This window comes from Ceratotherium simum, chromosome 14 (genome assembly GCF_057802395.1).
Source record: "Ceratotherium simum simum isolate JZ-2026a chromosome 14, ASM5780239v1, whole genome shotgun sequence".
Taxonomy (NCBI): domain Eukaryota; kingdom Metazoa; phylum Chordata; class Mammalia; order Perissodactyla; family Rhinocerotidae; genus Ceratotherium; species Ceratotherium simum.
Genome location: NC_141913.1, coordinates 12,613,751 through 12,876,086, shown reverse-complemented (window position 1 = coordinate 12,876,086; position 262,336 = coordinate 12,613,751). Strand labels below are relative to the sequence as shown.

The 262,336-nt window shown below is 37.9% G+C and overlaps 2 protein-coding genes and 1 pseudogene across 10 annotated transcripts; 2 read left to right on the top strand and 1 right to left on the bottom strand.

Annotated features, from left to right (window-relative positions):
• Positions 1-16,293: 16,293 nt before the first annotated feature.
• Positions 16,294-17,394, top strand: LOC101395732 (actin, cytoplasmic 2 pseudogene; annotated as a pseudogene).
• A 7,695-nt stretch (positions 17,395-25,089) lies between these two features.
• On the bottom strand, positions 25,090-71,921 carry NDC80 (NDC80 kinetochore complex component). Its single transcript, XM_004421024.3, has 17 exons — positions 71,795-71,921; positions 70,358-70,473; positions 68,563-68,640; positions 65,636-65,759; positions 65,359-65,531; positions 64,570-64,672; positions 54,970-55,059; positions 52,384-52,477; positions 50,898-51,004; positions 50,001-50,145; positions 46,928-47,133; positions 41,605-41,757; positions 38,618-38,707; positions 32,942-33,034; positions 31,259-31,389; positions 29,071-29,173; positions 25,090-25,513 (listed from the first exon to the last, which is right to left on the bottom strand). The coding sequence occupies exons 2-17, from the start codon at positions 70,462-70,464 to the stop codon at positions 25,376-25,378; spliced, it is 1,935 nt and encodes a 644-aa protein (XP_004421081.1). The 5' UTR covers positions 70,465-70,473; positions 71,795-71,921; the 3' UTR covers positions 25,090-25,375.
• A 60-nt stretch (positions 71,922-71,981) lies between these two features.
• On the top strand, positions 71,982-203,386 carry METTL4 (methyltransferase 4, N6-adenosine). 9 transcript variants are annotated; one of them, XM_087439042.1, is made up of 10 exons: positions 71,992-72,084; positions 73,503-73,646; positions 73,915-74,314; positions 76,242-76,304; positions 86,334-86,700; positions 89,696-89,765; positions 98,362-98,536; positions 100,843-100,949; positions 101,347-101,438; positions 168,368-168,503. In XM_087439042.1, the coding sequence occupies exons 3-10, from the start codon at positions 73,922-73,924 to the stop codon at positions 168,481-168,483; spliced, it is 1,383 nt and encodes a 460-aa protein (XP_087295168.1). In that variant the 5' UTR covers positions 71,992-72,084; positions 73,503-73,646; positions 73,915-73,921; the 3' UTR covers positions 168,484-168,503. The 9 variants fall into 9 exon arrangements, with proteins under 9 accessions (XP_087295166.1, XP_087295168.1, XP_087295169.1 ...); XM_087439043.1 differs by lacking the exon at positions 168,368-168,503 and adding an exon at positions 203,325-203,386 and having other exon boundaries at positions 71,993-72,084; XM_087439047.1 differs by lacking the exon at positions 168,368-168,503 and adding an exon at positions 107,422-111,727 and having other exon boundaries at positions 71,994-72,084; positions 86,334-86,430.
• Positions 203,387-262,336: the final 58,950 nt, after the last annotated feature.

Sequence of the window (262,336 nt, the reverse complement as noted above, 5' to 3'; positions counted from 1 at the left end):
CGATCTTCCCCACAAAAAAAAAAATTAAAATTAGAACTTATGTTTAACCTATAATGCCTAGGGACCGTTCTGGGTTTGTTTTTGTGTGGGTGCATAAATACATATGTAAATGGTTGTTGTTGGGTTTTTGGGGGTTTTTTACAGTCACCAATACAAAAACAGCATTTCACAACCGTAAGTAAGTACATGTTGTTTCTGGGATGCCCTCATTCTGAGCAACACAAGAAATAGGTCACCTCAAGTTAAACTGAAAATTTTCCTGAAGCCATAACCTTTAAAATCAAATAGATGATTCTGTAATTAATTGGACAATTTAAATATAAACAGTTTAAATTGGGTAATTTAAATATAATGTAAACAATTTAAATTGGGCAATTTAAAGCAATCTTAGAATTCCTCCTCTCTATATCTATAGTCATGTAAATGCAACAGTTTATTTGCAAAACTCTCTGAAAGGAAAAGTTTTATCACTACCAACAACCTCTCCACTCAGATGAAGAAACTAAACAAATGCTGGGTGTTTAATTAGCCAAACAAGGCTTAAATGGGCATTTATAATTTTATTTATTTATTTATTTTACCCCCCCAAAGCCCCAATAGATAGCTGTATGTCATAGCTGCACATCCCTCTAGTTGCTGCATGTGGGACGTGGCCTCAGCATGGCCGGAGAAGCGGTGCGTTGGTGCACGCCTGGGATCCCAACCCAGGCCTCCAGCAGCGGAGCGCACGCACCCAACCGCTAAGCCACGGGGCCGGCCCCGTTAAATGGGCATTTAAAGTTCTTTTTAGAGAATGATTCCGTTAAGAAAAGTTGAAATCCTTGTGCTATATTGACTAAAAGATCATGATGCACAGAATGTTTTTGCTCATGAAACCAATTAGATGATTAGAGGTGTTGCTGTTTAGGACCTAGTAGCATAAATGCGTGAACGAACTTTTGCAGTCTAAACTATTGATTGGCATAATTTTAATTTATCCAACCCATTCCTTACATGTAGGCTCAATCTTTTCACTATTTGTTTTACTGGTTCAGCAGAAGTCAGGAAAAACAGTAACTTTGTAGTCATCAGAATGTTATCCATTGTATATTGCTTACTTGATTGTAAATATTGGTGAACAGTGGTCACTAAATAGTTTTACATTAAAAAAAAAAAAACTTAGTCGCTTCAAATAGGAACCATTTATTTGCTCCTGATTCTGTAATTTGGGCTGAGCTTAACTGGGCAGTTCTGCTGGTCTCACTTGAGATCACATATACAGCAGCAGTCACCTGGCAGCATGATGGCCTTGATGGTCCATGACAGTCTCACTCACATGGCTGGCACTTAGCTGAGGCTGTTGAGAACTGATGCTCAACTCTCCTCTATTAGGCATCTCTAAAAAGACACCGTGGTTTCTTGCTTAGCTGTCGCAGAATTTCAAAAGAAAAAGCTCCAATGTGCAAGTGCCTATCAAAGCTCTGCCTGCATCATGTTTGCTAATGTCAGTGGCCAAAGCTAGTCACATGGCCAAGCCCCTGAGTGTCCCCTCCCACAGTAGAGGGAAGCTTACAAAATGCCCTGCTGATTTGGAGGGTAGCATTCATACCTGTGTACTGTGATGAGACCAGTTTGAAAAAGTATTACAGATATAGGATAGTTGGCAGAAAGAAGGGAAAAAAATACAGCTTTGTTAGGATTTGCTGATGAGATTAAATTCCCCCAAAATAAAAATACCTAGAAAACAAAGGGCAAGAAAAGTGAGTTTTTATTTTATTTTATTTTATTTATTTATTTATTTATTTTTTGTGAGGAAGACCGGCTCTGAGCTAACATCTATTGCCAATCCTCCTCTTTTTTCTTCCCCAAAGCCCCAGTAGATAGTTGTATGTCATAGTTGCACATCCTTCTAGTTGCTGTATGTGGGACGCGGCCTCAGCATGGCTGGAGAAGCGGTGCGTCGGTGTGCGCCCGGGATCCGAAACCGGACCGCCAGTAGCAGAGCGCGCGGACTTAACTGCTAAGCCACAGGGCCGGCCCTATTTTTTAATTTCTTATTATTATTATTTTTTTTGCTGAGGAAGATTCACCCTGAGCTAACATCTGTTGCCAATCTTCCTCTTGTTGTATGTGAGCCACCACCACAGCATGGCCACTGACAGACAAGTGGTGTAGGTCTGTGCCTGGGAACCGAACCTGGGCTGTTGAAGTGGAGCATGCCAAACTTAACCACTAGGCCACCGGGGCTGGCTGGTAAAGTGAGTTTTTAGATATTCCTATCTTCTTGAATTTTTTTTTTGTGTGTGTGAGGAAGATTGGCCCCGAGCTAACATCTGTGCCAATCCTCCTCTATTTTCTGTATGTGGGATGCCACCACAGCATGGCTTGATGAGCAGTGTGTAGGTCCACACGTGGGATCTGAACCCATGAACCCCAGGTCGCTGAAGCGGAGCACACGAACTTAACCACTATGCCAAAAGGCCAGCCCCTTGAATTTTTTTTTTAAGTATATTTCTTTCTGGAAAAGTAAGGACAGTTTTACTGATATGAGTTCAGACTTTGCCAGCTAAAACACCTACTTTCTGTGATACAGTTTATGACACCAAGCCCCAATCTACCAAATGGGTAGAGAACATCTTGGGGTTCCTTCTATTTTCATTTTTAACAAGTTCCAAGCTGTGGATGGTGGAGGAGAGGCTCATCCATGTCTACATGGCCTCTTTAGATCTGGTGGCTACCTGTTGCTTTGATGTCCCTTGGGCCAGGGGAATCACTTGCCAGGCTTCTTTTGATCCTATCTGCCTAGATGTACTATATAGCTCTTTAGGGGAGTCGGGAGTACCATCTCGTTTTACCAGGCTAAAGGGAATCTTTTTTAATCTGGAGAAAATCCTTCTCTCTTCATATTTTTTCAAGGCACTCTATCAATGTCTGTAAGTCCTTTTCTCATTTTTATCCCCTCTCCAAAACCCTCTGCATTCCCCTAAGAGCTGGGTTTTTAGGAAAAAACATTCCCAGGAGGAAAGTATCTTTTCTACTCTGCACCCTGTTTCAGTTATCAATTGTTGTATAATAAATTACCTCAAAACCTAGTGGCTTAAAACAACAATCGTTTTCTTTATTTGCTCATGATTCTGCAATTTGGGCAGGACTTGGTGGAACTAGATCTTTTCTGCTCCACATGGTAACAGCCTGGGCAGTTCTTAGAGGAGTCACTTCCAAGATGCCTTCTCACATGGCTGGCAAGTTGGTGCTGGTTGTCGTCTGGGAGCTCTGCTGGGGCTGTTGGCCAGGACCTTCAGATCTCTCTCCCATGCCTCTCCTCATGGCTAGGCTGAAGTTCCCAAAGAGAGGTGATCCCAGGGTAGTCAGACTTCTTATGTGGTGGCTGGCTTCCCCTGAAGACCTTCCCATTGTAGACCTTCTGAAAGTTTAGGACTTGAATTGGAACAGCATTACTTCTGCCACACTCTATTGGTTAAAGCGGGTCAGAGGGCCATCCTAGGTTGAAGGGGAAAGACTGCCCCACAGGCAAGAATATGGGAGGCATGGTTCTTCGGGAGCTACCAAAGTAATAGCCTGTGACAAAGTTCTCCTGGGACAAGAAAGCACACAGCCTGCAATTTTCTTGAATTGGGGTAGGGAGTTGGTGTGGTTGGTTAAGGGAAAATCAAAGAAGGAAAAAAGTGTTAAAATATGTTAATATCTCAAAATATATCTCTAGCGATACAGGCCTTTACCAACTTTCTCCTGATGCATTAGCTTTAATTTCCATATCACTTAAGAAACCAACTTTGAATAAAACACCTTAAAATGTTTTAATTAACTGCTTTGGTTGTGGTTCTACTTTTTGGTTAAAAGCACTGATCATTTTTCCTTCAAGAATCCATGTAGTTGAATTTTTTCTTTATATACGAGAAATGATACTTAGCATTTATTGAGTTCTTGAGTTGCCAGTAGTTCTACAGAGACTTTACACATTCCTGGTCAATCTGTTTTTACATTTTGATAATTATATCATGAAATATTTCATACATACAAAAGAGTACATATAATCTAAATATCTGCGGGCCGGCCCAGTGGCTTGGCGGTTAAGTGCGTGCGCTCTGATGCTGGCGGCCCGGGTTCGGATCCTGGGTGCGCACTGACGCACTGCTTCTCCAGCCACGCTGAGGCCGCGTCCCACATACAGCAACTAGAAGAATGTGCAACTGTGACATACAACTATCTACTGGGGCTGTGGGGGAAAAATAAATAAATAAATAAATTTAAAAATCTAAATATCTGTTAAAAGACAAACGTATGTGTAGCTACCACCCAACTTAAGAGAAAGAACATTCCTAATACTTTGAAGGCCCCAGTATGCCCCTCCCAAAATGACATCTCTCTACTACTGAGACAATCTCTATTCTGAAATGTGTAGGTATTTTTTTCTTCTGTTTACAATACATTATTTGGTTTTTGAAAGTTTTTGAATTTATATACTGTAAAGGGAAAACAACACACTTCTGCTGTGTGCCTCCTCTACTCTCAATAATCTGTTACAACACTACTTCACTTCTGACACCAGATGTGTGGGTTTTCCACACATCAAGCATTTCTGTGACACCAGCTGGGCATCCTACAGTTTGCTTACTCTCTCTACGTAAAGATAGTGTCAGATCCCACAGGTTAGTGGTTAAAGGTTCAGTCCTACAGGACTGGCCCCCTTCCACACTTCAGATGGGGAAGTCCAATCACAAGTCCAGGTTGTTCCCTGTGCTTCTGATCCAATGGCTATAAATCAGAGGTTCCCACCTATAAATCAGAGGTTGACCCCTTTCACAGTTCAATTAATTTGTTAGAGCAGCTCACAGAACTCAGGAGAACAGTTTACTTACTGGATTACAGGTTTATTATAAAAGGATATATAACTCAGGGACAGTTAGATGGAAGAGATGCACAGGGAAAGGTGTAGAGAAAGGGGCATGGAGCTTCCACGCTCTCTTTGTGCTCTCCACTATCCCGGAACCTCCATGTGTTCAACAACCTAGAAGCTCTTTGCACCCTGTCCTTTGGGTTTTTATGGAGGCTTCATTATGTATACACGATTGATTAAATCATTGGCCATTGGTGACTGATTCCACTTCTAGCTCCTCTTCCTTCTTAGGAGGTAGGGGAGTAGGACTGAAAGTTCCAACCCTCTAATTCTGGTTGATTCCCCTGGCAATCAACCCTCATCCTTAGGGGCTTTCCAAAAATCCCCTCGTTGACATAAACTCAGATGTATTGAAAGGGTCTTGTTAAGAATACAAAAGGCACCTTTATCACGCTTATAATTTAAGAAATTCCAAAAATTTTGGGACTATGTGCCAGAAACAGTGGACAAGACCAAATATATATTTCATATTATAAATTACAATACCACACATATGTTTATACTTCTTCTGCAACTATTTTTTTGCTCAACATATTTGTGAGATTCAATCATGTTGATGCATGTAGCTGTATTCATTCTTTTTTTTTTACTGCTATTTAGTATTTCTTGATATGAATACACTACAATTTTTCCAATCTCTTATCAGTCGACATTTTAATTATTTCCAGGATTTGAGTTTCCTGTTTGTTTTTTAAAATTAGTCTTCTATGAATACTTATGTGTTGTATCCTGATGTTTTTATACAGTGGATGTGTTGCATAGGATATATGTCAAGTGTCATAGAGAATGTGTATTTACAAATGTACCAGATAATGCCAAATTATTTCTCAGCAGTATAGAAGAGTTACTGCTGCTCCATTTCCTTGTCAACACTTAGAAGCGTTTTTTACTTTTTAAATTTTTTGTCAGTCTGGTGGATGTGAAATAGTATCTTATTGTGGTTGTAATTTGCATTTCCCTCCTGGTAAATGTGATTGAGCATCTTTCCATATGTTTATTTCCTAATTGTGTTTCCTCTTCTGTTAAATGCCTGTTCATGCTCTGTGCCCATTCTTCCATGGGCTTATTTAACTTCTCCTATTGATTCTTAGAAGTTCTCTAAATATCATGGCTACTAAACTTTAGTTGATTATATGTCTTATTAATATCTTTCCCCAGTTTGTGGCATTTTCCCTTTCTTCCTGAGACATTTTAATGAACAGTAGTAGTACTTGACATTAATATGATTGAATTTATCTATCATTTCCATTATGGTTTGTCTCTTTTGGAGAATTCCTCTAGTACCAAGATTTTCTCAGATTTTAAAGTTTAAATTATTTCCATTTTTCAAATTTAAGTTTTTAATTTGTATGGAGTTGATTTTTATGCCTGATACCGAAAAGGGACCCAATTTCATTTTTTTAATGAATAATTAATTGCCTGAGCATCATTTATTGAATGGTCAGTCCATCTTTTCCCTGCTATATCCTATGTATCTTTGTCACATACCAAGTTTCCATAAATCCATGCTTCTGTTTCTGGGTTTTCTAGTCTGTTCTATTGGTTATTTTTTTTCCTCTCTGCTAATATTGCACTGCCCTAATTATCTGGCTTTATTATGTTTGGATATCCTATAGAGCAAATCACCTCACCTTATTCTTCTTCAGGAGTGTCATGTAGTTGGTTTTTAAGTGTCATTGCAAAGTGATGACTTCCTCCTCCTTTTGTTCAATGTTTTCTCACTTAAGAGACACTTGAGATTGTGGTCAACTGCGTTTCCACAGTAGCAAAACCTATAGTTTAATGAGGAACTGAGTACATTATAAGCTTTTTGAATTGACTGGCATTGCTTACTGCTAAAGAAGTAGCGGTGCTTGGAAAGCTGCTCTTTGCCTCCGTATCAAGTCCATTATGAGACCCCACAAACCCGGTTTCATTTTATTCTTGATTATCCTATGTATTCTGATTCAACTACAGCACTAATAGACCAGGTGCCCTAACAGCACAGAAGGACCAAATCTTCTAATCCTTCACTGCTTATATAAGAATTTCTCCTCCCTGGGTTTTCACGATTTTCACACCACTGAACTAAGTAGAAAAACGTGATTCTGCTAATTTTGCTTGTATATATACATGCATGTGGCAAAACTTTTTAGGAGGAATAAAATTGGAAACTTTCTCCCCCAAATCCTAAAAGTAAAATTGATCCTCTGAACTAGAATGATGTGATGCTTTATCCTGTGATTTCTCCATCCCCTCATACCTCAAATGGAGAATGATGGCTATTGTCAGTCAGAAGCAATAGAAAAATTTTATACGTGTGAGTGGCATAATAAGATCCATCCTAAAAATATAACTCTGGCAACAGTGTTCAGGAAGGACACCATTTTGTGCAGACACCATTTTGTACAGATTATACCTTATTTAGATGATAAAGTGACAATTATTCAAGATCTAATATCATTCATTCATTCATCAAATTCTTATTTGTGTGCCAACTAGATGTCGAGGATACAAATTAAACTCTTTATCTTCATGGTGCTCATATTCTATAGGGGGAGATTGAAACAATTTGACAACTAAATATACAGAATGTCAGGTGGTGATCAATGTGCTGTGGAGAAAAATTTAAAAGGATGGGAGTCCCAGGGCCAGGAGGTCACAAGTTTATATGGTGTTCAGAGAACATTTTCTGATAAGGTGACATTTGAGCTGAAGGAAGTGAAGGAGTAAGTTGTAAAGATCTATGAGACAAATGTTCCTGGCAGAGGAAAAAACAAGTGCAAAGATCCTGAGTTTTGAGTCTGGTTGGCGCTGTGATGAGAGTAACAGAGGATGAGAACAGAGAGATGAAATGGGGGAGAAAGGCATAATGGAAAGGGCCTCATTGGTCACTGTGATGACTTTGACATTCACCCCGAGTGAAATGGGAAGTACTGGAGGGTTTTGAGCAGAGGTGTGATATAGTCTGACATATTTTTTAAGAGAACTACTCTGACTTCCATGTTAAAGATCAACTGTAAGGGGCCGAATGCAGAAACCAAAAGACCCGTCAGGAGGCTGATTCAATAACCCAGGCAAGAGATAATAATGATCTAGGCCAGTAGTGGTGGAGCTGAGGGGAAGTGGTCAAATTCTGGATATATTTTGAAGGTGAAGCTGACAGATTTGCTAGTGGATTAGATGTGGGCTGTGTGAAAAAGAGAGGAGTCAAGCCAATCTCCAAAACTTGTGGCTCCCTGGAAAATGTACTGCATACTCACATCTTCTTGGCTACCCAGCCTCTCAATCCCTTCCTATGTTTGGAGGATTCCCCATCATATAAAACTGGGTGCCAGACAGAGCACATCTCCGGCTGAAGGTTTGGCTGCAAATGCCGGAAACTCCTTGTTCCAGTCTCCCATGCTGCGGGGATGCATGCACGTGATCAGTCAGACATTAACAGGGCAGTGACAGCAGCATCCAGCTAGCGGAGGTAGCAAAGGCACCCTTAGCCCAGAGTGGAGTGGTGTCCGCTGTGCCAGGGGCAGCTGGCAGTTGTGTTCTCATGGAACCAGTTCATGATTTTAGCTATGCTTCTGGCTATGTAGCTTTCAAGTTGGGTTTGCCAACCTCCCAGCAAATCCACCAGCTATACAGTTTCCTAATCAAAAATACTGTTTCTGCTTTTAAAAGAGCCAGAGATATTTCTTTTCCTTGTAGCTAAAAACCCCGATTGATACATTAAGGATTGATATTCCTACTGTGAGTGTAGTCATAATAATAACAGCCATTCATTGAGTAATTGAGGCATTTATTTCAATTAATTCTGCTAGATAGATATCATTCCTATATTAGAAGTGAGGAAACTGAGACATAAAGGATAAATCACTTGCCCAAGGTCAAATGGCTAGTAATTGACAGAGCCAGGACTAAAATCCAAATTTATTTGACTCCAAAGCCTGAACACTTATACACTATAGATAAGTTCATTTGGGGTTCATATCATATTGTGAACTGAGTCATTTTTCCATTAATTCAGTTCTCTATATAACCTCTATGTATATTCACAAGTGTCAAATTTCCTTGAAATTCTCTAAAACCATGGACCTTAGTGCTGAAATATTAAGGTGTGTCAGTGTTTTGAAAACTTATCATAGACTGGTAAGAATCATAAATCTAATTCAAAATAAATTCTAATATTTGTTAGTGTTGCTTGAAATCTGGGCAAAATCAGTTGTTTTTTCTGAAAGTTTCAGTTTTAACAGAGCTTTTTTCCATCAATTAGAAGTTGGAGGCAAAGTGCTATATTGGCAAATACACCAAGCTTCAGATGACCTCTTCAGATGACCTCTAGTACCACTGAGACATCAGAGTGCCATGGCAAACATTAAGTACCACGGCAGATTCAAAAGTACAGACTTTTTTGTGCTCTTTTAAATAAATTAGATAAAACATCTATAGTTACCTAAAATAAAAGGGGGATGAGTTTGGATATTTGAAACTCACTGCTTAAAAAAAAATGCTGCTTACCAATAAGAGGTGTGGCTAAAAAGAAATGAAACTGGCTATCAGAAAAGAAACTGTGGTTTATGAGCCTCTGAGAAGCACTCAGAGGAAGAGCATGTTGTAATATTTTTACTTATACAGCATTAAAGAGGTGACGTGTTAGAGACAAGAAAACTTACCTAGGAGGAAGAACATGTGCTCCCAAGTCCCAGACCTAACCCCTATCTAGCTAGGCAACTAAGGGCAATTCAACAAATCCTGCGCACAAGGATCAATGAGGCAGAAAAATAAATAACTGTGATGCTTTATTAGAAGTATTCATTCATTTATTCATTAATCCAGTTGGCATTTGTTGCCAATCATACGTCTATCCTGTGCCAGGCACTGGGGCTTCAAAGATGAACAAGAAAAAGCCCCCACCCTCACCCCATCCTCCCAAGGAGCAAGTGGCCCAGGAAATAATGACCAGCCTTGCTGTGGCACGGACATTCCACTCCACCCTCCAATAGACTTCTCCCCCGCTTACCGTGGCCCTTCCCAGCTCTTTCCTCTTCTACCAATCACCTCCCCACACCCTTATTTTAACTAACTGGGCTCCATTTAGACCTTATTCTTCCAAGTAAGATTTTCCTTCCCCAGGGCTGCCTCTCCCTCCTCCATACCCCCTGGGCCAGAAAGATCTTTAGAAACTTGAAACTCTGAAAATATGATTGTGTTTCCCACTCCATAGATAAAATAAAAATACAAACAATACAAGACTATATTTAATTAATCTGCTCTTCCAGATATTCTAAACCTTGGAAAATTTAATGTAATTTATCATCTCCCCCCCCCGGGGGAGGGGGAGGACATGTCCAAGCGCATATCAACTTTTGCATACACATTCATGGGGTCCATTGATTTTCTGAAGTCCATATGTTCCCCAGCTGATTTTAAAACATTGTTTATCCCTGAATTAAGAACGAGGTCCGATCTCTAAAGGCTCTGGAGTCACCTTAAAGATTTTGTACTTTATCAGGATGACAATGGGAGTTAGGAGCTATTGAAGGTTTTTAACCGAGGATGGGGCGTGCTTAGATTTGCACTTCAGAAAGTTCTCTCTGACTGTGGTATGGAGAAGGGATCACAGGGGCTTAAACTAGTAATTTGTTGGAGGCTGTTACAGAAACGCAGGCAAGAGATTATGGTTAACTGATAAAGGGTGCTGGTTTCTTTTAGGGTTGATAAAAATATCTAAAATTAGATTGTGGTGATGATTGCATAACCGTGAATATACTAAAAGCCATGGAATTGTATACGTTAAATGGGTGAATTTTATGGTAAGTGAATTATTATATCTCAATAAAGATGTTTTCAAAAAAGCAACAGATTAAAAAAATAAACACACAACTAGATAAATTAATGAATGAATAAATAAATAAAAGTGGTCATAGTTGTGTTATGACCGATATGAAAGACTTTTAGGAGATAAGAGAAGATAGTGAGGAGAGGTAGGAGTCAAGGATGACTCCCAGGTTTGGGGTTTAGGCCACTGGGTAGATGAAGCTATTATTGAGATGAGCAGAGATGTAAGTGATCTTAGGGCAATGGAAGGGATTCTGGAGAGCACAATACAAAGGGCTGGGAGGAAGTGCCAAAGGAAGACTCAAGAGACTGTTGCTTTGAAGAAAGGAAGGACAAACTTTACTTGCTATCAGTGTGAGGGTGTCAGACTTCTTTCTAAAGAAGCCAGAAAGACTGGCTCATGAAATTCAAAACACAAGTATTTAAAGGGAAAGAAAGACAAAATTATCAAGGGTGCCAAGTTTACATTAGTCTGTTCATGATGGGAAAAAAACAGCTTTCTCACACAACCATCATATTTACAAAGGTCATTCATGTCTTCAGACACCAGCATAGCAAAAGTCAGGGAAAATATTGTTTAGAAAGTCCAGGTTTACAGGAAATTTTCTGGGGTTTATTATTCTGGAGACCAGAACCAGTCAGGATGACCCTACTATTTTTGGTTTATCTAAGCGTGCCAAGATGTGTTATTATTATTATTTTTTTAACTATAGTATGTGATGTGCTTGATCATACTGGAAGCAGAACAAAGTGTCAGTTTTGCTTTATGGGAGATTAGTAATGAATAAATCATGCAGAGGGAAGGAAAGGACGCAGGAAGGATGGGACTGACAGTATGAAAGCATATAGTGGGTTGGGCACGGCAGGCATGTCAGGCAAGGAGGAAGTATTAAAGGAGGAAGTATTGACTGTTACTGGGGCTCCTCTCGGCCCTGTGTGATCACTCAGCTGCATCAGAGGCCCCGTGAAGCCACAAAGCAGTCAGATCAGTAGTCTCCAACCTTTGTCTCAGGCTCCAAATACAGTGTTGGTGAGGAGTCATTGTAGTACTTGGAGAAGAGAGAACTGAACACGGAGGGACCTACTCAAATAGTTGCAGAAAGATATTGCCGGGCTCGAAGAAGATCACCTTCTTAAGGATTTCATAGCAGCCCAACTTGGAAGCCACAGTCTTCATCTGGTGGCAAATAATAGAAAGGTATTTCTAGGCTTCCCAATAAAGAATCAAAGTCTACAGGAAATCACTATCTCCTGCAATAACAAACTAAAGGCTCCCCAGTTGGCAACAGAAGGAGAATTTACACACAGCCTCTATAGAATAGCTGGACTTTGAAGCTCCACTCTTCCGCTTGAGAATCTTTTTCTGTTGCAGCCACCACCAGCTCTCTCAGACTCGATCACCTTCATGAACACAGAGCCCCTCCTTAATTCCTGGCAGCACAGTTGAGATCCTGTTGGGGCGTTCAGCCTGTAGTATGCATAAGAAAAACCTGTAAGGGGTGTTTAAGATACAGATTCCTAGGTTCCATGCCCAGATATTTTGAATCAGTCAAGTATGGGACTAGGAATTTTTACTTTTAACAACATTTAGGTGATTCTAATGGAGGTAGTCCAAATACCACATTTTGAGAAACACTGGACCAAGGGGAACAAAAAGGACGATGAATATAGAAAAGAATATATAGTCGGATTTACAAAATACAGCTGACTCATTTGCAGCTTATAGCCCTTGCCTTCAAATGAGCAGAGATTGTCTTCCCCTGATAATCAGTGGTTCCTCGAACACATCTACCTTATTTCAAATGGAGTGCCTAAACAAAGCCCAGGGAGAAACAAAGGTCCCCCCTGGACTAAGTTTCCATTGGCTATCTAGGTTTCACTTTCCTGAAAGAGCACTAAGCTCTTCCCAGAAAACTGTATTCTATTCATCCTCCTCTTACAGGGCAGTAGGCTGTTACTGAGTTGGAATGCAGCATCTCACAAGAGATACACGGATATGATAGCAAGTAGCTCTTTCACTTTTACATAACCATATCAATTATGAAAAACAGGGACAGCTTGTACTTTTCACATTCCTCAAAGTCTATATTTTTTAGTTCTAAATACTCCCATCAATAGTTGGATTCAAGCTGACCTTTGCCAAGCCCAGGCCGGTTCCTCTTCAGACTCTCCTCCAGCTTGAGGTGTACATCACTCCTATAATTGCCTCCCTGCTGTCCTATGGGACTTAGCTCTTAATACTTCTGAAATGTGATCTAGAAAAGATCTCTCCAAAGGAAACAATAAGTTTACAGAGATAAAACTGCCTAAATCACGCTGAATACATTGCACAAAGGGAACCAAGCATCGCCATTCCTAATCATACATAGACGAAATGTGGACTTTTTCAAGAAAGTTAGTTGGAACAAAATACGCACAAATACTCTCAATTTTCATGTTTTGTTTTTCAGTTTTATAGTGGATGTTTCCTGCTTCTACAGCTGTTGGGTGTGTCCCTCCTCCTGTTCCTGTGATCTAAACCTAAAAAAAGGCTTCTCGAAAAAGAAGAAAGAAGTCGAGCAGAGTCACAAGTACACACACAGACACACACACAGACACACACACACACGATAGTTTACAGGGTCCCATGAACATTTTAGATTTTTAGATTCACAGTATCTCAACACTTTCCATTTTAGAGAACATTTTTGCCTTACAAAATTAAATCTGTCCAACCCAGTTGCTTTTTCAGAACAAAGGGAAGTTTATACTAAATAGTGTATTGTCTCTAATTTTGCTAGCCTAAGAGAAAAACTGCTTGCAACTCAAAGCCAAATTCCTCAAGGTGTTCTAGCTCAAAGCTAACCACAACAGGAAGAGGAAGTACATGGTATCTTATACTCAGTGTAATTTTGTTGTTCTCTCTCCATGTGCCTAAGTCTTCTCACAGAACAGAGCATCCACAGAAGTGCAGGAAACAGCTTCTGGGTATCCGAGGTAAGATTCATCTCAGGTATTTCAACAACTGCTGAGCAGCCTGTTACTTCCACACAAGCCATATTCTCCATTTTCCTCCGTTTCAGTTGAATTTTTCCTGGAGTGCTCCTCTAGAGCCACAACTCTACTGAGGCTTTTCCATATCCTTTTAGTCAACCAAATTACTTTCCGCAACTAGGAGCCTGAATTCTAATTAGGGCCTGAGAAAGAGCAAAGCAACTCTGCTAGCAGTCAGACTGTGATAAACAATCTTTTCAACAAGACACAGACAGGCCAACAAAACAAAGTTTCTAAGCAAACATAATTAAGGCTATACTGCAGTTGCAAAAATGACTAACAATCCATCCTTTCTTAGAAACAACCGGCACAAACTCAAACCCCACTCTGTCTGACTGAGACATCCCATGACCAGTTCTTCCTAACTGCAGCAAGTTCAATAAACCCAACTTTTTTCTATAGGTATGGCCTGGTGGTCTTTTCTTTGGCTGATGGGCTTTAACTGGACTTTGTTGGCTCTGGGTGGCTTCTTCAATGCTCAGAGGGACTGCCCCATAGAATTGGAGTCTCCTTATTCTCCCTTCCCCTGGAAGCCACATTTTTCCCACTTTCTTGATGGAACTCCCTAAATTCCCTTTCTTTGCCTCAGGACAGAGGTTTCCTTAAGGAAAGACACCAGGATATGCTGTTCTCAGTTCTAAATTCCCCGCTTACTCACCTTCTCTTCATCTACAGATTGAGAGCATCCACTACAGGGTGATTTAGGATTGTACCTACTACTTGACCACTACCTTCCACCTGAGGTTTCCTGCTGGATGTGTCAGAGCCAATTCAGCCTTTCCTCCTTCTCCACTGCCAACTGCATTTCTGGCCTGATTCAATTCTACCTCTTTCCTTGTTTGCCCGAGAACGGACAATGTCAAATAACCAGCTGTTTCACCTCTCCATCTTCCTCTTCCAGGATGTGAGGCATGAGGGTGCAGGTATGAGAGCAGATCTGGAACTCCTTCTCCAGGGTCCAAATAACTTGGACCTTGACCCTCTTGGTGCCTAGAAAACCAAGTCTCTCAATCAGATCTAATCTCATCTTCCCTACTTCAAAGTTGTCAGGTACCTAGAGAATCTGTTTTACAACCTTTCCATTTCTCTCGCAGCATATTGGTGGAGCTTTGAATTCTCCATCCTTGTGGGCATAGTACCTAAGGGCCTTCTCTTCAGGGCCTGGACAACTAACTTATTCTCTGATTTGTAGAGATCAGACACTCTTTCTACTTCTGAGGCCAAAAGATAAGCAGGGAGTAATTTTTCCCTATAACGACACTGCTCTGTTTGTATCCTCTTTTAGACATAATGCCCAAAGACTTTCCTAACATGGACTCATTTCTGCTAGTGAACAGACTAGCTTCTTCAGCAGAGACATCTTTCTCCTTTCTTAGTTAGCTGGAAGACCTGCCAGTGGAGAGCTTACTCATTACCCCACCCTCTACCACAATGGAACCGTCACCTCCCTTTCATGGGCAAACAGCTCAGGGGCCTTCCTCATTTGTATCTTAACTCTGCAATTGTCTGGTGGGTGGAGTCTCCTGCTTCGGAACCGATATCTTCCTCCCCAGAGGTTGGAAGGTCTGCATGGGATAAACTACTCCACTATCATACACAACCTCTTACCGATTGTTGGTGGAGCTTGTTCCCCGCTCACTCAGTTGCTTGATATTAGCCATTGACCATCCCAAACTTACCTGCATCTTACCTGCCCACCACATGGCACCCTTGCTAAGTACGCCACACCCTTGGCAACTTCATTGACCCACGTTCCATGTAGTTTACAGTTCCTTTTGCTCTAGTCATGTTACATTTTGCACAATTACTCAGCTCTTTGGAGAATTACCTGACTTCCTGGATACCTTGCTAAATTGCTTCGCAAACTCCTGTGTCCTCATAATCCTTTTGATTGATTTCAAGTTGTTCCCCTGGGAGATCTCTCTTCCTCCTACTGAATGGTTTGACACCCAAGTGATACCACACAGAGAAAAATCGAATCAATACTCATGAAAGTCTGCATGGTACAATGGTTAAGAGTTGAGGTTCTGAAGTTAGTCTGCCTGAATTCAGTTTTGCCATTTACTAAAGAATTTTATGATTTACTATTGAGAACTTGGTAAAATTACTTAACTTTTCTGTTTCTCAGTCTATGCAAGATCAAATAACTAAAAAATATGTAAATTATGGAAACAGTAGTATAATTGATAAGGTAGATCTGATTGATAACATATCAAATTATATGTCCTAAAAAGAGAACATACTTTCCTTTCAATTGCCCATGAACACTCACAAAAACTATTAGGCCACAAAGAAAAACCTCAGCAAAGTACAAACAGTAAATAGTAAAGATAGCATTCTCTGATCGCAACGCCATATAACTAGAAATTCATAAAAGTTAGGAGGACAAAACTCCTTCCATGTGGAAATTTAAAACTATTTTAAACAATTCTTTGAATGAAGAGAAACCACTAACTGAAACTGTAGACAATGAAAACAACATACAAAAACTTGTAAAGTCACTGGCCACAGCCAGCTACGCTCCACCTCCTCCAGCCAATTCACCGATAGCGATGGAAGAAGAAATTGCTGCTCATCCACAATGGCTCTGGCATGCACAAAGCCAGCTTTTCTGGGGATGATGTCCCCTAGCCATGTTCTCATCCATCGTCGGGTGCCCCGACACCAAGGTATCATGGCAGGCATGGGGCAGGACAAGTATGTGGGTGACAAGGCCCAGAGCACGTGTAGCATCCAGATCCTGAAGTACCCCATGGAGCAGGCATCGTCACCAACTCGGATGACATGGGGAAGATCTGGCACCACACCTTCTACAATGAGCTGCATGTGGTCCCCGAGGAGCACCCGGACCTGCTGACTGAGGCCTTCCTGAACCTCAAGGCCAAAAGAGAGAAGACGACTCAGATCACGTTTGAGACCTTCAACACCTGGGCCATGTATGTGGCCATCCAGGCCGTGCTGTCCCTGTATGTCTCTGTCTCCACCACTGGTATTGTCATGGACCCTAGGGATGGGGCCACCCACATAGTGCCCATCTACCAGGGCTATGCCCTGCCCCACGCCATCCTGAGTCGGGACCTGGCTGGCTGGGACCTGACTATCTCATGAAAATCCTCATAGAGCATGGCTACAGCTTCACCACCACCACTATCGTGCACAACATCAAGGGGAAGCTCTGCTACATTGCCCTGAACTTGGAGGAGAAGATCCTTCCCGCTGCGTCCACTTCCTCCCTGGAGAAGAGCTATGAGCTGCCTGATGGTCAGGTGATCACCATCAGCATCAAGTGGTTCTGGTGTCCAGAGGTGCTCCTCCAGCCCTCCTTCCTGGATATGGAGTCCTGTGACATCCACGAGACCACCTTCAACTCCATCATGAAGTGTGATGTTGACGTCGGAGAAGACCTGTCCGCCAACCTGGTGCCGTCTGGTGAGACCACTGTATACCGCATCACGGACAGGATGCGGAAGAATATCATGGCCCTGGGCCGCAGCAACATGAAAATCAAGATCATCGCTCTTCCTGAATGCAAGTACTCAGTGTGGATCCAAGACTCCATGCTAGCCTCGCTGTCCACCTTCCAGCAGTTACAGATGAGCAAGCAAGAGTGAGAAGAGTCGGGCTCCTCCGTTGTCCACTGCGAATGCTTGTAAATGGACTGCGAGCAGGTGCATGGTATTTGCTGCTGGAGTTAATTCAGAAGTATACATTTGCCCCACCTCCTGCTAGCCTCATGAAACTGGAATACCCTTTGAAAGGAAATTTGTCCTTGAAGCTTGTATCTGATATTAGCACTGGATTGTAGAACTTGTTGCTGACTTTGATGTTGTGTTCAAGTTAACTGTTCCCTTGGTATATGTTTAATACTCTGACTATATCTTTGATTGAAACCCTTAGAATACAAGGTTTGGTCACTTCCTGGCTTGGTGAGAATCTATGAGACCATCGATTTCTTGATCTGTGCAGGGTATTAATGTGTAAGAGCTGACTAGTACAGGATTTCTCTAGAGGCTGGCAAGAGTTCTTGAACCAGTTGTCATTTCTGTCTTGTTAGTCTAGCAGGCTTGGGAAAGTCCAAGCCTTCAGACCAAGTATCCTTTCTTACCTGATGTTTTCCCACGAGAATACCATGGGTTATTACTTGCTTGGAATTGGAAAACGGTTTGCATTTACACCTGTAAATTTATTGATACTTTTAATTTATGCAAAGTTTTTGTACACAATTCTCAATTCTTTAAGAGATGACAACAAATTTTGGTCTTCCACTGTCAGGTGAGAACATTAGGTGCCAGCAACATGTCATTGTGCCCTTGTATATGATGTTATTTTTATTTACTATCTTGGCCAGGCAGGCAGTTTCAGTAGTTTCCATGTGGCTTTCCTCACTATAATAGCTCTTCTTATATATACCAGGGACCCAACGTGGGGTATACTCCAAATCCCAAGTATATCAATTTCAATTATCTACTTGGGGGTTGAGGAAATGATCTTTGGGTGGGTCCACAGACCCAATGGGTATACTATGAGCCAGATCTTGGCGAGGACTTCACGAAATTACTTAGTCCTCATAGGCCCCACTCTAATAGATGGGCCGTGGTGATGCTCTTTTTCAATGTCAAGTCAGATCTTGTATCAAGTAGTCTTAAAACTGTCTGGTTAATCCACTTTCCACAGTGTGCAATCACTCAGGTAAGTGGCTGTTAAGTCTCTTTGGGGAAGAACGGGTGGAATCATCACACTATACACCTGCCATGTTGTTGCTGGTCCTTCCTTCTAGAGACTCAGCTACCTCCTCAGTCATTGGGTTTCAGATCTGAAAATGGCCCAGATCTGGGAACTGAGCAAGGTATTGTGGCTTTTTATAGAGGTGACCACCCTTAGGCCTCTGCTTTGACATTCTTGTTTTTTGTTTATTATAGAGTGAAAAAGCACTCTTGTTCAATTTCTCTGGTAACCTAAAACTGCTCTAAAAAATAGTCTATTAACTAAAAAAAAAAAAACGATTAAAAACCCCACCCTTGTTGAATCAGTATGATGTCAAGGCAGTCTCTATTTCTTTGGGCTGTATTATGACAGAGGGTGGGAGAGTTAACATAGTTCTGTCCTTTTTTATCCCTAGGGACACCATCTCTATTAACCACCTCCACAACTTCTTCAGATTAAGCCCCTTGACTACTCTTCTGACCTTGCCCATCACTGTGGGCAGCCTCATAGCCTTTGTTACTTTGGGCTCCATCATCCCCATGGATGTTCATGAGCTTAGCTCTGTGCCTGCCTCTCCCACTGTCATTCCAGCCTGCAGAGGAGCCACCATTGAACTTCCTAGTGATGCTGCTGCCCCCTCACCAGGTCATTCCCTATGGCCTTAACGAATGGGGTGTCCTCAGTGTCCTCCTGTGGAACACTGGGTGTTCTTCTGGCTTTACATTATGTATTCCAGTGCGCTCACTTCCCTCAGTCTGTCTGTTCCTTCCTTTACTTTCTGCCAGGGCAACTCAGGCATTTCTACTTTGCTGAGAGTTAGCCATGATTTTGCAGCCTCCTAGGAGCCACCTCAGAGTGAGTTAGCCCCATCCTTTGGGGTCCTTTCCAGGGTGTTAAATCCCACATTCTGGAAAAGTGTCCCTAAGCCAATGAATTCTTCCTTATTGAGCCTATGTTCTGGTTTCCAAGATCAAGCACCTGTGTGGTGTTGGATTGGAACTGGAGATATTGGTATGAACTCATGGTTTTTAATATATCAATACAGAGAGAAATATAAATATAGCTGTGTGTATGTATGTGAATACTTATATTTTCTAGCCCTGTCCTTGAAGAGGCCTAAGGCATTGGCACCTTAGGAGCAATGAACACACATAGTGCTCAGATTTTGGTTTCTAAATATTATTGTCCACTAAAAGGGACCAGGCATCCTTGGAGAACTGGCCAACTCCAGGGATGGGGCAGGGAAAGTACAGAATGGGCATGGAACATCTTATTGTGCCAGAAAGCAAGGAGATACTCAAAGAACGATGGACAAATGTCAGAAAAGAACACAGGAGCCAGCCTGAAGGGGCTCCCACTGGTCAAATCTGGGACAATTTAGACATCAAAATAAATAATGATAGTTACAGATTACAACCCATTGATTAAAATAAGAATTCACAGGTCCATACTGATATATATAAATAAATAAAAGGGAAAGTTCTTCCTTAGAGCAGAATACCAACTGATTAATGTAGAAGAAATGAATAACAGAATTGGAAATTAAAGAATCACAGTGTACATAACGGTGGCTATAGTTAATAATACTATATGGTATATTTGAGAGAGTAGATCTTAAAAGTTCTCATTACAAGAAAAAAAGTTTGTAACTATGTGTGGTGATGGATCTTAACTAGACTTATTGTGGTGATCATTTTGTAACATAGACAAATATGGAATCATTATGTTGCACACCTGAAACTAAAATAATATGTCAATTATATCTCAATAAAAAAAATCACTTTTTGGCACCCATCATAGCAATAATTCATTCAAGAGACATACAAGTTAAAACTAGTAGGTAAAAGCTTGATGATAAATATTATATTTACAGAGTCTCAAAGCATCCTCCCCACTTCTTAATTACAAAGGAGAAAACAGTAACCTTGCAGATACCACCAAAAACAAATGATTAAAGTTAACATTAATGGGACCAATAAACATCACGTACCTTTTGATATAATGTAGTGAAAAGAATGTAACATCACTTCTGTGGTGTCCTGCGAGGAATACATACCCTATCTAATCATGAGAACGCATTAAGCAAAACTTGAGGGACAGTCTATAAATTACTGGACTCTTCAAAAATGCTAAGTCATAGACATGAAATGAAAGAATGAGGAACTCTTCCAGTGTAAAGGATATTAAATAGATTTGACAACTAAATGGAATGTGTGATCCTGGATTGGATCTTAGACCAGTAAAAAAAAATCCTAATAAAGGACGTTATTGGGACAATTGGCAAAATTTGAGCAAGTTCTGTAGATACTAATGTACCAATATTAATTTCCTGACTTTGATAATTGTCTTATGATTATACAAGAAATTGTCATTGTTTTTAGGAAATATACACTGAAGTATTTAGAGGTAAAGAGGTAAACTTGCATGTCTGCAACTTACATGTGGGTCAAGACAGATAAATAGGGAGAGCAAGGGGAGAAAATGATAAATAAATGCAGTAAAATATTAGCAAGGGAATTTGTGTGAAAGGGGTTATTTGTATTAGTCTTAAAACTTTTGAAAGTCAAATTATTTCAAAATTAAAAATTAAATAAAAGAAAAAATAATTCTGTGCCAGCCCTGTGGCTTAGTGGTTAAGTGCGCGCGCTCCGCTACTGGCGGCCCAGGTTAGGATCCCGGGCGTGCACCAATGCACCGCTTCTCTGTCCATGCTGAGGCCGTGTCCCACATACAGCAACTGGAAGGATGTGCAACTATGACATACAACTATCTACTGGGGCTTTGGGGGAAAAAAAAAGGAGGAGGATTGGTAATAGATGTTAGCTCAGAGCTGGTCTTCCTCAGCAAAAAAAAAAAAAAAAAAAAAGAAATACTTCTATAGACGAAAGGCTTAAAATAATAACATTGAAAACAAGGTAAAATAACAAAGAGATTAAAACAACTGGGGCTGGGCCAGCCCAGTGGTGTAGTGGTTAAGTTCGTGTGCTCCACTCTGGTGGCCTGTGGTTCACAGGTTCGAATCCCCAGTGCGGACTGATGCACTGCTCATCAAGCCATGCTGTGGCGGCATCCCATATACAAAATAGAGGAAGATTGGCACAGATGTTAGCTCAGGGCCAATCTTCCTTATCAGCAAAAGAAAAAACAAAAAACCAATTGAGGAAAGATTGATTTAATCAAACATAGGATCAAACATAAGGTAAACAATAATAGATAATTGATGTCCCTAAATGGAACTGGCAACTATGATAACCCAACTCTTCTATGAGAAAAAGATAGAACTAGCGAAAGTTACATGAAGGCAGATTTTGGCCGAATACAAGATAGAACCTCCTGGCAAGCACAGCGTTGCTCAACCATCAAATGTTTGAAGTAACGAGCAATTTGGAAAAAATCCTATCACTGGAAGTATTCAGACAAGGGCTAGGTAACCATCCACAAAGAAGCTATGGGAGGTGTTCTTCGTTGGTTGGAAGGTTGAACTGAATGATATCTAAAGCCTTTTCTGACTGTAGGATTCTTGGAGTTTGTAACTGGAATAATATCTACCTCAATGATGTTAGTTCTGAAGATAAGCACGTCCTTAGGAATTCAAAAGAAAACTTGTCGAGTGAGGTAAAAAATGTTAAGTGAAAAGTGCCCTGCAAATACACTGATCACTTTTGTCTCTTGAACACGTCCCACGTTGTGCCTAGGCTAACAATTCAGTTGAACCTAGTATGATTTTTCTATCATTCCTAAAATCACTATTAAATAGTATTACATTAGGGATAATATATATATTAACTACTGATGACTTTTTCTTTTCAAGTAGCACATCTCAAATTTTAATGTACATATGTACAACTTGGAGAACTTTTTAAAATTCAGATTTGGATTCTGATTTTGATTCAGTAGTCAAAATTATAAAACTTCTAGAATAAAACATAGGTGAAAATAATAGTGACGTTGGCAAAGATTTCTTGAGCTTGGTAGAGATTCCTTAAATACTACAGAAAATCCAGAAAGTATTAAAAAAAGCAGTAATTTGGGCTTCTCCAAAATTAAAAACTTTTGCTCTTCAAAAGACACTATTAAGAAAATAAAAGGGAAAGTCACAGGCTGGGAGAAAATATTTATGAAACATGTATCAGACAAAGGACTTGAATCTAGAATCTATGAAAACTCTTGCAAATCAGTAATAAAACAATCCAGTAAAAATATGGGCAAATATTTGAAGAGACATTTCACCATGAAGATAGATGGCTGACAAAGAAGCAAATGAAAAGATGCTTAACACTGTTGGTCTTTAGGGAAATCCAAATTAATATCACAATGAGAGAGAACCACACACCCCTGGGATGGCGAAAACTAAAAAGACTGACCATAGCAAATGTGGATAAGGATGTAGAGCAACTGGAACTCTCATACAGTTCAGGTATGAATATACGGTACAACCACTTTAGAAAACTTTTTTTTTCCCCCTTTTTCTCCCCAAAGCCCCAGTAGATAGTTGTATGTCATAGTTGCACATCCTTCTAGTTGCTGTATGTGGGACGCCACCTCAGCATGGCCGGTCAAGTGGTGCGTCGGTGCGCGCCTGGATCTGAACCCAGGCCGCCAGTAGCGGAGCGTGAGCACTTAACCTCTAAGCTACGGGGCCGGTCCCATAGAAAACATTTTCTAAGTTTCATAAAAGTTAAATATGTACCTACCCTATATGAACTTGCCATTCCACTCCTAGGTGTTTACCTGAGAAATGAAAGCACATGTCCATACAAACATTTGTACATAAATGTTCATAATGACTTTATTTGTAAGTCAAAAACTATAAACAACCCAGATGTCCAACAGGTGAATGGATACACAAACTCAATATATTCATAGAATGGAATACTACTCAGCAATAAAAAGGAATGAACTACTGATATACAGTGCAATGTGGATCTCAAAATAATCATGGATCTCAAAATATTCAGTGAAAGAAGCCCTACAAGTGTACATACTGTATGATTCTATATATATAAAATTCTAGAAATGCAAACTAATCTCTAGTAACAGAAAAGAGATCAGTGCTTGCCTGGGGATGATTGTGGGGCAGGTGTCATGTAGGGGCAAGAGAAAGGATTGTAAAGGGCCATGAGGAAACTTTTAGTGGTGATGGATATACTCATTAGCTTGATTGTGACGATTTTACTGGGGTATATATATGTCAAAACTTAAGTTTAAATATGTACAGTTTATGTCAATAAACTATAAAAAGTGCAGATTCTGATTCAGTAGGTTTGGGGTGGGGCCAAGAGTCTGCAGTTTTTTTTTTTTTTTTTGTGAGGAAGATTAGCCTTGAGCTAATCCGTTGCGAATCCTCCTCTTTTTGCTGAGGAAGACTGGCCCTGGGCTAACATCCTTGCCCATCTTCCTCTACTTTACGTGTGGGATGCCTGCCACAGCATGGCTTGATAAGTGGTGCATAGGTCCACACCTGGGATCTGAACCTGCAAACCCCCGGCTGCCGAAGCAGAGCACATGAACTCAACTACTATGCCACCGGACCAGTCCCAAGTCTGCAATTTTAATGAGCTCCCAGGTGATGCTGATGCCGGTTTTCACACCATGTTTTGAATGGCAAAGCTCTGAGTCTTTGTCATTTATACATATGTGTCATTTGAGTACATGATAGACCCATACAGCTGGTACCATATTGGATAGTGCAGACAGAATATTTCCCTCCCTGAAGAAAGTTCTATTGGATGTCAGTAGTCAAGATTCTTGAATACATTGGTAACTATTAATCTTGTCATATCAGTTGTCTCCCAACTATGACCTTTGTTCATTCCACTCTCTCAGGCTGAATGCCCTCCCTTCGTAAAGCTTTGCTGGAATTCCATTCTGGGTTCTTACATTGTATTGCTTATATTTCATTTTATCACAATCTTCATTTTGACTTGCATTAGAGTTGGAACAAAGTTTAAGGAATAGAAAGTTCAACTGGAGGCAGATTTTAGTTCAACTTGAGGAGCCTCCTGATACTTTAGATCTGTCTAAAAATCTCACATTCTAACACCCCTTCCTCCCCATCCAGAATATTCATATTTCATGGCTCCTGTGGCTTTACTCAGGATTGTGCACTGGTTCAAGTAAGTTCCAGTGTGGCTTTTACCACTACTAAAAGGTGTGATCTGAGGTAAATCAGAACTTCTCCAGGAAAGAATTCTCATCTCTAAAATGAGGAGGTTGCACTAGATTATTTATTACTTTTTCTGATTCTCACATTCCATATTGTTTTTCTTATTTCAGAGAAAAGATGGCATGAAGCCAGAAAGAACTTCAGTTTTCCCCCTGGATAAGGAGTGGGTTAGACTGAGTGTCCAGAGTCATTCAAGTTTTTTAGTTGGACAGTACCAAACTTTGTATAGTTTATACCAGGGATTGGCAAACTTTTTCTGTCACGGGCCAGACAGTGCACATTTTTGGCTTTGGGGCCATGTGGTCTCTGTCGCATATACTAAACTCTGCTATTGTAGTGTGAAAGCAGTCATAGATGATACGTTGATGAATGGGCGTGACAGGATTTGGCCCACAGTTAGTTTGCTGACTCCCAGTTTAGACCGAAATACCAATCTTCTAACCATCTGAAGTTAGGCAGAGAAATCAGGGAAAAAACACACTTTACTGATACAATTTTATTAATTCCAGGTACATAATATAACTGGTCTTTCACATCTAAAGATAACAATCTAACAAGTTATCATAATTTCAGGTTATACATACTTTAATGAACTAGATTTATAAAAGATATAAAAATATTTCACAAGCTTGGGAGAATATGGTCATGAGACTTCATTTTAAGGAGAGGTATAGGATATGTTACAGATTTTTTAAATTTACAAAGGATTTTTCAAAATTTACACTATTAATAAAGTTCTTGCTTACATTATCCACATTTTATCTTTATTCATCAGGAGCCTTAAGCAGAGCAGCTTTCTTCTTATACTTGTCTCCAATCTCTCTAATATTTTCCAAGAGATCTTCAGACATGTATTCTTCATAGTCTCTATCAGCTTTAGCAATCTGCTCCTCAAGATGTTTCTAGTGAAAACAATTAGCAATTGTTAATGTAAAAACATTAATTTCTTTTAAAGTGTTTGTGAAACTTACAAACAAGACTGTAACATTTGTAAGAATGGGGATAAAAGGAATACTCCCGTATCCACCATGTAGGCCCCTTTTGGGCCCCTTCCTAAACACATGCCCTCTCTTTTCTCCCCAGAGACAACCACTCTCCGGAACAGTGCTTTGCTTTTCTTTATACTTTTTCTACACACACACAGATACAGATATATACGTATGTATCTCTAAACAATATACTAGTTTAGTGGTACCTGGATTTAACCTTCATATTTATTTATTAAACGTAATGTTCTATGACATTTTTTTCATTCACTATTTTAAGATTCATTCATGCTAATGCATATAGCAATAGTTTATTTAGGTACCGCTATATAGTATTCTATTGAATATATCAATATTTACTTATCCATTTTACTGTCAATGGATTTTTGTTTGTTCCCAGCTGTGGTAGGCTAAATAGCCGCCTCCCCAAAGATGTCCATGTCCCAATCCCCAGACCCTATGAATATGTTATCTTACATAGCAAAAGGAACTTTGCAGATGTGATTAAGTTAAGGATCTTGAGAAAGGAGATTATTCTGCATTATCCTGGTGGGTCCAAAAGTAATCACAAGGGTCCTTGTAAGAGGGAATCAGCACTGTGAGAGTCAGACAAGATATATAAGAACAGAAAAGAGGTCAGAGAGAGTAGAAGATGTTGTGCTGTTGGCTTTGAAGATGGAGGAAGAGGCCACAAGCCAAGGGCAGTAGGTGGCCTCTAGAAGGTGAAAAAGGCAAGGAAATGGATTCCCCCCTAGAAACTCGACAAGGATTTCAGTCCAAAGGGCCCATTTCAGACTTCTGACTTCCAGAAATGTATGAAAATAAATCTGTGTTGTTTTAAACCAGCAGTTGGTGGTAATTTGTTACTGCAGCAATATGAAACTAATAACCAGGTTATTTGCTTTTTTACTATTTCAAATATTATTGTGTAACAAATTACAACAAACCAGGTGGCTTAAAACAACAGAAATTTATTCCCTCACAGTTTTGGAGGCTATAAGTCCGAAATCAAGATGTTGGCAGGGCCATGCTCTCTCTGAAGGCTCTAGAGAAGAAGCCTTCCTTGCCAGTTCCCAGCAATCCTTGGCACTCCTTCGCTTATAGCTGCGTCACTCTAATTTCTCCCTTCTCTTCACATGGCCTTCTTACAGTGATACCAGTCACTGGATTTCGGGCCTACCCTAATCAAGTATGACCTCATCTGAACTCATTACATCCACAAAGACTTTATTTCCAAACAAGGTCATATTATGAGATACTCGATAGACATGAATTTTGGGGAGATACTATTCAACTCAGTACAGTACCCTAGCACACAATGTAAAAATTTCTTTAATTAAACACCGAGAGTGGAACTGCATAGTTTTATTAGGGATTGCCAAATTGCTTTCAAAAATTGTCACATGGATTTACAATCCCAGCAGCATAAATGAGAACTCCCATTTCTCCACATCCTTGTTGGCACTTACTACTATAAAACTAATTTTTTTGGCCAATTTCTTGAGGGTAGGAATTGGTATATTTTTTCATACGTTTATTTGCCACATTAGCTCTTTGTGAAATTCCCATTTGAGTCCTTTGCCCACTTTCCCTATTTATGTTTCAGAGGTCATTATATATCTGGATGTTAATCCTTTATCAGTTGTTTTTAAAAATATCTTCTATCATTTTGTGGCTTGTCTTTCTACTCTCTATGCCTTTTGATGTAGAGATCTTAATTTTAATAAAGCGAATTTATAAATAATTTCCTTTGTGGTTTGTACTTTTCGTGTCTAATTTAAGAACTCCTTTACAATTCTTCAAGTGTAAAGACAGTCTCTTATAATTCTTCTAAAAGTTAATAATTTAGCCTCACATTAATTTCTTAATCCGTCTGGAACTGACTTCTGTCTAGGGTTTAAGCCAGGAATCCAACTCTATTAACTGAACAATTCATTTTACCCCACTATTCTGCAATACTCTCTCTCTCCTATATCAGTTTCCTGTCTATGCTCACGCATTCATTTCTGGACTCCTAATCAGAGAGATTGGTTTGTATGCATCAATACTACAATGTATTAATTATAGCTTTATAATTATTTTTGGAACATCTAAATAGACAAAAGAAATGATTTTGTGCCCCTCAGGGAGGTAGGAGTCCAGAACAGGAGCCAGCAACCTTTTTCTGTGAAGGGCCAAGTAATAAATATTTTAGGTTTTGTGAGCCAGATCAACCCTGCCGTTGCAGTGGGAAAGCAGCCACAGACAGTACGGAAATGAATGAAGTGGCTGTGTTCCAATAAAACTTTATCTACAAAAGCAGGCTGTGGGCACAATTTGGCCTGCAGGCTGCAGTTTGTTGTCCCCTGATCTAGAACATCAAGCCACATATAGGACCTGTATGGGGCTCCAAGCAGAAACTGCTTAAGAAACGCTTTGCCCCAGAGAAAAAATATACCATCTAAAAATACCATTAGATCCAAATTCCTCTGTTTTCTTTAGTCCAATTTCCTTACTTGTAAAATTTCCCCACATTAGCTTTTAATGATGATCAGCTGACTTTCTATGCTCCTTCCATACTTTACTGGCTAATTGTGAATTTCGCACGGTGCAAAGTAAGTGCTCATTCTCCTTGGGAGAATGAGAAAGTAATCACTCAAATCATTTTCCGGTCTGTGGTTCAGATGAACAATACTAGTCGAAAAAGGATCCATGAAAGGTTATAAAGCCACTAAGTGGCTGAATTAGGAAGAAGAGGGTAGAACCCAGGTTTTCTGATGTAGTATCCAGGATGTTCTTGTTCTTACCACCAAGAAGAGAAGAGCACTGGCGCAAGAAAGCAGCAGTTCAACGTCTTTCAGGGGAGATGAGGGGAAATAAGCTATCACACGCTCTATTTTCAATAAATGGAGCCCTATTAATATGATATGAGTTTTTTCCCTTAAACCATTCACAACTGGAAATACATTATCACCTGATAAATTACCCAAGAATTTTCGAGTTTAGCAATTTAACTTAGCTTTTGGACTCTGTACAGCTGGTTGAAGAAACAGTTTCATTGTTGACTTTCAAGCTATGCGAAAGGTGGGAATAAGGTAAACTTCATGTTTTTGAAGTACTTTATTCTGTGTTTATATGAAATTAACAGAAAGGAAAAGTATTTGTTGTAACGTATACTCTTTCATCTAAATCTTAATGAAATCTTAAATGTACTAATATGTTTTCAGTATGTAGAATGTGGCCTGGCACAACATCATTATATACTGTTGATGTAATAAATATCATTGTATGTTGTTTATGTGAACAAAACAGATTACTTTATAAAATGCACAGGTATCCCCTTACCACACCGCTTGGCAGGATTCTTCTGATAAATTTTTACTAGATCATATTTTCCAGAGAAATAACATTTAATTTCCACAGAAACAAAACAGAAATATATCAAAGTTTTAAAAAGCTTTCTTAGAATGTGGGAAAGACCTTCACAAACTTACCTCCACAGACCCTACATGTGTAGCAACCATCTCTAAAAGACGCTGCAAGTTATTTCCCACCTTTCGTCTTTCTTCAGTTGTGGTCTGCACAACAAGCTGGTATCTGTGGAATAAAAACTCTTGTTTGAGTTGTCTAGAAACAAACCTAATATATCAGTTCTAGTTAGCTTGCTTCTCCTTTTCATTGCTTCTCCTAATATTCAATTAAACCAGACTCTGATTGATATATGTGCTGCTTGCTCTATGTATAATTCATAGAGGGCCACTTCTCAATCATTAAAACAGAAATAAAAACATTTTCAAAGATCCTTTGCAAGCAACAAAACAAAACAGCACCAAAACCTTGTGTTTTAACATACAAAGCTTGGGAGCAAATGGTTTAACCTGAGTCTCCAAAGCGATTGTAAACTTAAATGCTTTCAGAGGCAAGACATTAAATACATTTGAATGGGAGAGTAGAAGTCTTACCTTTAGGCATTCAAACTCAAAACAAAAACTGCAAGCCAAAGAAAACCTTCAAGTGAGTTTACTATCTCTAGGCTACAAATAACGAAACGAAGAGGTGTGATTTTTTTAAGAGTTGTACTTCTAACCTCAAAGTAAGATTTTTTAGTTATTTCAGGGCCACTTAATTAAGACTTAAAAAAGTATATTTTAATATAAATATACATTCAGCCTATGGATTAACTATTCAGTATATTGATTTGATATAGGTTGCACGAGAGAATTATATACAGTAAGGCAGAATATTCTTTAATGAAGGAATGTCACTATTTTTAGTTATAGTTATTACATAATGTGGCTAAAGCTTTTTCTATGTGAGTTTTAAAATTATAGGGGAGGGGCCGTAGCAGTTAAGTGCGCGCGCTCCGCTGCTGGCAGCCCCGGGTCAGATCCCGGCCATGCACCGATGCACCGCTTGTCAGGCCATGCTGTGATGGCGTCCCATATAAAGTAGAGGAAGATGGGCATGGATGTTAGCCTAGGGCCAGTCTTCCTCAGCAAAAAGAGGAGGACTGGCAAGGATGTTAGCTCAGGGCTGATCTTCCTCACAAAAAAAGAAAAAAAAAGTTATAGGGGAAACCAACAGGAAATTAACAATGTATAATTTAATAACTAAGAACTTCTAAGAAATGTTATAATATACAGTCAGTTCTGCTATAACGGTTGTTTGGAAACATGTATTTGTTCCAACAGCATTGATATATTAGGTAGAAATTTGAGCATAATGCAAATTTTGTATTTGCTTATGCCAGTTTCTTCCTTAGAAATACTAGGTGAATGCAGAAAACTGCACTCAGCTGAATCCAGATGTAAAGGAATACACAAAACACAAAATACATACACACACACCTCAAACATGTACCAGCTCTCTCAGTTCATTGCCTATGTGATGAGCCACACACATCCACATCTGCTGTTACAACTTTCCATCTGATTCAGATAACCCTCCTTCCACCTCTTCTCGATAATTCACAAGCTGCAACCCTTCTGAATGCCCATTTCCCCAGGCAAACCTCAGGTCTTTTTAAGGTAAACCGTCATATTTATCGTAGCATTTATGTATTTCTTAACCATTTAACATGTGTACAATTGTGCTAACATTTTTACTAGGCTCCCATCTTTTGCTTATGGGTGTCACTGACAGACTTTTAGAGTGTTGTGCTCAATTCGAATTTTCCCATAAGTGCTGTGACTTTTACTGCATGATTATGCACAGTGTGGTGATTATTATGATGGCACAGGTTGTGTTACAGCAGACTAACTGTACAATTTATAGTATAATTATAGTTTACTATATAATATACATAATTTCTAAGAAATATATCTTAAAAATATGAACTTAGTGGAGTTTATTAAAGCCTAGTGGAATTTTGTTAAAATTTACTAAAAAATAGTCAGTTATTTGAATTGATTTTAAGATTTTGTTTCCAGGGACTAAAAGCCATCTATTAATTAGATCTAAAAATGAATGATTTCTTAGGGGGCAATAGCTATAATAGTAGCAGAACGTGTTTTTCTAGGGAAAGTATCTCAAGTTATAAGCTGTTCTGCTTAAGTTATATTCACTACTCCCTCTCCCCCAAATAGCTCTATAATATAAATTAAAGCAAACATAATTTAGTTTTACAGAAATGTTAAATAATTAATCTGAAAATAAACATAAATCTTGGCGAGATGAACTTACTCCCGCTGAAGAGCATCTAATTCATTCATAGCTTCACTGAGGCCCTCATTAACAGCACTCTCTAGCAGGTGCTTGTGTTTCTCCAAGGACTCCAGCTCACTGGCACATTTTTTGTCCTCTTCCTCAGCTTCCTATCAGGATAAAGTCATGGTTATGATTTTTTGATATTTACATTCTATATACTCCAAGTGGATTAAAAAAAATTTATGTAAAGCATTTAAAAAAAAATCAGGTTGCATCATCATTTGTATTCTCAGGATGCTTAATGCTTTACATGTAAGAGACTTTAAAATGCTTCTTTGGGAATTTTATACTGTAAACATAAATGTGACCCTTTCAACAGGCCTGTATAGAATTCATTCAGCAGTATTTTCAAGTCTGTACTGCAGGAAATTTTCTGATACTCTGATTTAAATTTTTTACATGAGCATCAAAGAGGCCTTTTATATAGGTCAAAACGTGGATAACTTTCATACTACCATTATTTCACATATGTATTAACTAGGTACAGGCAAAGTAGCCCCAATTCATCAATTCTTAGATTTCTCAAGATGAAATATGATAAAGTCTTTCATTTAAGTGCTTTAGAGAATAAACTCAAGTGTATTGTCATGGAGGACATATGAAACAACAAAATGATTACCAAATGCCTCCTATTTCACACGTAGATCATATTATTGTGGTGTGTTTTCTAAAAATTTCACACTGCTTAAAAAAAATGTATAGGCCCTAAATATAATACAGGTCAAGAGAAAAGTTTTTAATTCCTGATAATTTGTTGGTATAACTAAGTAAAAAATATTGGTGTGGGGCTGGCCCCGTGGCTTAGTGGTTAAGTGCTCGCGCTCCGCTGCTGGTGGCCCGGGTTCGGATCCCGGGTGCGCACTGACGCACCGCTTCTCCGGCCATGCTGAGGCCACGTCCCACATACAGCAACTAGAAGGATGTGCAACTATGACATACAACTATCTACTGGGGCTTTGGGGGAAAAAAAGGAGGAGGATTGGCAATAGATGTTAGCGCAGAGCCGGTCTTTCTCAGCAAAAAGAGGAGGGTTAGCACGGATGTTAGCTCAGGGCTGATCTTCCTCACAAAAAAAAAAAAAAAATTGGTGTGGTTAAAATTTTCATGTAAATTGTATAAGTGGTAATGCACAGTCATCTGAGTACTTCTCTAAGTAAAATGCTGGCCAGAAGGTGGGTTAGAGGTGGTTGGAAATGAATCTTATTATTTGACCCACATTTTAGATTTCATGCAAATGGTCTTTGGAATTTGGCCAGGATAGTCCTTTGCAATGACCCTTTATAGGCAATCACATATATAAAAGGCCTTATTGGGGTTCAAGCTTTAGGAGTACTTAACACTAAATCTCTATAAAAAGGTAGAAGAGATTATGTTTAAAACATGTTTTCGTCTTGCAAGGATACTGAATCACATATGCAAGTATAAACTATTAATGGGACAGAAAACATGTTCTATGGTGAGGTAGCCCTGTTCCAGAAAAAAGTCCTTTAAAAGAACAAAATAACTCCTTACAATACACTTGGGAAGAGAAGACTAAACTAAAACGCAAGTTGTAGGACATAGCTTAAAAAGTTCAGTTCGATGTCAGAACAGGTGCCTAGTCAATCAATTCATGACATAGCTTTGGCTAACCTATACAAACTGTGGCAAAGGTCTTACCTTAACTTTTTGTTGGTAAAGATCATCCAGCTTTTGAACTTCTTCTTTCAGAGATCGTACACTTCTCCTGCTTTCTGTTATCATTGTATTTAACTTGGGGAATAAAACTTTGGTTGAGAAATCATAACTATACATCAAAAAAATTTTAATAAGTTAAAGAACTTTTATATTATCAATCAACTAACTGAACCATTTTATTTCTTCTGGTCCTTTTGAACTCTCACCTATTATTTGTCCAAGAAATTTATTATTCCCCAAAGAGGAGTTAATTTCAAGGAAACATGTTTTTTAATGTATAATGTTTAAATGCAGAGCAGTATAGTAGGGCATTAGTTAAGAATCAAAGGTCTGGCTTAATTCTCAGTAAAATAAGGATACCAATATCCATTTTTCTGCTAGTAGCTGTGGGAGTGCTTTTTAAGCTCTAATACATATTATATAAACATTACATATACTATTAATATTTTTATATTAATAAACATAAATTGTTTTTGCTCTCTATTTTGAAGTCTAGCTTTACTTAGACTTTAGTTATCTAGCTTTCCACTTGTGTGTTCATTCTGGGATGTTAAAGAGAACTATTCATATTGATTTTACTGGATAATGTTTGCTAACTGGTTATAGTCAACACATTCTTTCAAAGAGTAATAAAATAACCACATTTAATCTTGTTAAAGCTTGAGCTTTAAGATATGTTGAAACCAAAACTGAAGGAAAAAAGTGTTTCTAAAGTTCCTTTCCCGTTGACAAGTGCTGATACCAGTTGATACCGGTAATTAATACAGAATGTTTTCCAGCTAGACCAAGAGGAAGATATTTCCTGCAGGATAGGGTTAAAATGTATAAATAAGCTGACATCTTTCTTTAAAAGGATGATTCTACACTTACATGAAATTAAAAGAATTATATACATATGTTTTGGGCAAAATTTAGTGAAGTTATTATTATTTGGCAAAAGACAAAAATGATTACACTTATTAAAGAAACTTGCATATATTTCTCATTTAATTATCAAAAGTCCCTTGTGAGGGATGTTCCTTTCCTATTTGACAAGCGAAAAGAGTCAGCTGGAAAGACTGCTCTTTACTCAGGATCATGCAACTAGCATGTGCCCAGAACTCAAAACTAGATGTTCTAAGTCCAAGAATGTTTTCTATACCACCTGCCTTTCTAATTATTTTAAAGACTAGAGTTACTGAAGCTATAAACTTTGCTTCCACTTTAAAGATATGTTACTTCTGAAGTAACTATTAAGTTAAACAAGTTGTTTCATTAAACTCACCTGCTGTAAGACCAACAGACACCTAAAAAACCAGAACTTCCACTAGGCCCTCACGGTTGGTCAAAGTTATGTTTACTTACCTCTGAGCAGCTTCTACTTTCCATGTCAGCTTTACTAAAGTTTCATCAATTAATTAAACAGTTTCCCCTGATTACAAAAATACACATTTCCATTGTGGTCAATAGTGGAAAAATTAAAGAAAATAACAATCACCAATAATTCTGCAACCCAAAAGAACCACTATTAGTATTTGGCATACTTCCTCCAGTATTTCTTTTTCTTTCATTCATTCATTCATTCATTCATTCAATAAAGAGCTCTCAAGATGCTTATAAGCAAAGAAGATATCATTAATTACTTTAATTAGATGATTTTTTCCCTTCTATCATTAAGAAGACAGAAGCCACTAGACTGGAATTCCATCACTTCCTGCCTCCAACAGTTGGGGCCCAGGGTAGGTCACTCCAAAATATCCCACAATAGCATATTGATTATTTTCAATTAAAGTTACTTGAGAGGCAAAAAGGGCATTCTGACCCTCCTGTCTCTGTTCCCGCTGAAAGCACGAAAAAAATCTCCCATGTGAGAGGTGCTCTCCCTGCATCCTTATCACCAGAGCTAGGGAATTCAGGGCTGAGAAACCTGCATGAACAAACCTTGCTAATTTACTACCTCAAGCCTAAACTCTGCTTAAATTCCTCACTAATTACGTATCCTAACCCTAACCCTAAGTTTCTTTGTCCTGTCAATTCTTCACAAATTCACTGTTTCTTTGTGTAAAAGATATATACACTGTCTACTTTGTTCACTCTTCGAGCATCACTGCTTTATGATCTCCAACACGTACGTATTAAACTGGGTTTTTTTCCTGTTAATCTAGTCTTGTGTCAATTTTATTACTAGTCCAGCCATAAAAACTCAAGAAGGGAAGAAAGGGCATTTTCCCCCGCGCAACACAACCAACATATTCGTATGAGAACTTTCCTCCTTCCTTCCCGTCAGTTTCAGGATGCAGGGCACCCATTTTCCTCATGAAGAGAAGCAACCCCTCCAGCAACTCTCTGGATCTTGTGCCTTCATATTTCTTCACAGATCACATTCAAGTCCATCAATCCCTTTTGTTCCTAATTTTTTTAAATTGACCCTCTTTCCCTTGAACTCTCTCATCTTTAAAACCAAACCCCCTCCCCCGTGAAAAAAGAAATAAACCCAAAAACAAAACCACAAAAAACAGAAACCTTTCCCATATACCACTTTCTAACTACCATTCCATCTCCTGCTTTCCTTAGACTCAAACATGCGTACTAGTCTAACGTGTAGTAGTCCATGAAGAGTAGACTATTCATCACATAAGTATCTTCCTCTTCTACTGTTCAAACTTCAATCCACGGTAATATGCTTTCTGGCTCCTCTGCTTCACAAAGTGCTTTTACAAATGTCACCAGAAACACCTTACTTGCTAATGCCAATGAGCACCTTTCAGACTTAATCTTATTCAACATCTGGGTAACATTTGTAGTCGCTGACCACTCCCTTCTGAAATCCCCTTCCTTGGTTTCTAAGACCATGGAAACTCCTGGTTTCCTCTTTAAGACTTGGGAGTTCCTTCTAACTCTTCCTTATAGGTTTCTCTTTCTCTGCTTGTACTTTGGATGTAAATGTTCTCCCAGGATTCTGATCTTGGCTATATTCTCATCTGCTCACTTGGGAGAGCTCTCTCATTCTCACACCTGGGAGATCTCCTGGCTTTAACTACCTGCATGCTAAGAAATATCCATCTATATCTATATATTTCCAAACTCCAACTGCCTACTGGACATTCTCTAATTTGACATCCCAGAGACCTGAAATTCAGCATATCCCACTCTGAAATTCTTTCTTCTACACTCTTTTCTTGTATTCTTTTTTTTTTTTTTTTTTAAAGATTTTATTTATTTTTTCCCCCCAAAGCCCCAGTAGATAGTTGTATGTCATAGCTGCACATCCTTCCAGTTGCTGTATGTGGGACTCGGCCCCAGGATGGACGGAGAAGTGGTGCCTCGATGCGCACCCGGGATCCGAACCCGGGCCACCAGCATTGCAGCGCGCGCACTTAACCACCAAGCCACAGGGCCGGCCCGTTTTCTTGTATTCTTTATCAAGGTTCTAGAACATCACCACTAACAAAGATTCTCTCCTTGACCAAACTACTCAGGCTCTTCTGAACTCTTCTCAACTAGGCTGACTTTTGGGCTTCCATGTTTACCTCTGTATTATCCAGTTTTAGCAAGAATCCTGCTAAGTCAGTTTAACCAGAATCCCCTATCTTCAATATCTGATCAGTTTCCTCGTTCTCCACCAACCCCCAGATGATGTCTGATCACCCTGACCTGCCTTCAGCAAGAACCCTGTTAGGTTAATTTAGCCAGAATCCTCCCATACCTCTAGATGTTTCCTCTCAGTAATTTTCCATCCACTGATCTCCACCGTACCTCTTGGCTATAAATTCCCACTTTTCTTTGTTGTATTCGTAGTTAAGCCCAATTTCTCTCAACTACTACAAAACCCCATTGTAATAGCCTTCCTTGAATAAAGTCTGCCTTACTGCCTTTAACAAGTGTCATGAATAATTTTTCTTTAATACCATATACCAAAGCTGGACATGTGGATATTCTTAATTGCTCTCTCTTCCTTAACTTTCACATCCAAAGAGACCACTAAATTATGTTGTTTCAATCTTTAAATCTCTTTTCTCTATCTTTACTGTAATAGCCTTGGTTTGAGTCCTTACCATTGATTGCTTAGGATACTGTTAAGTCTCTTAATCGTGTGTCTCTAGTCTTGTGAACCTCTAACCTGTTCTTCAAAATGCTAACACTGTGAGTTTACTAAAATACAGTATTCTTCCCTCCCTGTGGTTTCACTTTCCGCACTTTCAGTTACCTGTGGTCAACTGGGGTCCAAAAATATTAAATGGAAAATTCCAGAAATAAACAATTCATAAGTTTTTAATTGCATGCTGTTCTGAGTAGTATGACGAAATCTTGCGCCATCCAACTCTGTCCCATCGGGAACGTGAATCATCCCTTTGTCCATTGTATCCACACTGTATACTCTACCTGCCAGTCAGTCACTTAGTAGCTGTCTTGGTTGATCTTGACAGATCAACTGTCACAGTATCGCAGTGCTTATGTTCAAGTAACCCTTATTTTACTTAGTAATGGCCCTTAGTAAAAGTGCATTAAGTTCTTGACTTAATAAGGAAAGAAAAAAAAAATCGTATGCTGAGGCTGCTAAGATCTATAATAACTTGTATTATATTGTTATAACTGTTCTATTTTATTATTAATTATTATTGTTAATCTCTTACTGTGCCTAATTTATCAATTAAACTTTATCATAGGTATGCATGTATAGGAAAAAGCATATATAGAGTTCGGTACTATCTGCAGTTTCAGGCATCCACTGGGGGTCTTGGAATGGATCTCCTATGGATAAGGGGGGACTACTGAAATCTTGAAATCTGTTAGCCAGAACACAATAGTTCTTGAAGAGTTCAATTAACTAGGGGTTTCCTTTAATTGTTTGGTGTTATACAAACAATGCTGTTTGTTTGCATTTGAGAAATAGCTTCTTAACTTTTCTTAATCTATAACAATGTTTAAAGGTTATTGAATACAGTAGTAGTATTCTCTCTCAGGGATACTGATGATGTTATGTTTCAAGTCTCTCAGAAGCAGGAACTTTCTGTAAACTACTTTTGGAAATAGACTTCTATAGGCATTTAAATTTGAGTTCCCCTGCATTCCATGGTCTGGAATGAAAAATTTGGTAAATAGAAATGTATTAATCTATCACGGCTAGTTAGTCTCTAACCCCAAATAGTACATACCCACTTTACAAGTAGCCACCACAATCCCTTTTAGTATAGAAAAGGATATTATTAAATTACCTCAAGTTAAAGGAGGCAATTCTCCATTTAAAAAAAAGGGAAATTCACTCAGTTTCATAACACTTCATCATCAATGATATGCGAAGCCTAGGATGTTTAGGTTACTTAAAAAATTATTTCAGGGACAGCCTTGTGGCCTAGTGGTTAAATCTGGTGTGCTCTGCTTTGGCAGCCCAGGTTTGGTGCCTGGGCACAGACCCACACCACTCGTCAGTGGCCATGCTGTGGCGGCCAACCACATACAAAACAGAGGAAGACTGGCACAGATTTTAGCTCAGGGTGTATCTTTCTCAGCGACAACAACAACAAAAATTATTTCAAAAGTTTCTAAGTCAAGGGTATACCCAACTCTCATTTTTCATATTTTATTAAAAATTCATTCCTCAGCAATCAGAAACCACAAATCGCATTTAAGTTTTAAAAAATCTTATTTTTGCTTTTAATTCTATGTTTTGTTACTTACTTGTTCTAAAGTATCCTCTAGCCCCATTTTTTTATTTAGAGCTTTATTAATTTCTTCTTCAGTTTGGTTCAAGAGTTCCTTGAGTGGTACCTATAAAATACATAGGGATGTGGGTTACATATGACTCATGTAGTTACAAAATTTCTATCATGCTTCATGATAGGGGGAACCACTTTTAGAGAAAAAAAGCAAAGTCATGATGTTTTTAATCTAAATTAATACACCATCAATAAGAAAATAAAACTAATTTTGAATGTAACTTTTATAACTACAGAGTATAACTTGCTTCTGCTTTTGAATACTCGCAAAATTCTAGATTTGCTTATCTATTCTGGAAATTCACTGCTATTATTTAAACATTTTATAAGTACACTTAGTTTAATGCAGTATCTTTCTCAAAAACAATTTATAGGTAGGTTGTATTTTTATGCTATGTTTTCCAGATGCATCATTTTTCTTTTAATCCTTTTCAACTGTTTAGTCTTAAAAATTATCTGCTTGTATTTCTTCTTCTTTTTGCTATTCATTGTAACTCAATTGTAACAGCAAAAGACTTGAAACATGGCAAATGTCCATCAACAGGGACTGGTTGAATAAGCAACACAATGCAGGACTTTAAGGCTGCAAAAGGAACAAGGAAGATCTCGATATACTACTGCAGAGAGATTGCCAGGATGGGTTGTTCCATGAATAAAGCAAGGTGGGTGTCCAGAAGAGGCCAATGTTGACCAGTTCATTTAAATAAGGATATAACTCAGGAACAGCCAGATGGAAGAGATGCATAGGGCAAGGTATTTGGGAAGGGGTGCAGAGCTTCCACTCTCTCCGGGCATGTCACTCTCCCTGTAGCTCCATATGTTTACCAACCTGGAAGCTTTTATCTACTTGTATTTCTTATGTTTATCCTCTATTCTACTGACTTTATTTCAACACAGTATTTCATTGCTTCCCATTATTTTTTTTTATTGAGGTGAAACTCATATTTTAAAATAATTTAAACTGAAATAATTAAGTTAAAATGAATTTAACTTAAAATTAACTCTTTTAAAGTGTACAATTCAGTGGCATTTAATACATTCACAATGTTGTGTAACCATCACCTCTAGTTCCAAAACATTTTCATCACTCCAAAAGAAAACTCTGTATATTACTATGTTTTCAGTAGGTCTTTAGAAGTTATTGCTGAGTTTTAATTTTGTCTTTTTTTTTTTTTTTTTTTTTAAACTCCAGGGTCATCTTTAATTCGTTTTTCCTTTTTTTTTTTCCCCAAAGCCCCAGTAGATAGTTGTATGACATAGTTGCACATCCTTCTAGTTGCTGTATGTGGGCTGTGGCCTCAGCATGGCCTGAGAAGCGGGGCGTCGGTGCGCGCCCGGGATCTGAACCCAGGCCGCTAGCAGCGGAGTGCGCGCACTCAACCGCCAAGCCATGGGGCCGGCCCTTGTCTTCTCTTTTTTGAAAGATGTAATGACTTCTTTAATCTCTTTAAGAACTTTTCTCCAAATACTACTTATTTGGGGTTGCACCTTTTTAATGCTATTTCTATTTTTACTGTTCTTTTATTATGTAAAACTATTTCCAGAGATCAAAGAAAAAAATTTTCCTTCTTTTCTGAGCGTCTGTATTCTTTTGGCACTATGTAATCTTTTCTACAGAGATTTGATTCAGGTAATTATTTTCTTGCACCAGTCATGTCAAACTATTCAAAGTGGTGGTGAGTAAACTCTGTCTGCTTGCCTGTCTGCTTGCCCATCCATCTACCTACCTTCCTAGCTATCTACTGTTCAAGAAACAATTGAGTAAAACACTGTTTACTGAATGCATTTTTTTTTCTATTGAAAATGAGTCTAGCTTTATTTAATCAAAGTCTGTCCACTAATAAATTGCAATCTTTGAGGGCCTGGCCCGGTGGCGCAAGCGGTTAAGAGTGCGCGCTCCGCTGCGGCAGCCCGGAGTTCGCCGGTTCGGATCCCCGGCGCGCACCGACGCACTGCTTGTCAAGCCATGCTGTGCCGGCATCCCATATAAAGTAGAGGAAGATGGGCATGGATGTTAGCTCAGGGTCAGTCTTCCTCAGGAAAAAAAAAAAAATTGCAATCTTTGGGAAAGTTGGGACTGTATCTTTCTGGGCATTTTATCTCCAGTACGTAGCTGGTATGGAATATTGTATGTACTCAATAAATAAGTTATTGAATGAATGAATGATTCTCAAGGGAAAAAATGAAAAGCTTTAGACTTTCATTGACATTCTTCCTTTCAAAAACTAAGTATTTTGAAAACTGACATTTTTGGGGAGCCACTCAAACACTAAAATCTGTGAATAATAGAGAAGTTGCAACAGAGCAATTTAAAAATTTTCCTCCCCAAATTACATCTTTGACCATATCTGAAAATTAGGTGCTGATTTCTCACTACTGACTGCTAGTGTTACTTAAAGTTCTATTATATTTCATGCCTTCATGTGTGTCCTTGTGCCTGAAACTCTTTTCCATAGACCACTCCCATAAATACCTCTTCTATTGAGATTTTGTTCCAGGTTCATCATCTCTGTGAGGATTTTTCTCTCAGTTCTGGGAAGAAGTGATCTTGCTACCATACCTTGTAAAGACATCTAATAAAGCATGTGTATGGCATTTATTTATTTATGTCTTTCTTCCCCGAGGGGACTAGTAGCAACTTGATAGCAAGAGTCAGGTCATTTTTGTCTTTATAATCCTGGTGTCTATTTTGTACATAATCAGATTTTTTATTGGATAGTTGAATAGATAAAGTAGGTAGAGAAGAAGAAAAGGCTTTGTAATTTAAAGAGTAAGGGACAATAGAGAGATTTTTACTACCAAGAAGAAGATAAAAAGTCTCAGTATTATATTTCTATGTTTAGTCCTGAGTTATGGACATGCTGAAGTTTAAACTCTTACTTACAGATATAGGAACCAGACATCAATCATATCTTTTAAAAACCTTCCGAAGCGCTCATGATCACTTACATAAACTTGAGCTCGGTATTTGACAAGGCAGTTGGCACCAGCTTCAGGATTAAACTTAATTTCAAAGTCATAACCTTTGGAATTCTCAGCACCCTTAGGAATAAGTTTTAATTTTCTAGCCAACTTGTGATACTCTGCTAATTGTGTTTCAATCTGTAAGAAGAGAACATAAAAAGAAATGTTAAAAATATCCAAACAGCCCCATTCCATGTGATTTTCAATTGGCATTTCTGTAATTTTACACAAACATTATGTCTATTTTTCGGTAGTTTAGTAATTTTTTAGTAGTAAGGGTGGCAGTTTTAAAATACAAAGAATGAAAGATTTATTCACTAAATTTGTAAGATAATTTTAAGACTATAATTAATTAGTAAGCATATACTACTGTTCTTCCATTATCTGACAAATAGTTTAGAATAAGAGTCCATATTTAGGTATTAACTAAAAGTCACTTTTTTTTTTTGAGGAAGATTTGCCCTGAGCTAACATCTTGTCACCTATCTTCCTCTTTTTGCTTGAAGAAGATTCGCCCTGAGTTAACAACATCTGTGCCACTCTTCCTATATTTTGTATGTGGGTCGCCACCACAGCACAGCTGACGAGTGGTATAGGTCTGTGCCTAGACCTGAACCCATGAACCCAGGCTGCTGAAGCGGAGCGTGTCGAACTTAATCACTACACCATGAGTCGGCCCCCAAAATTCACTTTTTAAAGTGCCAGATAGAGAAATTATGAGACAAAAACAAACAAACCTTAGTTCTGTCAATGTACAAAAAACATTTCATTTATCCAAAATAAGTGAAATGTAATCATTTAAGTCTCAAAATGTTATTTTAACTGTTTTGATAAAAATACTTTAGTAACACATTTTACTTTTTCTGGTCTCCTTCCTTCTTTCAAGGCTCTGTTCAAATTACATCATCAGAAAGGCTTTCCCTCTAATATAGCTACCCACCCCCAATTTCTCTATTCTCTTTATTTTTCTTCATAGCACTTACTATGCCCTGACATATGTTATTTATTTCTTCATCTCCACTGCTTGAATGTAAGCTCCATGAAAGCAGCTACATCCCCAGCACCTATAACAGTACTGGGCACATAGTAGATACTTGATATTTGATTAAATAAATGAATTTGCAGAGTTTAGCTAATGTATTTCTATACTGTTTCGTCTATTTAATACACTTAGTTCCTCACTGCTGTTACCTATCCATAAAAAGGAATACTTTGAGTGAAAGAATGCAGAGGCAAGAGCACCCACTAGAATTTGCTTAATTTGCAATTTCTAAAAATTTATCAGCTCTCAAAAGCAATACTACATATATATTAAATTTAGGATTTCTTATTCATGAATCAGGAAATCATTTCAATAACTATAATTTGTAATATAGTAGCTCTCAAGGGACTGTTAAGGTATGTGGGCCTATTTGTCGTTACACTAAATAGTCCTAAGGGTAGTTTCTTCTGTTCTTCTCTAGCATTTTATGTATCTACTGAAAACAGCTTTCACAAGCCCATGCACTTTATCATGCTTAACTGCAGAGAGAGCAAATATGTGGCACATTTCTCCTTCTCACAACCATTTCAGACAGTGAAAATCGATCACACTTTCATGATGAGTCCAGATGTAGCCTCAATGTCTATCTCATCATAGAGCTCCAGAAGGCTATTACGAGTCAGAGGTGGCATGCAGAATAAAAATTAGTCCAGGGGCCAGCCCGGTGGTGTAGTGGTTAAGTTCCCGCGCTCCACTTCAGCTGCCCAGGGTTTGCAGGTTCAGATCCCGGGTGTGGATCTATGCACTTCTTGTCAAGCCATGCTGTGGCAGGTGTCCCATATATAAAGTAGAGGAAGATGGGCACAGATGTTATCCCAGTGCCAATCTTCCTCAGCAAAAAGAGGAGGACTGACAACAGATGTTAGCTCAGGGCTAATCTTCCTCACCAAAAAAAAAAAAAAAAAAAAAATTAGTCCAGAAAAAAAGCTAATGAAATGTTTACATTGAACTTTTACATTCTGTTACTATTCTTTAATATCTCTCTTACCCAGTACCTAAGGCTTTCTTCTCACTGTCCATGGCCCTACTCTGGCCCCTCATTAGGCTACTGCTTACCTACTTCCCAGATAATTTTCTTCTTTCAGCCTGATCCTCTCAATCAAAAATAGCATTCACACAGCTAAATTCAGCTAAACTCAGTTTTCCTAGTCTAGAGATTCTTAACTTCCCCTTTCCCACACAGTGCTTTAGAGAGAAAATATATTCATTAACATCTGTTGAAATAACTCATTTTGGATTCACCGATCTAGTCTAACCACACTTCATTTTATAAATAAGGAAATTGAGGATATGAGAGGTTAGATGACACGTTGAGGTCACATAGGCATGTGGTGGCAAGTCCAGAGCTAAAACATAGGTTTACCAAATTCTAGGTTCAAAGACTTTTGGGATCACCATCACAGGCTATTTCTTATAAATGTATGTTTTTCTCCTTAATACACAGGGACAAAGATTACCTAGAAGGTCAGGAGGATAAGGGAGTACAGACGGTTAAGGCAAAGCAAAAATATGGCGAAACGGCCAAAAAAGGAGGTAATGCTTACTGCTCATATTCAACTGCCCATTCCATATTAATAATTACATATTTAGGTGTGTAAAATACAGATTTTGAATAATACAAAACAGTTAAAACCTAAGAAAGTATTTGCATTATGCCTATAATGTACCTTATAATTTGACCAGGAAGAAAAAACAGTATTGCCCCCTTAGGCAAAAACAACTGCTTCATTTGAACTACTTTTTAAATTTTAATTGTACTAAGGAAAGTGCTGGAGGAATAGGACAAAAAAACCCCATTACTTTTGGAGCAAAAGATATAGACTAAATTTTTCTCAGTGAGGTTTAAATTTTAGAACTACACCTACCAATGAACAAACATTATAACTGAAAATACTACGGCGAAAAACTTCAAACCAAAATTTAAGTCTGAAACTCTCTAGTCTGTTTTTCTTCATCAAAAAAAAAAAAAGCCTTTTTAAAGACATGCTTTCTTACCTTTTCTGAAAAAAAGAAAAGTCTTAACTTACATAAGTTTTCTTAGGAATGCAAATACTGTAACAGCAGAAAAGATCACTGTTGGAACTATATGATAGGAAAAATGTTCCTAGACAACTGTTAACTTATTATATTGTTTTAGAATACACTGGTGTCATGTCCATGATTATGCTGAATCATTAAGAAAAAGTTCATGTGTACTGAGAGCAACATTTAAAAGCAAGAGTAAATAGTGTATAGCTAAGTAAGGCAGAAGTATAGAACATTTATAAAAGATTGCTAACAAAAATCAGGATAAACTTTAATATCTAGAAATTCATATGGTCAGTAAGCCCACTTTCAACAATGTTGGCTAAGATGATAATGAATGTAGTACTTATAAAATTAAAATGAAGTCAATTTGGTTCTGATGCAGGTCACTAGTGACTGCTGCTACTGAATCTGACAGAAACTTTAATCCTCTTACTGCATTTGACACTGCTAATTCCTTCCTGACTCTTTCCTCTCTCAGCTTCTATTCTCTTGATCTCTCTCTAGTCCTCAGTTTCCTTTTAGGCCTCTCTTAAGGGGACTTTCTTTACTCTAAGATGCTGGTGTTCTCAGAGTTCTATCTTCCTTCTATGCATTCTTCCTTGGTGAATTCATCTACCCTTGTGGCTTGTAATACATCAATCACAATGCATACTGATTTTTACCAAATCTATGTTACAAACTCAGATATTTTATGCTGAGGTCCAGCCCCATATAACAATAGCTTATTAGTTATTTTCACTTGGATGCCCCTTGGACACAACAGGTTCAGCATACCATCCCCATTCCGGACTCGCAACTTCTTCTCTTCTATTCCTGAATGAGTGGTACTACTGCTTGCCCCATCGCCCAAGCCAGACACTGACTGTTCTCCTTTCTTTCATCAAGCCTTATTCACTCTACCTCCTAATTGTCAGAATTTACTCACATCTTTGAATCTCCACTAGCATTATCTAAATTCAGCTTGTAATTTCTACCACATTACTGCCACAGATCCTTATCCGACTATTTTGCTCCCTTCCAATCGATTTTTCACATTACCAAAAATGAGATTTTTCTGAAATGTAATCATATCTGTTTAAAAATTTTAACGGCTTCTTGGAGCTTTCAGGATAAAGTCTAAACTTCTAAACATGAAAAGGATCTTCACCATCTGGTCTATGCTTATCCCTTGATCCCTTGATGCCATCTTTTGCTATGTGCCCCCATCCCTTGCTATTAAGCTCCAGCCATTTGAAAAGCTTACGATACCAGAGTGCATCATGCTCTTTTCTCTCTGAGCTTTCCCAAATACTTCGTTTGCTGACTCCCCTACCCTTGCCATGCTAATTCTTCTCAATTCAGTTCAGGTGTTATCTCTTCAACGAAGCCTTTCTAAAAACTACCTCATCCATCTCCCCACACCATTGACAATAAATCTGGTTAGGTATACTATATGCTTCCTCAGGACCCTGTGCAAACATCTGTTGGAGGTCTGATCTCATGGTAGAAAAGTATCAACTAGACTGGAAGTTTCTTTTCTTTTTTTTTTTTGTGAAGAAGATCAGCCCTGAGCTAACATGCATGCTAATCCTCCTCTTTTTGCTGAGGAAGACCGGCTCTGAGCTAACATCTACTGCCAATCCTCCCCCCCTTTTTTTTCCCCAAAGCACCAGTAGATAGTTGTATGTCATAGTTCACATCCTTCTAGTTGCTGTATGTGGGATGCGGCCTCAGCATGGCTGGAGAAGCGGTGCATCGGTGTGCGCTCGGGATCCGAACCTGGGCCGCCAGTAGCAGAGCACGTGCACTTAACCACTAAGCCATGGGGCCGGCCCTGGAAGTTTCTTGAGGGGAGAGTCTATGCCTTTTTATCTTTATTTCCTCTATGCCCAGCATGGTTAAGAGGCACATAGCAGTTGTTAAATAAGTGTTTCAGTAGTGAATAGGTAAATGAAGAGGTGACTCATATCCTCTTCTAGAATAAAAGGCAGGGGCTTTATGAAAGTTATTTTCACAGCCTTAGAGACTTCTTTGCGAATTTGTTGGTTCACTGTTAGTGAACCACCTTAAATTTGACTGAGAGAAATTGGGATGTTGCTGAATTGACATAAAGGGATGAGTTTATTTTAGCAGAATGTCAATGCTAAAAAATTTTACCTCTAGCCAATTTATTCTACCCACTCAGCTCTTCTTAATAGGAATAGACCTCAACAAAAGTGAGCTCTGATGAGTTGCCACTCTGGAAATGGTATGACATACCGCCTCTTTGCCTCTGGCATATTTTAGCTCCTCATTCCACAACTGCTGTTGTTCAGCTTCCAGGTCCTTGGTTAATTTATTAATGGTCTGCTGCAATTCATTTCTTTCATGATTTATTCTCTCAATGTCCGCAACTGAGTACTTCTGGTTATCAACAATATTCTGTAGTCGAGTATTCTCCTGTTTCATTGTTTCACATTCTAGTTCTGCATTGAAAAAAATAAATTTAAGTTCCTTCAATTCCTACAAAGAAATTGAAGCCATTACTTAATAGAGTTAAGATGTCTAAATTTCCAAGTTATGTACATATATATTTTTCTCTTCTTTTTTTGGATAATTCTGTTTGATTCCACTTTGTTAACAACATTCTTGAAAGATGATACAATTAAAGTTTTATGTTAGAAACTTATTTCCCTACTGGCTTGCTATAGTTTTCAGAAAGTGCTACATGAAAAAAATATGGCCCCACACATAATGATTATGATTAAGAATCATTACACTTAACAGAGATAGTCTGTCAGTGTTCAGTTCAAAAGCTTTTAATACTCCTGCATGATTCTCTGCAATAAGTCAGAAAATCCACAAGTTTTTCACAAACATAAAATATTTATATTAAAATACATCAGGTTATTCTTACTTCACTGATATTTTCAATATCAGTTTCATCAGATATTAAACAACCATAAAGGTTAGGTTCTTGCTTTGTCTATTTACCAAAATTTGTAATCAAGAATGACTATATTGTACCAAGAGAAAATGGTACATACAAACAGCAAATTATCAGCCAAGGTTTAAAATATTTGGGGTTACATAGAATAGAATTTTCCAACCTTTTGTGACTCATAGTTTATAAAAAATATGACAGTATTTTTAAGCAGGCTGGGATAAATGGATGAGGACGCTCATGACCAAACGTGCCAAGAGAATCATCCTGAGTGCTGAGAGGATCAAGATCGTGCCTTTGTTATAACCCAGTCGTAGCACTGTAGTTGGGAAACTCCCACCTGAGCTCAAAATAAAAATAAATTAATGGTTGGTCTAAGTAAAACTATACATTTATTACAGGAATCTGCACAAAAAATCCACAATGTACGATTTCTATAGAGTTCAAATGTCTCATTCACTCTTGGCTATAAACGGCTTTAAATAATCAAGAAAGTTAAAACACGCAGAATAAAAACATCTTAGGTTAACAGTTATCAAATTATTATTTCAAACTAAATCACTCTGGACCGGCAAATCGTTGCTGAAGTATTTCTCTCTCATCTACTCAGTTTGCAATTATTGGAAAAAAATACAAAAGTAGGAAGCGTGAAAATTCTCTTGACTAAATACCAATAAGAAAGATAAAGTATTAAAATTATATGGTATTGATTTAACTGCATTACAAACATCGCTATAATAGGAAATGAGTCTATGGTTCCTTGCCATCATGGAGAACAAACATTAGGGGCCAAGTGTAAACTATTTAAAGAGTTGATTCAGAACAAATCTAATATATGTAGTCAGAGTTATTTGGAAAAAAATAAACCAATTCAGCAAATAACCTGGATAATTATTATCCCTGACTTGACAGATGATCAATATTCTATAGACTAAGAGTTAAAGCAAACATCTTAAGGACTATCTACACAACTCCTATGTGGAACAGACATAGCTTTAAAATCCTAAAAGAATAAAATTGAAGCAGGTAAAGATGTGGGAAAATAGCGTAGTAGGTCCACACAGTTTTTATTTTGTAAGCTGCAGTCCAAAAGCCCTGCAATTTGTAGATACCTTCGTTTCCTCTCCTTCTGGCACCAGAGACATTTCCTCTCCTTCTGGCACCAGAGAAATACCAATCAATTCATGTGCCACAGTATTTTCAGAGTTTTATGATTAAGATTGGTATGTGTTTATGAAAATGTTAGGAACACACAATATAAACAAGCTTTCTTTAGTTGGACTTTTGCTTCCAAAGAATTGTAGTACTTGCATCTTTTCATCTTATTTTCAATCAGCATAAGCTGCAGAGTAGCTTAGGAGGTAGTGATGGAGGATAAGAAAATTATAGTAGACTGAGGCCAGCAGAGATTTAAGAAGCTGGCTTATTAACTACAAGGTGGAATAGAATATATATTTATATTCAGCATATGTTCTTAGGTTAGATCCCTTTTGGCTTCAAAAAGCCAGGTGCCTGAAAACATCTCAGAAGGTGTAGTAGGTTGAATAATGGCCACCTAAAGATGTGAAGTCCTAATCCGCGGAATTTGTAAACATTACCTTATTTGGAAAAGAGGTTTTGCAGATGTGATTAAATTAAGTATTTTGAGATGAGATTACTCTGGATTATCTGGGTGGGCCCTAAATGCCATCATAAACGTCCTTAAAAGATAGAGGCAGAGAGAAATTAACACAGACAAAAGAGGAGAGAGAGAGGGGCCGGCCAGGTGGCGCAAGTGGTTAAGTGCGCGCGCTCCGCTGCGGTGGCCCGGGGTTCGCTGGTTCGGATCCTGGGCGCGCACCGACACACTGCTTGGCAAGCCATGCTGTGGCGGTGTCCCATATAAAGTGGAGGAAGATGGGCACAGATGTTAGCCCAGGGCCGTCTTCCTCAGCAAAAAAAGAGGAGGATTGGCGGATGTTAGCACAGGGCTGATCTCCTCACAAAAAAAAAAAAAAAAAAAAAAAAAAAAAAGAGGAGAGAGAGACAGAGAAGGCAATGTGAGGACAGAGGCAGAGATTGGAGTGACAAGGCCACAAGCTCAGGAATGCCATCAGACACCAGAAGCTGGAAGAGGCAAGGAATGGATTCTCCCTGCGAGTCCTCGGAGGAAGTGTGGCCCTGCTGGATTTCGAACTTCTAGCCTTCAGAACTGTGAGTGAATAAATTTCTGTTGTTTTAAGTCACCAAGTACTGTTACAGCAGCCTCAGAAAACTAATATAGAAGGCACTGAAAACTTGGTAGCCTGCTACAGCCATTTGCCATTAAAGGAAAAAAGACATAGATGAAAAAGCTGTTTCTATGTGATAAATCCCACACATATCCCTATCCGACTCTGAATGACCTCTTCTAGCATTAGTTGTGCTTACCTACTCGAGAAATTTCTTCATCGAGACCATTCAATTTCTGGTCAAGAATGGCGGAATGAGACTCCAAATTGCTCATGTATGCCTGATATTTTTGAACATCTGCTTGTAAGGAAGCTTTCAGTTTTCTCAATGACTCTAGACGATTCTTTAAAAGAAAAGAACATTAAATTAGTTATTCTCATCAATAATCATTCCATACTTTACTTAAAAGTACAGCAATATTAGAGAAAGGTAAATTAGAGTCTTCTTTTCCCTTTTAGAGGGAGTCAAAAGAACCAAAAGGCGACTTTATTACTATTACCTAATTAAGAAGATGTACTTTTCAAGAAATCAGTTTGGGATAGAAAAAAGTCAAGGGCCAGAATAAAAAAGCACAAACATATAAAATCTGATATTTTACAGAATAGTCTGGGCGCTTCAGTAATATAATATACAAAATAAAATTAGATAACTGGATATTATCATTTAACTTTTAGAAAGCCCTTAGGATACAATATATTATATAAACCCACTTATTACCATTCCCTTTTCACTAACTACAAAACTCAGGGCCTCTTATAAATAGCACTCCCTAGAAGCATATAACGTGGGGACTTTTCAGAAGATCTTTTTGGTCTTATGTAAATAGGTAAGACTCTTTCATCATATTCTGAACACCATTAGTTCAAGACTGATAGATCACAAGGGAAAACAAAGCTCCAGAGATACCAAACATGTTTTCATTGGGAGTTCTGTCCTATGTAAAAAATTTTAACTTTTAAGAAGTTTATTTCGTTAACATATTTTTTTAAAAAAATTTTTTGATAAAGAAACAGCTGGTATTCTCTAAGGAGACCCAAGAGTCCAAAAGAGCTAAGTAAGTGTGTATGCCTACTGAAGATAAGCATGTTTACTAACCGGTTCTTTTTCTCTTTCTTGTTCCAGTCTTGCAATCTGTTCATTCAATGCTTTGTTTTTTGCTGCTAATGATTCCAGCTTGGAAGCATCTACATTAAATAAATCCTCTGGAGACAAAACCCAAAAACTTTATAAGATCTCAAATCTGTCTAGAACATTCTTTCCCATGTTTTCACCATTGCTTTCTCCCTCATTTCCTTCTGGTCTTTGCTCAAAACACTATCAATGAAGGATATCTTACCCTCCCTAAAATAGCAAACCCTTCCCTTCACTACACTCTCTACCTCCTTATCCTGCTTTATTTTTCTCCATAGCACTTATCACCATTTGACTCATAGTTGTTCATTTAATTATTGTCTCTGACTAATAAAATGTAAGCTCATAAGGGCAGAGATCTTGACTTCTTTTTCATCTTTGTATCCTCAGTGCCTAAATGGTGGCTAGAATACAGTAGGTATACAATAAGTATTGTTTAAATAAATGAATACCATTTATATGCTTAATTATAAACAGAAATATCAAAGAACTCACTAGATGCTTTGGGTATTAGATCACTACGAATTTTCCTCTTTTAAAACAACATCATTTACCTTGCTCTCTTTCTCATGTGGACAAGCTGAAATTATCTAGATCACTACGAATTTTCCTCTTTTAAAACAACATCATTTACCTTGCTCTCTTTCTCATGTGGACAAGCTGAAATTATCCTCGTTACTCTTCGGGAAGGTATAACCCATGGGAACATGAGGGAATGCTTTCACCCTTTGTGCTAATAGTGGCAAGGTGATATTCTCCTGTTTTGATTGATTCCATTGTCTTTGGAGGAATAGCTTTACACATCTTAAATTTATCTATTTTATCTATCACTCCGGCATTTTATATACAAGACTATTTCAATAAAAGGAACAGCAATGTAAAATAATACCTCTGGAACATTTAGAGTTAGCCAGTAAATACTCAACGTCACTAGATTATAGCTGAGTAGAGAAATAAAGAATTTCTTTCTTTGGAAAAATAATGGCCCATTAACTTTCTGCCAAAAATTTTGAAAGAGACCTTTGGTCTTTTGACTAATTGGTGCTTTAATTTCTCAAAGAGTAAAGCAAGGATATCACAGGGAAATTATCCCCCAAGAGGAATAACATTTGCTGATTATCATCCGTGCTTCTCTGTAGCAGGTTTGATACTTAATATATATGGCCATCTAATCTTGCAAAACTTTATCAGACAAGTTGAGTAGTTCGTTAAGGTCACACAGCCAGTAAAGGGCTATGCCTCAGGTCTGACTCCAACACCAGTATTCTTTCTGCTTAATTATTACTTCTCTCCACCAAAGAAACAATGAAGATAAAAATCAGTAGGCATCTAAATGCAGTTAAAGTGAGTAGCTCATATAAACATTGGGCATGGTAAGATAAGTTACAACTCTATGAACAAAGTTAAACAAATGACGAAGAGCAAGCACACTAGGAATGGGAACACTTACTCAGCTTTGACTGCAACTCTGCATTCATCTCTTCAAAGCTGTCGGCACCAGTCATGAAACTCTCATAGCATTTTATGGTGTAGTCCAAAAACAACTGATTGGGTTAAGCAGATTTAAAAAACAAAGCCATGATTCTCTACTTAGTCTCACTTTACTAAGTGGAAATTTAAATCTGAATTAAAAAAATAAAAAGTCAGGAATACTAAGTAGCTATATGAACTCCTATAAAAGAGAGATAATCTAGGGTTTATCATTAATTACGCTGCACAGACTTACTCATTCTGCTGCTTCTAACGTGAATAACGAAGATGAAAATAACACTTAAATTTGGATAGAGGTGACTTTTAGTAAAAAGTAAAGAAACCATACCTTCAGAATTTTGAGAAGGTCAAATAAGGAAGCTTATTAACAAATATAATTCAACATAAAATGCACAAACTTAATCTTCTTTAGGGATAATTCTACCTTACGAGAAATTTAAATAAATTGCTGATCATCTAAGTCCAATTAAACCGCAGATCTAGTTGTGAAAACCAGAACCTAATTAATAAAGGCTGTAATTACATTGTAACTTCAGGCTAAAAAGTGGCAGGGTTAGGAGAGATCTAAACAGTAGAATACTAGCAATCTTAATATTTATCCAAGAGAAAGTAACACTATATCTTGCAGTTATGAGGTGTTTTGGTCACTGACGATGCATACTTTGTTAGGAGGCAAGGATGGCTGATCAGAATTTTCCATAGCCTACATGAAATAAATATCCCTCAAGACAAACCGGTTCCCTTTGCACTGATTCTCTGCTTACTAAGCAACCTTCTCATTACTGGGTTGACACAGAAGGGGTACCCTGAATAGGCAGTATGAGTATTCCTTCAACTGGAAAGGTGGACCACTGATGGTAAAGTAATACATTCATTCTACTTCAGATCAGTCTCTTATATATTTGGAAAGAGTGAATCAGTCTCCTTAAGCTAGGTCAATTTTGATTTCGCAGATTTAAAAGAAAATCAAGTTTCGGGACCCACAAAGCTGAGGCTCAGAATCCAGTCAAGTTGGATACTTTGATAACTCTCTTTAATTAAAAATAGCACTTTATAGTTTCCAAAGTGCTTCTCTAAATATTGTCACCTGAAATAATAGTTAAACTAGCAAGATTAACTTTTACTGGTTTAAGCCTTTAGGGTGAACGTCAAGAAATTTAATATTTAATTAGGTGGTGGTGTAATTGTACTTGGGTGAAAACTGAGATATAAATAAATCTAGTCCAGCACACATATTGCAACATGGGAGGAGAATTCTCTCAAGAGTAGGATCAAAGGCTTTCTAGCTGCTTCTTCTGCAGGGATCACTGCTGAGGTAGTAAAGGGACATGGTTATTCTTTGGGAAAAAAGGAAAAAAAGCAATGATACCACGCCAGTCAGTTGACATATCTTTGAACTATTTCCCACGTAGTAATAAAAGATGAGACCAAAGTTATTTCTACTTTCTTTTTATGACAAATGCTCCAAAGAGTGAAGATTAGAATTAGAGCAGAAAATGGTTTTTCTTCTTAGGCACCTGGCAGAGTGACTGGTCTTTTACATACACTAGGGGACATTAGTGTTTAATCTCAACATTATAAATTTATTCCTTGGAGTTAGTCCAAGGAATTTGGACTGATTTTAAATTAGGAATTTGCACTAAATTTATTCCTCCAGCTGGATATATAAATTTGTGTATTTTAGGAATAGAGTGGGGTTAGTTACATAGTTTAAATTCCTATACAGTATGGTTTGGGAACCAATTTAGACCATCTGTTTACTTTTATCTCAATCACTTTGGAAGTGGCAACTCTGATCTAAGGGTTAATATGCCTAACAACAAGGCCAAATGAGGGGCCAGCCGGGTGGCGCAAGCGGTTAAGTGCACGTGCTCTGCTGCGGTGGCCTGGGGTTCGCTGGTTCAGATACCGGGTGCGCACCAACGCACTGCTTGGCAAGCCATGCTGTGGTGGCGTCCCATATAAAGTGGAGGAAGATGGGCACGGATGTTAGCCCAGGGCCAGTCTTCCTCAGCAAAAAAAAACAGGAGGATTGGCAGATGTTAGCACAGGGCTGATCTTCCTCACAAAAAAAACCCAAAAACAACAAACAAACAAACAAAAAGGCCAAATGAAAACGGCCAAGTGAAAACTAACAAAAAAAAATCCAAATGCAATATTTTAAGACCCAATCTATTATATTTTGTATTGACAAAGAATTATATTAAAAAATGTTGCCAGTATTGATATCTACATTCTAAAAAATAGGGGAGGAAAAGAAATGTTACATCTATACATACAACAATTAACATGTTACGATTTAATTCTAATTGCCTTGCATTTTTTACTTAGTTAACATTTTCAAATTTCTGTGCCTAGTCAATTTTAGGAAATTACAATGTGACTCCAAGAGTAAATACACAGACTTATATTTTAAAAAATCAATTTTAGAAGTTTTTCAGGAAGCGAAAAGACATGCTCTACAAAACAATATATTAATTTCAATAGTGACACATTTAGTTAATAATATCAGGATAACTCTAATGTTTATGGTTATGTAAAGTACCTTATTGTGCATAATTCCATCTTCAGTTTCTTCTCCCCAAGGCTGTCCATCATCAAATAAAGGTGAGCTTTCTTTCATGGCAGTATGTAACTAATTCGTACACAAGCAACACATTAAGTTGATTAAGTTTATGAGAAAAACACATAGCTTTCATGTTTTATCAAATTTGTTTTTAGCATCACTTTTAGAAGCATTTGCATTATTGCATGACTGAAAGTCTCTTTAGAGGTTATTTTATTGAGCCTTACAATATAATCCTTTCGATATTTTAGTAACTAAATCCTTTAGGATTAAAAAAGGATGGGCTCAGAGGGATCTGAGATAAGTAAGGCCCTAGCCCACTTTGATTACTAACCAAAAAGCTAACCTGGAGCTCTTGGAGCTCCTATTCATGCTCCTTAGTACAGGAGAGAGGGTAACTTTGGTGAAACTCCTATCACTCAAACACTGTAATAAGGATCTATAATGTGCTAAGCTTTGTGCTAGGAGGCATACTGGGAGTGAGGGAAGAAATAAAACTTTATTTATAAAACATTAACAAACTGAATTCAAGAGTATAGCAAAGGAATAATAAACAATAGATAAATGCTATTAGGGAACCAATATATCATGAATATGCCAAGAGAAAAACAATAATCTCAATAGAGCCTGCAAAAGCATATGATAACCTTCAAGGATCATTTTTGATAAAAATTAGAAATAGATGAATAAACGTCAACATGAAAAACATTACCTTCTATCTGAATATATCATAACTAAACAACAAAACAGAAAATATTTCATTTGAAAACAGTGGTAGTAATAGAAATCAACCGAGAACAGTAGTAATAAGGTAATTCAATAAGGGCAGTAAATACAAAAATAACCTTAGAAATAAAATTAAAAAAAAAAAAAAGGAAAAAGCCTGTGCATAGTAGAAACAAAACACATGGAATCCACTTAACAAAAATGTGTTGACTGATATGAAGAAAACCTTAGCAATAACCTTAGAAATAAAATTAAAAAAAAAAAAAAGGAAAAAGCCTGTGCATAGTAGAAACAAAACACATGGAATCCACTTAACAAAAATGTGTTGACTGATATGAAGAAAACCACAAAATTTTACTGAGAGCAAGAGATATGAATTAAAGAGAGATTTATCACTTTCCCAAATGACAAGACTAAATATTGTCAAGATGGCAAGCTCTCCCCGATATATCTATGAGTTCAATGCCATAACAATAAAAATAATCGCAACAAGATACCTCTTGGATTTTGAAAAAATAATTTAAAGAGAGAGAATAGCTGGGAAAATTGTGAAAAGCAATAAGTCTTCCTCTGCTAGACAAAATATATTAGAAAGCTATAGGAATTAGAATGGTCATGATGCAGGGATAGGAAAACAGAGGAGAGAAATAGGTTTAAGAATATATCGGTGACAATTCAAAACTGTGAAGGGGGTAAAGTCACCAAAATGGTGAAATAGATCATTCCCGACTTCGCTTCTCTTCACAAGAGCAACTGACAACTATTCACCGACAAAGTACCACAGTGAAAATCCTAGAACACAGGGGTGAGGCTGAAGCACCCCCATGCACCACAGAGATCGAGATGGACCACATAGGAAGGGTAAGATGAGGGGCTACACGCTGACCCCATGGCCCCTCCCTCAGGCCTGGCAGCACTGAACCGAGAGGGTACCCCTGAGCCTCCGATTCCTCCAGTGGGAAGAGAGCCCAGGGTGGACATCCAGTTCCTCCAGCGTTGTGGGTCCCTTCTGGTCTCGCCTCACCAGGATTTCGGGGGAATCTCTGAGGCTTGATCACTGGGAATTGGATTGTGAAAGAGGGTAGAGGGGCTTGCAGCAACTAGTATTTGGATCTTGGCAGACCAAGTTCCAACTTGCATCGCCCAAGTAGTGGTCCCAACCAGTGGCTTTGCTCATCTATAGAGCCAAGACAGTGATGGTCTGACCAGGGAACTTGGCGAGGCACAGATCTGCCTGATTTAGGACCTCAAGGAGCCTTGGTGGCCCTGGAGCCTGGTCTGCCCCTCTGCCCAGGTAGGAAACTAATACATAGCACCCCCTACTGCTGAGTGTAGCTCTGAATCCCACCCGACCAGAAGCCTGGCTGGAACACTGCTAAGCAGCTTAGCCCAGAAACACTAGAGCGAAGAGCCAAGCAGGCAGAGCTAATTGTCCACAGAGCAAAACCAGTGGCCCCATTTGGACAGGAAACTTGGGGCATGGGTCAGCTGAAGTCTACACCACAAACAGAGAACCTTGTCTGCCTTGGAGCCTGTTTTCCCGCTCCATCCCGGCAAGGGACCTAATTCATAACCCCATCTACTGCTCAGTGTAGCTTTTGGTCCTGCCAGACAGAAAACCTGGCTGGCAGCTCTGCTCATCTGCAGAGCCAAGCCAGTGACCCATCTGCCAGAGAGTTTGGTGCACAGGTCTGGCTGATTACCTCCCCAACAAGAGTTTTGCCAGCCTTGGGGCCTGTTCTGTCCCCCCAACCCTCTCCCAGGCAGCGAAGCTAATCCATAGCCCTGCCCACTGCTGAATACAGCCTCCAACCTTGCTAACCCAGAAACCTAACCAGATCTCACAGGAATCTGTCGCCCACCCTGCAGCCCTGATTACAGTGGCACTTGAGCAAAGAACTTGGCCAGAGGCTATGTGCCTGCAAAGCCAAGATGGTGGCCCCATTATCCAGGGAGCTTAACATGCAATTCCGTCTGATTTGATTCCCAAAGAGCCTTGCCAGCTGTGGGACCTGTTTTGCAGCCCCAACCCAGGAGGGAAGCTAATTTATAGTCCTGTCCAAAGCTGAATACAGCCTCCAGCCTGACCTGGCTAAGAAACCTAACCAGAGCTTCCAGAAACCCGTGTAGCCTATCCTACAACTCCGAGAGTGGCACTTAAACGGAGAACCTGGCTGGCAGCCCTATCATCTGCAGGGCTAGGATGGTGGCCTGTCAAGCCAGGGAACTTGGTGCATAGTTCTACCTAATTTTTTTTGTGTGTGTGTGAGGAAGATTAGCCCTGAGCTAACATCTGTTGCCAATCCTCCTCTTTTTGCTAAGGAAGATTGGCCCTGGGCTAACATCCGTGCCCATCTTCCTCTACTTTTTGTATGTGGGACACCTACTACAGCATGGCTTGAGAAGTGATGCATAGGTCTGTGTCCAGGTTCTGAACCCGCGAAACCTGGGCCACTGAAGCAGAGTGCGTGAACTTAACCACTATGCTACTGGGACGGCCTCCAGTTCTACCTAATTTGATCTCTAAACGAGAGCTTCGCCAGCCTTGGAGCATGTATGGGGAGCCCTCCCGGGCAGGGAAACTAAGTTGTAGTCCCATCCAATGCTTTTTACAGCCTTTAGCCCGCATGACCAGGGAACCTAAGCAGAGCACAGGGAGGCTGTTTAGCCCACTTACAGTGGCACTTGAAGAGAGAGCACAGCCCATGGCTTTCACCACCTGCAGAGCAAAACTGGTGGCTCCTTCTGGCCAGAGAATTCAGTGCATATTCTTGCTTGATTTGGGATCCCAAACAATGAGCCATGCAGGCTTTGGGGCTGTTCTGATGCTCTGCCAGGGCAGGGAAGCTAATTCATAGCCCTGCTTACTGCTGAGTATATTACCCAGTCCCAATTATCTAGGAAGCCTGACTAGAGAACCCAGGAAACCATGGAGTCCATCCTACAGCCTTGCTTGGGCAGGGAACCAACCCAGCAGTCTTATCCAACTGTTTTCAGCCCGTGACACCACCCCCACACCTCAGATCTCAGAGCTCAGGCAGTGATCTCACCCAAAAATAGACCCTAAATAAGCAAGCCCCACCTGCCCAAGGACATTACCCGCTGACACGTCCAGAAATCCAAACTGAGTTGACTGCTGGAAGAACTGTTTCTGCCAAAGCGAACTTGTAAAGTCCTGAAGAGGAGATCGCTCACTCAAATGCACAGATGCCAATGTAAGGAATCAAGGATCATGAAAAATCAGGTAAACATGACACTACCAAAGGAAACTAATAAAGCTCCAATAACTGACCCTAAAGAAATGGAGATCTATGAACAATCTAATTCAGAATAATCCTCTTAAGGATGTTTAGTGAACTACAAGAACACATAGACAACTAAATGAAATTAGGAAAACAATGCATGAACAAAAGAAGTTAAACAAAGAAACCCAACGCCTCAAAAAAAAAAAAAAAATCAAACAGAAATCATAGAGCTGATCTTGGATTGGAAGAATTAACATAGTTAAGATGTCCATACTTCCTAAAGCAATCTATAGATTCAATGCAATCCCTATCAAAGTTCCAACAACATTTTTCACAGAAATAGAACAAAGAATCCTAAAATTTATATGGAACAACAAAAGACCTCAAATAGGTAAAGGAATCCTGAGAAAAAAGAGCAAAGCTGGAGGTATCACACACCCTGATTTCAAAATATACTACAAAGCTATAGTAACCAAAACAGCATGGTACTGGCACAAAAACAGACACACAGATCAATGGAATAGAATCGAAAGCCCAGAAATAAACCCACACATCTATGGACAGCTAATCTTTGACAAAGGAGCCAAGAACATACAATGGAGAAAAGAAAGTCTCTTCAACAAATGGTGTTGGGAAAACGGGATAGCCACATGCACAAAAATGAAAGTACACTCTTACCTTACACCATACACAAAAATTAACTCCAAATGGATTAAAGACTTGAATGTAAGACCTGAAACTATGAAACTTCTAGAAGAAAACGAAGGCAGTATGCTCTTCGACATCGGTCTTAGCAACATATTTTCAAGCACCATGTCTGACCGGGCAAGAGAAACAATAGAAAAAATAAACAAATGGGACTACATCAAACTAAAAAGCTTCTGCACAGCAAAGGAAACCATCAACAAAACGAAAAAGACAACCTAACAATTGGGAGGAGATATTTGCAAACCAAACATCTGATAAGGGCTTAACCTCCAAAATATATAAAGAACTCATGCATCTCAACAACAAAAAAACTACCAACCCAATTAAAAAATGGGCAAAAGACCTGAACAGACATTTCTCCAAAGAAGATATACAGATGGCCAACAGACATGAAAACATGTTCAACGTCATTAACTATCAGGGCAATGCAAATCAAAACTACAATGAGATATCACCTCACGCCTGTCAGAATGGCTATAATTAACAAGACAGGAAACAACATGTGTTGGAGAGGGTGTGGAGAGAAGGGAACTCTCATACACTGCTGGTGGGAGTGCAAACTGGTGCAGCCACTATGGAAAACGGTATGGAGGTTCCTCAAAAAATCAAGGATAGAACTACCATATGATCCAGCTATTCCACTGCTGGGTATTTATCTAAAGAACTTGAAAACACCAATGTGTAAAGATATATGCACCCCTGTGTTCATTGCAGCGTTATTCACAATTGCCAAGACTTGGAAGCAACCTAAGTGCCCATCAAGGGACGACTGGATAAAGAAGATGTGGTATATATACACAATGGAATACTACTCAGCCATAAGAAACGATGAAATCCAGTCATTTGTGACAACATGGATGGACATTGAGGGTATTATGCAAAGTGAAATAAGTCAGAGGGAGAAGGTCAAATACTGTATGATTTCCTTCATTAAGTAGTAGATAATAATAACAATAAACAAACACATAGAGACAGAGATTGGATTGGTGGTTACCAGAGGGGAAGTGGGGAGGGAGGAGGGCGAAAGGGATAATTCGGCACGTGTGTGTGGTGATGGGTTGTAATTAGTATTTGGGTGGTGAACATGATGTAATCTATGCAGAAATAGAAGTACAATGATGTACACCTGAAATTTATACAATGTTATAAACCAATGTTACTGCAATAAACAAAAAATTAAGAAAAAAAAAAAGAAATCATAGAGCTGAAAAAAACTATGACTGATCTGAAGAATTCAATAGAGAGCTTCAAAATCAGAGTCAACCATACAGAAGAAAAAAATCAGTGATCTAGAATACATGACATTTGAAATTATCCAGTCAGAGGAGTAAAAAAGAAAAAAGAATGAAAAAGAGTGAAGAAAGCCTATGGGACTTACAGGACATCATTAAAAGAAACAATGTCTGCACTATGGGAATCCCAGAAGGAGAAGAGAAAGAAAAAGGGATAGAAAGTACATTTAAAGCAATAATGGCTGAAAACGTCCCAAACCTGGGGAGAAAAGTGGACATCCAGATCCATGAAGCCCAAAGGAGCCCAAGGAGGTTGAACCCAAATAGGGCTATGCTCAGACACACTGTCATTAAACTGTCAAAAGTCAGAGACAAAGAAAGAATTTTGAAAGCAGCAAGAGAAAAGAGAGAAGTTACATACAAGGAACTCCCATAAGACTATTGGTAGAATTCTCAACAGAAACTTTTCAGGCAAGGAGAGAATGGGATGATATATTCAAAATATTGAAAGAAGAAACTGTCAACCAAGAATACCATACTTGGCAAAGCTGTCCTTCAGAAATGAAGGAGAGAGATAAAGACTTTCCTAAATAAACAAAAGCTGAGGAAGTTCATCACCACTAGACCTGCCTTACAAGAAATGCTAGAGAGTTCTTTGAGGGGAAGTAAAAGGACGCTAATGAACATTGTAAAAATATGTAAAAGTAGGGTAAATTTCACTGGTAATGATAAACATATAGTCAAACTCAGATTTTCTAATATGGTAATGGTGGTGTGTAATTCATTTACAACTCTAGTTTAATAGGTAAAAACAAATGTATTAAAAATAACCATAACTACAAAAATCTATTATTGGAAACACAATATAAGAAGTACGTAAATTGTAACATCAATAATCTAAAACGTAAGGGGGATGAGAAGTAAAAGTGTAAAGTTTAATAATGCTATCAAAGTTATCAGTTTAAAATAAGTTGTTACAAATTTTAAGATATTTTATGTAAGCCTTATAGCAACCACAAGGGAAAAACATGAAGTGGTTACACAAAAGAACATGATAAGGAAGTCAAAGCATACTGATACCAAAAGTCAACAAATCACAAAAGAAGACAGCAGGATAAGAATCAAGGAACAACAGATCTCTAAAACAGTCAAAAAATAATTAACAAAATGGCAACAGTAAGACCTTATCTATCAATAATTACTTTAAAAATTACTTAATTAGTTCAATCCAATGTAAATAGATTAAACTCTCCAACCAAAAGACATAGAATGGCTGAATATGGATAAAAAAACAAGATCCAACAATATGCTGCCTACAGGAGACTCACTTTAGCTTTAAAGACACAGATAGATTGAGAGTGAAGGGATGGAAAAAGATACTTCAAGCAAATGGTAACCAAAAAAAATGACAGGTAGCTATACTTAATATCAGACAAAACAGACCTTAAACTAAAAATGGTAAAAAGAGACAACAAAGGTCATTATATAATGATATAGGAGTCAGTCCATCAAGAAGATATAACATTTGTAAATATTTATGCAACCAACACTGGAGCACCTAATTATATAAAGTAAATATTAAGAGACAGAGAGAGAGAAACTAAAATGCTTATGCAAAGTAAAAGAAATGATCAACAAAATGAAATGCTAAAATAAATCACAGATGGTTTAAGATTTAAACACAATACAAAGAAGCCATAAAAATACTAGGGAAAAAAGTAGAAGAATTTTTTTTAAACATCAGGGAGTAAAGAAGGCCATCCAAAGTGTGGCTAAATCTCTAGGATTCTGTTAAGCAGGAAAGATAATCCTAACAAGAAATCTATGGTCTCTCATTGATTCTTACAACGCTATAGTGTTCAGTTCCACCATCTCAAGCAAACCAAGATATGAAGAAGGAAATTTCAACCTATATAATGGACTTGGAGGCATTTCAAGAGGTCCCTCCCCGACAGAGGCCACAGTGGGTACTTCATGAACTTCTGTATCACTGTGGAAATGCTATCTCCCAAACACATAACAATGACATATGCTGCTTAGGCAAACAAGGGTAAAGTGTTCTAGTGACAATAGGGGTATTTGGTGGTGGGAGCAGAGAGGGGGTTTCACAATATCCATGAGTATCACTGAGGAGAGACAAATTGAATACATAAATGTTTATACATAAAGTTTAATAAAACTTGAGTTGTATTAATGAACTATGGTATTGGATTTCTACTTCTATCTTGAGAACTGGTGGTGCTGAATGTACCAGGACATCTCCTAGGTCAAAATCCATCCACCCAGTGCTTGCCTACATTTAGTTAAGGGCTTGCTGATGGCCAAGAAAATGTCAGGGGAATAGTATTAGTTTTAAGGATTCCAGCACTAAGTAGGACAGGAAACTCAAAAGCTGTAAAAGGAAGAGACTGGTTTAGATTAGACAAAAATTTGCATTTCTGAACAGTCAAAGCACAGCACATAAATCAAAAAAAAAAAGGGAAAAAATATTTGCACCATATACATAACAGCTAATTTCCCTAATTCTATTTATTTTTTTTTTGTGAGGAAGATCAGCCCTGAGCTAACATCTGTGCCCATCTTCTTCTACTTTATATGGGATGCCACCACAGCATGGCTTGAAAAGTGGTGCGTCCGTGTGTGCCTGGGATCCGAACCTGTGAACCCAGGGCCACCGAGGCAGAGCGCGCGCACTTAACCACTGTGCCACTGGGCCGGCCCCTAATTCAACTATTTCTGATGTACAAAATAGTGTTCCTGCAAATCAATAAAAAAGAAAAATGGCAAACGACACGAATGAGCTGTTATAATAAATGTGAAAAAAGTTCAAGTTTAAAAACAAAAGAATGCAATGAAAAAATTATGTTTTTGCTTGTCATGTCAATTATTACAAACATTGATAAGCTTTCTATAAAGGAGTTCAATATATAAAGGTTCAAATTAAGAGCAGAAGCAAATAATGAAATATAAAATAGATCAAAAAAGCCCACATAAGTTAAAAGAAGTATTAATGACAAACCATATAAAAACATAATCTCTTTAATAATATACATACTAAAACAAGCTATTTTTCAGGTCCCAAGTGGGTAAAGATTTTAAAACAATAATGCCTATGGTGTGGGAAAATGGGTATGCTCATACATTGTTGATGAACTTTTAATTGGAGGCAAATATGTCAATATGTATCAAAGGTTTAAAAACCATACATAATCTGTGCAGCAAAAATGCACCTTTAAAACTATATCCCAAGGAAATGTTTTAAATTGTTGTCTCTGTTGTGAGATTATCCGTACATCACTTTCTGTGTATGTTTTTCAGTATTTTCCAAAAGTTTTTGCAATGAATACGGATTTTAATTAAAAAAAATGGAAGAAAACAAATGAATGTTATGGAGGAAATAATTTCCTACTGACTCGTTTTTTTTTGAGCTATAATACCTCATGAAAACAAATAATCTTGCCAACATGGTACTTCCTTCCCCTTACCTCCAGAATCATGTATTAACAGTTTGAAGAACTTAAAATCAAATGTGCCTTGAAAAATGAAAACTGACACAGACTTTGAGATAACTGGCAAAAGCAAGATTGGGAGAGAAATAGAAATATCTATTCTATTCTATAGGAAAAAAACTTTCCTATGTATACATTTTAACATGAGAAATCAAATACCTTGATGCAGTCTATCAGCCAAACCAATGCTGCCACAATGTGAGGCCATGTATGAGGGGCCCCAACTGTATACATGGAGCTTTTGGATAATGCAAAAGGATACCTAGGAAAATTAGAAAAAATAAGCTAACTTAATATGTTAATTTTGTAAAAATAATGGCTAAGTTAAGCAAGAAGTTACATTAAAAAAATTCCGTGTATATATTAAAGTCTTGACTTGTTTAGAAGTAAGATATTTGTTGAGATTCTGTTCTTAGTCATCTTACTCTCAAATGATCTTGTGTATTTTTTGGTTTCTTCTCTGCAGATTACTTTATACATATACCCCTAAGCTGCAGAACTTGATTTACAACCAGTATGCTGGACTTCTAAAAGATCGCTTATTCTCTCAAATTCAATGTACCCCAAATAACCCACATGTATGTACTCCTCATCCTCAAATCCATTCCTCCCCGTGTTTACTCTACACAGCCTTTTTTGACTTCATCTCACCCCATTTTCACCAGGCTTTCAATCCTGTCTTTTTTGCTTCTATAAAATCTGTGTTATCTAGCTCATCCTATCTATTCTTTGTCACTTTAGTAGTTGAGGGCCTTACCTATAGTTCGGTAATAACCTCCAAACTGTTGTTTTTTTGCCTTTTTCAATTTATCCTACACATCTTGCCCACAGGAACCACCTTAAAATATATTATTTCTCTAAGTCAAAATCTTTACGAATTTATTGAGTTTGATTCTTCTCTGTGTTCCAACTATCTCTCTAGGCTAATGAGAAATATAACATACAAACCCAAGATCCTTAAAGATTCTTGGAACCTCTTCTTCAAACTTGGTGTCAGGAAGTTCATACGAAGGGCACAGGAAGCCATAAAGAAAAGTGAAGATCTTTAGGAAGTCTTTAACAGAAGGAGCTTGTAGGGATTTCATGGATACACTATATGCATAACCATTTTCTGTAAGAAACTACAAAATTTTTTATGAAATGTCAAATATTTTATAATAGAAAAATTATTGGAAAATATTTAACAGAACACTCACAATTTAGAATATTTAAAATTACAAAATACCTCACAGAGTTGTCGAATACACTGTTGAATGAACGCTTTGTCATTAAGTGGTCTTGGGTCCTTGATTTTTTCAGAATTGGAAAATATACCAAATTGACTATTCCGGGATCCAGGTCCACTAGTTCTGGAAACATATTTTTAAAAAGTCAGTCAAAACTATTTCCTTCTGTGGTTAAGTCTAAATTATGTCAAGGCAGTTTTATATTTTAACATCCGCATCAAACATTCAAGTTCAATCCTTCAATTTTTATTTAATGAAACAGAATCCTCTTATTTAAAGCAGAGAAGAAGAGCAAATAATAAAGAGTCAAGTATAAAATGAGATGAGAAGAAAAATACACTTCTGGTGCTTTGCATTACTAACACCATAGACCATCCTCTAAGAATGTACATTTTGAGTCCACTAGATCTTCTGCACCAATCATTCTACAGTCTATTCAATAATCTAAGTTCTTTCGCCATCCTATTTACCCCTCCAGGATTGCTCCTTCACTCCCAACCCCTTTATTTGCCATTATTTCTTGTAGGAAAATTGCCTTTGAGATGTTAAAACAGGTTGTGTGTGCTTTTTCTCATGCACATTTTTGTGTCAGGCAATATTATGTATCTGACTGTTATTTACCATAAATATATATGTTGCTACTTTTTAGTCATCAATTGCTACAGCATATATGTTTCATTCCAAACCCTTCCTCCCAAAACAAAACCTTATTTGTTTAAATCTTTATCATGGCTCCTTTTGCCTATCTTTGTGGCCCAATTTAGCTGACCATTGTAGTTTATTAAATATCCTTGGATCAATAATTTTCCTTATTAGACAGATGCCACAAAACTGAGTTACAATGAACATTGCTATAATATCTGAACTCTATTCATCAAAACTTCATTTCTCCCTGCAAGTTTGCTTGCTGCTTTCAAGTTGTCTCCTGTCCAGGTTCTAAAAGTTCTTTAGTTTGGGCCCTCTCACTCCACTGCCCTGATTACTTAGCTAATTATTCCCCTGAGAATTTGCTAATTTGAGAACCACTTTTCAACATACTGCTATTATTTAATCTTTAATATTTTTTACCATAAAAAGGATATATGCATAGACTCAGCTTGTATTCTACACAAAATTACAGTAATAGATATCTTTTTAAATAATAAGTGAATTTCCCAACCAATCAAAATACTCATCATTCAACCTACAGTTTGAGTATAGGGTCTAGAACCAGAGTCTGTGGTGTCAAATTCTGTCTCTGCTACTAGTTGTATGACCTTGAGTAAATTACTTAACCTCTCTGTGCTTCAATTTCCTCATCTATAAAATGGAGGCAATAATAGTATCTACTCACAGGGCAGTTCTGAGGATTGATTAAAAGAGTTAATATAGATAAAGCACTTAAGACAATTTCTGGCTTACAAAAATGCTCGGCAAATGTTAGATTTTATAATTATCATCATCAATAGCTCTGAAGTTCAGCTCTGAGAAGCAAGTTACATTACAAAAATGCCTTAAGATTTCTCATCAACTGGAATGAATACCAGAAAGTTTAACTTGCTTTCATGGCAAAGACTTTTCACAAGGTAACAAATATTTCATCTCCAAATATTTTCAAAACAATTGAATAAACAGATTTGTCTTAAAACAAAGTTATGTTTTGTTTTGGTGAGAGAAAAGAATAGATTCTCAATTTTGGGGTCGAACATTTCTTAAAAAAATCAACTGTAGTGAGGTGTATTTGTTTAGAATAAAATGCACCTGTTTAAAGTGTACAGTTTGATGAGGTTTGACAATACATACACCTGTGTAACCTTTACCACAATCAAAACATCAAACATTTCCATCATCCCCAAAATCTTATACACTAACAGTAAATCCTTGCCCCATCTCCAGTCCAGGCAACCACTGATCTACTCTAGACAGTGGTTCTCACAGTGTGATCTAGGGGATCTGAGAAGTCAAAATTATTTTCATAGTAAAACTAAGATGTTATTTGCCTCTTTCATTCTCATTCTCTCATGAGTGTATAGTAGAGTTTTCTAGAGGCTGGCTATATGATATATGCTATTGTAACAGACTGAATGCAGAGATGGATATGAGAATCTAGGTATCTTATATTAAGCCAAACATTAAAGAGATTTACAAAAATGTAAAACAATGTCACTGTTCTTACTGAAATAGTTTTGCTTTTGAAAAAAACTATTTCTTTTAATTTAAAGTAGGTTACTGGGGCCGGCTCCGTGGCTTAGCGGTTAAGTGCGTGCGCTCTGATGCTGGCGGCCCGGGTTCGGATCCCGGGCACGCCCCAAGGCACCACTTGTCCGTCCAACGCGAGGCTGAGTCCCACGTACAGCAACTAGAAGGATGTGAACCTACGACATACAACTATCTACTGGGGCTTTGGGGGGAAAAAATGAATAAATAAAATCTTTAAAAAAAAAAAAAAAATAAAGTAGGTTACTTATGATAATGATAATATGCAATGGGTTATTGTTCTTTTAAATTCAATTAATGTATATTTTAAAATTTTCTCAATTTTAATTTCTAATATAGTTAATATCAACAGATATAGCCCACAAAATAAAAGCTCTTTGGCATCCTTAATATTTAAGAGTATAAAAAATTCTGGGACTAAAATGTTGGACTCGACGACAGTTCCTATTTTTAAAATGCTATGATTCCGTACCATCTGAAAGCTAGGTATAGAATTTTCAATCAACTATTCACTTGTAACAATGAAACAGTGGCCCGAATGTGCTGACATATCTCTTAGCACCATCTAAAGCAGATAAAACCATTGTAACCATTTAAAACAAAGGAAAACTAGATTACAACTTTCTCTTGAAAGGGACGATGCCCTCTAACTTTTCGTACTATGAGAGCATCTAGGCCAAGGCATGGTTATAAGAATCCTTTCATTAAAACTAATAAAAAATATCATTACCTTTTACCAAATACAGAGACTTTTCTTTCAGATGTGGGTCTGTTTATATTCAGCTTTCCAAAGGCTGGCTTCTCTTTGCTTTAAGAAAAGGAGAAAAACAAACTCTGTAAAATAAATATAAGAATGAGCCAGGGGCCGGCCCAGTGGCATAGCGGTTAACTGCACGAGCTCCGCTGTGGTGGCCTGGGGTTCGCAGGTTTGGATCCTGGGTGCGCACCGACGCACCGCTTGTCAAGCCATGCTGTGGCGGCATCTCATATAAAGCAGAGGAAGATGGGCACGGATGTTAGCCCAGGGCCAATCTTCCTCGGCAAAAAGAGGAGGATTGGCAACAGATGTTAGCTCAGGGCTAATATTCCTTACAAAAAAAAAAAAAAAAAGAATGAGCCAGCCCTGATGGCCTAGCGGTTCAAGTTTGGTGTGCTCTGCTTCAGCAGCTCGGGTTTGGTTCCCGGGAGCGGAACCACACCACTCATCTGTCAGTACCCATGCTGTTGCAGCAGCTCACATAGAAGAACTAGAAAGACTTACAACTAGAATATACAACTATATACTGGGGCTTTGGGGAGGGAGGGAAAAAAAAAAAAAGAGGAAGATTGGCAACAGATGTTAGCTCAGGGCGAATCTTTCCCAGCAAAAAAAGAAAGATTAGTTCAAGAAACTTTTGGAAATATGGTGGAATCAACATCTCTTCTTCATTATCTATAAAAATAATTCAAAATCATGAAAATTTTTGCAGCAATCACAGCTGTAATAAATGGGATAGGCTAACAAAATAGTATAAGTTATAACACTAAAGTGTTAAGAAGAACTCAGAAAAAAACCATATTTACATTATGATTTCAATTACCTTAAAATATGTACATTTATAGATAACAACTTTAAAGGAAAAGAAAAAATTTAAAAATAGATATTTTCAATCATTGGATGATAGCCACCTGTAAAATTTTTTCTCTGAAGAAAAAGAACTCTATCAGAATGCAGCTACACTTAAGAACATACATTATCTAGATTTCAGACGAAAAACATTGACAATGGCAACCTTTTAGCTTCTAACACAACTCAAGGCATAAATCTTTTGGGGTATGTAATATGCAACAGTACAAAAAATTTCTCTGATTTCAGAAGAAAAAATACATAAATATTTTAATTTTCTAAAAGTAGCAGAGGCTCATACTATGTAAACCTAAGTAAGTTAAGAATACTTAGCAAATCCTTGGTATCAGAGAAGGATTGATACAGACTTATACAGTGGCTTACAAATGGCCTTCTCTTAATTGGAAGACAATCACTCTTAGGGAAAAACTAGTTTATGATAGCAAGTTCTTTTGGACATCTTTTTCTAGCGAAACTTGAGGAAATAGTTTGGTGTTCTGTAGGCTGCTACTAAACTGCAGCTTATCAGTAGAGCCAACAATACCCTCGAATGAGAACTTTGTTACTTGGATACACCTCAGTAAACTGAAAGTTATAGCACAGAGCCTGCTCAAACAAGCAGCTCTGTTATGAGAATGAATAAAAATTAAAAAGGAGGAAAGTGAGAAAGAAAAAATGCCGCAGGGGAATTAACAGTCCTTTTAGGGGTGGCCTGGCAAAGGACGTGGCTTTGAGAATTTAAGGAACAAATGAGATAAAACACAACACCTAGTAACATACCTACTTTTAGCCTTCATTGATCCCAAATTAGGTAGCACTGGGAAAGACAAGATTCATCATGACATCACTCATACCACATCTTTGTATTAACCCCTTTACAGATTTCTTTGCCCAAGACGATAAGGCATGAGGTACTTACGTTTGAGGGGTATGGAGCCCGAGGCCTTGTTTACTGAAGTCCTGGGATCTTAAATCCTGCATAGAGAGGCGGCCAGCACCACCAGTGGAAACTGAACTGCGCTTCATGCTTATGATCTGCATTCATGAATTCAGTATTAAAAAATCTTTCCAGACAAAGATGGTACATTAAGCACCAACTATTATCTTGATCCTCAAAAACAAAGGCAGCCAAGTTTCATTGTTTCTTCAAGATAATCTTGCCTGGGCTACCTTTACCTGTTCATGACGGTGAAGTCCTCATTTGCAGGGAATATCTATTTAACTTCATTTAAAAATATTCCACACATATAAACACTCACTAAATGCCTACCGTGTGCAAGGCAATGCAAATGATACAAAGATGAGTAAAGTATGATTCCTGCCTTCACAAGGGTATCTACGGTAGTTAAAGCCCTGAATTCTAACCCAGACTACATCACTGCTGTGGGCTGTGCCTATTTCACTGGGAAGTCGGAGGCTACCTGACAAGAACTATCTCAAGATCTTTTCTTTTCTTTGGTCTCAGAGAATAGAGCAATTCAGTTTTCTTTTCCTAATGTTCACTTCTCTTACTCTGTCCTTGACCCATTATTTCCCATTTATATTCTTCAATTCCTGCCCCTCTTGCTTTAATCTCCCTTTCAACAAAGATAAATCATCTAGTCCACAAAATGGTCTATAGACTGCTTCCACTTTCTCAGACCACATTCACATCTCATTCTCTTCACATCTACTGAAACTGTTACGTCCTAGGATACTCATGATTGACAAATCTTTTGATCCTATCTCACCTCTGCAGCATTAGACACTAAACACCTAGCTTTTTCTGGTCCTGCCCTGGCTTCCAGGACAAGTGGACATTTGTGGTTATCCTTTTCCGTCCCCGTCCCTCCTTTGTCTTTTAAACTTATTACACTCTTTCCTTCTTGGTTTGGCCACCTATTTCATCTCCTTCAATACTCACTTCTGCATCTATCCAACTTTTCCACTCTCACCTATATGTCCACTCCGAATCTCCACTTAAAATATAAGATCAACACTTCCAGATGTACTCCTTACACGGCCACTAGGATGTTACATTAGCATCTCAAACGCAACACACCAAACGGTTCCTCACCTTGTCATTCCTCTCCCTGCTCCCATCAATTCTTCCCCCTTTCCTCTCTCCAGCCTCTCTTCTCCCCACCAGTATCCCCTACTAGGCCCTCTCCTTCTCCTTTGGGAAATCACTGTCAGCAGAAATTTACTGAACTCCAGGGAACTAGCGTCTCGCCTAGATTGGGCCCAGAGGCCTCTCACAACAGCGGACAATAAAACGTCGTCCCTCAGGGCCTCTAAATTTAAGTTGCCGGCGCCAACGCGTTCTCTCTCCAGAACAGTTCTGCCGGAACAAAATTAACCCAAAGTCATTAGTCACCTTTCTTCCAGCTTCCTGACACGACCCAGGGACCGAATTTCTGTAAACCGTACAAGTGCCCGCGGGACAAGACAGCAGCCGCCAAAACACCAACTCCTTTCTCCACCCGCCCGCGCCGTTCGAATTTTAAAATCTCCGCCAGCGCTGACGTCATCACGCACGTGCGCGCGCGTGCGCAACTCTTATGCGCCGCTTCTCGTCGCGGGAACTCTGCGTATTGGTCGCGCCCCGCCTCCTTCCCCGGCACGCTAGCGTCTCCTGGTCGATGTAAGCGGCCCCTACGAAGTCTGGTAAGACCTTTAAAAGTTATCTCTGAAAACCTGAGCACTCTACGTCGCTGAGCAGCGGGCACAGCGCTCCAGATCCCTCGGGAAACGCTTTTTCCGTACAGCAACATGGCCGCGCCCGTTGACTCTTAGAAAAGGAGAAATTTTTTTCGTTTGCCCTGAAAGAGGCGTCTTGCATGACCGCTCTTTAGATGGGTGCTTGTTTTCATGATGCAAGCCTGGGAAGGCAGCATGCGCTTTTCTGACGAGGGACGCGGTGAGGTAGGAGATAGTGACTGTGGCTGCAGTCGGCTTCGAGGATCGCGCCGGGGTGGCCGCCGCTAGCCTTCGGGCTCGGAATTTGCTCGCTAGGGTTTCACGGTCCTCTAGTGGTGGCCTGCGAGAAGTTAGGTGGAATCCAAGTGGGTGGGGGTGAGGTGGGTGTGGAGCAGAGAAGTAGGAGCGAGTTAGTGAGAGGCGCGCTAAGCACAGTGGTTTACTTTACTAAAATAGGACTTCGCCGCTTCCTTGAGTTTGAACTCGGAGGCCAGAACTGCCCGGTAGCTGGAGAGCGGTCGGGGTGGGAGAAGAGCTCAGAGCCCGAGTCTGGGTACCTGGTTCTTGTGGCAGTTGTGCCGTTAACAGAATTGTAATTTTGGACACGTCACCTTTCCTGAGTTTCAGTCTTCTCGTCTAAATTTCTATCTTTTACTAATTACAGGACCTCCTCACAAGTGGTGACTGAAGGGAGGACCAATATGGGGATTACCACCACCTGTAGCATTTATTTGAGCAGTTGCTGTGTGTCAGGCACTGTGTACAGCACTTCATGTAGATTATCTCATTTAATTCTCTAAACTGCCCTCTAAGATGACATAAAAAATGATGAAATTGAGGCTCAGTGAAATCAAATAACTTGTCCATGGTCATATTGCTAATACATGGAGTTAGAAGTTTGAATCTAAATGCTGCCTTTATTAATTGTGCTATTAACCACTTATATATTATGTCTTCCTCTGTCGTGCTCTCAAGTTCTCCACTACACTAGATTTAGTAAGCAATATCCAGAACTGAAAACCGTCTTTTGAAAAAAGATAAGGAAGTTATGAAAAATCTAGTTGCTGGAGGAGAACCGCTCAGAACCAGTTAGAGATTTGGACTCTGCAATTTTGCTAGAGTTGAATGCTTCTGATGTGCTCTTAAAATTGCATTTTGCTCTGCCTAGACCAATCTTTCTTTTTACCCTTTTTGCACTCCGTTGGTAGCAGAGGTTAAGTAGGGCAATGATACTGGAGAATGGGCTGACTTACTGTGGTAAATGTAGCTTGAAAAAAGAACAGCCGGCCTGCTAACAACTCTTGAAAATCTGTGACCCTCTCTAGCTTTATCTCATTAAAAAGGGTGAATTCACATAGGTAATATGGTATTCTTTGCTTTGACAGGACATTCTCACCCTTTAAGGATTCAATGACTTCCTGACTAGGAGGATGTGGACCTAGTGGCTACATCCAAGAATGAAGCAGGAGGTTTTGTGGAGGGCCCAGGAAGATAGGAGGACCAAATTGGAATTCCAGAAATAAGATCAGGTTTTAACCCTCTTTTGCCAACTTGGTTGAAAATTTTGAATTATGAACCCCGAAATTAAAAGTTTATATGAAAACAATGCAGTTTTCCTTAACGTATCATGAATGTTAAATTCTTTTCTGTGTCCATGTCAAGTTTATATACATGTACATCACGTATACTTGTGTATATGAAATATATTTTCATTGAAATAGAGGACATTTAAGAACATAATATGAAAAGTTGGGTTTTACTTCTAGTCCCTAATTCCCAGAGTTTTTTTTTTTTAAGGAAGAGAATGTCTGTGGTGCACCAGCTGTCACCAGGATGGTTACTGGATCATCTTTCTTTCATTAACAAGATAAACTATCAACTTCACCAACAACATGAAGCATGTTGCAGTAAAAATGAGTCCACTTCTGTCCGCTTTAATTCTCTTCAAATGGATTCTGTGTCCTCTTTTGGAGCCCCTGCTACATTTGTTGCTTCTGACTCTACCACTAAGCCAGACAGTGATCATGGAGGAAATTGTGAAATGTTCATACAAAAATATGTTTTTCGATCTGAACTATTTGATGTCACCAAACCTTATATAACTTCAGCTATTCACAAAGAATGTCAACAAAAGAATGAAAAGGAAGATCTGATGAATGATGTTAAAAAAGAAAACTTCATTTCTATTATTGGAAAGGTAGAAACTTCTAAGAAATTTTTATTTTTCTACAGAACACACAAAAGAAATTTATTATTCCAATATCTCAAATATCTTGTGATTTACTAAATATAAAGAATAATCAATAAAGCATAAGAAGGCTTCAGCATATTCAGTGTAATTTTTAACTCTTTCCGAACATTCTACTATTCTTAGAAGACCAAATTTGGTTATTTCAAAAGTAAGCAAATTTGGCTCATAAGTGAATGCTCTGTAAATTAAGCAAACAGACAAAACTAAACAACAAAATAACCCTTTCTTCTTAGGTTTGTATTAATTGCATGTTTTTGCACCTATTTTTGTTCAAAAACATGCTTCTTTCTCTGCAAAATTCTAAAGCAGTGTATAGATTTTTGGGAGATTTTTAGAGATCTATCTCTTGGGGATAAGGTGATGTAATAAAAGTTTGGAAGAAGGGTGATATTTTTGAAAAGTTTCTAGTGATAAAAGTAGAAAGCTCCTATGGAAAATGTATATGTTCTTGAAGTATATATGTTTGTATATGCACTGGTGCAATCTTTTAGTAATATTTCGAGAATGCCATACAGGATCAAATTAATTATGCTTTAATACTTTTTATGTCTTTGAAGAGTTCAGAGGTGATTATACAAAGTTCATTTAAGATAGATTATATTAACGTTTTCTTTGTTAATAGGAATAGGAATAACATTCTCAGAGATAGGAATAACATTCATTACTCACCCAGCAAATGTTTGAGATCTTTCTTTGTGCTGTTGTACACATGGGGATAAAACAAGATAAACAAAGTCCCTGCCCTCATGGATCTTATAATTGAGTGAGGAATAAAGATATTAAATAAGAAAGCCTGTTGACAATTAGAATAAGGAAAGTAATAGAGATAATTTATTACATTGTTAGAGATACCTGAAGTAGAACTTTTAATATTCTTGTGATTTCTTGTATCTTTTCAACAAATATCATCTGCTATGCGTGAGGCATAGAAAAGAAAATATATAGTGTGTCTGAGATCTCAGTAAAATGGTATATAGATAATTTATCATTACTATTACTAATTCAAATAGTAACAAGCATTTGTAAAAGACTGTGCAGTTTACTTAGTTTGGACGTCTTTTAATGTTTAGACTCTTATGTTGGGTCAATTTCTCATTTTAATGTGGAAAATATATGAGCATATGTAAGGAATGTTATCTTGACAAAGCTTGCCTTATTTCTGATATGCTAAAGCAAATCGTACAATTCGCTTAACCTTAAGTCCATTTATTTATTCAGCCGACAAGCATTTATTGTTAGCCTGCTAGGAGTTTGCCACCATGTAAGCACTGGGGTTTCAGCAATAAAAAGTGCAAAGTCTATGCTCTATTTTACGCTCTCTTGCATGTTCTTTTCTTTGGAGTAATAGATATAGAACAGTGTTAATGTATCTGATTTGTACCTCGGATCAATCCTAGAGCTATTCAGAGTACCTTGGGATTTTTTTTTTTGTTCATAGCATGTGGATAGTTCCTTTCCTTAGAGTTGAAGAAAGTCGAGTATAATTATACCATATATATCAACTGATACATAACGCTAATAACTGTTTAGTATACAGTTTCAGTTTCCTTGTGTTCCATGGATGTCAGTGCTGCATTTTATCATATGGTACTAGTTCTTATTAATAGCAGATAAGGCTGAGACGACCTTTTACCACTCATTAAGTTTGTGGTAATAATAATAATAATAAAAAAATATTATTATTTGAGAATTATTAATATTTGAGTCCATACCCTTTCCTGATTTTGACCTCAATAGTCAATTATCACCTCTTAAAGACTGAGATATACAATATGGAAAATGTGATAAAGAAAAAAGAAATACTAATATATTTCAAAATATCAATATTGTGATAGATGGCAACATAATTTTCTCCGTGTAATTTATTCTTTAGAAGCGTAAAAGATGTGTTGTTTTCAATCAAGGTGAATTGGATGCTATGGAATACCATACAAAGGTAAGGTGTAAAATGTTCATTGATGACATTGGAAGATTAATGTGAAGTAGTGTGAACAGCCAGTATAAATAAGGATGTTCTTAAAAATTAAGCAATTATTTTGATCAAGGTTAGAATTTAGTAATGGAGTGATTTATTGTTACTTTTATAGTAATGAACAGTTCAAACCAGTTTTTATTAAAACTTCGTATACTTATATTTTACATATTTAACATAAGTAAATTTATGCTATCCTTGTTAAGTTTAGAAATTTTGTAAGTTTTAAAGTCTATTGCCCGTAGATAAAACAACTTACTAAGATAGTGGCAGAAGAAAGCATGAATAACGTGAAGGATGTATTTCTAGAACGTAGAGGTAAGTGAGATCTAGGCGTTAAAGAAATGAGAGGAAACAAGGGGTACACAGATTTTAAGCTTAACACTCTAAGTAACACCTTTGATATGGGAAAATTGGGGTTGGCATTCAGCTTAGGAGGGATGATAATAAGTAGACATGTTTAGACATGTTGAATTAATGTGATGGTAGGACATTAGATTTCTTTCTTTCTCTTTTTTGTGGTAAAATATACATGACGTAAAACTTAACATTTTAATGTGTATAATTCAGTGGCATTAAGTACATTCACAGTATTGTGCCATCATCACCACTATCCATCTCCAGAACTTTTTCATCATCCCAAATAGAATCTGTACCCGTTAAACAATAACTCCCCATTTCCCTCTTCCCCAAGCCCCTGGCAACCTCTATTCTACTTTCTGTCTTTCTGAATTTGCCTGTTTTAGGTATCTCATATAAGTGGAATCATGCAATATTTATCCTTTTGTATCTAATTTATTTCACTGAGCATACCTCAATGTCTTCAAGGTTTACCCATGCATCAGAATTTCATTTGTTTTTTTTACTTTTTTTTTTTTTTTTTTTTTTTGTGAGGGGATCAGCCCTGTGCTAACATCCGCCAATCCTCCTCTTTTTTTTTTTTTTTTTTTTTTGCCGAGGAAGACGGCCCTGGGCTAACATCCGTGCCCATCCTCCTCCACTTTATATGGGACGCCGCCACAGCGTGGCCTGCCAAAGCAGTGCATCGGTGCGTGCCCGGGATCCGAACCAGCGAACCCCGGGCCGCCGCAGCGGAGCGCGCGCACCCAACCGCTTGTGCCACCGGGCCGGCCCCTCATTTGTTTTTAAGGTTGAATAATATTTCATTGTACCACATTTTGTTTATCCATTCACTTGTTCAAGGACATTTGAATTCTTTCCACCTTTTGGCCATTGTGAATAATGTTGCTATGAATGTTGGTGTACACTATTTGAGTCTCTGCTTTCAATTCTTTTGGGTATATACCCAGTTGTGGAATTGCTGAATCATATGGTAACTTTATGTATAACTTTTTGACGAACTGCCAAACTTGTTTTCCACAGCAGTCGCACCATTTTACATTCCCACCAGCAACGCACAGGGGTTCCAATTTCTGCACACTCTCATCAATACTTGTTATTTTCTGTTTTTTAAAAATATTTATAATAGCCATCCTAATGGGGCTGGAGTGGTATCTCATTGTAGTTTTCATTAATACATTGGATTTTAAATATATTGAAGATAGCTGAATACATAAATGCTATATCCTTCAATACCAAAAGTCTACTCTATTTTATTAATGTGCCTGTTGCCTGGGAATGCCACTTCCAAGATTAAGTTGCAGAAATATGCAAAAATCCGGAGTCTGATATTATATAAGAAAGATTAATAATTTACTTTAAGAGGTTAAATTAGAGAATAGAATTTTGTGAATTTATGTATATTCAGACTGCTAAATACTTGTGATTGTTAATGATAATTATAAATTATGAAATGTGTGCCGCAGAATGGAATCAAACTCTTAAAAAGTCATAGAACAGAATATTTGCAAAATCTAATTTAGAGCTTTTTTAGCTTTGGTAATAAGTTTGAATAAAGATGGTATATGGCCATTTTATTATCAATTAACAATTTTATAGAAATTAGAATCTATTTGCTGTAGCATTCAGGGATGAACTTTTAAAAAGGTTGGTACTAGGACTGTTAATAGCCAAGCTATGTAGGTGACTTTAAAAACATATATTAAGGAAAATCCTGGAGTAGAGCTTGCCTTATTATTTTCTGAATCTGTCTACCTGTACCCCTTCCTTCCTTCTTTTCTAGTTCACTTGTTCATTTATACATTTATCCATTCACTCACTCATTAATTAATTCAATTTTTAAAAAAATTTCATTTATTTATTTTTCCCCCAAAGCCCCAGTAGGTAGTTGTATGTCATAGCTGCACATCCCTCTAGTCACTGTATGTGGGACGCGGCCTCAGCATGGCCGGAGAAGTGGTGCGTCGGTGCGCGCCCAGGATCCGAACCCGGGCCGCCGGCAGCGGAGCGCGCGCACCCAACCGCTAAGCCACAGGGCCGGCCCTAAATTAATTCAATTTACTTACAAATATTCATTGTTGCCAACTGTATACGAGACACCATGTCAGCCCTAGGACTTCAGGAGAGGTTCACAGATATAGTCCTTCTATCTCAGAACTGCTTATGTTCCTGAGGGACGCAATTAAACTAAACTACTGTATAGTATAAAAAGCACTATCATAGGAGAATTCTGGGATACTATGAGGGCGCCTAGGATGGGTGTCGAACCCAAACTTGAGGGTGGTGTCAAGGAAAGCTTTATGGAGGCGGTGATTTTGTTTAAGCTGAGTCCTTACAAGTAGGTATTAATCATATAAAGGGGGTGATGAAGAGTATTCTAGGCTTAGAGAATAATAGCATTTGCTAATAGTTCAGAAACAAGGTGGAATAAGACTTTTTCAAGGAAATGAAAAAGATTCAGGATGGCTGGACTGTGGAATATGAAGGAGAGAGTGGTTAGAAGTGAAACTGGGGAGATAAGAAGTAGCAGATCATGTAAGGTTTCATTTTAAGACATTTAGACTTAATTCTAAGGGTATTGGGAAGCTTCTGAAAACAGATGACATGATCAGATTTGCATTTTATTCAATTTATTTAATATTAATCTTATTTATTTTTGGATAGGGAGTACATTCATATGGTAAAGTTTAAAATGTACAAACAGTATACAGTGAAAAGTCTTCCTCTAATCCCTAACCCTCAGTCACCTGCTTCCTCCTCTCAGTGTATCTGTCCAGTGGTGGTGTTCCTATACGAAAGACAGTATGTACATGTATTCCCCTTCCTGTTTTTATTTAGATGGTAGTATACTTCACAGACTTTTGCACCTGGCTTTTTTCCCTTCACTGAAACATACTTTACAAATTGTTTTATATCTCATTGTCTTTCATACTTTTATTTATTTAGTTTTTAATTGCTGACATTTAGATATATTATACGCATGCCATTTTCCACACGTATGTGTGTATCTGCAGGATAAATTTCAAAAAGTTGAATTCCTGGGTTAGAGGGTTTGAAAATGATGATAGATTTTGCCAAATTGCTGCTATAGAGGTTGTATCATCTTATTAGCACACGAGAAATATGTAATTTTGCCTGTTTTCCCACATCCTTACTGTCATAGTGTGTTACCATTGTTTTTGATCTTTGCTAATCTGATAGGTAAAAAGTAGTATTTCAGTACGGTTTTAATTTGCATTTCTCTTATTATGAGTGTAGTTAAGCATTTTTACATATGTTTAATAACCATTTGTATTTCTTGTTATGTGAATGAACTGTTTGTTTCTTTTGCATACTTAAAATTGGGTTTTCCTTTTTATTAATTTATAGGAGGTCTTTATATGTTAGGGAAACTGGCTCTTTGTCTATGATATAAATTGCAAATATATTTTTACCAATTTGTCGTTTTAATTAAATTAATTAATTTATTTTTGTGAGGAAGATTGTCTCTGAGCTAACATCTGTGCCAGTCTTCCTCTGTTTTGTATGTGGGATGCTGCCACAGCATGGCTTGATGAGTGATATGTAGGTCTGTACTCTCTGGGCCACTGAAGCAGAGTGCGTGAACTTAACCACTTTGCCATTGGCCCGGCCCCTTGGCTTTTTAATTTTAATTATGATGTTTTTTTGCCACACACAGAATATTATATTTTTATTTAGTTGAATTTATTCATCTTTTTCTTTCATGGCTTCTGGATTTTCGAGTTGTAATTAGAAAGGTATTCCATCTTCAAGGGTTTAAAAGAATTTTCCCATGTTTTCTTCTAGAACATTTATGGTTTTCACATTTATATACTTGATCTGTTTAGATTTCGTTCTGGTATAAAGTGTGAAGTATGGATCCAACTTTTTTTTTTTTCCTGGATGACTACCCATTTATCCTGCTATCATTTATCAAGTTTTTCCCTGCTGATTTGAGATGCTAGATATACTAAATTCACATATGTATTTGAGTTTATTTCTGGACTTTAAGTCTTATTTAATTTAAATTTATTTGTCTATTTATTTGCCAGTCTCTTTTGAGATTTTATAATATGAATATGTTTTGATATTTGGGAGTACTCATCCCTCTCCCCTCCCATTCTCTCCTCATTGCTCCTCTTTTACAGAGTTTTCCTGTTTTTTTGTTTGTTTATTTTCCTATATGAATTTTAGGATCAATTTTAATATCTAGTTAGAAGAAAACCTATTGAAATTTTTATGGCATCAAGCTAAACTTATAAATTAAATTAAGGGATTATTGACATCTTTAAGATATTAATGATTCTGCCCCAAAACATGAATGTCTTTCCATTTGTTTAAATTTGTGTTGTCATTCTGTAAAATTTTCTTTGTAAAGGTCTTGCAAATTTCTTGTTAAGTTGCAGTAGTTTTTTTTGAATCTCTTGGATTTTCCTAGTAATACTTATAACTCCTGCAAATATTAATAGTTTTACTTACACCTTTCCAATTATTATATCTCTAATTTATTTCTCTTCTCTAATTGTATAGGCTGGAAATACAGTACAATATTAAATAATATTTGTAAGATTATCTATCCTTGTGTTGTTCCTGGCTTAGTGGGGATGATTTCTTCATTAAACATAATACTGGGTTTTGGGCTGAGTTAGAAATAACATGTTAAGGAAGTTTCCATCTATTCTTATTTATTGAGTGTTTTTATCAAACAGTTATTGAATTGTATCAAATGTTTTTTAAGCATCTATGGAGATTGAATAGATGGTTTTTCTCCTGATATTTTCCTTTGATTTTTCCTCATATGTAACCATCCTTGCATTTGTAGTATATATTCCAAATGATCATGGTGTATTATTTTCCAAATTTTCTGCTGGATTTTATTTTTTATTGTGGCAAAATATGCATATCATAAAATTTACCACTTTAACCATTTTAGGTGTACAATTCAGTGGCACTAAGTACATTCACTTTGTTATACAAGCATCACCGTTGTTCATCTCCAGAACTTTTCCATCATCCCAAACTCAAATTCTACCCATTAAACAATGACTCCCCACCTCTCCTTCCCTCAGCCCCTGGTGACCACTATTCTACTTTCTGTCTTAATGAATTTGCCTATTTTAGGTACCTTATATATTCTATGATTAGAATCATATAATACTTGTCCTTTTATGTCTGGCTCCTTTCACTTAGTGTAATGTTTTCATGGTTCATCCATGTTGTAGCATGTATCAGATTTTTATTCCTTTTGAAGGCTGAATAATATTCAATTGTAGTATGTAAATACCACATTTTGTTTATCTCTTCGTTTATTCATGGACATTTGGGTTGTTTCCACCTTTTGGCTATTGGGAATAATGCTGCCATGAACACGAGTGTACAAATAGCAGTTCGAGTCCCTGCTTTCACTTCTTTTGAGAATATACCCAGAAGTGAAATTGTTGGATCATATGATAATTCTATTTCTAATTTTTTGACAAACCACCATATTGTCTTCCATAGTGGCTGTATCATTTTCCCTTCCCACCAGCCATGTGCAAGGGTTCCAATTTCTCCATATCCTCTCCAATACTTGTTATTTTCTTTTTCTTTCTTTTTTGTTTTTAATAGCCTTCCTAATGGGTGTGAACGGTATCTCATTGTGGTAGTGATTTGCATTTCCCTAATGGTTTGTAATGTTGAGCATCTTTTTCTGTGCTGTTGGTCATTTGTATATCTTCTTTAGAGAAATGTCTGTTAATGGTCCTTGGCTCATTTTTAAATTGGGTTTGTTTTTGAGTTTTAGGAGTCCTTTATATATTCTGGATATCAATCCCTTCAGATACATGATTTGATATCAAGTATATTCAAAGAACCAGCTGTTAACTTAGTTAATTTTCTTTACTATCTCTCTTGTATTTTGTTGATATCTGCTCTTGATTATTATTATCTTCCTATTGGTTTACTTTGCTAACTTCTTAAAGTGGAACCTTAGGTCAGTGAATTTAGATCTTTTTCTTTTCAAATATAAGCACTTAAGGCTGTAAGTTTCTCCTAGAATCACTGCTTTAGTTGCATTCCACATATTTTGATATTTTGTATTTTTACTTTTATTCAATTCAAAATATTTTCTAATTTTCCTTGTGATGTCATCTTTGACCTATATGAATTATTTAGAAGTGTGCTATTTCATTCCCAGATATTTGAGGTTTATCTGTGTATCTTCTTGTTATTGATTTCTAACTTAAATCCGTTGGGGTATAAGAATATACGCGGATAATGTCTATCGTTTTAAATGTATTGAGCCTTATTTTATGGTCCAGCATATGAATTATCTTTGTGACTATACCATGTGCTATTTTTATATATTCTTTTCAAATATATATTTTATAGTTGTTGGATGCAGTGTTCTATGACTGTTAGTTCGATCCAGTTGGTTGATAGTGTTATTCAGAACTTCTCTGTGTTTAGAGATTTTGGGTTTAAATGGTCTGTCAATTGCTGAGTAGATTTTGTTAGGTGAATTTAGAGTGGTGTTTAGTCAAAGGCTAATTATTCCCTTTTACTGATGCAAGATCTGTCTGATCTACCCAGTACCCCTGTCATGAACTGTGACAGGTCTGAGATTTTACCCTATTTGGAAGCTAACAAGTTAGCACGTTTAGACCTAAGATTTTATTAAAATAGGTTTGGATCTAAGATTTTGTTAAAATAAGGATTTTATTGCTCCCAGCATAGCAGGAAGCATGTACCTCAGGTCCCACATGGATGATGCCAAGCAGCTTCATTGCATGCTGTACATGCAGTAGATTTGATTTATAGCTGAAGAATTCCAAGCTTCGGGAACCCCAATCTTTTAAATGGGTTGCAAACAAACCTGTCCAACCTTTTGCTTTAGAGGGAGCCTTTATTAACCTGGACAGCAAACAAATCTGCCCTCTGCCTTGGAAGGAGATGCAATCTCCTTCCTCTATGCTGTACAAATATCCTTGAAAATTTATTCCAGATCAAAAACTGTCAGTGCCTCTGCTTACACAGAGACCCATGGTGAATTGTCTCCTAATTGCCCTGTGAATCATGAGATTTTCCATCTGAGTGTTGGAAACAGGCATTATTCTTGGCCGTGTGGGAGCTCCAGGCACTGATTCTTCTAGTCCTTTTGGCTGAACCCCTTTTCCTGGCCTTGGTTAATTCCCTCACACACTTGAGCAGATCAGTACTTAGGGGAGTTTCTCCGGTGTGACTACCTGCAGATCTACAGGGTTCTCTCTTTGTGTAGCTGTTTCCTCTCTGGTACTCTGTCCTGTAAACTCTGTCTTGGCCTCCTCATATTCTCAGCTTTGTCTCCTCAACCCTGGATTTCTTCCAGGCTCTGCCCAGATTCTTCTTTCCTGTGGCCTGGAAACTCTCCAGGCAGTTAGCTGGGGCAGTCAGGGCTTACCTGATTTCTTTCACTGTCCTTTCTTGCTAGATGTCCAGTGTCTTGAAAGCTGTTGTTCCTTTTATTCCATGTTGTTTGGAAGTGAAAGTCTGTGGCTGCTTTGAACATTTTCTCTTTCTCATTCATTTTCAGCAATTTGGTTATGATGTTCCTTAATGTAGTTTTCTCCTCCTCTTCTGTTTGTTGAGCTTGGATCTGTGAATTTGTAGTCTTCAGCAAATTTGAAAGTTTTCGGCCATTGCCTCCTCAAATATTTTTTCTTTCACCTTCGTTTTGGACACTTTTATTGCATTGTTCTCAAGTGCACTAATCTTTTCTTCTTCGGTGTCTGCTGTTAATCCAATCTAATGTATTTTTCATTTCTGCATTGTAGTTTTCATCTCTAAAATCTTGATTTGGTCTTTTTTATGGTTTCTATGTCTCTTCTTAACATGCTTGTTTTTTTCTTTACATTTTTTAACATATGAATATGGTTATAATAAGTGCCTTAATATCCTTTTCTACTTTTTTTCCCTAATCTTTTAAAATGGGCTGTGAGTAAACCTATCCAACTTTTTCTACTAATTGTGTCATTCCTGTGTGTTTCTATTGAGTGATTTTTCCCTGTTATATTGTGTTGCATTTTCCTGCTTCTTTATATTCCTGGTAATTTTTTATTTTTTGTAAGACATTTTAATTTTAGTTTTGTAGGTACTAGATATATTTATATTCCTGTAAATATTCTTGAGCTTTGTTCTTGGACAAAGTTAACTTGAAACTGGTTGATCCTTTTGAGACTTCCTTTAAAGTTTTGAGACTTTCTTTAAGCTTTTTTAGTTTGGACCAGAGCAGACTTTAGTCTAGAGCTATTTTCTTCCACCACTACTGAGGCAATACCCTTCCAAGTACTCTACCTGATGCCCTGTAAGTTATGAGATTTTCCATTTTGGCTGGTGGGAGCACTAAGTATTCCCAGCCCTGTGTGAGCTCTGCAAATTGTACCCTCTGATCATTTCATCTCTTTCTTTCCCTGATCTTGGGTAGTTTCATCACATGTGTGTGCTGATCACCACTCAGCTGGAGACTTGAGTAGATCTGCAGCTCTTAGGAGCTTTGTCTCTACACAGCTCTCTCCTCTCTGGTATCATGCCCTGCAAACTCTAGCTACCTTCTCTAGACTTTCCAGCTCCATCTCCTCAGCTCAGAGAAACTCTTGGACTCTGAATGGGTCACTTCCTTGCGCTCCTGCCTGGAAACTTTCTCAAGGCAGTAAGCTGGAGCAAGCATTTGTTTCTCTTTTTTTAGGGACCACTGTTCTGCACTACTTGAAATCCAACCAAGGTCTAAAACTCTTTTTTAAAAATTACATTTTGTACGTTTTAAGAAAGTAATCTGAAAGGTTAATCTGATCTCTGGTATTCCATCTTGTACAGAAGCTGAACTTGGCTTTTAATTTTATAATTATTGTAGTTGTATTTTTGCAGAACTTTGTTTATATGTTCATTTAACAATTACTTTTTTCTTTCTTTACAATTCAAGCACTATTTTATTAAATCAAGGATATGTTCTTTTTTTTTTTTTTGTGAGAAAGACTAGCCCTGAGCTAACATCTGATGCCGATCCTTCCCTTTTTTCTTGAGGAAGATTGGCCTTGAGCTAACATCCATGGCCATCTTCCTCTACTTTATATGGGACGCCGCCACGGCATGGCTTAACAAGCAGTGCATCGGTGCGCGCCCGGGATCCAAACCTGCGAACCCCGGGCTGCCGCAGCGAAGCGTGCGCACTTAACCGCTTGCCCCACTGGGCTGGCTCCAAGCATATGTTCATTTTAAAATTAGATCCCTAGAAAAATTTAAGATTAAATGTTGTGATTTAAACTTAATTCTCTTTATAGATTAGAAATTCTCTTTTCTTCTAGAAACATTTGTATTATCAAATTTTATAAAATTTATTTTATAAATTTTTAAGGATATATTTTCTTATATAAATTGTTTGGTTATTGTAAGTGAATTTGTGAGATTTGTTTCATTCTACAATTAGGAAACAGCAGTTCAAAGGCATACTCACACATTCTTATCTGTTCATTGTAGTGTAGAATTGTTTTACTGTAAGCAATAAGAATGTTGATTTCAATCCATAAATTCAGATATTCAAAGTATGATATTCAGAACAATTTAGAAGATTGTTTTAATGTCAGTGACCTTTTAATGCACTTAAAAATTTTTTTCTTACAGATCAGGGGGCTCATTTTGGATGGTTCTTCACAGTTAATCCAAGAAGGTCTTAAAAGTGGCTTTCTTCATCCACTTCCTGAAAAACAGGACAAGTGTAGTGAGCGCATTACTTTACCACTTGATACTTGCAATTTGTCAGAATTATGTGAAATGGCAAAGCATTTGCCTTCCCTGAATGAAATAGAACTTCAGACGTTGCAATTGATGGAAGATGATATGGTTACAGAGCAGGATTTATTTTCACGAGTTGTTGAAAACAACTCTAGCTTTACAAAAATGATTACTTTAATGGGACAGAAATACCTGCTGCCACCAAAAAGCAGTTTTCTTTTGTCTGACATTTCTTATATGCACCCACTTCTGAACTGTAAGTAATTTTTATGTTTATTATTAGAAAAAGATAATTTTTCTGTGGCCTCAAAAGTCAAGAGCTAATCTGAATGTTAAATGAGGGTCAACATTTATGAGGATACAGCAAACAATTTTCTCAGTGTAATTTTTCTTTTTTTTTGGTGAGGGAGATTGGCCCTGAGCTAACATCTGTGCCAGTCTTCCTCTGTTTTGTATGTGGGACACCACCACAGCATGGCTTGACAAGCAGTGTGTAGGTCCACGCCCAGCATCCAAACCTGCGAACCCTGGGCCACTGAAGTGGAATGCACGAACTTAACCACTATGCCACTGCGCTAGCCCCAGTGTAATTTTTCTTTTCTTTTTTCTTTTTTTTTTGTGAGGAAGATCAGCCCTGAGCTAACATCCAATGCCAATCCTCCTCTTTTTTTTTTTGCTGAGGAAGATTGGCCCTGAGCTAACATCTGTGCCCATCTTCCTCTACTTTATATGGCGTGCTGCCACAGCATGGCTTGACAAGTGGTGCATCGGTGTGTGCCTGGGATCTGAACCTGTGAACCCTGGGCCGCCGAAGCAAAGTGCGCGCGCTTAACCACTGTGCCGGCCCCTAATTTTTCCTTTAAATTCAATTTTAGGTACTGACTTTTGATTTAAAAATAATTTTCAAATTCTTACTATGAACAAAGGGTCAAAAACTAACTAGTCCCCAAGAGAGCAAATACAGTCACTGCTCATTTGTAGAAATTCAGGATACAATTGGGTTTGACCAAGTAACTTTATTTAACTTTTCTTTATAGCAAATTAGAAACACTTCAGATATGAATATTTATCCCCAAACCATTCCTAGTCTTTTAGGTTATACTTCAGGCTAATGTTCAATTTTGTTGTCTAAAATTTCTTGACGTATTTTTCTGTATAAAGTTAAAAATTTTAAATATTGAAGTCCACAGTCCCATAGACCTGAGTTTGAATTTAGATTCTGAAGCTTAACTAACTGTAGTCTTTGCGCTATTCACTCCACAAAACTGAGCCTCAGTTTCCTAATCTGTAGAATGAATATGATAATAATTACTTCTGAGGATCATTTTGAGGATTAAATGAGATAATCTGCGGGCCGGCCCCATGGCTTAGCGGTTAAGTGCGCGCGCTCCCCTGCTGGCGGCCCGGGTTCGGATCCCGGGCGTGCACCGATGCACCGCTTCTCCGGACATGCTGAGGCTGTGTCCCACATACAGCAACTGGAAGGATGTGCAGCTATGACATACAACTATCTACTGGGGCTTTGGGGGGAAAAAATAAATAAATAAAATCTTTAAAAAAAAAAAAATGAGATAATCTGCATCAGTTGCTTATCTCAGTGATTTATGTTTTTATGGCACCTTTTTTTTTTGTTTTTTTGTGAGGAAGATTCAGTCCTGAGCTAACATCCATGCCAATCCTCCTCTTTTTGCTGAGGAAGACTGGCCCAGGGCTAACTTCTGTGCCCATCTTCCTCAACCTCATATGGGACGCCGCCACAGCATGGCCTGACAAGCAGTGCGTCGGTGTGCACCCAGGATCCGAACCTGGGCCGCCAGCAGTGGAGTGTATGCACTTAACCACTACGCCATGGGGCCGGCCTATATGTTTTTAATAAATTATAACTATTATAATATTCTAAGGGATGAGTTAGGTAAGAGGCGTATTGATCAAATTGAATTTACTCTGCTATTTATTGTTATTTGGACATTTTATAGCAAAATTTTAAGTTATTAAATAACATAGCTTATTAATGAAAAGCTTCTTTTAATTGCTATCAAGCCATCTTACACATGAGTAGTTATTCATATCACAATGTCATAAATTCTTCAAGGTAAATGACAGGATAACAAATTAATGAGAAAATTATGCTCTGAACATTTTTTCCATTCTTTTTGATCTTTGTTACTCTAATAGTTTAAAAACTGTTACTTGTTATTTTAATTTGCATTCTTTTGATTACTTATGAGATTGTACATTTACAAAAATATACCTAGGTTTATAAAAACAGGAGAAGGGACAGCTCTTCCTTACCGTAAAATTCCAATTAATAAATGAGGGTGGAATGATGGAACTAGAAAATTTCCATTTGGCCAACACCATAGTAATTGGATATCAAAAGAGTGGGTGAAAAGATGAGACACAGGGTATTTACAGTCTTTAAGTAACTCCTCATAAAGATACTTATTAATTAAAAAGGGAAAACTGGAGAAACCTGACAGACAACACTTTAACCAAGTAACTAAAGGTAGTGTTACCAATAGTGAGACATTTTGGCTTCCTGTACATGTTGCTCAGACAAGGGCACAGCACTGCTTAGGTAGTACTCTTGCCAAAAATAAATAACCTAAATTTAATCATGAGGAAATACCAAATCTAGGTTGAAGGACATTCTATAAAACTGGCCGGTAGCCTTCCAAAGTGTCTAGGTCATAAAAGACAAAGAAAGACTGAGGAACTTTCCCAGATTGGAGGAGATTTAGGAGATGTGGCAACTAAATGCAATGTGTAATTCTGGTTTGGATCCTGGACCATAAAAAAGGACACTAGTAGACAATTGAGGAAATTTTATTATAATCAATATATCAGTTATAAGACTGATTATTACAAAATAAAAAGTTAAAAACGAGTAAAGCAAAAAACAAAACAAAACAAAACAACTCTCCTAGGTTTGAAAAGGCCATATTAAGACTTATAGAGCATTTACAAGTTATTGGTGTCTAGCTAGGTAAGCTGTAGTTATTTTCAGGTAGTCTTTGTAAAATAACAATAGGTGAAATTATGTTAAAATCCCAGAGGTACTGAATTACAAGGGAAATCTCTTACTTTGTTTTAGGTAAGTTATTCTATTTGAATAAATACCACAAATCCTTTTGTTACATTCCATTATATTTGTGTTTGTAGTGAATGCACTTCAGTTTTGAAGAACATGTTTAGTGTTTAAAGTGATCACATAAAGAAGATATTTTGTGAAATTGTATCTTTGTTTTCAGGTAGGAAAACATATGATGTAATTGTGATAGATCCACCATGGCAGAACAAATCAGTTAAAAGAAGTAACAGGTAAGTGTAAATAAATTATCTGTTAAATATGCTTTCTAAAAGTTATTGTCCTTTGTTTTTTTTTTTTTTTAAAAACAGTTATTTTAATTTAATTTATTTATTTTTCCCCCAAAGCCCCAGTAGATAGTTGTATGTCATAGCTGCACATCCTTCTAGTTGCTATATGTGGGACGCAGCCTCAGCATAGCCAGAGAAGTGGTGCATCTGTGCGCGCCGGGGATCCGAACCCAGGCCGCCAGCAGCAGAGTGCGCGCACTTAACCGCTAAGCCACTGGGCAGGCCCTTGTCCTTTGTACTTTCTAGTTACATATGCTAAAAGCATTCTTTGTGATATAGGTTATCTGAAACTACCAAAAAACTTTAGCTTTAAAATTTTAATTCCCCTAACTAGATAGTTCTCTTGAACTAGAACTGTATATAGGTGTAAGAATGTCAAGAGTAATATATTTATTAATGACTTAAGTTATTGACTGAACCAGTTCAGGAATGTTTTTGTAATACCAAAGGGCAACATTTTTGCCTTCTTTGATATCAAATTCTAAAGTTTAGAAATATGTGCTAAAATATAGTTTTCCTTAATAACCTGCTATGATTGAATTTGTCTAATTCTTAAATTTATTTTATGTCACCATTTTTGTTTATGTCACCTCTTAGAGTGATAAATTCAATTAGTTACTAAGATGATATTTCCATTTAAAAGCTTTTTAAAAACTTTCAGTTTTCCCCTCTAGTTCTAGTGAATGTCCTGTTTCCTCTCAATCTTCAGTTTTCTAGACTGAGCAATTCCTATTACCTTGACTTAAACTTCATATGAAATTTCTTCCTCTTCACAATTGTCTTCAGCTTTCTTATGCTTTTCGTTTATCAACTATGCCAATAGGATTTTTTTTTTCTCTTCAAGTTGGCAAAAGAATCCATGTATGTATTCTCTATGTGTGTGTGTTTGTGCATGTGTGTAGATATCTCTAACTATATATAATATTTTTCTAAACCACTTGAAAATAAGAGAAAGTTGCTCTGAAATATTTCATTCTATATTTCCTAAAAGCAAAGATATTCTCTTATACAATCATAATGCAATTATTAAAATAGGTAATTAACATTGATATAATACTCTTATTGATGCAGTGTTATTATCTCATCTACAGACCTTATTCAGGTTTTACCAATTGTCCCAGAAATGTCCTTTATAGAAAAATAATATTCTGGATCATGCATTACATTTAGTTGTCATGTCTCTTTGGTATCCTTTCATCTGGAAAAGTTCCTCAGTCTTTCTTGGTGTTTCATGAAATTGACATTTTTGAAAGCAGCAGTAGAAAACTAATACAGCATCCACTGATGATTCTTGCCCACATCAGTTATTATTAAGGTAATTGCCAAATGGTGATTGTATAATACCATCTTTTCTTCTATACTTTTACTGTAAGTAAGAGTAATAGGAATTTTTGAACCATATTTCATGGACTTGCCTGCGTGTATATGTTTTATTGACTGAGCCTTCTTCTCCAGCTGTGAAAATAAGTAAATGTAGAGGCAGAGTAGTACGAGGATTTGTGGGTGGGGTAGGTATGAGTGTGAAGTCAAAGGTCAGGAGTAGATTGTAGGGGTAAGAAAGAGGAGAACAGTAGGGTAGGGATGAGAATTTTGTATGGCAGTTGACTGTAAATTATCTTTTCCCCTTTTATACCTATTAGAATCCTATTCATTCTTCTGAGTCCTGCTGAAATGTCACCTCTTCCATACAGCTTTTCCAGATTCCTCCAGGCAAAGGTGCTGAATTTCTGGTGTCCTTTAGTAAATTTTAGTACTTTTAATCTGTTCTGTATGTTAGTCACAAGGGTGAGTGATCTGTCTTTTGTATTAGATTGTGAACATTAGATTGTGAGCTCCTTGAGAGAAGGATGCTACAATATATTTTCGGTTTTTTTTTGTGAGGAAGATCAGCCCTGAGCTAACATCCATGCCAATCCCCCTCTTTTTTTGCTGAGGAGGATGGGCCCTGAGCTAACATCTATTGCCAATCCTCCTCCTTTTTTTTCCCTTTTTCTCCCCAAAGCCCCAGTAGATAGTTGTATGTCGTAGTTGCACATCCTGCTAATTGCTGTACGTGGGACGCGGCCTCAGTATGGCTGGACAAGCGATGCCTCGGTGTGTGCCCGGATCTGAACCCGGGCCGCCAGTAGCGGAGCGCATGCACTTAACCGCTAAGCCATGGGGCCAGTCCCCAGCTACAATATGTTTTTAAAAATTGAGATAAAATTCAGAATTTTAACCACTTTAATGTGTACAGTTCAGTGGTTTAATATATTCGCAATGTTGTACAACCATTACTGTATCTAATTCTAGAATATTTCTGTCACCCCAAAAAGAATCCCCATACTTCCCAGTTTACCACTTTGTCCATCCTCTGGCAACCAATAACCTACTTTCTGTCTCTATGAACCTGCCCTTTGTGCACATTTCATATAAATAGAATCGTGTAACATGTGGCCTTTGTGTCTGGCTTATTTCATTTGGCATATGTTTTCACAGTTCATCCATGCTGTAGCATGTATCAGGACTTCATTCCTTTTTATTGCTGAATAATATTCCATTGTATGGATATATCACATTTATTTATTCATCAGTTGATGGATATTTGGATTGTTTCCAATTTTTGGCTATAATGCTACTGAGAACATTTGTGTACAAGCTTTTCTGTGAACATGTGTATTAAAGACTTTGGCCTTGCCCAGCAAGATGTCTGACCTTTGCCCTCAGCTTCTGGGAGGTAATCTATGTCATACCTGCTAGGATTGTCCTTATTTAGTGTGGTTGGGGGGAGGGGGTAGTGTGGGAGACTGTCACACTAAAAAGACCAAGCATGTGATTTAGGGTGGGGGCTTTGGGTCACACTGGTATTAAGTGACCTGGAGACTGAGTTCAACCATGTGGGCAGTCATTCACTCTATCATGCCTATGTAATGTAGCTCCAATGAAAACTCTGGACACTGAAGCTGGGATGAACTTCCCTGGTTAGCAATAGTCTGCATATTATCACACATTGATTCCAAGAAGGTACTGCATCTTGACTCCATGGGTGAGGACAATGGAAGCTCTGTGTTTGGAACCCTCCCATACTCTGCTATGAGTCTCTTCCTTTGGCTGATTTTAATCTGTAACAAACTGTAATAAGCTTTACGTAGTAAACTGTAATAAACCTTTCCCTGTAATAAATTGTAAATGTGAGTATGAGAGCTTTCAGTAAGTTCTGTGGGTCTTTCTGAAAAATTATTGAACCTGAGGGTGGTTTTGCAAACTACCCAAACTTTGGTTGGTTGTAGATGAGAGGGCAGTCTTGAGGGCTATGCCTTCAAACTTTGTAGTTTGCCTTACTCCAGGCAATATGTTTTCAGTTCTCTTGGGTATATACTTAGTAGTAGAGTTGCTGCGTCATATGGTAACTCTAAGTCTTTGAGGAACTACCAAACTGTTTTCCATAGTGACTGTGGCATTTTACATTTTACATTCCCGCCAACAATGTATGAGGGTTCCAGTTTCTCCATATCCTTGCCAACACTTATTTTCTGTTTTGTTTTTTAAAATTATTGCCATTCTAGTGGGTATAAAGTAATATCTTGTGGTTTTGATTTGCATTTCTCTAATGAATAATGATATTGAGCATCTTTTCATGTTCTTATTGGTCATCTGTATATCTTCTTTGGAGAAATATCTGTTCAAATCTTGTGCACATTTTTAAATTGAGTTATTTGTCTTTTTATTGTTGATTTGTAAGAGTCCTTTATATATCCTGGATACTAGACCTTATCAGGTATATGATTTGCAAATATTTTCTCCATTCTCTATGTTGTCTTTTTACTTTCTTTATAGTGTTCCTGAAGCACAAAGTTTTAAATTTTGATGAAGTCCAACTTACCTGTTTTTCCTTTTGTTGCTTGTGCATTTGATGTTCTTTTTAAGAAACCATTGCCTTAACCAAGATCGTGAAGATGTACACCTTGTTTTATTCTAAGAGTTTTAGCTCTCACATTTAGGTCTTTGACCGATTTTGAGTTTCGTTTTATATATAGTTTAAGGCAGAATTACAATTTTATTCTTTTGCATCTGGGTATCCAGTTGTCTCAGCGTCGTTTGTTCCCCCATTGCTTCTTGTTATTAGAGTTAAGTATTAAATTCAAAAGAATCAAAGAGACCAATTCTATAATAGTCTTTGGTAACGTGTTCCAGTTTTCTCCAAGAATTATTTTTTAAAATATATAGCTTAAATTTCATTTGGTTCTTTTTATTTTAATGAAAATTGATAGCTTTTTGTGTCTTATTCTTGAATACACTATAGAAGTTTAAAAAAAGTAAACAAGTGCTTGATCGTAATTAGCAGCATCTTTGGGGGACAGCTTTTATAACTACGTAATAGACTTCTTCCATTTATAGTATTTTATGATAGTTTTACATAGTACATTTTGAAATTTCTGTTTTTTCCCCCATTTATCTTGTAAGTGTATATTTATGATCTCATTGTAATGATTTATTGTATTGCTTCTTTTCCTCAACTTTTGCTTTTAAAAATTCCAAACTTTGAGAAAAGTTGAAAGAATAGTACATGAATATCGAATTACCTTTCCCCTGGATTCACCAGTTATTAATATTTCACCACATTCATGTGCATTTTTCTCTCCATCGCTTGGCTTATCTGATGTTGCAGACATCATGAGTTCATCCACAGATTCTTTAACATGCATCTCTTGAAAACAAGGACATTCTCTTACGTAATTACAATACCATTATCATCCCCAAGAAAGGTAATATTAATATTGATAATAATAATATCAAATATACATTAATATTCAGACTTCTCCAATTATCCTCAAACTGTTCTTTTTTTTTTTTTTTTTTGGTGAGGAAGATTAGCCCTGAGCTGGTGTCTGATGCCAATCCTCTTCTTTTTGCTGAGGAAGATTGGCCCTGGGCTAACATCCATGCCCATCTTCCTCTACTTTATTTGGGATGCTGCCACAGCATGGCTTGACGAGTGGTGCATTGGTGTGCACCCGGGATCTGAACCTGTGAACCTGGGTCTGCCGAAGCCGAGTGTGTGAACTTAACCACTACATCACCAGGCCGGCCCCCAAACTGTTCTTTATATTTTTATTTTTGTTTTTCAGATCCAAGATCCAATCAGGGGTCATACATTACATTTGGTCTTTATTTTTCATTTTGTTCCTTGAATGTAGAACAGTCTCCCAGTCATTTCTCATCTTTCAGGACATTGACTCTTTTTTAAGAGTCCATGCCGCTTGTTTGTAGATTTCCCACAATTTGGATTGGTCTGATTCTTTCTTTTTTTGAGGAAGATTGGCCCTGGGCTAACATCTGTTGCCAATCTTCCTTCTTTTTTCCTTTTTTCTCCCCAAAGCCCCAGTAGATAGTTGTATGTCATGGTTAGACACCCTTCTATGTGCTCTAAGTGGGATGCCACCTCAGCATGGCTTGATGAGCGGTGCATAGGTCCGTGCCCAGGATCCGAACTGGCGACCTCTGGGCCACTGAAGTGGAGCATGTGAACTTAACTGCTATGCTGCCACCAGGCCGGCCCCTGATTATGTCTTCATGATTAGGTTCAGGTTAAACATTTTCAGCAAGAATACTACATAGGCAATATTGCATACTTTCCATTGCAACAAAGATGCATATTTTGGAATTTGGTCAGTGATTTCCAGGAGATTAGAACTAGAAAACGCAATATGACTATTTCATCCTTCCCCCTCAAAATCAACTCAATTAATGAAATTAAGGCAATCAAGAAATCTGCAGTTATTGGGACCATCAAACTTCAAATTTTTTTTTTTAATTTTTGATTTTTAATTTATTTTTATTTATTTACTTTTTTAAACAATCTTTTTTTTTTTTTTTTTTTTTGTGAGGAAGATCAGCCCTGAGCTAACATCTGCCAATCCTCTTTTTGCTGAGGAAGACTGGCCCTGGGCTAACATCCGTGCCCATCTTCCTCCACTTTATATAGGACACCGCCACAGCATGGCTTGACAAGGGGGGCGTCGGTGCACGCCCGGGATCCGAACCCCCGGCCGCCAAAGCGGGGTGTGTGCACTTAACTGCTGCACCACCGGGCTGGCCCCAAACTTCAAATTTTTGACCTGATATTTTTCACACTGTGGCAAACGTAGTCTTTTAAAATCATTGCTTTGATTATAAGAAATGCTAATCTACTAGAAGAGTACTGGCCTAGATGGCAGGAAACTTGGGTGCATGGGATCTGAACTGTTTTACTCATATGTTTGTTTATTTAAGAAATATTTATTGATCACTTCCTGACATCATACATTTGCCATGTGTTAGAGCTGAATTCCAATGTTTATTGCATTTGGCCATTAGGATGCCATTTACTTTTTACGGAGCAGATATAGTAGTAGAAGCCTCATTGTAGTCAATTGAGGAATAAAATAAAGGAGAGAAAGTAGAAAGACTAGATGCATACCAATCCTTAGCTTAGCTGTAAATAGGAGGAGATTGAATTGAGGGACTTTCTCTCTTCTCTTCTCTCTCCCTCACCCCACCCCTTCCTTCTTCTCTCCTCTTTCTTCCTTTAAAATCAGATAGTATAAGCATATTTATAGGCTGATGGTAAGAAATACTAGAGAGGTTGAAAATACTGAAGGAGGGGATAATTAGCATTACAAGATACAAGAAGGTGGGAATAAGATAACACAGCTGGAGGAATAAGCTTTAAATAGGTGAAGCCATGCCATTTCCTTTAAGAGGAAATGTATAGATATAGATAAGTGAAGGTGTATAGGAAGGAGGAGAGGGTTAGGTAGTTGAAGGAGTCTAGTGGCCTTTATTTTTACTGATATATGAGTTAACTTCATCTGCCAGGAGTGAATTTGGGCAAGGGACTTGAAAAGAGATGAGGGTTTGTAGTAGTTGACCAAGGATAAGTAAAAGAATTGAGTAGTTTTGAGAGCCTGAGAATGCATTTAATTGACCGAATTCTTCAGTTCTGCAGTTTCTCCACTTGATTTTCCCCATATGAAGAAGTTGAATTGAATTGTGTTGAAGTTGAATTGAATTTAAGATTGTAGGGGCCAGCCCTGTGGCTTAGCGGTTAAGTGCACGCGCTCTGCTACTGGTGGCCCGGGTTCGGATCCCGGCGTGCACCGACGCACTGCTTCTCCGGCCGTGCTGAGGCTGCGTCCCACGTACAGCAACTAGAAGGGTGTGCAACTATGACATACAACTATCTACTGGGGCTTTGGGGGAAAAAAAGGAGGAGGATTGGCAATAGATGTTAGCTCAGAGCCGGTCTTCATCAGCAAAAAAAAAGAGAGGAGGATTAGCATGGATGTTAGCTCAGGGCTGATCTTCCTCATAAAAAAAAAAATGAATTTAAGATTGTAGATTTGAAGGAGCTGTGGGGTGAAGGGTAAAGGGGGGATGGTAGTTGAGGGTACTAGTGAGAGGGCCGTGAAGTGATTGGTGATTGGTAGTTTGTGGAGAAGAGGAGCAAGTGTGAGCGGGAAGAAACTGAGATGCTCAGTAAAGTGGAGGGATGGGGCACTAGTGCTTTGATAAGATCAAAGAATAGGTGAGGCCTGGGAGGTTATGGCCAGAGATCGATGTTTATGGTTTCAGAGATGGAGCAAGTGTGAGTGATGACAAGGTCTAGCTTATGGCCACTGGAATGGATTATTGACGTGGGATGAATGCAATTGTATTTGTACACTTAAGGTGTGCACATTATATAGATTGTGCTTTGAAATTGTCGTAATGGCAAGGATAATGGCAAGATCTGTGTTGATGAGGTAGAAAGGTCTCAGAGCTTAAGTCCTCATTGAATATGGAGAGGGAGGAGGAAGTGGGTTCCATAAGGAACATTAAGGCTAGCATAGTTGGATAGCATACCTCTCAAAGAGAAGGAGATTTTATGCAAAGGTAGATGAGTTATAGTGTTGACCTCCTCTCTCCCTTGTGTGTTGGAGAAAGGGCCACATTCATTTGATTGGGTATTGTAGAGCACGTAGTGTTCTGGCAAAGGAAACTAGACTTCATGCTATTAGTGGCCAGGAGGTGCAAGACTATAGAATTTTTTTTTTTTTGTAGTGAAAGCATGAGGGTTTCAGAGAGCCCAGTGGAATTGATTGGGAAGGAAGAAAGAAGCAGCCTGATAGATTGATGGTTGAAGATATAGCGGAATATTGAGACAGTAGTTTTAAGACTCACTGTGACAGGGTCCCTGTGTAATGTACAGATTATGGAAACCAAACAATAATATTTGCTTAATTTTTAATGGGAGAAAAGCATATTGTAAATATTAGTAAAATTACTGAAATGTGATGCATTTAGAAGTGATAAAGAAATATAGCCTGACAATTTTAAACTAGTAAAAATGAAAAATGAAGTTATTTCCAACTTGCATGTAATAATGTATCCACTGGGTGTCACTGTGGCTTCATATTTAGTTATACAAATAAATAGCTGGTAGCTTTGTTTGTGGAGTCAGTGTTATACAGGTCTTTTCCCTGCTTGTTTTTCTTTTTTCCAGTGAATTTTGCTAATATTTTTTTCTGTTTATGTTTAGGTACAGTTATTTATCACCCTTGCAAATAAAGCAACTACCTATCCCTAAACTGGCTGCTCCAAACTGTCTTGTTGTGACTTGGGTGACCAATAGACAGAAGCACCTCCGTTTTGTAAAGGAAGAACTTTATCCTTCTTGGTCTGTGGAGATAGTTGCTGAATGGCACTGGGTAAAAGTAAGTTCATAAGTTAACTTATTTGTTAATACAGTGTGACATATAAGTTCTGTAAAGGTAACATCTGCTTTTTTAATCCTTAACATGTTACTGCTCTACTCCTTCAACATGGTCTAATTAAAACTTTTATTTTGATGCTAAACACTTTTATCTTCTTATTCCCAAGGCTTTTTACCTGTTTGTTCTAGGTCTTTTTGTAGTATAGTCCCAAACTCCTGGCCTTAGGAATCACTTAGGGAGATACCAGGATGACATTTTAAAAAGCTCTGATGTCTGTAGTTTAAAAAACAACAAACAAAAACTTTGGGGAATCTGTCTATCAGTAAACATAGAAATAGTCTTACCCTTCATCTTCTTCCTCTTTATGCATCCACAATTTCATTCTCCCTTTGTGACTTCTTTCCTTCTTTCTTGTTTTTTTCTTATGTTGCTGGGGATGGGAGGGAGAATAGCAAAGTAACGCAGTGTGGGAGATGTGGGAAGATGCTAGACCAAAAACCTTTCATACTGTAAATCTTAACTTAGATCCTCAGTGCCTTATGTGCTGCTGTGCCTATTTTTGAGAGAAGTGATTGCAACTCTCAGATTGGTTGAATGATCTTTGATATCTCTGCTTGCTATAAGAACACCAAAAAATATAGAAAAATAAGGCATCATTTCAGAGTTCATTAGACATCGTTTTAAAGATGCATTGTCTACCTAGATGAATTCCACAAAAGCCCTCCTACATTTTAAAAATTAGCCAAGTTATTACCAGCTGAATGTTTAATGTTTATGTAGCTGGTATATTCATTTAGACACGGGGGAGTTCTGTTTTTATGTGCATTGTGTATAGTTTGAAGTCTACTGGAATTCCTTCTAAAAGCTATGTACTTGTTTATTTGCACCTATTTTGTGGAACTTGGCAAACAGACATTTACAGTTGTATCTTTGCTTTTATGATGTACTTTGGGCTTAACTTTGGTTGATTTTGTGGGACCATGACAGGAATATAAAACCCCATTCTACCCTGTCTATTATGACAGTTCTTTTATAGTCAGAGACTGGGGCCACAGTCAGGAAGAGGTTTCCTTCTGAAATCAAAACCAGTAAAATGTTAATACATAAGAACTAAGACTATTCATTTGTAGCAGTAATCAGTTCTAAGAGATGATATAACAGGATCAGAGTTTAAAACAAAAATACAATATATTATAGGAAACACTATTAGGTAATTACACATATTGTTATAACAGAAGGAATAATCTGCATTGACTATAAAGGATATCCAAAGAATAAGAATTTGCCAGTGTTTGTACAGCACTGTATGGAAGAGATGCTGTCTCTCACAGGCCCTGGTGGTGATAAAAGGACTTTACTGATTTGGTTTTTTAGATACCTTGATATAAGGTAAAAGGGTTCATAGATAATAGATATGAATATTCTAATAGTGAAAATATATATCTCCATGGTTAATTAATGAATTGATATTGTTATTATAAATTCTGTTTTCAGTTTGATTAGCCTAGGTGAGTCTTTGAGACTCTGATCACTCCAGGGTAAAATGAGAAAATTGAATTTCTGGATTTATAATGCCAAGGGATTGGACCAAGTATTGTCTCTCTCATCAGTCCTCAAGCTTCTTTCATTATTAATTTTAGTTCTGACAGTATTTAATGACACTATTTCCTATAAATAAAGGAAAATACTTTATTATAATCTAGGTAGACACATTGCCAAGTAATCAGTAAATGTTATTTGAATGAATGAATAAATGAATTAATGATGGCATGGTTTCCAGGAATAAATTTTAATGAAGAGTGGAGATTTTTGTTTGCAAGGTGATAAAGTAATATTTAAAATATTTCTTAGTCCCTTAGAGCTGCTCTGTCCAATATGATAGTCACTAGCCACTTGTGGCTCTCAGCACTTGAAATGTGGCTAGTTAAAATTGAGACGTGGTGTTAAGTATATACTGGATTCCAAAGACTTAGTATGAAAGAAAGAAGGTAACATATCTCAACTTTTTTGAATTGATTACATATTGAAATGATCTTTTGGATATGTTGGATTAAATTAAATATATAATTGTAATTACTGTGACCACATTTTTACTTTTTTTAATGTTGATGTTAGAAAATTTAAATTATGTATGTGGCTTGTGTTTTGTGGCTCACATTATATTTTTATTGGACAACACTAGCCTAGAGGTTTAATAATTTCTTTTTCTTTTGCGGAAACTTTATAGTGATAGGAAATAAAGAAACCCTTTCCTGGATATTTACAGATGTATGGTTTTTTGGTTTTTTTTTACTCCTTCTTATCAGATCACCACTTCAGGAGAGTTTGTATTCCCATTAGATTCTCCACACAAAAAGCCTTATGAAGGTCTTATACTGGGGAGAGTTAGAGAAGAAACTGCTTTACCGTTAAGGTAGGAAAGATGATTTTTCAAAATTGTATAAATGTATTAATTTTTAGGCTTTTAAAAATTATGAACACAATGATCATTGATTTTCCTTAATTTTTACATTTTTGCAAACCTAAAATGGCCCAAACCAGAAAAGTGTGAACGGTATAGCATGTGAAATTTTTTATATTATCTTTTGTTTTACCTATAGTGTAATTGTCGTTGTAGAAAAGGAAATTATTGGAAATAATTTCTCAATGTCTCAATACTTAAATTGTTGATTTCCATTATTGTTTCTATTCTTAAATTTATTTTAAATTCAGGTATTATTTGAAAGGTGAAAAAATCAAGGCAACTGTGGCTTATATATTAAAAAATTACCCTTTAAAATGTAATTTACTTTGTTGTTTTGTTTTAAAAGGAATGCAGATGTAAGAGTGCTCCCCATTCCAGATCACAAGTTAATTGTCAGTGTGCCCTGTACTCTTCACTCACATAAGCCACCACTTGCTGGTATGTTTTTATAAAATAGAATTGTTATGACGTCTGTCAAATTGAAAAAAGGTTTGAATTTAGTATTTGAATGGTCTAGAGATTTGGAAATTAAATTAGGTATATGTTATTTTAATTAATATTCTAAAATTTTATAAAAGAATTTAGGAATAGTTTTTTTTTTTCCTGCAAAAAGATTTATTGTTTCCATTTGGTCCATGGCTTAGGAGAGTGCTCCAGGGCGGTTCAAAAGCTGCCTAGTGGCGGCAGGGAGAGGCTCTGATACCAGGGGGATGCAGAGGGGCTCCTCAAAGGCCGTTGGGCTCCGGATGCTCCTAGTCGTGCTTGAGGGTGAGCCTTTAGAAGAGATACTCGCCCAGCCCAGCTGGAGGGCTGGCGTGCTTGTGGAGGTTAGTCAGGTAGTTGTCCATCTTCTTGATGAGTTTCACCTCCTCATCTAGGAAGAGGTTCTCTAGAAAGTCACAGAGATGGGGTCTGTGCAGTCAGAACCCAGGCCATGCAGATCCAGAAGGGCCTGGTTCGGGTTCTTAACCAGGGCCATGGTGGCTTCCATGGTGTCCAGGGCTTTATTCCACTCATCGAGGGAGGGTTTCTTCAAGTCCTGGAAGAGGGCGTGGCTGCGGTGCTGGTTTTGCATCTTCAAGAGATGCCTGACCAACTTGCGGAAGAGTTAACCCATGACCTCCAGAGCCACATCATCAAGGTGGAAATAGAAGCCCCGAGAAAGCTAGGTGTAGGAGCCCTGCAGATGCAGATTGACCAGGTGGTTGATGGCAGCCTCTGCCTCGGTGGAACAATTCTGATGAATCTGGGAGCTCGTGGTTGGTTGGCAATACGGAGCTACCCACAAAAAAAACAGTGTTGGCTGGTCTCAGAGGTCGCGACTGGAAAGGAGGCTGGAGGGTGGTCAGAGGCTGGAAGAAGGGAGTCCCCAGGTCTGTTCTGTACAAACACTGTTGAAGCAAGAGACAGATCCACCAGACTGCCTGGCCTGCTGCCTAGATTAGTTTTATTTTACCTCAGCCTTTCCTCTTATACCATTTTTTAGGTTCTCCTTACTATCGGTTGTTACCCCATCACTAGCCTCGACAGAATGAAGACTGATGGGGCATCTGAAGACTGTAGTTCAGCTAGGGGCTTAGTTTTACTACCGGGGTCTATCCTTTGCTTGTTCTAAAACCAAGAGCTCAGAATAGCGGGCAGAGGGTGGTTAGAATTCCCTTAATATTTGGTAAAGACTTAGTTTTATGTTGAGGTAGTGTTGCTTTTCTGAACCATGGGAAAAGTAATTGCTGCAGCCTTCAATTCTTACTAGTCTTAATGCTTTACTGTAATGTTCATCGTTCATTGAAAGTAAGCAGCAAGGAATAGTGGAAAGTTTTGGCTTTAGAGATTGATTAACATGAGTTTGAATCCTTGCTCTGCTACTGGAGCTAGTTAGTCTAGTCATTTTCTGCCTCAAAGCCCTCATTTAAAGAGGGAATAATGATGTTTAATCTTTCAGAGTTGTGAAGATTGGTTTTAATATATTTGAAATTCTGTAGCATATATTAGCTCCGTAGATGCTCAATTTTCCAAGTGAGAGTTAAAAAAATAGGAATCTAAGTCCTTGGGAAATACTGCATTTGATATTCAAAGTTTACTATTCAAAAAATTTCTTCACGAATGTATATTTTATTAATTTGGTGATCCCTGCTTAAAAAACCCAAAACTTTCAAGCTGCCACTCAGGAAAACTATAGGCCGCCAGCCTGTCATACTATTTTCCAGCATATGGGTTAGTTTATGAGCTAGGATACATAGGAAATTGAATACAAATTCCCAAGAGAATTTTTATTGATAGCACTTAGGATTTCTATTATCTTAAATTGTTTATGCAGAAGAGTCTCTATAGTGTCACTTCATTTGAGAAATATTCAGATGTCTACCTGATGATCCATTCTTGACCTAGAGAGATTCTCAGTGAATAATCACCTTTAAACTTTGGACTGTCCTAGACTCTTTAATGCATTAAATACATGACTTAAATGAAAAATGAGATCATACTGTTCTTTGAGGAAAAAAATTATGTTTGGCACCAGTTATACTAGATGGAGGAAATCTAATTTGTATTCTTCTCATTTGAATTTTCTTTATCCTTTGGTGAGTACTGAAGCTTAATCTAGTGTTTGTCTTTAGTGTTTTGCTTTTAAAAATCTAAAAGCTAAGACCCAAAACCTTTCATTCTCAAATGCTAAACTATCAATTCCTTTTTTTTTTTAATATAATTTTATTTATTTATTTTTTTCCCCCAAAGCCCAAGTAGATAGTTGTATGTCATAGTTGCACATCCTTCTAGTTGCTGTATGTGGGACGCGGCCTCAGCATGGCCGGACAAGCAGTGCGTCGGTGCATGCCCGGGATCCGAACCCGGGCCGCCAGCAGCGGAGCGCGAGCACTTAACCGCTAAGCCACGGGGCCGGCCCAAATCAATTCCTTTTAATAATTTTTATTTATTTATTTTTCCCCCAAAGCCCCAGTAGATAGTTGCATGTCATAGCTGCACATCCTTCTTAGTTGCTGTATGTGGGACGCGGCCAGCATGGCCGGAGAAGTGGTACGTCGGTGCGCGCCTGGGATCCGAACCTGGACTGCCAGCAGCAGAGCGCGCGCACTTAACCGCCAAGCCACAGGGCCGGCCCATATCAATTCCTTTTAAATAGAATAAAATTATGTTTAAAGGTTAGTCTGAAGAGACAAGGTTTTAAAATAGTGAATATAAATTAGTCTTTTATTAATACTAATAAAAATTAATATTACAGTCTGTATCTATGAAATGCAGTTCTGCCATATTCCCAGTAGAGAGCAGCACAAACACATTTTTAGGATTGAGAACATTTAAAAAGAAAAGTTAGATTCTTGAGGAAAAAGTCTGCATGACTTGATAAATGTAGTCCTTATGTTTTGGTTGAGTAGTGGTAGACAAGAAGTATTTGTAATCCTTTATTTTTGAGTTCATGTTAGTGTATAGCAAGTGCATGTATTTTTGATATAGAGCCATACAAATTAAAGCTACCAGAAAGCAACTTTCAGATTTCTGCAGTATATTTTACTCTGAAATCATAACTCAAGGATTTGAGATAATACATGTTCTATATGTAATGCTTAGCACTTCTACATGTAAATGTTCTTAAACTGCTTTATGCAAATTCATAAAGTGAAATGTTCTCTCTTTTGCTTCTAGAAACACCAGTATTTTTTTTAAAGTTTTAATTTGTTTTTTTTACTGCAAAATGTAAAAAAAACAAAAGACCAAATTGGCAGCATATTCCATTTCAAAATGATACGTTTACTGTATTTTTAAGTTTTGAAGTTTCCTCCTATAGATTGAAAGATAAACCATCAATAGCTATGGGTTACAACCTAACATTATAAATGTATAATCTTAAGTTTAAAGATTTAAGGTAGGAAAACTATGAAATAAAAGTATTTGAATCAGAATTTTTTCATATTAAGAGAAATTTCCACTCCTTTTTACTACTTTACTCACTAACAGTTTCTATCTGAAGAGTAAAACAGTTTAATGAGATGCTATGCGCTATGTTTGAGCCACTTCTCCTCCAGCCTTGCCAAAGGGGAATGACTGGCTATGCATGGATTACTTACTTTCCATTGATTAGAAGTATGTTTTTCTAATGTCAGATGTTATGTAATTATCTAAGTATAAAAATGTTATGCTCATGTTTAAATTTATACATTTGAATTTTTTTTATTGAGACGTAATTGATATATAACATTGTATTAGTTTCAGTTGTACAACATAATGAGTCAGTATTTGTAAATACTGGTGAGATGATTACTGATCACAATAAGTCTAGTTAACATCCATCATCACACGTAGTTATATAATTTTTTTCTTGTGATGAGAACTTTTAAGATCTTGCATTTACTTTTAAATTGATATTTAAAATTAGTAAGAATAAAACAGTTCCATAAATTTGCCTTTATTTCTTTTGCCTTGTTTTGAAATTAAATATGTATGGTTAATATTATAATAACATTACTCCTTGATTTTCTGTTTTTCTTGACTAGAAAGAAAAAAAATCTATGCAGAAATGTGTTACATTGAGAAAGTAGGAGGTGGTAAATGGGTTTAGGTTGTGTGTATTTTTCCACTCCAGGAAGCTGGCCATCTTTCTCTGTTGGATTGTGAACTCTTAGAAAACATGGATAGCTGTTTCCTTTGTTAAGTCCCATAGCACTGATTATAGTGGGTGTTTAGAATAGTAAACATTTTTGACTGGCTGACTCCAGTTTAGACTCTAGTTTAAAGTTCCAAAATAGAATTACTAACATCTTTGTACTGAAAAACTGAACAAACAAGCAAAAACAAACAAAACCTTGCTTCAGTATAACCTTAGACCACATTAAAAGTGAATTCATAGGGAAAAAATGGAAAAGTGATATAGGTTTATTATCATCTAAGACTCTGGGGAAATCTTTCTCTTTCAAGTTTAGTAACATTTAATTATATGTTTATGAAAGGACTAGAAGTCTTCTTTTCAGTATCTCCTATAACCTATCAGAGCCCAAATTGGAGTTCAGTTGAGTTATAGACAATGAATACTTTTAATTCTTTGACTTTTGATAAACAAGACCAGTGCTTTCAGACAAATAAACAATTATTTTGCTGTGAGAGCAACTGAAGAACATTATGAAACATAAAATTTTTCATATATTGTCTTTTAAACTTTACCTATATCAAGTATTCCTAAGGAATCCTTCTCATTCCTAAAGGGAATTTGATAGATTTCTTCCAAGCTCAATCTTGTATAAGCAATTAAGAACTATATTTTACCTGTTTTAGTGACTTTTCATTCCTGAATTATTTTCATACCCATTTCCTCTAATGTGGTAAATATAGCTAACCAGCAACGTGATCAAGGTGAAACTGATGTAAATATTTGTTATCCAAATGAGCACGTGCTTTAAAAAAAATAGTTTCTGTGGTGTTCTTTTCTTTTTGTTAGTGTAGATAACAGCTGTGTAGCCAACATATATATAAGGACCTTTTCCCCCAACAAAGTATAGTTTTCAATGGTTATTAATATGTTGAATAACAAATATTTAACTGTGGAAATAATATGGTGAAATTTTAGGTAAAGAAGGATCTATAGGGGCTGGCCCAGTGGTGCAAGTGGTTAAGTGTGCGCGCTCTGCTGTGGCGGCCTGGGGTTCACTGGTTCGGATCCCGGACATGCATTGACGCGCTGCTTGGCAAGCCATGCTGTGGTGGTGTCCCATATAAAGTGGAGGAAGATGGGCATGGATGTTAGCCCAGGGCCAGTCTTCCTCAGCAAAAAAAACAAAAAAGAGGAGGATAGGCAGATGTTAGCACAGGGCTAATCTCCTCACAAAAAAAAAAAAAAAAAAGAAGAAGGCTCTATAATTTGGAAGTGAGGGAATGTTCTTAGTACTACCAAGTTATAGCTAAGGTAGTATAGTTATTTGTTAGTTATATACTTTGAATATTTCTGTGTCCAGCTCTTCATTTACTGCTTTTTCACTAAAGTATATGTTTATGGAGACATATTTTATCTTAGATTTTTAAGTGGGTTGTCTTTGTATTGTTCCTATGGACTTCTTTTTCATGCATGGATAACATTTATTAAAAAATAAATTGAGTTAGTTCTCAGGAGATATGTTAGCAGTATTGGAAAACTGAGAAGTCACCTCTGTGGGTGTTAAAATCCTCGTCTCTCATCTGTAAATGAAAACCGATAAATCAGGACTGCTGAAATTTCTGATGATATGGTTCCCAGTCTCAAGGGTATTTATTTCAAATGTCTTTCTAATTATATGTAGTAAAGCCTGTGATGAAATCCTTGAAATTAATTTGCTGTATTTTTTTTTAAGGAACCATCCCTGCTTTTCTGCTGTTAACTGCTAAAAGGCTATTGATTCCTTTCTTAATAATAATTTGTGTTTTTCTCTTTTTTGGACAGAGGTTCTAAAAGACTATATCAAGCCAGATGGGGAATGTTTGGAATTGTTTGCTCGAAATTTACAGCCAGGTTGGACTAGTTGGGGCAATGAAGTTCTCAAATTTCAACATGTGGATTATTTTATTGCGGTGGAGTCTAGAAGCTGACTATGATCTTAAAGTTATGACTTTATTCAGTTTTTCCTCACCCCTTCTCCCTTCGTTCTAACTGATTTTTCCTTTTATGACCATCAAGTATACTTACAAATGTAAACAGGATTTGGTTTTTCTGCAAAATGACCAGAAGTGACTAGCCTTCATGTAATTTTGAGATGAATTTTACTTCAGTTGCACTAGTATGCCACATTATTCTAGATTCACCACAAATAAAGAGGTCAGCAGTTAGAAAGATGGTAAGACTTTGTTGTTGAAAAAGTTCACAAAGCATGCACTGTGGACCAGAGGTCATGATTCTGCCTATGGATGTGTTTTGTTTGGCCCATACAGTGTTGTAAAAAAATTTGAACCATCATTCTAAAAAATCAGGAATTTCATATAAAAGTCCAGATTTCTGCTCCTCTTTAAACATCAGATGCTCTGGCTACACTGTGGCCGGTGTTCTTTCCTGGCATCAATCCGCAGGACCCGGTGGTGGCAGCTCACTTGGGAAAGACTGTGTACTCTCCAGTTTACCACAGTATTGCTTGCTCCATGCTGCTCACTTATGTCGTCTACTTGGCCCCTGTACAACCTGAATTTACAGCCTCCGGTGTACTGTTACATTCTAGAAAAAGTATTCAGAGACTTGCCATCTACTGCATCATTGTACTGAGTCTATGAAACATTTTTGGAGGGTTTTAAATTGCATTCAAGGTCACTTTCAAGTACTTCTTAGTTTTGCTTGTTTTTCTAGAAGAAAATTAAAAATATTTCTTATAAAAATATCAGAAAGTAAACACTGTTTATGATTATGAAAGAACTATTTATATTATTTACAGATTTTCTACAAATAAATATTTGTTTACTAAGTAAAATGTTTACACTGAAATGATTCTTTGAAAAGCATGCTGATTTATTATGTATAACCTTTTCAGAAATTTTTTTTTTTTTGGCGAGGAGGATTGGCCCTGAGCTAACATCTGTTGCCAGTTGTCCTCTTTTTTGCTGAGGAAGATTAGCCCTGAGTTAACATCTGTGCCAGTCTTCCTCTATTTTGTATGTGGGACGCTGCCACAGCATGGCTTGATGAGTGGTGTGTAGGTCCATGCTCGGGATCCAAACCAGCAGACCCCAGGCCACCAAAGTGGAGTGTGCAAACTTAACCACTATGCCACCGGGCTGGCCTTTTAAAAAAAATTTTTTTTTTTTTTTTGTGAGGAAGATCAGCCCTGAGCTAACATCCGTGCTAATCCTCCTCTTTTTTGCTGAGGAAGACCGGCTCTGAGCTAACATCTATTGCCAATCCTCCTCTTTTGTTCCCCCAAAGCCCCAGTAGATAGTTATATGTCACAGTTGCACATCCTTCTAGTTGCTGTATGTGGGACGCGGCCTCAGCATGGCCGGAGAAGCGGTGCGTCGGTGCGTGCCCGTGATCTGAACCTGGGCTGCCAGTAGTGGAGCATGTGCACTTAACCGCTAAGCCATGGGGCCGGCCTAAAAAAATTTTTAAGTATAATTTTCCCATAATAAAATTCTCCAATTTTCAGTGTAGAATTTGGTGAGTTTTGAAAACATATATACAGTTGTCTATCTACCACCATACTAATGATATAGAACTTTTCCTTCATGCCAAAACTCATGTGTCCCTTTGAAGTCAGTCCCCTCCTCCCACCCCTAGCTTGGCAAACAGTGATTTGTTTCCTCTCATTAGTTTTGCTTTTTTAGAATTGTATATAAGTGGAATCTAGAATGTGTGATTTATTGTGTCTGGCTTCTTTCACTTGGCATTTTAAGAAAAGTATTTATACTATTTACAGATTTTCTACAAATATTTATCTAAGTAGAATATTAGAGTGAAATGTTTATCTGACAAGGTTGCCAATTTATTTACTGATTTTGCCAAAGAAAAATGTTCTTTTTGAAGTTTGTTCATTCTTTGAGTGTATGAGTATAGTATCAGAGGCTTAGCTTTGTATTTATAGAGGTGTTCCATCTTGTTATTTGAAAGGAAAAAGATATTGAACTTGAAGCAAACTTCTCACAACCCCGTTTGAAACTTTTTTGAGCTTATGATATTTATAGATTTTATACAGTTTGTGGAAACATTTTATCCTCATCAAGTTTTTGGACTTTTATTTTTGCATCATAAAGAGAGAAAAAGAGAGAATTTTTATTCACTTAGTCTGGTATTCTAGAGAGAGAAGTTCTAGTCTTAGCTCTGCTCCTAAGTTGTATAACCTCTGGGCTTTGTTTGTAACACCTGTTTAATTATTGGGCTCCTTTTTGAACAAAGGATGATTCTGCAAGATAAAACAATGGCATACTTCTGTTATTGCTGTGAGAAGAAAAAGACCAGACTAAGAGCATTGCACTCTGACTTCATTACCACTGAGGTTTAGCCAACTGACCTCATGGATTTATTATTCAATGTATTTAATATTGTAAGATATTTTCATTCAGAGCTTTTTATATTACCTTTAAAACTTGTAAGGATTTTTTTTTTCTATCATTCTTTTTGCAGGCTTAGTGTCTTTTAGGACTCTTGGAAATGGTCAGGAAAAAGAATAGAACTAACTTCGGTGAACAGTGTGTGTTATACTCTTTACTGTGTTTTTTGTACATAAGTCATGTGTCGCTTAACGATGGGGATACGTTCTGAGAAATGTGTCATTAGGCAATTTTGTCATTATGGGAACATCATAGAGTGTACTTACACAATGGTATAGCCTACACACCTCATCTTATGGGACCACTGTTGTATATGTAGTCCGTTGTTGATGGAAACATCGTTATACAGTTCATGGCTTTATTACGTTTAATTCTTGCACCGCCCTGAGAGATATTATCTCCATTTAATAGTCAAGAAAACTGAGGCTGAGGTGACTAATTTGTCCACATCATATTAAGTATTGAAACTTGGATTAGATTTGGGATTTTTTTGTTTTTTTTCGGTGAGGAAGATTGGCCCTGAGCTAACATCCCTTGCAAATCTTCCTCTTTTTACTTGAGGAAGATTGTCCCTGTCGGGGGAAGAGGGAGGATCTCCCTCTGCCCTTTTCCTTAAGGTTCTTATGGCTGGCCAAATACTTAACAAGACAGGTTAGCAGGAGAAAAGAATACCAAGTTTAATAACATGTATACATGGGAGAAAGCAGGGACACTGCATTTCTCAACACAATAGCAGAAATTCTCGTCTTAAATACCATGTTCAGCCAATGACAAAGGAGGATGTTGGGGGTGGGGGGAGTCAGTTACAGGAGATTACCACTAAAGCACAGTAAACAAGAGTAAGGTTATTATGCAGCTTTAAGGCCTCAACTTCCACATTGATAAGCCTCTAGAAATGAGGCCATCCCCCTCTCTTCTCAAAACAGAGAGGGAGATACCTTTACAACTGGAGATTTCTCTTATAATTGTAAATGATTGTCTGGCAACTCTTCGCAGGGTCATCCAGAGAATGTGGCCAGAGAGACAGAACTTCTGATAAGAGGGGCTTGTTGGTGCCTTTCCTATTGTAATCTCCATCTTACCTTATCTTTATAGCCATCATGATAGATCTGTTCCAGGAAGGAGCCACCATGTCAAATTCTTTAGGCAGTTAGTGGGGAGGTCAAGTGTCCCTAGAGAAAACAACCAAGGTAAAGAGAGAGATTTCAGGGTGGCCAAATCTTGATCTCCCACAGTCCTGCCTTTGAAACTAAAAGTTTCACAGTCCTTTTGAAACTTAAAGAAGTTTCATAGTCCAGAAGCTGAGTTGGTAGGCTGTTTCATCTCACTGAACACATTTCTTAGTCCTGATAATAGATCAGTTTACTTAAGTTCATTTTGGAAGCTGGTGATGCAGGTGGGCTCTCAAGGTTACACCTATATTATGGAAGCAAGCAATGAAGTATTTAGTAGAAGCATTTTTATGTAAACAAAAGAAAAACAAGGTTAATGGTTGGAGTAAATTGTAAACCAGTTTCTGAGGTCAGAGGACAGCCAGTTAAGATGATTTTTAGATGTCAGCGTCAAAGTATCTTTTGCAGTTTAAAATGTCTTTGATGGTGTTTTCAGGTTACCTCTTAAGTTTATATCAAGTCCATCAGCTTCAGTTTGTAAGGCTTCAGGAAAAAGGGCAGGTTCAGTTTTCAGTGATTTCAAATGAAAATGATGGAAAAAATCAAAAACGTTAGTTTGGACCTCTGTAGCCAGATATTTCAGGAGACTAGAAGAAATCAGGATCCAGTCCAGTCAACAGATATAAAACAAAAACCTTAAAAGACAGTTAACAAAACTAGGATCTAATATCCGCAAATGTATACTATAGTTTTTACTGAAATATAATTTTTCTCTCTAAAATCACCTTCATTTTTATCAAAGATAGCCAAATTAAAACTAACTAGTTTGCAAAATAAGTCTAGTTCCAATAGAGTTGGCCCAATTATTTACATAAGTACAGCAAGAATAGCAGTTGATCACATAGGCTCTTTTAAATCTGCTTTGCTGGAACTTTTAAGGAATCTCAGATTTAACTTTAAAGGCCTCTCCAGGCCAGGAAAGCCAAGCCAAGGATTTTGTCATCAGACTTCGCCTGTAATACCTACAGATTTGGGTGAATTCCTCTCTTCTGAGGTTCCCCCAAAATATTTTGAGGTTCCTTGTACCTGCCAAATAAGTGACATTCTTTACTTATCTTGGTAAGTGCTGTTTGGAACATAAGGTACCAGGCCAATATTTTCACGTGGCTTTATTCCATAAAGTCTAATCTTCATTTCTCTAATGTATGGTTATATCGCAAATATGATGTTCCAGTCACAGCCTTGGTAATATAACCAATGTTTCCAATTGTGTCCTGTTATAAGGAGAACAGGTTCTTATTGAACTTATGCAAATAACTATATTACCGTGAAAACAGTAATACTCACTTAGTAAGAGTTTCCAAATCCTGGAGGGATCAGGTAGAGAGAAAAAGATAAATATTTCTATTTTACTTATAAAAATATCATTTACCAAGTTATTATAAGTCATAGCTAGCTCAGGAGAAACAAGAAAAAGTTTTCGTTAAATCTGAAAAAACAAAACATTAAAAATTCAGCAATACTTCAAATGAAAAATCATAAAAATTGTAATTATCCTTATCAGTTATTTCAGTCCTGTGTAATCCATTCTTGATCCCAATCTTTCTGTTAGCAGCTTCATGAAGTTATCAGTCTCTCCATCAGATTTTTGTAATTTCTTACCCAGTTCAGTTTTATGATCAGAAAGTTTGTCAGAAACCTGTACTCCAGTGTAAATGTCAGAGTCCTTTCCATGAATTTTTCTGAAGTTTAAACATTTCACAAAAGCATTAGAGCAAAGAAATAAGTCTGTAAACAACAAGACCTCAAAATGGCAATTGACAGAGAAATTTGGTTAATTTTGTGACATACAACACTTTAAAATAATAATAACCAGAATTATGATTGGTAACCAGGACAGATCAGAATTTCAGTAATGTTATACAATTTTAAAACACCTATGTCAATAACATTTGCCCACATAATACCACCTAAGCAGACTTATCATCATTTGTCTGACAATGCTTTCTATGTAATTTAACATACTGAATAAGCCTAATAAGTTTAGTATCTTCCTCTTTATAGGTAGAGAGCAAATTTCTTTGTCTTCCTCCTTATAGGAAGAGAGCAAATTTCTTTGAGAAGTTTCAGGGCCCTTTGAAAGTTCTCAAAGAAAAAAAGTAAAAAAAAGACTTTATTTAAGATATGAATTTTGGGGAGCTTGTCAAAAATATAAACAGTCAAAGCAAACAGAGCATTAACAGTCCAAAAAGCCTGAATAGAGAGACCTCAGTCTTTTCAACACAGGAAATTAACAGTTTTTTTTTTTTTTTCTGTCTTTTAGGTAGACTTACCCAAACGTAAAGAAAAATATTTTGTAACCTCTCTATCAAGTGTAAGCAAATTATCCTTTTAAGAGAAATAAGACCAAATTATAATTTTGTACCAGCTTACTTCTGATATTATAACTCATTTATTTAATTAAATTTATTTTAATCTTCGCCAACTTGACCATGTAAAAACTCCTTTTCCAGAATTCCTCTTCCACAAACCTTCTATAACTTTCTTTTTACATTCAGAATTTGTCCCATGTCTTTCTTTTCCCTTCTAGTACTTGAGGACAAATTTATCTTTCTTAATCAATCAAACAAAATATTTCTATTCTTTGTTCCTTCTTTATATATCTTACTTTTCTTGTACACAGACATATTTTTCTTAATTTTTAATAGCTTCAATCACATATATTAATTAGAAATTTTAACCCTTATAGACTTTGACTTCTAAGTAAAAACTAAGTAAGCAGTTATAAACTTTTTTTTTTTACATTAGCATTTTGTGGATTGGAAAATTTATGAACGTTTCATAACTTCTAGAAATATGTTACTTTATAGTACAATCTTTTAATAAAACACATGTTTACCAATAGACCCAAAACACCTTTTCGTTTTCCTGTAATGAAAAGCCAAAAGTAGACAAATGTACATTTAACAATCAATGTCTAATATCTTATGTTATTTGGAAATGATGATACTCAGAGAATTTTTATCATAAATTTTAGCAAAACTCTAAAGTTTTAAGTCACCAAAAAGAGTTTGGAAGCTGTAACCACCATAATACATAATTATTGTTTAAAGTTCATCCAACATTTATCTTTTTCACAACTATTTAGTTACTTATTCCCAATAATTATTTAGATTGCCTATAAGACTTCATAAGACATTAGATAAAATTAGCCATCATTTAAATTACTATTTTTCTTAACCAGTTCTGTAATAGAAATAACACCAGTTTTTTCCTACAAAATTTCATGTAAATTTCATCACCTCTTATACCTTTAAACATAGTTATCATTAAGACTTTTATCAATAGGTCTTGGTCTTCTAATTTTGGACAAGGGAAGCATTCCCAGTCAGACGTTTTAAAACATACTCAGGCAAAGTTGATGTAACCTCTTTATATAAAATTAGCTCAAACATTCCAATCTTTATAATCTTATCAACACTTACACTTTTACATGTTCTCAATTCAATTGTAACCTGAGTCAAGGTCTTAAGGCTAGTCAAATTTTCCCCTTCCTTTTTTTGGCCTTTTTTCTTAGGTACCAATTAAATAATTATGTGAGAGCTCTCAAAAAAAATTTTTTTTCCCCCAATTTAGAAGTTTTCCCAATTCAAAGGATCCGTCGTCTGGCCATTGACGAGTAGGATCTTCATTTGTATATTTATTCCAATAGTGACTCGAACCAGTAAGCCTTTTTAAGGAAAGACCCGGAGGTAACTTTCCACGCTTAGAATAAATCTACCATGGACGCAAGAGGCGTCCCTGGTGAGGGCGCAGATGATGTAGCCCCCGTGATCCACAGAATTCACTCCCAAAGACATTCAGAAAAAGTAAAGACCTTCGTTGCACAGGGGGTAAGGATGGTGTAGTGAAAACGGTGTCTCTGGTCTCCCACAATAGTGTGGGACGCCTCCAGTCACAGACCCGCTAATCTGTGACACCGGTCAGGCGATACTGGAATGGGATTTTTCCAGCACTAACAAGCAACGATGGTTAAGATGACAAAAGCCCTTATGGACTGGGCCCTTTATGATAAACTCCCCTGAGAGCTTGGCACAGCCGGACAAAGAGACAGTTCGGAACCCCAGTCTACTCGACTGGCCACCAAGGTGCACCCCGGTAAATGCACCTTCCGTATGGTGGAGACCAAGGAGAATATTCTCACTGGTCACAAAGCCAAGTTTTCTCAGGACACAGAACAAGACAGAAGGAAAAACCTCATCTGGTTTTTTTTTTCTTATGTGCACAATGACAGCTTTAGCCATGCCTTAGGTCTCTTGGAGCCAGAATAATACCTAGCAGGGGAGGTGCCGCGGGGTTGGGGACTGTGTGCTTTACAGAGTACCTCGTTGTTGCATGGACATTTTCTTGCAGTTGGCGGGGGACCTGTGTCATCTACCCCGTTCCGTGACCCAACTTATCCTGTCACGGGAGTCTTCTGCAAGTGGCGAGCGCCCTAATGGCTCTTAACTGCTCGACCCGTGCCCACCAAATTTGCAGCCTTTTTGGCTTCCAAGATGCCCTTGGCAATGACCTTCACTTCATGTGCATATTAACCCACAGCAAAGTTTGTAGACGCCAGTCTGGTGAGACCCGCAAACTCACCAGTCTGTGGGGCTGGCCCGGACAGCAGGCTTATAGGGCCTATGCCTGCGTCCTACCCTATAGTATTTCCTTCTTATGACAAAAGACACAGACAAAAGAGAAAGACTATCTCTGGGAGGAAAAGGGATCAAGATCAAAACCAAGAGTACTCTACCAAATTTAAACCAAGAGTCACTAAAAGCACAAGAAACTAGTTTCACAAATATTTTCTCCTGCCAATCTAAATTTAGAAAGAGAAAAAATTCTCACCATTTCCTTCCGCCAGACTCCGCAGATAGAGATTCTGGGAGGCTGACGTTGTAAGAAGTCTTACCTTTTGCCGGCTTTCGTCAGGCGTACCCGTATCTCACCATCTGCAGTAGTCCAGGGAGAAGGCAGGTCTTCCAGCCAGAGAAGGCAACTTGCCAGCCAGTGTGGATCCTGCCGACTACGCCAAAACTGTCGAGGGGAAGAGGGAGAATCTCCCTCTGCCCTTTTCCTTAAGGTTCTTATGGCTGGCCAAATAATTAACAAGACAGGTTGGCAGGAGAAAAGAATACCAAGTTTAATAACATGTATACATGGGAGAAAGCAGGGACACTGCATTTCTCAACACAATAGCAGAAATTCTCGTCTTAAATACCATGTTCAGCCAATGACAAAGGAGGATTTTGGGGGTGGGAGGAGTCAGTTACAGGAGATTACCACTAAAGCACAGTAAACAAGAGTAAGGTTATTATGCAGCTTTAAGGCCTCACCTTCCACATTGATAAGCCTCTAGAAATGAGGCCATCCCCCTCTCTTCTCAAAACAGAGAGGGAGATACCTTTACAACTGGAGATTTCTCTTATAATTGTAAATGATTGTCTGGCAACTCTTACTTGGGGTCATCCAGAGAATGTGGCCAGAGAGACAGAACTTCTGATAAGAGGGGCTTGTTGGTGCCTTTCCTATTGTAATCTCCATCTTACCTTATCTTTATAGCCATCATGATAGATCTGTTCCAGGAAGGAGCCACCATGTCAAATTCTTTAGGCAGTTAGTGGGGAGGTCAAGTGTCCCTAGAGAAAACAACCAAGGTAAAGAGATAGGTTTCAGGGTGGCCAAATCTTGATCTCCCACATCCCCAAGCTAACATCCGTGCCAGTCTTCTTCTATTTTGTATGTGGGACACCGCCACAGTATGGCTCGATGAGTGGTATGTAGATCCCCACCCAGGATCTGAACCCTCAAACCCTAGGCCACTGAAGCGGAGTGCGCAAAATTAACCACTGTGCCACTGGGCTGGCCCCTGAAATTTGGATTAGAATACACAGCTCCCTGACTCCAAAGTCCATGCTGTATTTCATATAAGAACATGGAGGGCCCGCCCTGTGGCATAGCAGTTAAGTGCGCGAGCTGTGCTGCTGGCGGCCTGGGTTTGGATCCTGGGTGCGCACCAACGCACTGCTGTCAGGCCATGCTGTGGCGGCGTCCCACATAAAGTGGAGGAAGATCAGCATGGATGTTAGCTCAGGGCCAGTCTTCCTCAGCAAAAAGAGGGGGATTGGCATGGATGTTAGCTCAGGGCTGATCTTCCTCGCAAAAAAAAAAAAAAAAGAAAATAAAGAACATGGAAAACTGAGCAAATGACTTAGGATTTCTAAAGTGATATCATTGCATTCTAGCCTGTTCCCTCTAGCCCTAGAGTTTGCTTTGATTTGGGTTTACCCAGGGGCCTTGCAATTACAATGGGCGTCCTGGGCAGCCCACACAAAAAGCCTCCCAGCCATTTCACATAGTTTACAGCTGGCACCACTCCAGACTTTGGGGAATCTTGCTTCATAAGATGGTATCCTTGGAATTCATGGCCCTTCTCTTGACATTCTTTCACCTTCCCACACATGGTCTCTTAGAATAAAGTCACAGAACATTTAACTAATCTTTTGGAAGCAGATCTTTCTTAACTTAATCCTTTTTGTCACTCGTCTTCCTTTCCTGTTCAGCCTTTATTTGTATTCTCTAGTCAAAGTCTGACTTAGTTTCTTTTAGTTCTCTTGGCCACTGTTGGCGTAGGGTCTTTTTTGTTTATGAGACAATAAGTTCAGTGTAGCAGTCAGTGCATTCTGAAGCCAACTTGCCTAGGTTTTAACCCCAACTTTTTCAGCTACTAGCTTTTGTTTCGGGCAAGTTAGTTAAGTCTCTATGCCTTGGCCTCTCCATCCATAGATATGGGCAATAATAGTACTTACCTCATAGAGTTGTTATGAGTATTAAATGAGTTAATACATATTAAGCACTTAGAACAGTACTTGGAATATTTTAAGCACTCAATAAATGTTTGGACCCATTGCATATTTTTCAATTTAAGGTCAAAAATACTTCTTTATCACAATCTGTACTCTGATTCAGGGGATTCAGCTGAATACTGCCTATAGAGTTTTTCTGTCTAAACGTTATATTTTCTTAATCTTTTTCTTGAGATCAGATTTCCTAGCCTGCACCTGATTTCATACATGAGGAAGTTTTGAAATCTTCCTTTGTTTCCACTGTGGTCTTGCCTGAAAACAACTAATTAAATTAAAACAAAGGCCACATGTGACTTTGGGCTTCAGCTCTTGATTGCATACTGCCGTGCTGAGCTGCATAGTTACTCTACATTGTTCTTTGATGACTTCCATAAGTAGTTAATTGATGACCTTTCTGTTGTTTTTTCCATATTCAGAGATTTTTGGCTCATGCCCCATTAATTTTGGTTCAAAGTAGGTCTGTCACACTTTGCTGGAGATGTCAGGAATTTGGTCTTTATGTGCAACAGATATGGACTGAGTGTTTGTGTCCCCCCCTCAATTCATATGCTGAAACTCTAACTCTCAATGTGATGGTATTTGCAGGTTGGGCTTTTGGGAGGTAATTAGGGTTAGAGGTTATCAGGATATGGCCCTCTTGATGGGATTAATGCCTTTATAAAAAGAGGAAGAGACTTGGGATCTCATTCTTTCTTCATGCAAGCACCAAGAAAAGGTCATGTGAGGACATAACCAGGAAGAGGGCTCTGACCAAGACCCTGACCATGCTGGTACCCTGATCTTGAACTTCCTACCTCCAGAACCATGAGAAATAAATGTTTGTTGTTTAAGCCACCCAGTCTATGGTAATTTGTTAGAGTAGCCTGGAAAGGACTGAGACAGCCACCCAAGAGATTGTCTAATTCATAAGGTATAGACCAAGTAAATAAGGCCTGTTTCTTCAGATCGTCTGAAAGGCATCAGTGGGGAATAGGTTTCTCCTCTTGGATGGCAACATTTGAAGGAGGTCATCATCACTGTGGTGGTCTTGGAGGAGGGTAGAGGGGCTAGGCCATGACTCAGGTCTGGAACTGGCTTATAGTTGCTGCCTTTGCTCTATCCTTGCTATAGGCTTTATATACCTTGTTCTGTTCTAGTCCTCCAAATTCTATAACTCAAACTTATCCTTACCAGAAAATCTTAGGCCCCCAAATCTTACTTTTTCGGGCTTGGTACCCTAGAGACATATTTTTAGTGAATTTTTATGTATTCAGCTTCAGTGAGACATTGGGTTTTCTACTGATTATGATTCAGAGGAGAATTATAATCACCTTAAAGGGACTTCCCTTTCCTGAAGGTGCTGTCCATTCGCCTCATTTGACTCATATCATGAGCCATGGGCCTTCCACACCCTGGGAAGTGCTGTTGGCATGGTTCTCCGGTTACCAGAATTCTTTTACTTTATATATCACTTTATCCTCAAAGCAATCTTATGAAGTTGTAGTTATAATGAGGGAACAGGTTCGTAGAGGCTAGCTGACATGGCTAATAAGTGATAAGCAAAACTTGAATTCTATCCTGATTCCTATATTAAGGCACTTTGTTGTTGTACCGTGTTTGCTAATAAACCTGAGATCTTAATAGTAGGCTCATTAGCTACTAATCAGAAGATCTATTGTGTGGCCTGAAACAAATTTAGAATGGTTCATATATAATCGTGCAAACGTACCTTTATCTATACGTGATATCATCAGTCTTGGGTTATTAACACAATATTTTCTCTTAGAGATTTTAGTGACATTAGTTAATTGATAGCCTGAGTGCAACTCAGACTGACTCAGAATCAGATGGGCTGCTAAGCCCTTTGACATAAACCTTGAGCACATTTACCATTCAGTTGTATTTTCCTCAATCATTTTAGTCATTTTAAATTCACATTTTTAAGGAAGTTCTTCTGCAAAATACAGACTGGGACTTGAAGGTGGCTGTTCAAGTGGTTAGAAAGGAGAGGTTAAGGTAAGTATAGGTTCAAATTATTTTATGCACCATGGCGACCTGTCATCAGTGTTTGGCTGTATGGACCAACCCAGAACTCCAAAGAGGTTCTTAATTAAATTCATGGCTCTATTGACCAGTCTGCTCCAGCTTGAAAGCAAGTCAGAATACCATGATAACTCCACAACCAACCTTTTCCCCTAAATATTCCTAGGAGTTAAGCTAGATCTTCTGGGGCTTCCGTGAACTTGAGTGAAACCTCTTAGACTTCTTCAGTAGTCTAAATCCTTGGAACCAGATAACAAATTGATCTCTAGGAGTGGAGGGCATGAGGAAAACTATTATTTCATCCACTTTTTCTGGTTAGGCTTTGGCCTAATTATCAGATAACTGTAACACAACAATGGAATAACTTTGGATGACGGTTAAGGCAAGTGAATGGTTGTTTGCAGTATTAAAATCATTTTTGGTCAATATCTTTAAGGAAAGACATGATACCCAGCTTGATTTTTAGCTTCTCCCAACATTACCTACATAAACCCTGAATGTTAGTTGTGAAGGATCAGAATTTGCCATTGCAAAATGTGTCTCTTTGGCTTGGTTACTTTTTTTTTGTGAGGAAGATCGGCCCTGAGCTAACATCTGCCAATCCTCCTCTTTTTTTGCTGAGGAAGACTGGCTCTGGGCTAACATCCATGCCCATCTTCCTCCACTTTATATGGGATGCCTGCCACAGCATGGTCTGACAAGCGGTGTGTCGGTGCGTGCCTGAGATCCGAACCGGCGAACCCTGGGCTGCCGCAGCGGAGAACGCGCACTTAACTGCTTGCGCCATTTGGCCGGCTCCGCCTTTTTTCTATGTCTCTTAAGCCTCTTTTTTTTTTTAGGAAGATTGGCCCTGTGCTAATATCTGTTGCCAGTCTCCCTCTTTTTTCTTTTTTCTCCCCAAAGCCCCAGTACATAGTTGTGTATCATAGTTGTAGAGTTGTAGCTCTTCTATGTGGGATGCTGCCTCAGCATGGCTTGATGAGCAGTGCGTAGGTCTGTGCCCAGGATCCGAACTGGTGAACCCTGGGCCGCCGAAGTGGAGTGCGCAAACTTAAGTGCTATGCCACTGGGCTGGCCCCTGGCTTGATTACTTTTTAAGAAAAAACGACTCAGGAAGGAACTCTGATCTCACCCCTAACTGCCTAAATGAATTTGATAGAAGACCTGTTCCAGGAAGGAGCTAATGGCATAAGTTAATTATAGTATTATATAAACTAGGTCTGATAGACAGGGAGGAACATATCAAGGACCATTTAATCAAAGTCCTCTTCATCTCTCGTTGTCTTTCCAAGGCATGGTCAATGTTTGTTTATCAAACATTTGCTTTTCCATCTCCATATAAATTGCCTTCCTCCCCTCTGAATTCCCAAACCACTACCCCCAAAATCTTCTGTCTTTAGCTGAGGATGGTGTTTAATGTAGTGGCTTCTGCCGTGTTGGTGAGTTACTCAGTTTTCCTGGGTTTCTCCCATGTACACATGTTATTAAATTCGTTTTTCTCCTGTTACTCTGTTTCATGTCAATTTAATTCTTAGACCAGCCAGAAGGACCTAGGGGGGTAGAGGAATAATTCTTCCTCCCCTACATAGTCAAATTGGACTATTTGCTGTTACCTGAATTTAGGACTCTCTACTTTTGCTCATGGACCTTCCTCTCTCAGGAAGAACTAGGGTTTGGGATCGGTTGGATCTATATATTGAATCTTTTTTTTTTTGAGGAAGGTCAGCCCTGAGCTAACATCCATGCTAATCCTCCTCTTTTTGCTGAGGAAGACCGGCTCTGAGCTAACATCCATTGCCAATCCTCCTCCTTTCCCCGCCCCCCAAAGCACCAGTAGATAGTCGTATGTCATAGTTGCACATCCTTCTAGTTGCTGTATGTGGGACGCGGCCTCAGCGTGGCTAGAGAAGCGGTGCATCGGTGCGTGCCTGGATCCGAACCCGGGCCGCCAGCAGCGGAGCACGCGCACTTAACCGCTAAGCCAAGGGGCTGACCCTATATATTGAATCTTGATATTTAGCTTCTGAGTGGCTTTGAATAACTACTTATAAACTATGATATCCTCCTTCCTTTTCTGAGGAATAAGAAGGCTCATCTTTGGATTTTGTAGGATTATTATGGGGATGAAGTGAAATACCATATGTGAAGGTGCCTAGGATAGGGTCTGGTATCTAGAAGGTGTTCAATGTATATGCTCATTTTTCTTTATTTACAGTCTTTCTGGCAACACTTCTTATTTCATGATCCATTTTTTTTTTAAAGGAAAGCATTTATTGCTCTTAGAGCCACTTTGCATGTGTATGGATTATCCAGATAGGTTTTTCCTCACATTTATCATGTAAGCAGAAAGTGGTTTATTCTGTAGGTGGGTCTTTTTTTTAATAATAGACTTTATGTCTTCTCTCAGTAGATTATGGGAGGTAGGACAAATTTTTATTTATGTTTCTCCTACCAGCATACCTGGGACTGCCAATATTTAATGAATGAATGAACTGACTCTTGGCCTTCAAGTATCTTTGAATTCAATTGAGTAGACAAGACTCCTGCAAGAAACCATTAGAGCATAACAAGCCACAGTATACAGTCAAACACTAAGCTGTGGAACAGATGGAAAGTGATGCAGAAGTTCAGAAAAGCAGATCACTTAGAGATTACTAAGCGATATGAGAAATGGAGAGCAGAGACTATGTCCTGATTAAATTTTGGTTTATTTTCTAACTCTCGTGGCTTGTAATGATGTTACTAGACAGGCAGCTAAAATATGCGAGGTCAGAAGAGTTACAAAGGAAGCATTTTGTTCTTTCTAGATTGTGTACTTTTAAAAATTCTTTTTCTAGAAATATAGAAGGTATTAGTGCATACAATTTATCAATTTAACAGAAGTAGAGGCTAAATTAACTGAGGATTTTTTACTTGCTTCTCTGCCTTTTCCACCTTTTGAATGACAATGTTATTTGGTCTTTTTTTCCTAAAGTTATCTAGGAGGCTTATTTTTATTATTTCTACAGCTATATTGGGATATTATTGGTGTAAGTAAATTGCACGTATTTATAATGTACAGTTTAATGAGCTTTGACTTCTGTGTTCACCTGTGAAGCCACCCTCACAAACAAGATAATAAACATAATCATCATCTCCCAAGATTTTCTCATGGCCCCTTATAATCCATCTTCTCTAACCACGCCTCTCCATCCTATCCCCAGGCAAGAGGCCCTCTTGATTGAGAAGATCTATTAGGAACACCCTTAATCTCTTGGAAGGATCTTTTGTGTGGCCGAACGCTTTGACCCTTTGGTGTTTCCAGGTTTTAGCAAAGGGTTGTACAGTCACACACCCAGCCTTTTCTTTATGCCACAATTTCAGAAGCAGCCTCTTAGCATCTTTTGCCATCTGGATAGGCCAAGAACTTCCCAAATCAGCAAGTCCTGATTCCTTAAGTTAATTTATCTCCTCTTGCGTTTTACTATATATAGCAGCAAGAAGAAACCAGGGAGCACCTTTAACACTTTGCTTGGAAATCTCCTCAACTAAATATTCAAGTTCATTACTTTTGAATTCTGCTTTCCACATAACTGCAGGATATAATTTTGCTATGTTTTCTGCTTCTATATGATAAGAATTTTTCTTTCTCTAGTTTCCAATGACATATTCTTTCTTAGCTTCTCCTCACTTCTTTCTTAGCTCTCCACAGCTGCATCTTTAATGTTCATATTTCTTCCAGCAGTCTGTTCAAGCCTTCTATCATGCTCCTCAAAATTCTTCCAGTCTCTACCACTGCCCAATGTCAAAGCCACGTTTTAGGTATTTGTTATCACAGCACCCCACTTGCAGAAACCAAAAGATGTATCAGTTTTCTATTGTTGTATAACAAGTTACCACAAACATAGAGGTTTGAAACAGCACCAGAAGTTTTTTTAGTCTCACAAATCTGTGGGTAAGAATTCCAGGCAGGCTAGACTGGATTCTTTGCCTAGGGTCTCATAAGGTCAAAAGAACGGAGTTGGTCAAGCTGGACTCTTATCTGGGGGCTCTCAGGAAGAATCTGCTTCCAAGCTCATTCAGATTGTTGGCAGAATTCAGTTCCACATGGTTGTAGGACTGAGGTCCCTTGTTTCCTTGCTGGCTGACAGCAGGGGTTGCTCTCAGTTCCTAAAGGGTACACCCCTCTCCATCTTCAGAGCCAGCAGCATGTGTCAAATCCTTCTTGTGCTTCCAATCTCTCTAACTTTGCCTTCTTCTATCTGCCAGAGAAAATACTCTGCTTTTAAAGGGCTTTTGTGATTAGATTGGTCCACGTGGATAATCTCCCTTTTGCCATATAAGGTAACATAATTATGGGAGTGATATCTCCTATTCACAGGTGCCACTCACAATCAAAGAGGAGGGAATTCTACTAGGATGTGGGTCATTGGGGGTCATTCTTAGAATTTTCCTACCATAATTCTTCTGTTGATGGTCGTTTGTGTTGTTTTTAGGCTGGGGCTATTATAAGTAAAGTTTCTGTAAACATTCATATTTTTTTTGTGTATGGATCTATGCATTCATTTCTCTTGGGTATATACCTCAGAGTGGAATGCCTGGGTCACATAGTAGGTATAAGTTTAACTTTTTAAGAAATGGCCAAATAGTATTCCAAAGTGATTGTACTATTTTATATTCCCTACAAGCAGCAAATGAGAATTCTTGTTCCTTCATATCTTTGCCAACACTTGGTATGGTCAGTCTTTTAGATTTTAGCTATTATAGGAAGTAGTGGCTTTTCTCATTGTGGCTTTTCCTTGTTCTTAATCTTAGGGGAAAAGCATATTCAGTCTTTCACCATTAAGTATAATCTTACTTGTAAGGTTTTTTTAGGTGCTTTTTATCAACTTGGAGAGGTTTCCTTCTGTTCCTATTCTGAGAGTTTTTATCATGAATGGATACTGTATTTCGTCAAATGCTTTTTCTGTGTCAATTGATATGATCATATCATTTTTCTTCTTTAGTCTATTGATAACATGTATTATGCATTTACTGATTTTCAAACATCGAAGCAGCCTTTTATATCTGGAATAAATCCCTCTTAGATGAGGTCTATAATTCTTTTTTATACACTGCTGTTTTTGATATGCTAATATTTGGTTGAAGATTTTTATGTCTTAAGTTCATGAGAAATATTATTCTCTAGGTTTTTTTTTTTTGTTTTGTCTTTGTCTGGTTTTGATTATAGGCTAATACTGGCCTCATAAAATGAGTTGGGAAGTGTTCCCTTTTCTTCTCTTTTCTTGAAGGAATTTTGTAGAATTGTTATTAGTTCTTTAAATGTTTGGTGAAATATGCTGGTAAAATCATCTGGCCCTGGAGATTTGTTTTTTGGGGAACTGTTAATTACAGATTCAATTTAATGGTTATAGTTATGGGAAATTATCTATTTCATCTTGGTAGAATTTTGGTAATTTGTGGTTTTTGAGGAATTGATCTGTTTCTCCTTAAGTTGTACAAAAATGTCTTTTGAAGAAAAAACATTTAAAATATCGATGAAGCTCTATTTGTTGGTTTTTTTTCCTTTTATAGTTTGCGATTTTTGTGTCCTATTTTAAAAATCTTTACTAAACCCAGAGTCGTTAAGATTTTCTGTTATGTTTTCTTCTAGAAGTTTTATACAGTTTGGTTTATGATCCATTTTTAGTTTTTTTTGTATATGGTGTGAGGTAAAAGCTCAATGTTCATTTTTTTCCAAATGTATAACCAGTTAATATAGCACAAATTGTTGATAAATCTTTCTTTTCTGCTATTCAATTGCCTTGGCATCTTTGTTGAAAACAATTGACAAAGATATATGCGTCTATTTCCAGATTCTCAGTTTTGTTCCATTGAACTATGTCTTTATTTATGTCAATTGCACACTATTTTGATTACTGTCGTTTTATAATAAGTCTTGAAATCAGATAGGATCAGTCAACAAACTTTGTTTATTTTTTTGGTCATCACTTAGGTATCATTTTTATTTGTAAAATTTATATTTAAAAATTATTAGTAAAACCAAACATTTAAAAATATTTGGCCTTTTATGTTTCTTTCATGCATTATCAACAGTTCTTATTGATTATCCATTTTTCTGATGAGGCATTCATATATATATATATTTTTTTTGTGAGGAAGATTGGCCCTGAGCTGACATCTGCCACTCCTCCTCTTTTTGCTGAGGAAGACTGGCCCTGGGCTAAGATCCATGCCTATCCTCCTCCACTTTATATGGGACGCCGCCACAGCATGGCCTGACAAGTTGTGCGTTGGTGCATGCCCAGGATCCGAACCGGTGAACCCTGGGCCGCCGCAGCAGAGCGTGCGCACTCAACCGCTTGCGCCACCGGGCCGGCCCCAAGGCATTCATATTTTTAAATTAATTTTCCTAGGCTATATATTACGGAAATTTCAACCATACATAAAATAGAGACAATGATATAATGAATCTCTGTGTACCCATCATCCAACTTCAAAATTTTCCACTTATGGCCAGTTTTGATTAATTCATACTTCTGCTCACTTTTCGCACCTGGGTTGTTAAAAAGAAAATCCCAGACATCATATTATTCATTATTCCATCTGTGGTGTCCTCATTTTACAGATGAGCAAAGTGAGGATCAGAGAGTTTAAATGATTTGGTCAAAGTCATATAGCTAATAAGTGGCAAAACTGAGACCTGAACTCCGGTCTTTTTTACTCCAAAGCCCACACTTATTTATTTATTTATTTGTTTTTAAACCATTTTATTGAGATGTGATTGATATGTAAAAAGCTGTACATATTTAATGTATACAGCTTGATGAGTTGGGGGATAAGTGTACACCGTGAAACCATCACCACCATCAAGGCCATAAACATATCCATTACCTCTCAAAGTTTCTTCTTACCCTTGTTATTATTATTATTATTGTGTATGTGTTAAGAGAACTTACCATAAGATCTACCCTCCTAGCAAATTTTAAGTATCACAGTACAGTGTTGTTAGCTATAGGCAATATGCTATATAGTAAATCTGCAGAACTTACTTGAGTAACTGAAACTTTGGGCCTTTGACCATCACCTCCCCATTTCTGCTTTTCCTCAGCGCCCAGTAACCACCATTCTACTCTTGGCTTCTATGAGTTTGACTATTTTAGATTTCACATATAAGTGAGATCGTACAATATTTCTCTTTCTGGGTCTGGCTTATTTCATAATGTCATTTTGGCTATTCTAGGTACTTTGAATTTCCATATAAATTTTAGAATCAGGTTGTCACTTTCTACAAAAACATCTACTGGGTTTTGATTGAGATAAATTGAATCTATTGATCTATACAGGGTTACTGCCAATGTACCTTTGTGTACGCAGCCACTGTGCAGGCCCTTCACCCACCTCCTGCCGTGCCCTGCATTCTGGGGCACTGTTGGGTAAGCTGAAATTATGCCTCCATGTAGCTTCCCTTACTCACTCCTTCACATCCCACATCCTTGGACACTAGTAGGCATGCTGCCAAGATACTTCACATGCCCCCTTCCGACCCCCGCACCTCTGCCTGCCATTAATTCTTACACCCCAGGAAAGGAAGATGGAAAGGGAAAATGGGAAAAGATGAGAAGATGGAAAGGGAAGAGGATCTGGGAAGGGAAGGGGACAAGACTGAAATTTCTGAAGCCAAGTAAAGAATATGCTTAAACAAGGTGTGGGTAACAACTGTGTCAATGATGCATATGTTTGGAATAATATGAATGCACATCAGATTTCACAAGGGAGAGGTGATTGGTCATCTTGACAGGAGTGTTTTTAGTGGAGTGGTGGGATAAAAGTCTCATTGGAGTGAATTAAAGAGAAAATGGAGAGGAGGAAGATGGAGAGAGTAAATATAAATCACCCTTTTAAGGAATTTTGATATAAAGAATGAGCTGAAAAATGGGGCAGTAACTGGAAGCAGCATTTTAAATCTTCCTATTTCTTACAGATAAAACAGTGTAGTTCTCAGAACTAATAGGAATGAATATTTCCTCGAACTGTGTTTTGGTCATCTGGGGATAGTATAATCTAGTTGAGTAGAGTGCTATTCTTTAAAGAATCAGGACTTACCTTTTCACAGAGAGTATTGTATATTGGAAGAAATGTGATAAGAGTCAGAAGAAGTGGGTTGAAGTTGCCACAACTTGTTACTGATCCTGGTAAAGTCTGTTGACATCTTTGAGCCTCACCTGCTCACCTCATGTGGTTTTGAGTATCAAAATGAGAATATGTGTGGGAAGGTACATTGTCTACTTAAATAAGTATTTAATTTAACTTAAAATTTAATTAAAAGTATTTATTTTAATTGAAAAATTTGTTTTTTGCTCTATCCTTAGTGCCTAGAACAGTGATGGCACATAGTACGTATTCAATAAATATTTGTTGAATAAATAAATAAATGAATATCTTTTATTATACATTAAAGTGAATAAAGCACTATTGTATGTTAAATGATTAATGCAAATTAATCCAAATTTCTTAATTTCAAGTCATATATTCTTGCCATTATTAAAAAATTGTATTGCTAAATTTACTTTGCTAAAAAAGACAATTGTTATTATTGTCTTTATAAGAGTGAATTGGGCAATGTAAATGTTCACTAAATAGTGTGGATACTTTCTCAATGTATTCACTAAATACTTTCCAGATATGGAAAAATTGATGCCCTTGTTGATTAAAATGAATTATTCTGGGGCCGGCCCGGTGGCATAGTGGTTAAGTTCGCGTGCTCTGCTTCAGCGGCCCTGGGTTCACAGGTTCAGATCCTGGGCACGGACCTATGCACTGCTTATCAAGCCATGCTGTGGCAGGCGTCCCATATATGAAGTAGAGGAAGATGGGCATGGATGTTAGCCTAGGGCCTATCTTCCTCAGCAAAAAGAGGAGGATTGGCAACAGATATTAGCTCAGGACTAATCTTCCTCACCAAAAAAAAAAGAATTATTGCATAAATTGTGCATTTTCCTTATATTTCCTTGAGGTAGACTGAATTAGGGGTTATTATATGGACTTAATAGTTGAGAAAATTGGAATTTGGAGAAGTTAAGTCATTGACCATAGCTTATAGAGCTAACAGAGAATGAAATCTGAACTCCGGGCTTTCAGTGCTTAAATTACTTCACATTCAGCTACATCATGAAACTTGTCTTGAAAGGAAGGGGCACATAATGACAGAAATGAAAGGAGATACAATTTGTTTAAACATTTTAGGGATGAATTTGCTTTGAAACATAACCCAACTGTGATTATCTTAGCCTAACACAGAAGTACCAACTGTGATTATCTTAGCCTAACACAGAAGTAACCTGTTTCCACATAAAAATATAAATGCCATTTTGTCCTCCTAAGTACCATTCAACTGTTTTTCCACCATGAGAATATTTTACGTTTTTAAAGAAAGCTAGTTTAAAAATGAGATACACTTCCTACATAATTTCTAAGTCTCACAACAACCCTGGAAAGTAGCTATTATCATTGCTGTTTTACAGATGATGAAAGAGAGATCCAAGGATGTTAAGTACTTACCACACACAGCTAGTAAGTGGCAGAACTAGGATTCAAAGACAAGCAGGCAAGATTCTGAGCCCTTTAATGTCCACTATCCACAGCCATCCCCACCAGGCGTTATGCCAGTTGCCGTAAGTAATGCTAGAATATGCTCTTTTAGCATAAAGTTTAGTACTTTCTGGTTACAAATATGCAAATGAATCAGAATGTACCTGCTTTTTCTGGTCTTTAGGATTGGGTGAGGTGGTGCTGTCATTGCTCTTTACTGACTAGCCATCTATGAAATGCCAGCCTGCAGATATCATTACTTTAATTTAGACTCTTGAGAAATACAGTATATTTCTTGAGACCAACAGAGAGCTGGAAGTTTCATCTGTCCTGATGAAGGAGACAAGTGGATAAAATAATCCAGTTTTCTTTTAAGCTGCAATAAAAAACATTATTTAAGGATCAATGAAATGGTAACTCTGAATAGCCAAGATATCTATAGAATGTAATTCTCATGGCATTACATGAAATTCCGAAAGTGTAGCTTTAGTTACAAAGGATTATCTTATCTACATGATATGTTAGTAATTTTCAGCCTTTATTAATTTTCTCATTTTCTGTGAGTGTTTTGGCTAATGCATTTTGTATGCATATCATTCCTTCTCATTTACCATATAATCTGAATGGCCTTTTATTTTTTTGAGTGCCTTAGATAGATGGAAACATTAAAGACAGTATGTTCTAAATTGAAGAAAAGTTTTTAGCTGAAAAACTGGAGCAGACATGTGAGCAAAGGGACCTTCAGTGCTTGGAATGAGATTCCCTGATTCACCTTGAGTGAATTAGCTTTGTTTTTGTATTATCTGCAAAGACATGTAAACAAATATTTTTACATTGATAGGAGAATTGGAATTGATTGGTCAAAACATTGATGAGAGATGCATGAGGATTCTTGTGTTTCACTCTTTTCTTGCTTGAGATCAGGTTAACAATGAAGAATATATATATATATATATATATATATATATATATATATATATGTATATATGTTCTTTTGAATCATCTGATAAGCGGTTGACCTACTTTGGGAGGTCTTTGGTCTACTCCAGGTTAAGGATAATGACAATGACAAAATCAACAACAATATCGGCTATCATGTGTCTGGCTCTTATTAAGAGCTTTCATTCAAGAACTAATTTAATCCTTACAAAATTTGTGAGGCAATATTGTTATTCTGTTTTACAGAGGTAATAAGAAATGAAATGACTTGCCTAAGGCCACAGTTGAGATTTTGGCTGAATTCTAATCATAAATTTAAATCACCTTTTAAATTCATCGAGAGTTGTTTTATCACCCAGGATATGGTTGATTTTGGCAAATATTCCATATGTATTTAGAAAAAATGTGTTTTCATCTGTTGGTTGGAATGTTCTTTAAAAATCAAATAGGTCAAATTAGTTTATAGTATTGTTCAAGTCTTCTGTATCTTTACTGATTTTCTGTCTGCTTGATCTATCAATTACTGAGATTTCCAATATACATTTTTTTTGATTGAAATCTCATTGGTTTATACCATTACATAAATTTCAGGTGTACATCATTCATTATATTTCAACTTCTGTATAGACTGCTTCATGTTCACCATCAAAAGTCTAGTTGCCAGCCAGTATACTTTTTGGTTTGTCTATTTCTTCTTTTATTTCTGTCAGGTTTTGCTTCATGAATTTTGAAGCTCTATTATTGGATGTATACACATTTAAGATTGTTGTGTTCATTTATCATTATTAGATATACTTGCTAACATTTCTTGTCTTTGTGTCTACTCTATCTGATTGATATTTATATAGACATTTCAACTTTCTTATGATTATTGTGTTCATGGGATATCCTTTCTATCATTTTATTGTTAATTTATCTATGTCTTTTTATTTAAAGTTGATTTCTTATAGAAATGAACTTCTTAGGGTGCTTCGCAGAGCCATCTTGAACTGGGCTGGCAGATGGGTTTCTAGGAGCAAAGATAGAGTTGTTTAAAGAATTGGGGGATATAAGTAGAGGGATGATAAGAGCAGAAAGGAGGAAGCCTCCAAACTGCCAGGAGTCTAATGTGGATGCTTTCCAGATTATGTTGTTCACACTCCTCCCTGTACAGATGAGTCAATGAAAACTGATTTAAACATGAGAATAAGTTAAGACTACATCCTAGAGAAATATGAAAGAGTTAAGATAGTAGAAACTAATAAAAGAAATGCGTAAGAAGCTAAAAACAACGAGGGGTAAGACAAGAATTAGGATAAGACAAGTTAAAATTTCAGCAATAACATTAACAATTTAAAAATGAAATAAGAACAAAAGTGAAATAAAACTGAGTGAAAGGTAAAGTTGGATAAAAAGCTGAAACTGAGGCATGTGATAGATTAAATAAAGAGTTGAGAGAGACAGGTAAATAAGAGATTTAACAGTTTAAGATGCAATGTGTGCTGTGCCCTTCCTTTGTCAGTGGACATAGCAAATAGGATCTCTTAGAGCTTCAAGCTCACACAACAGATTTCAGATGCTATAGCAATATAATCTGACCTTAAGAAATACCCCTTTGAATTTATTTGTTGATACTATTTTTTTTTTTTGTGAGAAAGATCAGCACTGAGCTAACATCTGCCAATCCTCCTCTTTTTGCTGAGGAAGACTGGCCCTGGGCTAACATCCGTGCCCATCTTCCTCCACTTTACATGGGACACCACCGCAGCATGGCTTGACAAGCGGTGCTTCAGTGCGCAACCGGGATCCGAACAGGTGAACCCTGGGCCGCCACAGCGGAGCGCGCGCACTTAACCGCTTGCGCCACTGGGCAGGCCCGGATACTATTTTTTAATAAATAAACGTTGGGAGCAGAGGAAGGAAACCAGTGGTATGCTAAGAAGCGTTTAAAAAACCACCTGTGGGGGTGGGGAGAGGGGAAAGCCCAGCCTTGATTTATAGTGTTTGCCAATTTTCATGGTGTAAATGCTCTCACCATGGTCAATTTTAAGCTACCAATGTGATGCCATCCAGCTGTACCTGAGACTGAGGGGTTTCTCAGGATGTAGGATTAAAACTGGGACAGTCCTGGGCCAACCAGGATGGTTGGTCATCTTAACAGCTTGCAAAATTCCTGAAAATAGAACAATTAAGAACTAGCTCAGGCTGGCTCCAGCTGAAGAAAACAGATTTACTGTGCCTGAAAAACACACTTGAGACCTGCCTGGGGACTGAGCCTCAGCCAGGCTGTTGCTGCTACAGAACAGAGAGCTGGCTGCCACTGTCATGAAAGCTCCAGCCACACCTGAGGTTCAGCACCTGGGGATCTAGAGCACTTAGACTACTGATGGCTAACTGCTATAGTCCTTAGACTGCCTTTCCATGTGGGGCCTTAGCTGGGGGCCAGCCTTTAAGCCCAAAGACCAAGCTGCCAGTTTGAAGCATCGTGAAGCCTCTGATGCTCTCCAGCTTCCCACACAGAAGCAATTGACTCCAGCCAATCACACCATACCTCCCATCACTGTTAGCCTTCCTCTGGCCACCTGTCCTTTCTAACTGGTAAGCAACTAACTTGTCTCTTTCCAAGACCTTTCCTTTGCCCTTTAACCTGCTAAGTTCTCTTGCCTCTTCACTCTGTCTGAAGGCCATTCTCCCTCTCTCTGGCTAACTCAGATTAGTCTTTTGGGTTGAATTTATGCTTCACATTCTCTGGAGAACCTCCCTTACCCTAGTCTGAATTAGGGACCCTCTCTTGTACACCCTTTATATACCTCCTTCATAGCACTTATTATAGTGGAAGTTGACACATCATAATTGCTCAGTAACTGCTATGATTATTATTATTATATTGTCTGTTTGCAAATTTGTCTCCCGAAAGAGACTGAACTTCTTGAGGGCAAGAACCATAACAGCTTTGTGTTTGTATTCTAACACTTACTACAGTGCCTGACACATAGTCTGTACATTTTAAAGGTTTACTGAATGAATAAATCAATGAAATAGTCTAAATAAAGGAATCTCTGCAATAGCAGATCATAATTCTATGTTTTTAAGAAAGTATTAGATTATGGTTATTTCCTTGTTTAGTAAGACAGAACATATCTAACATAATTTTTATCTCAGAGTAGTTCTTTTTCGTCAAATTCCATTTGAAGATGCTTTTGACTCTACAAGAACTAGTTTATCATTTACTATGCTCCCAAAGAATTTCTGAAGCAATTTGACTCACCTTGGGACCAGGCCCAACATTAAATTGAAATCTTTTTAATGGTAATATTATTTTCTCAAATGCTTTATGGGTCTTTAGAGTATTGTCAGAAAAGTATGTAATCTTCAAATATATCTTATACTAGAAATTTTTTCTTAAATTATAAGAAAAACAACTCTAGGGGCTGGCCTGGTGGCATAGCAGTTAAGTTCACATGCTTTGCTTTGGCGGCCTGGGGTTTGCAGGTTCGGATCCTGGGCACAGATACATGCATCACTCATCAAGCCATGCTATGGTGGCATCCCATATACAAAATAGAGGAAGATGGACACAGATGTTAGCTCAGGGCCACTCTTCCTCAGCAAAAAGAGGAAGATTGGCAAGGGGTGTTAGCTCAGGGCCACTCTTCCTCACCAAAACAAAGAAAGAAAGAAACAAACAAACCCTCTACTTTACTTGGATTGATTCTTGTGGAGAATGTTTAATAATGAAGTATCAGTATAGAGTTCCTAAATTCCTCACTTAACCTTATTAAAAAAATCTTTGCAATGCTATTTCCATTTTTTATTTGCTTCATATAGAAATTATATTATTAAGGAAAATATTAACAATTATAGTTGAAAAATTATTTTCCCCCTGTATAAACTTTCTCCTTGAACATGATTAACTCTATTAAGTGTGACAGGATGAACTCCAAAGTTTTTGTGTGACATATATTTGTACTTTCAGCTAAATAAAAGAAAGTGTGGAGTAAAATGTGTATCTTACTCTATTCTTCTTTGAAGGGATTATAATACTGAATTGAGGTGATTAGTGTCTCTTGGTGGCATTTGTGACACATGAATCAAGTGTTGTTTTGTTTAGACAGTGCTAGAATGCTGTCTACATCATCACTTTCTTTTTTATTTATTTTTAAAAATTTTTTGTTAATTGCAGTAACATTGGTTTATAACATTGTATAAATTTCAGGTGTACATCATTATACTTCTATTTCTGCATAGATTACATCATGTTCACCACCCAAATACTAATTACAACCCATCACCACACACAGGTGCCGAATTATCCCTTTCGCCCTCCTCCCTCCCCCATTCCCTTCTGGTAACCACCAATCCAATCTCTGTCTCTATGTGTTTGTTTATTGTTGTTATTATCTACTACTTAATGAAGGAAATCATACGGTATTTGACCTTCTCCCTCTGACTTATTTCACTTTGCATAATACCCTCAATGTCCATCCATGTTGTCACAAATGGCTGGATTTTATCGTTTCTTATGGCTGAGTAGTATTCCATTGTGTATATATACCACATCTTCTTTATCCAATTGTCCCTTGATGGGCACTTAGGTTGCTTCCAAGTCTTGGCTATTGTGAATAACGCTGCAATGAACACAGGGGTGCATGTATCTTTACGCATGGGTGTTTTCAAGTTCTTTGGGTAAGTACCCAGCAGTGGAATAGCTGGATCATATGGTAGTTCTATCCTTGATTTTTTGAGGAATCTCCATACTGTTTTCCATAGAGGCTGCACCAGTTTGCACTCCCACCAGCAGTGTATGAGAGTTCCCTTCTCTCCACATCCTCTCCAACATATGTTGTTTCCTGTCTTGTTAATTATAGCCATTCTGACAGGCGTGAGATGATATCTCATTGTAGTTTTGATTTGCATTGCCCTGATAGTTAATGATTTTGAACATCTTTTCATGTGTCTGTTGGCCATCTGTATATCTTCTTTGGAGAAATGTCTGTTCAGGTCTTTTGCCCATTTTTTAATTGGGTTGGTAGTTTTTTGTTGTTGAGATGCATGAGTTCTTTATATATTTTGGAGATTAAGCCCTTATCAGATGTATGGTTTGCAAATATCTTCTCCCAATTGTTAGGTTGTCTTTTCCTTTTGCTGATGGTTTCCTTTGCTGTGCAGAAGCTTTTTAGTTTGATGTAGTCCCATTTGTTTATTTTTTCTATTGTTTCTCTTGCCCGGTCAGACATGGTGCTTGAAAATATGTTGCTGAGACCGATGTCGAAGAGCGTACTGACTATGATTTCTTCTAGAAGTTTCATGGTTTCAGGCCTTACATTCAAGTCTTTAATCCATTTGGAGTTAATTTTTGTGTATGGTGTAAGGTAAGGGTCTACTTTCATTTTTTTGCATGTGGCTATCCCGTTTTCCCAACACCGTTTGTTGAAGAGACTTTCTTCTCTCCATTGTATGTTCTTGGCTCCTTTGTCAAAGATTAGCTGTCCATAGATGTGTGGGTTTATTTCTGAGCTTTCGATTCTATTCCATTGATCTGTGTGTCTGTTTTTGTGCCAGTACCATGCTGTTTTGGCTACTATAGCTTTGTAGTATATTTTGAAATCAGGGAGTGTGATACCTCCAGCTTTGTTCTTTTTTCTCAGGATTCCTTTAGCTATTCGGGGTCTTTTGTTGTTCCATATAAATTTTAGGATTCTTTGTTCTATTTCTGTGAAAAATGTTGTTGCAACTTTGATAGGGATTGCATTGAATCTAGAGATTGCTTTAGGAAGTATGGACATCTTAACTATGTTAATTCTTCCAATCCAAAAACATGGACTATCTTTCCATTTCTTTGTGTCTTCTTCAATTTCTTTCAGAAATGTTTTATAGTTTTCGGTGTACAGCTCTTTCACCTCTTTGGTTAAGTTTATTCCTAGGTATTTTATTCTTTTTGTTGCAATTGTAAATGGGATTGTATTCTTAATTTCTCTTTCTGCTACTTCGTTGTTAGTGTATAGAAATGCAACTGATTTTTGTATGTTGATTTTGTATCCTGCAACTTTACTGTATTCGTTTATTACTTCTAAAAGTTTTCTGGTGGATTCTTTAGTTTTCTATGTATAAAATCATGTCATCTGCAAATAGTGACAGTTTCACTTCCTTTCCAATTTGGATCCCTTTTATTTCTTTCTCTTGCCTGATTGCTCTGGCTAGGACTTCCAATACTATGTTAAATAGGAGTGGTGACAGTGGGCATCCTTGTCTGGTTCCTGTTCTTAGAGGGATAGCTGTCAGTTTTTCACCATTGAGGATGATATTAGCTGTGGGTTTCTCATATATGGCCTTCATTATGTTGAGGTACTTTCCTTCTATACCCATTTTATTCAGAGTTTTTATCATAAATGGATGCTGTATCTTGTCAGATGCTTTCTCTGCATCTATTGAGATGATCATGTGATTTTTATTCTTCATTTTATTAATGTGGTGTATTACGTTGATTGATTTGCAAATGTTAAACCATCCCTGCATACCTGGAATAAATCCCACTTGATCATGGTGTATAATCTTTTTAACGTATTGTTGTATGCGATTTGCTAGTATTTTGTTGAGGATTTTTGCATCAATGTTCATCAGTGATATTGGCCTGTAATTTTCTTTTTTTGTGTTGTCCTTGTCTGGTTTTCGTATCAGGGTAATGTCGCCTCGTAGAATGAATTAGGGAGCTTCCCCCCCTCCTCAATTTTTTGGAAGAGTTTGAGAAGGATAGGTATTAAGTCTTCTTTGAATGTTTGGTAGAATTCACCAGGGAAGCTGTCTGGTCCTGGACTTTTATTTTTGGGGAGGTTTTTGATTACTGTTTCAATCTCCTTACTGGTGATTGGTCTATTCAAATTCTCTACTTCTTCTTGATCCAGTTTTGGAAGGTTGTATGATTCTAAGAATTTATCCATTTCTTCCAGATTGTCGAATTGGTTGGCATATAGCTTTTCATAGTATTCTCTTATAATCTTTTGTATTTCTGAGGTGTCTGTTGTAACCTCTCCTCTTTCATTTCTGATTTTACTTATTTATGCCTTTTCTCTTTTTTTCTTGGTGACTCTAGCTAAAGGTTTGTCAATTTTGTTGATCTTTTCAAAGAACCAGCTCTTGGTTTTATTAATTTTTTCTATTGTTTTTTTGGTCTCTATTTCATTTTTTTCTGCTCTGATTTTTATTATTTCTCTTCTTCTACTGATTTTGGGGTTGGTTTGTTCTTCTTTTTCCAGTTCCTTTAGGTGCATTGTTAGATTGTTTATTTGAGATTTTTCTTGTTTGTTGAGATAGGCCTGTATTGTTATAAACTTCCCTCTTAGAACTGCTTTTGCTGCATCCCATAAATTCTGGCATGTCGTATTTTCATTTTCATTTTCATTTGTCTGCAGGTATTTTTTGATTACTTCTTTGATTTCTTCATTGACCCAGTCATTGTTCAGTAGCATTTTGTTTAATCTCCACTTATTTGTGGCTTTTCTGATTTTCTTCCTATAGTTGATTTCTAGTTTCATACCGTTGTGGTCAGAAAAGATGCTTGGTATTATTTCAGTCTTCTTAAATTTATGGAGGCTTATTTTGTGGCCTAATATGTGATCAGTCCTTAGAATGTTCCATGTGCATTTGAAAAGAACGTGTATTCTTCGGTTTTTGGGTGGAATGCTCTGTATATATCTACTAGGTCCATCTGTTCTAGTGTGTCATTTAAGGCCAATGTTTCCTTATTGATCTTCTGTTTGGATGATCTATCCATTGGTGTAAGTGGAGTGTTAAAGTCCCCTACTATTATTGTGTTACTGTCTATTTCTGTTTTTATGTCTGTTAATAATTGCTTTATATATTTAGGTGCACCTACATTGGGTGCGTAGATATTTACAAGTGTTATATCCTCTTGTTGTATTGTTCCCTTGATCATTATGTAATGCCCTTCTTTGTCTCTTTTTACAGTTTTTGTTAAGTCTATTTTGTCTGATATGAGTACTGCTACCCCAGCTTTCTTTTCATTGCCATTTGCGTGGAGTATCTTTTTCCATCCCTTCACTTTCAATTTGTGAGTGTCTTTAGGTCTGAAGTGTGTCTCTTGTATGCAGCATATATATGGGTCTTGTTTTTTTATCCAATCAGCCACCCTTTGCCTTTTAATTGGAGCATTTAGTCCACTGACGTTTGAAGTAGCTATTGATAAGTATGTACTTACTACCATTTTTTAACTTTTTTTTTCCTCAGTGTTTTATTAGTCCTTCTCTGTTCCTTTCTTCTTCTATACAGAATTGATGGTCTCTTTAGTTTGACCTCTGTCTGAAGGCTCTACTCTTTGACTCCCCTCCTCCCTCCTTTTATGTTTTTGGTATCATATCTAACCTCATTTTTGTGCATTTGTATCCATTACCCTCTTATCATGGAAATAGATAATTTTTCCTATTTGTGGTCTTCTCTTTTCCCCTTAAATCAGTCCCTTTAACATTTCTTGTAACACTGGTTTCTTGGTGACAAACTCCTTTAATTTTTGCTTGTCTGGGAAATTTTTGATCTCTCCTTCCATTTTGAATGATAACCTTGCTGGGTAGAGTATTCTTGGCTGTAAGGTTTTTCCTTTCAGCACTTTAAATATATCGTGCCACTCTCTTCTAGCCTGTAAGGTTTCTGCTGAGAAGTCAGCTGATAGCCTTATGGGGTTTCCTTTGTATGTAACTTGACTTTCTCTTGTGGCTTTTAGGATTCTCTCCTTATCTTTAATTCCAGACATTTTGATTATGATGTGTCTTGGTGTGGGCCTCGTTGGTTTTATCTTGTTTGGGGCTCTCTGTGCTTCCTGTACCTGGATGTCTGTTTCCTTCCTTAGGTTAGGGAAGTTTTCATCTATTATTTCTTGAAATAGATTCTCTGCCCCTTTGTCTCGCTCTTCTCCTTCAGTGACACCTATAACACGGATGTTAGTGCACTTGATGTTGTCCCAGAGGTCCCTTAGACTGTCCTCAGTCTTCTTAATTCTTTTCTCTTTTACCTGTTCACCTTGGGTAATTTCTTCTAGTCTTTCGTCCAGCTCACAGATCCGTTCTTCTGTATCCTCTACTCTGCTTTTGAGTCCCTCTAGTGAATTTTTCATTTCCAGTATTGTATTCTTCATTTCTGATTGGTTCTTTTTTATATCATCCATTTCTTTGTTGACATTCTCACTGAGTTCATCTGTTCTTCTCCCCAGATCAGAGAGCATCCCTAACACTCTTTGTTTGAACTCTCTGTCAGGTAGGTTGCTCATTTCTGTTTCACTTAGTTCCTTTTCTGGGGTTTTGTCCTGTTCCCTTACTTGGAATGTATTCCTTTGCCTCCTCATTTTGCCTCTTTCCCTGTGCTTGTGTCTACATATTAGGTAGGTCAGCTACGTCTCCTTCTCTTGGATAGGTGACTTATGTAGGTGATGCCTTAGGAGGCCTGCAGTGTGCTTCCCTCTGTTCTCAATGTTCCAGGGGTGACCCCTATGTGGGCTACGTGTGTCCTTCTGTGTGGCCTGTTTGCTCTCCCTGTAGGCGCCCAGGGAGGCCGAGTTATGCTCCTGGCCAGCTTTTGTAATGCTCAGCTGCTTGTAGTTGTTGTGGGCCCTTCAGTCTCTTTATCAGGAGTGGGGAGCCCCAGCACAGTTGGCTGCAAGTTTTAATACCACATTTGTGATGCAGTATTTATTTTAAGTGAATAGACCCCCAGCGTGGTGGGTTGTTAGGCTCAGGGCCTTACAATTGCTATAAGCCTCCAGCCTTTAGGTCTCTTGTCAGTTCTCTGAGGATTGCATCTGGGTGGGGCTGGCCTCAGGCATGGGAACACCCAATTGTTTCAAGCTTTGGAAGGTGGGGCAAACCCCCTATGTTGGTCTTTGAGAAGCACAAGTCTTCTGCAGCTTACAAGCCCTGCTGCCCACAGGTCCACACACACAGTCAACACAGTCCTGCCCTGTGTGCGTGCCCCGACCTCCCGAAGCAGACCCAGTTTCTCCACGGCAGGAGCCCCACACACTCCACACCGCCCCACACTCTCCACCCGCTCCTTGTGCACTCCCTGCCCTACTGAAGTCGGCTCAGTTGCCAGGCTGCAGGCACCAATCTATGCAGGCCCACAAGCTGCCTGAGGGCTTGTTGTTGGGTGGGGCCCGTCCCTAGAGTAGGGCTGCCTGCCCTGGCTGAGCTGGATTAAATCAGTGCTCTAGTGGGTGGGGCTGACCCTGGGCTAGCACGCCCCAGGGAGAACTCCAATGGCGTCTGTGTCAGCACGCCCACACCAGGCCACAACAATGGCCACTGCCAATGTCCCAGTCCCTGGAGAGGTCTCACCTCTCACCGAGATGCACTCAGGGCCTATTAGGTGAGTCTTTTTTCACCAAAGCACTGTGCACCTTTCTTTCTGGTGATTTTAGGTTGCTTTCTGAAATGGGTGAGTTTGCATGTGGGCCCTTTAAGAGCTGGTTTTAATTTTTTTGTAAACCAGCTTTTCTGGAAGGGTACTCCCCAATGTTTGAGTAGTAGGCAAAGTCAGATATTATGCCACTTCTCTCGATTTTGCTGGGTCCACAAAATGCCCACAGCGGGGCACTCCCCGGCTCAGGGCCCTGCTCCTCTAGGGAGGGTTGCATACCTTTGGGCTGTTCCCGGGCGGCTGTGAGGCACTGTGGCTTGTGAAGGCGGCGTTTTTTCTCTCCAGAAGGGAGTTTCTGCCTCTTGCACCTCAATTAAGATTGTCCGTTGTTGCAGGAGTTCCTCTTATCTAGTTTTCAGTTCTATCTCAGGGTTAATTTTTCCATGAGTAGTTGTAAATTGGCTGTGTCCGCGGGAGGAGGTGAGTTCCGAGTCTGCCTACGCCGCCATCTTGACTTCTCTACATCATCACTTTCTAATAGAACTTTCTGCAGTGATGGAACTGTTCTTTATCTATGCTGTCAAAACAGTAGTCAAATATAGCTATTGAAGGCTTTAAATATGGCTAGTGTAAGTGAGGAACTGGGTGTTTCATTTTACTTCATTTTAATTAATTAGAATTTTTCATGTGGCTAGTTGCTGCTTTCTTAGGCAGACTCTCAATTTGATTTATTATTCATATGTACTATTTTATAAAACTAATATAACTAAAAAAGAATTTGAGTTAGGAAAAAATATGTGAAGTGTGCAATTTCTCTCTTTACATAGTTGATTCTAAGATCTTTTTGGAGAGGAGGCAGTATACTATCATGAAATGGGAATACTTATGTTCTCATATGGCTATGCCATTAAGCAGCTTGGGCAAATTATCTCTCTGGACCTCTCCTTGCTTGTAAAATGAGGAATCTGTTAGTTTTCAAATTTGTGTTTAGCAATGGGACTGTTTTCTAAAAAAAACAAACACAAACAAAACTGAGCAGAACCCTCATAGATAAAAAAGAGGTGAAAGTTAGGAGTGGGATGGGGTGGGGCAGCAGAGTCCTGCCCATTAAGCTATTCGTTTATCTCTCAGTAATTCCCCAAGCTCGTCTACTGCAGTACAGAGTCCAGTTTGCAAAGCACTGGAATCAGTGAAATCCAGGGTTCCTTCCAGCTCTGATAAAGTATGGTTTCAATAGGATTACATATGGAGTTTTCTTTATGTTGATATCATCTTGGTAACAATTATTCTCCAAAGGCCAATCTTTACATGTATTTTGACCCAACTCAACTCATTGAAGATGAGTTTGAGAGGTACTTAGGGCATTCAACAGGGAGAGATTTGTGTTCTCTTAGTTCACCAAAAATGAAGCTAAAAAGAAGAGCTTAATGGCTATAGCAGATATGGGTAGGTCTAAATAATTTTTGCCTGGAAATGGAAAAAAATAGCCATTTAAATTTCCCGTTTGTGAATGATTTTACTATTTTGACAAATTCAGGACTGAGTTTCATGAAAGAAAACATGATTGAAGTGGTTAAATTGGTATTGTGGTGCAGTATTGTGGACTCTATGTGGGCTTAAGGAACTCATGCTTGCCCTTTCCTCCTCTAGGGAAAAGTAACTCAGATCTGTAATGGAGCCCTCAGGTGCATACAGCTAGACTGTAAGGTAGAACTTGGTGTAAAGGGAAAAGTTTCAGAGGGAGGAATCAAGAGCTTGAAAGTGCTTTTTTCCACTTGACTTTTCGGGGGAGTGCTCATCTATTTTGGATCTCTTCCTCTCCCCTTACTTTCCTTTGCCCTCTCTTCTCTTCTCTCCAATATGGCTGGTGAAAAGGGTGCGGGACTACCTACCCTTTCACTTTCACCGTTGGAAAGCCTAGCAGGCCCTAGAGTAGGGTACAGAGGACATATGGAGAGTCTGACTCTAGCCTTCGCAAAGTAGTCTTTGCATTTGCACATGGTCTGTCCAAGCTCGCTTGAATAGGAGAGGTCTTAGGGGCTTCGGACCAGGAACCTGCTCTTATGGATCTCTGATGAAGTTAGGCAGTTAATGGAGGAATCAGGGACTTGAGAGATTCTGTCAACCTTTCTGTTGTTAAGACTAAGGAAATGTAGGGGCCAGCCCAGCAGCGTAGTGGTTAAGTCCCCATGCTCTGCTTCGGCAGCCCAGGGTTTGCTGGTTCTGATCCTGGCTGGACCTATGCACCGCTCGTGAAGCCATCCTGAGGTGGCATCCCACATAGAGCAACTGGAAGGATGTACAACTATGACATAGAACTATCTACTGGGGCTTTGGGGAGAAAAGGGGAATAAAGGAGGAAGATTGGCAATAGGTGTTAGCTCAGGGCCAGTCTTCCTCAAAAAAAAAAATTCTGGTTTAAAAAAAAGACTAAGAAATGTAATATGTTTGATATTATAGTGCACTGTTTTTAAACATGTTGATGGGAAGGATGGTTTATTGTCTCTGAGAACACAATATTCTATAGCAAGTTCAGTACTCTGAAAGCTTTTAATTAAATAAAATATATGTTTCCTCTCTTGGCATCCTTGAAATTTAGCAAGTGAATGAATATAAGGAGAGAAAAATGAGACAAAAAGCTTAGGTTAAAAGAATGTCAAGCGTTTTGGTTATGCTTGTACACAACATATCTCAGGGTTGCTCTATTCTGTTAAATACAATGGGACAGCCAAGCCTATAACGATTTTCTCCTTTCTCCTTGACAATTCCCTTTTGGATCTTTAGCTCCTGGCACAGTGCTTCATACGTAGTAGGAACTCAATAAATATGTGTTTAATGCTGGATTGGATGTGTTTTTATTAAGTTGAAGGTGAATGTAGGGAAAAGAAACATTTGATGGAATGAGCTGAAATTCTAGTTGCCAGATAGAATATATTAATGGGTGTATCAAACTTTACAGTTTACAAGGCACTGCTACATACAGTGTCTTATTTTTTCCTCACCACAACCATGTAGGGTGGATATCATTATTCCTTTTTCACTTAGGCGGCCCAGAGAGGTTAAGTGACTTGTCTACTGTCTTATCTACACAAAGAGTCAGCTTTCAAACCCTCTTCTCCTTTCTCCCCAAAGGGAATAGAAAAAGAGTTTTGCAGAAGGAAGGGATTAACAGAAGATTCAGAGATGCAGAAATATTAAGGAAGAAATAATTTTGCAATAACATTAATGGCTTTCCTGAGAAAAGCCATTTCAGTGGAGCAGAAAGATTGGAAGACAGTTAAAGATGGGCAGATTACTGAAAGTGTGGATGCTCGTATTTTCTTGATTGTGGAAAAAATCCTTTCCAAGTAAAATTATTTTCTTCCATGTTTATTAACTGGAGAAAATTAATAATTTGAATAACTCCAGAAGCTGTTCTATAATATTAGCTCAATTGTAAATGTAAGTTTCCAAATAATTTAAAGTTGCTAAAGTAGTAGAACTTATAATACTAGGAGAGAATTAGTTAGGTTTCTTTTTTTGCACTTAACAAGTAATTCTTTTTTTTTATGTTTTAAGTCTTTTTTTATTGAGGTATAGTTGACATAATGTTATTTTAGTTTCAGGTGTACAAGGTAAAGATTTGATATTTGTATCTATTGCAGATGATCACCACAGTAAGTCCAGTTAACATCTGTCGCCATATGTAGTCACAAAAATTTTTTTTCTCCTGATGAGAACTGTCAAGATCCACTCTCCTAGCTACTTTCAAATATGCAATACAATATTATTAACTATAGTTACCATGCTGTACATTACATTCCAATGACTTATTTATTTTATAACTGGAAAATTGTACTGTTTGACCCCCTTCACTCATTTTGCACCCCTCATCAGGCAACCACCAGTCTGTTCTCTATATCTATGAGCTCAGTTTTGTTTTTTGTTTTGTTTTTAGATTCCACATATAAATGAGACATATGATGTTTGTCTTTCTTGGACTTATTTCACTTAGCATAATGCCTTCAGAGTCCATCCATGTTGTTGCAAATGGCAAGATTTCCTTCTTTTTTATGGCTGAACAATATTCCATTGTATATATATACACCACATTTTCTTTTCTTTTATTGCGGTAACTTTGGTTTATAACATTATATAGATTTCGGATATACATCATTATATTTTGATTTCTGTGTAGATTACTTCATGTTCAGCACCCAAAGACTAATTACCATCTATCACCATACACATGTGCCTAAGTACCCCTTTCACCCTCCTCCCTCCCCCCTTCCCCTCTGGTAACCACCAATCCCATCTCTGTCTCTGTGTGTTTGTTTGTTGTTTTTATCTTCTATTTTTGAATGAGATCATAGGGTGTTTGACTTTCTCCCTCTGACTTATTTCCTTAGCATAATACCCTCAAGGTCCATCCATGTTGTCACAAATGGCCAGATTTCCTCCTTTTTTAATGACTGAGTAGTATTCCATTGTGTATATATACCACATCTTCCTTATGCATTCATCCTTTAATGGGCACCTAGGTTGCTTCCAAGTCTTGGCTATTGTGAATAATGCTGCAGTGAGCATAGGGGTGCATATATCTTTACACATTCGTGTTTTCATGTTCTTTGGATAAATACCAGCAGTGGAATAGCTGGATTGTATGGTAGTTCTATTCTTAATTTTTTGAGGAATCTCCATACTGTTTTCCATAGTGGCTGCACCAGTTTGCACTCCCAGCAGCAGTGTATGAGAGTCCCTTTTCTCCACATCCTCTCCAACACTTAATTTCTCTTTTGTTAATAATAGCCATTCTGACGGGCGTGAGGTGATATCTCATTGTAGTTTTGATTTGCATTTCCCTGATAATTAGTGATGTTGAATATCTTTTCATGTGCCTCTGGCCATCTGTATATCTTCTTTGGAGAAATGTCTGTTCAGGTCTTTTGCCCATTTTTAATTGCGTTGTTAGTTTTTTTGTTGTTGAGATGTGTGAATTCTTTATATATTTTGGATATTAACCCCTTATCAGATATATGGTTTGCAAATATCTTCTCCCAATTGTTAGGTTGTCTTTTTGTTTTGTTGATGGTTTCTTTGCTGTGCAGAAGCTTTTTAGGTTGAGGTAGTCCCATTTGTTTATTTTTTCTATTGTTGCCCTTGCCCACTCAGACATAGTGCTTGAAAATATGCTGCTAAGACCGATGTCGGGGGGAACAAAAAAAGACCAGTGTCGAAGAGTGCACTGCCCATGTTTTCTTCTAGAAATTTCATGGTTTCAGGTCTTACATTGAAGTCTTTAATCCATTTGGAGTTAATTTTTGTTTATGGTGTAAGATGATGGTCTACTTTCATTCTTTTGCATGTGGCTATCCAGTTTTCCCAACACCATTTATTGAAGAGATTTTCCTTTCTCCACTGTATGTTCTTGGCTCCCTTGTTGAAAATTAGCTGTCCATAGATGTGTGGGTTTATTTCTGGGCTCTCGATTCTGTTCCATTGATCTGTGTGTCTGTTTTTGTGCCAGTACCATGCTGTTTTGGTTACTATAGTTTTGTAGTACATTTTGAAATCAGGGAGTGTGACACCTCCAGCTTAGTTCTTTTTTCTCAGGATTCCTTTGGCTATTTGGGGTCTTTTGTTGTTCCATATAAATTTTAGGATTCTTTTTTTTTTTATGGTTTTTTTTTTTGTGTGTGTGTGAGGAAGCTCAGCCCTGAGCTAACATCCATGCCAATCCTCCTCTTTTTGCTGATGAAGACCGGCCCTGAGCTAACATCTATTGCCAATCCTCCTCCTTTTTTTCCCTTTTTCTCCCCAAAGCCCCAGTAGGTAGTTGTATGTCATAGTTGCACATCCTTCTTAGTTGCTGTTTGTGAGATGCCGCCTCAGCATGGCCAGACAAGCGGTGCATCGGTGTGTGCCCGGGATCCGAACCTGGGTCACCAGTAGCGGAGCACACGCACTTGACCGCTAAGCCATAGGGCTGGCCCCTAAATTTTAGGATTCTTTGTTCTATTTCTGTGAAAAATGTCATTGGAACTTTGATAGAGATTGCATTGAATCTGTGATTGCCTTAGGAAGTATAGAAATTTTAACTATGTTAATTCTTCCAATCCAAGAGCACAGAATGTCTTTCCATTTCTTTGTGTCTTCTTCAGTTTCTTTCAGCAATGTTTTATGGTTTACAGTGTACAGGTCTTTAACCTCTTTGGTTAAGTTTATTCCTAGGTATTTTATTCTTTTTGTTGCAATTGTAAATGGGATTATATTCTTACTTTCTCTTTCTGCTACTTCATTGTTAGTGTATAGAACTGCAACTGATTTTTTTTTTTTTTTGGTAAGGAAGATTCACCCGGAGCTAATGTCCGTTGGCAATCTTCCTCTTTTTTTTTGCTTGAGGAAGATTAGCCCTGAGCTAACATCTGTGCCAGTATTCCTCTATTTTGTATGTGGGTTGCCTCCACATACATGCTCCACAGCATGGCTGATGGGTGGAGTAGGTCCATGCCCAGGATTTGAGCCTGTAAACCAGGGCTGCCAAACTGGAGCATGTGTAACTTTAACCACTCGGCCACAGGGCCAGCCCCAAAATGCAATCGAGTTTTGTATGTTGATTTTGTATCCTGCAACTTTACTGTATTCATTTATTATTTTTAAAAGTGTTTTGGTGGATTATTTAGGGTTTTCTATGTATAAAATCATGTCATCTGCAAACAGTGACAGTTTCACTTCTTCCTTTCCAATTTGGATCCCTTTCATTTCTTTTTCTTGCCTGATAGCTCTGGCTAGGACTTCCAGTACTATGTTAAATAGGAGTGGTGAGAGTGGGCGTCCTTGTCTGGTTCCTGTTCTTAGAGGGATAGCTTTCAGTTTTTCTCCATTGAGAATGATATTATCTGTGGTTTTGCCATATATGGCCTTTATTATGTTGAGGTACTTTCCTTCTATACCCATTTTATTGGGAGTTTTTTTTTTTTTATCATAAATGGATGCTGTATCTTGTCAAATACTTTCTCTGCATCTATTGAGATGATTATGTGATTTTTATTCTTCGTTTTGTTATTGTGGTGTATCACGTTGATTGATTTGCAGATGTTGAACCACCCCTGCATCCCTGGAATAAATACCACTTGATCATGGTGTATTTTTTACATTAAAAACACGGTGTATTTTTAATGTATTGTTGTGTTCAATTAGCTAGTATTATGTTGAGGATTTTTGCGTCAATGTTCATCAGTGATATTGGCCTGTAATATTCTTTTTCTGTGTTGTCCTTGTCTGGTTTGGCATCAGGGTAATGTTGGCTTTGTAGAATGAGTCAGGAAGCTTCTCCTTCTCTTTAATTTTTTGGAAGAGTTTGAGAAGGATAGGTATTAAGTCTTTGAATGTTTGGTAGAGTTCACCGGGGAATCCATCTGGTCCTGAACTTTTATTTTTTGAAAGGTTTTTGATTACTGTTTCAATCTCCTTACTGGTGATTGGTCTATTCAAATTCTCTATTTCTTCTTGATTCAGTTTTGCAAGGTTGTATGATTCTAAGAATTTATCCATTTCTTCTGTATTATCCAGTTTGTTGGCATATAGCTTGTCATAGTATTCTCTTATAATCTTTTGTATTTCTGAGGTGTCTGTTGTAATTTCTCCTCTTTCCTTTCTGATTTTATTTAATTGAATCTTCTCTCTTTCTTTCTTGGTGAATCTGGCTAAAGATTTGTCAATTTTATTTATCTTTTCAAAGAACAGCTCTTAGTTTCATTCACTTTTCTATTGTTTTTTTTTTTTTAGTCTCTATTTAATTTATTTCTGCTCTGATATTTATTATTCCTTCCTTCTACTAATTTTGGTCTTTGTTCTTTGGTTTACTATTCCTTTTGGTGCACTGTTAGATTGTTTGAGATTTTTCTTGTTTGTTGAGGTAGGCCTGTATTGCTATAAACTTCCCTCTTAGAACCACTTTTGCTGTATCTCATAAATTTTGGCATGTTGTATTTTCATTTTCACTTGTCTCCTGGTATTTTTTGATTTCTCCTTTGATTTCTTCATTGACCCAATTATTGTTCAGTAGCATTTTGTTTAATCTTCACATATTTATGGCTTTTCTTCCTGCAGTTGATTTCTAGGTATACCTTTGTGGTCAGAAAAGATGCTTGGTATTATTTCGATCTTAAGTTTGTTGAGACTTGTTTTGTGGCCTACTATGTGATCTATCTTGGAGAATGTTCCATGTGCATTTGAAAAGAATGTGTATTCTTTGGTTTTTGGATGGAATGTTCTGTATATATCTACTAGGTCCGTCTGTTCTAGTGAGTCATTTAAGGCCAATGTTTCCTTATTGATCTTCTGTTTGGATGATCTATCCATTGGTGTAAGTGGAGTGTTAAAGTCCCCTACTATTACTGTGTTGCTATCTATTTCTCCTTTTATGTCTGTTAATAATTACTTTATATATTTAGGTGCTCCTATGTTGGGTGCATAGATGTTTACAAGTGTTATATCCTCTTGTTGGATTATTCCCTTTATCATTATGTAGTGCCCTTCTTTGTCTCTTGTTACAGTTTTTGTTTTAAAGTCTAGTTTGTCTGGTATGAGTGTTGCTACCCAAGCTTTCTTTTCATTGCCCCTTGCATGGAGTATCTTTTTCCATCCCTTCACTTTCAGTTTGTGAGTGTCTTTAGGTCTAAAGTGTGTCTCTTGTATGCAGCATATATATGGGTCTTGTTTTTTTATCCAATTGGCCACCCTGTGTCTTTTGATTGGAGAATTTAGTCCATTGACATTTAAGGTAGCTATTGATAAGAAAGTACTTATTGCCATTTTGTTACCTTTTTTCTCAGTGTTTCAGTAGTTCTTCTCTGTTCCTTTCTTCTTCTCTTGCTCTCTTCCCTTGTGGTTTGATGGCTTTCTTTAGTATTATGTTTGGGTTCCTTTCTCTTAATTTTTTCTGTATTTATTATAGGTTTCTGGTTTGTGATTACCATGAGGTTCGTGTATAATAACCTATGTATATAGCAATCTATATTAACTTGATGGTCTCTTAAGTTTGACCTCTTGTTAAAAGCTCTACTCTTTTACTCCCCTCCTCCCACATTTTATGTTTTTGATATCATCTCTAACCTCTTTTTGTGTGTGTGTATATCCATTACCCTCTTATCATGCAAATAGATAGTTTTAGTACTTTTGTCTTTTGACCTTCATATTAGCTTCATAGGTGGTTGATCTGCTACCTTTACTGTATATTTGCCTTTACCAGTGATTTTATTTCTTTTCTTTTTGGATAATTATCTTATTCCTATTTGTGGTCTTCTCTTTTCCATTTAAATAAGTCCCTTTAACGTTTCGTGTAAGGCTAGTTTCTTGGTGATAAACTCCTTTAGTTTTTGCTTGTCTGGGAAACTCTTTCTCTCTCCTTCCATTCTGAATGATAACCTTGCCAGATAGAGTACTCTTGGCTGTAGGTTTTTCCTTTCAGCTCTTTAAAATATATCGCGCCACTCCCTTCTAGCCTTTAAGGTTTCTACTGAGAAGTCAACTGATAGCCTTATGGAGTTTCCCTTATATGTAACTTCTTGCCTTTCTCTTGTGGCTTTTAGGATTATCTCTTTATCTTCAATTCTTGACATTTTAATTATAATGTGTCTTGCATTGGGCCTCTTTGAATTTATCTTGTTTGGTGCTCTCTGTGCTTCCTGTACCTGGATACCTGTTTCCTTCCTTAGATTAGGAAAGTTTTCAGCTATTGTTTCTTCAAATGGATTCTCTGCCCCTTTGTCTCTCTCTTCTCCTTCTGGGACACCTATAACACGGATCTTAGTACGCTTGATGTTGTCCCAGAGGTCCTTTAGATTGTCCTTGTTCTTTTTCTTTCTTTTTCCTTTTTCTGTTCAGCGTGGGTGATTTCCTGTAGTCTTTCGTCCAGCTTGCTGATCCATTCTTCTGTATCATCTGCTCTGCTATTGAGTCCCTCTAGTGAATTTTTCATTTCCAGTATTGTATTCTTCATTTCTGATTGGTTCTTTTTTATATTTTCCAATTCATTGTTGAAGTTTTTACTGAGTTCATGCATTCTTCTCCCAAGATCAGTGAGGATTCGTATGAGTATTATTTTGTACTCTTTGTCAGGTAGACTGTTTATCTCTGTTTTGTTTAGTTCTTTTTTTGGGTTTTTGTCTTGTTCCCTTACTTGGAACATATTCCTTTATCTCCTCATTTTGCCTCTTTCTCAGTGCTTATATCTATGTATTAGGTAGGTCATCTACGTCTCCTGATCTTGGAGAGGTGGCCTTCTGTAAGAGATGCCTCATGAGGCCCAGCAGTGTGCTTCCCTCTCGTCACCAGTTCCAAATGTTCCAGGAGTGTCTCCTGTGTGGGCTACGTGTGTCCTTCTCTTTTGGCAGGGTTGCTCTTGCTGCAGGTTCTCAGGGAGGCTAGGCTGTTTCCCTGGCCAGCTGGTCATAATGGTCAGCTGCATGCGGCTACTATGGACCCTTTAGACACTTTATTGGGCATGGGGAGCCCCAGCACAGTTGGTTGCAAGGTCTGATGGCACATTCCTGTTGAAGTTTTTCTGTTAAGTGAGTAGGCCCCCAGTGTGGCTCATTGCTAGGCTCAGGGGCTTACAATTGCTGTAGGCCTCTGGCCTGGAAGGCTGTTGTCAGCTCTCTCAGGATTGCAGCTGAGTGTGGCTGGCTGGAGGCATCGAAGCGCCCAGTTGTTTCAGGCTTTGGGAGGTGGAGCTGACTTCCTATGTGGCTGTTTGAGAAGCACAAGTCTGCTGCAGCTGTCATTCCCCACTACCCGCAGGGCCACACAACCCATCAACACAGTCCTGCCCCATGCGCGCACCCCAACCCGCTGAAGCAGACCCAGTTGCCCCACTGCAGAGGCCCCACACTCCACCACTGCAGGCCCACTCCTCGCGCACGCCCTACCCCACAGAGGTGGACCTACTTGCCTGGCTGTGGAGGTTCCAGGCACCCCCACCTATGGAGGCCCACAAGTTGTTTGAGGGCTTGCTGTTGGGTGGGACCAGTCCCTAGGGCAGGCTGCCTGCCCTGGCTGAGCTGAATTAAATTGGTGCTCTAGTGGGTGGGGCAGACCCTTGTGCTAACAGGCCAGGGGAAGAACTCCAATGGTGTCTGCCAGCGTCTATGTCAGCAAGCCTGTATTAGGTCACAGTAATGGCTGCTGCCAATGTCTCAGTCCCTGGGGAGGTCTCACCTCTCATCAAGATGCACCCAGAGCCTATCAGGTGAGTCTCTTTTCACCAACGGACTGTGCACCTTTCTTTCTGGTGATTTTAGGTTGCTTTCTGATATGGGTGAATTTGTGCGTGGGTCCTTTAAGAGCAGGCTTTTTTTTCCCCATATGTCTGATAGCTTTTCTGGGGATGTTCCCCATTATAGTTAATAGCTAGCAAAGCCAGATATTATGACACTTGTTTTGGTTGTGGTGAGTCTAAAAGCTTTTTATTGTGGTACTGTTCTCCTGCTCAGATCCCCTGTTCCTCCAGGAAGACTTCATACCTTAAGATTGCTCCTGGCTGGCCGTGAAGCACTGTGTCTTGAAGTTGGCTTTTTTTCTCTCCAGAAAGGAATTTCTGCCTCTTACACCTCAGTCAGCACTGTCCCTTGTTGTGGGGGTTCTTTTTATCCTGTTTTCAGTTCTCTCTCAGGGGTAGATGTTCTGAGAGTAGTTGTAAATTTGTTGTTTCCATGGGAGGAGGTAAGTTCAGAGTCCACCTATGCTGCCATCTTGACACCATCCTCAGGGGTAATTATTTTCTGAAGTGTTTATGGGCTACCAATCTGTATCCCATTTCTCTAAGTTATTCACAAGTGTTTGCTAAAAGACATATCTTGGTAAGAATTGTTATTATGTAAAATGTGCTTTAATTTGGATTTCAATGAATTTCTTATGTTATCGTTAAAGTTTTCATGTCCTATTTTTTTCAGTGTTCCATAGTTTATTGCTGAAATATTTGTAGAAATTAATATTTTATAAAACTTTCTGCTATAAATGTCAAGACATTTCTGTTTAAAATTATACAACTGCTGTTGTTCAGGTAGTTATATACCAACCCTTACTAAATACCACCCTCTGTCCAAAGAGAGCAAAGAGTCCACTCATCTGATAGAAATGTAGAGCCCATAGGGATGAAATGAATATCTGGAGCTTGTCTCTACCTCAGTGAAACTTAGGAGATTTAATGTATTGATATACTTTATTTTTGCAGTATTCTTAGTATCCTACTTATAATTTCAATAGTTACTAGAGTTTTCTCTAAGTCCTTAATCTGTGACATAATGTTTTAGCACATACCCAAGATAAAGGGCCCAAAAAATGACATGAGAATATTTTAGAAGTTTTCTCTTGAATTTTTCAGTACGTCTTGATAAAGTGGAAGATATGATGATAGAGTGCTTGGTACTTGGGTCAACAATCTAATTCATTCATTAGTTCAACAAATATTTATTATATGCCTACTTATCAGGCAGTGTGCTGTGTCCTCAGGACATAGTGTAGAACAAGACAGACATAGTCCTTGGCCTATGGATTGCCAGATTTAGAGTATAGCATAGAAGCAAACTTCAAAAGTTATGTGTAAAGATAAAAGGCCAGGAGTCACGTGAGTTTGAGTGTGAGTGTTACCAAACCCAAACACAGGTTCATTTACCTGTTGCACAGGAAGGCCAGTAAAGGAAGAAAACCTGAAACACCAGGCTTGTGGCAAGGAAAGAGGTTTACTATTATCAAAAGGCAGCCACATAAGGAGATGGGAGTTAGAACTCTGATCCACCTCCTCGAAAGGAAAAAGATAGGGGTTTTTATATGGGGTTTTAGGTAAAGCATGTGGCCTTGCTGACTGGCACCTTCCCGTCAGCCTGCGTTTGGCCTTGAAGACTGAATCTTGACGTCTGGACCTTGAATTTCTGGGAAAGATGGCTCATTCATATACTAAGGTGGAATAGAAAGACCTGGTTAGTTTTTTTTTGTGTGTGTGTGTGGAAGATCAGCCCTGAGCTAACATCCAATGCCAATCCTCCTCTTTTTGCTGAGGAAGATTGGCTCTGGGCTAACATCTGTGCCCATCTTCCTCCACTTTATATGGGACGCTGCCACAGCATGGCTTGACAAGCGGTGTGTTGGTGTGCGCCTGGGATCCGAACCTGAGAACCCTGGGCCGCCGCAGCAGGGTGCGTGCACTTAACTGCTGCGCCATTGGGCCGGCCCTGACCTGGTTAGTTTTATATAACAGTTGATTATGCTGAATATGCATAGCTGCAGTTAGCAAAGCTTTTTTAAGGTTTTTTGCTCTGGGGAAGATTTTTTAACCTCTTAGTTCTTGGTTTCATGAGGACAAAGAGTATCACCTTGCTGCCATTTTGCTCTGCTTTCTCAGAAAGTCATCAGAATGTTGATTAATTCCATTCTGATATGGGCCTCACTCTTACCGGCAACTCAGTCCACTAGCAGCTGTAATTTGCTAAAGCGTAGCACTTTTTATTTATTTGTTTATTTATTTATTTATTTGTTACCAGTGTTCAATTCAGTGCCAAATCAGATCATTCCTCTGTAGGTTAGACATTTTTGCCTGGACTGCAATAACAAAGGCAACATTCCATACCTGACTCTGTCTCAGCACAGTAACCTGTGATGCCTTCCAGTTTGAACGGACACCTGTTAATCTCACTTTGCCTCTGAGCTCTGTCATCTTTCATGTTCCTGAAATGTCAGCCCCTTTAGGCCTTTCCAATGTGGCTATTTCAGCCTGGCTCTATGCTGCAACCCTTTCCTCTCAGACTATTCCCTCCACTGTCCTCTGTGCCAGCGTTTCCACTGTGCCTTTTGGATCTCCTACATGCTGGAATCCTCCAGATTAACAGGGCTGCCTATCATGGCAAAACATTCCAGTTTTAAAACTGAGCTCATTGGAGTTTTACATATTAATTATAATCAGTCACATGTAGGTTTACTGCTGTGGGAGTGAAGCTGAGTCCAAAATGTGCGAGTCCAAGAGGCAGAGACAAAAGTGATTTAATACAGATAAGGAGAACCTTGGGACCATCTCTTCCATGAGACCTGACACCCATGAAATAATTTTTCCTTTTCATGGGAAGCAGATGGGACGACTGGACTGTGACCATACCTGCTGTGTGTAAGTGAGGCAACTGTGGTCTTTGTACCCTTCCCAGAGATGGGCTATGTAATCAACATGAGAAAACATGGAAAGTCTGCTCATCTCCTGCTAAAAGCCCTTTTGTTTAGCAATCATGATCATTTGCTTTGTACATATTTCCTTTGGTAGCCCATGTAAAGTAAAAGAAAATTATAAGTGGATATACAAATGGAATCATAACTTCTTGCCTGAGTGAAATGATTAATGGGATGGGAACATTATCCTCTTCCTGCCTGTGCCTCCACCCTCTGCCCTGCCTGATAAGACTGTTGTCACACCCATGGAGGCTTAACTCTGTCAAGGTCAAGGACCATCCCTCTGTTACTCACCCAGGAAACTCATTGACAAGGGAATTTCACCATTTTTCAAACCCAGGAATGTTTACATGGTTGTAGAATCTCACCTTCAAGCAGAGGGTGGGAATTGTGCAGGGAGTACTACGAGGCCCTGCGTTTGGTAAGAAATAAAGAGAGAGTAAAATCTTTTGATGAGTTTTGTCTCTTATATAATTTCTTTTATATGAGGATTAAAATAACCAACACACAGTCTTGACCAGAGAAAGGAGCTATTCCTAATTTTGGAAAGCCCTGGGACACGTTGACATTTTCTTATGTATTCTTAGTGTGCCTTTTTTTTTGCTGTGAGGAAGATCAGCGCTGAGCTAACATCCACGCCAATCCTCCTCTTTTTCCTGAGGAAGACTGGCCATGGGCTAACATCTGTGCCCTTCTTCCTCCACTTTATATGGGATGCCGCCACAGCATGGCCTGACAAGCAGTGCGTCGGTGCACGCCCGGGATCCGAACCCGGGCCGCCAGCAGTGGAGCATGTGCACTTAACCATTACGCTATGGGGCCGGCCCCTTAGTGTGCCTTTTAATTTTAGTTATGGTATATTTTGACATAGAAATGTTTTAATTTTTATTTTGTCACAATACTTTTCTCCTTTAAACTTTTGCTTTTATGTTTAGAAACTCGGTGAAACACCTACTACTACAATTTAGGGGTCTTAGTAGAGCCGGGTACTCTGGCATACTATAACCTCCATTTTGCCTCAGAAAGTGCTTGTCACCTATAGCTGTTAGAGTTCTTGGTTGCAAACAACAGAAACCAACTTTGATTAACTTAAGCAGAAAAGGAATTTATTGCAAAGATATCTAGTAATGGGAAGGCTTGAGAACCAGGCTCAGAAAATGGGCAGGAACCAAGGGAAGCTGGCAGCTACAGCTAGGATCCCAGCCCAAGTGCAGCACGGGTCAGTTTGTTTAGGGAGCTGCCACTGGGTCACAACCTCCATCACTGCTACCATTGGACTCGCAGCCATCCATGTGCTCTAGTTTAATAATAAAATATATGTGGAAATTAATATTTTAGAATTAAAAAAATACCAACATGTTTTATGTTTACAATTATGCCAGCTGCTGTTTTTCAGATTGTCATACCTCTCCATTCCCCGCCACCTTCCCTCGCCCAAATTGTCAAAGTAGAACAGAGAAAAGAGTACATTCTCATGACAGAAAATGGTGCCTTTAGGCATGAAGTGAGTATTAGGAGTCCTTTCCTACCCTGCTGATGCTTAGGGGAGATCATCTGTTGGAATACTGAATGTTTACAGTATGCCTTATGTCCTACTTATCGTTTACACTGCTGTCTGTGCCTTGAAGAATTTCTCAAGTTGGCTGCACCCTTGTGTGACTGCTCAAGGTGGAGCATGGGATGTGGAGTTGGCTGAATCTAGGTCACATGAGAGGGCCTTCTTTGCAGGGGCTGGGGGAGGGAGAGTCTGCTCCTTCTTTGGCTTCTTTTCCTCTTTTCTCCCAAGACCAAGCCCTGCCTCCCACCTAGGGTTTGGGAAGGGGTGAGGTCAATAACCGTTTTTTCCTTATTACCACTTCAAAACCTTTGTTCCTCCTCTCATGTTGAACCTCCTTTGGGGCTCATGCCATCTGGGTAGAATACCCTTTACACCATTCTAGTTGGGGTTATTTACTAATGTGCCCCTCTTCCACACTTATTAAAAATGTCATATGGCTCACCATCCTCTTCATTGTTCCTAGTTCTGCCTTTGTCCTGAGTAGTGACTTTAATATATTTATGCAGTAATTATCTAACACCATGAGTTTACAATCACAGTTGATCTTACAGCTGAATTTACAGTATGAATTGACCTCCATTTTTATCGTATAAATAACTCTAGTTTAATATGTTAAACTGAATTTATAATCTGTTCCTTCCAAATTTGCCTCTATTCCTAAATTCTCTTAGTTAATAGCATTACTATCCTCCAAGTTTCCCAAGCCAGTAATCAGTGAGTCATCCTGAATCCTCTCCTTTTCTGAGTACACCATGACAATCTGGTTACTGTAGATACCACCTCTTTAAAGTCTTTTGAGTCCATTTCATGTTTCTATTTATCTTATCGTTGCCTTAGTACAAGTTTAGATTTCTTCTCATGTGGATAATTGCGATATCCTTCTAACTGGTTTCTGTTTTTAAAATGCATTCTCTTCAGTCTATCCCCATATGCCGAAGTAATCTTCCTAAGACAAATCTGATCATCTCATTCCTCTGCTGAAATCCTTTTGTGGCCCTCTTATGTCTCAGAATAAAAATCAAATTTATCTCTTTAAGATAAAAGTCTGTCCTTGATAAGACCTTTGACAATTTCTATAACTTAACAACTGTACCTCCTGTAAAGTATATTTTGCTCCAGACAAACATAAAATTCTCCAGATTGGTCTTTTACTCTCTCTACTTCTTTCCCATGTTCATTCCTATTAATGTTTTAAAACTCAATTTGATTGTCGAGTGATATACTTGTAGATAGATAATATTTTGAAATTTTTAGAATGGGCTTGTGATCCAGTTCAGGGCACTCAGAGTCGTTTTCTGGGACTTTTCTTCTGGAGGAAGGGAAAGACCATCTTTTGCCTTTCAGGTCAGGATGCTGCAAAGATGTGAGCCTGGGGGTATCACTTGGAGGATACTCATTGACAGAATGAGACCAACATCTAGACAGAGGCAGAGCTAAGAACAGGAGCAAGGGGGAGTGTGAGAGAGAGAGAAAGCAAGTCTTGGTGACATTGTTTGGGCCCTGGATCTAGTGTGCTTAATGTTAGATCTATTAGGGTCTTTTCCAGTCATCAGCTGATAAATCCACTTCCCCTTTTTCTTTCACTTAGATTGATTTAGCTTTTTTTTTTTTTTTGTGAGGAAGATCAGCCCTGAGCTAACATCCATGCTAATCCTCCTCTTTTTGCTGAGGAAGACTGGCTCTGAGCTAACATCTATTGCCAATCCTCCTCCTTTTTCTTTTTCCCCAAAGCCCCAGTAGATAGTTGTATGTCATAGGTGCACATCCTTCTAGTTGCTGTATGTGGGACGCGGCCTCAGCATGGCCGGAGAAGCGGTGCGTCCGTGCGCGCCCGGGATCCAAACCCGGGCCGCCAGTAGTAGAGTGCGCGCACTTAACCGCTAAGCCACGGGGCCGCCCCAGATTGATTTAGCTTTTATCACTTCAGACCGAAGAGTCCGTGGAGATGCAAGAGAATTAAAGAGTTAACATTATTTATAAACTTAGTTTTTACACTTTTGGCTCTAGCTACACATAGTATAATTTTGACAGATGGTTTTCATGGGAAACCTACAGGTTTGTGTGTGTGGAAGTGTTGATTTTTGTTTAAGTCTGCATAAAGCAGGCTGTACTGAAAGGGTAGTTCAAACTTTGCTTGATTTAGCACTGGAAGTAGACAGAGGGAAAATGTAAGAATTTTTTTTAGAAAGCTTATTTGTAATCCTGTATCATTTAACCTAATGATTCTCAACTCTAGCTGTACATTACAGTCATCTGAGGAACATTTAAAACTGCAGATGCCTAGGACCCTCCCAGACAAAGTAAATCAGAATCTCTGGGGCTGGGACCCGAGCATTGGTATTTTTTAAAAGCTTCTCAGGTTTCAGCTTTCAGTGAGGGTTGAGAAACGTTGATCTAACCTAATATTTTTCTCTGTTCCTTGAGGAATTCGGTTTACTTACACATGGCTTTTTGTTGATCTCTTTTCCTCATTGTAATTTTCCCTGTAATGAGTATAACATTAGAAATGAGGTTGCTGGCTTTTGTGCTGTTTTCTAGTTTGGGATTTCTGCAAGACTGGCCAGGGACATACGATTAGGCACTGCTCACCTTTAATTTTGAATTTAATAATGTGGATATAAACTCAAATCTCTATAAGTTAAGTTACTCTAAGTTGTCTAGCTTAGATATATTTTCTCAGACTTATTTTGATCAGAGCTTTCTTTAAGGAAGTGACACTAGAAGCAAGTAAGAAGATAACTTTCAATAGTCAAATTGATGCAAAAGGAAACCATTAGAACGATATATTAAAATAAACACAACTTATGTTATTAGGAGTTTAATATATAGAACAAAAATATTCCTTATAATCAGATGTACATTTTGGCCTATTTATCCTAAGAGCTCACCAGTATTCCCATGCTAAAAGCAGTTGCTGTCCAAGATTAAAAATATATTTAGTTTTTCTTTTTTTTCTCCTTTTTTATGAGGAAGATTGGTCCTGGGCTAACATCCATGCCCATCTTCCCCTACTTTATATGAGACACTGCCACAGCATGGCTAGATAAGCGGTGTGTCGGTTCGTGCCCAGGATCTGAACCCGCGAACCCCGGGCTGCTGAAGCAGAGCATATGAATTTAGCTGCTACACCACTAGGCCAGCCCATATATTTAGTTTTTGATGATGTATCTGATTAAAGGCAGAGATATTTTTCTTAATTCCAAGTTTATATCTGCCATTTGCCTTTAGGTGTTATATATGCACACATTCACATACATACATGTATTTGTTTGACTTTAATTGTAATAACATTTAAATAAATTCACAGAAAATAATAGCAAGAAAACAATGTTAGAGAAATGTAGGAATTAATTAAATTTTCTTAATTAGTTAATCATATAAGAATTTAACAGAATGGCTTCTTGGTGCCACCATTGCCCAAAGGACTGAGAGGGGGTACAGTCCTGATCATCTGGAATTTGCAATCTATTTGGAGAGATAAGACAAAGCAGAAAAATTAGAAATAAACTTGCAAGGGAGCATGTGATTCAATGCTGGTGTGAATAGCAATGCAAGTAAGTACTGCATCTGAGATAAGGGAGATAAACACAAAATAAGCTTCCTAACAAATGTGAAATAAGAAAGACCTCTCTCTTTTAATTTTTTTGTGAGAAAGATTGTCCCTGAGCTAACATCTGTTGCCAATCTTCCTCTTTTTGCTTGAGGAAGATTGTCCCTGAGCTAAAATCTGTGCCAGTCTTCTTCTGCTTTGTATGTGGGTCACCGCCACAGCATGGCTTGATGAGCAGTGTGTAGGTCTGCACGCAGGATCTGAACCCACGAAGCCCAGGCTGCTGAAGTGGAGTGCGTGAACTTAACCACTGTGCTGCTGGGCCAGCTCCAAGAAAGACTTTTCGATCCTTCTCTGTATATTTCAATACCCTGTGTGGGATTTTAGTTTCATATTTTTGACCAGATCTGAATTAGAAGTAAGTTCTCTGTGTGGCCAACTTTTTGTTTTCACAAACTATCCTTTATAGAGCATTATTGAGAAAATTCTATATTGGGTGGGGGTGTGAACTGATAGACTTTCAGAACATTTCCAAAATTTAACATGCATAAGTTGTAATTTAAAAAATTTGGATTGGATTTTGTTTATTCTGATTTCCTACCCTCAAAGTAGAAGGTAGTGTGAGTTTAGTCGAGGTATGTTGGCTTCTGGTACGCAGGACTGGTAGTGAGTAACAGGGCTCAGATCCAGAGAGTCTCCGGGGAATATCAAATTCTTTCAACCTGTGGGCTCTCATGAGCTTATTGACAAGTAGACCGATACTTTGGGCTTCTCTAGGAATTTCCAGCCACCCTTCCTAATTTGTCTTACCTCTGCTTGGGTATGATAACAACCTGAGGTGGCTAAATCACTTGTGAGATATTCCAAGTAATGAATGATTAACTTTTCCCACACATTCGAGTGCTTCTACAAAGATGGTACAGTCACACGTTACAGTTCTGAAGTTGAAGAGAGGGATGAAATGTGGTGAAAAATTGCACGTCTAACATCCTAGGTTTTTTGTACTTCTTGGGGATGTATCTTAAATGGAGACATCATTTGTCATATGTGTCTTGGTGGAAAAAGATAGAAAACAATTGCTCAAGTATAAAGACAGAGCTATTTTTCTCTGATCTCATCTTTCTTTATTGGGACAGAAAGTTTTTTTTTGTCTGGGTCTCAAAAGCACTTTTTGGTGGCTGGTCAAAATTGCTTTCCTTTCAGCCTCTTGAATGCCAACTCAATTAGACCCTCTCTCCTCAGGGCACCTAACCCTTATTATAAAAAATCACCTAAGATACCCTCCATGTTTAACACCACCACCCAATTCTAATAACTTCTTACTTTTGTTTTTCTCCTGAAGTTTCTAGCTTTCTTTACAGATTTTCCTCTTTATTTTCATTTTCTGTGGCTTTTTATTTTGGCTCCTCATCTGAGAATCAACCTGGTCCATTGTCTCAAATAAATATTAGTGTATCTACCAACTAATTACATTTCAATCCGTGTAGCCTCAAGTAGCTTGGGATTTATCGAATCTCTTTTGATTTGGGGAAAGGATTTTTAAAATGTTTTCATTGCAATTATTTAGTGATTCAATATTCGTAGAAACTTAAACTTCAGAGGAGAAAATAGCCTCAACATAAGTCTCATTAAGCTTCATGTTACCCTAGTGAAGCAGGGAGAATAAGTAAGCAGGGAGTCTGCAATCACTTCCTCTGGAGCCTGATTAAAAACAAAGTTTTAAAATGTTAAACTGGTGCTAATCTGCATGACTGCTTCAGGTTTCATATGAGAAAGAATTGTGGCTGCTAATATTATCACTAAAATATGTGAATCTATTTCCATAATCAGAGCCCTTTGGGATGGCACATGGATTTAAGGGTTTGGTGCTTCACGTGTTTTCCAGTACATTGATTAATACTGTTCTCTCAAGTGGAACCCATCAGGGGTAACCTACCAGAAGACTATTTTCTATAAATTTCAGCTGAACTAATATCTGCGAAATCTTAAGACTAAAGAAGAGTTGAAGAACATACCACAATTAAACTTGCCTCATGAAGTGAAGAATGGGGCAAAGGATAATGAACATATTGAAATGATTCCACATGTTTTATGCATGACACATTTGTAATTAAAACAGATCCTGAAGGTAAGTTTGTGTATACTAATATAATGATTTGGAAAAAGCAGAATGTGTTATTAAATATCTACAGGGCATATTTCCCAAGCAGAGAATATGAAAATTTGGCTCGTTTTGCTTCCTTAAGAGTTGTTTATCAGAAACTGGAGATTGAGTGCAAAGCAAACCACGTGTTAGGAAATTTGTTTATATTGATCAAATATATGCATATTATATAAATCTATCAGTTCATTCTCAATATATAATTTTCTAAACAATGTTTTATAAACAACTTTAATGTCAATTACTTAACTAAACATTAACATTTGTCAAAATGCCCCATTCTTACAGGATTCTTTGAGACCTTTAACAATTCAACAGTTATTGTCCACAGCAGCTCAAGGTTGCACGGCTATTGCAGCCGGGGCCATCTTAGGATTTAATAATAATAATAATTTACATTTGCAAAATATATCAACCCCATCGTAGTTTATAAAATGTTATTGCAGTCTTTTTTATCATTTCATCCTCAAAATAATCTTATGAGGTAGGAATAAATATTATTACTATTTTACAAATGAGGAAAATGAAGACAAATGACATGCTCCAAAGTCTTTCGTTTTTAGCTTGTAAGTGAGCGCTAGTTACCAATAATCTATTAGATGAGTTATTAAAGTTGATTAAAATTTGGTTTTCATAAAGGAAAATTAACAGGTAACTAGAGGGCTCTAATTCAGTATATTTGTGGCTAAAGAGTCTGGCTACCATGTAGTTCTTGGAGTTTACAAAACTCCTCTTGCACTTGTTCCCATATTGTTAGTTGCAATTCCCACAATATCAAGGAGAAGCACTTATCCCTATATCATCCTGTTTTCTTGAGTATGGTATTTAGTTGGTGCTCCTTTGCTTTGTAATTATAAATTACTGTTAGTGTATTGTGAGTTGCTTGGTCAACCTTACAGTGTAGAGTGTTGCATATTTGCAACAACTGTATTCTTGGCCCTTACTTTTCATCATATGTAGACTTCAAGATAAATTATTACCTTAAGGTAATAATATATATTAGTATATGCAAATTTTCCTTAAGGTAAAGATGTATTATTATATACATATATGTATTATATATGCATAGTATATATATATATAGTCGTATATGCCAACCACTAAATTGCATATGCACCACTCAGTTGTGTGTGCACAGATATAAACCAGCATACTTCTATTTTGAATGAAGCAGATGTACACTATAGTGAGAATGGGTGAGATGGTCTTCGGCATTCCTTAAGTAGGCTGCGTTAAAAAGTGAGAACCATCTGTCTTCAGTAGTCCTGAGTTGGAGAATGCCAGGTACCTGCTTGCTTGGCATGTGGTTACAGGGGCTCTGCATGCATACCTCCAATTTCCATGAAGACCATGTCAATGTCGTGTGTTTGTAAAAAGAAAGCGAGACTGTTTGTGTAGAATCTGGGCTTTTGCTGTATGATTATGAAGAAATGAATCACGATTGTGTTGGCCAGAGCCACCATTAAGCTTTATATGTGAAATACATAAGAGTACTATTCTATTTTTTTTTCCCTGAAGCTATGATTTCTTACGCATGCCTAAAACTCTATACTTAGAACGGACTTTAGAGATTTGCCACTCTAACTTACTTGTTTTTTGAAGAGAAAAATGAGCTACAGAGAAGGAGGGGATTTAAGACCACAGAGGCTGAGATAGAACCAGTGATCAGAGCTCCTGATGCTCAGCATAGAGTGTCTTTTTTTTTGAATCTAAATTTTGTTTTTATACAGGAAATAACATCCACGTGATTCGAAAATTACAAAAGGGCTTATAATGAAAATCTCCCTTCCATTCCATTCCTCAGCCATTCAATTCCTCTCTTTGGAAGCAAAAAATGCTATCAGTTTTGTAAATATACTCCTAGAAGTATTTTATGCATATGCAAATAAATATATATGTAGATATTCCCCTCCTCTCTTTTCATACAAATGGTAGCATACTCGTCACATGATTTTTTTAAAAGCTCAACATTTGAAGTCATTCCTAATTGTTACAAAAAGAGAATCTTCATTAATTTTTATGGCTGCAGAATATTTCATTGAGTAGATATATTGTAGTTTATTTAACCAGTTATCTATTAATGGACATATAGATTGTTTCCAATCTTTACTGTATCAAACCAATGCTGCAGTAAAATATCCATTGGTCATTTTGTGCATGTTTGAATATATCTATAGGATAAATTCCTAGAAAAGGAATTTTCTGTGTTTAAGAGTACATTACCTGATATATTCTGCAAAAATCACACTTCATAAGGGTTGAATCAATTTACATTCCCACCAGCAATTTATGATATTGCCTATTTCCCCATACACTTACCAACAGAGTGTGTGATTAAACTTTTTCTTCATTGTCTATCTAATAGTTGAAAAGTTGTGGCTGAGTCTTGTTTTAATTTGCACTTCTCTTCGTTTGAGTGAAGTTGTACATTACTTCATATATTCCAGAGACATTCTGTCTTTCCTTTTCTGTAAACTGACTGTTCATATATTTGGCCATTTTCCTACTTGTTTGTTGCTCTTTTCCTTATCAGTTTTTGGAATTCTTTCTAAATTGGTGGACTGAATGCGTGTCTGTGATTTTTCTTCTCAGTTAATCCTATTATGTACCCAGTGCTAGATGAGGACACGATGTGATGATTACTTTTGAGAGAGATAGCAGACACTTAGTTTTGAAGATTTAAATATGTTGAAGTTAAGAATCTTTTTCCTTGGCTACATCTTATAGAGTTGAGGAATCATTAAAAGGAAATCTGTATAACAGCACACTATTGTAAGGGCCTATTTCTGGTTGGTTTATTCATTGGAACTGCTGTGGGTCCACGTCGGGAGAAGCCTTTTGTTGTGCTATAGTGAATGGAGACAAATGAGTGCTGAAAATTTGCAGCTACCTGGGAAAATAAACTCCTTTCTTCTAGGAAACTGCTAATTTCTTAAAGAACTGCATTTGCATTTAGTTTTGGGAATTCTTATTTTTTAATTAAAAACTGTGATTTGGCTTGGGCTTTTTTCTCTATGTCCTTGTCTATCTGAAACAGTGAGCTCCTCTTTGTTAACCCTAGACACTCTTCATTTGTTAGGAATGTGAAGTGGGCATCACTCTCCCTACTTGACAGGTGAGGAAACTGAAACTGAGGCTTGGAGAGGTTAAATAAAATAAAAACTGAAAAATGTGTCATTCTGTGATGCAGAGATCTGAGTGGATTAGATTTTAGCTAAAAATAGTTCTTTATTTGAAAATAAGCTAGATAAATTTAGCTTTTTAACTAACTCTTCAAGCCCTCTGTGGTTACGGATTCAGTGGTAAACTGATATCATGAGAGCAACAAGATTTTGTGATGATACCTTAGAAACAAGAAATAATAAAAGCATATACAAGGCAGAAATTAAATTTGGTATTACAATATTATCTGAAATATACTACATTGAGACAAAAGATCAGTTATCATCATTGTTTAAGAGGTATTGATGAAAAAATTATTCAAACTATTATCCACAAATGCTGCAAGGTATGAATGAGGAGGAGGGCAAAAAGAAGCCCAGGAGTAAATAAATTTGGCATTAAATAAATGATTCTAAAATTTGATGAATTATGTTACTGAAGTAGTACATCTGCTTATAGTTAATAAGGCATATTAGCTATAGTTAATAGTTTCTATAAGTAAAAGCACAGAACTTCTTTAAGTAAAATTAGTTAAGCAGTTAACGATTAAGTTGTCAAAGAGAGAAGGAAAGAGTTTCTCTTGGTGATAACTGGTTGAACATCACCCAGGACTGCATCAGTGGCATCAGTGCATCAATGGTATCAATACATTAATGACACCAGTGCATCAGTGGTGCATTCACCCCATCAATGGAGCAACCACATCAGGAAGGAAAGTCCTAAGTTAATTTATATAAAGTAAATTTTATTCACATTAAGGAATACTAAGCATTTTAAATCCTTGCATAAATGGCCATAGGAAACATATTTCATTCCCTTAAAGAGTATATCTTGCTTTCTTGCTTCTAGGCCTTTGAACATATAGTTTCTCTGCCTTAAATCTTCTCTATTGCTGACTTTCTCCTGTGTTTGGCCAACCCCTAGTCCTCATTTTACAGGTCTCAGCTTAATTGCCCATTTTTCCTGGAAGCTTCCCTGACCCCTCAAGTATGGCTTAAGTGCTCCTCGTAGGCACTGCTAAAGCAGATTGGACTTCCCCCATCGTGACACATGATTGCTTTGTATTCTAATTGCCTGTTACTTTTCTGTTTTCCTGACTATAAATTCCTGAAGGCTGGGATCCATTTCTCTTTTATATATTATTTTATCCCCAGGCACATAGTAGTCTTCAAGAAATATTTATTGAATGAGCAAATGTATGAATTCGTTCATTTCAGTTACGGTTACTCTAAATAGTGTGTTATGATTTTGGTGAAAAAAAGAAACTGTGGGGGGCTGGCCCCGTGGCGTAGCAGTTAAGTGTATGCGCTCTGCTGCTGGAGGCCCGGGTTTGGATCCCGGGCGCGCACTGACGCACCGCTTGTCAGGCCATGCTGTGGCGGTGTCCCATATAAAGTGGAGGAAGATGGGCACGGATGTTAGCCCAGGGCCAGTCTTCCTCCTTCCTCAGCAAAAAAAGAGGAGGATAGGCATGGATGTTAGGTCAGGGCTGATTTTCCTCACCAAAAAAAAAAAAAAAAAAAAAGAAACTGTGGTTTAAGTTATAGATATAATAATTTTTTAAAGTTTATATAAATATTTTTTAATGAAGATGCTATGCATCTTTATATCCTGCAATGAATTATCTTATATACTAATGGGTTGGTAAGTACACTGTGAAAAATCAAACTAATATTTATGCTATTTATAATATTTATAGATAATGATTTACTAGTGTATTGATAGCTCATGTATTCAGTGGTTTCTAGAATATACTCTTCTATTATGTTGGCTACTTACAGTATTCTACTTTTCTAATAAAATATCAAGATGTTGTATTGCAGGGGCCGGCCTGGTGGCATAGCGGTTAAGTTTGCGCGCTCCGCTTTGGTGGCCTGGGGTTCGCAGGTTCGAATCCCGGGTGTGGACCTACACAGCGCTTGTCAAGCCATGCTGTGGTGCTGTGCCATATAAAGAGGAGGATTGACAATGGATGTGAGCTCAGGGCTGATCTTCCCCACACACACACACAAAATGTTGTATTGCAGATTTGATGATGAAACCTGAGATATGTTTTGGTATCTATGGTATCAGTAGCGTAATACTCAGTAGTATAGAAAAATCCAACACTGATGCTGGTACAGTATCAGTCTGGAGACTGTTGGATTATTGGACTTTTACTGACATTTGCCTTAGGCTGGGTGTTTAGTAGGTGGCAGAATCCAGATTGGAGGAGGGTCAACCAATCTAGTTAGCCAAGGTTGTTTTACTGTTTTATACAATTTTCCTGTTATAATATGGCTCCTTAGAGAGGTTATTGAATAACTGTACTGGGGCCAGCCTGGTGGCACAAGCGGTTATGTGTGTGCGCTCCACTGTGGCGGCCTGGGGTTCGCCGGTTTGGATCCTGGGCGCGCACCGATGCACTGCTTGGCAAGCCATACTGTGGCGGTGTCCCATAAAAAGTGGAGGAAGATGGGCACGGATGTTAGCCCAGGGCCAGTCTTCCTCAGCAAAAAAAGAGGAGGATTGGCAGATCCTGGCACAGGGCTGATCTCCTCACACACACAAAAAAAGAATAACAGTACTGATGAATAAAAGATATGAAAGAAAGAATACTATTTTGGGGGAACAAAGTACAATACTGCAACATATGATATAAAGCAAGTAAAATATATACATTTTTTATAGTTATCAGAATGTGGTTCTTAGCTAGCCAAGAATCCAGTTGTCCTGTATTCTTTTAAAGTGGTGTCTTGAGAGTACTTTACTTCCTTTAAATTAGATGATTGTATTATTGGTATTGAATTTTGCTCTTCTTCCTCTTTCAGAGCCTGAGTCATGATCATGTTTTCTCTTCCAGTGAAATTATTACAGGATCAAGGCCAAATGAATGTCAGGAAAAACAGGACTTCAATAAATAAAATCTCTAGAATTTTGTGTCAAGAAGTAACCACATGGGTTTTAAAGAAAATATGAATATATGGTGTTGAGGCAAAGAAGGGTGGATGGTTGGGGAAAGGGGTGAACTGAAAAGATGGAAGGGTGGAATGAGCATTAAGTTCCCTTTTTGTTTGCTTCTTCTGGACTATGGTCAGAATTTGATTGTCACTTCTCTTTTCTGGTCACTGACTCTTTCAACTCAGAAGAGGAGAGGGAGACCTTTGATGAGACCCAGGTCTTTACAGAGTGCTTTACCAAAAGTGTGCCTTTGTCTAAGCCTGAGAGCAGAGTCTGAGACAAGAACTTGTGTGCAGGTAAGGGAAAGAGAGAAAGCTGATTCATGGGTTCATCATCAGGCTGTTTACCACTGTAGACAGCTAAAGCTGGATCCTACTGGACTCTCTGAGGAGCCATGTAGAATGCACCTCTGAATTGTCCATGTGAGTGACAGAGGCGGGTGGCATTTATTCACTGGCTCCCATCCTCCCTTGCTCCAGGGTTGCCCCATGGGTTGTAATTCACTCAGGCTTCCAGTTTGCACATGTGTGAATGCCACAGTGTCAGAGAAGCTCTGGGGCAGAAAGGGAGAGATGACTCGTACAGTGGAGAAGAGGAGCAGCAAGGCATGCAACATGTGCAACTACACAGGTTAAACTAGCCTGTGCTTGGTTTAATTCACTCATGTCATGGTCTTGAGATTCTTAATTTTTGAATAAGAGGCCTTTCATTTGCATTTTGCACCAGGCTCTCCAAATTATGTAACTCTCTTTGGCTGTCAGATTATTTTGCATGAAGCTAGTATACTGCATGAAGCTGCACAATGGCTGGAGTAAAAAAGTTGTTCCAAGAGAATGTGGAGTAAGGCACAGTAGGTGTCTGATATACTCATTTAATGTTTATAATATCCTATGAGTTAGGTGCTGTCATCCCATTTTAAAGATGAAGAAACACATTCAGGTAAGGCAGTTAATGTGATAGTTAATTTATAGGGCTAGTGGTAAATGATGGAGCTATGACACAGGTCTGTCTGAATTGAAAGTCCTAATTCTTTCTACTACATCTACGTCTTTGTGCTTGAGAATGATGAAGAAAAGCTCATGATAATCATCGCACCAACTTTTATTTTTTTCTGCTTTGTGTCTTCTGGACAGACTGTAAAACTCAGAGGTATGTGCACTGTCAGCCACAGGGAATGCTCTTGCCATATTCTAACACACTGGAAGCTATGTGGCCAGCAGGGTAGACCTGGGACCCCTGGCAACATCTCAAAATTTTGTTCCTCCTTTTTTAGATGAGTGAAATGAGAAGCCATAGAAGTTAGCAAGAGGTGCCATAGCGAAAGAGGCATCTGTTACATTATTTTAAATTAAAATAAAAATTTTCAGTTTTTAGGTGAGAAAACTTGTAATTCCTATCTAGTCTCTCAATGGCAAAAAAGAAAGTTGTAACATGACGTACCCAATTTGTTGGCCCAGGTTCAAATGATTGGCTGATTCCAAATCCACATTCAGTGAGAGCTACATGTCTCCACCTGGCCTCTCTCTTAGTCATTGTGACCGGCTCTCAGGCCTCTCCCCACTGGGACAGTGTCATGGGTGGAGTGTTGACAATCATGGGAAAGTTATTCCTATTTAGCACTCACCATTCAAAATTTAAAGCAGAAATCTTTTTTCTTATTTTTAAGTTTCCCTCTGAAAACCTCACCCAAGTCATCTGAGTGTGTCCAGCTTCACTGAAAATGGGGATAATGACAAGAAGATTATGCTTGAGGGGACCATAGGTCTGGTTTGCCTGTGACAGCCCTGGTTTATATCTGTTGACACTGCATAATTATTAGTAGCACCCCTTTTTAGTCTCAAAGGGCCCAAGTTGGAGTCGTAAATTATATAGTTGCCCTAATTATACTACAACTTCAGGCAGCAGATAACGTATCAAATTAAATATTTGGCTTCCCTGTTCTTGAAAAAGCCTGATAGGAGTGTGGCTCCAGTTCCCCAGGATGTGCATAGGACTCTCCCTTTCTCCTCCTGTCTTTTCCTCTTTTCTCTTACTTCTCTGTCCCTGATTCCTGTTCCTTGTAGGTATAGATGAGTTGAGCTTTCTGCAGCCTCTGCCTCCAAACTCAGCCTTGGATGTCCGCTGTGTGAAGACCCTTATGGGCTATGCTAAGCAATGGGCTGTCAGTTTTGGGCCCACCTATCCATCCTTCTCCATGTGGCCCTTCAGGAGGAACAGAGCAAAATGGAGATTTATTCCTTCATCCCATCCCCATTCAGGACACAGAAAGAGACACAGCATTTTGGTTTTCAAAAATCATTTTTTTTTCTCTGTTACAGTAGCAGATTGTGATACTATATATTCATTATGAGAGGAAGATATGCCAAGAATAACATACTGTCAACTGTGTGATAAAAGGAAATACTGAGATCTTTATTTCAAATACAAAATTCAATAAAACAACATTAAATTATCCCATGAGCTCATACACAAGAACTTAAGACTGGCTTTATCTATGCATAAAAAGTAGAAAACATTAATCTCCTTGGTTCTAAGTTTCAGATACCTAACTTGCACAAACTTTAACAAAAAGAGGGAATTAATTGGTTCATGTAACCAACTATGAAAAGGATAGGGGAGAGCTATATCAAGGATGACTGGACCAAGATAATCAGTTTTCAAAGTGCTTTCTCCATCTTTTGGTTTTGATTCCCTCTGTTTACTTCATTTTCTCCTACTTCACCTGAGCTTTTCCCATCTATCAGGGCGTATAGTCTTAGTTAACTCTGGGCTTGGAGTCTTATAGCATCTCAACTCAAGATGAAGGAGAATCTTCTATCCTGGATTCAGTTAGAAAATTCCAGGTGAGAATGGAAACCTGGCATAGGCCATATGCCCATTCCCTTAGACTGGTCACTGGGGCCAGGTAAAATGGTTGATCCAGCACAAGTCATGTGCTCCCGGGGCTGAGAAGGGCAGAGTTGTTGACACAGTAGCAGTGCCGCACAGGCATGTGGAGCCTGCACTGATGACCTGTCAAGGGGTCAGTAAGGCTGGCTGTGTGTGAGGCACAAAACAGATGGAGAGAGCCAAAGACCTCTCAGACCACATTTCTGACACGGATCCCTGCTTTCATCTGAAGCCTTTGGAAGACTTTCTTACGGAAGAAATTCAATTCCCTTGCCATTTCTACTATGTAAGGACACAGTGAGAAGGCACTGCTATGAATCAGGAAGAGGGCCCTCACCAAAGGACCATGCTGGTGCCTTGGTCTCGGACTTCCAGCCTCCAGAACTCTGAGAAATAAATTTTTGTTGTTCATAAGCCACCCAGTCTGTGATATTTTGTTATAGAAGCCTGAACGACTAAGATAATAACCTTTGAGGGTATTGCTCTCAAAATGACTAAACACAAATTCTTTAGCACTCTTTGGAGGAAAGATTCTTACAGGAGGGGCAGTGACATCAGAGATTCCTGCCCATGTCACTAAGTTTTGGTCATCTTCCTGGTGTTTCTTTTAGATATCCAATCCTAAAGTCATAGCTGAGGGAACTCAATAGAGTCAGTAAAATGTCCCCTAAGAAAGCAAAAAGTCTAGCTTTGAAGACAGTACAGAAGAATTGGAAGCAGAGTTGTGTCTGGAACCACTCAGGCTTATGACAAACATGTTCATGAATAAAAATCCATGTTGTTCAACTTATAAACATTTTTTTTTGTTGTGAGGAAGACTGGCCCTGAGCAAACATCTGTTGCCAGTCCTCCTCTTTTTGCTGAGGAAGATTTGCCCTGAGCTAAACACCTGTGCCCATCTTCCTCCATTTTGTATGTGGGATGCCTCCACAGCATGGCTTGCTGAGTGGTACATCGGTCTGCTCCTGGGATTCAAACTTGTGAACCCCAGACCGCCGAAGCAGAGCACGCAAACTTAACCACTACACCCTGGGCCGGCCCTAAACATTTTTTTTTGGCATTTACAGGAGTGTCCTAATGAGGAAGTGGGTAGGAGATTATATTCAAGGAAAGCTGCTTAAAGCTGCACCTTCAACAAAATTTAGAAAAAAGTTGAGTGGTGTGGCATTAAAAAGTGATCCTTACCTTTATTGTTATTCAAAGCAGATGTGAATTAAATTTTGATTTCTGGAATTGTAGTGTTATATGGTCAACATAACTGGAGAATGGACTACATTTCGATGTCTTTTTAGTAACAAGGTGTGTATGTGAGTGAGTGAGTGAGTGATGGGAAAAAGCAAGAAAGACTTGGAGAAGAGAAGTAAACAAATCTTTTCATGACTGATAGAAAGCTAGAAATAAAAACTTTCCCTCGCTTATGCATATAGTGGAACACGTTTATTTTTGAAGGGAAGAATCCAAAGACTTTCTGAAAATGTAATTTTTTATTTAGAGAAAAAAAGTAGTCCTTATATTTTCCTCCGCTGTTAAAAAATATTTTGCAATAAAAGCATTGCTTCCAAACACGTTTTCTTTTGAAGATGTTCTTTCTATTTTGAAATCTAAGTCTTTAAAGCTTTTCTGGTTTAACTATTCTTAGAAATAATGGGTATAAATGACACATGTGGTACCCAACTAGGTGAATCAGTACAAGACATGATGAGTGGGAATGTTGAGGCTTACATTTTCCTGCCTACCTTACATGGTGGCTGAGCCACCATGCTAACATTACAGAGACATTTAATGGGATCTTTAAAGGAAGCTCATAAACAAATAACTTCAAAATAAGAAATGAACTAACAGTACATGTTATAGATTGTTTATTGTAATCCTCTAGCATTTTCTTATTCAAAACACTGAGGAATCAGACAACTAGTTTTCCTGAGTTGTCCTAGAGCCTATGAATTTAGGGAGATGAATACTAACCAAATCATACTTTGTCTAACTCAGTAAGCAGCTTTCCTGAAAAAAAGTCAAATCATATAAAATGTGCTAAATTTAGTCCATTACAGGTGTTGGGTACGTAAGTGTTTATTATGTTATTCTCAGTACTTTTCTGAAGTTTAAAAAATTTTAAACCAAAAAAGAGAAAAATGCTCCAAGGGAATTCATTATTTAATAGAATTATTTAAAAAAAAATTTTTTTTTTTGTGAGGAAGATCAGCCCTGAGCCAGCAACCATGCCAATCCTCTTTTTGCTGAGGAAGACTGGTCCTGCGCTAACATCTGTGCCCATCTTCCTCCACTTTATACGGGACGCCGCCACAGCATGGCTTGACAAGTGGTGCGTCGGTGGGTGCCTGGGATCCGAACCTAGGCCGCCAGCAGCAGAGCGCGTGCACGTAACTGCTACACCACAGGGCCGGCCCCTCTCCTCCCTTTTAATCTAGGCTGATTTTATAACTTGCTTTAGGCAATAGAATACAGTGGAAGTGATGTGCGACTTTTCAGAAAGGTCTTAAGAGATCTTTCAGTTTCTGGCCATTTCCTCTTGGAATACTCCACCATTGTACTAGAAATTGGAGCCATCCTGCTAGAAAGACCATGAGGAAGAGAACTGAGACACCCCAGCCAACAGCCCTAGCTAACCACCAGACAGAGGAGTGAGATTGTGCTAGACCTTCAGCTCCAGTTGACCTGCCAAGTGATTGCAGCCACATGAGTGACTTCATAATTGGACCTATCAGAGGAACTGCCTACCTGAGCCCAGCCTAAATGGCAGAATCAACAGATGCACTTGTGTCTCCAGTAGAAAGGGAAAATGGATGTATCAAGGCAGGGTGGGCCAATTGCAGGAGCAATGTTCTGTAGTAGGAAAAAAGTGGTGGAATCTAGTTAAGAAAGGAAGGAGCTAGATGCATGGGAGAGTTCATCTATAACAGAAGGGAAGGCAGGATGTATGGGTAATCTGAAGATAAGAGGGCAGTTTTGATGGGAGTGCTTCTAAGTTCTCTTCTGATTGCCTCAGTTTTCTTAGTGTGAAGATATGAAGGTGGTATGGAGTTGTAGAATTTGAGACTAAAGGAGAAGGTGTGATTTGAAGAATGGGAGAGAATTGACTATGGAAATTCAGTAGGATCATAGGGAAGCACCAGAAACTCCTTGAGGTTAGTGTTTCTACACTTAACTGAGACCTGTCAACTATGTGCTTTTCTCCAGACACATTCAGATGCTTAGGTGTAGGTGTGGAGTGGGTAGAAAGTTGGACTTAATGACGACTGGGGCTTAGAGTATGACAGAGTAAGTGAGGGTCAAGATAATTGAGAATATGTGCAAGGGAGTGGTTACAATGATGCCCACAGAATACATGCTAATTAAGGGGGGAAGTGAGAGTATGAGATAGGTTAGGGTTTTGGAAAAGGGGTAAGATAAATGGATTGAATACAACTTTGTGAAGGAAGGTACCAACTGTGTTATTTTTTTGGCTTTTTCTGATTTTAGTATCCATTGTGATCTTGGGAAAATTATTTAAATTTACCGATTTATACAATCAAGGGTTGTATGAGAATAAACTTTAAGATTTCTTTGCAGCTCTCACAATTTGTTGTTCTATGATTCCACATAAAAGGAGCACATAATATAGATACTAATGAGGAATAGACTCAGTTTTGTAAAAAAGATAATGGCAAACCTCTGCTAAAGTTTCTCGTGACAACTTAAGGTTAATTAGCCACTTAGTTATTTCCCTCAGTTATTTGTTGCGTTCTTTTTGAATGGCTGCTGCACAGCTTATAGAATTTTGGAATAGATATTAAGAGACATAGGGAACATATCTGGAATTACTGGAATATGGGCTAGTGGGCAGAACTACACATTGGGAGGTAGGAATGCTGGATTTCTGTCTTTGTTCTAACTCTGTTCTGTTTTGTGTAAGTCATATTTATTGCTTTTACTATGGTTTATTAAAAGTTCTGAGAGACCCTGTGATCTCTGCTTCAGTTAAGTATTTGACTAAATCAGAACTGGACACAGAAGTCCTGGAATAGGAGAGGTATGATTGTATTTTTTTTCACTTGTCCATCAGAATCTGGACTAGATAATAGCAGCCATGATAGCATCTGGGGAGATGTGAAAGCAAAGAAAACTTTCTAACATCCTAGTCAAAGGCTTTTCATTTTAATTGAGAAGAAGCGTCTGACACCCTGCCATTGCACTTGCTGGCAATTACGACCACTACTGTACCTGACTTTGACTATTGGAATTTCCTCAAATTTGTTTTGTTTCTCCTCTTGTCTCCTGCTACAGTTTATTCTCTATATAGAAGCCAGGAGTGATCTTTTTAAAAAGTAATTTTCAGGTCATTTTACTCCCCTCTTTGAAATCTTCCATTGACTTCCCATTAGATTTAGAATAAAACTCAGACTCCTCATTTTTGTCTCCAAGATCTTACAGGAACTGGCTCATACTTTTCTCTGTGACCTCATCCTGATCCAATTTCCTCTTCATACACTGGGCTGCAGACACACTGGCGTTTTACTGTTCCAAAAACATGTAGAATTCTTCCCTATCTCAGGACTTGGCAACAGTGGGTCCCTCTACTTGGAAAGCTCTTTTAGACCTTCAGCGCTGAATTTATCCTTTTTCTTTACTTTTTTGGTTTTTTGTCTCCCCTAGAACTAGATAGAAATATATGACATGCACTTGGTCTGTCTCATTGGCTGGTGTAGCTCCTGTGTCTACGGAGAGTACTGGTAGCTCAACAAGCCTTTTTTAATAGAAAAAAGAAGGACCTCAAAAGTAGGTGGAGGGCCGCCCCGTGGCTTAGTGGTTAAGTGTGCACGCTCTGCTGCTGGCGGCCCGGGTTCGGATCCTGGGCACTCACCGATGCACCGCTTCTCCGGGCATGCTGAGGCCGCGTCCCACATACAGCAACTAGAAGGATGTGCAACTACGACATACAACTATCTACTGGGGCTTTGGGGGAAAAAAAAGAGGAGGATTGGTAATAGATGTTAGCTGAGAGCTGGTCTTCCTCAGCAAAATGAGGAGGATTAGCATGGATGTTAGCTCAGGGCTGATCTTCCTCCCCCCCAAAAAAAAGAAAAAAAAAAGTAGAGTAGAAGGTAGCTTGTCTAGGGTTAATTGAGGGGGCATGAGGCTGCGCTACTGTATTCCAAGTTACTGAGCATATTATCTGTCCCAAGACTATTAAAACTTTACTTCTTTGAGTCTTGAAAGATGTGTAACCTTCAAGATTCCCCTCTTAAAATGCAAATAACCTTGGGCCGGCTCCGTGGCTTAGCAGTTAAGTGTGCACGCTCCGCTGCTGGCGGCCGGGTTTGGATCCCGGGTGCGCACCAACGCACCGCTTCTCCGGCCATGCTGAGGCCACGTCCCACGTACAGCAGCTAGAAGGATGTGCAACTGTGACATACAACTATCTACTGGGGCTTTGGGGAAAAAAAGGGAGGAGGATTGGCAATAGATGTTAGCTCAGAGCCGGTCTTCCTCAGCAAAAAGAGGAGGATTAGCACGGATGTTAGCTCAGGGCTGGCCTTCCTCACACACACACAAAAGAATGCAAATAACCTTGTGAGTTCATTTCTTAAATCAATATCAACTAATATTTTGTTTCTTAGTGACCACCTAGGGAGAAATAGGATATAGTATGTGCAAGTGACATAGTGTCAGGAGTCAGGGAGTGAAAAAACAGAGCCAAAGGGCAAAGGGCCAATAGGGAGGAAAAATATGGAGAAAGGGATGAAAAGGTGGTGGGAAGAGAATTACATCAGAATTTTTCCTAGAGTGGAAACATTTTTGTTTCCCAATCTACAAGATAGTGACACTATTGACAACTGGTACTACATATTTCCAAGTATCATAAATTTTTTTTTTAAAGCAGATTCTTGGTAGTTTTCATGATTACAAATAAATTGAGGAAGAAGGGAAAGCTATGCATTCTCAAAAAAGTAAAAGATGGAAGTAGCTATTACATAAGATAATGTGTGCTGCTCAGCATGAGTATTTTGGGGAAAGATTTGATGTTTTATAATGTTGCAGTTACTATGGTGACAATGCATTTTTAATGGCACTATTAAATGGTAGTATAACTCGTTCTCGTTGTAACTCAGAAATGCTGAATAGTCACAGCAGTGCTGTATGGAGTTTACATTTCTTTTCTCCAGGATGGTTTTTAATGACTTCAAAATAAAAATGTTGAACATCATTTTGGTGTATGATATATATACCTTTTAGAAATAGAAAGAACTTTAGCGAATCTTAATTCTCCCCAGTACACTGTACATACACATACATCCACCCACACCCACGTGAGTGAACACACATATACTTTATGATCTTTATGAAGATCTGGAGACAAAGATTAAGTAGCTTTTCCCAGCTCGTTTAGCTAGTGACAGAATTAGGATGAGAGCTCAGATCTTCTGACCTCTAAAACAGTTTTTTTCTACCATTGCACACTGCCTTTCCCCCATACAATACTACACACGATGTACTCTACACTCTTTGCACACATCAAAATTGGTAAGAAGTTGCAACGAGTTTATATCACCCTGTGTGGTTGTAAGGTGGTTAGGACCCAGATGAAAGAGTAATGAATGAGTATTGTAATTCAAAGTGTCTATAGATGGAATTCAAGAGGTCCATAAACCCTTTAAAATTCTTCGCAAGTGTTTGTGTATGTACATATGTTCATTTTTCTAATGAGAGACTTCATCAGATTCTCAAGGAGTTGGTGAACTCTCCCTAAATAAGTGATGAGAATTATGGCTCTTTCTCCATTTAGGATATCAGAATATCATAAACAAAATGGAAAAGTAAAAGGCATTTTGAGAAAAATATTTGTTATGATATGATGGAAGATTAATATCTTCAATTTATGAAGAGCACATACACATCAAGCAAAACATCAAGACCCAGTTGAAATTAGAGTGAAGGAAATGAATGGAAAATATGCAGGCAGGAAATACAAATGGCTGATAGAAATGAAAATTATTCGTCCTCATTAGTCATCAATGAAATGCAAATTAAAACAATAAAAATTTTCCCATTGTCATCCAACACGTTAGCACAGATTAAAAGCAACCACAATAGTGTTCTCTGTGGTGGAGAGGTGGCGGAATAAGCAGGTTCCTCTCCTGTTCCTAGGAGTATCAATTGGGGCAAAGGTTTTGAAAATCAAATTAGTAATTTAAGAGTCTTAAAAATGTTCATAACCAGTAATTCAAATTCTAAGGACATAATTCCATTCTAAGCCAATAATAAGTGCTCACTAAGATTTGTGTATAAAAGCATCTCTCCTAGTGTTATTTAAAATATTAAAAAATATGAAAGAGCACATATGTGCAACATAGGGAAAAGGTTAAATAAGTTACAGTATTTCTATCAATCCAATAAATTGTCTTGACAATTTTGTTAATGATATGGAAAACTCTTGTGATGTAATATTATATTTAAAACGCTCAGACTTCTAAAATGCTTGTAGAATATAATTCTAATCATATAGGTAAATTTAAAAATATTAGAAGGAAATATACTAAAATGTAAAATGGTTATCTTCTGGGTTATAGATTATTAACTATTTTTGTTTTCTTTTTCGTGCTGTTGTATATTTTCTTTGATTTCTATAGTGCACTTATATATTATCAGAAATGAAGTAGAAGTTATTTAAAAAGTTTTGCTGAGCTTACTTCTGATATCACTGTAATTGTCCTGACTTGGCAAAAATCTGTTATCCTAAAGAATGGTAGAGGGCCGGCCCCGTGGCTTAGCGGTTAAGTGCGCGCGCTCTGCTGATGGCGGCCCGGGTTCGGATCCCGGGCGCGCACCGACGCACCACTTCTCCAGCCATGCTGAGGCCGTGTCCCACATACAGCAACTAGAAGGATGTGCAGCTATGACATACAACTATCTACTGGGGCTTTGGGGGAAAAATAAATAAAAATTATAAAAAAAAAAAAAAGAATGGTAGAAACTAGAAAGACATCTTTTGAAAAAAATCTTACTATAATGAAATAAAATATGACTTTTTTCTTTTATTTAAAAATTATCTTCAATTATATGTATAAAAAATTATTTATGTAATCTACTATTTGGGCCAGATGCTGGGGAAGCACATATGAATAAGACATTGATGCTGTCATCTACAATTTATGGTCTACTAGGAAAGATAAGCATGTAATAACCATACTAAAATGTCTCATGAGTACCTTGTAATATGGCAACATGAAGGAAGGAATGATGAATTCTTCCTGAAGAAGTAGAAAGAGGAGTTAACGTTTGATTCCAGTCTCTAGTGATGGGTCATGAGGTGGGCAAAAGTGAAAGGACCTTCCCCATAAAGGGAAGCGGATGTGTTAGCATGGGGGCATGAAAGGGCAGTTCTATTTCTAGAACTTCGATTTGGCTAAAAAGGTAGAATGAGGCCAGCTGTTGAAAGACCTCTGTAAGATGTCTAGATCATATCTAGTAGGTACAAAGGGCTCATGGATATCACTGGAAGAGTCATATAAGTAAATGATCAGATTTGATCAGGTAACGAATATGTGAAGGAATAATCTCTACCACAGCAACAGAAATAATTATTCAGTAATCATTGATTCAATAAGGATTTGGATATTTTTTGGAAACAATACTCAATATGGTTGAACTTAGAAAAATTTAAAGTTCTATAAAGGTGCTATTTTTCACTGCATTATGCTACAGAGTGTTCGATGTTTCATATTGGGGATGCATTGCTTGGGCACACCATGGTGTTAATGAGGGCAAAACCACAGTCACCCTGTTAATTTACTTGGCAGAAAAAAGATTTTGTTTTGTGGCTGCCAGCTCTATGAGGAGGTTTGTAATTACATCTGTTATTTAAAAAGGGTGTTTACGTGGTGGAAGAGTTGGGTGGCATCCATACCAAATCTTAACTTTAAATTGATCAAAGGTTGGGTTCTCTATGTGTGTTTTGTTTCGGTGTCCTGGTGAAGCTCGGTGCTGATTCTTATGATAAGAAGGTTATCAGATGATCCCAGAACACTCTGGCCATCTTTGCTTGGCCCAAGTATTATTCCTGAATTTTCTTTCTTTCTTTCTTTTTTTTTCTGATGGGGCAGATTAGCTCTAAGCTAACATCCATTGCCAATCCTCCTCTTTTTGCTGAGGAAGATTGGCCGGTGGGCTAACATCCGTGCCCATCTTCCACTACTTTATATGTGGGACACCTGCCATGGCATGGCTTGATAAGCAGTGCGTAGGTCTGCGCCCGTGATCCCAACCCTGTGAACCCTGGGCTGCCAAAGTGGAGTGTGGGAACTTAACCACTATGCCACCTGGCTGGCCTAATCTTTTTTTATTTTTTTAATAAAAGGTTTTAGGGTTATTGTTTTGTATTGTAATTTACCTTTTTATTTTTTAAATTGAGATATAATTGACATATAACATTATATTAGTTTTAGGTGTACAACATAATGATTTGATATATATGTACCTTGTGACATGATTACCATAATAAATTTAGTTAACATCCATTGCCATACATAGTTACACATTTTTTATTCTTGTAATGAGAAGTCAAGATTTACTCTCTTAGCAACTTTCAAATATACAATACAGTATTATTAACTGTAGTCACCATGTTGTACATCACACTCCCAGGACTTATTCATCTTATAACCGGAAGTTTGTACCTTTTGACTGCCTTCATCTGTTTTGCACACCACCAACCCCTGCCTCTGGCAACCATGAATCTGTACTCTGTATCTATGAGTTCAGTTTTTTTTTTTTTTAGATTCCACATATAAGTGATATCATACAGTATTTGTCTTTCTCTGATTTATTTCACTTAGCATTATGCCCTCAAGGTCCATCTATGTTGTTGCAAATGGCAGGATATCCTGCCATTTTTTTTTTTTTTGTGAGGAAGATCAGCCCTGAGCTAACATCCGTGCTAATCTTTCTCTTTTTGCTGAGGAAGACCGGCTCTGAGCTAACATCTATTGCCAATCCTCCTCTTTTTTTTTCCACAAAGCCCCAGTAGATAGTTGTATGTCATAGTTGCATATCCTTCTAGTTGCTGTATGTGGGATGCGGCCTCAGCGTGGCCAGAGAAGCAGTGCGTCCGTGCGCGCCCAGATCCGAACCCGGGCCCCCAGTCGCAGAGTGCACACACTCAACTGCCAAGCCACAGGGCTGGCCCCATCCTGCCATTTTTTATGACTGAATAATAAATATCTATATATCACATTTTCTTTATCCAGTCATCTGTTGATGGACTTAGGTTGTTTCCATGTCTTGGCTATTGTGAATAAGGCTGCTATAAACATTGGGAGGCAGATATTGTTTTGAGATAGTGATTTTTTTTCCTTTGGGTGAATACCCAGAGTGGAATTGCTGGATCATATGATAGTTCTATTTTTATTTTTTTGGGAACTTCTACACTGTTTTGCATAGTGGCTGCACTAATTTACATTCTACCAACATTACACAACAGTTCCCTTTTTTCCACACCCTCTCTAACACTTGTTTTCTCTTGTCTTTTTGATAATAGTCATTTTAACAGGTGTGAGGTGATATCTCATTGTGGCCTGAACTTGCTATATTCATGAGTTACAACATAGATGTACTTATCCCTTGCAGTTTCAGATGCCAGTGTTTTTCAGAAGGATCACTTTTTTCACGACTATTATTGCATCGTTTCTGACTTGTGATGCTCTCTTGCCTCTTAGTTTTAATAGCAGATGAATAATAGTAGCAGTAGACATAAATAAACAACCTCTAAATCAACCCACCCTTGTACCCACATTCTTGGTTATCTTTTAAAACCATATATCAATTTAGTTTATATTTAAGATATGTAGCTCCAGACAAGAAGATTTAGTTTTGTTTCCTGGATGCTTGTGGTGATTACGTATGTTTTGTGCTAGTCTCAGCCTATCCATAAGTTATGTTGTAGCTGGACCAGCCCTTATGGTTCTTATTATGATTGTAAGATGCTCCTCAGCAATAACCATCAAGAAACTTTGAAAAAATAAAGGTATATTACTTACAAGACCTGGAACTTACATAGCACACCTGGGCCACACAGTGAGATGGCAGATAAAGAGAGAGAGAGAGAGAGTGGGAACCTGGGATTCTGCTTTTATTGAGGTCAAGGGTGGGGGTCTAGGGTTTCATGGGATCAGTCTTTATTGGTGAATTTAAAACATAAGAGCAGGAATTTAAAGCATGGAAGAGAAAAAACAAGTGGCCCAAATGGTCACTTATTGAAATCAACCAAGATCTCTAAAACAAAGGAGCCTCAGTTGTGGGAGGCAGGCTGGCTGTTCATCTAGTTGTGTGGCCAGCAACGTGTTTATCCGAGATAGCCTTCGTTGAAGTGGATGCCTTGGCAATCAAAGCATAAGTCAGGCACTTGAATTACAAACAAACAAAACAACTTCCAGGGCTTACACTACAATGTGTAAGTATTATTTGAGCATTTCTTGATATCCGTCTTTCTCCTCTCTGATGAGTGGTGGGAGAGCAATTGCATGCTATTCTTCACCTTATTCAAAATGATAATGTTGTCCAGTGGAAGAAGATTAGATTGGGATGCAGAAGACACGGTCTAATTTCAACTTCAAGCGAGTTTACTCGCTCTGTGATCATTAGCCAAGAATCACTTAATGTCACTGTACTTCATTTTCCCTATATTTTTTATTTCTTAGTCATATGTTAGCCGAAGTTGGTTCTCTGCGACTTGGTTGATGAACTGACTCTTTAGAGAGATTTTGAAATAGATGAAGAATTCAGGAAAGGATTTGAAAAATAGGAGTAATTTATGGAAGATACGATACAAAGATAGCAAGGAAGATAATGGGGCTTGAAATTCAGGGAATCTCCAGGAGAGGTAGAGATGTGCAAGAAAGTCCAGGGACCCAGAGAACATGAGCTTGGTTTTGTTGAAGGAAAGTAGGGGGATGATTTAAAATAATAATAATAATAATAAAGGATAAATATCAGATAGGAAAGAGCTTTAAACTCTCTGATGTAGAAGTCTCTGGAGAATGAGATATAAAGAAGTAATTCAGTGAGGTAACTGATGGGGAATATTTTTCTGTTTTGTAGAAAATAGGCCAGGATGAATCACAAGCTGTAGATTAAACTTGGCTTATTTACTTGGAGTCTGAGAAAACAGCTTAGGGCTATTTACTGAAAAACACTCTTGGAAAATTACATGTAGATACCACTTTGTTTGATAAACTATACTCTACTTTTGCTCTGAGACTTTCAGCATTAGAGCAGAATTGTGTTTGTTCAAAGATTTAAAAAATTTTTAATAGACTTTGCTTTTTAGAAGTTTTTGGTTTACAGAAAAATTGTGCAGAAACTACAGAGAGTTCCCAAGTACTCGCTCTTCTGCTGCACACAGTTTCCCCTATTATTAACATCTTGCATTAGTGCGGTATATTTGTTACAATTAATGAACCAATATTGATGGACTATTTTTAACAAAAGTCCATAGTTTACATATGAGTTCATTCTTTGTGTTGTACATTCTATGGGTTTTGACAAATGCAAAATGTCACATATCCACCATTATTGTACACCAGTATAATATAGAATAGTTCACTGCCCTAAAAATCCCCTGTGTTCCCTCTATTCATTCCTCTCTCCCTCCCTCTTTTCTCCCTTCCCTTTCTCCCTCCCCTTTAACTCCTGGAAACCACAGATCATTTTACTGTCTCCGTAGTTTTGCCTTTTCCAGAATGTCTTATAGTTGGAATCATATAGTATGTAGCCTTTTCAGATTGGCTTCTTTAATTTAGCAATATGCATTCAAGTTTCCTCCATGTCTTTTTGTGGTTTGATAGCTAATTTCTTTTTATTACTGAATAAAATTCCATTGTATGGAGGTACCATGGTTTCCTTATCCATTCACCTATTTAAAGACATCTTTGTTGCTTCCAAGTTTTGGAAATTATGAGTGAAGCTGCTATAAACATTTGTGTGCAGGTCTTTGTGTGGATTTAAGTTTTTGACTCATTTAAGTAAATACTAAGTAATGCAATTGCTGGATCATATGGTAAAAGTATGTTTAGTTTGTAAGAAACTGCCAAACTGTCTTCCAGAGTGGCTGTACCATTTTATATTTCCACCAGCAATGAATGAGAGTTCCTGTTGCTCCACATCCTCATCAGCATTTGGTGGTGTCAATGTTTGGATTATAGCCATTCTATAGATGTATAGTGGTATCTCATTGTCATTTGAATTTTCAGTTCCCTAATGACATATGATGTTGACCATCTTTTTATTTGCTTATTTGTCATCTGTATATCTTCTTTGGTAAGACATCTGTTCAGATATTTTGCCAATTTTAAAATTTGGCAAAGTTGTTTACTTATTGTTGAATTTTGTGAGTTCTTTGTATATTTTGGATACAAGTCTTTTATTAGATATCTGTTTTGTGAAGATTTTTTCCCAGTCTGTGGCTTGTCTTTTCATTCTCTTAACAGTGGCTTTTGCAAAGCAGAAGTTCTAAATTTCAGTGAAGTCCAATTATCAATTCTTTTCTTTCATTGATTGTGTTTTTGTTGTATCAAAAAATTTATCACCCAAGTCAAGGTCATCCTACTTTTCCCTTATGTTATCTTCTAGAAGGTTTAAAGTTTTGCATTTACGTTGTGGTTGTGATCCATTTTGAGTTAATTTTTGTGAAAGTGTAAGGTATGTGTCTAGATTTATTTTCTTTTGCATGTGGATGTCCAGTTGTTCCAGCATCATTTGTTGAAAAGACAAACCTTTCTTGATTGGATTGCTTTTGCTCCTTTGTCAAAGATAGTTGACTATATTTGTTGGGTCTATATCTGGACTCTATATTTTGTTCCATTGATCTTTTTGCCAATTTTTTTTTTTTTTTTTTTAGCCAGTACCACACTGTTTTGATCACTGTAGCTTTATAGTAAGTCTTGAAGTTGGGTAGTATCAGTCCTCCAACTTTTTTGTTTTTCAGTGTTGTGTTGGCTATTCTGAGTCTTTTACCTTTCCATATAAACTTTAAAATCAGTTTGTTGATAGCCACTTTGTCTGAAGAGACAAGGCAAGCATCAGAACCAGATTCAGATATGGCATAGATTTTGGAATTATCAGACTAGGAATTTAAAATAACATGATTAGTATGCTAAGAGCTCTAATGGAAAAAATGGACAACATGCAATAACAGATGAATAATGTAATCAGAGAGATCAAAACTCTAAGAAAGAATAAAAAAGAAATGTTAGAAATAAGAAACACCATAATAGAAATGAAGAATGCTTTTGTTGAGCTCAGCAGTAGACTGAACATGGCCAAGGAAAGACTCACTGAGGTTGAATATATATGAATATAAATGTCCCCAATGAAAAAGAAAAGAGAAAATAATGAAACAGAATATCCAAGAACTATGGAATGATTACAAAATGCATAACATATGTGTAATGAGAATAGCAGAAGGAGAAGAAGGAGAGAAAGAAACAGAAGGAAAATTTGAAGTGATAATGGTTGAGAATTTTCCAAAATTAATGACAGACACCAAACCACAGATCCTGAAAGCTCAGAGAACACCAAGCAGAATAAATACCAAAAAATTTACTCCTGGGTATATCATATTAAAACTGCAGAAAATCAAAGACAAAGAAAAAATCTTGAAAGAAGCCAGAATGGGAAAAACACCTTACCTATAAAGGAGCAAGGATAAGAATCACATCATTCTTCTCTTTACATACCATGCAAGTAGGAAGACAGTGAAGTGAAATATATAAAGTGTTGAAAGAAAAACCACACCAACCTAGAGTTCTGTATCCAACAAAATTATTCTTCCAAAATGAAAGAGGTATAGAGACTTTCTAAAACAAAGAAAAGTTGAGGGAATTTGTTGCCAGTAGACCTGCTATGCAAGAAATGTTAAATTCTTCAGAAAGAGGGGAAATAATATAGGTCAGAAAGTCAGATCTACATGCAGAAAGGAAGTATTAGAGAAGGAATAAATGAAGGTAAAATAAAATCTTTTATTTTTCCTATTCTTTTTTTTTTTGTGAGGAAGATCAGCCCTGAGCTAACATCCATGCCAATCCTCCTCTTTTTGCTGAGGACGACTGGCCCTGAGCTAACATCTATTGCCAATCCTCCTCCTTTTTTTATCCCCTTCTCCTCCCAAGGCCCCAGTAGATAGTTGTACATCATAGTTGCACATCTCTCTAGTTCCTGTATGTGGGACGCCACCTCAGCATGGCCCGACAAGTGGTGCGTCGGTGCGCGCCTGGGATCCGAACCTGGGCTGCCAGTGGCAGAGCGCGTGCACTTAACCACTAAGCCATGGGGCCGGCCCCTATTTTTCTTATTTTTAATTGATTTAACAGATAATAGTTTGTTCAAAATAGTAATAGAAACATTATTGGATGAGTAAAATGAATAATAGCAAAATTATTAGAGTCAGGTGGAAGGAACTGGGAATATTCTGTTATCTGGTACCTACACTACCCATGAAGTGATATAGTGTTATTTGACTTACTTGAAAATATACATTGCAAGGTCTAGGAAAATCACTAAGAGTTTTTTTTAAGAGAAATATAATTGATAAGCTAAGAGAAGAGAGAAAATGAAATCATATAAAATGTTCAATTAAAACCAAAGAAGACACAGGGCCGGCCCAGTGGTGTAGCGGTTAAGTTCATGTACTCAGCTTCGGCAGCCTGGGGTTCGCAGGTTCAGATCTTGAGCTCAGACTGATGCACTGCTTGTCAAGCCATGCTGTGGCAGCGTCCCGTATAAAGTAGAGGAAGATGGGCATGGATGTTAGCCCAGGGCCAGTCTTCCTCAGCAAAAAGGGGAGGATTGGCAACGGATGTTAGCTCAGGGCTAATCTTCCTCACAAAAAACAAAACCCAAAACCAAAGAAGACAAAAAAAGAGTGAAAGACAAAAAGAATCAAGAATAAGGGTAATGAAGAGAAAATTGTCATAAATACGGTAGATATTACTACCACTGTATCAAGAATCACCTTAAATGTGAGTGGTCTAAATTCACCAATTAAAAGACAGTGGATCAAAAAACAAGTTCCAATTATTTAGGTTGTCTACAAGAAACTCACTGTAAATATAAAGACACAGATAGATTAAAAGTAAACATATGGAGAAAGATATACCATGCTAACACTAATCAATTGATAGCTGGAGTGGCTATATTAATTTTAGATAAAGCAAGCTTCAGAACAAGGAAAATTATCAGAGATAAAGAGGGATATTACATATGGTAAAGGGATCAATTCTCCAGGAAAAAATAGCAATCTTTAACATGTATGTTCAGAGATTTTTATATAAACTTTATATTTTGTTAAAGGCTGATCATTGTAGTATAATTAGCATGGGACTGGGAAGAAAACTTTGTTTTTAATTTGGGCTCTGCCGCCAAGTATCAAGTGACTTATGAGCAAGCATCCTATTTATTTGGATCTAAATTTTCTCGTAAAATGATTGGTTCAGAGAGTTCTTCCTAGCTTTAACATTCTGTGATTCTAATATCAAAATTCTATTTGAGTATATTTTCCTGAAGTAAATATAATTATGTTGGATGCCATTCAGAGGGAGTCTTTAGAGATGAATTTATAGTAAATGTGCATTTTCTATGCATTTACTATTTGGAAAATGTCAAATAAGCCACCTACGTTATTTTCCCTATACATTTGCATCCGTAGGTCTGATTTTGAAATGAGTATACGTGCTTATTAGGTGTGACAAATATTTTAAATCAGTATACTGTCTACTCATTATTATTTGTTTTGTTTTCCGCCTCATGCATAATAGGATAATGAAGATAAATGTCTAATTCATTCTTTTATGAAGGGCTTGCCTTACTATATCATATTTCTAGTTTCCTGAGTTACTGTAGTCGAAGATTTTAAATACTTATCTAGCTGAAGAAAAACCTGAGATAATCTGTCTTTGTTTCCCTATCTACGCATCTAGCTGATTTGCTAAATTTTTGCCAAAGAGAGAAAGTAATAGGAAGTTATTACACTTATGTAGCACTTAACCATGTGCCAGGCACTATTATTCTAAGAGTTTTAGATCTATTAGCTGATTCAGTCCTTACAGCACCCTTATAATGTAGCAACTACTACTATCTCCCCTTTACAGATGGGAAAACTGAGTTAACTAACTTGCTCAAGGTTTCACAAGTAAGAAGTGTTGAACTGGGATCAGAACCCACGCAGACTAGCTCCAGAGCTCACTAAAATATTTCTAGTGGAGTTAAATATGTTTATTTTTAGTGTTCAGGCTTTGAATTTAAAGGACAGGAAGAGGACCACGGCAGGCAGCGTTCTAAGATGGCTCTCAACATTTCCGCTCCGTGCTATGCATGCCCTGTATAATCCCCTTCTCTTGAGTGTAGGCAGAACCTGTGAATATGATGAGATAGCACGCCTGTGGTCATGTTACCTTATAGAGTAAATGAATTTTGCAGATGTAAATTAAAGTTGCTAATTGGTTGACTTTGAATGAATCAAAAGACAGGTTATCCTGGCCGTGTTTGACCTAATTACACAAGCCCTTAAAAGAGGCAGTAAGTAATTGCAAATTCTTCTGCTGGCCTCAAAAAATACGTAAGTCACCATGAGTTCTACAGCTGTAAGGAAATGAATTCTGCCACATGAGCAGGGAAGAGGAGCCTGAGCTTCAGAAGAGACTGCAGCTCCAGCTGACAACATAACTTAGCCTTGTGAGACCCTGAGCGGAGGACTCAGTTAAGCTGTGACCGGATTACTGACCCATGGAATCTGTGAGATAAGTGCGTACTGTTTCAAGCTTTTAGAGTTATTGTTTTGCTATTTTTATTTTTTAAGTTGGGATATAATTGACATATAACATTGTATTAGTTTTAGGTGTACAACATAATGATTTGATATTTGTATATATTATGAAATGATCACCATAATAAGTCTAGTTAACCTCCATCCATACATAGTTATAAAATTAGAGTCAATGTTGTATACCTGAAACTAATATAATGTTATATGTCAATTATATCTCAGTTTTTAAAAATTAAGTAAATTTTTTAAAAATAAAAATAAAAAAACTATTATTTTCCCAATTTATATGAACTGAGGCTTTGAATAATTACTTTAGCTTCCCTAAGGTCACCCATCATTAGTGTCTGATTTCAGAGCCCTCATTCTTATCTACTACATTAGAGCACCTCCTCAAGAGGTAAGTCTAAAAGCACAGGTAAGAAAAAGAGCAGTGAGGGAAGAGAATTAGTTTCACTGGGGACTTTGTTATGGGATGAGTTATGATTCCCCCCAAAAATATGTTGAAGTCCTAACTCCCAATACCTCAAAACGTGACCTTATTTGGAAGCAGGGTCTTTGCAGATTTAACCAAGTTAAAATGAAGTCATGAGGGTGGACTCCAATCCAGGATGACTGTTGTCCTTAGAAAAGGGGAGATTTGAACATACACACACAGAGGAACGATGATATAAAGACACACAGGGAGAACATCATATGACAATGGAGGCAGAGGTTAGAGTGATACAGCTGCAAGCCAAGGAATGCCAAGGATTGTTGGCCACCTTCAGAAGCTATGAAGAGGCATGGAAGAACAACAAGGAAGAAGCAGCAAAGAAAACTACCCGGAGTCTCGAAGGGAGCGTGGCCCTGCCGACACCTTGATCTCAGACTTCTAGCCTCCAAGACTCTGAGACAATAAATTTCTCTTGTTTTAAGCCACCTAGGTTGTTGTACTTTGTTACAGCAGCTCTAGGAAACTGATACAGATATATTGAGTTTAAAGGGCCTATTGGACATCCTAGTGGAGATGTCCAACAGATAGTTAGATATGACTCTAAAACTTAGGGAAAAGATCAGTGCTAGATGTGATTTGAGTGTCAAATGCAGCAGAAAAGATGAGTAAAAAACCAAAGACTGAAAAATACTCATTGATTTTAACAATTAGGAGAATATGTGATTTTAAAGGAACGAGTCCAGTGGGCATGCAGTGGATTGAGTCATAAATGGAGGTATTCCTGTGGTAATTTGGTAATAATAAGTGTAAACCACTCTTTTATTAAGTTCAGAAGGTGAGAGGAAAGAAAGAAGCTATGAAGGTATGTGTGCCTTCGCACATGTTCTGCAAAATACATAGATACTGCCCAGAGCACTTTTAAAACCTGCATACAATATGTCCTGTATTAATTTTCTATTGGTGTATGACAAGTTACACAAACTTAGCAGCTTGAAACAATGCAATGACTCAGGGAGGAAGATGCCACCAATACTACCACTGCCCTTGTAGCACCAGGACCTTGGACCTGCCACAAACCTCTTCTGTCACCAGAGAGAAATCTTTTCCATCTCCACTTTGCATCACTAGTGGCTAGTTCAAAGCCTGAGGTGAGTTCATCAGAATAGTGGCGGCTGTCAGTTTACTCAAAAGTGTAGCCTAAATACTAGCAGCATCAGCATCAGTTGAGAGCTTGCGACAATTACAAGCTATGTGGCTGCATTATCCTACTTAGTCAGAATCTCTGGGGTATTTATTTTCACAAGCTCTTTTGGTTTGGGAAGTCCTCAAAGGTAGCACACTATGCGCACTAAAGTCTAGGTGACATATCCATGTCTACCAAGGAGGCTGGGAAACAAAGTTGCAGGAATTTTTAGCTTTTATAGCACGAAGTGGCTCAGCCTCCCCTCGAGATTGACAAGGTGGGGAAGTCCCAAGACATAGAAGGGGGTTCAGCTGTCTAGTAGCCGAAAAGGGTGACACCTGTCCAGTACAGCTATTGTTCTTGGAATGTCGTGTCTGGACTTTCTGCAACCTTTAATTATTAACCAGTGGAGTTTAATCTGCTTTTTTAAGGGATGTCTTAAAGCTAGCAGTCCCATAACCCCCGAGATGGTTGTAGTGGCCTACTCTCCTCTTGGGTGACTTGTATTGTGCTCGCCCTCCCTTCACCTCCACTTCTTCCTTCTTTCTCCTCCCTCCTCCTGCTCGGCCTCTCTTCTGCTCCTTCCCATTTCTTCTCTAGTCATTTCTAAAGTTGATTTGAGGCATCTTCCCTTAAGGTTTCAGTGAAGAGGGAAGTCCTTCTTCTTCTATTAAAGGCAGCTGTAATCACTGGCTTACAGAGTTCGTGAAGCTTTCAGAGGAAGTCTTTTTCATTTTTTAGGCAGGTTAAGAAATCATACACCCAGGGCTTGCTCTAGGCAAAGCGTTGAAGGGGAGAAGTTGATTTTTAGTGCCTCCAGGCTCTCTTTCCATCTCCTTCCCCTCACAGCTTCCCTCTTATTTCTCTTTCACCTTCAGTCACCAGCTGCCCTCCCTCCCCCACCCCCAATCAAAACTTGCTCTTAGGAAAGAATGATATCCTTAATGACTATCAGTCAGTAATACACAGAATCACCTCTGAGAGTATTTACATTTAAAGGGTTTGTTTTTTTCCCCAGTGGAGGAATCAAAGGTTTTGTTCTCTCTAAAAACAAATTTCAGAAACAGTCAATTGGAGAAGTTATGATTTTGTATCTGCTTACTTGGTGAATTAAGGGGTCCTGCTCATAAACTTCTCCCACTGTTTTCCCTACTGATTTTAATTTTCTGCTGCCCGCTGTTACAGTTGGAGAGTGTATCAGAGCTTTCCCCAGGGTACCTATGCCACGTGACAGGTAGAAGACCCAGGAAGGGATGGGTTGCAGGAATGCTCTGGCTCTCAGGAGCCAACACAGGAATGTTGTATCCCCCTCCCTTTCCCCTTTCCCCTAACACATACACATTCAGAGACTCCTTTTTCATGAATCAGAAAGAGCCCTTGTCAGAGTTCCCAGCTGTTGGATGCCCTCCTTGCAGGAGCCAGTCTTCCCTATGGTCTTGACTTCCTGACTCTGAATCAGTTAGGATCAAGGTCCCAAATAAATCATTCCTTTATAGCACATTTTAAAATCTTTTCAGAAAAAACCCCGTGGCCTTTCTACTTTTCATAGCCAATAACTTAAGGGACTGGCATCTAGGTTGATTGGACTACCTTATCCTGGTGGAAAAAGGCATTCTCTTCCCTAGGAGGTAAATGAGGACAGGGAGCTCTGTTTTATGATAGTGATCTTGATTTGACCCTAAGCACTTGTGGCATAGGACAAACAGCAGGCTGATGTGAAAGATCAAAGCAGAAATTGAATGGGGAGAATAGAAAATAGAAATGAGAAACTAATGTACTAGAACTTCCAAAAGAGACATATGCTGCGACCTTATGCTGGGCCATTTGGCTTTTTTCTCCCTCTGGGATTGTTATTTGTGAAACACGAGCACATGCAGATTAACACCGTGCTTTCTTGCAGGAAGTGCTGGGCTCCTATCAAGCAGGGAATGCTCTTTGAATAATCTTTTTGGTGACTATTGGGAGCTGAAAGTGACATTTTGGTGAGATATGTGCACATGCTCAGTGTGTGAGAATGAACCTATAGATTCATTCCCCCAGATGGTCTCTATTTTGATGATATCTCTGAACCTGTATTCTTTGAAGCAAGGAATTTATTTTGTTAATTTTGTCTATCCCATAACACCCATCCTAGCATCTTCATTACATGATGTTTCGTTATATCTGATGGTGCCAAGTGTTGCATGTTTTCTCACCTGATAGGAGAGGTTTAATGGGTGGCCTGTGCTGCCCTGTGAAATCAGTTCTGGATCCTCTGTCTGGGTAGATAAGCATGTCACTCACCTTGCAGGCAATAAGAATGAGCGTGTGTCCTCTAACTCCTGGAACTATGGTGAGAGCCCATGTATTTTGACCATATGTCAGGCCGTATGCTATATGTTTTGTACAAGTTATCTCACTTCTTTTATCTTCCATGGGGATGGCCCACCTGCTCCTGGAACTCTACCTTCTTATCCTCTCTTCCGGATGTGATTTTAGATGTCTTTATATTAGTTTGCTAGGGCTGTGATAACAGTACCACAGACTGGGTGCCTTAAACAACAGAAATTGATTGTTTTGTAATCTGGAGGCTGGAAGTCCAAAATCAAGGTGTTGGCAGGGTTATTTTCTTCTGAGTGCTGTGAGGGAAAAATCTGTTCCAGTCTTCTCTCCTTGGCATGTAGATGGCTGTCTTTTCCCTATGCCTCTTCACATTGTTTTCCTTCTCTGCACATCTCTGTGTTCAAATTTCCCATTTTTAAAAGGACACCAGTTATATTGGATTAGGGCCCACCCTCATGACTCATTTTAATTTGATTACCTCTGTAAAGAATCTATTTCCAAACACAGTCACATTCTGAGGTACACAGGGTTAGGACTCAAACATATGAATTTTGAGGGGACACAAATTCAACTCATAGGTCTCCAAAAGGGAAAATTCCTTGTGCTTCTAGAATGCCTTATGACTTTTCCGAAGATTTGGTTTTTTCCTTGCTCCAAGGTAGGCACCAGTAAGGAAATTTTAGGGATAGAGAAGGGTGAGAATGTTGGAATTGCTGTTCTGGAAATTCTTAGACACAGACAGCATGAGGCTGCTGGCAAACTGTGAAGTACTTGATGTTCCCTGTGAATTACCATGGTTAAGATTCAACTATTGATTTGATAGTTCACAAGTAATTTGAGCTCCTTAGTAGCTTTTCATTAGCTTTATCTCTGGTTCTGATTTTTCAGTAACAGACAAAAAAAGAGTTGAAAGAGGCAGAGCCTCTATTGATGTCAGAACTCTGGGACTTGATGTGTGGGATGTGGTAAATGAAAACGAGGCAAAACCCTGTTGGTACACTTATTCTGGCCACAAGAGTGTACCCTCTTCCAGTTACAAAAATCTAGCTGTGGAGAAAAAGGGGAAATAATTCCTTTAACGATAAATAGAATCAGAAAGGAGATAGCAGAGAGGGTGTAAGTAGAGATGTTTCTGTTTGCAAATTTCAGTGAATTCTTATGAAAATGGTGAAGAAGTAGTTCTTATATAGCTATGAGGAGGAACCAATGAAAGGTGCATTTTTGGCAGTGAGTGCACTGTAGGATATGGGATAACCAGCTGTAGAAGGTTGCTTGGATCCTGACATTCGCAGTTCCTGTAGAGCTGGGCTCAGCTCTGTCCCCAAGAGCTTGTCCCATTCAGTTCTGTGCACCCAGCTGCATACCCCAGTGGTCTGGCCTTCCTTGCTCTCTGTTTCCCTGGCTCTAAATGTGGGCTCTTCACATGTGCTTCTCCATTTAACCACGCATCCAGTCTTTACTCTCTAATTGCTGTGCAAGTCTTTGCTCTGCACACTCCCTTACTTTTAGAGATGCTGTCAGCACTGGATAAGAGAAAATCCCGCTGCCAGATCAGTAGTGCCATGGAACCCCAGCTCCAGCTTCCTGCTTTTCCAGTTGGAGAAATGAATTTGCACCTACCTGATCAATCCCTGTTCTGCACCCTAGCTGCTTGAGGAGAATGAAATAAGAAAGCTGCTTATGAAAACTTCCTACAGCCGTAAAAATATGTATATTCTATAGTTTTAAAGACTGCACAGCTTAAGTGTATTTGCTTTGGGGATGAAAAGCAAATCCAATGTGAAGTGGGGTGACTGTCAGTAGTTGCTTTTACACTTGGATGCTTCCGCTTGCCATGCCTCCTGGCTAGAATTTGACATTTAAATTTCATTAGAAAATATTTCTTTGTGTTGCCAGAGGTTGGAAAGAGGAATGCTGAGACTGGGTGATCACAAAGACAGGATCTGAAGTGGGGAGTATGCTAAGAGGATGCTAAGGGAAAAGAGGAGAAATGAGAAGGGTCTTTGGTATCATATATAAGCACTAGATTTACTTCCTGTGGAAGGTGTGATGATAGTGGTTTCTAAAACAAGCCCTCTGGTTTGCAGAAACTGGTTTGCAGAGGCAGGGACTGGAGGCTTCCTGAGACATTCGTTCTTTTCTTGAGCTCCAAACTCTGTGTCCTCCTTTTCTCCTTGCCTGAAACCTCAGTTTCTCTGTTTCTCCCTTCTTCCTGCCCCATGTCATTTTTGCAATCGTCTCAACACTCCACCGTTGCCAGACTACTTGTCTTTCCTTTTTTCTTGAGAAGGCCCCAGTACAAAGAGCTTAAAGCTTTTTTTGGGAGAGAGGAGGAGAGGCAGGTTCTTAATGAAAAATAAAGACAGCAGGCCTTGAAATTCTAGTGGAATTCGTTGAAATTCCTAGGCATAATATTAATGGAATACTGTCTCTGTTTTCTTAAACTAGTCTTAAGTGTCAGGTCAGGACCCAAGCTTTCACTGTAATTCTTAACAGCTTCTTATCTAAAAATAAGGGAATAACATTGACTTCTCATGGTGGATGTCAACAATAACTCCTCTGGAGGAGTTATTTCCTGACACTTTGGTTTGCAAAGCCTTTTATATGATACATCATGTGGTGATAGAAGTTAACTATTTGTGTTTATTCCCTATCTATCTATCTATCTATCTATCTATCTATCTATCTATCATCTATCTATCTATCATCTATCTATCTATCATCTATCTAGAGTCAGTCGTGTAGTCTTATCTCCATTGCTAGTTGATGTGGGCAAGGGCAGATGACCCAGTCCTTGCCAATGGAACCCAAGGGTCAGTCTGCTGGGGAGTTTCTGGAAAAGGTTTCTTTAACTCAAAAAGACAACAACAACAAACAAACAAACAAAAACAGATACCCAGTATAAGATGCCCCTCTTCTTCGCTGGATGTTGTCTGTCGCCTCTGGTGCTTAGAATTGCAGCCTCTTGGGACCATGAGGGGAGGCAAGACTGATACACAGAGGGGAAGGGTGAAAGAACTTGAGTCCTGGTGATCTTCCGACCACGGGGTTTTTTGCTACATTTGTTGTTTGCTTTGTCATGCCTCTGTTGGTTAAGTGGTTTTTCAGTACAGCTTGATCTGAGAAGCTAGTAAAGCTAATATGCTTTACTAATATAATTGTTTAAAATATATCCTGGACATATATTACGTAAGGCTATTGATATAGATTGAAATACGAGCAATTACAAAGAAGAAATATGGTGAGGTAAAGAACATAGGCTCTGGAATCGGTTGCCTCAGTGTGCCTCTGTGTTCTGTCTTGTAGTATCTGGCTGAAGCTGTGAAAATTATTTAGCCTTTCTGGCTGTCAGTTGCCTAATGTGTAAAATGGGAATAATAATAGTACTTGCCTAGGACTAAATGAGTTAATGGAGGCAAAGCATGGAGCACAATGGCTGGCACAGAATACATACCCAATAAATATTAGCTATTATAGTTGTTATATTTGAGAATGTCAACAAGAGCTCCAGAGAAGGTATAAAAATTGTCAGGTTTTGGTAAAAAAAAAAAGTTTCTCAAAGATGAAAAGTGTTATTTGTGATTATACTCTTAAATTACAAGAATAAAAAAATGATCTGGTAATAAAGATGCATAGAATATAGACTACTCTCAAAAATGAGTATATAGAATGTTTTGTTTTAACAAAAAATTAGAAGTTAATTAATGTAAAAAAAACCCAACATGCTAGCACTATGTTGCACTAAATTGAATAATAATATCATACAGAAAAGAGTGAATTGCGACTTAACAGCTAATCTGAGAGAGGTAGGAAATAGAAGTAAGGTTTAGGGACAAATTATCCAATACTTGTATTTACCCCAAAGGTAATGCCTCTTTTTTTTTTTTGTGAGGAAGATCAGCCCTGAGTTAACATCCGTGCTAATCCTCCTCTTTTTGCTGAGGAAGACCGGCTCTGAGCTAACATCTGTTGCCAATCCTCCTCCTTTTTTTCTCCCCCAAAGCCCCAGTAGATAGTTGTATGTTGTAGTTGCACATCCCTCTAGTTGCTGTATGTGGGACGCGGCCTCAGCATGGCCAGAGAAGCGGTGCGTCAGTGTGCGCCCGGGATGCGAACCCGGGCCGCCAGCAGCGGAGCGCGCGCACTTAACTGCTAAGCCACGGGGCCTGCCCGGTAATGCCTCTTTCAAGTAGCAATGGATGGTTGGGATTTAACTATTGGCTGATATAAATTTGGGCTTTATCTGTGAACCCTAATTGCTCATATCCAGTCATGAGGGATAACTGGGAGGTAGCTGCATTGCAGGATAGAAGAATGTGGCTGGTTTAGACTGTTCTCAACTCCAACAAAGTGTCACATCCATCCCTGAGCTGAATGCTTAACCCTTATCTCTTCAAACACACAATGGCATATTTACTCCTGACATATGTTGTGTTGACCTTATGATATACTTGTGTTCAGTTGTAAATTGTTTTGCCAGAAATAAATATTGTGAAAGAGATCAGTTGATTTAAGAACATGAGGCTGACTTGTAGCTGTAGCTGCTTATCGGAAAACTTTGGTTAGTATCCTAGCATTCCCTGTAGAGTTCTGTAATAGCTTAAGTGTCATGCAAAACATTTTGCCATTTATCATTATAATGTAATAGAGAGGTACCTTATGGGGATGAGGTTAGAAAAGGCTTTTATATGATTACATCATGTGGTGATAGATGCTAACAATTTGCGCTTATTATGAGAACAGTTTTCTGAAGAGAATTCTTGATAAATTTTGCAATTGCTTTTCACGTGATGTATATAGATATGGCTTATATTATATCATAAATATAAATAACAAAGTTAGAAATAGGTAAGAGGGATTTAAAATTTATCTGGATAGAACAAATTGGAATTTGTGCATGTTTGCTCAGGTCTTGTTTTGATTAAAAGATGACTGGGAAGAATGGAAGAAAAGAACAATTCTAAGAAAATATTTACTAGAATTATAATCCATGCTTTTGTAATCCATGACCTCTGGAGTAAATTATTGAAGAGCACACAAGCAGAGGTCAGAAACAATATTCCTTAGGTGTTCCTGTTGGAACAATACATAGAACGATAATAATTAGATATCTAGAGCTCTATATCTGTATTCTTAAAGCTCAGATCACAGGATAAGTAACAGGGCTCGTACTACCCCTAGGAGTTCATTTTGGAGCTGCTGAGCTGAGAATAGGAGCACTTCAGAAATGAGGGTAGCAACTTCTTTCTGACTCCAGTAACTTTTTTTTTTTTTTAAAGATTTTATTTATTTAATTTTTTCCCCCCAAAGCCCCAGTAGATAGTTGTATGTCATAGCTGCACATCCTTCTAGTTGCTGTATGTGGGACTCGGCCTCAGGATGGACGGAGAAGTGGTGCCTCTATGCGCACCCGGGATCCGAACCCGGGCCACCAGCATTGCAGTGCGCGCACTTAACCACCAAGCCACAGGGCCGGCCCTGACTCCAGTAACTTTAGGGCTAGCCTTACCCAGGAAGAGCTCAAAGGCTCTGCTAGAACCTGCCTGTTACTCTTACTCTACAGCTGGAGGGAGGTAAATGAAGTGTATGTGCACACGTTGTATTTTATTTGACTGGCTAATAAGTCAATGTCAGTCAACAAAAATTTAATGAATGTTTACTATATACTTAGTGTTGTGAAAGATACTATGAGACATCAGGAAGGCATAATACATGGCTCCTACTCACTAAATGCTATAATCAGGATTTATAACCAGGTCTACTTGACTCCTATATATTTTACTACACTATACCATTGGCTCAGCATATTTTTTATGTTATTTTATTTAATATTTATAGTAAGCTTTCAAAGAAATTATTATTTATAATTTGTGCAGAAACCTCAACCATTTCAGCAGAAGGAACCAAGTTAGTGATACAAGAAATGGAAAAGCATTTTTCAAAATTAAAGGAACTAAGCCAATTACACTGTATATATAGGCTCTTGCTTATACAGTTGTGAAAGTATTATTCTCGTTTTATTTGAGGAAACAGAGATCCAGAGGAAGTAAATAACCTGCCTTAGTTTTTACTGCTGGAGCAGTATATGCAGAGCTCAGGTACAAAGCCAAGTCTGTTGATTTTCCCCTATCTCGTGCTGCCTTCCTCTGGACTGGGGATTTCAGCCTGGTCTTGGCAGACAGGACTTTTTTGGGCAGCCAGGAGGAGTATATGTAGCAATGATAACCACCCATCTTTTAAGGTGTTTAGAGAGATACAGGACCAGTCACCCAGCTCTTAAGGTCATTATAGAGATACTCATGTGACTCTACACAAGGCTAACCCTCCTTGGAGGGCTTTGTTTATAATAGGTACTTAATACCCTTTAGTTGAATGAGTGAATGACTTAATATCCTGATCCAGATTCTTAAATGAGACTTTTTCTTGAACCAAAAACATTTGTCTTCAAAGGGAACAAACTGTATTAGCCCAGTGTTCTGACAAATGCTTGGTGATCACTAATTTTAAAACTACTTGAGGTGAATAAGACAATCTTACCTGGAACCCATACTAGAGCACTCAATGCATGTGGGAATAGGTGCCCTTATCCCGTCTGCTTCTGGAGGATGTAGAAGCCATAGGCCAACAGTAAGCATCTTCACATTACCACTGCTTCATCATTTATCAGGGCTCATTGGTGCTCACCAGATGGGCTTTTATGAGCCAGTAGAGTTGTTTCTCTTTTTAGATAGCTTACCTACATCTTTTTTTTTTTTAATTGTAATTTAACTCGGAAGTACCAGGAAAATGAACTGCTTGCCGTAATCATTAGTTTGAAAAGTTTAAATATCACCCATTTTATGCGTGTTGTATTTCAAGATTTAAAAAAAGTTCATCTAAAAGGTGAAAAACAGTAGCGACAGCAGTCTTTTCCGAGAAACATCAGGTTTTCCATCGTTAATTAGTTAATACAGTACTTGTAAAGTGCTTAGAAGATGAAAAGCACTGTGTAATTAAGTGTCACCTTTCTTATCAGCACCAATAGACTGTAATCACGTTATAAGGTCATAGTCTGTCTATTTTGCTGCACTGGAGAAAGAGTTTTTTTTCCCTTATATTGTAGATATTTCTTTAGAAGAAAATACAGAAAGGAATTATTTTCCCTGAATTTCTTTCAGTGTTTCCTGCCCTTAAACTAATTGAGATTTTTGTAGTTTCTGTGGGTTTTGTAATCTAGTCATAGGTTCGTAATGCCTGGGGGTGGGGGTGGAGGGACTGTAGGGGTCTGGCATGACAATGAAATGTAATTGTACGCCTCTACTCCTAACCTCCTGTCCTTTTCTGAGTACTCTAGTTCTTGCTGTCTTAGCTGTCCTAAGGGATAGCTGTCCTTAGATGTCTACTGACCCACCAAAAACAAAACATGATTTGAACCAAGCTTTCCACCCAGACTGTTGTCCCTAAGTTTATTCTGATTTAAGCACTGCCATCCTTTTTGCTCTCAAAATTGTAAATTTGTAGTTACCATTTATCACTCTTCTCTTCAATCTCAGTTGTCTAGCCAGTTATTAAGTCTCAGAGACTTATTGGATTTGTCTCTTCTTTACCAAGACGCCAGCAATAGCCTTGGTTTTGGCCTTCTGACCACTTGTCACTTTTCAGTTTGCCTTTGTTTATATAAACACATTCTTACATTTGGAAAGGGTCCTTGAGCATCCCAGATGAAAGGTTTTTTTTCTTTAAACGAGGAATTCCATTTAAACTATGAACAACAGCCTCATATACTGTGAATAGCATTAGTTATCATTTTCTGGTGATGTTAATACCTTAAAATTCTACCATAAGTGGGAGTCTTGTCTAAGAAATTCCTAACAGTTTGTTGGGGGAGATAACTAAGTAGACTTTTTTTTCATAGTGAATTATTTATTTTGCAATTAATCAAGGTTGGCATACTCTTTAAACTTTTATATTGAAAACTCATCATTAAAAAAATTCGTAAAATTCTGAGCAATTATTTTTTTATAATACTAACACCCAACAACGTAGGGGGGAAAGGAGCAATGAATTCATATTCACATAGAGTTCCTTATGTAAGGGAGGAAAAATTCTCCTCTATCCTCTTTGGGTCTCTGGCTCGCTCTAAGAGTTAAACTGATTTAAGACAGATTAACAGGGGCCGGCCCCGTGGCTTAGCGGTTAAGCGCGCGCGCTCCGCTACTGGCGGCCCGGGTTCAGATCCCAGGCGTGCACCGACGCACTGCTTCTCTGGCCATGCTGAGGCCGCGTCCCACATACAGCAACTAGAAGGATGTGCAACTATGACATACAACTATCTACTGGGGCTTTGGGGAGGAAAAAAAGGAGGAGGATTGGCAATAGATGTTAGCTCAGAGCTGGTCTTCCTCAGCAAAAAGAGGAGGATTAGCACGGATGTTAGCTCAGGGCTGATGTTCCTCACACACACACAAAAAAAAGACAGATTAACAGGAGAAAAGCATACACGTTTTTTTGAGTTTTTACACGTACAGGAGAGCCTTCACAAGAGAATGAAGACCTGAAGAAGTGACCAGAGCAGGAAGCTTTTATACCTTTTAGAAAAAGAAAGAATAAATTTGCGAAGAATGGACAAGACCCAGGGGTTTAGGCTGTGGGTAGTAAATGGTGAAGAAGTAACTAGGAAGATAAAGGTTATTTTAACAGGGTTTGTTTATACTATACAGTTTTCTCAGCTCTAAATTCCCTGTCTCTGGTGATGAGGATGTTGTCTATCCTCCTGGTACAGGGAAGGTACCTTTTCACATGTAGCCATAATCTCCATGGTTATTTTAGCCTTTGGTCTGTATTTACTTAAATAATATCAGAGCTTCCCACTAATCATCATTTTATCATAGCTTTTCCATTTTGGAGTTCTTTGTTTTCATTCACCTTGTCTTTGATTGGAATTATCATTCAGTAGTTTTTTAAGAAGGGTTGTATTCGTGTGCTTTTATTTAGGTAATGTTTTATTTGCTCTTTTTTCTGAGCTCATAAAACATACTTTTTAATCTCCTGTTGTCTTATTATCTCTCTGTTATATCTGTCTTTTGAACAAAAAAACAGAATGTTTCAACAAATTGGTCTTCCTCTCTCAAGGCCCATGCTCATACAACCTCAATCTTTAAAATAATGTAACATGTACTGCAGCCTATTGACTATATATAATATTACTATCATTTAACTCATCAGCAATAGTCATGTTTTGGGTAAAGCAAAATCTTGACATTGTCTCATTTATAATTTTTGCATTTTAAAAGTTTTTATTGTACTTTATCATAAGGACAGATCACAGACTCTTAAATGTTGAAAGTTCCTTAGAGATCTTCTAGTCAACCTTGAACCCCATGTATTTTATTTCTTCTTACAATATCTGAAAGATTACCTGACTCCTGCTTGAACTCTTCCACTGACATAGAATTCACTATTTTGGCTGAAGTTCTTTTTGTTGTTGAAAATTCTTCTTACATTGAAAAGAAAGCTCTGTCATTGTCATTCCTGCTCATTAGTTGAGCAGTATGCCTATTTCCTCTTCCTTAAGAGTCTTTCAACAATTTGAAGAGATATATCTAACCCAATTCTTCTCCATTCACATTTTCCTTCTTTATAAACTCTATTTTGAAGCAAGGTTTTGAGGGAAATTTTAACTTGTAAACTTGCCTTCTTTTTAATTAACCCAATAACTTTTAAAATTACTTTACTTCCTATTTGAGAATACTGTGAAAATATAGTTTAGGAGTATGGATTGTTGTGTGAGTAAAATTATAAAGTAGAAAATCATTTGTATTAAGAATATATATGATATCTGTATAGTACAAATTCATAACTACTGAGAGGATGATATCAATGCTCATTAAATAAAAATATTACACACATGTTGAGGACTTAAATGGCAGGCCAAAAACAAAAAAAAATCTGTGATACTACATAAAAACCATCCATTTAGGCAGGGGGCCCGGACAAATGGGGAATATAGGTTCCCTCCACAGTGGGTGAGGGGAAGACAGAACAGATTACTCACTCCATCCAATGTAGGAGATAAAATCCTCTAAAAAGCCATTCCAGGATGGAGTACCTTCGAAGATGGTTTCATCTCCAATTTCTGTGGACATCTTTGACCTTTAATATTGCTAAGTAAGTTAAGGACAAGAGGAAACATCAATGCCCTTTTTCTCCCCCCTTCTCATTTCTTTCTTTTTGTTTTTCAGAATAAATAGAAGATGGAGGAGAGATGGATTGTGCTTGTTGTGGTTTCTAAGCAGCACTGGGGAAAAGCTGTCTGTGGCAGAGTAAATGATAAAAAATGTAAGTCCTGTTTTTGAAATGTAAATCCAAATACTCTTGGTGGTCAGTATTCCTGTTAATGACCTAGTGATAATTGTCCAGAATGGAACCCAAACTGCGACATCATGAGCACACAATGTTCTCAAATTCTTGATCTGGACCACTTCTTCGACTAATGAAGCTCAAGTTTTCATTATCCTCTTTAGGCTAGTTTATTCTGTTTGCTCACACTGGTTTTATCCTTAGACAAACTAGCAGGTAATTTTCATAAGAAATGTAGTTAAAGTAGATCTCCTCCTGCTATATTTGTGCAATTAAAAAAATCTCGAGGGACCAGCCCAGTGGTGCAAGCCATTAAGTGCACGCCCTCCTCTGCGGCGGCCCGGGGTTCGCTGGTTCGGATCCCGGGCGCGCACCGATGCACCGCTTGTTAAGCCGTGCTGTGGCTGCGTCCCATATAAAGTGGAGGAAGATGGGCACAGATGTTAGCCCAGGGCCAATCTTCCTCAGCAAAAAAGAGGAGGATTGGCATTGGATGTTAGCTCAGGGCTGGTCTTCCTCACCAAAAAAAATCTTGAAATTTAAATGCAGGATTTTACATTTATTCTTGTCTATTTTTTTTTTTGATATTGTCATTCCAAACCACCAAGATTATTTTGAATTTTGGGGCCATCAATCATCACGCCAACAATTTATTTGGCTTTCTATGAGAACTTGACAAAAATATCTTAATGTGTCTTCATTTAGATAAAAAATTACAAAATGTTAGATGGGATGGAAGCAAGGTTGAAGCCCTGTAGCCTAGCACAAAAGTCCTTCCTCTAGATGGATATTTAGCCATTAGTCAACACTCTGGGTACTTCATGCAGATCAGCTAGCCATGAATCCAAGTAACTCTACTCTCATGCAGCTAAAATTTCAGTGTTTTAGCTACATGAACCAATAAGCTCACATTTTAATGGAGAAGATGTCTATAATAAAGAAGTATAATATAGACAGCATTTCTCCTAGTATAATACTCCATTCTTAAATATTAGAAGATTTTTTCCCAATTTCTTCTCTATTATTTTAATTCATATTTAATTAAGCCATTTTATCATTTATTTTTTTCCTTCCAAACTACTTCTTTATCCATTCTCATTACTCTCTACTCTATTATCATTTTGAGGCATTCTGAATGGGAAATATAATTTCACATGTGCTGATTTATAGATACATACTCAAAGGAAATAATTACTTATTGATTGTTTATATGAGAATTAAGAACCATGCCTCTTCAGCATTAAGCTTGAAGAGTTCTTAACATTTGAATGTTAGCTTTCCAAAGAAATCAAAACAAAGCATTATTTTTTATCTTCAAAATATTGATCTATAGAAATGGAGAAAGGGTTGATTTAATTTTCTCCCATTGAGATGTAATTTGTGGGATTCTAGCCTATGGGTGTAATAAGAAAAGATCAGAGGCAAAGAGATGGCAGGATGGTAGAAATTCCAAATGGTTTTAATAAAATCTTACGATCTGTCACATCAAGTGCTCTGAACCAGTTCCAGACAGAAAAAAACGATGAGTGAAAGACAAACACAGACAGGTATTGCTTAATAATGGAGGATGAGTTTGGCAGTTGGTAGACTCCATTCTCTGGTCCCAATCAGGTGGAGGATAAAGTGGATTTTCCTTTGTAGAAAAGAGAAAATAGCTCTTTTCCACCTTGATAGATGCCTGCAGATCTAGATACATCCTCAAACTTTGTCCGATATCTCAGCTCTATGGTTCTGAAATAGAGCCTGCCTGGGATGTATTGGCAGAGGTTCCTTCTTCATGCTTTGAATAAATCCTGAAAAAACAGTTCTGAATCACTACATTAGAACTCTTACATGATCACTTGTAAAGAGTTGCGAGTAGCAGAGAAATTAAGGGAATGTATAAGGATGTCACACCAGTTAGGCTACGTAGTTAGAACTCTTTTAGATGGCAAGAGGCCAGTTATATAATTATAACATTTCTGAGTTGGAAGAGACCTTCTGATTATTTAGTCCAACCTCCTTATTTTTGGAGCTTAATGATATATTTACTTTTGGGAAAGGGTTTTCAACTTTAAAGATAATTTGGATAATATTAAAGTTCTTCATGCCAAGATAAAAGAATTAATAAATAGTATTCACTAGTTCCATTATAACAACCATAAAAATAAACAGTTATTGAATGCTGGGTACTGTTCTAAATACTTTGCATATATTAGCACATTTAGTCCTTACAATTACCATAGGAGATGGGTGTAATTTTTATATCCCATTTTTCTAACGGAGAAGCAGGGGCACATGAAGGTAAAGTAATTTGCCTAAGAACTGAGATGTGGTGGAGCCCTGGATTTGAACCTAAGAAATCTAGTTCTAGAGCTTACAACACTTAACCGCAATGCTGTCCTGCCTGTCAGGATTGTAGAGAGATAAAGCAACTACAGCTTTGAAGTATAAACTATTTGCTGGAAGTCAATCAGTGGAATAGATAATCAAGGATGCTATGTTGGTGGCAGTCCTAGATTGATAACATAAAAATGATGGATTTGTCTGAGCCCTGATGGCCTAGCAGTTAAAGTTCGGCGTGCTCCCCTTTGGCAGACTGGATTTGGTTCGTGGGTGCGGAACCACACCACTTGTCTGTCAGTAGCCATGCTGTGGTGGTGGCTCACATAGAAGAACTAGAAGGACTTACACCTTGAATATACAACTGTGTACTGTGGCTTTGGGGAGAAGAAAAAAAAGAGGAAGATTGGCAACAGATGTTAGCTCAGAGTGAAGCTTTCTCAGCAAAAAAAAAAAAAAAAAAGATGGATTTGTCAAATTTAAGTAATGTGACCGATATGTTTGGAGTTGTATAATAATTTGTCTGATTTTTGTCCCAAGTTCCTGGCATGGAGCTTCTAAAACCTTTGGAACTTCTCAAGTGATAGAAGAATCTTTGTTATTCATGAGCCCCTTGGATCACATCTGAGTTTATGCTAATGAGGGGACTCATGGTGGGCCCTTAGATAGCTTTAGGATGGGGGCTGGTTACCAGAAAGACCAATGTGACTGGTGGGTTGGGACTTTGAGCCAGCCTGACCTCAGGGGAGAGACAGAGGGCTGGAGATTGATTTAAATCATGTGGCCAGTGATTTAATCAGTCATGCTTATGTAATGAAACCCCAATAAAAACTCTGACACCAAAGCTTAATGATGGTTCCTGGTTGGTGAACACATCAATGTGCTAGGAGAGTGATGTACCCTGATACCATGAAGACAGGGCACAGAAGCTCTGCATTTGAGACCCTCCCAGACCTTGCCCTATGTGTCTCTTTTGTTTGGCTGTTCCTGAGTTCTAGCCTTTATAATAAAACTATAATCATAAGTATAGTGCTTTCCTGAGTTCTGTGAGTCATTCTAGTGAATTATCAAACATTAGAGGGCTTGTGGGAACCCCTCAGGTTGTAGCCAGTTGGTCTGAAGTGAGGGCAGTCTTGTTGTAGACCGAGCCCTTTAACTTGTGGGGTCTGTATTAACTCCAGGTGATTCATACCAGAATTGAATTGAAGTACACCAACTGGGGTTGAAGCAGAGTAGGGGTGAGTAGAGATAAACATTAATCATTACTTCCTCACATCTGGTAACAAAGCTAAGACTTTATTGCATTAATTTCTGCAGTGAAGGATGTAAAGGGATGCAGAAAGTGACTTTGGTCTTGAGCTCCTCCTGGAGGATATATGTGTATGTATAAGTGCATGGTGTGAGTGTGTATATGAAATTGGAACATTTTGAACTATATAAGTGGTTATAAGCTTTGATTAGAGATGAAGAAATCTTACCAAGAGAACAGAAGCTGGAACAGTTTCATTGACTTAGAATCTTCCTTTTTATTGTAAATTTATAAACACTTAGGCAGGAAGGAGCTTATGATATCACTGAATTCAACCCCCTTATTGTACTGATGAGGACATTGAAGTTATTCCATTCAGATTTGATAACTTGTGTAAGGTCACACATCTAGTCAGGGTAGAGCTGGGAATGGATTCCAAACAGCTCTAAGGCCGAATCAGAATCTAGCATTGATGTTTTCTAGTCTACATTTCTATCCAGTAAAGAAGAGGTTGTGCATATGCAGTCATGCATTGCTTAACGACAGGGATATATTCTGAGAAATGCGTCATTAGGTGATTTTGTCACATGAACATCATAGGGTGTACTTACACAAACCTAGATGGTGTAGCCTATTGCACACCTAGGCTATATGGTACTAATCTTATGAGACTACCATCGTATATGTGATTCATTGTTACCAAAATGTCATTATGTGGTGTATTACTGAATATTAAACATTTATATATTTGTACTCTTTATGTAAACTGGCAAGTAATATATAAATGTGTTCTTACTAAAAATTCCAACAACACAGAACAACAACCTAGAATAAATATCAAAGTTCCTTTTTCCCACGCTAATCACGATTCTCTCCCAGAGGAAGCCATTTTTACAGTTTGGCATGTATTCTTCCAAATATTTTCCCATGCATTTACATACACATGGTAATATATCAGTTTGGTTAAAAGTGCTTTTCCATTAGAGAGTTCATGAATACATATCGCTCTTCAGCTTTCTTTTCACACTTATTGATAGGTATGAGGCATATTTCTATGTCAGCATTATAGCTCTAATTCATTCTTCTAACTCCTCCATGGATCATACATATTCAATTGTGTGTAAAAAAAATAAAAAGAGGACAACATTCACATCATGTGACTTGAGAGAAAACTGAAGGAGTTTCACTTTTACTTTGTGGATTTCCAATGCTTCCCTTTTATTATTGTTTGCTTCCTGTGTTGTACTTGTTCCCTGAAATGAAACAGTTTTCTCTAAATGTCTTTTGTCTCTTTCTCTTTTCTAAAAGAAATGTATTTACAATAGTTGCCTTTTGCAGCATTTTCTCACTTTAGCTTATTTAAATACTTAATCATTTGATTAACTGTAAATCCAAGTCTAATTCTTTAGGCATTTTGATGAGAAGGGAATTTGTCATCATTAGGATGAGAAATTATTCATGAGTTGTGAATAAAAGAAACAGAAGAAAATGGTGTATGCTTTCCTTGTGTGTAATCATTTAAAATGTTTTTCTATGTACTTGAGCTAGCATAGCATCAGACCTTCACTGAATTATTTATTAAATATTCTTAGTACAAATTTACAATATCAAGCGGTTGTTCTCCCTAGAAAAGATTAGAAATTAAAGATGGGCTCAGTGACTGAAACCTGTTCACACAGTTTCTTCTTATTTTAATCCTACTTAAATTTTTTTGACAGAATGCATCCCCTAATTCTTGTTTCCCCTGCTTGTTCAGTTCTGATGAAGGCTGCCTGGAACTGAAATAGGTTACAAATGGAAACTTGTTTTTTATTGATTGTGATAGGTACCTTATTGCACAAATTATGGTCTCCAAAGTTTATATAGTAGATTGTATTAGTTCTTTTGTTTACAGTTGAAGGACAAGCAAGTTTCAGATGGTTTGCCAGTAGGTCCAAAATAGAAGCAGCATTTTCAGTATTTAAGTTTGATATGAAATACAAATAAGCTGAGCATAATGGCAAACACATATACATATGCTTTTTAATTAGAATGATTTTAATGTAAATGTTTCTGTTATATAAGCCCTTGCTATTAGTCAGTTTGCCAGTGATTAAATAAATGAGATTCATGTTATTGAAGAAAAGTTTTTGACGTGTATAAATCATCACCATATTTCTTCCATTCTTCCTCACAGCCCTCTTGAAATATAACATAATGCTAAGTTGGCCACAGCTCAAGTGTGAAAGGTTCTGTCACGCCTGACAAGAACATAAAACAAAGGGTAATAAGAAAATCAAATTAACTAATAAGGTAATACAAATTTCTCCTTCTAAAAATCTCAGTATTTCTGGAATCAATAATTTATGGCAGCAAATAATGAAAAAGGTGGATTTTACTTGGGATGTTACTAGATTTGGGACACAGATGAGCGATATACAAAAAGAAAAAGTTTTTTTTGAGGAGTGCTAACATTGAGGAGTCTTGCAGTTTTTGTTCATTGATTGCCTTACATAAGAGTATTTTGTTTTATGCTCAACACAGTGTGATATAATCGATATACATTCAAATTCTTGATGTCATAAAACGTATTGAGTGAGTGATGCCCTAAGTGATTTTTTAAAAGGGAGGTAGCCTGTCCTAGTATTTAAGAACTGGGACTTTGTACTCATATAGATCTGAATTTGAAATCCAACTCTATCCATACTAGCTCTGTGCCTTTAAGCTATTTAGTTAAGCTCTCTAAACTTTAGTTTTCTCATTTATAAAATTGAATAATGATACCTATTTGAGTAATGATACCTATCTGTAGGATTTTTGTGAGGATTAAATTGACATGTAAGAAGTGCTTAGCACCAGAATATCATCTCTATATACTCATACATGGTAGACGTTATGATTGGGGAGTTTAGGTGGGGACATTTATTACCTAGGAAATGTCACGGTTCTGTGCAAACAGAGAATCTGTCTTCAGATCTGATTCCAAGTTGAAAAGTTGTTCTTCTACACATGCATTCAACAAATATTTATTGAATATGTGCTTTGAGCCAGGCACTGTTTCAATTAGGATAGTGAACAAAGCATTCAAAGATTGGTGCCTGTATGGAGCTTATGTAGATAAAGAAAAAATGAACACAGAAATGAGATACATGAGTAAAATCTAAATTATGTTAGATGGTGACGAATGCTAAAGAGGAAATAAGAGAAGAGGGATAGACAATGTTGAGAGGAACTTCCGATTTTAGACAGCATGGCCAGAGAAATTTTCACTAAGAAAATAACATTTGAGCAAAGATATAAAAGAGATGGTGGAGAGAGCCAAAAGGATCTTTGGGGAATAATTCCTGCCAGGCTCTGAGGTGAGAGTAAAGTTGGTGTGTTCAGGGAATAGCAAATAGGCCACTGTTGCTGGAGTAAGGTGGGGCTGAGACAGAGAGAGAAATGGGGCCAGGTTGTACAGAACCTTGTAGGCTATTGTAAAGACTTTGGCTTTTATTTGACATGAGATAGGAAGCTATGGAAGAATTTTTGAGCAGAGGAGTGACATGATCTGACTTAAATTTTAAAACTATCACTCAAGGCTGTTGTGTTGAGTGTAGTACAGGGTGGTATTGCTGGGGGGAGGCAGGAAGAACAGTTAGGAAGCTTTTGTAATAATCTAGGGACAAGAGAATGGTGACCTAAACCAAACTGATAGCAGCTGAGAAGACAAGAAGTGGTTAGATTCTGGATTGAAGTTTGAAGGTAGAGTAGATTGGATTTGCTGATGGATCAGATGTAGGGTGTGAGATAAAGAGAGGAGTCAAGGATGACTCTGATGAATTTGACCTACATAACTAAAAAAATAGGATTGCTATTTAGTGAGAGAGAGAAACCTATGGGGAGAGCAAGTTTGGAGGGAAAAATCAGGAACTCATTCTTGGACATGTTAAGTTTAAGATGTCTATTAGATATCCAAGCAGAGACAGTTAAAGGAAGAGGTATAGGCTGGAGATGTACATTTTGGAATCATCATGACATAGATGATATTTAAAGCCGTGAGACTGGGTAAGATTACCTAGGGAGTGAGGGTGGAGATAAAAATGAAGTCCAAGGTCTTAGACCTGAGATACTCCAAAATTTGGAGGATAAAGACATGAGGAAGAACTGGAAAACTGAGTGAGAAGGAGGGACCAGAAGGAAGGAGTAAATGCAGGAGTGAAATGAAGAAAATATTTCAAGGATCAATGGTGCCAAATCCTGTTATGGCATGTAAGATGAGGATTGAGAATTAACCATTGGATTCAACAACTGACAGTTGGGTTTCTTCCCATGAAAGTAAGTTTGTTACTCTACCTCACTTGCCCATAGCAAGCAGGAAAAATGATGATTCAGCAAAGAGAACACATTCCGGTTAGAAAGACAGAAAGCTGCAGCAATATAGATTCCTTGCCAGGACTTGTAGAGAAATTGGAATGAGGCAAAAACTTTCTGAGCAATCAGCTAGTAAAGACTCAATTATTAAAGATCAGACTTTGAATAAGTGCATTAGTAGGGGTCAGGACTTAGTTATGAGCAAGCAGCTGACCCTCCAGTGCAGACCAGGTAAATGAGACAATGCCAGCATGATACACATCATCTGGATCTGAACTATTCACTCAGCCACGCTGATTAAGGGAATCATGATTAGCAATGGCATGGAAGCTTAAAGAACTGCACTGGAATCCTAGCTCCCTTGCGTTTTTAGCTGTGTGATCTTGGGAAAGCTGATTGTTCTCCATGACCTCCAGTGTTCTTGTCTGTAAAACTGGTATAGTGAGTATTGTCATGAAATTAAATGGGAAAATGCCTGTCTTAAATAAGTCCTAAATAAATGATATTATTATCATTAAGTGTATTTAAAATATCAAGGAAAGTTCATTACCTATACTACAATTTATTGTTTTGAACTATTTAACATCTGGTTAGTTTGATTACTGAGAAAGAATGTTTGACTTTCATTTTTATACATCAAACCAATGTGTCAAAAATAGAGAAAATATAATATAGCTCATGGATACTTATTAGTACCTAGCCAGACAATGAGAAGACACTTAACTGAATGTACTAAATTGTGCTCTATAGTTAACGGAGGAGCAAAAACAATGGAATTCATAATCCTTCCTTTAAAGTGCTCATAGTTGGAGTGAAACAATGATGTGAAAATAATTAGCAAAGTGTAAAATGATAGGACTGGACTAGATCTATGTGTCTCAAAATATGTGTCATGATAATTAGATATGATTTCAAAAAGGATTTGGTAGTCAAGCAAATTGAGAGCTTACTTGGCCATTCTCCATGTACATATAGTGTAATTACTGATATGGTTGGGTTTATATCTACATTCTTGCTATCTTTTTCTATTTGTTCTTTTTTCCTGCCTTCTTTACATAAATTACTTTTAAATTTTAATTGCTTCATTGACTTTTCAGATATGCCTCAGCATTTTTTTTGTGGTTAGTCTAAGAATTATAATATGAATCTTTAACTTATCACCATCTACCTTGAATTAATACTAAACCATTTCGCAATGTAAGAAACTTACAAAGGTATACTACATTTAGCTCACTCCCACCTTTGTGCTATTTTTGTCATATATTTTTTCTGTGTATGTTATAAATTACACAATACATTGTTGACATTTTTGCTTTAACAGTTAATTTTCTGTGACGATGTTAAATATAGTCTTTTATAATTATGCACATAGTTACCACTTCTGCAAATCTGGGTTTTCATCTGGGATCATTTTTCAGCTTGAAGAACTTCCCTTAGTAATTTTTGAGGTGTGGGTCTGTTGGTAATGAATTCTTTCAGTTTTGGAAAATATCTTTATTTCATCTTAATTTCTGTAGGATATAGGATTCTAGATTGACTTTTTTTTCCTGTCAGCATTTAAATAGCACCCTGTTTATGATGACAAGTTGTGTTACTCTTAAATTACTGTTGGTTCTCTCAATATATGTCTTTTTTTCTCTTGCTGTTTTTAAGATGCTTACTTTAAATTTTATTTTCAGCAGCTTAATTATGATGTCCCTGGTATAGTATTCTCTATATTTATTCTGATTGATATTTGTTAAGCATTATGAATCTTTGGATTGATGATTTTCATAAATTTTGAAAAAATTTTGGCCATTTTTTTTCATATTTTTTCTCTCGTAGTCTATTTTCTTCTTCTCAGATTCCAATTCCATGTATGTTATTGAATCACAAGTCTCTGGGGCTTTGGTATTATTTGGCTTTAATTATTTTATCTCCCTCTTCTTCAGATTGGGTAATTCTCTTCATCTGCCTACAAGTTCACTGATCCTTTATTCTACTATGCCCAGTCTATTTTTAAGCCCATCCAATGAGCACTTTAAGTTTAACATTTTTAATTTCTAGGATTTTCCATTTTTTTAGAACTTCTATTTCTTTGCTGAAATCCCTATTTGATTACTCATTTTGTCCATTTTTTCCTCTCTTCTCTAAATATTTATAATAGTTATTTAAAAACCCAAGTCTGTTAGTGACAACATCTTGATCAACTGTGGATCTGCTTCTATTGACTTTTTTCTCTCTTGATTATAGGTTACAGTTTCAAGCTTTAGCCCATGTCTCATAATTTTTGATTGTATGCTGGATATTGTATGTGAAAAACAGTAAAGGTTGAATTAGTTTTCTTTTTCTTTCATAGAGGACATGCCTTTTCCTTTGTGAGGAAGCACAAATGAAGGGTTGATATTTTTTATTTTGTTAGAGTTAACCGGGGTCAGTGCTAGGTTGAAGCTTTAACTTCTGATCATCTCTGTTTTTAAATATCTTATGGATGAGTTCAGTCTCACTCCTTGAGCAGGACTTTGTGACTCATGAACTAGAAGTCTATGATATCTCCCTCTGCTTTTGACCTCTTCCCTCAGCTGCTGTGTACTTAGTAGGATTGGGGAAGAATTTTTGGATCAGGAAGCTTAGCATTACATTTGGGGCTCTTTTAGATTTTACACCATCTGTCTAATCATACAGTACAATTTTGTTTGGTTTTCTCCTTGTCTCGGCAAAGAAACGCACATGGCAGACCAGCTCCTCTACGTCTTTTATATCTGCAGATAGGACATACCCTCTCTATGAAAGCAGTCACCAGTCTTGGGTCACCTAGAAACAGCTCACTGTTCTCTGGAATTTTGACTTCTTCGTGTCTACTGTTCTTTGATGGCTTTAAAGAAAAGCATACTTTTTAGTTTATCTGGTGTTTTCTTGTTATGGCAGGAGCAATGTTCTTTTATGATTTTATACATTCTAAGTAGAAGTGGAGTTGTAGAATTTAATTTGATACCTTTAATAATAAAAGAGGTTGATAAAAGTTCTTCATTAAAGTTACTTTGATAATACTTACACTCAGGGAGCTATTCAAATCAGTATAGTAGAGAAGCGATTAAGACAGACATTGGCTAGTACAGCCACTGGTGAGAGGATTGACATATTTTAAAATAGCACTGCTATGATGAAGAAAATAGGTATAAAGATAGGTTGATTATGAAAGTCTGATGAAATAGTGAATGAAATAAGCATTTTAAACTTTGCATTTCAAATGTAAGTTTAACCAATACAGCTCTCATTCTGAATGGCATTAGCAATATCAGGTTCAAAGTAATAGAAAATTTTTTTTTCTGTACCTATTATCTGTCTAGTATTTGAGAGAAGTCGTGCCATGAGCAAGTATTTCCTATCTTTTGACTAGTTATACTCTACACCAGTTAGAGGGGCTTTGCTGTTATACTGGCTGAAATTCTGCTCTTGAAAATTCTGTCAGTTGGCACTGTGTAAAGTGAGTTCCCCAGTGGAAAAATAGAGGCTCAGCTTCCTTTATAGATCTTGTTCACAACGGGAGGCAGAAGCTGTGATCCCTAACCTGCTGGCAGCCCAGCGATGTAAATCAGGCGCTTTCACTTCAGTCAACTTCACCTACAGTGAATGAAATCCAGGTCTTTAAATAACATGTGGCTGGGCTGTGGTTTCATTGCTCTGACAGAACGTGATCTAAGCTGTCAGTTTCTAATCTAAGGAAAGAGAGAAAAGGAGGAGGAAATGACAATGAAGCATTTCATTTCTTTTGGGAAGAAGGCAGGATGTAATGCTCCAATAAATAAATGAATAAATAAAATAACTATATTTGGAGGTGGATTTTAGAGTCCTTGCCAATTTGGCCCTACCTAGAATCTCTGTGGCCATTTGCATTTTAGTGTCTTTACCCTAAACTTGAAGATATTCATCAGCAGAATGTAGTACCTTTTTTTTTTTTTAAACCTTTTATGTTCATGACAGTACATTTTTTGTGTGTGTGTGTGAGGAAGATCAGCCCTCAGCTAACATCCATGCCAGTCCTCCTCTTTTTGCCAAGGAACATGGGCCCTGAGCTAACATCCGTGCCCATCTTCCTCCACTTTATGTGGGATGCCGCCACAGCATGGCCTGACAAGCAGTGCGTCGGTGCGCACCCGGCATCCCAACCCGGGCCGCCAGCAGCGGAGGGCGCGCACTTAACCGCTACACCATCGGGCTGGCCCCTCATGACAGTACACTTTGTGAAGACAGAACTTTGATCCTAACCTCACACTTAAGAGTGCATTTCTGAATCCATGCTTTAAAAAAATATACTATATCTTCAAAAGAGGAAAAAATAAGAGCAAGGACTACCTACTACCATTATATCCACTTACTAAGTGCAATGCTCTGTAGTAAACATATCAAATAGTTCAAGAAAATGCTGGATGGAAATCTGACACCTTTGGACATATTGTAATAAGTGGACATATAAGACAAGAAAAAATTTTGTACTATTGGTAAGCAGTAGATATAAATAACAAAAAATGATATTTTTCAGGTTGAAACAGTACTTTTTGAGGAAATATCTAAGCACTTAGGTGAAAGAGACTGTTGTACAATTCCACAGATAGGCAGATTTTAAATCTCCAAAAAGAGGTAAAAGAAAGATGTTTTTAACTCCAGAGGTCCTGATGTGTGTGTTTGTGTACATGTGACACAAATCATGAAACCAACCCTAAGTTCTAAAGACTTTCTAAAGAATTCTAAAGAATTTTTCTGACATAATTCCCAAAATGTTCATTTACAGTTTTACTGAGTGTTTCACTTTGTCTGTACTTTCTCTGTACTTGTTTCTCCAATGTTCTGGAATTAAACTCATCTTTCAGATTTTCTGCTTCTATGCTAGAGGAATGTGGGATTTGTTGGTAGCAGTATACTTAGAAATTTAAATGTAAACCCAGGAAAAATTTATCCTCTGCAAGAGACAGGTCCAAAACATTTTGGACACTGGAAAATGGACAAAAGTAGTCTTTTCTGGGCAGAAAAGCTCAAATGATTAACTCAGCTGATATTTCCTATTTGCCCTTCCAGATCCACTTTCCACCTTTCTCCATCCTGTTCTCTGTCCCAGGAGGCTGATCTGTATGGCTCCCATTGCCTTTGTCTTCAGACAGGTTTGGCCAGTGAGGGGCTCTGGTAAATGATCGGAGGGAAGGAGAAGAGTGCTGACGAGTTATTTGTTTCACTGGGTTCCTTCCTGTGAGGTTGCCTCTCAACAGAAGTCTCTGGTCCTCCTGAGGGATTCTTCTCTACTTGACTCTCTCCCTCCGGATTCCAGTGGCCGCTGCTTCCCTTATTCATTCTGGCGTAGGGATGGTCACAGTCAGGCTACTACCAGCCGTGGATGATTCTCCTATATATTGGGGTTCCCCAACAGCATTTTCTTTGTAATTAATCCCATTATAAGGAAACTCTTCTCAAATTAGCCTATTTCAAATGTGCCACTATATCTTGTTGGGATTCTGGTAAAAATTCTATTTATCCACAAGAAAGCAGAATTATTAAGGATCTGTATAACAAGCGCACAGTGTTGTTAGATTTACACTGGACCAGTGTTTAATGCTTAATCTCACAAAAAGGAAAAGAACAATGTTATTTTCTATTACCTAGAAGAATATTAAATAAAGACTGTTAGGATTTCAAATAACATGTGACTACCATGCTTTTATTTATTTATTTATTTTTTAAATTTTTTGTTTATTGCAGTAACATTGGTTTATAACATTGTAAAAATTTCAGGTGTACATCATTGTACTTCTATTTCTGCATAGATTACATCATGTTCACCACCAAAATACTAATTACAACCCATCACCACACACATGTACCGAATTATCCCTTTCACCCTCCTCCCTCCCCCCTTCCCCTCTGGTAACCACCAATCCAATCTCTGTCCCTATGTGTTTGTTTATTGTTGTTATTATCTACTACTTAATGAAGGAAATCATGCGGTATTTGACCTTCTCCCTCTGACTTATTTCACTTTGCATTATACCCTCAATGTCCATCCATGATGTCACAAATGGCTGGATTTCATCATTTCTTATGGCTGAGTAGTATTCCATTGTGTATATATACCACAGCTTCTTTATCCATTCGTCCCTTGATGGGCACTTAGGTTGCTTCCAAGTCTTGGCTATTGTGAATAACGCTGCAATGAACACATGCGTGCATGTACCTTTACAAATTGGTGTTTTCAAGTTCTTTGGATAAATACCCAGCAGTGGGATAGCTGGATCATATGGTAGTTCTATCCTTGATTTTTTGAGGAATCTCCATACTGTTTTCCATAGTGGCTGCACCAGTTTGCACTCCCACCAGCAGTGTATGAGAGTTCCCTTCTCTCCACATCCTCTCCAACACATGTTGTTTCCTGTCTTGTTAATTATAGCCATTCTGACGGGCGTCAGGTGATATCTCATTGTAGTTTTGATTTGCATTTCCCTGATAGTTAATGATTTTGAACATCTTTTCATGTGTCTGTTGGCCATCTGTATATCTTCTTTGGAGAAATGTCTATCAATAGCTACTTTAAATGTCAATGGACTAAATGCTCCAATTAAAAGGCATAGGGTGGCTGACTGGATAAAAAAACAAGACCCATATATATGCTGCATACAAGAGACACACTTCAGACCTAAAGACACTCACAAACTGAAAGTGAAGGGATGGAAAAAGATACTCCACGCAAATGGCAATGAAAAGAAAGCTGGGGTAGCAGTACTCATATCAGACAAAATAGACTTGAAAACAAAAACTGTAAAAAGAGACAAAGAAGGGCATTACATAATGATCAAGGGAACAATCCAACAAGAGGGTATAACACTTGTAAATATCTACACACCCAATGTAGGTGCACCCAAATATATAAAGCAATTATTAACAGACATAAAAACAGAAATAGACAGTAACACAATAATAGTAGGGGACTTTAACACTCCACTTACACCAATGGATAGATCAGCCAAACAGAAGATCAATAAGGAAACGTTGGCCTTAAAGGACACACTACAACAGATGGACCTAGTAGATATATACAGAGCATTCCATCCAAAAACCGAAGAATACACGTTCTTTTCAAAGGCACATGGAACATTCTCCAGGATTGATCACATATTAGGCCACAAAACAAGTCTCCATAAATTTAAGAAGATGGAAATAATACCAAGCATCTTTTCTGACCACAACGGTATGAAACTAGAAATCAACTATAGGAAGAAAATCAGAAAAGCCACAAATACATGGAGATTAAACAAAATGCTACTGAACAACGACTGGGTTAACGAAGAAATCAAAGAAGAAATCAAAAAATACCTGGAGACAAATGAAAATGAAAATACGACATGCCAGAATTTATGGGATACAGAAAAAGCGGTTCTAAGAGGGAAGTTTATAGCGATACAGGCCTATCTCAACAAACAAGAAAAATCTCAAATAAACAATCTAAAAATGCCCCTGAAGGAACTGGAAAAAGAAGAACAAACAAAGCCCAAAATCAGTAGAAGAAGGAAATAATAAAAATCAGAGAAGAAATAAATGAAATAGAGACCAAAAAAACAATAGAAAAAATTAATAAAACCAAGAACTGCTTCTTTGAAAAGATCAACAAAATTGAAAAACCTTTAGCTAGACTCACCAAGAAAAAAAAAAAGAAGACACAAATAAGTAAAATCAGAAATGAAAGAGGAGAGGTTACAACAGACACCTCAGAAATACAAAAGATTATAAGAGAATACTATGAAAAGCTATATGCCAACCAATTCGACAATCTGGAAGAAATGGATAAATTCTTAGAATCATACAACCTTCCAAAACTGGATCAAGAAGAAGTAGAGAATTTGAATAGACCAATCACCAGTAAGGAGATCGAAACAGTAATCACAAACCTCCCCAAAAATAAAAGTCCAGGACCAGACGGCTTCCCTGGTGAATTCTACCAAACATTCAAAGAAGACTTAATACCTATCCTTCTCAAACTCTTCCAAAAATTGAGGAGGGGGAAGCTCCCTAACTCATTCTACGAAGCTGACATTACCCTGATACCAAAACCAGACAAGGACAACACAAAAAAAGAAAATTACAGGCCAATATCACTGATGAACATCGATGCGAAAATCCTCAACAAAATACTAGCAAATCGCATACAACAATACGTTAAGAAGATTATACACCATGATCAAGTGGGATTTATTCCAGGTATGCAGGGATGGTTTAACATTCGCAAATCAATCAACTTAATACACCACATTAATAAAATGAAGAATAAAAATCACATGATCATCTCAATAGATGCAGAGAAAGCATCTGACAAGATACAGCATCCATTTATGATAAAAACTCTGAATAAAATGGGTATAGAAGGAAAGTACCTCAACATAATAAAGACCGTATATGAGAAACCCACAGCTAATATCATCCTCAATGGTGAAAAACTGAAAGCTATCCCTCTAAGAACAGGAACCAGACAAGGATGCCCACTGTCACCACTCCTATTAAACATAGTACTGGAAGTCCTAGCCAGAGCAATCAGGCAAGAGAAAGAAATAAAAGGGATCCAAATTGGAAAGGAAGAAGTGAAACTGTCACTATTTGCAGATGACATGATTTTATATACAGAAAACCCTAAAGAATCCACCAGAAAACTTTTAGAAGTAATAAACGAATACGGTAAAGTTGCAGGATACAAAATCAACATACAAAAATCAGTTGCATTTCTGTACACTAACAACGAAGTAGCAGAAAGAGAAATTAAGAATACCATCCCATTTACAATTGGAACAAAAAGAATAAAATACCTAGGAATAAACTTAACCAAAGAGGTGAAAGATCTGTACACCGAAAACTATAAAACATTTCTGAAAGAAATTGAAGAAGACACAAAGAAATGGAAAGATATTCCGTGCTCTTTGATTGGAAGAATTAACATAGTTAAGATGTCCATACTTCCTAAAGTTATCTATAGATTCAATGCAATCCCTATCAAAGTTGCAACAACATTTTTCACAGAAATAGAACAAAGAATCCTAAAATTTATATGGAACAACAAAATACCCCGAATAGCTAAAGGAATCCTGAGAAAAAAGAACAAAGCTGGAGGTATCACACTCCCTGATTTCAAAATATACTACAAAGCTATAGTAACCAAAACAGCATGGTAATGGCACAAAAACAGACACACAGATCAATGGAATAGAATCAAAAGCCCAGAAATAAACCCACACGTCTATGGACAGCTAATCTTTGACAAAAAAGCCAAGAACATACAATGGGGAAAAGAAAGTCTCTTCAACAAATGGTGTTGGGAAAACTGGATAGCCACATGCAAAAAAATGAAAGTAGACCCTTACCTTACACCATACACAAAAAGTAACTCCAAATGGATTAAAGACTTGAATGTAAGACCTGAAACTGTGAAACTTCTAGAAGAAAACATAGGCAGTACGCTCTTCGACATCGGTCTTAGCAACATCTTTTCAAACACCACATCTGACCGGGCAAGAGAAACAATAGAAAAAATAAACAAATGGGACTACATCAAACTAAAAAGCTTCTGCACAGCAAAGGAAACCATCAACAAAACGAAAAGACAACCTAAGAATTGGGAGAAGATATTTGCAAACCATACATCTGATAAGGGCTTAATCTCCAAAATATATAAAGAACTCATGCATCTCAACAACAAAAAAACTAACAACCCAATTAAAAAATGGGCAAAAGACCTGAACAGACATTTCTCCAAAGAAGATACACAGATGGCCAACAGACACATGAAAAGATGTTCAAAATCACTAACTATCAGGGAAATGCAAATCAAAACTACAATGAGATCTCACCTGACGCCCGTCAGAATGGCTATAATTAACAAGACAGGAAACAACATGTGTTGGAGAGGATGTGGAGAGAAGGGAACTCTCATACACTGCTGGTGGAAGTGCAAACTGGTCCAGCCACTATGGAAAACAGTATGGAGATTCGTCAAAAAATCAAGGATAGAACTACCATATTATCCAGCTATTCCACTGTTGGGTATTTATCCAAAGAACTTGAAAACACCAATGCATAAAGGTACATGCACCCCTGTGTTCATTGCAGCGTTACTCACAATAGCCAAGACTTGGAAGCAACCTAAGTGCCCATCAAGGGACGAATGGATAAAGAAGCTGTGGTATATATACACAATGGAATACTACTCAGCCATAAGAAACGATGAATTCCAGGCATTTGTGACAACATGGATGAACATTGAGGGTATAATGCAAAGTGAAATAAGTCAGAGGGAGAAGGTCAAATACCGTATGATTTCCTTCATTAAGTAGTAGATAATAACAACAATAAACAAACACATAGGGACAGAGATTGGATTGGTGGTTACCAGAGGGGAAGGGGGGAGGGAGGAGGGTGAAAGGGATAATTTGGCACATGTGTGTGGTGATGGGTTGTAATTAGTATTTTGGTGGTGAACATGATGTAATCTATGCAGAAATAGAAGTACAATGATGTACACCTGAAACTTTTACAATGTTATAAACCAATGTTACTGCAATAAACAAAAAATTAAAAAAAAAAAGTTCTATCTGTAAAGCAAAACTAACCATTTTATACCATGCAAAAAATTCCTCAATGACTTTCTGACATGTAAAAGATAAGATCTTGCTCTTTTGTATGGTGTAGGAGGGTCTCCATGACCTGGACTCTGCCTGTACCTTCCGTTGCATTCCTCCCCTTGAAGAGCAGGCACTAAATATTGAATGAATTAATTCGAAACATTTTAAATGGCTTCATGAAATGGACATACAAAGATGTTTGATTAAACGGCACAGAGATGCAGGAAATGGTTCTATGCTAGTTAAGCTCCCCCCCGCCAAATAACTTCATTCGTTCGTTCAATATTGATTTTATAAATGTATATACTGGGCTTCAAAGGGATATATAAGAAATGTCCCTTGACATGAAAGAAGTTTACAGTTTCTGGACAAGATATTGCTCAGTTAGGCATTAATGCAAGGCAGGTTTTAATAAGGGCCACAATTTGCAATTTGAAAACACTGGCTGTAGGAATTCATAGAGGGAGAAAATCCCCTGTGGGACTGAGGTTGAGCTGGACCAGATGTGCGAGTGAGTTCTGACCTGAGAGTGTCTCTGTTTTTTGGGGAATTGGCCACTCTATTCTTGGAAATGAGGGAGTTTTCAAGCAGAATTTTACCACTCTAACTCTGTAGAGCTCAGACCTCTCACTGCTGAGGTCTGTATCACTGAAGAAATGATTCTGCCTCTCCTGCGATCCTTTTGAGATGGAACTGGGGCCGGTATCCTACCTCTTTTTGGGTTCTTCCAAGTGGCTGTTATCTCTGAGAAAAGTCCAGGAGCTCAGTGGAGGCTGGGGCAAACGATGAGGCACCACTGTTCAGTGAACTCCCAGACACCTGAGTGAGAGGTTAAGACAAATTACTGAACATATAATTTGTTGGAACAGAACTAAGTCTGCTTTGTTTTTTTGTGGTCTGGCAGTTGAAAATGTGGTGAGTTCAAATCTTCCATCTACTCTGACCTGGGAATTATGGTCCGAGATGTTCTTCTCGTACAAGAAGGCTACATGATGGCTTTTCATTGTCTCCCACTTCCAGAAAGGAATCTGGGACATCTCTGATCATGTCTTTTCCCTTTGTCCCTTCTCTCCAAATGCAGGTGTTCTTAGAGCCAAGGAAAGCATCGATCCATGTCAAGTTTTGTTTTGTTATATTTAAACCCAAATGCTAATGTGTTTATTGTATAAAGAGCCTATCTCTGGAATCCTCTGGGTAGTTACATTCTGGAGTTTGACCAAAATGTTTTTTTTTAAATAGCTGTATGTTTTATTGATACCCATTTATTGAAATATGCTTTTAACAGTGGGATTAAAAAAAAGGTATACTTATGGTCCTCTAGAGAGTAACCTACCTAGAAAATAGTAAAAACTCAATTTCTTTCAATCTTAATTTCTGGTCTGAAAGGGAAGAAATGTTAGTACTGCAATTTCTTGGTGATTTCAATAAAAACTAAAGTTCCTAGGGTGGCCCAAAGATTGCCATCAATAAAATAAAATTAGGATTTCATAAGAAGCATACTACTGAGAACTCAACTTTTCTAAAAGATCTCATTAGTCCTATTTCATAGCCATTTAAAAGTGTCACAAATATTCCATAAGAAGTAATGAATGGAACCTGACTGCTTTTGTGCCTTCCCTTCATTCTAGACCCTATTACCTATTCCTAATTTGTAAAATTCTTTTTCTAGTTGTATTATAAATGTTATAAGTAACTGCTAAGCCTCATATCTTTATTGAAAAAAAGGCTATTAATTTCATAAGATAATGTTATATCCCTATAGATATATTTGTAAGCATTTTAAGGGTAAACTTTACTGCACAGTAACAGCTAATACTTGAGAAATGCCTACTATGTGTCAAGTATGATTCCAGTTGTTTTATATGCAACAACTCATTCACTCCTCAGAACAACCTTATGAAGTAGATGCTATTACTATTCATTTTACAGTTTAAGAAACCAAGACACAGAGAGTTTAATTAACTTGCCTAAATTCTTATAGGTAGTAAATTTGAGATTTGAATCCAGATAATCTGACTTCAGAATCAGTGCTCTAGGGTTGCACTGTATTGCTCCTTCATAGAAAATTTAAACTGATATGCCACAGTAGAAGGGTCAGGTCATTTGAAAGGTCATGGAAAAATCTTAAATCCACAGAAAATGCTTAAGGTTTTCATTTTGCACTCCCTTATGTCACCATTTGGGAGCTTTCTTTTAACATTTGAAATGAACTTATCAAACACTTACTGAGAACCTACTGTTTGTGTGTGTGTGTGTGTGTGTTCGTGTGTGCGTGTGTGTAATTTAAGAGGGAGAACCACATGTTTTTGCTTTTTCAGAGTGCTGAGGATGGTGGTGGGTGGTTAGGTCTTAATAGTAAGATGCTGTAAGAAATTGCAAAAGATGGTAGGCAATGGAGAGGAGGAATGGGGAAGATATCTCATTCGAAGGATAACCTCCATAGTTAGGATGCCTTGACAGTGAGTTTGGCACATCATGTGTTCCATGGCCACACCATCCCATGTGAAGGCTTCAGTCAATCTTGCAATGCCAGAGTAAGATAGTGTTTATAAGGAGTGAATGATGTGTAGATGTTGGCATTTGAGAGAGGTTGTTCCGGAAGCTGTTTATAGAGTGTATTGCAACTGGAGATATAAGGTAGTAGGCCAGCTAAGAGGCTGTCATTTTTTCCAGATGGAAGAACAAGAGTGGGATTAGATATAAAACAAAGCACAAATTCAAGAGATACTGCAGAAAAGATATGTAAGGTTGATATGGTGATAAAATTAGAGATGCTAGTTTGTTGTAGGAGAATGAGGGGGATTCTCAAATTTAATTTGAAGATTGAAATATTTCACATATCACCAGCATATTCAAACAGAGATGCGCCATAGGCATCTGGACACAGAGAGCAGACTGACTGGAGATTTGGTTGTCAGCAGCATGAATATAACATCTTTTGCTCAGATCATTGCATGGCCTCCTGGCTGGTCTTCCTGTTTCCACTCTTGCCTGCTCTGGTTCATTCTCCACACAAAGTGATCTTTTAAGGAAGTAGTTGAAACATATTTCCTACCTAAATTTCTTTAATACACAGATTCTAAATGGGGGAGAAATGGATGCTTATAAGGCATTTTCGAAGGGAGAGGACATGTTTTGAATTGTCATAGTGAAGGTGGAGCTACTATTATTTAGTGGGCATAGGCCCAGTGGCGTAGTGGTTAAGTTTGCACTCTCTCCTTTGGCGCCCGGGGTTCATAGGTGCTGACATACGCATTGCTAATCAAGCCATGCTGTGGCAGGTGTCCCACATATAAAGTAGAGGAAGATGGGCACAGATTTTAGCCCAGGGCCAATCTTCCTCAGCCAAAAGAGGAGCATTGGCAACTGATTAGCTCAGGGCTAATCTTCCTTACCAAAAAAAAAAAAACAACCAAAAAGAATTCTCCATATCCTGAAATACTTGAGCATTTGTATGTTGAAATTCATATCATTTCCTTATAAATTATTATTTCTTCTTTATAGTACTGTTAGGATATTACATTGATGTTTTAAAAAAATTATATATATGGGTGTTACATATTATCTAGGGAATTCCTTTCAGGATAAGAAGAGAGTTTTATAAAATATTTCTTATAAAATATTACTTTCTAATTTTGTTCATCACTGAAGGAATATAAGGAAGAAATAATAAGTATCGGTTCAAAAGAATACATTAAGATTGGGGAGACATTCTAAATGTAGATAAGTCTAAATTTAAACACAATTATTTTTAAGCCTTGAGTTCATCTCATTATTGCTAACAAGAATGAATACAGTACTGGGTGTCACCCTGAAGTAAATTTGAGTTAAGAACACAAGAGCTGTCATCCTGGGTCAGGCCTGGGCCACACAGCCTGGAACACTAACTTGGAGAGTGTCGCAGAGGGGCAGGTTGAAAATGGGCTGAGTGACAACTCTGACATCTGCCTGAGATGTTAGGTTGTACCGTTCCCAGTTTCCCTTGGAAAGCTATGATAAATATGCCATTCATAAATTTGTTCTGAGCTGTTTCTGAATCTGTTATATTTTTGCTCTATGCCAAATTTTGTGAGAGTGAGCTCTGCAAATTTACAATCAACTGTCCTAAACAGTGTGGTCTCAAGCTATGAGAGATGCTCCCTAGGACAAATTTTCCAGAATTTAGTGAGTTGCAGTGTTTCACAAGAGCAGTGGCTCCCCAAGAGCATCCATGGGTACACTAATCTATTCAGTTCCTCTATAAAATAGGTTCTGTGGTGAAATATACTTGGAAAGCACTTCATATTATACCCCTTTTATAGGCGAGTTGTGGTACACATTGGCACACTGAAGATCCTGGAAGGAAAGGAAACGTGATCACAAAACCTCTCTATGTACAACACCCTGCAGAGCTAGTGTTCCATGGGGAAAACTGTCCTAGCAGTTTAGGAAGAAACTGTTGGAGCTTTTTATATTCCTATACTGACTAAGAGAAAGTTGTCAGATGATGGCAAGTAGAGCATTTTCCATTCTCCTAACCCATTTCTAGTGCAGATTGTTAATTGTGAGAGGTAAGATAGTGGGCCACCCATCTAATGAGTCTATCATCAATATCAGGGCAGCCAAAAAACAAGGAGAGCCAACTCATGGAAAGAACATGAGATTTGGAATGAGAAGACATGTGTTGGAGTCTCTGCTCTGTTATCACTTGCAGGTGTGTGATCTTGGGAGGGTCACTTGCTTCTCTGAGTTTCCTCATGTATGAAATGGGGATAATACTAATAGCCATTTATTACTAGAATTACTTTGTGAATTATGTCTGTTAGTGTGTGTGTAAGCTTGGCACAGTGTATTGTTTATTTTTTATATGTTTAAAAAATTCTAAATGAGAATGAGTCTGGTGTTCTAATTAGTGAACTGAATTATTAAACATGTAGTAGGTGACTCTTTAGGTTTAAGGCTAAAATTATCTCTTGTGTATAAATATATAAAGGGAAGAAAGATCCAACCCTTCCTCTGCCAAAAAGAAAAAAAATCCCGTAGAGGTTAATAACTGCGTGCTGTTCACTGCCCCAGGTGCAAACATCAGCCCATTAGATGGGAGCTCCGCTGGCCCAGTTTAGTGCTCAGCGCCTGGCTTTATCTCTGCTCTGTTGGAATTCGCAACAAAGGAGTAGCTTCTGAAAAATTGGTTTTAATACCTTGCTAAGATAATATTCCCAAGAGTTTAGGTCCACAAATAAATAATATTTTTCATCATTTCCTTTTATAGCAAACAAGATTTCAATCTGGCTTTTGTTGAAGTGTGTGCCTACTTTCTTTAAAGAACCAAAAAAATGGTTACACACAGATCTCAGATTCTGCTCACCACCCCCCCTCGCCCCTGAAGCCAAAAAGAAGGCGCAACCATAGTGCCTTCCTAGTACTCAAGAGCTGGAAACAGTTGAAGAAATATGTTAACTTCCTTATACAGGTAGTTTAAGAAAATATTCTTATGTGTTGAATGTATAATGGATATGCAATTAAGAATGAGTTCATAAGGCAACACTTATCAGCAGAGGCTTTGCCATTTCAAAACAAAAATGATTTGAATCTACTCGCACTTAGAACACATATGTGTGTCATAGACTGCTGCTCAGAGATAACGGGTTTGACAACATCAACAAATGGTGAGATGATGCATATCTTGGAGGATGAGTCCCTCCTGTTAAAGAATATGCTCAGGGCACAGCCCTGTGCTTCTGGGCAAAAAACAAATTGCCCCTACATTGTGGAATTTGGATTTGAATTAGGTTTGGAGAGGTTAATCTGGGAGAGAACCTTAGATGTTATGAATGACCACCACAGGAAAAAGTATTAAGGATGGAAAGAAAGGAAAACTCTCTTTTGTTTTATTTTTCCTGATGGCAGTGTTGGTGACATTGGTGGTGTGTGTGTGTGTGTGTGTGTGTGAATGTGCAAGAAATAAAATATGTGTTCTGGACCCTAAAGTCATGGTGACCTGTTAAAGATTGAAGGAAGAAGTATAGTGGAGCAAGTGTCAACAACTCAAATGCACTTGGTGCAGCAGGTAAATTACATGATGAAGGGGGAAGGATGAAGGCTATAAGGACTGGTGTGGGCTGTGATGTAATGAACATACATACCTCCTAAAGGCATTCAAAGTGCGTTTCTTTTTTGAAAACACCATGCAGCTCAAACAAAACAGCTGTATGGGCTCAAATCCATCTCCTGGATTGATGGCCAGTTTGTAAACTCTGGGCAAAAGTTTAAACAGTAGGGGCTCTGGAGTCGAACACTCTAGGCTCAGTTCCTGTAGTTTGGCCAGTTGTTAACATCTGAAAGCCTCATTTTTTAAATTTCCAATATGTGAATAATAATAGTACTTACCTCTTAGGGTTAATGTGAAGACATTGTGATAATGGATATACATAACATGCTTAACAGAATGACTAGCACCTAGTAAGCACTTAAATATTAGCTGTGTACACACACACACACACACACACACACACACACAGCTGTATATACAAATGACCATTTCCTCCTTCAAATAACCGTCTGGGGAAGCTATACACTTTTATAATGATGTGATATATTCTTTCGAATATAATTGATGGCAGCAAAGCTTTTCTTTCAGAGAGTGGGAGGCGAGGGATTTTGGAAAATATCATAAGTCCTTTGAAGTAAAGAATGATGAATAAGATAAATAATCAAATTGGGTAATACAATTTTCAAGCAAAAATAAGCTAATAAAAGGCAACAAGAACTTGGCATAAAAGGATGTGTAGAGTGGAGATAGGGATTCAAAGAGTGGGTCATAATTATTTTGTTGGGTTTCTAGCTCCCTGATATTCCTTTCTGGCACATCTCCTCAACGTTTAAATGTTGGAGAACCTTCGGGCTCGGTAATTGATCCTCTTTTCTATCCTGATTCTCCTAGGTGATCTGATCCAGTCTCATGGCTTTAAATACCTTCTATTTGCTTAACTCCTATATTTGTATCTTTAGCTCAGATCTGTCCTCTGGACTCTAAACTTATATACCCCACTACTCAGCTGACACCTCTACAAGATGTTGAATGAACTCCTCAAACTTAGGTCAAGAATAGAGCCCCTGACATTCACTCCCTTCTTTCCAAACCAGTGTCTCCAGTATCCTTCCTTGTCTCAGCTGGTGGCAACTCTGCTCTTCCAGTTGTTCAAGGCAAAAACTTTGGTGTCACGCTTGACCCTCTCTTTTTCTGGTGCCTCACATCTGTTTCGTCAGCAAATTCTGTCCACGCTACCACTTCTTATCTCCCTCGGTTCTACCGCCCTGGCCCAAACCACCATCATCTCTCCCCTGGATTATTACAATAATCTTTCCTGCCGCTATTCTTGTTCTCTTCCTAAGCACATCGCCACAGTGATTCTTTTAAAATGAACATCTGGTCCTGTGACTCCTCTATGGCTTCCCATCTGACTCAGTTGCTGTCCTTACCATGACCAACAAAGCTCTCCATAAACTTGTCTCCTATTGACCTTCTTGGACTTCATTGTCTCCCTCACCATTCGCTCACACCTGCCATGCTGGCCTCCTTGCTGTTCCTTGCACACACCAGGAGCTACTACTTCAGGACCTTTGCTCTTGCACTTCCCTCTGTCTGGAATGCTCATCCCCTGTATATTTGCATGACTGATTTTCTCACTTCCTTCAGGACTTTACTTAAAATTCACTTTCCCTGGCTACCTCATTTAGAAATTTTATTCCCCCCGCCCACCGCATACTTTCCTTCCCTGCTTTATGTATTTATTTTTGCTTAGCAATTGTTTTACTGTCTCTTGCTGTAGTGGGTAAACTCTAGGAAGGCAGTGAATTTTTGTCTGTTTTATTTACTGATGTGTCCCCAGTGCCTTGAATATGCCTGGCCCATAGTAAGCACTCAATAAATATTTGTTGAATGAATGAATAAATGAATTCATTGCCTTTTCTGTTACCTATTTCAAAATGAGGCAGGAGCCATGGAAGAGGTAGTCAATGAGGAGTAATGGAGAGAGGTCTGGAGCAGGAATCCAGGCACTTGGATTCTACTTCTAGGTATGCCACTAAGTAGCTGTGTAGTTTTGGTCCTGTTGCTTTACTTCCGCAAGCCTTGATATCCTCATCTGAAAAATGAGGTGGTTAGATGAGATACATAGGTGGTTGCTAGAATCTCTTCCAACTCTGGGGCTATGTGACTCTGATCTAACAAGGAGATGCTTATAACAACAGAGACCTATGCTCTATTTCAGACCAACTTAGAAGTTTCTGTGATAGCAAGAAAAGGTGCATTTCTATGTCTCTCCTTTTGAAGGTTAGCTCCAATAGTCTCTGTCTTTGAGGGGGGACCAAAGCCAGACAGTGGGTAGAAGAAGAAGTAATTCCCCAGTATCGGTCCTTAGCTCTCATCTATCATACTGGCTTAACACATTCCCTCACCAAGCTGGCAACTTACTTTGTACTACTTGCAGTAATTCTCTTGCTATAATATCAAGTTATATTTTTCCTAAGTATTTCTACATGTATTGATTGCCATCACGACATTACCATGCAGAAGATGGGTCAGATTTTATTAGCATCTTCATTTACAGATATGGAAGCAGAGAACCAGAGGGCGATTAATTTTCATTGTCAAAGAGAAAGTTTGTGGCAAGTCAAGACCAGAATCCCATGACAAGAAGTGTTCTTTTTTACTAGAAGAGTGCTACCATAAGATGGTCAATTCAGAACTGGTAGCATTCTTGCCAAAATCTCTCAGTCTGAAGTGGCAGGTTGTTTAGAAACACTTTTGTAGATGTTTCTGCAACTCATGGAGTACCAGGAATGCTACAAAATTTTGTTGGAGACTCGAAGATTTTCAGTGCCATCTGGAGTCGAGAAAACAGAGCCTCTTGACTTTAGGCTTTATACAGTAAGTACCCTTTCCCTTCTTTCCACTCAAATCATGTGAGGGTAATGTTCCCACCTAGACATTTTGTCAGAACAGCAATAGAGTTCTGTCCTCTGAATTTCTGGTCAAAAAGATGAATACGTGGAGCAAAATGTGCTTAATTGTTAAGCAACCCAATATGTTCCTCAATTGAGAGCAGAAGTGAGCAATGGCAGATATAACTATACAGATAATTTATTACTCAACACAGAATTTTTAAGACAAGAATCCAAAATCAGCTTCAAATAACCAGGAAGTTTATCACAGCTTAGAAAGCATAAATAAATTACAAAGACTTAGTTTTCCAGGCTCAGTATTTAGAATACAATTGAGTTCAAGATCAGATATCTTACTGAGACCAATTTGAATTAAGCTCATCCTGGGTAGATTTGCTTCTGGTCAGATGGGGCTTAGAGACTGAGGCGTACTGTACAGGGTTTCAAGATGGAGTGTGCAGACGCTACAGGATTGAACCATGTCTCTTCCTGGAGAAGCTGGAGAGTGGTTTTCAAAAGCAGATTCCTTAGTTATACTTTTAAGATAGCATAACTTTTGTTAACAAGGTCAAATATATCACCCTGAGGAGAAAACTGAGTGTAGTAAATGTAAGATATGTAGTGTTGTTTTTGAGTTTTCACTCCTGAAGACAGAATGCTTAAGGCAGGAAGTGTCAAGGGCATATGCATTGCAGGTCTGTTTATAGCTGTAGCCCAGATACCATGGAGACTCTTCCCAGCAAAGGAACAGATTAAACCTTCCTCTTGGCCCCAGCACCCAAGAGAGAATGCAGCTGTCCGAGTGGAGACGTCTACGCACATGAAGTTTATGTTAGAGCTGCCTAGACCAGCAGGCAGATAAAAGGTCTTCCAAAAGTTAATGAGAAAAGCAGGCTGTAAGCATTTTGCCCAGCACATTAGAATGAAGCAAAGCTTCAGTATAAAACAACAGGTAAAGTTGAAAAATTTCTTATACCAAGACTGATCATACTGAAAGGAAGTAGCATCAATCCTAGGGCAGCATAGCACAGAGATATTCAGCATTATCTGGGGCCACCCAGGAAGATGGTCCCAGCTGAACCACCCGAGGCTGTGCTCTCTGTCATACTAGCTACGTGTGGTATTCAGAGGACCTGAAAGTCAATTTCAGAACCTCATTGCTTATTATTTATATTTGTATGTATTTTTTTTGGCTATGAGTGTCGGTTGAGTCATTCCCAGTGAGTACTTTTGGCCTACGCATGGTCCTCAGTTAAAAGAACTCCTCTAGGAATTGTTATATTTAGATACCTGGACTAGGTGAACCCTGAATGTTCTTGATAATTGTTGCGATTCTGACATTTAAGAGTGCCGTATTAGCAGGGCTGATTTCTGTTTCAGCAGCAATTTATAGTTCACCATTCTCTGAGAGATACTGGTTAGAGTCCTTCTTTCCATACGTTGCATCTGGAATTATATGCTCTTAGAATTATAGTATAACCTTAGGTTTCATTGTAATCTTTGCTACATAACTCACAAAAGTATTTGTGAACATTTTTATAAACATTTTTGTATTCTTATAAAGGTGGTTTCCCAGAAGCTATAAGATACAGATTAACTTTTCTCTTCAGCACACACACACAGGAAAGAAAATGAGCTCTTTTGGATAGGAAACCATGGTAACACACAAGCTCAGGTATCAGAAAGCCCATCCACAAATCTTCTTTTCTCTTTATCAAGACCTAACTAAAACTGTCACTGAGTTCTTCTACCCAGGTGACTCATTGGTCAGTGGGTAACACAAATCTGACTATATTATTTATCGGTATAAAACTTTCAAAGACTCCTCATCACCTATGGGATAAAGCTCAAAGTTCACCATGCACCATACAAGACTTCATCTTCTGCCATCCTTACCTCACATTTTATGCTTTACTGACAGCACACTGCTTCTGGGTCCTTGCACACACCACACTGCCTCCTTTTCTTGATTTATACTTGTCCCTCTGGAATATCTTCATTTCGTTTTCTCCTGACTATTCATACTAATGCTTGGTTCAAGTGTCACCTCTTTTAGCAAGCGCTTTAAGATAATATCTCTACCCTGTTCTTCCCCACCTTCCTCAGGCATTCTGTTCTCAACTGGTTGGGTGAGGTGCCTCTTTGAGTTCTCATTGGACTCAGTGCAGATCACTGTGAAACACATTTTATTTATTTATTTGTCTGTCTTCTCCAATAGACTCCAAGTTCCTTGAAGGCAGAGGCTCTTTATTTCTTATTAATTTTTGGGTTCTCCATTGTCTAGCTCAATGCTTGATATATAGCAGCTGAAATGAATATTAACTGTTTATTTAATTGAAATAATATTATCATTAGAAAAATGGCGAACAATCTTAAGAAGCTCAACAGAACTTGTTAAGACAGAACACTTTCTAGTCCAATTTTGAAGTATAGTTAGAATAACTTAGATGTCCTTTAATTTCCATTTGTATGGGTTTAATACCAAATTGACAAGCAGTGCAAAGAAACTAAGAAATAAGGAGTCAGGTGAATGAATGGTTCTCATATACCTTCTTAGGTTCTCAATACCTCAATATCGCCTCAGTTCTTCAAGGAATTATGCTCAAAGTTCACTGGTCAAGCTGTAGAGCTGGGAGCTAATGGACTTCTTGCTTTTGACAGCATGAGGTTGAGGAAGAGGCCACAAGAGCACACAGGTGTCTATCTACCACCACAAATGACAATTCTTGCTTTGCCACAGACATATACTTTTAGGTTCTGTTTGTCAGTGTATCATCAGGACAATAGCTGGCCTGGCCAAGGCCCAACCATCAACATATCTTTTCAAATGCTGGCAGAATGTAGCCTCAGTGTGTCATCAAATTCAAGACCAAATAATATCTGAAAAGTAGTAATTATGTCCAAAGTCCTCTATGGCTGTGGGTCTGCCACAAACTACACAGATACTTTACTAAAGATTTTCTATAGCGTTGTCCATGAGATTTACCATGTATATAAAATTTGCCAGGATCATGTTCAAGTTACAAAAACCTAGAATTAAAATCACCTCCTTGATTCTAGCAACTAAGAGAACATTATATAAGAAAATAAAAATCCCAAGAAAATAATAAAAATTCAGGTTGAGATTACAGAGAATTTATTTGGATGCTTTGTTAATAAAAATCCTTAGAAATGTGAATAAGGGCTGATAGATGGAGTTTCTCAAATGCCATGAGAGAGGGAACATTTTGCATCTTAGGAAATGGTATTGTGTATTTGTTTTTTTCTCAAAAAGCATGTGTGTGTTTTTGGGGAAGAAAAGTGGTGATCCCTGGTTAAAAATCTATGCTTTTTGAATCTCTAAATCATCCTTCTTGGGATACTTATAATACACTGGAGTGCCTAGTCGAGATGCTGCAGAGTGATTCATGCTGTCTCATTGGAATCATATAGGCTTTTCCTGTTTTCAGGCACTTTGTTCTAGTCTAGCCACTCACTAGACCATTAGTAATTCTATTTTGGACTTCTGGAAGGTTAGCAAGGTTGAACAAAGTTAGCTGGAGAATTAGGCTAGGGATTTAATGTGTACTTAAAAATCTATGTCATGGTATGTTGGAATTTCAGATCTTCTCCTCTGCCATCCTACCAGTTTTATTTCCTGTTCCTCCCAACGGGCACCCTCTGATCACTGGGCTTCTTATATTTTTTCCCCGTTGTCCTGAGAACTTGCTGTGCTCGTTTCTACCTGTGTTCCTTTGCTCGTGCTCTTTCCCTATAACGGGGCTATTCTTTCCCTTTCTGCTTTACATATTTAAGGTCTGGGAGTTCTGCAGGTTGCAGCTCATTTACTACCCCCTCTATCAATCTTCTTTGAGTTCTCAAGCATATTCATATTTCTCTTCTCGACTGTTATAACAACTGTCTGTTTTGTTTATTTTACCTCTATAGTTATAATTATTAACTCTTCCAGGTGTATGTGTTTGTCTTAACAAATCTTTATAGTAACTTCCATCCTTGAGATTCTGATTCTAGATTGTCTCCTTAACCAAACAGCAAGCTCTATAAAGAGAGTAATTCATTTTTTGGAACCACTTAAAATGTCTAGAACAGTACAAAGCACATAGATGCCTAATAAGTATAGTATGAATTGTTGAAAAGAATTGAAATTTAGATTTAAAAAATCTCAAAAAAAATTAAAAATAGAAATACCAGACAATCCAGCTATCCCACTGTTGGGTATTTATGCAAAGAACATGAAATCAACAATTCAAAGAGATTTATGCACCCCTATGCTCATTACACCATTATTCACAATAGCCAAGATGTGGAAGCAGCCGAAGTGCCCATCAATCGATGAATGGATAAAGCAGATGTGGTATATATATACAATGGAATACTACTCAGCCATAAAAAAGTCAAAATCGTGCCATTTGTGACAACATGGATAGACCTTGAGGGTATTAGGTTAAGCAAAATAAGTCAGAGAAAGACAAATACCATATAATTATACTCATATGTGGAAAATAAGCAAAAGCATAGATAAGGAGAACAGATTAGTGGTTACCGGAGGAGGAGAGGGTGGGAGGAGGGTGAAAGGGATAAAGGGCCACACATGTATGGTTATGGATAAAAACTAGACTTTTGTTGGTGAACATGATGCAATCTATACAGAAACTGAAATATAATAATGTACACCTGAAATTTACACAATGTTACAAGCGAATATGACCTCAATAAGAAACAATTTTAAAAATCTAATGAGATGTCTATTTGTCTATAGAAGACATATAGGTGCTCACAATGAAACTATTTGTATTCAATTAATAAAATTGACATTGATATCTAAATTTTTTGCTAATCTGCTTATACTTTAATGCCCACAGAATGAGGAAATGACTGACTATATGGATTCACAAACTGAATTCTCATCAGCAGCCTATATAGATGCTGAATTCTAAAAGCTACAGTTTAGGGCCGGCCCCGTGGCTTAGCGGTTAAGTGCTCGTGCTCCACTGCTGGCGGCCCAGGTTCAGATCCCAGGCGTGCACAGACGCACCGCTTCTCCGGCCATGCTGAGGCCGCGTCCCACATACAGCAACTAGAAGGATGTGCAGCTATGACAGACAACTATCTACTGGGGCTTTGGGGGAAAAATAAATAAATAAAATCTTAAAAAAAAAAGTAAATAAAAGCTACAGTTTATATTAAATCATAGAACCATAAAACCAAAAGTCTTAGTTAGACTAGCTATAACCTCTATATTTGACTTTGCTTAGCTTCTCTTCTGAGGGAATTTATCTGGGAAAAGATAAAAAAGTCACAAGTGGGGGCCAGCCCCGTGGCTTAGTGGTTAAGTGCGCGCGCTCCACTACTGGCGGCCTGGGTTCGGATCCCGGGCGCGCACCGATGCACCGCTTCTCCAGCCATGCTGGGGCCGCGTCCCACGTACAGCAACTAGAAGGATGTGCAACTATGACATACAACTATCTACTGGGGCTTTGGGGGAAAAAAAAAGGAGGAGGATTGGCAATAGATGTTAGCTCAGAGCCAGTCTTCCTCAACAAAAAGAGGAGGATTAACATGGATGTTAGCTCAGGGCTGATCTTCCTCACAAAAAATAAAAAAAAAATTAAAAAGTCACAAGGGCACAGGGCAAGACACAATAAAGAGAGAGCACCACCTGTCGCAGAAGATAAAACAGGTCAGCTATTAATTTCTGCCCTTGGAAACTGACTCTGAAGTTTCTGACATGTTTGAGGGTAGCAGTAAATGGGCTTATTGGTTCTTCCTCTGAACCATATCCTTTGTTAAGCCCACTGCGCCCCAGGGGAGCTGAAATTTCTTATAGAGAAAGATAGCCAACACATTAGTTTTGGCTTAAGGTTTAGATTGGACAATGTGAACCATTCCAAGAATTAGCGTGTTATCTTTTATTGTATATATATAATATGCATATAATCTTTTCATGAAAAACATAATTTTATCAATTTGCTTTTTCAGCCACAGTCAGATCAACTTTCCTATGTAGCTCCTTATCTGAGTTTTCCTAACACCTTTGCCTTACTTCATTGCGTTGCATTTGTATCTGACCCATCATGTGTGCCTTCCAGAGTCTCTTGGCCTACCCTACCTCCCTGATCTTCTGCTGTTAGCTCTGCTTTAGCTACCGCTGTGGAGGCCAGCTCTGTGAGGGTCCGCCAGCTGCATGCCTGCATCTGGCTTCCATGGGGCTGCCCGAGGGCTTGATGGTGCAAACTGACTGACAGGGGAATTAATTCTCCACCGCATCAGCGTTAACCAGTGGGAAATAGGAGGCAGAAGGAAGCCAGATAGAAAAATGTGCTCTCTTTCCCTTCCGTGGACTTCTCTCTCTAAGCAGTGTCTCTTTGCAGACATCTGAGTAGCCAAGCGAATGCACTAGCAGTGGGCAGCTGTGTCTTGTCAGGTTTCCTTGTGAAGCAGCTTCCAGCCCAGTCATGCATTGCTTTGCACTGCTTCCCGTCTTCCCTGCTTTACTTACGGTTTTCCTTACTCTTGCTTCCTGGGGATTGTAACCCCAAATAAATCTTCAGAGCTTCATCCTGCTTTGGGCTGTTTTTCCAGGGAACCTTTGCCAAGGCAATATGATAATGATTTGTTTATATGCTTTCCATTTCTGAGAGACTATCAACCCCTTAAAAGCAAGAATCATGTCATATTTTTTGTTATTATCTACCCCAATACCTGACAAAATAGACCAAAGGTCCGTGTTCATATAACAGACTTCTACATGAAAATATAGGGAATCATAGAATAAAAATGTTCTTTGTAAAATGGATACATTCAAATATCATTATTAAACAAGTCTTTAATCTTAATGGCTAATGTTTAAAAATCATCTCTTATACATGAAATATAATGTGCTATTTGAGTCACGGAGAAAGTAAGAAAAAGAAAGTTTTGCTCAGCAGATATTCAAAGCCTCAGTGGTATTTTTGCCGTTTTATTATTGCCACCAGTAAGATAATTATTATTAAAAATGAACCCTAAAAAATTCAAAATCTGTGCGATATATTTAAACATCTTAGGATTTGGCTGTCTCTGAAAGCTAAAGGATAAATAAATATCAAGTAATAATCATCTAAGAGCTTTGACAGGGAATAAAGGCAGAAAGCCCATTATGTTCATAAAAAGAGAAGCCTAAATAAAACTAGATTGGGAATAAAGCACATCTCAGCACCTTCTGTTGAATTTCAATAAACCACAGATGCCAAACATTCATCTCATTTAACTTAGTCCAGTGCTAAGTTTGAACAGAGTACTTTGAGTTAATTTCCCAAATTGGATTAATGATGGTGAAAGAAATCCTGCAGTTACAGATAAGAGGATGGTGGGAAGACTGTAAACCCAGGGTAATTTGTGATTGAGAATATCTCTTGATGTTCAACGCTTCATATCCAGGGCCTGGTGTGAGCTCTATGTGACTGCATTCAAGTTTGGGCACAGATTAAACAATGTGCATGTTTTAGGAATTTACACCTCAACCTGATCATTAAGTCTACCCTTTTAACTTTTATTTCCAGCCTTGTTTCAAAGTATTTGTTTATGTGTATTGAAGGACGGTTCCAGACCAAGAAAGCCAATAGTAATATTGCACTTAAAGAAAAAATAGCACTTAAAGAATGTGTATGGAAAATGTTCTAAATTTTTAGAATCTCAAGTTTAAGCATTTCAGGAAATTTGCCTTTTTAAAGTAAAAAATGGAAGATGAGAAATAGGAGGAAAGAAAGATACCAATTTTTATTGAGCTAGAAGCCTTGCATATTATCTCACGGAATTTCAATAACAATCAAACTTCTGGAGTAGGTATGACTATTCCCATCACATAGCTAAGGGACCTAGGCTCAGTCAGTTTCCCTTTCAGGCCCCCCAGTCAGTAAGTTCTGGAGCTAGAATACAAACCTAGGCCAACTGAGGCCAGAGCCCCTGTCCTATTGGCTATGTCATACTGCCTATCACTGTTGGCAGAATTTAAGGTTCTTGTTGTTTCTTGTTAGATGCCCCATTCTTATCCATGGGGCAGAAGAATTTGCCAGCCTTTTACTCTCTTTCACTGGGTCTTGGTTTTATCGTAAACTAGACTGGCTTGGAGAATTGGCATGAAAGAGTGAGAGGTAGGGCTTGGATCCTGCAGTATTCAAGGTTCTCTAGAGAAACAGAGCGAAATGAACCATCATAGATACTGTAGTCTCTGCTATCACTGGATGTTGGTTAGCAAGCCGTTGATGTCTTCAATGTGATTCTGAGTTTAGTAATCAAGATAAAGGTGGTACTTGAAGTCATACCTTCAAATTCGACCTCTTGTTTTTTACTTTGGTCTAGGTTCGGTACTAATAGTCATGTGATTTTAATTTTGATACAGTTTAATGTAAAGAACCAAAGAACAATACCTCAATGAAAAAGCCAAAGAGATATTTTGCCTGGAAAATCTATTCAATTATTCTGTTTTCTGAACGCTTGTTTTGTATTGTTATCAAAAGATTCTCTACTGATAGACTGTCCAGTCATCACTGATGAGCAAAGTGCTTTGTTTTCTATGATGGGAGATGTCTCGTATATTGGAAATGGTCTATATTTTGTAGAATCTCACAAGCAAACAAACACTGAGGTGCTATTATTAAGTGTATGTGTATGTATGTGTATAAATGTCTTGACATTGAGTCAAAAATCAAGGTATTCTTGATAAAATAAAAGGTAAAATAAAAACCATTTTAACATATTTTTTTACTCTTTTCATTTCTTTCTGTAGAAACTGCAAATATCATCAGGCAGAAATTTCACTTCTTCAGTTTCCTGAGCTCATAGGTCACATTGCTTTTTTACTGGAATCTCTACCTGGCTCAGTAACCAAGGCAACAAATCCCTGGTTAATGATTCACTAGAAATTCACTGTGGAGGTGGCTTATTAGTTTTTTCCCCCAAGAGCTGAGATAAAAAGCTTGCTAGTGAGTTTTTTCATCTATGTCTCCTTTCTCTCTTACTTGTGATCCAGACAACCTAAAGTAAATTTAATTAAAATCAAAAGACAAAAATGTCCAGCACTTTACTATTTTGGGACTCAAAGTGTTTGTATATGTAAATATAAAATATTAATAAGTTTAAGAATATTTTATTTTATGATTCTTCTTTCAGTTTGCATTTTTGACATGTGGATAAAAAACAAAAGTAATTTTAAAATGGTGGTTTTAGGTTTAAGCAGTATCCCAGTCCTTTGAAGAGTTGTTTGGAGAAAGCATCTTTAAGGAGGTACTAACGTGCCTTAAGGGAAAAAAGATACGACAAGTAAAAATCTGACAGAAGGTTTAATGGAAAAAAAGTCAACTTCATGAAAAGGAGTAATTGTGGGAAGAAATTGACAAGAGGCCAAAAAAACAAACAGCAACTAAACTAAAAAAGCCCTTGGCGTTGCTTAAAAATATTCCATAGTATGTGAAGATACAGTTTTTTTGTGTTTTTTTTTTTTTTGGTGAGAAAGGTTGGCCCTAAGCTAACATCTGTTGCTAATCTTCCTCTTTTTGCTGAGGAAGATTGGCCCTGAGCTAACATCTGTGCCCATCTTCCTCCATTTTGTATGTGGGATGCCACCACAGCATGGCTTGATGAGTGGTGTGTAGGTCTGCACCCGGGATCCGGGCCTGCGAACCCTGGGGCTGCCAAAGCAGAGTGCACAAACTTAACTACTACCCCCACCAGGCCAGCCCTGAAGGTACAGTTTTAATGGATGCATAAATCCAAATATATTTCTGGAAAAAATTTTTTTTCCTACAAAAATATTTAAAGGGAAGCAAGAGGGAGAGGAAATGGTAGAATTATATTGGATATGTTTCTCAAGTGTTTACAAAAGCAAAAAAGGCAGTGACACTGGTGAATACAGTTACCAGGCTTGAAAGTGCTAAAAGGAATGGACCTCTCAAGGAAGGCATCTAAGAACAGGGGACACATTAACCACAGCCATTTAACGTATTCCCCTTGCCACGGGGAGCTTTTAGTGCCATGTTAAAAAGGGTAAAAATAACTAAAATCATGAGTCAAGAACTGTTAACTCAAGAAAATATTTTAGAACCCCGTTAAGAATTGGACACAACTAATACCAAAAAATTAGACTTCGTAAATTAATAGAAGGTATTCATCTATGGTGTTACAGTTGTTCATACCTCAAAAAAAAGGTAATGAAAAAAACACATGATTTTGTTACATCGAAAGCTTGAGAAGAGCACATTAAAGTGCAGTGGAAGTCTATTAGTATATCTAGACTAGTATATCTAGTTATTTTTTTGTTTGCAAATTTGGAAATTATTTCTGGAAGAACAAATAAGAATTTCATTTGATAGTTCTGTAGAATGTGTTTGTCATCAGGAAACATCATGGTCCCAAATTATAGATCCCACAGAGGATTACTATTCTGACCAAACTTATCTCTAGAAACAATAATAACGAATCACCTGAAAGTCAAAAGTGGACTCAGTACTACAAGTGGCTATGGATTGGTTTTGTCCCACCTTGTCCATGTCCCCCCACCACAGTTTTCTCTGGAGGCCACTCTACCTTCCCTCTTGGCATGCAAGCTTTGGGCTGGAGCTGCCTCTGCCTTTGGGCTCAGAGCTGGAGCCCTTACCCAAGCTAAGCCAGTCAGCATCACCAACCTGGCCAATTTCAACCAAGACACAACCCAAAGTCTTGTTTGAGCTTCTGTCAGACTCTCCCTCTGGCTCTGGGCTGCGTGTGATGGTTATGGGACCCTGAAGTTGCAGGGAACCTGAGAATAGAGTCAACTCAGAGAAAGCAAAGAAAATTGGTGGCATCATTTGAGTCCTGAATAAAGCCCATACCTGAAGTCACTACTTAGTGTGGACTTTTCATTGAAATGAATAGTAAATACATTCTTGTTTGTGCCAATTTGAATTTTTTTTTCCTACTTCCAACTTAAAGATTTCTAACAGAAGCAGAGCTCTTTAGCCTATCTGCCGGTGCAGAACTTCCAGAGTAGAACCAGTGGGGCTGAGTAATTCTGTAATGAAGGCAAATGTAGCTGGTGCAGGGGTTCTTTTTTTGGTTAATGACTGGAATATCAGAAAAGAATTTAAAGCAGTTACCATGCCTTCAAGAAGCCTGAATCTTAGTTAAGGAAAAAAGAACAATAGCAAAGAACTATTAGGAGCTAGCTCCACTGTTCTGATTTAGTAATTGCACAAAGAATACACAGGAGGGGGGAGATAATGATTAGTCATGAGAAGGCTCTCAGAAGGAGATGGGCAACATAGTAAACACGAAGAATAACTGGGTTAAATGCCTACATTACGCATGGGCCAAAATATAAGTGCTTATTAGGGCAGATAGTTTGGAAATTGTGAAATTTTTTCATAGTTTATTCCGCTGAGATTGTCTATGCTGGTCAGCATTTCAGCAGAGAGTAAATCACCAGGTCATTTTATGGCGTGTGAACAGATACCAAGAAGGACTGTTTCAGTTTTTGGAACATAATTTGGGAACCAGGGTTCCAAACTGAAAGAATACTTTAAATGCTTTTGTAGCAGATGTGAACAGCATTTTTCATTAATAATGTGATTCTCCTTGAAAGAATGATTGTTCTGGTTTTAGCCACTTGCAAGTGGTTGTATGCTTTATAGACTTTTTTTTTTTTTTTTGCCTTATGGGAACATACAGCAGATCTACTGTTCAGTTATAAGAAATATTTATTTTCCAACTACTTTCTTCCTATTGCTGAAAGGTAATATTGGAATAAAGTTGAAGGTCACTCAGAAATAATAAGTTCTGATATTTTCATGCATGACTGTAGGTTTTTGTTTTAAATTGAATAGGTGAGGCATAGGAGACTTGGGTGACAAAAGGCAATCAGCAAGTTAATGAGGAAGAAATGGAGTCTTATGGAAATATTGAGAGTATAAAGGATCCTAACACCATCACTGACCTCCAGTGAAGAAAGAGTGGATGCAATTTTTAGGGGTGATGATAAAAATAAGTGAAACACGTTAAGAGACTATTGGAGACAGTAGAAGAAGTATAACAACAGAGTTTAAGTCTGAAAAGCTGAATCTGGTGTGGGAAAGGGTGCAATGAATTTGTAGCTTAACAGAATAGAGAAGAGGTAATGGAAAATATAGTGAGCAGAGTAGCATTTTTGTCAGAAATGTTTATTTATTTGCATCTGTTTTATTCATTTCTCTTGTAAAAAAGAACTCAGAACATCTTGGATATTTAGAGTTCTTTAGAATAGAGCAGATAACTATAAATCAAGTCTGTATTTGAACTTGTAACTTAAGTTAAATGGAAATATGACATTGTAGGAAAGTTCATAGGGCAGGATATCAAAGCCTTTTTTTTTTTTACAGTAAAAAAAAAGTGCCAAAGGGTGAAATATCTTCTCTTTTTCCATAAAATAATTGATTCTCAGAAAATAAACAAAAAAGACATTGATGTCATCCTGCTGGTTCGTGTTACAAAGCAGAAAGCAGTGGTTCTTATAGATATGTCACAGCTGAAGAACAAAATTAACAGACTGTCAGATTAGCCCAATTGCATGGCATCATATGTCTCTAAGAACTTTACCAGAAAGTCCTTCCTTAAGCCCTGAAATGGAAACAAATAAGCAAACAAAGTCCTGTAAAACAGCACAACAACTCCCAATCTAAGAAAAGAGAAGAGTGGAATAGACTAGAGGCCAGTCTTGCCTTTCTGAGGTAGATTAGATGTTTCTTTTGATTATTGTTATTACTCTTTTCTAGTAATTGAACCTGTATGGTTAAACACCCACTGGGTAATAAATACTGTTATAAAAATAACAAGAGAATCTCTTAATGAGTTTAGGAATTAAATGCCTTTCAAAGATATTGCGTTTTAAGGAAACCTGAAAATCCTGACTGTGAAAGAGTTTTAATCAGGGGTAATAAAAAATGCTATGCAGTGTTTAAAGTACTTATTTCTTTGCATACACTCAATCTGTAATCTGTTTTTATCTTTGGCCTACTACATGGTCTACTCGCATCTGCCGTGGGCCCCCTCCAAATCATTTTCCCTCTTGCAGCCTGGGTGGTCTTTACAAAATGAAGATCTGCTGTGTCCCTTTCTCCTTCCCCAATACCTCCTCCAAGACTATGGTGACCATGTGAGTGCGCCTCACAGATCTCCAACTACAGGGCACATTGTTGACCTGGGGCCCCAGCTGCTACACTCTGAAATCTGTTACTGCTTTTTCACTAAGGCCAAGCTTCCCAGAGCTTCTCCCTGCTGATGACCGAGAGCAGCAGGATGATATGAAAGCAGACCCTTCCTGGGGGTACGGGACTCCTTTGAAGGGCCACTTTGGCTCAAAGCCTCTCTGATGGCCTTGCCAAACCTTCTTTACACTGCATGGCAATCTAGGGCACCTCCATCCAGCGTGACCAACCTTCCAGGTGTGCCTGGAACTGCCTCAGTTTTGGTCTCATCTCCCAGGCAAATCCTCCTTCCTCCCAACCTTCCTTCCCTCTCTTCTTCACTAGGGATTAGATTGAATCGTGATTTGACTGCTCTCCTGGCCTCCCTTCCACCCTATTTCCTCTCGTAGGAGTTTCCCCTAATAAAATCCTTGCATGTTTAATCCCAACCTGGTGTCTACTTTCTGAGCACCTGGACAACCGCAAAGACTCTGGAAAGCCTTCCTATTTGTCTTCTCAGAGAAAAAACAGAAATCTTGATCACCGTATGTAAGATCTTGCCAACCTATATGGTTAGAATCTCACTTTGCAACCCACCCACATTAGCCTCCTTCAGTTCTCTTTAACATACCCACTTTCTTCTTATGATTTGGAAATATAGCAACCCGGGAAGGTTCATAGCAAAGTATGGAGGTGTGTCAATAAAAGGCAAGACAAAATCCAACCCAACCAAAAACAACACAGATGCCACTGGGAATGCTGTTTCCTCCTCTCAGAACACTCTTCTCTTCCCTCAGACTCCACATGATTTGTCTAGTGAACACCCAGTCATCATTGAGATCTGTGCTCAAAGGTGGTTTCTGGGGAACTTTCCCATTATCCTCACTGAGTCAGGTTTACCTGTTCTATGCTCTTTTAGCACCAAAAACTTTGCTTCATAGCGTGCATCACAGTTGGTATTTTATATTCATTGAATGAATATTTGATTCAATAATGTCACCTGGACTGGACCTTAAGCACTGTAAGGACAGAAAACATGTCTTTTAACATTTTTGTCTCACTTCTGTATCCCCAGCTTCTAGCACAATGCCTGTCACATAGATGTTCAGTAAACATCTGTTGAATAAATTAATTCAAGCATGTAGTGCCCTCAAAAACCTAAAAAAAAGTTAGTTAATCTGACACGTTTTCCTATCCCCAATGTTCATCTTACATGTTAAATGTTAATATTCTCCCCTAAACCTCTGCCTCTTACATTTTTGTTATTCTGAAAGGACCAGGTTAATGAAACGCTTCCCAGAGCTCATATTAAGGTGGAATTGGTTCAATACATTTGAAAAATTATTCTTTGTACTATATTATTTTTTATTTTTTAGTATCAAAGTTAATATGTGCATAGTTGTCAAATAGTTCCACGATGCTTATAACAAAGAATAACACTCCCTACAACTCTTTTCTCCCTCATTTTCTGTTTCCTAGGGTTCAGTGCTTTTTACCTATTTCTTTTTTTTTATTTTCCTTCATATCTGTAAATAATATGATTGTACTGCACTTGGAGGTTTTTCACTTTTAGGCATTATCTATTGACTTGCCACTGTAAAAGATGAGACTTTATCTTTCTTTAATCATTTCCTGCTTGTTCTTATACCAAACGCTGCCCTGCACGTTTCCCATCCTCCTCACCCTCCTGAAAATTTCATATGTTAACATTTTTATATGAATATTTATTATTTGTGTTACCATGATTATATAAATGCTATTTTCAGCTGAGCCCAGTACTGCTCTTAGACACTTGTAAAGAGGCTCCTGTCTTGCGAGCCTCACTTTAGAAGGTTTTGCTCTGGCCCTTCTCCCTGGGAGAGGAACTCACAGGGCCAAGGAGGCTCCCTTTCCAGATCTCACTCTGGACCCAGAGACCCCAGAATTCCGTGCCCAAATGACCCCAAAGCTGCTTCCAAGACCCATGTAGGCTCCATCCTTGTGTATCCTACTGAAAGCTGGTGGTACCACCTTGTGTGCATCCAAGGGACAAGTGTTTGTGAGAGTGTGGTCAGAGCTTGGACAAGTGGGTGGGTGTCAGACACATGTCCACAAGGATCCTCAGTGTGTGGGATGGACCTTGAGGCTGGAAGAGAAGGGTGTGGGCTCTTGATCTGAGGCCAGTGGCTGTCTCTCCTTCCATGCCAAGTTCTGGTGTGGAATTCCAAGGAGTATGAGGATTTTAAATTCAACCCTGGCCTTCTAGGTCATTTACTCATGTAGGAGGATAGAACATATTTTATTTAAGACTTTTTTAGCTTGATTTTTTTTGTGTGTGTGAGGAAGATTGGCCCTGAGCTAACATCTGTTGCCAAATCCTCCTCTTTGCCTGAGGAAGAGTGGCCCTGAGCTAACATTTATGCCCATCTTCCTTTACTTTATATATGGGATGCCACCACAGCATGGCTTGACGAGTGGTTTGTAGGTCCATGCCCGGCGTCTGAAACTGCGAACCCTGGGCTGCCTAAGTGGAGCGTGCAAACTTAACTACTGTGCCACCGGGCTGGCCCCTATTTTATATTTTTAAAATGTATAGTCATATAGCATGTGGATTTTCATTTTTCTTACCCCCTCTCCTGCACCCCTCTAAATGTTAGAGGTGGGCCTAGTTTTGCGATGTAATATACTGCAGTTATTTTCCTTACTTGTGCAGATTTAAATTTTTTTTTTGCTGGAATTAATATTTGTCTCGTTTTGCATTTGCTTTATTTTCTCTGTACTTATCTCTCAAAAGTTTAAATCTCTTCTTAGTTCATTAAAAAAGTCAGGTAATGTATTTATTTCATCTTTTGGAGACATCCCTACTGGAGCTTTTAAGTTGTAGTAAAATACACATAAGATAAAATTTACCATCTTAACCATTCTTAAGTGTGCAGTTCCAGTGATATTAAGTACGTACATATTATTGTGCAGCCATCACAACCATCCATCTCTAGAACTCTTTTCATCTTGCAAAACTGAAACTCTATACCCATTAAACAATAACTCCCAATTCCTCCCTCCCTCCAGCCCCTGACAACCACCATTCTTCTTTCGGTCTCTGTGATTTTGACTTCTCTAAGTACCTCATATAAGTGGAATCACACAGTATTTGTTTTTTTGTGACTAGCTTATTTTACTTAGCATAATGTCCTCAAGGTTTGTCATGTTGTACCATATGTCAGAATTTCCTGCTTTTTTAAGGCTGAATAATATTCCATGTTATGTATATGTCACATTTTGCTTATCCATTCAGCCATCAGTGGACACATGGGTTGCTTCCATGTTTTAGCTACTGTGAATAATGCGCTTATGATCGTGGGAGTACATTGAGAATCTACTTTCAGTTCTTTTGGGTATATACCCAGAAGTGAAATTAGTAATTTAGTAATTAGTAATTCTATTTTAAAATTTAGTAATTCTACTTTAGTAGAATATAGTAATTCTATTTTAAAATTTTTGAGGAACTGCCAAACTGTTTTCCACAGTTGATGTACCATTTTACATTCCTACCAACAGTGTATACATTTCCAATTTCTCCACATCCTTTCCACCACTTGTTATTTTCTGTTTCTTTTTTTTTTTTTTTTGATAGCAGCCATCCTAATGGGTATGAAGTGGTATCTCATTTTGGTTTTGATTTCCATTTCTCTAGTGATTAGTGATGTTCAGCATCTTTTCATGTACTTATTGACCATTTGTAAATCTTCTTTGGAAAAATGTCTATTCAAGTCCTTTTTGGAATTTTGGAATTGAGTTGTTTTTTTGTTGTTGAGTTTTAGGAGTTCTCTCTATGTTATAGATATTAGTCTCTTATCAGATATATGATTTGCAAATGTTTTCTTCCCTTCTATGGGTTGCCTTTTTACTCTGTTGATAGATTTACTCCATTGTCTTTTGATACATAAAGTTTTTAAATTTGCATGAAGTCCAATTTGCCTATTTTTTCTTTTGTTGCCTGTGTCTTTGGTGTTGTATCCAAGAAATCATTGTCAAATGCAATATTGTGAAGATTTTGCCCTATGTTTTCTTCTAAGAGTTTTCTATTTTTAGATTTATGTTTAGGTCTTTGATCCATTTTGAGTTAATTTTTGTATGTGGTGTTAAGTAGGGTCCAACTTCATTCTTTTGGATATGGATATCCATTTTCCCAGCACCATTTGCTGAAAAGACTCTTCTTTCCCCATTGAATACTCTTGGCACCCTTGTCAAATATCATTTGACTACAAATGGCAAGGTTTATTTCTGGGCTCTCTATTCTATTCCATTGGTCTATATGTCTGTCTTTATGCCAGGACCACACTGTGTTAATTACTGTAGCTTTGTTGTAAGTTTTGAACCAGAAAGTGTGAGTCCTTCAGCTTAGTTCTTTTTCAAGATTATTTTGGCTATTTGGGATTCCACTGAATTTTACAATGGATTTTTCTATTTTTGCCAAAAACATCATTGGGATTTTGATAGGGATTGCATTAAATCTGTAGATCGCTTTGGGTAGTATTAACATCTTAACAATATTAAGTCTTCCAATCCATGAACATAGGATGTATTTCCATTTAGTCCTGTCTCCTTTAATATCTTTCAGCAATGTTTTATAGTTTTAATTGTAAAAGTCTTTTACTTCCTTGGCTAATTCCTGAGTATTTTCTTCTTTTTGATGCTATTGTAAATGGATTGTTTTCTTAATTTCTTTTCCATATTGTTCGTTGTTCACTGTATGTAAATGCAACTAGTTTTTATGTGTTGACTTTATATCCTTATACTTTGCTTAATTTGTTTATTAGGTCTAACAATTTTTTGTGTGGAATCTTTAGGGTTTTCTCCACATAAGGTCATATCATCTGTAAACAGACATAATTTTACTTCTTCCTTTCCAACTTGGATGCCATTTATTTCTTTTTCTTGCCTAATTGCTCTGGCTAGGACTTCCAGCACTATGTTGAATACAAGTGGTGAAAGCAGGCATCCTTGGCTTATTCTTGATCTTAGAGGAAAAGCTTTCAGTCTTTTACCATTGAGTGTGATGTATGCTGTGGGTTTCTCATATATGGCTTTTATTATGTTGATGTAGTTTACTTCTATTCCTAGTTTGTTGAGTGTTTTTATCATGAATAGGTGTTGAATTTTGTCAGATGCTTTTTATGCATCAATTGAGATGATCATGTGGTTTTTCTTTCCTTCTGTTAATATGGTGTATTACACTGATCAATTTTCAGTTATTGAACTCTCCTTGCATTCCAGGAATAAATCTCACTTGGTCATGTGTATAATCCTTCTAATATGCTAGTGAATTCAGTTTGCTAGTATTTTGTTGAGGAGTTTTGCATCAATGTTCATAAGGGATATCAGTCTGTAGTTTTTTTTTCTTGTGTCTTTGTGTGACTTTGGTATGAGAGTAATGCTGGCCTCATAAAATAAATTAGTAAGTGTTCCCCCCTTCTTCAATTTTTTGGAGAAGTTTGAGAATGATTGATGTTAGTTATTCTTTAAATATTTGGTAGAATTCACCAGTGAATCCATCAGGCCTAGGGTTTTTCTTTGTCAGGAGATTTTTGATTAGTGATTCGATTTCCTACTAGTTATAAGTCAATTTGGTTTTTCTATTTCTTTGTGATTTAGTCTTGGTAGATTTTGGTTTCTAGGAATTTGTTCATTTCATCTAGGTTTTCCTATTTGTCAACATATAATTGTTCATAGTACACTCTCATAATTCTTTTTATTTCTGTAGAATCAATAGTAATGAGTACAGAGTCCTGATATTTGGAGGACAGGGTCCTTATTGCCCACTCTGTCTCCCACAAGCTGTGTACAAGTTGCTTCAGTAGCACGTGCACAGCTGCCTGCCGTGGGACCAGAGGATGGAGAATGGGTAGCTGCTGCAGAGTTAAGAGCTGAAATTGACTGAAATTAGCTTCCATTTACTGTCATCAGACAGATTCTGTCAGTGTAATTTTTATCTGAGTAGGGAGATGGATTCTTGCTGCTTCTGACTCCACCATCTTCCCCAAATCTTTGCCAACTGGAGCTTTGATTAGCTCTTATCTAGACTGGTTGGTCTGTAGGCCTTCTGTAAAGCTGATATCTTAGCTCTCTCCTCTCTCTCATTATGGAAATTCTTTCCAAGTCTTTGCTAATTGGATCACTTTTCCCAAGGTCCCATGTCTTCATCTTTTTTGGTTTTCTCATCCAGTGGCTTCTTGAGTAGAGATAACTGGGAGATAAATTTTTGATATATGTTTGAAATTGCCTTTATTCTCAACTCACCCATAATTGATATTTTGATTGGATATACAATTCTAGATTGCAAGTAATTTTATCTCGTAATTTTGAAGGCATTGTCTTCCAGCTTTCAGTGTTCCTATTGAGAAGTAAGATCCAATTTGATTCTTAATCCTTTGTGTGTTAACTGATCTTTTTTGGTCTCTGAAAGTTTTAAGAGCAGTCTCTCTGTCTCAGAATTCTGATACCTAATGATGTGCCTTGGAATAGGTCTATTTTATCCACTGTTCTGTGTTCTTATGGATTCTTTCAATATGAAAACATATCCTTCAGTTTTGGAAAATTTTGTTTTCTCTGTTCTTTCTTTCTGGAACTCTTTTATTGTGATGTTGACCTCTTGGACTTAGCCTCTAATTTTCTTATCTTTTCTTTCTTATTTTTCATAACTTTGTCTTTTCCTGCTTTACTTTCTGAGAGATATCCTCATCTTTATCATCCAATAGTTCTATTGAGTTTTTAATTTCTACTACCATTTAAAAAATTCTCAAAGCTCTTTTTTTCCTGAAAGTATCTTCTCTGAAGTATTATATTCATGCTTCATTAATGCAAAATCTCATTTCTCTTTGAAAATATTGATGATACAATTAAGAAATTTTTTTCTTGAATAGTCTCTATTTCTTTCAGTTTCTTTTATCTGTCTTTGTTTTGTCTCTGTCCTAAAACTAAGAGTCTTTCTTCCAATATCTATTGATCCTTGTCTGTGAATTAATATTTAAATGTGGTCCATTATGAAGCTGATTGCGTGTATAGGGCATGTTGACCATGGACTTCACAACAGGCTGGGCCGATTTGGTTATTTCATTGAGGATACACTCAAATATCAATATCTTTAGTTACTTTTTTGTGGGTTGTTCAGATTGTGCACATAAGGATCTTCTAGTCTCTTGCTAGTGTTCTGTGAGCCAAGTCAGGAAAGAGGGTTGGGGTTTCAATATTCAGTCTTCTTCAGTATGGTACCCCTTTAATCCTTCTTCAGTATGGTACCCCTGACTTTGACTGTGATTGGTGTCCCAGTCCAGAGGACCTTTATCTTCCCCTTTCCTGGGGTGAAGAAGTGGCAGTCACTCAGCTGAACAAAGTGGGGGAGCTCATTTGGGCCTTCTTAATTAAACTTTGAACTTTCTTCCCAGTTTTAGCTGCACCTTCAGTTTCAATACCAGAATTTCCTAGAGCTGCTGATTGCTAAGACATTTGATGATTTTGGTTTGTAATTTAGGTTTCTACTTAGTTTTTCCCATTGACAACTTAGGATTCAGCTTTTTCTAGTCTGTAAAATGAATATCTATTCATCCTTCTGCTTTGCGTCTCCCAAAATATTGCTGCCATTTAAAAAAAATAGACTTTACTTTTTAGAGCAGTTTTAGGTTCACAGCAAAATTGAGTGAAAAGTATAGAGATGTATCGTATACAGCATGCCCCACATATGCACAGCCTCCCGTATTATTAACATCCCTCACTGGAGTGTTACATTGGTTACAATTGATGAACCTACATTAGCACATCATTATCACCCCAAATCCATAATTTACGTTAAGGTTCACACTTGGTGTTGTACATTCTATGGTTTGGACAAATGTATGATGACACCTATCCACCATTATAGTATCATACAGCGTAGTTTCACTGCCCTAAAAATCCTCTGTGTTCCGCTTATTCATTCCTTTCTCCCCCAACCCCTGCCATCATGTTTTCTCAAGTCTCCTTGTGCTTGTAAGCTTATGCTTTCTTAAAAAAGAAAATCTTTTTTACAGTTTCGTTAGTGGGGATTTACACGGGAGAGGAGGTAAATGTGTATGTTCAATCTGCCAGATGATAACCAGCCTGAAAAAATATTTTTAAAAATAGAATGATGTATATTTTATTTAGTTTCTCAAGTCTGATGGTCTAAAAATAACAAATCAATATATCATAGTTAAAAGTCAGATTTTAGGTTGTTTCACTTTTGCTTTGGATTAGACAGTGAAAGACTTAAGTATGTTTCTTTGCCTTAAAGAGAAAGTATTAAAATTTGGACATTATGCCTTTTAGTAAAATCAATACAGCTTGTAGAACATTTCACCTTTTCCCCTCAAAAACACCATTAAAACCTCAACACTTATAAATTATAAAACTTCAAAGTGATCATTTTGTCGAGATATTTAATTTATAGGAAACTGAGGCCCAGGAATTAGGTGAAGCTGTACCCTTTTTTTTCCTGGAAGAAATGAAACTAGAGCCCTGGTGTTTTGAGGGAAAAGTGATGATGCTGGAAAAGGAGAGGAGAAGGAGGTTATGGGTTAGGAAAAAAAGATTAGTAAAATGCCAGCCTGAGGAAAAATCACCTCTTAACTGAAGTGTGACAGGTTTTGGTATCATTCATGCTCCTTTAAACTCCCTCTTCCTCAAGGCTCTAATGCTTCCCACTCGTTCAATTTTTCTCATGAGAAGGAAGGCAGTTCTTATAAATCACACACAGAGTTTAATTACATGTGTTACTGCTCCTAGGAATATTTACATTTTCAAAGAGGGTATGAGAAGAGGTATCCTTAGGTTACTCTATTGATGAAATTTTAGATGTCTTGATTATTTCACATGGGGTGATTATTTTGCAGCAATAGTTCTTTGCAGGTGCTCCTCTAATTAATCTTCTATTTTAGCTACTTTGTGAGACCACCCCTGACATCCCTCTCTACTCCCCCAAAAGGGGAGATTTCTGAAAATCTTTCTGCTGATTACATATTTAGCTCTAGTTTGACCCTCATTCTATCTGTTGTAACTGTCAGGTTTTTCATCAAAGTTTATTTTTTTTTGGCTAGCAATATTTGGAAATCCCTTACACAATTGATGTAATCTCAAATTTTCCCTCTCATTGCAACGGTAAAAACCAGGATTTTAAAAGAATCCTGAAATTTATATGGAACAACAAAAGACCCTGAATAGCCAAAGGAATCCTGAGAAAAAAGAACAAAGCTGGACGTATCACCCTCCCTGATTTCAAAATATACTACATAGCTATACTAACCAAAACAGCATGGTACTGGCACAAAAACAGACACACAGATCAATGGAACAGAATTGAGAACCCAGAAATAAACCCACACATCTATGGACAGCTAATTTTCAACAAGGGAGCCAAGAACATACAATGGAGAAAGGAAAGTCTCTTCAACAAATGGTGTTGGGAAAACCGGACAGCCACATGAAAAGAATGAAAGTAGACCATTATCTTACGGCATACACAAAAATTAACTCAAACTGGATTAAAGACTTGAATGTCAGGCCTGAAACCATGAAACTTCTAGAAGAAAATACAGGCAGTACGCCCCTCGACATCGGTCTCAGCAACATATTTTCAAGTACTGTATCTGACCGGGCAAGGGAAATAATAGAAAAAATAAACAAATGGGACTACATCAAACTAAAAAGCTTCTGCATAGCAAAGGAAACCATCAACAAAATGAAAAGACAGCCTAATAATTGGGGGAAGATATTTGCAAACCATATATCTGATAAGCGGTTAATATCCAAAATATATAGAGAATTCATACATCTCAACAACAAAAAAACTAATAACCCAATTAAAAAATGGGCAAAAGACCTGAACAGACATTTCTCCAAAGAAGATATACAGATGGCCAACAGGCACACGAAAAGATGTTCAACATCATTAGCTATCAAGGAAATGCAAATCAAAACTACAATGAGATATCACCTCACTCCATCAGAATGGCTATAATTAACAAGACAGGAAACAATAAGTGTTGGAGAGAATATGGAGAGAAGGGAACTCTCATAACTACTGGTAAGAGTGCAATCTGGCACAGCCACTATGGAAAACAGTATGGAGATTCCTCAAAACATTAAGGATAGAACTACCATACAATCCAGCTATTCCACTGCTGGGTTTTTATCCAAAGAACGTGAAAACACGAATGCGTAAAGTTACCTGCACCCCTGATTTCACTGCAGCACTATTAATTGTATGTGATTGAAACTAAATTAAATCTATACATAAATTGGGAAGAATTGATATCTATAGAAAGATTGAACATTATAAAGATATTAATTTTTCCTAATTTCATATATAGATTTAATACAGTTCCAATTAAATACCCTAAAATTAATTTCATATATAGATTTAATACAGTTCCAATTAAATACCCTAAGTTTTATTTTTTGAGCATGATACTATTTTCCTGAAGTTTATATGGAAGAATAAATGGCAAGATAGGCAAAGAAGTTTTAAAAAGAAGTATTATGTATAATTACCACGATTGCCATAAAATAGGATATATTATTAAATAATGGTACCTAAAAGTGTGTTTCTGATACAAAAATAGGCAAAAACCAATGGAAAAGGTTAGGCAAGAAACACACTCTAATATGTATCCAAACTTAATAGGAAATTAATGATGTATCATGAAAGGGTATAGAATTTATAAGTTTTCAATTACTAATTAAGGAAAATTGGCGAGAAAAGTTTATAAGTTTAGTTTAGATTCTTATAATTTTCAAAAGAAATTTAGATGTCCTGAAAAGTTAAATTAAAACTACCAAATTACAAAAAGCGAGAAGAATATATACAGAAATAGCTGATATCTATATGTATAAGAACTTTCCAGGCTTAAATTGATAGAAGAAATTACACAGAAAATGTAATAAGTTTTATCTAAAAAAGAAAACCCTTTATGTAAGAAAAATTAAAACCCTAAAATAAAAAGCAAATAAAAAACTAAATAAAACAATGGGATTACATATGTATTTAAAACAAAGAGCTGATATCTGCACTACATAAAAAAAAAATAGATGTCAATAACCAACCCCCCGCCCCCACAAATCTGTGAAAATAAATTGGCAAAGAAAAAGACCGTTTACAAAGTACTGAAAGAGACTGGATAAGAAAATACAACTAGAGAGAAAATGTTTATGCTCTCTAGTAGTCAGAGAAATTTAAGTGAAATGAGAAGAAAACCTATTATATTCTATTACATTTTCAAAAAACAATAAAAAAAAATAATTGGTGCTAACATGAGGACTTGTCATTGCTTCTGGTAGTATAAATTAGAAACTTATGCAACAAGAACTTTAACAAAGAAGGCCTTTGAAGCAGTAATATGGCTTAAGGAAATTCAGCCTAAAGAAAGGAGCTTTGACCCCAGAAGTGCAAGCAACAAAAGCAGAAACAGACAAGTGGTATGACATCAAACTAAAAGGCTTCTGCACAACAAAGTAAACCATCAACAGAGTGAAAAGGCAACTACAGAATAGAAGAAAATATTTGCAAACCATATATATGATAAGGGGTTAATATCCAAAAAATGTAAGGAACTTCTACAACTCAATAAAAAAGACGCAACAACAGGGGCCGGCCCGGTGGCGCAAGTGGTTAAGTGCGCGCGCTCCGCTGCGGCGGCCCGGGGTTCGCTGGTTCGGATCCCGGGCGCGCACCGACGCACTGCTTGGCAAGCCATGCTGTGGCGGCGTCCCATATAAAGTGGAGGAAGATGGGCACAGATGTTAGCCCAGGAAGATGGGCACAGATGTTAGCCCAGGGCCGTCTTCCTCAGCAAAAAAAGAGGAGGATTGGCGGATGTTAGCACAGGGCTGATCTCCTCACAAAAAAAAAACCAAAAAACAAACAAACAAAAAAACCCAACAACAAACAACCCAATTAAAATATGGCAAAGTACTTGAATAGACTTTTTTCTTCAAAGAATACATACAAATGGCCGACAGATATATAAAAAGGTGCTCAACATCACTAATCATCAGGGAAATGCAAATCAAAACAACAATGAGATATCACTTCACACCTGTTAGGATGGCTATTGGAAAAACAAAAGATAATAAATGTTGGCGAGGATATGAAGAAATTGGAACCCTTGTACAATGTTGATGAGAATGTAAATTGGTGCAGCTACTACGGAAAACAGTATGGAGGTTCCTCAAAAAATTAAAAATAAAACTATCATATGATCCCTCAATCCCACTTCTGGCTAAATAGCCAAAAGAATTGAAACCTATATCTTGAAGAGATAAATACAATCCTATGTTCATTGCAGCATTATTCACAATAGCCAAGATATGGAAAAAACTTAAATATCCATCAACAGATGAATGATTAAAGAAAATGTGGTATATACATACAATGAAATATTATTCAGCCTTAAAAAAAAGGAACTCTTGCCATATGTGACAACATGGATGAACCTGAGGAGGTTATGCTAAGTAAAATAAGCTAGTCACAGAAGTACAAATACTGCCTGATTCCACTTATATGAGGTATCTAAAATAGTCAAACTCATAGAAACAGAGAGTAGAATGGTGGTTGCCAGAGATTGAGGGAGGAGGAAATATGGAGTTGCTGTTCAACAGGTATAGTTTCAGTCATGCAAGATGAATAAGTCCTAGAGATCTGCTGTACAACATTGAACCTGTAATTAACAGTACTGTATTGTGCACTTACAAATTTGCTAAGAGGGAGGTACTCATGTTGAGTGTTCTTACCACAATAAAGAAAAAGTCCAAAATATAAATTAAAAAATTGATGCATAAGTGATTTTGCAATACAATTTATAGTGCCGAAAAACTGGAAACCATATAAATACCCCTAAATGGAAAAAAGATAATAAAATTGTGGTATATCTATACAATAAGTATTATGTAACAATTAAAAATATTTGCCTATCATCTACTAACATGTTAAGGGATAAAAGTAGAATACAAATTTAAAGTGATAGTTTCACAACTATATAAAATGCATTTAAAATATAGAAGGAAATGTACTAGAGTATTTATATCATTTGGCTTTAGATGGTGGGATTATGGATATTATTTTTTCTTCTGTTTTCTTTGATGCATTTTCTAAATTTTTTCCAAAGGGCATCTGATATTGCAACTAGGAAAAATAAACCATTAAAAACAATCAAAACCCTTTTTCCATGTAAAATTTAACTTGCTTACATTTTAGTTTCTCCTCAACTTTTTCTGTAACATCTTACCTTTATTCCTTCATTTTAATAAAAGTTATTTTAAAATATTTTTACTTTCTCATTTCTTCATCAACTTCAGTTTTCTTTCCTCTTTTCTTCTTAGTCATTTACCCAGTCTTTTGCTCTGTTTTGTAATTCTGTGTCTTTCCATCTTCTTTGTTGTGTTTTATTTGGTCATTTATTTCTTTTCTTATCTCAGAAAAGTCCCTTCTGGAAGATTCCCATTTTATTGCCTCAAAACTGACTTTGTCACATTAGAAGGACTTTTCTGTAGCTTATATCTGTTAAAGGCTCTACAGCATAGTAAAAAAAAGTCAAATGCAGTGATAAATGCTTCTATGTAATCTACCTTTTAGCAACTTAAAAAAAAATTCACAATCATGTTTTCTAATTTCAGTTATAATTCATTATGAATATAATGTAATTTAATCCATATATTATTAGCACTGTTGAGTGTAATTCCTTCATCAAATGTTGCATTATAGCATCAAGGTTATGGAGGGTGCTAAACAAACACTAAATATTAAACAGTAGAGGTGATGGTATACATTTCCTTTCTGGGTTTAGTAATCCTTTATAGATGCATTTGAGGAGAGGAGATATATATATATATTTTTTCTTTTAGACTTAACCTCCTTCTCTCTTCCCCTGCACACCTTCATTTCCAATACATTTTTCTTTGTTGTTATCTCCCCAACTCAACCTCATTCTTTGCGGTTACGCTTTGAAGGCTGAGGAAACAAAATGAATTTTCGAATTCGGTGACTTTTCCCCTTTGTTCCCTGTTTATATTTTGTCTCCATGAGGAAATATCAAGTGGACCTAGGTAATCTTTGGTGAAGCAGTCAGAGCTTTTAGGAAAGAAGCTTCAGGACTGTCGGTTTGAGAAGAGTGGCAAAGCCCACCCTGCAGCCTGGCTCGTGACGTGAACGCTGTGCGAGCAGCCTGTGGAGGGCAAGAGTGTGCCCCTCAGGACAGAAACTTCCAAAGACACTTGACCTGCTTCGGCACACTTCAGCCCAAAGATAGAAACTCATTGCACAGTCCCCTCTGAAGGTCCTTCAGGGCAGGTCCCTGGGACAGTGCAAGGCTGAGTGTTGGCGAAATTAGTTTTTTTTTCTCTCTTTGGATTTATTAATTGGAGGCTGATGAAACAATAGGACATTTTCCAGCTTGGATTTACTGACACACGGGCTATTTTCCTTAGAGGGGTATACAGGTTAGGGGAAAAAATCTGAATTGAATTTATTTTGCTTCACATCTGCCAGTTTATAGCTACTGCTGTAAGGAAAGCTTTGATAGATAATAGCCAGAGAAAATTCCTGTACCTTCTGGTCGTGCTTCCAGCTGGTCTCTAGAGGGAGAGCTGTTATTAAATCCTTAGATGGGGGGTGGGGAAGAGAGGACACTCCACTGTCACATAAAATATTAATTTAAAAGTTGATCAAGCCAGTTCAGTAGCAAACCTGCTTCTTGTCTCCTGAGATGTGTGCCCTTGCTGCTGATTTTGTTTCAGTCACAGAGAACTACAATGGCTACTGGCAGAATTCCTTCTTGTTTATAATTGGTAGGATTTCAGGCCTTTAAAGACCCAATCCTTCCATCATTTATGCCTTCTCACGCACACAACACCATCAAATGAAATTAAAAAAAAAATCAAACCACTAAAAATAAGCTGTGACCGTGCAGCCTTACTAGGGATATGAAAGCTGCCCCAAATTGGCGTTCTTTTCGTTATTGGAATGCTTCCTTAGGTGACATGGGCTGGTTGTGAAATGTCTATTTTCCTATACTTTCCAGCCTCAAAAGCTGCCTGACCCCATGCGAGAGATCAGCTCTGAAAGAAGGAAAATGGTCTTTGGCTTTCCTCCATCCATCTTCTTTCCTTTTCTCTCTCATATCTGTTTCTTTGTCCTCCTGCATGTCTCTCCTGTACACACACACACACACACACACACCATGCACACACACAGACACTACACATAGACATCACACATGCACACAGACACACACACACACACCATGCACACACACACAGATATCACACACAGACATCACACATGCACAGAGACATATACACAGACACACACAAACACTATGCACACACACACACTTGTAAACATCACACACACACAATACACACAGACACCGTGCACATGCACACAGACACCACACACAGATATCATGCACACACACATAGGCACGCACAAGGAGATATACACACACATATACTACACACAGACATACATGTACATACACATGAGTAAACATTAGATTTAGCTATTTGCTATATATTGATGGCTTTTACTGATAATTTGTATGTTGTTGTGGCATTAATGCAGTAACATTACTTGGCAATATTTGATATCATCTGAGAACCGCTGTAGATATGGATCACACTCTGTTTTCTCCAGACCTCTCTGGTTCTATGTGACCTAATGCAAACTGCCATTCTTTATTGGGCTGTTGTAATTTATCATGAGGCAGGACTATAAACAGACAGGCATGTGGAAATTGGGAAGATTAAGTAAGGAAGACCCGACTATATGGAGACTCTCTATTTTGTTTGGCTAATGTCCAATAATCAGGGTTCTAGTGAATTTGCTAATTCTTTATAGTTTAATTCTGTATAGAAAAATATGTGCTGAACTTGAGCCTTTCTTGCAAAATGCAAGATATGTGAAATATAAGATAATTTGTGAAATTCAAACTGAGTGTTAACTGATTGTCACAAATAACATTAATAAAGGAGGATCATCTCACTTCAAACATTATTATTGTTATTGGTTGAGGAAGGCTAAAAAGGAACCTGAGAAATGAATGTGTTGATTGTAGGCTATAATAGGAGGTGATTTAAAAAAAACCCGACCTCTTATAATAATAACAATTATAGATTCCTAAACTGTAGGAAAAGGGTATAATGTAATGTAAAAAGTAAAAAATGTATAAATATTAATATTAGAGAAGAAAAACAATTGTGAAATCCAATATAAACTTTAGAAGAGCAAGAACTTACTTGGTATCATTGTTTATTTATGTAAATAAAAGCAAACGATTTTGTAAGTCATTTCTTTTTAATTGAATGATAGTGGAATGAAGAATAGTTTCCAATTGGAATTAGGAAGACTTCCCTGGATTTTAGGAAAAAACAGGAAGTAATACTTTAATATAACATAAAATCCTCAAAGAAATGTGGTAAGTTCTCTTTAAGAAAGAACTGAATATTTCAAATTCATTGAGTTTTTACAGTTTATAAATGTACAGTTTTCTAAACTTAAAAACACATTACCAGGAGTCTTAAATTTTCTTGCTCTCTAAAATACTGAAATGTTGGGGTTTAATTTTTATTCTTGGATTGTGCAAAGAAGCTGTTGACCTTGGTTGCCAATCAACAGAAATTTATGTAACTTGCCAAGTAGAATAATGATCACCATTCAAATGGTAACATTGAGATTCTTCTACATGATCACAATATTTTCAGAGTGAAAGAAACATTCAACAATTGGAGGTTCAAAGTTCTACATGTGACCTTCAATGAGAGGGATGTCATTCAGCTTCAGTGTATAAAGTCTTTCATTTACAGATTTAGATAAGTTCGAAAAAAAGTAAAAAGATAGTTTTAATGATGAAGTATATTGAAAATAGAATTTTTTTGTTATTAATGTGCAAAGCTCTTAAAATCATACAATGGCAAAAGCCATGAAGAAATGCCTACTCCAAATTGAACAGATTTGTCTATATGAGCACAAATAAGGAAATAATTCTTTGTTGTCATATTCTTTTATTTTTTCAGTCTCTGACTCCATGTTTAGGACTTTGGATTACAATTGATTCTATGCTAAATTGAAGGAAGCATGTGTAAGAATGATGAATAATTTTTGTTATAAGCAGCCCTCACAAAACCCAGAAAATATACTCCCACTTCTTTGGGAGTTTTCTTTCAAATAAGATTGAAAAAAAATAAGATAAGAACTTTCTGAAAAGACTTTCACTGATTGAAGAGAAGTTTGAGGACTGTGGGGGAGGATAGTAGAACAGTGTGAATCATATGTTGAATCGTGTATTATTACAAAGGCATAGAAAGCAGCCAGCATAGATGTAGGCTACTCTTCGAGAAATTGGGAGAGCTGTATCCAAATCTTAAGTCCTTCGTTGAACTTTTGGGGATATTTAAGAAGTAATCTAACCTTTCACTGTCTGAGTTGGGGATAATAATGCTGGTGTTGGAATGAGGGTGATTTAACTGTGACATTTACTTCTCTATTGATCACCCGGGTTTATTTGGAAGATGTGACAGACTTGGCAGCTGTTCACGGTTTACTGTGTGTAGGTCGCTCGGAATAGGTTCATTAGCAAAAAGCATACATACACACATACTCTTTAACAGAGTTTGGGTTGGCTAGGTTATGCTCTGGTAGCAAATAACACCAAATTGCCCCATCCTAAAATGACCCTAAGACTGCTTCTTGGGTTGAGAAGGATGACCTGTTAAGTTCAGATAGAGGGGTAATAGAAAAAATCAGTGGCAACAGAACAGGCAGCAAAGTAGTAGTGGATAGTGGGTGCACTTTTCTCCTGGTGCCATTGGGATGACGTTTTGCTTCACTCTGGTACTCACCAGTAGGGTAAAAGGAATAGTCTCAAGTTTCATTGTCATTTGTGCAGAATATTTTAGGGGGACAATGGAAATATAATGGTGATGACTAGGGAAACTTGTTTATGACCATCACATACCTTTTATTCTGGATCTTTAGAGTAAATTCCAAGACAAGATGCATTGCGACAGCTATCTTCTAGGAGTTGGGTATTGGCTACCATGAAGTGAAAGAGCTTTCTCAATCATTTTGAGGTTCTAGTCAGTGACAAATGATTTCATCCAAAGGACACAGTGAAAGCCACATTTTAGTTCTACTTCTCTTTCCCCTTTACATTTCTATTCTATGAAATAACTCCCTTTGTGGTAACGTGAACTAAGCACAGACTACAGATATCTCAGACTGT

Excerpts from the sequence above, each read along its gene's own strand:
- METTL4 (XM_087439040.1), top strand. The coding sequence starts at position 73,922 with ATGTCTGTGGTGCACCAGCTGTCACCAGGATGGTTACTGGATCATCTT. Across the intron at positions 86,701-89,695 it reads TATGCACCCACTTCTGAACT|GTAGGAAAACATATGATGTA; the intron begins GTAAGTAATTTT and ends CTTTGTTTTCAG. Across the intron at positions 100,950-101,346 it reads GAAACTGCTTTACCGTTAAG|GAATGCAGATGTAAGAGTGC; the intron begins GTAGGAAAGATG and ends TTGTTTTAAAAG.
- NDC80 (XM_004421024.3), bottom strand. The coding sequence starts at position 70,464 with ATGAAGCGCAGTTCAGTTTCCACTGGTGGTGCTGGCCGCCTCTCTATG. Across the intron at positions 52,478-54,969 it reads ATGGAATTATGCACAATAAG|TTGTTTTTGGACTACACCAT; the intron begins GTACTTTACATA and ends TAACCCAATCAG. Across the intron at positions 47,134-50,000 it reads TGAAGAAATTTCTCGAGTAG|AACTAGAATGTGAAACAATG; the intron begins GTAAGCACAACT and ends TTTTCAATGCAG.